General features: G+C 41.6%; 1 protein-coding gene and 1 pseudogene across 4 annotated transcripts; one reads left to right on the forward strand and one right to left on the reverse strand.

Moving 5' to 3' along the window:
• Positions 1 to 8,958: 8,958 nt before the first annotated feature.
• On the reverse strand, positions 8,959 to 135,873 carry LOC124802860 (protein SERAC1). 4 transcript variants are annotated; one of them, XM_047263898.1, is made up of 10 exons: positions 135,796 to 135,873; positions 76,287 to 76,382; positions 69,362 to 69,492; positions 50,524 to 50,756; positions 41,591 to 41,787; positions 38,470 to 38,597; positions 38,147 to 38,296; positions 32,510 to 32,656; positions 32,365 to 32,431; positions 8,959 to 9,277 (listed from the first exon to the last, which is right to left on the reverse strand). In XM_047263898.1, exons 1-10 carry the CDS (start codon positions 135,834 to 135,836, stop codon positions 9,226 to 9,228), a joined length of 1,242 nt encoding a protein of 413 aa, XP_047119854.1. In that variant the 5' UTR covers positions 135,837 to 135,873; the 3' UTR covers positions 8,959 to 9,225. The 4 variants fall into 4 exon arrangements, 2 of the variants coding, with proteins under 2 accessions (XP_047119854.1, XP_047119862.1); XM_047263906.1 differs by lacking the exon at positions 135,796 to 135,873 and adding an exon at positions 107,148 to 107,184; XR_007017161.1 differs by lacking the exon at positions 8,959 to 9,277 and having other exon boundaries at positions 38,157 to 38,296.
• An 82,207-nt stretch (positions 135,874 to 218,080) lies between these two features.
• On the forward strand, positions 218,081 to 218,198 carry LOC124717388 (annotated as a pseudogene).
• Positions 218,199 to 288,358: the final 70,160 nt, after the last annotated feature.

Consider the following 288,358-nt stretch of genomic DNA (forward strand, 5'->3'; position numbering starts at 1 on the left):
TTTTCTTTTCCTACATCTTTACTCTTTAGGCATTTGACTTGGCAATACGCAAGCCATCAAGTTTTCTTAGAATAGTTAACAGTATTCTGTCCACGTGATAAACATAACTGTTGTACAACTTTTAGTCTGGCAATGATTACATTGTTCCATGTTATTACATTATCTGACACTCCTATTTGTAAAGTTCTATAACCAACAAACAGATTTTTAGGGATGTTGGTCACCACGATATTGTTCAAGGCTTCATATACATTTTGAGTCTTGTGGTGCAAGCACTTCCTTAGTTGATCAGGGTGGGCAAGGTCCCTGTAGATTGGTTTGATTTGATCTGTAATTGATTCAGGTATAAAGTGCTTGTGTGTGAATGTGTTGAGGTTGTCAGCTGCCTGTGCCTCCCTAAACTTGCACCATGTATCGGGGGGGGGGGGGGGGGGGGGGGGGGGGGCAGACAAAGAAAACTGTTGGCTTCTCATCAGTTGCTATATGTGGAAGAAAGTGACCTACACTATATTTTTCATTACTTCAGAATTCTCTCTGATGGCATTACCATAATATTCCTGCAGCTTGTTGATAATTTTATCTGTCAATTTGTACTTCATAGGCATGACACCAAAATGCTCTGCTCCCCTGTGTTTGCTCTTGAGTGTGTGAAGGGAGGTGCCCATTCTCTTTTTAACATGCCCCACATATTAAAATTTTATTACAGGAATATCATAAGGTTTACTCTGGTAGACAGCATTGAATGCTTTGCAATCTCCATTGCCTACGTATTCAGTATATCGTATACCTGTCTCAGGCCCAGATCTACTGAAGACAGCTACAGCAGCAAAAACTTCCATTCCTCCACTTGAGTCTTCTTAGTTTTTCACACTGATAGTTTTGTGAAGAGCCACCCTGTTTCAATCTGTGCTTATTACTGAGCATCCATGGCAATATTTAGTATTTATCTGAGAGTCAGCAACTTTACCTGTGTCAGTACTTGTTGCTGTAGAATAGCTAATTTTTGAAGTGTGCCCTCTCTTCTGCCAGCTTCCATCAAAGGCAACAGGAATGTCATTTCTGTTGTCATTGATTTCTGCTACTTCTTTAGCGCAGATTTCATTGAATATTTTGCTACTGTAGTGATAGCATCCAATATGCAGTTAGTGTACATGTGACAATTTGTAGGGTGACAAATTCATTACGACACAAAGCACTTTACCACCTGTAAAACCCTTCCTTATGCACTGAAGACCATACACTAACCTCACATTAGTATCATATAAATCACTGTTAAAACAGTTTTGTGGTGTTAAAAATAGTTTTTGACTGCTGCAGACATTTCCACAGTTTCTTCGATTTACATACTAAACCCACTAGCACTTGCATCTTCACCCAAAAGCTGACTTCACCGCCACCAAATTTGCAGGCCACTATTTCACTTAGAACACACTGCAGTAACCATAGATCTACTGTAATATTTGTACTTCCGCAGCTTTTATCTACTTCCATACACATATCAGCTGTTATCTTCTTTCTCGTGGCACTGGGTAGTGTTTACATGCTGCTGTTGCACTGATTTTGGCCTTCACTTTCTACAGTTTTCTGGTGTTGATTCTCTCTGAATTTATATTTCTCAAAAACACTTTTTGTTTTCATCATTCTAGAAAAACAGATTACTATATATTGCACTAAAACTTCCAGGAAACTTTGTAATCACAAACAGTAGCAACCAACAAGATGTGTTTTTCCAAGAAAAAGACTCTTGTTTACAAGCGCACCAGCAGACATTTGACTACTGAAATGCGTTGTAGCATGTTAACCAACTTATGGACCAAACATTTCTGTACAAAACACAAAAAACCTAAAAGTGTAAAAGAGCTGGAGATAAACAAAATTGGGTGGAAAATTATTAAAGAGTGACCGATGTCAATGAAATTTTTAAAAAAAATGATAATGCAATTATAACTGCATTCATTGACATCAGCAGTTCCCATCTAGACTGAAACCAGTTGTCATTGACAAGGCATGATACTCGTTGATTTTTTTTTTTTTTTTATGACCATTATTTTTATGCCATGTTACGTGGTTGCAAGTGGTACATTACTCCTTGTAGATATATTGGACAGTCTCCACATCAAACAATCTAACTAAATTCCATACAACCACATAGCACATACACACCACTTCACTGCCATGATTTACAACAGTGATGGAGGCTTACATTCCCCCCCTGGTTCCAGTTCTACACCATCTACGATGCTTCAAAGTCACTAATGTTCTCTTTTAAGGTAGTGACTAATATTTAGCCTGGGGGCTTCTTTATTAGCTGCCCCACAGGAGAGAATACTGTGGAGCAAAACAGATAATTCAAATACTGCGGCAGCTTATTTTATGTGAAGTTAAGTTAAACTGCAACAAATCTCCTTCACTGATGACTTTGTTTTGGATGTACATATGTACTGTTTGAAACTGTTTTTATGCCAACTGTTAGAAAAGTGGTTTTTAATGAAGTTGTTGTTCTGTTGAAACTATTGTCATCCTTTCACCAAAAGTTTAGATACACTGTTTCCAGTTGTTTATTGATGACATGCAATACAGTCCAGATGATCTGTAGACTTATTTCATCTACATGTATATGGATACTCTGCAAATTACATTTAAGTGTCTGGCGGAGGGTTCATCAAAACACCTTCACAATAATTCTCTATTATTCCAATCTTGTACAGTGCATGGGAAAAAAAATACCTCTCTGATTTCCCTTATTTTATTATGGTGATGGTTTCTCCATATGTTGGCTGGCATCATCAAAATATTTTCATTAGCTGCAATGAAAAACGCCTTTGTTTTAATGATGTCCACCCCAAATCCTGTATCATTTCGGTGACACACTCTCCCCTATTTTGCGATAATACAAAACATGCTGCTTTCTTTGAACTTTTTCAATGTACTCTTCAATCCTATCTGGTAAGGATCCCACAATGCACAGCAGTATTCTAAAAGAGGATGGACAAGCTTATTGTCGGCAATTTCATTAGTAGATCTGTTACATTTTCTAAGTGTCGTGGCAATAAAACACACTCTTTAGTTAGCCATCTCCACAACATTTTCTATGTGTTCCTTCCAATTTAAGTTGTTTCTAATTGTAATTACTAGGTATGTAGTTGAATATTTGTTTTTGATTCATAAGTTCAAACCTGTATCACTCATGTACAGGGAAAAGTGGTGATCCAAGAATGGATCCTTGAGAGACTCAATTTTTTTGAGAAATATGTTCTTGTGTAGCCACATAGCTCTTGATTTATTCACCTGAGTTTGCTTCCTATTTCCCAGGGTTGATATGAACTAATTTAGAACAGTGCTCTTAATGCCATACATTTAAAGCTTTCCATCTGTATACTGTGATTCAAAAAGAAAAAACCTAAAAAGCCTACAAACTAACTTTTTGTTAATAATGCTTATGAAGCATCAAGAGCTGTAAATGACACAAGTGTTAGATTTATTTTTCCTGGATATGAGACTTTAGTGAGAATTATGCTTCGGTCCAAGAATTTTATTGACATGTTGTACAATTTTTTATAATTTCGGCAAATTCTGGTATCATAAAGGCTGCTCTATAGTTTTCTAAATTTGCTGTGTATCTTTTCTTAAGAATAGTTAGCACTTTGTTGTAACTTCTCATCTTTTTCTGGCACTGATGTTGATTTAAGTCTTCATATGTTGTCAGCTGGACAATTGTGCCAATCAGGCACAATCATCTGGCTGAAAACCTGAGAAGTCTGATAACAGTGATCACTTTCACAATTTTAAGACAATCAAGTACTGTATGTTTATTTTCTATCGCTGACATAGAATTTTCCTTAGATATTAATTTTTGCCTGTGGTATACTTTTTCAGGTTTATTTCCTGATCCTGACATAAATTTTTCATTAGATATTAATTTCTTCCCAGGGTATACCTTTTCTGTAAATTGTGTGTTTTGTAAGATAACTGTCAAACTTATTACTTGAGATTATTTTGCTAATATTCTGAAATGAAATCAAATTTCAACATTGCAATTCATATGCTATAGAAATTTTTGTTGGCATCACAGTAATAGTTTTGTCCAAGCAATATGTGGGCTGAGAAAATTACCATTTTTGCTTGATGCTCATTAAAATTTGTATTTAGATTTTTACATAAGATGATTCATAAATAAGGAAAAATATTCTGAGGAGAAAATGCTGCTATGAAAAACTAAAAGACTGTTGTTATTTTTTCCTCCTTGACTTACTGATAACAAAACATGGAAAAAATTAATCGTTTAGCAAGAAACTGAAAAACATCCAGATCTTGACAGTGTCTGCCTGGATTGGCAGGTAATATCTCACAATTGAAGTCTACACTATAGTGACATCTGTATATAACTTATCCTGCTCTTCCAAAGCTGAACTTTGATTTTGTTACTGTTTAAGACAATTCTGGCTTTGTTCAATGGCACCAATTTAAGTTTACATTACTTGCAGTTGTAACATTTTTTCTCTGTTGTATTTTTGGCCACTGACTATAATATATCTTATTATCTACAAGTTATATTGTTTAGGGGAGGGGCCTGCCTAATTTCTGCCAATCTGTGACAAAAAAAAAAAAAAAAAAACACTTTTTGTTGAAAGTAACAGTGTATTACACTCTCATCTCACGTAAAGTTTGACTTGTAAACAGAAAGTGCAGCTGATGAGCGAGTGAAAAATGCTTTTTAAGCCAGCCTTTCTTTACTCCTGGCTTATGCAGGTACAAGGAAACAATTAAAAGTTCCCTTCACATTTCTCAGTTTTATAAAATTCTGTCACATTGCCATTTATTGTCATAGGAACATGGGAAAAACAAATTTGTGCTTATTGTCCATTGTGTGAGACTACTCACGAAACATATTCCTCAAGAGTGCTTACCTTGTATTTGATGCAGGGTTGTTGTTGTTGTTGTTGTGGTCTTCAGTCCTGAGACTGGTTTGATGCAGTTCTCCATGCTACTCTATCCTGTGCAAGCTTTTTCATCTCCCAGTACTTACTGCAACCTACATCCTTCTGAATCTGCTTAGTGTATTCATCTCTTGGTCTCCCCCTACGATTTTTACCCTCCACGCTGCCCTCCAATACTAAATTGGTGATCCCTTGATGCCTCAGAACATGTCCTACCAACCGATCCCTTCTTCTGGTCAAGTTGTGCCACAAACTTCTCTTCTCCCCAATCCTATTCAATACTTCCTCATTAGTTATGTGATCTACCCATCTAATCTTCAGCATTCTTCTGTAGCACCACATTTCGAAAGCTTCTATTCTCTTCTTGTCCAAACTATTTATCGTCCATGTTTCACTTCCATACATGGCTACACTCCATACGAATACTTTCAGAAATGACTTCCTGACACTTAAAGCAATACTGGATGTTAACAAATTTCTCTTCTTCAGAAACGCTTTCCTCGCCATTGCCAGCCTACATTTTATATCCTCTCTACTTCGACCATCATCAGTTATTTTGCTCCCCAAATAGCAAAACTCCTTTACTACTTTAAGTGCCTCATTTCCTAATCTAATTCCCTCAGCATCACCCGACTTAATTAGACTACATTCCATTATCCTTGTTTTGCTTTTGTTGATGTTCATCTTATATCCTCCTTTCAAGACACTGTCCATTCCATTCAACTGCTCTTCCAAGTCCTTTGCTGTCTCTGACAGAATTACAATGTCATCGGCGAACCTCAAAGTTTTTATTTCTTCTCCATGAATTTTAATACCTACTCCAAATTTTTCTTTTGTTTCCTTTACTGCTTGCTCAATATACACATTGAACAACATCGGGGAGAGGCTACAACCCTGTCTTACTCCCTTCCCAACCACTGCTTCCCTTTCATGTCCCTCGACTCTTATAACTGCCATCTGGTTTCTGTACAAATTGTAAATAGCCTTTCGCTCCCTGTATTTTACCCCTGCCACCTTTAGAATTTGAAAGAGAGTATTCCAGTCAACATTGTCAAAAGCTTTCTCTAAGTCTACAAATGCTAGAAACGTAGGTTTGCCTTTCCTTAATCTTTCTTCTAAGATAAGTCGTAAGGTCAGTATTGCCTCACGTGTTCCAGTATTTCTACGGAATCCAAACTGATCTTCCCCGAGGTTGGCTTCTACTAGTTTTTCCATTCGTCTGTAAAGAATTCGTGTTAGTATTTTGCAGCTGTGACTTATTAAGCTGATAGTTCGGTAATTTTCACATCTGTCAACACCTGCTTTCTTTGGGATTGGAATTATTATATTCTTCTTGAAGTCTGAGGGTATTTCGCCTGTTTCATACATCTTGCTCACCAGATGGTAGAGTTTTGTCAGGACTGGCTCTCCCACGGCCGTCAGTAGTTCCAATGGAATATTGTCTACTCCGGGGGCCTTGTTTCGACTCAGGTCTTTCAGTGCTCTGTCAAACTCTTGACGCAGTATCGTATCTCCCACTTCATCTTCATCTACATCCTTTTCCATTTCCATAATATTGTCCTCAAGTACATCGCCCTTGTATAGACCCTCTATATACTCCTTCCACCTTTCTGCTTTCCCTTCTTTGCTTAGAACTGGGTTTCCATCTGAGCTCTTGATATTCATACAAGTCGTTCTCTTATCTCCAAAGGTCTCTTTAATTTTCCTGTAGGCGGTATCTATCTTACCCCTAGTGAGATAGGCCTCTACATCCTTACATTTGTCCTCTAGCCATCCCTGCTTAGCCATTTTGCACTTCCTGTCGATATCATTTTTGAGACGTTTGTATTCCTTTTTGCCTGTTTCACTTACTGCATTTTTATATTTTCTCCTTTCATCAATTAAATTCAATATTTCTTCTGTTACCCAAGGATTTCTACTAGCCCTCGTCTTTTTACCTACTTGATCCTCTGCTGCCTTCACTACTTCATCCCTCAAAGCTACCCATTCTTCTTCTACTGTATTTATTTCCCCCATTCCTGTCAATTGCTCCCTTATGCTCTCCCTGAATCTCTGTACAACCTCTGGTTCTTTTAGTTTATCCAGGTCCCATCTCCTTAAATTCCCACCTTTTTGCAGTTTCTTCAGTTTTAATCTACAGGTCATAACCAATAGATTGTGATCAGAGTCCACATCTGCCCCTGGAAATGTCTTACAATTTAAAACCTGGTTCCTAAATCTCTGTCTTATCATTATATAATCTATCTGAAACCTTTTAGTATCTCCAGGGTTCTTCCATGTATACAACCTTCTTTCATGATTCTTAAACCAAGTGTTAGTTATGATTATGTTGTGCTCTGTGCAAAATTCTACCAGGCGGCTTCCTCTTTCATTTCTGTCCCCCAATCCATATTCACCTACTATGTTTCCTTCTCTCCCTTTTCCTACACTCGAATTCCAGTCACCCATGACTATTAAATTTTCGTCTCCCTTCACTACCTGAATAATTTCTTTTATTTCATCATACATTTCTTCAATTTCTTCGTCATCTGCAGAGCTAGTTGGCATATAAACTTGTACTACTGTAGTAGGTGTGGGCTTCGTATCTATCTTGGCCACAATAATGCGTTCACTATGCTGTTTGTAGTAGCTTACCCGCATTCCTATTTTCCTATTCATTATTAAACCTACTCCTGCATTACCCCTATTTGATTTTGTGTTTATAACCCTGTAGTCACCTGACCAGAAGTCTTGTTCCTCCTGCCACCGAACTTCACTAATTCCCACTATATCTAACTTCAACCTATCCATTTCCCTTTTTAAATTTTCTAACCTACCTGCCCGATTAAGGGATCTGACATTCCACGCTCCGATCCGTAGAACGCCAGTTTTCTTTCTCCTGATAACGACATCCTCTTGAGTAGTCCCCGCCCGGAGATCCGAATGGGGGACTATTTTACCTCCGGAATATTTTACCCAAGAGGACGCCATCATCATGTAATCATACAGTAAAGCTGCATGCCCTCGGGAAAAATTACGGCTGTAGTTTCCCCTTGCTTTCAGCCGTTCGCAGTACCAGCACAGCAAGGCCGTTTTGGTTATTGTTACAAGGCCAGATCAGTCAATCATCCAGACTGTTGCCCTTGCAACTACTGAAAAGGCTGCTGCCCCTCTTCAGGAACCACACGTTTGTCTGGCCTCTCAACAGATACCCCTCCGTTGTGGTTGCACCTACGGTACGGCTATCTGTATCGCTGAGGCACGCAAGCCTCCCCACCAACGGCAAGGTCCATGGTTCATGGGGGGGGTGATGCAGGGTAGGAGTTTTATTTATTGTGATTATTGTTGGAGCTGTTATTGTTTGTTTTAAATTGGAAGTGGTTGTTACGTCAAGTATTAGTTCGTTCCTTGCGGTGGTTTCAAGAAACCAAATGTTCAAATGCCCTTATTTTGGGCCTAGATGAAGCCTGTTTAGCAAAGTTTCAACCTTATTGAGAAATGAATCAAAGTTTATATTTGTAGATGTGAATAATTATTGTATTTGCTTCATTTTATTACTGCACAAATGGGAGAAATAAAGAAACAGTTATTAAATCAGTACATTTAAACAACCATTACTAACAATTAAATTCTGAATTAGATATTGAAATCATACCTGAACTCTACGTGACCAACTGTTTTCATTATCGCTTTAACTTTGTAGGCTGAGGCATTCCTAAATAAATAAATTTTGGGCTGTTATCTATATATTTTATGCTGAACATATTATTTAACATTGTGGCAGAAACTGGAGATAAGAGATACTGATGGACAGACAAGCATCTTTCTTTTTCTTCTTACCTTGGCCAACCATATGTAACAGCTTCACTCTGAAATCTCCCAGGGGCATCAACAAAACTGAAAAATGTGGGCAGCCATGCATCAACTTTTGCATCTGCTTTGTTATGAGAATTAATACTACTATATCCACAATGGAATGTAACTAACTATGAGCATGAAAGTTTATTCTAAACACAATAGTACATCTAGTATTAAATGAACCTTTTACAGCAGTTCATGGTGTTTATTGAAGATCTGTATATTTTTCAGCAGACAACCTTTCACGAGTAGATGATTTCTTATAAATATGCGAACACAAACGGTTGTTTTCAGCTAACAATGTTATTGAAACATGTATTTCATCCAAATAGTATTTACACTTCATCATCATATGCAGTAAAATACTTATGGATCCTGATATCTTTGAAGTGTTTGCTGCAAAAAAGATATAGGGCTTCTGACTTCTGTTGGACATGTTAACTTTTCATCATCACACTGTCCTGTTGATCAAATTAATGAGCTGCTTGTAGAGAAAACAGTGCCTGCAATTATTAAAGATTGTATTAGTATTTATTAGTATTTAGTATTTAATAAAACATCTTTAATAAAAAATCTTAAATAAAACATCTTAATATTTAATAAAAACATCTTTAATAAAAAAATCTTCTGGCAGGTCAAAGACAGTATTAATTGTTCTGCACAACTCAAACATTATTGTACTTATACTTGATGTCATCATGAAGAATGTCCATTTATTAGGGAAATGACATGTTTGTAAAAGGATACTCTTTCATTGACTCATTTTCACACTGTGTGCCATAAATTCCATAATAATGCAGACCCTTCAGGTATGAGGAGGGAGACAAAACCTACTTCACTGCAGCAGGCACTGTGTGCTACTTCTGTAAAGTCATGCCAATCTGTCCACATTAGTATGAAAATTACTTCTATGTTACTTAGTGAGCAGAAAGACAGCTACTTTGTTTTGTGTATGTGTGTGTTTGTGGGGGGGGGGGGGGGGTTGTCTTGATCCCTGATCACTTGATTTTAAGACTTTTATTCCAATTACTAGTTTCGGCAGCATCGTGCTGTCATCCTCAGATTGGCATTACAGTGTATGAAAAGAAAATAGGTACTCAGTAATCTGCACAAGATACAACCACTTTTTGGGATGACCCAAATTTTACAAAAACTTTTACATACCTTCTCGTATACGTTCACACACATATGATGTCTTTGACATTTTGAGAACGAAGTGTAAATACATTAAAGAAAACTCCACACGGTTTGTCATTTATAAAACAGAATGTTCCCAAATGGGTTGCCAAATGAATAAAAGCTGAAAGTACAATGTACACAGCACCAATTGAGTAAAACTATACACCATGTTGAAAAACTCACATGGACTAAACTGAGATGCCGCAGCACCATTGTGACTTGTCATGTAGACGTCAGGTGCCACCATCTTATTAATCAGTGATGTATTGACATATTTTGAAATTAGACTGATGATATTTCTTATACACAATTTGAAAAAAAAAAACCATGTTATGTACTATAGGAAACACATAGGTATATCCTTATGCTGATTCATTTATATAGAGACGTGGCACATTCCACAAATATAAATTACATGCATGGAAAAACATTGCTCAGACTTGCACATCATCATTCATAAATTCTTCTGCGGAGTAATAACATTTCTCCACTAATAACTTGTGCATCTTTGGTTTCAGTTGCCCTAGCTCCATGCTGTTTATTTGTTTCTTTTTTAGCATGTTGCAGATTTTCATGCCCATATATTCTGGGCTTTGTGCATGTAACTTTGACCTGTGAGTAGGAAGCATGAAGTTTGTCTTGTTCCTAGTGCTGTTTTGATGCTTAAAATTGTTGTCTGTGAATAACGTAGGGTTACTGTATAGAAAAATAATCAGTTCATAGATGTACAAACAGGGGGCACTTAATATTTTTAGATTTCTTAACAGTGGACGACAAGATTCTGTGGTCTTCCATTACACATATTTCTAACAATTGATTTTTAAAATTTTAATATTCTAATGATTTTGCTTGTATTACTGCAAAAGATAATGCCATACCTTATAACAGCTTCAAAACAGCTGTGATAAACAACTTTTCTTATCTCCATGCTAGTTGAACATGACAAAATCTTCATAGCAAAGGTCAGGCTGTTTAACGTATTTGCCAAGTATTCTATATGTGTAGACCAGGATAAATTTTGGTCCAAATGTATTCCTAAAAATTTAACACAATCTGAATCTTCCAGTTCCTGGTTTCTGCACATAATATGAATTTCATTTATCTTAGAGTTTGTAGTTTTAAACTGTAGTAAATGTGTTTTTCCAATATTCAATTTTTACCGATTTAGTTGGAATTAGTTTCCTAAACTGTCTAGTAGATTTGTGACAGTTGAGGGAATTTGTTCTTAGTGATTGCTTTCTATGAGGGCAGACATATCATGAGCAAATGAAACTGAGTGTGAATTTGTGTTTAGTGGCAAGTCATTTATGTAAAGTAAGAATAAAATTGGACCCAGCATTAAGCCTTGTGGAATGCCTTGTGAAATAATCGTCTATTCAGAGAAGAAATTGCCCTTGCTTGATGATACAACTACTCTTTGTTTTCTCTTTGTGAGGTATGACCTGAACCACTCTAAAACACGACCTCCAATTCCGTATTTTTTCATTTTATACAGGAGCAATTGATGGTTTACACAATCAGATGCTTTTGTGAGGTGACACAACAATCCTGCAACTTTGCTAGACTTGTCTAAGGCAGAACAAATTTTTTTCACAAACTAATTTATGGCTTCTATTGTGTTTTTGCCTTTCAGAAAGCCATTTTGATTATCTGACAGTATGTTTGATTTTTCTATAATTTTTTGAATTGCATTACTACCGCTTTTACAAATATTTTTGAGAACACTGGGAGAATTGAGATTGGGTGGTAGTTCCCCATAGCTTCTCTTAAACCTTTTTTGAACAAAGGTTTTACCTCTGCATTCTTCAGGGCATCTGGAAAGTGGCCTTCTTCGAGTGATTTATTCATTATTCACCATAGGGGATGAACTATTATCCTGGCAGCTGACTTAACTACTTTAGTAGGTATGCCATCCCACCCTGCAGAATTTTTGTTTTTGAGCTGTAATATAGTGTTCTCTACATCTTTGGCTGAAATTTTTTAAAATTTGTTAAAGCATTCTTCCGCCTTCTGACATAATTGTACTTTTTTGGTATAACCATCTACATTGGCAACTGATTTTGATACATTTATAAAAAAAATTGTCAAAAGATTCTGAAATCAGAGCAGGATTTGTTGTAGTTTTATTTCCCACCTGAATTTTGGAGATAAGTTTGCTGTTAGTTCACATACCCAGTTCTGATTTTACGACAGACCAGACTGTCTTTGATTTTTTTTCATGAGCCAAGATGTATTTATTATGTACCATTTCTTTTGCAGCTTTCACTACCCTTTTAAATAAGCCTTTATACCGTTTGACATAATTTATGAAAACAGGGTCTTTGTTGTATTTCAACTCCTTGTGCAGTTGTCTTTTCTTCCAACTGGATATTTTTATTCCAGTGGTGACCCAATTTAGCTTATTTGAAACCTTTGTGTGGAATACTCTAAGTGGAAATTTTTCATTAAATACATGTAAGAAACTTTCTAGAAACCTGTTAAATTGTACAGAGATTGGAGTATCATCTTCAACTTGCCACTCCAACTCTTCTAATTTAGAGCAGAACTGTTTTAAATTTTCAGCAGTAAAATGCCTTTTGCTATAAGCATTTTTAGTGCTTGGTTCATTTGCATATTCTATTTCAATGAACAAAGCAGAGTGGTCCGAGAGTCCTAATTCCGCACATAACTTATTTGCATCATCAAATTTATAATTTGTTAAAATGTTATCAATACAGCTTCCTGTATTTTCGTTTTCTCTTGTGATTTCCATGAAATTTACCTTGAAACCAAATTTTTGGATGAAGTCCATAAAATTTATTGAGTCATTTGTTTGATTTAATAAATTTGTATTGAAATCAGCTGCTATTAATACCTTTTTCTTTTTCTCATTGATGACTTTCTGTAAAAGATTTTTTAATTTTGGTAAAAATAATTTTGTTATCTCTACACCTGGGATTCTATACATAGAAACAATAATAATATTTTGTTTTTCTAATTCAGTTGAGCAGCTTTCAAATACTCCTTCTTCATTTAGAAAATTGAAATCGTATTTTACTTTACACTGTACAGAGTTATTTACAAGTATGCACAAGCCCCCATGAATACTATTTGTTCTACAAAAAACTTGAGACTACATTGAATTTTTTTAACTTATTTAAAATTATTATACTATCTTTAGTAAGCTAATGCTCATTTAAATGAACAATTTTAATATTTTTACATTCTGAGAGTGAAATTTGTAGTTCATCAATTGTATTCATTCTTTCATTTTGATGGATTGTAACCATGCCATTTATGTTCAAGTGCATTAAAAAAGTGGTGTTTTTTGCCTAAGGTTTCAAGAATAGCTTTCTTTATACGATTTTTACACTTCCTATTCTCTTTTTCCTTGTTTACAGTTTTTGTTGGAAATGTTTGAGAACCAGTACAATCATGAATAAAAACGTTTCTTACCTTTGTATTTGCCTTAGGCTCACTGGCACTAAAAAATCCTTTAAGTGCAATGATTGTTTGATTTTTCTATTTGGGAGTCGAGTGATTGTTGCTGTTGTACTGGGTGATGGTGGTGGATTGATTTCTGCTGCTGTGCTGGCTGTTGATGGTGGGATGGTTTCTCCTGCTGGGAGTCAAGTGGTTGTTGCTGTCATACTAGCTGTTGGTGGCATTAGTACATTATTATTTCCTTTCCAGCACCATATTTTAACTGTTGATCTTTGCAAACTTACCGCAAATTCAATGTGAATGCAAATGTTTTTATTCTTGCCATGACAAATAACTTTTAACTATGTACCACCCCACTACCCCTTTTTCTCTCCCCCCTCCTCTTTCTGCCCTATTCCCTATACATTTCCCTACACATTTCCTAGAATTCCATCCCCGTCCTGCCCCCCCCCCCTCCCTCATTGCCTCCTTTCCCCTCCCACTTTCCCCTCCCCCATGTCCCCCTTTCCCCTTCCCATGGTTTCTTGATTTATTGTTTTAAGGTGCGTACAATAGTTTTTTTGTGTGACTGGGCTTGGGTGGATTAGTGAATGGTATGTATAGGATATAAATAAAAAAATCATCGTGTAAGGTCATCAGCTATTGTGGTGTATTGAGCACCTTATAGCACTTAATGATAGTCTAGGAGGATTACAAATGTTTGTTACCGTTACATTTGTCCATACACGTAATTTATATTGGTGAAATACACCATATATCTGTGCAAGAATCAGGTATAAAGATTTACCATTGTGCTTTGTATAGTATTATATTGTCTTTTTTTTTTTAAAATTGTGTATAAAAAATTTGTGGGTCTAATTTAAAAATATTTCAATAGATCGCAAATTAATATGATGGTGCCACCTGGCATCTACACTGCAAGTCTTACAAGGGTGCTGCAGGACCTCAGTTTATTTCTTATGAGGTTATTGACATGGCATGTAGTTTTACTCTATTGGTGCTACGGATGTTGTACTTTCACCTTTTATTCATTTGAAACGCATCTGGGAGAATACTGATTTATAAATGTCAAACCATATGGAGTTTTTAATGTATTTACACTTTGTTCTCAAAAATGTCAACAACACACATTTATGAACATATACGCAGAGGTATGTAAAAGTTTTTATAAAATTTGGGTCATCCCAAAAAGTTGCTGTATCTTGTGCAGATTAACCGCGTACCTATTTTCTTTTCACACTGTGTAATGCCAAAGATGACAGCAAATTTAATGTGAACAGCAGTTTTAACTAGAAATCACATATCTAATTTCAACTTTCTGACAAATTATAGAAGATACTGTTGCACCTAAGTTTTAAGTATTTAGAGATTCTCATTTTTCTGCCTAATGTCTGCAAGCTACTTGTTGAAGGTTTTTGCACTAAATTATAAAATTCCTTTCTTCAGACAGGGTAATGTTTATGTAGAAATTATTTTTACTTCTATTATTGTGGTGAATTTCAGAGTTCATCTTAAATTCATTCTTATTACTTACCATAAATATCATTAGAAAGTGAATATATAAGTATGTGAATATAACAATTCCAGATCCAAGAGAGACTTCTGCGAGGATTTCGGTTAACATTTTTACACAGTTTTTTTTTTTTTACCTCACACTTTTGTATAATAAATATTTGTTCCACCTTGGCTGCATTGCCCAGAAGACTACGCTAAAGGACAGTATATAATGGAAGCAATGTCGTCTGCATGCCAACACAGAGAGCGAGATTTCTCCACTAAAGATTTTTTATTGATATTCTTTTTGATTCCAGTTTTTTCAAAAACTCAGCACTGATTGTAAAGTAAGCTGAATCATCTCACAATCTTTGCATCTTGTGAAAGTGTTGTTGATCTTGAAGCTCTTGACAAATCCTACATGCCCCCATTTTAGCTTGTTATTGTGCTTCCACTGAAAGAATTTTGGCTCATTGTCCAATACCTTCAACTTATTGCTGAATACTGGTCTCTCACATCAATAATGCCAACCACTTCCTTCACTGACTCTCCAGCATTCCACCCCTTTACCTCCTGGATCATTATTCATCACTTCCATATACACCAACACCCCTCATGCACATGGTTTTCCCACTATTGAACACTACTTCTTCCAACATCCTTCAGACTCCAGACCCACTACCTCATTCCTCATAAATCTTACTAACTTTATCTGAACCCACAACTACTACTCCTTTGAAGGGAAGGTATACAAACAAATCTGTGGCACAGGCATGGGGCCCTTCTATGCCAACCTGTTTATGGGTTATCTAGGGAAAACCTTACTAGCCTCCTAAAACCCCAAACCCCTGGTGTGGTTCAGTTTATTGATAATATCTTTTTGATTTGGAGTTCTGTCCACATTAAACCCACCCAAGGTATCTGAATTTCTACACCTAACATCCCTTACACACCTAAAATCCTGGCCATCTGGGGATGGCATAGCTGCAGTAACAAGAATTCTGTTTCCCAGTATGCTGAAAGTCTCACAAAGTCCTTCAAAGACAGGCACTATCCCCAGACATAATCTGCAAACAGATTTCCCATGGTATATCCCCACACACCCCATTTCTTCCCTCCACCCCCAAGAAACAGCTGAGGAGCACTCTCTTTGCCACCAAATACCACTTCAATCTGGAACAACTGAACCACATCTTTTGTCAGGGATCATATCCCAGTAGAAGACCCAAGTGCAAGACCTGGTCAGTCAAGCACCCAGCACTTCCCATTCCAGTCCTGTCACTGGCTTATTCTATCCCATCAGGGGTTAGGCCACTTGTGAAAGCAATCATGTCATATACCAGTTCTAATTCAAGAATGGCACAGCTTTTTATGTTGATGTGTCTACCAACCAACTGTCCTACCAGATGAATGGACACTGCCAAACTTTGGCCAAGACCAAAGTGGACCATCCTGTGGCACAACATGTAAGTGAACATAACATGCTTGGTTTCAGTGGCTGCTTCACAATGTGGTGTTCTGGATACTTCCCTCCACCACCAAGTTTTTAGAACTGTGCAGATGGGAGTTATCTTTGCAACACATTCTCTGTTCCCAAAATCATGCCAGCCTCAGCATATGGTAATGTACTGCCCCACTTCCACCACTAAACAGATTTTGCCCCCCCCCCCCCCCCCTGTGCCCTACCACCACCTCCCGATTCACATCCTGTCACCATCATTGTGCACCACTCCTCGCCCCATTGTTTTTTTCCCTTTCACAGCTCCTTCCCTATTCCGATCCCATTCACCCATAGACTTCTGACTCTGTACATGGTAGCTTTGTACTGCATGCTCTGCCAGGCAGTGCTGACTACTCTGCTACCCCACCTGCTATCCACCACCCTTCCCCATCCCACTCTGGATTACTGCTTCCATTCAACATGATGCAGTTGTGTTCTGGCCAGTGCAGCCAGAGAAGCGTAGTCATGTGTGAGCATGAGGTGTTCTTACTTGTGTGAATGTGTTTGCATTTTTCTTTCTAAAGGAGGCTTTGGCCAAAAACTCAATGTGTAACCGTCTGTTTTGTCTGTCTGCAACTTAACATGTCATCTTTACAGCGAATATCAATCTATCATTTCACAGATTGTAAATATTTCACTAATAGTTCTAAACATTATCATGAAACAAGAGCTAATTTGGACTTGCATTTACCATGAAAAACAAACAAAAAACTCAAAACAGTGTTTCCTGACAGAGAATAAAATTTTATTATAAACTGACCAAGGAGATAAAAGCTATTACTAAAATATATCTATATAAAAAGGCATCTATAAAACATTCTTCATAAGTTAAACGTATTAGACGATTAAAGATCACTTAGTGGACTCACAGCAATGGTCAGTGATGAAAGGGGATAACTATAACACACTGTCATGTTACAATACACAATCACAATTTAATGCTTTTACAAGAAAAACATGTGCCAAGATCTATAGTGCGTGTTAGTAATGTCTTATCTTCTTCTGAGCTCAACATTTCAACCATCATGTTTTCAAACGGATGGCATAAAAACATGCTTGGGCCATAGATGCATGTTTACAGGCCTGGAGTCAATTTTCCAAACAGACTGGAGCAGTGCAGGAGATTAACCGGAAAGTGTCCTTAGTGTGTGCAGAAGTGAAGTGAAAAACTATGTTTTATAAATTATCTGGAGCAAATCGTTTGTAAATCAAAGAATATGGTACAACAGGACTCAGCTGAATGATGCAGTGCAGTTAAGATACTGACTTCATATTCGGGAGTTTTCTCTGTTGGACCATACCGATTTAGGTTTTCCTAAATTATTTCAGGCAAATACTGAGATAGTTTCTTCACCATAGTCATGGCCGACCACCTGTCCTATTCTTATAAAAGCATAGTTATATATCCAGTGCCCATGTATAATTTTAGCACCAAATGAGGTAGCGCAGTGGTCACCACACTTGACTCTGAAATGGGACAACCCTTTTCTAACATTACCTTTTTTTTATATAAATAGCCAATATCATTTATACTATCAATTCTTGTATAGGTTAACACTATCTCAGCTGTTTAACTAAAAGAATTTTGTGTGATTTTGTATACGGTGTATTATATTTCAGGATAAAAATGTGTAAAAAGCAACTAATTTGTTAGTACGCTGTACGTACGGTTAAAATTATCTTCATCATTTATTTAGTCATCAGGAACCCACAACATTATAAATCAAATCTCAGCCACAAGAATGTACACTTAGATGCAAGAACTGGAGCCAACAGCAAGAGAAAATGAAGATAAGTAAGAAGTTTTTCTTTTGTATATTTTATACCTCACAAAGCTTTAAAAACTTGTGCAGAAACAGAGGATTTTAATAGTGATGTGAGGGAGGGTAAGATTACAACTCGCATTCGGAGGACGATGGTACGAACTCGTGTCTGGCCATTCTGATTGAGGTTTTTTCCATGATTTCCCTAAATCACTTCAGACAAATGCCAAGGTGGTTCCTTTGAAAGGGCTTGGCCAACTTCCTTCCAGATATTCCTTTCAGACCTGCATTTTTTTCTGGAGGAAGGAAAATTTTTCTTTATATTGTGAAGCTTTTAGGTGACATTTTATTAACTTTGGATTCAAGTTTTATACAAGAATATGTATTCACTTTCAGAACGTACTTTTTAACTTAGTTCCATTTTATGGAATAAAATAACTATTTACGAAATACACGGTAAAAGTATCATTCAATAATTTCTGTGCAAAAAAATAACAATATTCAGTTATAAAGTTATATATCAAACCAGTCACATCCGTGTATTCTGTAGGTCATAAACCGCTGTGCTCTGCTACATTGACTTTTTGATATTTTCATAATGATGCCCAACAGTTGGCAGCACTTGGCAGCACTTGTGCGGGATGAAAAGGTTGAACATTGACAAATGTGTACCTCAGATTTCCTTTGGGAAAAACTACTTCTGTTGCAGCGTAAAATTAATGTGCACAATTATTGCCAGAGGGTCTCAAAGGGTTAAGCCGATGGGACCGAGTTAAGCTGGTGGAACTGATGACCTCACTTTTTGGTCCCCTCCTCCGAATCAACCAGCTAATCAACCTATAATTTTAGATATTTATTTGCATTATGGAGGGTGTTCCACATAAAATTGGTACATCTCTCATACCACTTCATCATCTCTAGTCAAATTGCTTGTGAAGTGGCAACACTGTCTCGAAAGTGGATTACACAGCATTTTATCGCAAAGTTGATCAGAAGCTGTGTGTTCACGTGTCAGTTGTTGTGAAAAGCTCCTGTACAAGAAATGAAGGGCTGTAGGATTCATTCAGAATGTGTAGATGAATAGGTGACTGACAGTGAGTACCTCTGAAACTACGGACAGAATTTGCAAGGACATTACGAGAAGTCCTCACAAGTCAGTAAGGAGTTTATCACAGCAGGTTGGCATATCTCATACATAGTGTACTAAAAGATATGAAATTGAAAGCCTCTATTGTGTGATTGAAGTGCAAGAGTTGAAATTTGAGGATCAGGAAAAAAACATTTCATTAGCTAACAGTTACATGGACCTCTTGCTTCACTTCATGCCAGATGAGATGTGGTTTCATTTGTCAGGTTATGTAAACTCCCAGAATTACAGATAATGGTCACAGTACAACCCACATATTCTAAATGAAGAACCTCTCCTGTCAGAGGAGATAAGTGTTTGTTGTGCATTGTCCAGCATGTGTATCATTGGCCCGATATGTTTCAATTGCACCTTAAAGAGCCCCAGATATCTAGAGATCTTTGACACTTTCTATGCACAGTTAACAGAAGCAGAGAAGCTGTATACAGTATTCTGCCAAGATGGAGCAACCACTCACACATCCACCCAAAGTATGGCCCACATCACCAATGTTTTCTCTGAAGACAGATTTGTAAGGAGAGGCCTCCAACCCCCAAGGTTCCCAGACTTAACATCATGTAATTTTTATTTATGTGGAGCACTAAACAGCGAAGTGCACGTTGACAATCTTCGCCAAATAGATGATCTCAGATGGAACATTACTGACAAATTAGCATCATCACATATGCAGAATTACAGTGTGTTGCTCACTGTTAATTTTTTATTTTTTTTTATTTCATCCCCCCCCCCCCCTCGATGAACCACGGACCTTGCCATTGGTGGGGAGGCTTGCGCGCCTCAGTGATACAGATAGCCATACCATAGATGCAACCACAATGGAGGGGTATCTGTTGAGAGGCCAGACAAACGTGTGGTTCCTGAAGAGGGGCAGTGCCTTTTCAGTAGTTGCAGGTTGCAGGGGCAACAGTCTGGATGATTGACTGATCTGGCCTTGTAACACTAACCAAAATGGCCTTGCTGTGCTGGTACTGCGAATGGCTGAAAGCAAGGGGAAACTACAGCCGTAATTTTTCCCGAGGGCATGCAGCTTTACTGTATTGTTAAATGATGATGGTGTCCTCTTGGGTAACATATCCCGGAGGTAAAATAGTCCCCCATTCAGATCTCCGGGTGGGGACTACTCAAGAGCATGTCGTTATCAGGAGAAAGAAAACTGGCATTCAGCAATTATTCAGATAGTGAAGGGAGCCGAAAATTTAATAGTTATGGGTGACTGGAATTCGATAGTAGGAAAAGGGAGAGAAGGAAACGTAGTAGGTGAATATGGATAGGGGGGAGGAAATGAAAGAGAAAGCCATCTGCTAGAATTTTGCACAGAACATAACTTAATCATAGCTAACACTTGGTTCAAAAATCATGAAAGAAGGTTGTATACATGGAAAAAACCTGGAGATACTAGAAGGTATCAGATAGATTATATAATGGTAAGCAGAGATTTAGGAACCAGGTTTAAATTGTAAGACATTTCCAGGGGCCGTTGTGGACTCTGACCACAATCTATTGGTTATGAACTGTAGATTGAAACTGAAGAAACTGCAAAAAGGTGGGAATTTAAGAAGATGAGACCTGGATAAACTGACTAAACCAGAGGTTTTACAGAGTTTCAGGGAGAGCATAAGGGAACAATTGACAGGAATGGGGGAAAGAAATCCAGTAGAAGAAGATTGGGTAGCTTTGAGGGAAGAAGTAGTGAAGGCAGCAGAGGACCAAGTAGGTAAAAAGATGAGGGCCGGTAGAAATCCTTGGGTAACAGAAGATATATTGAATTTAATTGATGAAAGGAGAAAATATAAAAATGCAGTAAATGAAGCAGGCAGAAATGAATACAAACGTCTCAAAAATGAGATCAACAGGAAGTGAAAAATGGCTAATCAGGGATGGCTAGAGGACAAATGTAAGGATGTAGAGGCTTATCTCACTAGTGGTAAGATAGATACTGCCTACAGGAAAATTAAAGAGACCTTTGGAGAGAAGAGAACCACTTGTATGAATATCAAGAGCTCAGGTGGAAACCCAGTTCTAAGCAAAGAAGGGAAAGCAGAAAGGTGGAAGGAGTATATAGAGGGTCTATATAAGGGCGATGTAATTGAGAACAGTATTATGGAAATGGAAGAAGATGTAGATGAAGATGAAATGGGAGATAAGATACTGCGTGAAGAGTTTGACAGAGCACTGAAAGACCTGAGTCGAAACAAGGCCCCGGGAGTAGACAACATTTCATTAGATCTACTGACGGCCTTGGGAGAGCCAGTCCTGACAAAACTCTACCACCTGGTGAGCAAAATGTATGAGACAAGCGAAATACCCTCAGACTTCAAGAAGAATACAATAATTCCAATCCCAAAGAAAGCAGATGTTGACAGATGTGAAGATTACCAAACTATAAGTTTAATAAGTCACAGCTGCAAAATACTAACACGAATTCTTTACAGACGAACGTAAAAACGTAGAAGTCGACCTCGGGGAAGATCAATTTGGATTCCGTAGAAATACTGGAACACAATACTGACCTTACGACTTATCTTAGAAGAGTGATTAAGGAAAGGCAAACCTAAGTTTCTAGCATTTGTAGACTTAGAGAAATCTTTTGACAATGTTGACTGGAATACTCTCTTTCAAACTCTAAAGGTGGCAGGGGTAAAATACAGGGAGCGAAAGGCTATTTACAATCTGTACAGAAACCAGATGGCCGTTATAAGAGTCGAGGGGCATGAAAGGGAAGCAGTGGTTGGGAAGGGAGTGAGACAGGGTTGTAGCCTCTCCCCGATGTTATTCAATCTGTATATTGAGCAAGCAGTAAAGGAAACAAAAGAAAAATTCAGAGTAGGTATTAAAATCCATGGAGAAGAAATAAAAACTTTGAGGTTCGCCAATGACATTGTAATTCTGTCAGAGACAGCAAAGGACTTGGAAAAGCAGTTGAACGGAATGGACAGTGTCTTGAAAGTAGGATATATGATGAACATCAACAAAAGCAAAATGAGGATAATGGAATGTAGTCGAATTAAGTCAGGTGATGCTGAGCGTATTAGATTAGGAAATGAAACACTTAAAGTAGTAAAGGAGTTTTGCTATTTGGGGAGCAAAATAACTGTTGATGGTCAAAGTAGAGAGGATATAAAATGTAAACTGGCAATGGCAAGGAAAGCGCTTCTGAAGAAGAGAAATTTGTTAACATCAAGTATAGATTTAAGAGTCAGGAAGTCATTTCTGAAAGTATTTGTATGGAGTGTAGCCATGTATGGAAGTGAAACATGGACGATAAATAGTTTGGACAAGAATACTGAAGATTAGATGGGTAGATCACATAACTAATGAGGAGGTATTGACTAGAATTGGGGAGAAGAGGAGTTTGTGGTACAACTTGACAAGAAGAAGGGACCGGTTAGTAGGACATGTTCTGAGGCATCAAGGAATCACCAATTTAGTACTGGAGGGCAGCGTGGAGGGTAAAAATCGTAGAGGGAGACCAAGAGGTGAATACACTAAGCAGATTCAGAAGGATGTAGGTTGCAGTAGGTACTGGGAGATGAAGAAGCTTGCACAGGATAGAGTAGCATGGAGAGCTGCATCTAACCAGTCTCAGGACTGAAGACCACAACAACTTTTTTTCCTTCCAAATTATGTTTATGGAGATAACTGATATTTTTATATCCGTACACATATTTGGTATAATGGGGTCGTGTACCTTCAACAGAAGTGCTTGTTAGAAGGGTATTGAGTTAGAGAAGTGGCAATGTCCATATAAACAAGTGTATGGTGAACCTGTTCCAGTAAAAAAGAAGAAACTAGATTAGGTAAAGAAAATTCTCCAATATGTAACAGACTTGCAGAAACTATTTTATAACATTATCAGCCAGTGGTCAGCGAAGATTAGACAAGATAAATATGAAACATAGCCGCCATTGTCTGCTTTGCTGTATTATGCTTGTGGTTGTATTCTGAGTACATTATGAATAAGTGTGTATGCTCATAACAAACTTTTTTATTGCTGTAATGAATATGAATAACAGAAACTTGCATAACACAATACTTCCACTACAAATCTAATCAGATTAGATTAGATTCAGTTTTCATTCCATAGACCCAAAATTGAGATGATTCTCGTGTGTGTGGAACATGTCGAAAAGTATGACATAAAACATTTGAATATAAGATTCACTACCCTGATCTTTTGTCAGGAGATTGTCAAAATAGGTGAATACATTATAGTAAACTGAAACTGCTAATATATACAGAATAAATACACTGACAGAATGAAACATAGTTATGCCCTTTTAATAAATTTGTCATATACAAAATACCTATTCTTGACTGTTGTGACCAAGTGCTGTCAAAACTGGAATGTAACAAGCATTTTTACTTAACCTTGTCTAACAGTCTGGTTCAGATATTCATCTATAGAATAGAAGGAGTTGCCTATCAAAAAGTGTTTCAAACTCCGTTTAAATGGTGCATTATCAGAAACCAAGTGTTTGATGGTTACTAGCAATTTACTGAAAACATGTGTTCCTGAATATTGGACCCATTTGTGGGCCAAGGTAAGTGATTTTTAGGTCTTTATCTAGAATGTTCTTATTCCTAGTATTGACACTATGTATTGAGCTATTGGTTGGAAAGAGAGACATATTACTTGCAACAAATTTCATTAAGGAATAAATATACTGAGAAGCACTTATTAGAATACAAAGTTCCTTGAACAGTTTTCTACATGACGTTCTTGAATTTACTCCACAAATGATTCTTATTACACACTTTTGTACACTAAAGACTTTTGCTCAGTTTGATGAGTTACCCCAGAATATGATCCAGTATGACATAATAGAGTGAAAGTAAGCAAAGTACGCAAGCTTTTTTTTATATGTATATCTTCTACATCTGACATCATTCTCACTCCAAATACAGACTTGTGTAGGTTCTTCAACAATTCTGTGGTATGCCCTTCCCAACTGAATTTATTATCGAGTAGTAATCCCAGAAATTTAACACTGCCAACCTATTTGAACTGCATGTCTTCATATGTTATACACATACTGGAAGGAAATCTCTTACAGGTTCTGAACTGCATATAGTAGATCTTTTCAAAGTTTAATGACAGTGAATTAGCTTTAGACCATTTATTAATGTCAGTAAAAATATGATTAGCAGCTATTTCTGAATCTGTACCTGACTTGCTACTTATTACAATGTTTTTATCATCTGCAAACAAAACAAATTTAACATCTGGCAATGTAACAGATGAGAGAACATTGACATATACATGAAAAAGCAGTGGACCCAAGATGGAATCTTGAGGAACACCACAGGTAATTAATTCCCAATCAGATTAAGACTGACTGCTTACTGCACAGTTGTTTTGTAACAACAGCCTTTGTTTCCTTTTAGTTAGGTAAGAGTTGAACCATTTTGCAGCACTGCCAGTGACGCCATAATATTCTTATTTAATTAAGAGAAGGCTGTGATTCACACAGTCAAAAGCTTTTGGCAGTTTGTAGAAAATGCCTGTAGGCTCTAATTTGTTATCTAATGAATTAAGTACATTCTCACTGTACTTGTAAATAGCTTTCTTTATAACAGAACCCTTAAGAAACCCAGACTGTGACTTGGACGATATATTATTTGCAGTCAGATGCTTAAGGAGATGCTTGAACACAACCTTTTCAAATATTTTTGAAAAAGCTGGCAAAAGTGAAATTTGTTGATAGTTTGATGGTATCTCTTTATCCCACTTCTTGTAAAGAGGCTTAACCTTAGCATATTTTAGCCAGTCTGGAAATGTTCTGCTGATAAGAGCTTGATTACACAAATAAGTTAAGATAGAACTCAACTTGCATGTGCACTCTTTGATTAACTTCACTGATATGTTATCATACCCACTAGAATACGTAGATTTTGTGATGGATGCTACTTCTTTGGGAGATGTGAGTGTCATTTCCATTTTACTGAAGTTATTTTTAAAGACTGGCCTCAGATACTCCATTGCACTGTTCACTGAACCTAATAACCCAAAGCCCTCAGAAACAGAAACAAAGTACTTGTTTAAGAGGTTTGCAACACTACACTTGTTACCAATGTATCGTTTATTTTTAGAGTTGTGTGTTCCTCTTCCTTTTTGGCCCCACCTGTCTCTGTCTTCACTATACTCCATAAAGTTTTCATTTTGTTGCCTGATGTAATTATCTTTTTCTTTTAATAAAGGTGCTTTAGTTTCTGGATTACTAACTTTAATATTTTGCAATATTCTTTGTAATGCATTACAATGATAACATCACAGCTGTCCCTAGATAGTAGATACAGTCTCCATTTTGTCCCACATGGTATCTAAATTCCGTCTGTAATACTTGGTTTATTTTTTGACTTCTCTTTGATTTGAGTCACCTTTGGGGAAAGCAGTTTTCAATAGTGGAAGTAACTTTATTAATGAATGCTTTGTATTTTCCATTTGAGTCAGAAGTATTGTAAATGTCTGTCCAATTCACATCTTTGAGCAATCTCCCAAAATCCTCAATTTTTGGCTGATTTATTACCCTCCTGTACTCAGCCTTAACACAGTTTTTATCTTGAAAGTTTCAACATTTAACACAAGATGCTGCATGTCTTGCTCAGATAGCCCATTTACTATTGGTTGTGATATCACTTTTTTTCCTAGATTTATCTACCAAGGTATTATCAATAGCAGTCTCAGAGCATTTACATACCTTAATTGTAAAGTTAACCATAGGAATTAAACTGAATGACAGTGTCACTGATTGCAATAACTGTTCACTGACAGAGCTTTTCAATAAATCCACATTAAAATCACTGTGAGATGGAACACCTGAGCTTCCAGATTAAAATTAATTAAGAGGTTAAATTTTCCTGAAAATGATCTGTATATATTTACTATTGTAAAGGACTTCTTATGGAATACTAATTCCATTGCACAAGCTTCTAAGTGTCACTCTGAGCAAAATTTATTAATGTCAATATTCTTGAAATCAAAACAGTTTCTGACAAATGTGACATCTCCTCCTTTCTCCACATTTTCTCTACAGAGTAAGATGCTAACTTGAATCCTGTAATATTTAACATATCTATACCGTGGTCATGTGACATTCAGAGAGGCAGATTATATCAGCTGGTTTGCTTACCTTTAATTCTTCAACACAAATGAGCAACTCACTAAGCTTACCCCATTGGCCTCGGCTATTCCGATACAGTAAGGATAACTGATTTTGTGTGCTGACTGAATTACAACTGGATGAACCTAATTTTTCTGTCAGTTTTTGAATATCTCCAGATTCAATCATGAATTATGTACATTATAATTTGCTTTCTGGCTGCCTGTTTTATGAATTTGAATGCCATTTTCAGCCTATCTCTGAACATCTCCCCCTCCCCCCCCCCCCCCCCCCCAAGTTATTTGCTACTAGCCCAGACAGTGTTCCCTTCCCTTTCCTGTTGAAGTGAAGGCCATGCCTAGTATAGTCCCACCTGCTGACAGAATCAACAGGAACCACACCGATATGAGGCCTCATACCTGATCCAAGCAGCCATTCCACCTCAAAATTAACTATCCTAACAGAAGAGTTTAAATGAGCCCATGTTGGTGCCTCAGAACAGATACAAGCCCAACACAGTATGTCTCGTTGCTGAAGCTATCTTTACCAGATCACTCTAAATTGAATAATTGGGGTCCCTGTCCTTGCTATTCCCTGCCCCAACCACTGTTACCACAGTGTCTTACCTTGAAAAGTCTTTGCAAACTGAACCTACATCCTCTGTCACCTGACCCATACTTGCATTTGCTTTAAAAAAACTTCGTGTCCTGGTAATCTGATCATAGTACATCCTGCAACACTTGGCCAATACCTCTACCATGTGAATTACCTTACAACAAAAGTTTCTTCTTCTTCACAACTTTTTTTGACTTCTTGCTTCTCAAACATGTTTTGAAAGTTTATTGTGTCCTGTCTACTCCTACATGTACTTGTGGCTCATCAGGTCCCAGCTGTGACAGTAGATCAAACCTGTTTTCAACAGTGCGAACAACACTGTCTGAGAAAGTCCTATTCCTATTTCTTCTGTTACTTGTAGTCACTTTCCCACCTTTCTTTTCCCTTCTCCCCCCTTAATCTTTCCAGATCTTGTTTTTCCTTATCTAGTTCCACGTGGGGGGGGGGTGGGGGGGGGGGTGGTAATCTTCTCCTCCTGTTCCAGTGTCTTCCTACGTCTACAGTAAATTCTACACAACCAACCAGCCTTGTTTATTTCACCAGTTCCCATGCCGCTACAGTCACCCACATGATAGAAACTGCAACAGCCCTTGCACCACAACCTAGAACTAACAGTCCTATGGCAAGTCATACACTTCTCATTCATGGCAAACAAATTTTAGCTTTAGGTAAGTTAAACAAGAGTAACTGCCTAGACTACTCCATTAATATATTAAACTTATTAGAAAGTTTAGGCCTATAATTCAGATACTAATTCAAAACTTCTGGAGAAATACAAACAATTAAACATGTATTATTTATGTGACAAAAACAAAAGTAAAAAAAGAACTGAGCCTACACTATATGAGCTTTTCACTTATTTCTGAAATTTTTCACTTTTGACTACTTACTAGAGAATGAAATGGATAGCATGTAAGATATATGCTTATCAACACATACTGTGCATTATTGAAATGATCACATGACCTACAGTGTATGATAATGTAAACAAAACCTAGTCCGAAATTCGTGCCTATGAAATGTTTTCTTTTTCCAAAAAGTACACAAAAAGATATGAAACCTTCAATTGATAGTTTACAATAGGTATTAATTTACTTATTTACAATATAATATTGCCCAACACTTATCCTTGTGAGAGTTCTGAGTGTACACTTTCTCGTCAACCAAAGATGCGATACGCACAGAAATGCTAGTTGCCGTGTCAGCATCATCATGTTTGAAAAAGGGTTATCACGAGTACCAGCTAATTGGATTAGTGACCACATTCTCTCACTGAAGTATGTTGTAATGGTGTGCATTATTTCATTCTGGGGCCAAATGCTACATGGCAACTCCATAGCAATGCTTAAAACTGTTGTGTAATAAAACCACTTTTTGTACCTCCTGAAAAATTTAGTGTCTGGGATGTGACCACTTTTCCAACTCACCAATTTAATTCTGCTTACTATTCCATCATTGAAACACACAACACAATCCAGAACATTAAATCTCAAGATACTTATTCTAAAAAGTACATTTTTGGTATCTTTCTCCAGATTATATGATCGAAACATTCATTAGGAATTTGTGCGCGGCCATGGAGGCATTTTGCTAAAAGACTGTAATCCGTCAAGCCGTCAAGGGGGGGTATATGTTTTACTGTTTTCATTGCATATCGCTACTTTACTTCAGGAAATGAATGGTTGTATATGTACGTTTCCCTCTAATGGTTTCCTTTTGAATCCCACCACCACAAAGCCTTTTGAACAAATAGCATATTGTGCAGTGTTGCCTATAGAATTCACTTCCCACACTGCTCTTCTCATTTTCTGTACTGGATGCAGCATTTCTCTTAACTGCAAAACCACAGTAACATTGCAGTATAGTGATCTCACTATCTGAAGGAGATACACAACTTGTGACTCTTTACCATCAGACAATTTGTTTCTTTTCAGGTTCTTCAGTTTTCATAGCATTGCACCCATCCTTTCAATTTTCAAATTCCTGTATCTCCTTACACTTTAGATTCTTTTACTTTCATGAGTCTTTTTGAATTTCCATCCCCAAGATAACTGATGTATCTAATATTTAATAATGTCTGATACTTCTGGAAAAATTGTAAGCACACCTGCCCCTTCCATTCCACCACTTTAACTCTTGCAATTCTTAGGGTGGTGAGCACCAACCAGGAGTAAGTGAAACTAAAGTAGTAAGTTACTAAGAGAGAAGGAAATCGGCGACTTCCAGTCGATAGTACTGAACTAAAGGAGTAAATTACTCCAGGAGAAAATTTTTCATTTACTTACAAGGTAAATTTATTTACTCCATTACTGGTGGATAGCAAAAGTCACTGTATGTGTCCATGCCACAGAACCAAGAAAATATACCAAAGAACAAAAGGGAATTGTATGAAACTGGTGGACTCCCAAATGTCATAGGAGCCGTAGGTTGTGTACACATACCCATACTTTGTCCTTCTGGAGCCCAAGAAGAACTATACAGAAATCTCAAGAATTTCTTTTCTACCAATACATAAATCATCTATGATACCAGTATGAACATTTTGAACGTGGTAAGCCGTTGGCTGGGTTCGACACATGATGCATGCATTTGGGACAATAGTAGAGTTGCTGCAGAATTTGAAAATGGACAATATGATGGGTTGCTTGTTGGATATAATGGATATACTCTCTCCAAACATCTTATGACACCTGTGTTCCGAGTCCACACAGGAGCCGGTGCTGCAATAGAACCCATATTGCTACCAGATGTGTAATAGAGCGAGCATTCGGCGTTTGGAAGAAAAGTTTCCAACTTCTCACTAAACATTGCGATTTAAACCAAACAAGTGTGGGAATGTTGTTGTGGCTGCTACAGTTCTACACAACTTTTGACTAGAAGTTAGACATGTGTTTCACCATGACACTGTGGAGTGAATGACAGCAAATAACAAGCATTTTAGCCAGACGCAGATGCTGCAGACCAAGTTGTCAGAAGGTCTATTATACTTAATTATTTTAATTAAAATTGTACCTAGTTTGCTAGTAAAATTAGAAGTTAGTGTAAAGACTTTCCCTACTTAAATGAATAAATAAACCTCCCGAGTGTCACTACTGCAATGAAAGTGACTCATTTTATATATGTGTAATTTTATAGTTGTGTTCTTTTTTTCTTTCTTTCTTATTTTGTTTGCTTGGGGATTAAGATTCTCTTTTTATTTCTTAATTGAGCACTGAGAGTCATACAATGTTTTGATTATTTCTAAAAAAAATATTTTATAATATTGCAAATTCAGATAAATATTAGAATGTGATGTTAACAAAAATTAGTACCGATGCTGAAATGATAAATACAAATACTGTGCCACACAAGAAACAGGAGCATATTAACCATTTGAAAAAATATCAAGGAAATAAAAGATGTTTTATACATATGGATATTTTCTTATTCATTCACAAAAACCCAAATTTCACGAGCACATTGGCTGAAGAACTGGAACCTGAAGTTTGCTCCATTACGTTCTTGAACTGATTCATAATTTCCATTTTACAGTTTTCGCTTCATCCATGATTTCTCTTTGTCTTTCTATTAATAACGCTTTTGCATTGTATTCCTCTTGTGTTATGGAACGAAGCTCATCTGCTTTTTTCAGCAATTCTCTGTTCTTCACTACAACCGCATGTTCTCTCCCTCTTTGGCTAGGTGCATCTTCTGATAAGCTCCCACTAGAGAATGCAGGCCGAGGTTCATGGCTATGAGATAAAGTTCCACCTTCAGCCGTTTCATTGTTACCTTCAGAGCAGTTATCATCATCGAAGTTACTTGAAGGTATCACACTATCTTCAGATGTGTCATTGCTGTTAACTCCAGCTATCTCTTTGAAAACTTGTGGGATCATATAACAACCATTTACCTTATATTGTTGATCTTTGTCTCACCTACTCCACTGCCAGTTTGAAATTGTTCTTGATTACATTTAGCTTTCATTTTCTTTGCTTTCACTTTCATGTCCTTCCAAATTACTTTAAGCTGCTCTTGGGATCTTTGTGTAAGAGCTTCTGCATTGTATTCAACATGTATTTTTTCCCAAACATCCTTTTTCCTTTTTAGCATTTTGACATCATGCTTTTTAGATTCAATAGTAGTTATGTACTTTTTCATTATTTCAGCAAATCACTCTTTTTTTCATTTTGTGGTATGGTTTTTGAGCATTTGTTGGCTACCTGCATGTTGCTGCTAGCTCGTATCTCAAACTGGCGCTTAAATTAATACGTGTCACCAAAAAACAGTGGACGATGGTAGCTGCAGATGGCGGGGTTAACAGCAGATTCATCCATTATTAGAATGTTTCTTTTTCATAATACACAGATCTTATCATTAATTAGTGCAATAGCATTTAGATTTTACAATCGTAATAATTCAATTTAATAATCCTTTCTAGCTTCTAAACTTAAAGCAATGAACATAAATTATTCAAAGGTGATGAAATAATGTCTGCTGACAATCAATATTTTCTGAGAGGGGATGTAATACATGTTCCAGCAGTGTGCAGAAATGGCTTACTTCTTTAGTAAAAAGGCATTACTACTTTAGTTACAACTAAAGAAGTAAATAGAAATTGAGCTCTCGAACAGTTACTAAAAGAGTAAATTACTACAGAAGTAATTTACTAAAGTAGTCCTGACTAAAGAAGTAAGAGTTACTACAAGAGTAATTTATACTAGTTTGGTGCTCACCACCCTTAGAGAAAATTATGAATACAACACCTCTCATGGCACCTACAACTGTAGCAGTGCTTTGTGAGGCATTCAAATTCAACTGCCTTTTCATTATCTAGAGAATTACTTGTAACAGTGCCGTTTGGAGAAGAATGTCCTTGTAGTTCCACAGGTAAACAAACCAGAGATATAAACTGAAGGCAGTTACAGACAAAAATTACATGTAGACAGTAGTGCTAACACATGACTAAAACTGTGCTGAATAATTGTATCTTTGAAAGTAAAAGATGTGTGTGTCAAACAACGTACTCAAGAGGGAATGTGACTGATGGGCCATGTGCCACCAAGTTTAACAGGTCAAAGGCATCTAAATGCTCAAATTATGATGCACAATTGACTGGAACATCTGATAGGATAAAAATTAAAAATTCAATTTTTTCTTCAGTTTTCACTAGCCAGTGTTTTTAAGCTTTCCCAAAGTTTGAAAATCTCGTGGGTATACAGATGAGTAGAATCATCAAATATGATCAATATTTTGATGTCCCCCTTCCTCTTTATCCTGCATGTTGTTATGAGAGTTCATTGTTCCTTTATATTGGTGTCAGTGTGAGATGTAAGCTTACTAGGAAATGTTGTTGGTGTGCTGTAGTTGCATAGGCGTGCTGTCTTACCTATCAACAGGTTTGCATATACTGGTGTGATCTAGAGGAGCACCATACAGTTCACCAATCCCAGCATCTGAAAAACACAAAGTAAAACTCAGTCATTGTTTTCACCAAAAAGTCTATTTTTTGTCACCTCTTACAAACAACTTACCGGCTGATTCAACTGATACAATCTGCAAGTAAACAAGCTTCATAAATGTCTGAACTGTTTCTGTGAAACTGCAGACTTCAGCTTGTAACAGATTTCTATTTACAAGGGAAAGAAATTTTTCATGGAGCTCCAAGACATTATGACAATCTGTGAAAAAAGTACATGTGGTAAGCAAATTTTATTCCCACACTGTATTGCATTATATTGTAAGGAATGAAGCAAGTATAATGATAATGAATAGTTTTGTGAATATAAATTGTTTTTCAATGAAGCACAAACTCTTTTTTTTTTAAAAAGTCAGTGTTTTTCATGCATCTACATATTCTCAGAATTATTTTCAGTCTTGTGCATTTCTTGAAATTTTGGTAATATCCGTCATGAGAATAAGTCTTGTTATACTCCTGAAACAATGCAATTCTCCATACTGTTACTTTCCTCTTGGTGTGCTAGATTGGCACTTACAATGAGTATGGTAATGGTACATTCATACGATGATGATGGTTTCATATGCTAGCTTAACCTGCGGTTACAAAAACTTACCACTGCAGCAAAATGAGAGTTGAAGGGAAGTGAGTGTCAGAGGAAGCAGACATGACTTTACTGAAGAAAACATGCAGAAACTTCTAAAACAAGAACTACATAATATATAAAATCATGAAGACAGGCAACTTTTGGTAAACAGTAGAATTGCAATAAATGTTTGGCTATTATTTGGCTTTCAGCCACTTTTAAGCTATTTGGCCAAATACTTTAGTAAGATGTTGTAGTCAAATAATTGGTAAAATGAAACTATTGATTTATTTTTTAATAATGACAACAATGTACTTTTCTTGTAATTGTTAAAGCAGTCATAAGTACATAATTATTTCTGTAATATAAAAATTAACAAAAAACTAGGTATCAAATAAAATAAATGTATGTATTTTCTGTGGGCTCATTTTTTAAAATAATGAATGTCTATGCACTTGAAATCTTGTAATTTCAATTTAGAAGTGGAAAACATTCCTTTTAAAGCATGGGTATAAAGCAGTAGCCAGTAAATAATTTTCACTTGTTGTGACATCTTCAAATCATTCTTGCAACCTTTGTGATATGACAGCCTCATCTGGCTTAATTTAGGTGTTAGCTCTGATGTGCTACTTTTATCATTATCACAGTACTGTAACAACAAATGGAATAACTTCACAAAAGTAAGCATATCTGAAACTTGTCATTTTTGTTATTTCGTCAAAGGGCTGCAATAATTTCAGAAGTTGCTCTAGAAGCTCCCACTGTGTAGCAGTCAGATTGGCAATATCACAGTCTGCAAGATAAAGTGAAATGGCCTGTTTTTGTTCCATTAGTGTTCCAAGCATATAATAGGTGGAAGTCCACCATGTATTGACACCTTGCACCGATTCAAGTTGAGGGAAATCCAAAACTGTTTGGATGTCATTGTTCTGGTTTTCAGTCAGAAGTCTGGTTTGATGCAGCTCACCATGGTACTTTGTTCTGTGCAAGCCTCTTCTTTTCCAGGTCTACTGCAATTACATCCTTCTGAATCTGCTCCTATATTCATCTCTTGATCTCCCTCTATGATTTTTACCCCTGTGCTTCCCTCCAGTACTAAACTAGCGATCCCTTGATGTTACAGAATGTGTCCTACCAACTGATCCCTTCTTGTAGTCAGGTTTTGCCAAAAATTTCTTCTCTCCCCAATTCTATTAAGTACTTCCTCATTATTTACATTATCTACCCCTATAATCTTCAGCATTCTTCTGTAGCACCACATCTCAAAAGCTTCTGGTCTCTTCTTGTCTAAAGTGTTTATCGTCCATGTTTCAATTGCATACATGGATACATTCCTACAAATACTTTCAGAAAAGACTTCCTTACACTTAAATCTATACTCGATGTTAACAAATTTCTCTTCTTCAGAAATTATTTTCTTGCCATTGCCAGTCTGCATTTTATATCCTCTCTACTTCGACCATCAGTTATTTTACTGCCCAAATAGCAGAACTCTACTACTTAAAATGTCTCATTTCCTATTCTACTTCTTTCAGCATTACCCCATTTAACTTAACCACATTCCATTAGCCTCATTCTGCTTTTGTGGATGTTAATCTCATATCTTCCTTTCAAGAAACTGTCAATTCCATTCAACTGCTCTTCCAAGTCCTTTGCCATCTCTGAAAGAATTACAGTGTCACTGACAAACCTCAAAGTTTTTACTTTTACTCCCTAGACTTTAATTCCTATTCCAGAATTTTCATTTGTTTCCTTTACTGCTTGCTCAATATACAGATTGAATAATTTTGGGGATAGACTGCAACTCTTTCTCATTTCCTTCTCAACTACTGCTACCCTTTCATGCCCCTTGACTCATAATTACCATCTAGTTTCAGACTAAATACCCTCAGACTTCAAGAAGAATACAATAATTCCAATTCCAAAGAAAGCAGGTGCTGACAGGTGTGAAGATTATTGAACTATCAGTTTAATATGTCATGGTTGCAAACTACTAACATGAATCCTTTACAGAAGAACGGAAAAACTGGCAGAAGCCAGCTTAAAAAAAATCTGTTTGGATTCCAGAAAAATGGAGGAACACACAGGACAATTCTGACTCTATGATTTCTCATAGAAGAAAGTTTAAGGAAAGGCTAACCTACGTTTATAGCATTTAGACTTAGAGAAGGCTTCTGACAATGTTGACTTTCAAACTCTAAAGGTGGCAGGGGTAAATTACAGGGAGCAAAAAGCTACTTACAATTTGTGTAGAAACCAAATGGTATCTTTTTGGGTAGAATGCAATTTTTTTGTGTAATCCCTGAATGTTTAAAATGAGTTACGATACTCCTGCCAGTTGCTATCATGTGAGTTACATTTGACTGAGCCTTCAGACAATGGTTAACAATTAATTAAACACTATGAATGAAACAAAGCACTGAGGCCACCTCTGTAGTACTAACAGGTTTTACTATGTTTCATCCATTATCGTGGATAATTATATGAATTTTTGCCAGCTGAATGTCCTGTAAATTTGTAATGTCCTGTAAACTAATCACTATGTTTTCTGGTGGATGTTGTCCCTCAAACTACTTGATGCTTAACATTATATGTTTGACTTTGAATTCATGATCGATAACATGTGCAGTAAAACTTAAGAAAATTTTAATTATGCAAGCACATCCACATGTCACGAAAATATAATCAGTCTCTGAAAGTAATCTTTTAATTGTGTTAGCCACCTTATGACATATTTCTGGAATTATTTTGCCTGAAAAGGAAGGGTGATTTGGTATTTTATATTGTGGAAAAGTGCTATTAATCAGTCTTCTAAAGCTGGCTCTTTCTACTGTATTCACTGCCTCATTGTTAAGTGCTATCATTTCACCAATTAAAAGATGGTAGTTTTTAATCTTAGGATCATCGATATCCTGTGGTTTGTGTATTTCAGCTCATTTGTTGACTTGGTTGCTTTTTTGGTCTCAAAGATTTACTTACACCTGTATCTTGATCCGAATATATTATTCATGGCAAGTTTGGTAAACAGCTATTAAATAGTTATTAGCACTTGCACTGTGATGATAGTGGAGTTCTATCTCCAGAATTTTATTTGTTTTGTAGTGTAGCAGAATGGGGCAATACACCAAGAACAAATCAATACCAGTTGATCTGAAGACCAGTTTGGTATGTCAGTACTTTAAATTTGCATTATTGATAATAAACAAATTTCTAGAATGTAATTAGTTGAAGTGTACCAGTTTAACTGGTAACATTTCAGCCTCCTATACTTGAAATGTCTAATTTAGAAATGTACTTTATAAGAATTATAAATCACAATTAACAGTTCACATTTCAATTAGACAATGATTCATGCTAGACAGAAGATTTTAATATTTTTTAATTGTTTGGTGCATCCTTCTTTTTCTCAGTGATTAGCTAATCATAGTTCCCCCTTACATTATTGTAACAATTGATTTTGAAAAAATGAATATAAAGTGAGTTTCATGTATTATGTATTTTTAAGTGAATGAGTACAAACGACACAGACTGGATTAGGTATAATTTTAGTTTCAAAATTTAACATTTAGTTTTAAGTATTTTAACTATATTCATCTCAAAATATTCTTGTAAGAACACCAATGACCACAATGTTGAGTGTCTTAATGATACAACCATTCCATTCCCCCCCCCCCCCCCCCCCCCTCCTCTCTCTCTCTCTCTCTCTATGCAGAAACTAAATGTAACAATCTTCAAGAGTTATACTGTCAACACCAGTGATAAAGTGAAAAAAACTTTTTGATGTTGCATGGGAAAGTCAGTTAAGACAGAAACAGTGGTTTTATTGCAAAAGTCAGCAATCTCATCAGCATGAAGTGTTCATCTTGAACCTCATGGATGCCTCTACTTAATGAGTAAGAGACCCTTAAACTGACAGTATATTTACTAATTTATAAAATTTGGGCTGATATCATAAATTTATTTGAAAGGAATGACAAAAACCATTTATTGAACATGAGATATTTGAGCAAACTGAATTAATGATTTAATCCTATGTTACTGTTTGACAAAGTGTTCAGCACTATGCAACACTTTTCAGTACACTTCCTCAAGTGGAAGTCTGTTAACAAAAACCTTAGAGTACTTCAGTCCTAGTTGAAGTATTTTCTCCTGGCAAACTCGTAGTCGCTCTTGCAGGAATATTTTTAGGCGCATTAACTACATATAGGGCAAATGTGTCTGTATGTGTGGATGGATATGTGCGTGTGTGCGAGTGTATACCTGTCCTTTTTTCCCCCTAAGGTAAGTCTTTCTGCTCCCGGGATTGGAATGACTCCTTACCCTCTCCCTTAAAACCCACTTCCTTTCGTCTTCCCCCCTCCTTCCCTCTTTCCTGATGAGGCAACAGTTTGTTGCGAAAGCTTGAATTTTGTGTGTATGTTTGTGTTTGTTTGTGTGTCTATCGACCTGCCAGCGCTTTCGTTCGGTAAGTCACCTCATCTTTGTTTTTATATATAATTTTTCCCACGTGGAATGTTTCCTTCCATTATATAGCAAATGATATTTGATATGATAAAGTGAAGGGGACACTACATATTCTGGTTCTCATAGTTTGCATCAAAAGAGAGGTTCAAGGCTGACAGCGGACAATTGCAGCTAGTGAGGCAAATATGATGCTTGGCCCAGACTCATTTCTACTGATTGAGAACTAAAGAACTAAGAGGTAAAGGAAAAGTGCATGAATATTTTGACATATGCATGACAAGTTAATACTGTGTACCAAAACAAATTTCAATTTTGGCTCACTGCCTTTAAAGGGCAGTGTGCACAAATTATGCAGACTAATTCCACCTCTTAGAAGCTTGAACTTCACAGGGTTCTACACCTTCCTTTCTGAGCCAGCAAAGGCTCAACGCAGTAAGAGAATTCATTCTCAGTATACAGACTGAAAATCAAAATGGAGGGTACTTCTTTACTTTTCTAGTTGTGTTGGACAAAGAACAGATGTACACTTCTTAACTAAGTGGAGAAACATTGATCTCTTTCATAGAAGAACAGCTGTTGGATTAGTGCTTGTTTGTTTCCTATCAGGTTACTGAAATTTTACAAATTTGTTGTTATTGTGTGTTAGCTATTGTTATACATTACTTGCATGTACTTCTGTCAGTTCGATGGATTGCCTGAGAAATGGCAAGTTTATCTTGGCAGGGACAGATCCACGATGAGGCACACTGTAGAACATTATTCCTCTTGTATTACGGTACAGGCCAGCTAAATTTTCTTTGCCACTTTCTTGTGCTGTAATGTATAGCATTAATTGTCAATAAGCTGAGCATGATGGATATATTGCATTTATGAAATGGTAATCAGTGTTGTAGGGTGTGAAAGTAATCACTTCAATTGAACGTATATAAGAAATAAACATAAAGCAGCACTTTTAAAACTGCAACTTATAACATAGTTTTACTTACCATAAACTATTATTTGCTTCACAAACAGTCCACCTTTTGAGTGGCCTACCCATACAATTGGGTAATTTCCTACACCAATCCTGCATAAGAGCTCAATCATTTTACAGCTTCTTTCGATCATTGATGTGCTGGAAAGATATGTGGGAATTTGCTTGACTGATCATTCAAAATGTGCAAACTAAACTTACACATGATCTATTGGGTAGTAATAAAAATAACAAAGACAACAAAAAAGTGAGGTCCACTTTTCACACTGAAAATGTTAAAATGCTTGCATTATTAGCTAAATGAATGAGAAAAACATAAGTAAAAAGAATAATATTAAAAATGGTAGTCAGCACATTGTGTCAACTGAAAACTTATTTTATAGCAAGTGCCCATCTGGTATAAGGCATTCCATTGAAAACAACATGCCACCTTAGGGATACTAAGCAAGACAAAATTGTTGTTAATACACTGTAATAGTATGTCAGAGAAGTGGATGCAAATCACTGTCTGGACATCCTGATTTATGTTTTTCACGTTTAACCTAAATCACTCCAGGTGAATGTTCTCAGGTTTCTTTCAGAAAGGTTGATTTTTTGCTTCCTTCCTTCTCATCTGATTCTTTACTCTTTATCTAATACTTTGGATTTGCAAGTTGTGACCTTGTGATATATGACATATTACTTGACTATATCTTGAACTCAAAACAAATATTTTAATTTTTTCTGCTCGTACTTTATGTTTCTTTAGTTCCCCAATAATACAGTTAGTTAACAACTTAAACCTAAGTACATTTTGTTTCATAATTCTGTTCAGGCTATCCTTGTAAACATTTCCTGTCATTTAACCTCTTTGAAGGGTATTACACTCTCATAGAGATCAGACATAACACCAATAAACAAAAATTCATGATGAAATTACACTTTGAAACATGTTTCGGAAGTCTCATGTACAGCATTCTATCCAGACATTTCATTTTTATAGCTATTTTCTGACACAGTCACATGAGCATTGTGTTGATGTGTGTTTAGCCTGATGATGACCAGTGGCTGGTTGATGCTGGAAACAGCATTCTGAATTGCTCATGTGATTGTACCAGGGGAAAAATAAAAAAAAAAAAAAGAACATAAGCCAGTAGCTTTATCTCCTAGACAGCATGTCATATATTCACTCCTTTTTCAATTCCATGCTACAAGGCTTAGAGACCCTGACTGGAGCATAGGGGAACTTCACATCTCACTGAGTTCTCAAATAGGAGATCAAGTAGGCCTACAGCTCTGTAATACTAATCATGTACATATCAGCATGTAGATAATCTGTAGTATAAAGGTGATTCAGTTGTGGGCTTCCTTCTTGATGTTGTTAACTTCCACTCTGCCTCGTGATGACTAGGTGTTGTGTGATGTCCTTAGGTTAGTTAGGTTTAAGTAGTTCTAAGTTCTAGGGGACTGATGACCATAGATGTTAAGTCCCATAGTGCTCAGAGCCATTTGAACCATTTTTTGTAAACTTCCAAATGTTGTGATATTATTTTTTTTTTAATTTATCTTTGTTTGGACCAACTAGAACCACTTAACAACTTCAGTTTCTCCTCTTTCTTTGTTGTTTTTGTTTTGAAAGTATTCCTGAATCTTATCCCTATGTTGACTTTTCCTTTCGTCTGTCCTTGTCGTTCCTGATTTCTTATTTCTTCTGCTTTGAAAGCCTTTATTTTACTCTTAAAAATACCTCTTTCTGTTATTTATGACTCTTTGATGGTGTTTCTTTCTAGTTTTTTCTTATTTCTGTAATCTATATTACTGTCAATTTCTTTTCCCACAAATATAATATATTTGTTTCATTAGATTGCTCTCATTCATTCAGCAGAGGTATCCAAAGGAGATTACTCTCCACATTACTATTACGTCTGATATTTTCTCAATATTTTTGTAGATCTCCTTGTTACTTCTCGTTCTCTGGGCATCTGCAGTTTGCCTATGCCCACTGTGTTTCTAATAGTTCATCTTTCAGAACCCATTTTCTGCCCAGCTTATAGTTCATCTTTAAGCATTCACGTGCATATAAACATTCTGGTTTCCACCCTGTGGTATAGTCTTTTTGTTTTGTTTTCCTAGATATTCATTTCTTGTTGTAGTTATTTCTTCTCAAACCATAGGCTCTTTTCATTCCTTAGCCCTTCCATCAATTGCAAATTTTTCTAGTCCATTTTGCGGTATGATTTCTCCAAAATATTTAAATTTACTAAATCTCTCTATTTTACCTATTTGTATTCCAGTTTATTTTGGTGAATTGTTTACATTTATCATGAATTACATGAGTTGGCTGATGGTGGTGGTGGTGGTGGTGGTGGTTAGTGTTTAACGTCCCGTCGACAACGAGGTCATTAGAGACGGAGCGCAAGCTCGGGTTAGGGAAGGATTGGGAAGGAAATCGGCCGTGCCCTTTCAAAGGAACCATCTCGGCATTCACCTGAAACGATTTAGGGAAGTCACGGAAAACCTAAATCAGGATGGCCGGAGACGGGATTGAACTGTCGTCCTCCCGAATGCGAGTCCAGTGTGCCAACCACTGCGCCACCTCGCTCGGTGAGTTGGCTGAGACTGCAGTCTTGTGTGCAAGTTGCTTTTGCATGAGTGTCTCTGTATGTGTATTGTTGACAAAGACCTTAATGGCCGAAAGCTATAATTGTGGGAATCTTTTTGTTGTGCCTATCTGCAACTCAGCATCTCCGCTATATGGTGAGTAGCAACTTTCCTTCTCTAATACTGTTATCATGAATTCTGTTATTTCTGCCAAAGTTGTAAGACCAGTTCTTCTTTTTTCCCCAGAATATTTAGTTGAATAATCCCTTCTGTCAGATTTTTCTGAAAGTATTCCAAAATTGTCTGCAAAAACCTGACAGTTCACATTAGCTCAGAATTCCAGATCCTTAAATTTGTTCTAGAACACACAGAAACAATTAAGTTGCTAAGTCATTGCCTTATTTAACAACAGTTTTTATTTGTATTTGTGACATTTTTATTCTGAAATATTTTTTAATTTTATGAAGGTATTATTCAGAATGATCAATGATAAGCTATAAAAACTACAATACAAGAAGGTTTAAATAAGAAGTGAAATATTGTTTTTTACAAACCGTGGTGGTTGTTTAACTCCAACAGGGCACCAAAGCATTGCATCTGTGGAGTAGTTAACTGCTATCACACGTACTCCCGGACAGTCTAGTGGCAACCAGTCACGGGGCCAGCAGGCTGAATATGTTTTTTTCATATCTGCTAGGTCCTCATGTTTTGAGTCATCACTTCCCCATAGCTTCTCATTCTCATGATCTTCCTAGAAACCACATTGCAATGATCCTTTTTGGTAGTACTGCTCATAGTTGGAATTTAAAGTCATATGAGAAGTTCAGACATGAATAGTATTATATCTGTCCTATACAATATACATGAGGAATCAGTGGTGACTTAAGTTTACTTCAAGTATCCAATAACACCAGGTGTTTCAGTCACTTCATAATCAAGAGCTAAGCATTAAGGAAGTTCTACATTTTAATACATCCATGTGATAACCCGTTTCCCGTGCACAAATTTGGGAAATTGCAAGATATGAATGAGCTATAAAGCTGAGAGGAAGGAACAGCAATTAAGAAATGCTACAAGAGGCAACTATGTTGCTGATTCTAGAGACAGCTTTGTAGGAAATGGTGCATTGTTTGCATATGACTACCAATATCATTGATGTAGCAGACACTTTGTTGTGGCAGTATTGATATTTCTAAATTGTGAATTTTTAGAAAACTAAGTGCCAGGTGGCTGTGGAAAGTTTTCAGATGGAGAGTCATGGGACCTAAAAAAGTTAAGTAAATTTGATGGCTGGTAAAAGATTACTTGTATGAAAAGGGGAAATTTTGGATAGTATGATCTCATGTTGAGCATCACACGAGAAATTCCTAGTCACTGTTGCAAATTAAAGACGAAGATATTACTATATGATTAGATGAAGGACTATATTATCTTTAGGCACAGATAAAATGAACAACCACAGAATAAACAATTTAATTGTGAACAAATGTGATAAGGTACTTGCAGAATGAGAATTTTGGTGTCTGATTACTGTCTTTTATGCAAATAACAACAGTCCAGAGACCATACAGATACTGAAATACACTGCCTTGTAAATCAAAAAGCATTTCAAAGTTACATAGTAAATCAAGATATAGATGGTATGCACATAACTTTTACATACACTGGCAGAAAAAAAATAGTATGCCCTTTTAGAAGTTTCCAATTCACTCAAGATTTACTGTTGCAACAGTGCATATTAAGTACATGAAATGATTACATTTACAGATCAGTAGCACAAGTAGCTCTGAGGTACCATGTAATAACCCATGCCAAAACACCCATATCAGTGAGTGATGTTGCCTCCAATGCAGGCACTGATTCTGGCGTCCATTAGATCCTACAGATGGTGAGTACAGCCCTGGGATGCATACTGCCATGCCTGGTTGACCTGTTTGTGAAGTTCTGTAAGACTTGTTGGTTGATAAGTCACATGAGTCACTTCTCAACTCATCATATCCCACATGTGCTCGATTGGAGACAAGTCCGGAGATCATACTGGCCAGGAACATTGTTGCACATCTTGCAGAGCACACTTAGTTTCATGGGCAGTGTGTGGGTGAGCACTGTCCAGCTGGAACAACATATCACCTTCCTGTTGCAAGAACGAGTCTAACAACATTCTTAATGCACTGAGTGCTGGCTAGCATCCCCTTCATGAACACCAAAGCTGAACAAGAGTTGTAGCTTATTGCACCCAGGCCCATAAGGTCTGGTTTGGGACCAGTGTGTCTTGGACGAATGTACTCTACGACACAGCACTCATTGGGTCCATGTCGTACGTGTGAACAGCCATCACTTGTGTGCTGGTGGAATCTGCTTTCACACTGAAGACCATGGCATGCCATTCCATCTTCCAAGTGATCCTCAGACAACACCAGTCAAGCCATGCATCTAGATGCTGCAACATGAGTGTAAGATGGACTAGAGGTGTGCATGTTCATAGTTCCACTGTTAATAACTGGTTTGCAACAGTTCATGTTGAAATGTCTGGACTCACAATCCCTCTTTTCTGTATTTTGGTAGCTGTATGATCTGCCACAACCATATGATTAGATGAAGGACTATATTATCTTTGTTGTTGTTGTTGTTGTGGTCTTCAGTCCTGAGACTGGTTTGATGCAGCTCTCCATGCTACTCTATCCTGTGCAAGCTTTTTCATCTCCCAGTACCTACTGCAACCTACATCCTTCTGAACCTGCTTAGTGTATTCATCTCTTGGTCTCCCTCTACGATTTTTACCCTCCACGCTGCACTCCAATACTAAATTGGTGATCCCTTCATGCCTCAGAACATGTCCTACCAACCGATCCCTTCTTCTGGTCAAATTGTGCCACAAACTTCTCTTCTCCCCAATCCTATTCAATACTTCCTCATTAGTTATGTGATCTACCCATCTAATCTTCAGCATTCTTCTGTAGCACCACATTTCGAAAGCTTCTATTCTCTTCTTGTCCAAACTATTTATCGTCCATGTTTCACTTCCATACATGGCTACACTCCATACAAATACTTTCAGAAAGGACTTCCTGACACTTAAATCTATACTCGATGTTAACAAATTTCTCTTCTTCAGGAACGCTTTCCTTGCCATTGCCAGTCTACATTTTATATCCTCTCTACTTCGACCATCATCAGTTATTTTGCTCCCCAAATAGCAAAACTCCTTTACTACTTTAAGTGTCTCATTTCCTAATCTAATTCCCTCAGCATCACCCGACTTAATTAGACTACATTCCATTATCCTTGTTTTGCTTTTGTTGATGTTCATCTTATATCCTCCTTTCAAGACACTGTCCATTCCATTCAACTGCTCTTCCAAGTCCTTTGCTGTCTCTGACAGAATTACAATGTCATCGGCGAACCTCAAAGTTTTTATTTCTTCTCCATGAATTTTAATACCTACTCTGAATTTTTCTTTTGTTTCCTTTAGTGCTTGCTCAATATACAGATTGAACAACATCGGGGAGAGGCTACAACCCTGTCTTACTCCCTTCCCAACCACTGCTTCCCTTTCATGTCCCTCGACTCTTATAACTGCCATCTGGTTTCTGTACAAATTGTAAATAGCCTTTCGCTCCCTGTATTTTATCCCTGCCACCTTTAGAGTTTGAAAGAGAGTATTCCAGTCAACATTGTCAAAAGCTTTCTCTAAGTCTACAAATGCTAGAAACGTAGGTTTGCCTTTCCTTAATCTTTCTTCTAAGATAAGTCGTAAGGTCAGTATTGCCTCACGTGTTCCAGTGTTTCTACGGAATCCAAACTGATCTTCCCCGAGGTTGGCTTCTACTAGTTTTTCCATTCGTCTGTAAAGAATTCGTGTTAGTATTTTGCAGCTGTGACTTATTAAACTGATAGTTCGGTAATTTTCACATCTGTCAACACCTGCTTTCTTTGGGATTGGAATTATTATATTCTTCTTGAAGTCTGAGGGTATTTCGCCTGTTTCATACATCTTGCTCACCAGATGGTAGAGTTTTGTCAGGACTGGCTCTCCCACGGCCGTCAGTAGTTCCAATGGAATATTGTCTACTCCGGGGGCCTTGTTTCGACTCAGGTCTTTCAGTGCTCTGTCAAACTCTTCACGCAGTATCATATCTCCCATTTCATCTTCATCTACATCCTCTTCCATTTCCATAATATTGTCCTCAAGTACATCGCCCTCGTATAGACCCTCTATATACTCCTTCCACCTTTCTGCTTTCCCTTCTTTGCTTAGAACCGGGTTTCCATCTGAGCTCTTGATATTCATACAAGTGGTTCTCTTATCTCCAAAGATCTCTTTAATTTTCCTGTAGGCGGTATCTATCTTACCTCTAGTGAGATAGGCCTCTACATCCTTACATTTGTCCTCTAGCCATCCCTGCTTAGCCATTTTGCACTTCCTGTCGATCTCATTTTTGAGACGTTTGTATTCCTTTTTGCCTGTTTCACTTACTGCATTTTTATATTTTCTCCTTTCATCAATTCAATTCAATATTTCTTCTGTTACCCAAGGATTTCTACTAGCCCTCGTCTTTTTACCTACTTCATCCTCTGCTGCCTTCACTACTTCATCCCTCAAAGCTACCCATTCTTCTTCTACTGTATTTATTTCCCCCATTCCTGTCAATTGCTCCTTTATGCTCTCCCTGAATCTCTGTACAACCTCTGGTTCTTTTAGTTTGTCCAGGTCCCATCTCCTTAAATTCCCACCTTTTTGCAGTTTCTTCAGTTTTAATCTACAGGTCATAACCAATAGATTGTGGTCAGAGTCCACATCTGCCCCTGGAAATGTCTTACAATTTAAAACCTGGTTCCTAAATCTCTGTCTTACCATTATATAATCTATCTGATACCTTTTAGTATCTCCAGGATTCTTCCATGTATACAACCTTCTTTCATGATTCTTAAACCAAGTGTTAGTTATGATTATGTTGTGCTCTGTGCAAAATTCTACCAGGCGGCTTCCTCTTTCATTTCTGTCCCCCAATCCATATTCACCTACTATGTTTCCTTCTCTCCCTTTTCCTACACTCGAATTCCAGTCACCCATGACTATTAAATTTTCGTCTCCCTTCACAATCTGAATAATTTCTTTTATTTCATCATACATTTCTTCAATTTCTTCGTCATCTGCAGAGCTAGTTGGCATATAAACTTGTACTACTGTAGTAGGTGTGGGCTTCGTATCCATCTTGGCGACAATAATGCGTTCACTATGCTGTTTGTAGTAGCTTACCCGCATTCCTATTTTCCTATTCATTATTAAACCTACTCCTGCATTACCCCTATTTGATTTTGTGTTTATAACCCTGTATTCACCTGACCAGAAGTCTTGTTCCTCCTGCCACCGAACTTCACTAATTCCCACTATATCTAACTTCAACCTATCCATTTCCCTTTTTAAATTTTCTAACCTACCTGCCCGATTAAGGGATCTGACATTCCACGCTCCGATCCGTAGAACGCCAGTTTTCTTTCTCCTGATAACGACATCCTCTTGAGTAGTCCCCGCCCGGAGATCCGAATGGGGGGCTATTTTACCTCCGGAATATTTTACCCAAGAGGACGCCATCATCATGTAATCATACAGTAAAGCTGCATGCCCTCGGGAAAAATTACGGCTGTAGTTTCCCCTTGCTTTCAGCCGTTCGCAGTACCAGCACAGCAAGGCCGTTTTGGTTATTGTTACAAGGCCAGATCAGTCAATCATCCAGACTGTTGCCCTTGCAACTACTGAAAAGGCTGCTGCCCCTCTTCAGGAACCACACGTTTGTCTGGCCTCTCAACAGACACCCCTCCGTTGTGGTTGCACCTACGGTACGGCTATCTGTATCGCTGAGGCACGCAAGCCTCCCCACCAACGGCAAGGTCCATGGTTCATGGGGGGGGGGGGGCACAGATAAAATGAACAACCACAGAATAAACAATTTAATTGTGAACAAATGTGATAAGGTACTTGCAGAATGAGAATTTTGGTGTCTGATTACTGTCTTTTATGCAAATAACAACAGTCCAGAGACCATACAGATACTGAAATACACTGCCTTGTAAATCAAAAAGCATTTCAAAGTTACATAGTAAATCAAGATATAGATGGTATGCACATAACTTTTACATACACTGGCAGAAAAAAAAAATAGTATGCCCTTTTAGAAGTTTCCAATTCACTCAAGATTTACTGTTGCAACAGTGCATATTAAGTACATGAAATGATTACATTTACAGATCAGTAGCACAAGTAGCTGGCATGTATCTGTACTGCATGACCATCCAGAACCTTGTCTATGCATATGAGAATGTTCATATGACCAGTAGTACCAGCAGCATTGCACAACTGATGCAGCACATCCAACTTGTGTTGCAATTCTCCGAAAGGACCATCCCACCACTCGGGAGACCACAATTTGACCCCTTTCAAACTAACTCAGTTGACTGTAGGAATCATGAGTGCATACCTGTGGCATGGTTGCCTGCTATCTTCACATGTTTACAGCACACTGAGCCTTCCATCTGTGAGCACTCCCTACTAAAGAGTAGACACAGTTGACACCTAGATGACTATGCCACTATGCTATCTGTTGGTGGATGATGTTCAAACCATTATCAGTACATCTACTATCCCCTAGATTGCATATGCCATTACCAGATCAAAACTGATGTCTTTGCAGGTGTACAATTTTTATTTATTTATTTTTTTCTGTCACTGTATTTAGAATCTTCTAACATAAACACAGTTTATTTCTAATTTTAAAGCTACATCTATGCAAAGATTTCAGCATATTTACTTGATAACAAACCACTCTGATGAACTGGATGACCCACTCTGCTTTTCTTAGTTTCAATCATTATAGAGAAGGTGGTGGCAGTAACAAGTTACACTGAGGTGACAAAAGTCATGGGATGGTGATATGTGTGTATACAGTATAAAAGGACATTGCATTGACAGAGGTGTCATCTGCACTCAGGTGATTCATGTTAAATGATTTCCTATGTGATTACGACCACACAATAGGAATTAACAAACTTTGAATGCAGAATTATAGTTGGAGCTAGACGCATGGGGCATTCCATTTCAGAAATCTGAGATCCACAGTGTCAAGACTATGCCAGGAATACCCAATATCAGGCATTACTTCTCACCCTGGATAATGCAGTGGCTGATGGCCTCCATTTAACAACCAACAGATGCAGTGTTTTTGTATATCTGTCAGTGCTAACAGAAAAGCAACACTGCCCAATGGAAATGGAAATGTCGTGTGGCTAGGGCCTCCCAAAGCAGAAATCAATGAGGGACGTTCGATGAATGTATCCATTAGGATGGTGCAGCAAAATTTTGTGTTAATGGGCTATGGCAGCAGACAACTGATGTTAGTATCTGTGCTAACAGCTCAACATCACCCTTAGTGTCTCTCCTGTGCATTTTACCATATTGGTTGGACTCTAGATGCTTAGAAAACTGTAATCTGGTGCAATGAATCCTGATTTCACCTGTTAAGAGCTGATGGTATGATTGAGTGTGGTGCAGACACCATGGAGCCATGGACCCAAGTTGTCAACATGGCACTGCACAAGCTGGTGGTGCCTCCATAATGGTGTGTGCTTTTACATAGAATGGACTACGTCATCTGGTCAAACTGAACCGATCGTTGACTGGAAATGGTTATGTTCATCTACAAGGATACCATTTGCAGCCATTTGTGAACTTCATGTTCCCAGACAACACTGGAATTTTTATGGATGACAGTGCGCCATGTCACTGGACCACAGTTGTTCATGATTGGTTTGAAGAACACTTTGGGCAGTTTGACTGAATGATTTGTCCACCCAGATTGCCCAACATGAATCTCAGAGAAAATTTGTGGGACGTAATCAAGAGGTCAGTTCATGCACAAACTCCTGCACCAGCAAACCTTTCGCAATTATTGGTGTCTATAGAGGCAGCATGGCTCAATATTTCAGCAGGGGCTTCCAACAACTTTCTGGATGCACGCCACATTGAGCTGCCACACTATGCCAGACAAAAGAATGTTCAACATGATATTAAGGGATATTCCATGACTTATCATCTCAGTGTATTGTGTATTATGTAATACACTTGAGAAACATCTGAAAATGTTTGCTATTGCCTTAGCCATGTCTTTGGAGGAATACATTATGTGGCCTTTATTTAATTTATGAGGTAGTATTAGAGTATTGGCTCTGTTGTGAAAAAGCATTTCCTGTCATAGCTATCCACTAATATGGGTAGCTATGGCAGATTTATTAGGGGTGTTACACATAATGCAGTTGTATGTTCTGTAAATCTAGTCTGTAAGTTTCATAAAATGTGGCTCATATACATACTCATTACATTTTATTTTATAGAAGTCCAAGTTGAAAATTGGCCTTTATTAGTTTTTGTACTGTGTGGCTGTCTATTACTTATATTATAGCTGATGGAAAAAGCAATTCTTATGTTGTATGGCCTCAGTACTTCAGTAATTATTTGTGAAATGGCGTCAAAATATGGAAAGCACACTATCCTGCAGTCTGTCTGTTGTTCTTATTTTTGTTTTTATCTATTCGTTTTATGACTTTCTTGGACATCTTGTCCATGAGTGCAACTTGAAAAGCAATGGCAGCTGCTGTTTGTCTAACTGTTTCAATTTACTTTGAAGCATTGTGTTACTCAATGGCATTTTGTGTTCTCTGTATATCATAGACATGTATGCTGCAAGTTTGTCTGTGTGAAGATGATATGAAGATGCAGGGACCACTATTGCTGTTGGTTTTCTGTAGATGCTAAGGATATTTTCAGTGTTTCAGCTGTAAATGATACAGTCAAGAAAGTTGATTGAATTTTGACATTTATATTCAGACAAAAACCGAACGTTCTTGTCAAATGCTTGAATCAGTGCATCCATTTCTTACTTATTGTGCACTTAAGCAAATAAATAATGTTGCTGGAATTTTATCATTAACAAATCTTACATAGAACTGAATATTTTGTAAACTTGATTATCTACTGATCAATAATTTTTCCCAAGGTGATTTAGGAAATGTCAACTGGGCCACAGACATGCTGTAGACCATTGCTAGATCACTGGTTTGTTTGTATACTGTCACTGAAAGTCTGTAATTTCAACTTTTGAAAGCTTTTTATATTTTATAAGCTTGTGTTTACTTACTTCCAATGGTTTATTTGTGAGAATGTTTGTATACAAACTTATGATGTCCAGTGATAAAATGTGGCTTTTGTTGGGAACAAGAATTTTTTTAAAGAATAAGCAAGACAACTGGCTACATCTAGGAGAAGAAATACGGATGTAAATCACTGAATCTACACAAGGTGAAGAGTGTAAGACCTTGAAATGCACCATGGAAGAAAATACAATTTGGCTGATGCTGCCTAAATACAAATTATGATCTAAATATAAGTTTAGGCAGTCAGATAAGACAAAATATAAAGTAATGCTTGTACAACCTTCTTTAGTGGCTGGGGCTGAATGTATGCCCTTTCATGTTTCCAGCTGCCTTGTCTCCATGTCTTGTTTGGCCCACCATGGAGTCCGTGTATAAATATAATATCTGCTCGTGGAACAGAATTTGCTGTAGGTTCATACAGGACCTCTATATGAATATCTTCATTGCCTGTCTTCATAATATTATTTTCTTCAGATCTTTTCCTACGATCAGCTGCACATTTGACAGAAAGTGCTGAAAGATCCACATAAACATTTTTAATCATTTAATATTTTTCTCTAGAATTTTTGCAGCTCTAGCAAATAAACTGTATAAGAATCACACCTCTTTATTATAGCAGAGGGATAATACTGTAAACCCCTGCAGTTACAAATGTAAGTGAAGCTTGAATTTTAATTGATTTTTAAAGTAATAACAGAAATAATAGCAACACAAAATAGAACTAAGCTTTTCTTCACTTATTCTTTCCACACAACAACAAATTCTCTATAATAATTGGAAATCTTGACATTTTATCCTGCTTAGTTATGTGCAGTATACTGAAGTTTTCATTGACACAAATCTCCGTCACTCTGGATATCACTTGAAAAGGTCAAACACATGAAAGTCAATAGAGGCTAAGTCATCATGGTAAACTGGATGACTGACTCTCCTTCAGCTGAGTTTTGCTCTGTGTATGGCTGTACTACTGTTGCAGAACTTACAAAAGTGGTCATGATTACTTGATATTAGTTCGAAATGGAACACCGTTCTGTGAACTCAAAAAAACTAGCAACCTAAATGTTGAGAACATTTCAAGCACTGTGTTATTGAGAGCAGACTGCACTATCTGCATTTACACAGCACCAGATGGTAATCTGTCAATATACCAAGAAAAGTTGGAGCAAATTATGAATGCCTAGAATGCCAAAACACAAAGGAATTATGTGATGATTTTAATATAAACTTTGCTATCAAGTTACATGAATAAACCAACTTAAAAAACCTACTGAATACATTTTCTGTGTCTAACATTGTAAAAATGTTGCCATATTGCAGATCTCAGAAAAAGGGAGAGGCAGCCTCTCAGGCAAGCATGCACTCTTAAGTGTATCTTTCATGCCTCAGCATCTTGAGCTCTCTGTGTTGCAACCATGACTGGACAGCAGACAGTGGTACCAGCACCTGCAGATGCCGCCACTTCTGTAGAGATCTATCTGTATCATCATTAACACATGACAAGAAAATAAAGTCACGAGTGTTCTGCTGCTGGTAGCTATAAAGATGGGTTACACAAGTCAGTTCTTCCAGCTGGGAAGGCCTCTCCTAGCCTCTGACAGGATGCTACTCACCTCATTGTCTCAGGATACTGTTGAAGCACACCATAGGGACCAACACTGCTGTTCTCAGCTTCCATCATTTCCTTTGTGGACTTAGACTGCATTAAGGACAGACTTTCCTGTGTCTGTGTTGGACCTAATCAGAATTTGTATTATTTCTCTGCAAGCGTATTTTTCTATGAAGCTCCTAGTGGTGTTACTTTATACTAGTAACAATCAGGTGACTTTCTGGCAGCAGCTCTGTCACACCTCTGTACCAGAACCTAGTGAGGCATTGTATTTGTGCTTCTTGTTCTTACCTTCAAAATGGTTCAAATGGCTCTGAGCACTATGGGACTCAACTGCTGTGGTCATCAGTCCACTAGAACTTAGAACTACTTAAACCTAACTAACCCAAGGACATCACACACATCCATGCCCGAGGCAGGATTCGAACCTGCGACCGTAGCAGTCTCTTACCTTCAAAGCAGACTTATTTTTATTGTCAGTAAACTTTCTGAAACATGATCACTGTTTTCCCTGTGTCCCCGTGAGGAACACTTCTGCTAGTAAGGAGGTAAAGTAAGGGGCTTTTAGTGTCTTCCAGTCAAAGTGTTTGTAAACTCCAGCAGTCACTATTACATCCCCATCATGGCGCAACATGAAAATCTCTCACATAATCTACTAGTTGCCCTCCAACAGATACAATGAAACATGGAACTGTTACATGAATATCTCATTGTGGGTACCCCCACCCAGCCAGACTCCTCAAGTCATGTGGCAGCTCTTTCATCCACACTGTCTCTGGGCTTTGTCCAGCACATTCTGCCTTCGAACCACTTGACAAAAAGTTTGAACCATGGGCTAACTACCTTGCCTGGCTCCAATAGTATTTCATTTCCAACAAGATAATGGGGTATGAACAACAATGCACTTATTTCCTCCCTATGACAGCCCAGACATTTTCCACCTCCTCAAGCAATTCGGCCATTAAGCAGAGCCACATTTGCTCCTTTGCGAACATTTGAAGTCCAGTCTTCTGGAACACTTTGATACACAAGTCCATGTTGTTGCACAAAGACAAAAATTTTTCAGTTGTCATAAGCAAGTCAATCAAACTTGTAAAGAATGGATCACCCATCTGAAAAGCCTCACCAGGAATTGTTGTTTTCAATGCATCAACCCCATTGTAAGCAGTCTTATACTGCGTTGTTGGTCAGAGACATGATTGTTACCCAGATGACAGCCTTCGCACAGGGTTACTCAAGTTGAGGACTCTCCTCTGGAAACATGCCTCTGTATCAATGGGGCATTTCACCAATCACTTTATTCCATGGCAGCTACACAAGACCCTTCACAAGTGTTAGCAACCAAAACACAATGTAACGGATTCAGAAATAAGACCCAGTCCAGCTGCAATCTCATACCTCCGCTGATCGCCCACACCACCAACACACACAGCAACTTCCCTGCTGTATTCAATGCTTCATCCACCATCAGCGGCAACAGTGCTGAATGAGGTGGGCAAAGTGTAGTAACTGGCAAGAGGGCACGTCAAGCAGAGTCTACTAGTCAACATCTAAAATATCATAGACTGTAATGATTGAGTTGAAACTGATTATGAACTGGAGGGTGACACCGCATTCTACCCAGTCACAGGATTCATACCTCATACCTCTGATTCCATGCACGTCTTCTTCTACGTCAGTGGACATCCAGTCAACTTTCAAGTCAGCACAGGTTCTTTGGCTACCTTCATTGACTGGACCACATACTCCACACTGGGATCTCCAGCCATTCAGTCGGCATCTGCGGAGCTGCATTAATGATACAATCCACATCAAAGGACAGTTTAAAGCCACAATTTCATACTGCTCTTGCACCATTCAGAAACAGATTCTGGTAGTAGACAAACCACATCCTGTCAACCGTCTGGCAATGGTCCTATTCCTCACTGCTGGACTTGAGATCCATGATGCAGAACCTACCATCCATTCAGTGAACACAAACACTTATGTGCCATGGCTGATGCACAAGTTAATGTTTGTCTTCAAGTGTCCCGCCTTTGGCATTACCAACATTGAAGCACATATTCACTTTCTCCCTACAGCCCACCCTTGCCTCTACAAAGCCCATAGTGTTCCGTTTGTCCCAAAAGACAAATTATGGGGGTTGAATTATGCCGGCTCCAAGATGTGGGCATCATCACTCCAGTTGCCAACAACAAATGGGCAACCCCCATAGTTCTCATTGCAAAACCTAATGGTGCAATATGAGTGGTGGGGATTCTAGTTCAACATTCAACTCACAATCCATTGTCGATATGTATCCAATCTCTCAGATTGATGACTTTGTGACTTGACTGGCTGGGGACAAAATCTGTCATAAACATCAACCTTAAGGGCACCTCCTTTGGACCAGGCCTCCATGTGACTGGGCTGTTGCAATAAACCATCTTCCATTTGTCACAGATAGTGCTCCTGCCATATTTCAGCAGTATCTGAAGTAACTGGTCAACTGGTCCAACTGCTCCCTGGGATAGTAGACTACCTGGATTACGTGCTAGTCACTGGCAAAATTGCCAAGGAGTAGCAAACAACTTCGAGGCTCTCTTCCCAGTAGTATAAGAGGCCAGTCCCAAATGAAAAAAAAAGTGCAAGTTTTTTTCTCCCCAACCATGTACTTAGAAGACTTGTTCATGGCGTCAGGCATTTGTCCTAGGTTGGAATACATTTACACCATTCAACATCTGACCACTCCATCAAACACAACTCAGCTGAAATATGTCCTGCAACAGCTGAACTAATACAGATGTTTTATCTCCTAAGCAGCCGCCATAGCGGAACTGCTACACCACCTATTACTCAAAAATGCCAAATGGGAATTGACTCCAGAATGTAACAAGGTACCCTTGATTCTCAAATGGTTGCTCCTATGCCCAACATGCTTAATGGCTTACAGTCCTCAATACCTGCTGGCTGTAGATGCCTTGGATTATTCTGGGAGGATTTCTCTTCAACATAATTGATGATGTTGAACAGCCAACTGCGTTTGTGTCCAAAACTCTTCTACACCACAATGCAGTTATAGCCTGAAAAAGAAGCCCTGGCCATCATCTTCCATGTCAAAAAGTTTTATGATTATGTCTATGGCTGTCATTTTACTCTAGTAACAGACCACAAACCACTTCTCTCATTATTCAAAGTCACAGCCTCTATCCCCACCTGTACAGCGTGGTGCCTTCAGCAGTGGGTCCTCCTCCTGTCGGCCTACATATATGATTTCTGGTACCAAATCTCATCACAAAATGCCAGACCCTCTACCCCGCCTACCTGTGGGTGCCAACCAGGGGTTCAATGACAACCCTGAGGTGTGTTTTCACTTGGACACCATGGTAGCTGATGCTGTCACTCATCTACCACTCAACACAAAACTAGTTGCACAACACTTCAGCAAAATGATCCCACTCTTAGGGCAGTCCTCCACATGGTCAGGAATGGATAGCCCCTGGACCAGAAGGCCATCAGGGACCCAGACATTTATGTATTTTGGCATCACAGGCACAACCTCTTGTCCCTGCACAGCATCCTCCTCATACAGGGTTAAGCAGGCTCAACATATGTAGTTATCCCAACAACCTTCCAGCAAAGAGTGCTACAGCTGCTACATGTGGGTCATTGGAGTGTAATGACTGAACACCTTGCACGGTGTAATATTTATTGGAAGGGCATGGATGCAGCCATTGCCACCTTGGTCTCCTCATGTCCTAAATACCAAAGTAAACAGGCATTTCAGCTTCTATCCCTGTCCTGACACTTCAGAGCCTTGGTCTTGCCTACATATCTAATTTGCTGGACCTTTCCTTGGCTTCTTCTGGCTTATGGTGGTCAATGCAGGATTTCCCTATGTTGCAAAAATGTTCGATATCTCCTCCAACCACATTTCCTGTGTTCTTTCAAACATTTTTCCATGGAAGGGCTTCCTAAAACAGTTGTTTCCAACAATGGGCCACAATTTACTTCCACTATGGTCACACCGTTTTGCAAGAATGGCATCCAACTGATCTGTATAGCACCTTTCCAACCTACTTCCAATGGCATGGGTGAGACGTTTGTCAGGACTTTCAAAACTCAAATGACCAAACTCTGCAAACACCAACATTTGGATGATGCCCGATTGCTATTCCTTGCATCCTCCCCAGGAGGGCTTTTTCCCAGCAGAGAAGCCGCATGGAGTTCCTGACCAATCCCATCTCCCCATGATACACCATCACCCCTCCCCTGTAGCCACTTGGCACTCTTGCCACAATCACTTTGTCATCCAAGATCCTGTTTGTGTCCTAACATTTTCTCACCTCTGACAACAATAGCTCCCTGCCATCATCTCAATTCCCTTTGGCTGAGCTATGGCGAAGGTTACTTCGGCTGATGGTGTTACCTGCTGTAGGCAAATAAACGAGCTCCGAAAGTGCCTGGGCTCTAGTGCATCTGACAGTGGTATATCTCCAGCTTCTGTTCCAGGGCCAGCGCCTACTCATAGCTGGATGACCAATGGTTGTGCTGCTATCCAGGACATGGGCACTGCGACCCAGCTGCAGACTCCCCAGCCTGTGCAACAGCGATGCCAGGTGTCATCCTAGTGGATGTAGATGGTGCACTGCCCACAGTCCAGGAGCCCAATGAGGACATCATGATCGGCTGCAGCCTCGTGTCCCTTCCCGGTGAGTGAAGGATGCTACACTTGAGATCTATAGAAAAGGAAGAGGCAAACCACTGGGCACCTCCGGCATGCATACAGTCTACATAGCTCCTGCACAACTCAGCGTTACTAGTCCTCCATGTTGAAGTCACGACAGACACCAGGTTGCGATACCAGCATTGGCAGAGCCACTACTTCCAAGCGACCTATTTGCATCCACAGAACACGCGACAAGAAAATAGTACAATGAGTATTCTGCCACCAGCAGCTATAAAGACTGCGCATGGACTACACGAGCCAGTTCTTCTAGCTCGGAGGGACTCTCCTGGCCTCCGGGTTGGTGCTACTCACCTCATCTTCTCAGGATGCTCTCAGAGCCTATTGCAGGGACCAAAACCACTGTTCTCAGCTTTCATCACGGTTCCCTTTGTGGACTTAGACTGCATTAAGGATAGACTTTTCTATGCCTGTGTTGGACCTAATAAAGATGACATTCTTGGAAGTTGGATTATTTCCCTGCAAGTGTATTTTCTTATGAAGCTCCTAATGATGTTACTGCAAACAGATTAGATTAGATTTACTTTCATTCCAATTGATCCATAGTGAGGAGGTCCTCCAGGATGTGGAACATGTCAGAAAAACAGCAATACATGACAAATATTTACAACTCAAACAAATAAGCTAATGTACCATTCCACAGGTTCCAAGCGGCATGGTCATAATTTTTTAATGAACGCTATATGAAAGAATCATTTTACAAATACTAATGCACTGAATTTAAAATAAAAAGGTTTTTTATTTATTTATAAGGTAATAAATGTGTAATACAACTACTAAATACTTATTTACAATGAACACATTACTGCACTGAAATTGTGCAGAAGTTATATTGTACTTATATATATATCTCCACCAATAAATCCTTTAGGCTTCTCTTAAACTGAATTTAATTGGTTGTTAAGCTTTTTATGGCTGCTGGCAAGTTATTGAAAATGTGTGTTCCTGAATAATGCATACCTTTTTGTGCAAGACTTAGTGACTTTAAATCCTTGTGAAGATTATTCTTATTTTTAGTATTGATTCCATGAATTGAGCTGTTGGTTTGAAAAAGTGATATATTTTTAATGACAAATTTCATTAAGGAATAAATATATTGGGAAGCAGTAGTTAGTATCCCTAGTTCCCTAAACAGGCTTCTGCAAGATGTTCTTGAATTCACACCACATATAACTCTTACTGCACGTTTCTGTGCCCAGAAAACTTTAGCTTGGCTTGATGAATTGCCTCAAAAGATAATCCCATATGACATTATGCAATGAAAGTAAGCATAGTACGCCAGCTTTTTCATTTATCCCCTAAATCCGACACAATTTGCATTGCAAATAGAGATTTCTTAAGACGCTTCAGCAGCTCTGTGGTGTGCTCCTCCCAGTTGAATTTATTATCAAGCTGTAATCCCAAGAATTTAACACTGTCCACATCTTCTATCTGCTTGTCATGGTATGTTAGGCATATACTCGTGGGACACCCCTTACAAGTTCTGAACTGCATGTAGTGTGTTTTTTCAAAGTTTAGTGACAAAGAATTGGCTAGGAACCAGTGATTAATGTCCATAAATATTTTATTAGCTGATCTTTCTAAGACTACACTTGATTTGCTATTTATTGCAATGTTTGTATCATCAGCAAACAAAGCAAACTTGGCATCTGGCAATGTTACTGAAGAAACGATATGCACAAGAAAAAGTAAGGGCCCTAAGATGGAACCTTGCGGGACCCCACAAGTGATTAGTTTCCAGTTGGATGATGCCTGATAACTTAATACATGTCTCTTCCCTAACAACACCCTTTGTTTCCTGCCAGAGAGATAATATCTGAACCATTTTGCAGCATTTCCTGTTACACCATAATATTCTAATTTACTTAAAAGGATATTGTAGTTTACACAGTCAAATGCCTTTGACAGATCACAAAATATACCAGTTGCCTGCAATGTTTTATCTAATGAATTAAGTACATTTTCACTGTAAGTATAGATAGCGCTCTCAATATCAGAACCCTTTAGAAATCCGAACTGCAACTTTGACAGTATGTTATTTGTGATAAGATAGTTATGAAGCCGATCGTACATTACCTTTTCTAAAATTTTTGAGAATGCTGGCAAAAGTGAAATTGGACAGAAATTTGATGCTATTTCTTTATCTCTCTTCTTAACCAGTGGCTTAACTTCATCATATTTCAACCATTCAGGAAATATTCCACTGATAAATGACTGGTTACACAGATAGCTTAATATGTTACTTAGCTCAGAATCACATTCTTTAATTAACTTTGTTGATATTTCATCATACCCACTAGATGTTTTTGATTTTAATGATTTTATGATGGATATTATTTCTGCTGGGGTAGTGAGGGTCAAATTCAGGCGCGGCTCATAATTAAAGGCTCTGAGGCGGAGCCGCCCCAAAATATATGTTAAAGTAAATTTCGCGAAAACATATCACATAATTTAAATTATCAGGACGAATTTCACGTATTTCCCATTCTGATTAAAATAACGACGGTCAACGTTTTTGGAACTGTTTGTATCGATAGATGTTTTCCGAACGGTTAGTAGTGTTTAGGCTGCGCCTTGGAACGTCAGTAAGCTGCATGTAGTGGCGGTTTGGGGGCGTGGCTTCTACATAGTACTGCTCTTTATGGGCGAGCCGAAGGCTCAGAGCTTGCAGCCTAAGGGTGTCATACCAACCACCACACGTTTTTCACGTTCCACTATCGATGTAATAAAGGAATGTAGAGTGGCCGAAACTTAGTTATCCAATCTCTGTCTCTGCACATCTCTACTACGCTTCGATGCGTCATTAATCGACGTTTAGTATTATTGTTTCGATAATGTTTTACATAGTTGTTTTGTTTCTGCCATTGGCTATTTTATCCACATTTAGAATAAGTTTGCAAATATCCCGCCAGAGTGCACTAGACTACAGTAACATACCAGTACTGCCATCTAGTGAGAGTTTCATAAGTGATTAGAGGACAAAGCGCGCGAAATTTGTCCCGTTACTTTGCTTTCCTTGCTTGCTGATGCTGACTGCTTTTGTTGATACCGTGTGATATTAGCAAGTTTCTTTTTCGGAGTGTATTTTGCAAGATTTTAGTGAGTTTTACTTGCCTGTGAATATCTGCGACATACCGCGAGTGTGAAACCAGCGCAATATGAATTCAGTGTGCAACTTAATAGGTAAAAACTTGGAACACGACCATAGGATGAAAGTGAAAGAACTTGGTGCACCCAGACCCGATCTAACGATCAATCAAGAACAGAAACAGTGCAAATCTAGGCAAGGATACAAACGCAGTTTTAATAGAGCAATGTACGATGCAGCTGAGTGGTTGTGTGGTTGTGAAGTGAAAAAAGCATTTTTCTGTTTCACCTGTCTTCGTACAAATAGTACTGATAGTGCCTGGACTGAAACTGGTATCACTGACTTAAAGAATTTTCACGCAAAGGTGAAAAAACATAATTCCAGCGAAAAACATTTAATTTCGAGCTTTGGAGGTAAACTACAATAAACGCCTTAAGTTTAGAACTGAAACCACAAAAAATATTAAGCAGCCGCAAAGTTAACATTCATCCCGCATTAAAGATCTCTCCGAAACGCGTCTTTTCATATGATTTGCTGCAAAGTGTCAGAAAATGTAATGATGACGTATAAAAACACTAACCAAAGATTTTAACTCGAAGTTAGCTTCTAATGATATTTAACACCTGATTACAGAAGATACAGTACGTAAAATTATGGGTAGAGAGTGATCTGCCCACCCCCCTCCGCCTGAATTCTTAGTTGTTTATGTCAGACTAATCTGTAGCGTAACCCGAGGTCTATATTGGCTCCGATCGATAAATGCCGCAGCCTTCCCCAGTATAGAAACCACGAGCCGCGCCTGGTCAAATTCATATTATGAAAGTTACTTGAAATGTCTGGTCTGAGGTATTCCATAGCAGCATCTACAGAACCTGACAACCCCATGTTGTGAGTAACAGTTATAAAATGTTTGTTAAAAAGTTCTGCAACACTATACACGTCTGTCACCTATGTATCATTTACTCTGTATCTTAGCTGCTGTGGCATATGGCACAACGTGTGCTGAATTTTCATGTGTACTTTAGTTTATTTACTGTTTAAGACAAATGTTAGGGTTACTGCTGCAGTTATTTAAAACCTTTGACTGTTCGCAAATGTAACATGTGAAAATGTATTTAACATTTATATCATCATCCCGATAACTTTGTGCTTACACTGTATAAAATTTCTGGGCTACAAATAAACAAAAGCACATTCTCATGTCATCCCTGTTTTTTCTGCTTTTTGTTGTGGATCATGTTGAAGATAATTCCCAGCATATAAGAATTATGTATCAATTGTAATTTAAAGAATTATGTTTCAATTGTAATTTAATAAGGCATTATCTTCATTGAGCACTTCACATAATCTTGTTTTGTTTCAGTTTAATATACACACTTGTATGTCTTAGGTCAGTGTATAAGGTACATTTCATAAATGATGCACATGTTGGTATTACTGTGGATTGTTTGATGCAACAAGAATGAAAATTATGTCAGATATAGTTGGGAGCTTGAGGAAGAAGCATGTGTTTTTATTTATTTATTTTGCTATGTATTCCAACATAAAAATGGCAAGAGGTAGACATGGACACTGTAGGAATCTTGATAACTGACTGTTGAAGAGCAAAGGTCATACAGCATGATCAAAACTTCACACGGTAAAAACCTAACAGAAATCCTTGGTGCTTTAAGTGAAATTTGTGGTGAGTTTACATTGGATCATAATACAGTTCCACATTAGGTTAATCATTTTCATGGTAGTCATATGAGCATAGAAGATAATCCAAGATCTGGTTGGCCAAAAATGCCAACAGATGAAAGAACTGTGAAACTTGTGGCAAAAGCACTTGAAGAAGATCACAGTGTGACATGTGAGGAACACTCTGAAGCCATGTGAATTCCCCTAACTTCATTATTCCATATTTCAACAAATGATTAGGAGAAGAGAAAATTTTCTGCAAGATGTGTACCACACTGATTGCTGAAGAGAGGCAGAAATGCCTGAACATTGCAACCTTGCTCAAACAACACTATGAGCTTGAAGGTCAGGGATTCTTCTGTCGAATTATTTGCTATCGATGCAACATGGGTTAGAGGCTTTGAACCAGTTTTGAAATCACAGTTCACTGAGAGAAGAGCTTCAGTTTCTCCACGTCAAAAAAAATAATTTTTTTTTTTTTGACACACTCGATCAAAGCTCAAGCAAATGATGATTTTCACTTTTGATAATCAAGAATGAATCATCACAACAGATAGAGTCCCATGTGGAACAAGTGTCACAGCAGTGCATTATCATAACTTCATGCAAAATCTGCACATAAAAATGCTCAAAACCTGACCTCAGTTGCTTGAGGCTGGGCCACTCATTCTTCACGACAATGCTCACCTGCATATCAGCAATTTTGTAGCCCAGGAACTGCACAAATATGGATGGGAAATGTTGCTGCACCCTCCCTACAGTCCTGACATGAGTCTACCAGACTTCAACTCGTTCCCAAAGATGGAAAAACCTATGTGTGGATGTTGTTATCTTTCTCTGGAAGAGCTTTCTACCACCATTATACGAGCCACTCAACAGATGGACAGTAAATTCAGCTGCAACTGAAACTGTTAGTAGCAGTACAAACCACTATATGCTAGACAAAATCATGTGTATTGGATGGAATAACACAGCTTCTGAGGCTTTTGGATTCAGTCATGGAGAAGCTGGAAGACTATATTGAAGTACTGTAAATAGATATTCAAAAAATAAATAAATTAACATGTAAGTAAAAAAAATATTAGTGTCCATTATTTATGAAATGGCCTTTTACAACAGATTAGCATCACTGAATGCTTAACCACAAAGAATGACAACCAATGATGATACAGAATCTCATCATAAGTCTTCTATGTTCACAAATGGCTGGCATTCCTAGAAAAACATTTTCATTTGAACTATTCAAATGCTTTTTCAGCAAGGCCTACAGAATACACATATCTTCTCAAAGAACAAATGTTCGTGGATAAGGGAAACAATTCATCCAATATTTATACCAATGACAATGTCTGTATAAGGCATGTGATGCATCAGCCAATAGTTTGATCTCTTCAATACGCAAAATGTTCCTGCTATTTCAGTGAGTATGCTGCATGAATGATTTACGTATCTGACAGTCAAGTATGATATTTTACTTGAACAGCGATATTACTCATGTCAGCTATGTGATGACTGCAAACACCACTGCACATTTATGAAAAGAGGATAAGTAACTGGAAACTTCTATGAGGAGATTTGGGATTTGTATTGAAGGGATTAGAACAGTTCAGAGCAAAAATTTCCAGCTGTCATGCTATTGGTAAGTCAGATGACTTGATTAATGCTAAGCTTTCCAGAGCTAATAAAAAGTTTGAGAGTCACTGAGAGTGTAATAGCCTCTATGTAGATGTCTCCATTAATGTCTGTGCTTTATAGACACTGGACAAAAATATGCCACATGATTCCAACCAAATAAATCTGACAATATAGGGAAAAGTTGAAGTTAAGGTTGGTAATTACGTTTTCACACATTCAAGAAGTTCATTTTTCTGCAAAGCAGTAACAATAGAAAAGATTATACGAAAATTGGTACAAAACATGTTGCATAGTGAATATGGGATACCTAATATTTTTGAGTCAAGTACAAGGGTCATCCATGTTATGAGTGATTTTGTCACTCTGGGCACATACATAGATAAAGATCATATATGAACTGGAGGCAGAAGCAGCAGTATCAATTATGCAGTTGAGGCTGATATCAGTTGCTGCTTTGAAAATGCTTGTTACACATATGTGAAGAGTGCACCAGTCTTCAAGCAGTGAGATTAGTCTTGGGTGGAGGTTCTTGTGAAATTACTAATGAAGAGCATCAGGAAACACCTTGAGGACAGAAGTGACCACACAAGGGCCTGTATTATTCCATATGATAACAGCACATGAGGCATAGTCTACATTCAAAACATTTCTAGAAAGATGTAACTGTCATTACTCGGCCTGATCACAATAGTATATTTTCACTTGGCTTTTTCTATGGTAGATGACTTGACAAGACAGATCTGCAGAGTAAATAAGCTGCAACTGAAACCATTACTAGCAGTACAAACCACTGTATGCCAGACAAAATCAAATTTTAGAAAGAATAATAACTTATTTTGCCTTTTAAGATCCAAATGGCAAGGGTAATGAAGCACCTGTTGAAGTCAATGGCTTTGTGGTCAACTGCAAGTTAATCACTGTTGGCCTGTGGCCATTAATGGAACAGACAATTGCTGAATTTTCATTCCCATATGGAATGTTTGTTCCACTTTATTGGCAGCAAAGCTGCTATATGACATGCGTTTGTCCCACCAATGAGTAGACAAAAATTTCTGCAATTGGACTACATTAAGAAATAATGGGTGCGTGTTTTAACACTTGTATCCAGTCCTGGAGAATCTGCTGCAGTTTTCACACTTATTTACTCTCATACTATTAATGTAACTTGAACTGTTCAGTTTACAAAAGACTTCAGTTATGTAATTCATAAATGTAACTTGTTTGGCAAAATAGTTTGTCTGATGCTAAATATTTAATCAAATGTGACAGAAGTCTTGTTTACTGTTACAAAAACTTGACTTTTGATGAGTGTTCAAGCTAACTTAAAGGTTGAGAATTTTTAGTTTAAACAGTTATGTGATTAGCTGTGGTTGACTCTTTCTACTGTCACTAGGTACTGAGTCTAATACCATACTGTGGAAGAGAGATCAGAATCTTACTTCATAAGAAATAATGTCTGTAGTTACTTGAACATGAACAAGGTCAGCACTTTAAACTGAAAGGCAAGACAATTTCTGTGACAAAGGCGGGTATTCTGCTCCTTGTTGGAAGAGTAATCACCAAAAAAACTGTCATTTCAGACAAATGATGATCAGACTCAGGGATGCAAATTCAGGTTAACTTTTCCCTATATTGGCAGATTTATTTGCTTGGAAACATATGGCATGTTTTTGTCCAATGTCTATAAAGCACAGACATTACTCGAGATGCCTAGATAGAGGCTATTAGACTATCAGCAACTCAAACATTTTATTAGCTATGGAAAGCTTGGCATTAATCAAGTCACTATCACTAGCATGACAGCTAGAAATTTTTGTTCTGAACTGTTCTAATCTCTTCAGTACAAATCCCATATCTCCTCATAGAAGTTTTTGGTTACTTATCCTCTTTCCATAAATGTGCATAAATATTACACAAATTTGAACCTTCCAATATACGAGGTCTTTTAAAAAAAATTTTGGAACTTGGTCCACAAAAATTTCTCTGCACTTACCTTTAACTAATTGTGCATGGTCTCCTTTGAAATACTCTCCCCCACAATTGACACACTGCTCCCAATGCTGTTTCCACTTCTGGTAGCAGTCTTGGTACACAGGGTGGTGGATAATATGAACCTATCCTTCAAAGTCAAAGAAAACTGTCAACATGGCTTTGACATTTGACCTGAACTGACAAGCTTTTTGGTTTTGGAGAACCTTTCCTGACCCACTGTGAAGACTGAACCTTAGTCTCAACATCACAACCATAGACCCATGTCGCACCACCAGTTACCATTCTCTTAAGAACATTTCATTCTCATTTGTGCAATCCAAAAGCTCTTCACAGATTGTCTTTCTGGTCTCGACTCATGAGCTGTGGGACAAAGTTGGCAGCAACATGATGCATTCCAAGATGCTGGGTCAGGATTTCATGACATGGTCCAACTGAAATGTTACATTCTTCTGCAACCTTTCGGATAGTCAATCTCTGATTGGCGTGCAGAATTTCTTTGATGTTCCTGACATGAGTGTCGTCAGTAGACGTGGGGCGTCCTGAAGAAGGGTCGATTTTAACTTCTGTCCGGCCATTTTTATACGGTGTGAACCATCCGTATATACCTCATTCATAACACCAAGTATGGCTTAAGCACTAAGCACCGTAGGCATCATTTGGTGTACCTCTGTAAAGGTTTTCTTGAGTTTCATGCAAAATTTAATGTATTCTCTAACTCTGCCAGCTTGAATTCACACACTGTGTGATACTACGTTCTACTCAATACAGCACTGAACAATAATTAATAGACATACAACAATGAAACTTATGGCAGTTACACATTAAACACAGGCAAATGCAGGGATGCCAACTGCATCTTGCCCCAACACACCACTAGTTCGAAATTATGAATCTTCCAGAATTTTTTGAAAGACCTTGTATAGACAGTTATTATTAAGATATGTAAAGTTACAAAACACTTAGTTGTAGATAAATCAGCTAAAGGCTGCAGATGAGTGATTGAAGAGGGAGGTTGGGAAGAAAGACATGAATCGACTATCTCTACGCCCCTTGTTGGCCAAATACTGGTGCTGCCACCAGGATTCAAACCAACTACATCCATATCATGGGCTTCTGAGCCACCTACATTAACATTGTAAAGACTCTCCAATATTCATTGTTTATTCACGTCAGATTGGTTTAAAATGAGGGAAAAAATTCCTTCATTCATTAACATAGCTTGATCCAAAAAATGCATCATAAAGGAGTGGCTTCTGGTATGTGAAATGAGTCAAATTATACATTAACTGGTAGGAGAATCCACAGAAGGCTACTTTTGTAAAGTATGCTAACAACAAATTATGGCTAAACACTAATCTATCCACACTGATAATTATGGAAATTACTTTTAGATTTTTTCTTGCATATGTTTTCCTAGCCACACTACCTCTTTTCAGCCAAATATTTTTTTATGTGCTATGTCAGCACAGTTTTATTATCTGCACACTTGTTTACTAACCTGGCCAATTCTTTTGCACTGGCCCACTTCTCTACTACCAGTTCTCTAACTCACTGCCTCATGTTCTTCATTTTTTAAATTTCATTTTCTGCCTTTATTTACTGTAATTTTATTTGATCATACTTTAATCTTGCAATTTTAATATGTCCTTTAACTAAATACTTTAAATATTTGAGCTTTTCTTTGACTTCATAACACTACATGTGATCCTGCCTTCATTGTCTTGCCCCTTCCTCCATGCACATCATGACCTGTGTTGTGAGCTTTTCCTTAACTGTTACTTCATATACTTCTGTTGACTTTGCTGAGTGCTGTTTTACTTCACACGTCTTTGAATTTAAGACTTCCGTAACTGATTTTTCTTGGTTTGTAAGATTCGTTAAATGTGCGCTAAGTTTGGAAGTACAGCTAAGTTAGGATATGAATGAACCTTAGTAACAGAAGGGAAAATGAAAGTAACATTAATGCAGCAATTATAAGCAACAGTAATACACATTTGCTTGTCAAGCTAATGTAATCAGTTTGTGACAGGTTTGAAACTGTGTCTAGTTCATTCTGCTTCTGAGTTGCAGTGTAGTCTCACAATATTAACAAAAAGGTAGTACTCTTAGCACGTGCGTTGGTTTCTGTTAATTTACTAAGTAGAACACATGGATCTCCATGTCTTTTCATGTGAAACTGTGGGAGTGGGGGTCTGTAGAGATGACACGCACAATACAAGGCATAAATATAATTTTCGTATAGACTTTGCCTCCTTGTCCAGAGTTCAGAATGTAAATACATACTCTGATAGTAAGATAACCAACAAGCTCCCATCCAATGTAAAGGAAGAAATTGGGAATTCTTACACATTCAAAATAAAATTAAAACATATCTCATTCCACTCTTTCCACAAACTTAAAATCTGTGTGCTTGTTATAAGGCTGTATGTCAAGTAATAATGTATTATAAATAGGATCCAGTATTTATAGGCATAAAATTTTTTTCTTAAATACTATTGTAATCAAGTAAACATCAAGCTACTAGTAGCAGGTAAACAGCAGCTATATGATAAAACTGAGAGGGGTAGAAGCTTTTTATCAATGTAACAGATTTCTTTTAATTTACCCAATTAAATTTAGATGATTTAAGTGTGAAAAGCATGAAGGGGTTTGGCGGCTACGGTAGTCGAGCGGTTCTAGGCGCATCAGTCTGGAACCGCGTGACTGCTACGGTCGCAGGTTCGAATCTTGCCTCGGGCATGGATGTGTGTGATGTCCTTGGGTTAGTTAGGTTTAAGCAGTTCTAAGTTCTAGGGGACTGATGACCTAAGATGTTAAGTCCCATAGTGCTCAGTGCCATTTGAACCGTGAAGGGATTTATTGTTACTACAGTGTATAGATGAAGTTTCTATGATGTCTTTGTCTCATGCTAATGTATATCTTGACTCTTTCTACATTCCTGAAGATTTTCCTTCTGGAGTGGATCTATGGAACATGATAAATGAATGAATGAATGACTGTGTGATCATTCAGTGCTTATCTCATGGACAAATATCACAAACAACAAACAATTCAGTGTAGGAAGTGGCCAACCTAATTATTCAATAAAAATCCTACAGAATAAGTTTGAGATGTTCTTAGGAATCTTGTTACAGCACTCAGTCCTTCTCTCCAAATACCCATGACACATGAGTGCAGCCTTTGGGGAAGAATTGGGTTATGCTGAGCTCATAGACACTGTCAGTATGAGACAGCTACTCACCACCGCCAGGCCTCAGTGCCTGGAGATGACAGTGGCCATTTGTGTATGAGCTATGCATGCATGTGTTTTTTGTTACATCTGATGAAGAACTTGGTTCAATAGCTTACTTTTATATGTGTCTGTTCATTGCTCAATGCTTCCTACATGTGGTGAGTAGTAATCTCTCCTAATTTCTATTGTTATTCCCGCAGCAATACTATCATACATCAGCATAAGTTCTCTGTTACTGCATGGAGTATCAATTTCTGTATTAATGCTGCTTGTGCCATACAAAGCTGACCCACATTTTCTACACTGAAATGTGTGCTAAGTTGATCCTTAAATTCTTTGTATTTCATTGTTTTTACATTTACTAACTTATACCCATTATCTGCGCAGTCGGCTGGAGTGGCCGAGCGGTTCTAGGCACTACAATCTGGAACCGCACGATCACTATGGTCGCAGGTTTGAATCCTGCCTCAGGCATGGATGTGTGTGATGTCCTTAGGATAGTTAGGTTTAAGTAGTTCTAAGTTCTAGGGGACTGATGACCTGAGAAGTTAAGTCCCATAGTGCCCAGAGCCATTTGAACCATTTTATCTGCGCAACATGTTGGACTTGTTTCATCACACTTGGCATGTAACGTTTTGAAATAAGGTGGTCTGTGTCCTTTATTTTCAGTTCTTTGTTATTTTATTAATTACAAACAGTGTGACTACTTAAGTTCTGTTGGTTACATTTCAAGCATAGAAAAGGCCACATTTACTCTAGATTTCATTCTGTAAAGTTTGCGTTATACGTGTCTTGCCTCATAATTTAGACTACAATAGGAAGCTATATGTACACTTGATGAGTGTACTTAGCTATGAATTCTAAATAACAACAGTGAGAAAGGACAACCACTCACATACAGCTGACTTATGTCTGGCACAAAAATACCCACTTTACTGTCACTTTTTGGGCTACCACTCTTTTTCTGTTGTACGTGACTGATACACACACACACACACACACACACACACACACACACACACACACACACACACACACAAAAAACAGCTAAATACACGTACCCATGGCAGATGCATACATACAGAAAACTCAAAATTATTACACAATATAGTCGCATTAAGTACATATATAAATTAATAAATTACTAGTTATATCAGACCTGGAAGAGAGAATAGCTGGTGCTTCAAGATTGAAACAATCAGGTTGTGTAGTGCTCGACATGCAGCAAGCAGGTGTGGCAACAGAACTTGAGCAGCCACTGAAATACACGATGTTACAACCTGCACTCGCCTGTAACAATGTTTAATCAACATTAATAAATTGCTAAAGCTGTGTTGTGGCACAAATATTTATAATTGTGTTTAATAAGAAGATTAACCAGAAATAGCAAGTCATGTATAAGAGCCACTCATTTGATTATTATAAGTCATCATAATAGTAACTCACTTCTCTTAAACCTTGCCCACCCCCCTCCCCGCCTTTTTTTATAAACAGGAAGAATTTACAGTCAAGTGGAAGCACGCAACCTTATATTTACCTGTTATGGCAGGTGTTCTTAATCAATATGACTGTTTCTGAATAATGTTGAGTACCATAGCGCAAATATACTTTTAAGAGACTAATTTTCCAACTGACAAAATATATCTAAAAACGTATATTGTGAAGCAACATCCCAGAATCCGATGCTATTTGCTGGTCGTCTGTATAATGGCTTCCAGGGGCAACAAAAATTTGATTTTCAGTGTTTCACATAATTACTGATTGAATTTAAAAAACTTACATGATAATCTACTATTTAAGAGGTATAATCTGATTTGTGGCTCCTGAAGATGAGCAGCAGCCTTTTCTGTAGTTGCAGAGGCAACAGTCTGGATGATTGTCTGAACTGGCCTTGTAACATCAACTAAAATGGCTTTGCTGCCCTTGTACTATGAACGGTTAAAAGCAAGGTGAAAGTACAGCTGTAATTTTTCCCAAGGACATGCAGCTCTACTGTATGGTTAAATGATGATGGTGTCCTCTTGGGTAAAATATTCCAGAGGTGAAATAGTACCCAATTTGGATCTCTGGGAGGGGACTACTCAGGAGGATGGCATCATCAGGAGAAACAAAATGTGTTCTAGGGATTGAAGGTGGAATGTTAGATCCCTTAATCAGGCAGGTCAGTTAGAAAATTTAAAAATGGAAATGGATAAATTGAAGTTAGATACAGTGAGGCTTACTGAAGGTTCATGGCAGGAGGAACATGACATCTGGTCAGGTGAATACAGGGTTATAAATACAAAACCAAATATGAGTAATGCATGAGTAGGTTCATTAATGAATAAGACAATAGGAATGTGGGTAAGCTACTATAAATGGCATAGTGAATGCACTACCATAGCCAAAATAGACATGAAGCTCACACTCACCACAGTAGCACAATTTTATATACCAACTTGCACAGCACATGATGAAGGGCATGAAGAAATGTATGAGATAAATTATTCAGATAGTTAACCGAGACAAAATTTTATTGTGGTAGAGGACTGGAATCCGATAGCAGGAAAAGGAAGAGAAGGAAAAATAGCTGGTGAATATGGACTGGGGGAAAGGAATGAAAGAGGAAGCCACCTGGTAGAAGAATCATAAGAGAAGGTTGTATTGTGGAAGAGACCTGAAGACAACAGAAGGTTTCAGACTGATTATGTAATGTTACGACACAGACTTATGAACCTGACTTTGAACTGTAAGACTTTTCCAGGGGCAGATGTGGACTCTGATCACAATTTATTGGTTATGAATTGTAGATTAAAATTAAAGAAATTGGAAAAAGGTTGGAAATTAAAAAGATAGGACCTGGATAAGTTGAAAGAACAAGATGTTGTTGAGAGCTTCAGAGGAAGAATTATACAATGGTTGACTAGAACAGGGAAAAGGAGTACAGTAGAAGATGAATGGGTAGCTTTAAGAGATGAAATAGTGAAGGCAGCAGAGGATCAAATAGGTAAAAAGACAAAGCCTAGTAGATTTCCTTGGATAACACAAGAGATAATGAATTTAGTTAATGAAAGGAGAACATTTAATAGTGCAGCAAATGGAGCAGGCGAAAGGGAATACAAATGTTTAAAAAATGAGATAACAAGAAGTGCAAAACGGCTAAGCAGAAATGGCTATAGGACAAATGTAAGGATTTAGAAATGTATTTCACTAAGGGAAAGATAGATATTGTCTGCAGGGAAATTAAAGAGGCCTTTAGTGAAAAGAGAAGCAGCTGTATAGGTATCAACTGCTCAGATGGTAAACCAGTCCTAAGCAAAGAAGGGAAATTTGAAAGGAGTATATAGAGGATCTATACAAGGATAACACAGGAGATTTTGAATTTAATTGATGAAAGGAGGAAATATAAAAATGTAGCAAATGAAGCAGGCGAAAGGGAGTACAAATGCCTAAAAAATGAGACACAGGAAGTACAAAATGGCTAAGCAAGAATGGCTAGAGAACAAATATAAGGATTTAGAAGCATAAACCACAGGCTAAAGATAGATACTGACTACAGGAAAATTAAGGAAATGTGTGGAGAAAAGGAAAACATCTGTATGGACATCAAGAGCTCAGATGGAAAACCAATCCTAACCGGGAAGAGAAAGCTGGAAGATCAATACGGACCCTACAACTTACCTTAGAAGGTAGATTAAGGAAAGGCAAACCTACATTTATAGCATTTGTAAACTTTGAGAAAGCTTTTGACTTTGTTGGCTGGAATACTCTCTTTGAAATTCTGAAGATAGCAGGGATAAAATGTGTGAAGTGAAAGGCTATTTACTAGTTGTACACAAATCAGATGGCAGTTACAAGAGTCGAAGGTTACAAAAAGGAAGCAGTGATTGAAAAGGCAGTGAGACAGGGTTCTAGCTTATCCCTGATGTTATTCAGTCTGTACTTTGAGCAAGCAAAAAAGGAAACCAAAGAAAAACCTGAAGAAGGAATTAAAGTTCAGAGAGAAAAAGTAAAATCTTTGAGATTTGCTGGTGACATTGTAATTCTGTCAGAGGCAGCAAAGAACTTGGAAGAGCAGTTGAACAGAACGGACAGCATCTTGAAAGGTGAGTATGTGATGAAAGTCAACAATAGCAAAAAGCATAGTGTAATGTAATCGAATTAAATTAGGTCATGCTGAGGGAATTAGAGTAGGAAATAAGACATTTAAAGTATCAGATGAGTGCTGCTATGAGGGCAGCAAAATAAGTGATGATGGCTGAAGTAGAGAGGAAATAAAGTGTAGGCTGGGAATGGCAAGAAAAGCATTTCTGAAGAAAAGAAAATTGTTAATATTGAATATAGATTTAAGTATTAGGAAATCTTTTTTGGAAGTATTTGTATGGATTGTAGCCATCTATGGAAGTGAAACATGGATGATGAACAGTATAGACAAGAAGAGAATAGAAGCTTTTGAAATGTGGTGCTGCAGAAGAATGCTGAAGATTAGATGGGTAGACCACATAGTTAATTAGGAGGTACTGAATATAACTGGGAGGGAAAAGAAATTTGTGGCACAAATTGGCTAGAAGAAGGGATCAGTTGACAGGACACATTCTGAGACATCAAGGGGTCAGCAATTTAGTATTGAAGGGAAATGGGGGGGGGGGGGGGGAGTTAAAAATCATAGAGGGAGACCAAGAGATGAACACAGTAAGCTGATTCAGAAGGATGTAGGTTGCAGTAGTTATTCAGAGATGAAGAGGCTTGCACAGGATATTGTAGCATGGAGAAGTGCATCAAACCAGTCTTTGGACTGAAGACCACAACAACAACAACAACAACAACATAAACAACAACAACACACACCACCACACTGTGCTACACTTATGATGCAGCTGTGTGTCCTTCTTTGAACCTCTGAAAGTTCCTTATTTTTTTTAACTAGGTGGCTTTCAAAAAGTTTGCTTCTCATTGCCATCTGGTCGTTGAGCAAGTTGGCATGGTGAGATCTCTGGTAACAAGATATCTTCATTTCCTCAGTCCAAAAACCTGCCCTTATCCCCTCTAGCAGCAGCATCAGTTGTGACGTTGGATTAAGAAGACCATGCCCAGTGCCAAATTTAGTTTTTCAACTATAACCCTCCTCTCTGATCCCACATGCTCACAAAATCTAATCTCAAGCCTTCTCCCAGTTTTAAGTTTCTTATATTAAGATATGATGTAAAGATCAGGGTATTTTGTGAAAGGGGATACCACAGAATTTATTGACAGTTTTTCTTTGTTTTAAAAACAATTATTTCATGTTTAATGATAAAATTTATCTACAAGAAGATGGCTTAAATATGGGGAGTGCTGCTTCTGAGTTGTTAGCTGATATCTTCATTAATAATCTAGAAAAGTAATTCTTCCTTGGAAATCTTGAATTGGGACATAAAATTTTCTAGTACTTCAGATACATTGCTGACACACTTCTTTAACAAGAGGAAGTAGTACTGACATAGATGCAATAGTAACATAGTTCAGTAGTTTACATGAGAAAATAAAACTCATGATTCATATTGGTATGGGAGAGTTCATAAATTTCCTTGATATAAATATCATGAATGAAAAGGGTAAACATACTATAGAAACTTTTCAAAAGAATACTTGCACTGGTGTCATTTTAGATTTCCCTTCTAACCATCCCAGTCAACATAAAAAGGCATATTTTTAGTTTAGCCATTAACAGGATATTGAAGCTTCCACAATCAAATTCTGAGCAAAAATAGAACTTGAAGTTAACAACTGTATTGCAAAAGCCACCAACTATCTTAAAGATTATGTAAATAACATTTACAATAAAATAGTGAAAGACAAGGGAGCAGGGAAGAACAAGTGTTGTGACTAATAAAGGTAATGAAACTGGGGTCTCACTTCATTTATTTTTGGGAAATATGTTTTCTCTGGTGTCAAGAGGAGGCAAACACGAAAGGGTAGGGGTCTATTAATTGCCAGCAGTTTAAACATATGGTGAATGATGGTACCCCTTAGGCAAATGACAGCAAGGGACAGGAAAGAAACTATTCTGGCAGCCTCTGACGGAACAGGGTGCAAGCAACTGTAGACCATTACGCACATTTCAACAAATGATCCCGACTGTGTGGACTCTGAGGTCATACTTGAATCATCTTAGCAATTTGACAAGCCTTCCTTAAGGAGTTTCGAAGGACCCCAAAATTTGCAGTATTGTGCCCAGAACTGATCTTGGTTACTTGGTTCTGTGTTGTTTGGAAGGACTGAACCAGAGACTTTGAAAGCTGCTACCTAGATAGCTGACTGTGTGTGGAGTGCATACAATAGTTTTTTTTTTTTTTTTTAAGGTTAGGCAACTCTCCATCCAATCCAGATAAATGATAGAAGATCCTAGTGGTTACCTGCTGAAACATTCACAACAAAGTGTCAGAGTTCAAAGTGTTCCTGAAAAGCACTGAAGCCGACGTAATAGTAGATACACAAAGCTGGTTGAAACTTGAAATTGATGGCAGTGACATTTCTGGTGAAAATTTAATTTTATATCGAAAGATAGGCTAATGGGAATTGGAGGTGATGTATTTGTTGCAGTAGACAGGAAATTCAAATCCACGAAGATACGAGTAGGAATTGAAGCAGCATGTGAGATTGTTAGGACAAGACTCAGTATCAGGGATGGGCATAAAATGGTAATTGGATCCCTCTATCAACCACCAGACTCATCTCCTGATGTAACCAACAACTTTAGAGAAAACCTCAGTTCACTTGTACATTCCCCAATCGTACTGTAATCATTGGTGGAGACGTTAATCATCCAACAATAAATTGGGAGAATTACAGTTTTGTTAGTGGTTGGCATGATAAGACAGCTTGTGAAACATTACTAAATGCCTTCTCTAAATACTATCTAGAGCAGGCAGTTCAGAACCTCACTTGTGGTGGAAATATATTGGATCTAATGGCAACAAACAGACCTGATCCCTTTGAGGATGTCTACATCAAAATAGGTATCAGTGATCACAATGACTGGCGACAATGATTACCAAAATACAAAGGACAACTAAAGCAAGCAGAAAGATATTTATGTTCAGTAAGCTAGATAAAAAATTTGGAAGTGTCATATCTCAATGAGGAACTTGAGACTTCCAGCAGGGCAGGAGTGTGTAGAGGAGCTATGGCTCAAGTTTATAAGAATAGTTGGCCAAGTAGAATAGTTTGTGATGGGAGGGAACCTCCATGGTGTACAATCACTGTAAATAAACTTCTACGGAACAGAGACTACTGCTTAAGAATATCTAGTCCCTCCTCTAACTATCCACAAAACTACCATCCAGTATCACTGACATCGATTTGTTTTAGAATCTTAGAACCTGTTCTGAGTCAAACGAAGTGAGGTATCTTGAACAGCATGACCTCCTCCATGCAGACCAGCATGGATTACAGAAACATCAATCATGTGAAACCTAACTCGGATTTTTCTCACATGACATATTGAAAACTTTAGATCAAAGCAGTCGGGTAGATGCAGTATTTTTTTATTTCCAGAAAGCATTTGATTTAGTACCACACATACCAAGAGAAGTTTGTGACTGGATTGAGGACTTTTTGGTAGGGAGGATGCAGCATGTTATTTCGGATGGAGAGTCATCATCATATGCAGAAGAAACTTGGGTGTGCCCATAGGAAGTGTGTTAGGACCGTTGCTGTCCATGTTGTAGTGAACAAAAATCCAGCTTTCTTGTAAAAATGTAAGATATTGTGATATATACTCATTATCAGCAACAGATAAATACACTGAAATGTTCACATACTCATCACAGTATTCTGAAAGTTACTATTAGGTGTTTGACTTGTTATTCACTGCTTGTGAAGAACCATGTTGAACAACTGTCACAGTGGATTTTGTCAAGAAAGCTAAGATGAATTTAGAGTTTCACTCAGAGCTCATGAATCAGTATCAACGTTCATATTTTTCTGTGTTGTCATAAACAGAGTTTGATGTATATGTTCATAGTGGATTGTAAAAAAATATGATGAAATCTTTGTATTCAAATTACATAACCCGGTGATTTCAGAAAGTTCTGTGTGGTTAAATATATCTATGATATACTTACAGAAATCGATAGGCATGCAAAGAAAGCACTGTGCATATTGTTTTGTGGAGTCTAATATTTGCTGCTTGTTGTTCTCTAGTGCATGGAGTCGCACATCTGAAACAGAAATAATTGGAAAACTGAAATATTTCACCAATGTTTCTAAGCAAGTTCTCTCTCTCAATCACACACACACACACACACACACACACACACACACACACACACACACACACACACACACACACGGGGGGGGGGGGGGGGAGAGAGAGAGAGAGAGAGGGGGGGGGGGAGGTAATTATATTGGAATAATGTATGCACTTTTCAGTAAACAATGGTATTGTCAAACAAGATATGTAGATATTTTTATCTCCAAAAAATAAATTTCCTATTGTTTCCTTAATGGTTCTATATATGTAAAAATATAATAATTGTTTCAAAACATCTGATTAGAAATGGTTGGGTAGAAGTTGTGAACATAGTATGATCTTATGCTTCATGATCTGAGGATCATTTGGAAAGTTCTGCACAATGTAAGATAGTATTGAAGAAAATCATTTATTTTACAGAATAACTTTACAGGCATTCAATATGCTTATACTTAAGATTATGACGTTCTTCCATGTTCTGTATTCCTTATACAGCACCTAACTGGAAGCTTCATCAATTGTATCAAAACGTTTTCCATGGATTTGTTCATTCAGTTTGGGAAACAAATTCAAGGCTCATATACGAACTGTATGGAGTTTGGGGAAATATTTCCCACTTACAATGACGGAAAAAAATTGCAACACCAAGAAGCAGTTGTGCGACATAAACGAAAGTTGGTGGGCGCCTTTCTATATCTGAAAGATGATGTCTATTCGAATTTTGCGCCAATCGCAGAAGAGTGGTGCTAATAGCGCCACTTTGAGGATGCAAATCAGGTTTCCTTCAAACACACACAAGGTCGTGAGCATTAGTTACCTTGAAACTGGACGTGGTGGGCTGATGTCAGTCAAGAATGCCTTTAAGGCGACAAAGACACTATTATCATCACCTTACTGAGTTAGAACGAGGTCGTGTAAAAGAGCTACGAGAAGCTGGATGTTCCTTTTCGATATTGCAGAAACATTTGGCAGGAACGTGGCCACTATACAAAATTAGTGGAGCGGTGGTCACGGGAATGTACGGTCGCAAGAAGACCATGTGGCCGAGCGGTTCTAGGCGCTTCAGTCCGGAACCGCGCGACTGCTACGGTCGCAGGTTCGAATCCTGCCTCGGACATGGATGTGTGCGATTCCTTAGGTTAGTTAGGTTTAAGTAGTTCTAAGTTCTAGGGAACTGATGACCTCAAATGTTAAGTCCCATAGTGCTCAGAGCCATTTGAACCATTCGAAGACCAGGCTCTGGACTGCCACGTTTTACTACCGAGAAGGAAGGCCATCGTGTTCAGTGTGTGGTTCTGACGCATCATACTGCATATACAGCAGAAATTCGAGCAGCAGTTTGCGCGACAGTTAAACAACAAACTGTTACAAACTGGTTACTTCAAGGACAGCCCCAAGCCAGACGCCCTGTAGCGTCATTCCACTGACCCCATACACCGCCACTTGCGACTTCAGTGGTGTCAAGTGATAGCCTTTTCGGGGGCAGGGAGGAGGTCTGTTATGTTCTGAAGCTGGTTCTGCTTTGGTGTCAGCGATGGCCACTTGTTGGTTAGAAAGAGGCCAGTTGAAGGCCCGCAACCTATCTGCGTGCTAGATACACTGGACATACCCCTGTGGTTATAGACTGAGGTGCGATTTCGTATGACAACAGGGGCACTCTCGTGGTTAATTCACACACCCTGACTGCAAATTTGTATGTAGGTCTGCTGATTCGACTTCTTGTGCTACTATTCATGAACAGCATTCCAGAGGGTGTTTCCCAACAGCATAACGCTCGCCAAGATACCGCTCTTGTAACCCAATACGCTCTACAGAGTGTCGACTGTTGCGTTGCCCTGTCTCCTGTCGAGCACATACGGGGCATCATTCAACAACAACTGCAGCGTTACCCACAAACAGCGTTAAACGTCCCTGTATTGATCAACCAATTGCCAAATGCATGGAATTCCATCTCACAAACTGATAACCAGCACTGTACAACACATTCAACATTCTGCAGTACACCGATTATTAACGTACCAACATTTCACTTTTGCAATGGCTTATCTCGTACTTTCATTAATCTGTGATCTTACAATGTTAATCGTTCATATATTTTACCTAGACAAATGTATTCGGGAAATTTGATTACTCTGTAATAATTATTTGTCGGTGTTGCGTTTCTTACCGTCAGTGTATATTTGCTGATCATTTCTTTCACTGGTTTGGCGGTATGGAGCTTTGCATTGTCGTGCAAATGAGGATACCAGCTGCAAGCATGTCAGGCTTTTTTGACGAATTTTCGGGCGGAAAATATTTTGCAGGCACAGCTTGTAGTAGGCGCCTGTTACAAACTTCCTGTGGGGCACTATATTTGTAGCTATGACTCCATTCATGTCATACGGAAAGATCATTGGCGGCGGAGTTTTTTCTGGCGTGGAGCGTCGGAACTTTTCTATTGTGACGGCTTAAAATCTCGTATCCAGGTTTCATCAAGTTCAACAGTCCTTTTCAGATACCGTTCTCCTCCTGTCCAATAACACTGTTTCCCGTGGATTACATGATACAACGAACTGTATAGAACAAGTTAAGTTCGAAAACGCTAGTGAAGGTGACTACATACCCCCTCACACAGGTGCACATGGACCTCCTGCTTCCAAGTGGCTACATTCATCGCATCTCTCCACGAATCTGATTGAATTACCTCGAACACAGGAACCACACAACCTAATCCCTGCATGTGCTTCAGGCACTTTGTTAAGCCCTAGTATTCAAATGCAACACTGCTTCCAAGCCACGCCAGAAAAATCCTGGATTTTCTACTGCATCGCGGTTGATCAATGGGGTTGTTCCTACACCCCCAGTATATACTCAGTTGGTGCCTTACGGACAACTATTCAGCAACGTTCGCAATGTAGAACATATGCCACCGAATCTGCCTTATTTCTTATCAGACCAACCACAAACTTGGTTGTTCACTACTAACAACAGTTTTGATGACAGTGGGATTTATCGTGTCATAAGAGACGAACGTGCTGCTACAGTCAGTGATGTTATCCTGTCTCGACCTCCTTTCAACAAGTTTGAGGCAGCCAAGGCAGCACTACCTCATAGACCGTGCAAATCAAACGAGCAGCAAATTCGTCAGGCTATTTTCTCTGAACGATTAAATGGACAGACATCCTTACAGTTGTGGTGCCACCTACAAGCTTTAGTGGATCCTATATTAACGCCTGACAGTTCTCTGTGGGCCACATGGACAAACAAATTGCTAAAGGAATTCAAGCATTTTTAACATGTAATGATGGATTCCTACAAGACGTTAAGTTGCAGTTAGCAGAACATGCCTTTGTATTGCAAGATGTATACCTCAGCTACATAGCAGCCACCAGCAGTACATGCAGTTGGCAGCGATGCTGTACATTGACATGGCAACTTGCTACTGAGCAGTAACAACCGCGCCCAAGGCTTTCTGACACACCATGCACAGAGCGGCGGCAGCCACCTTGTTCTTTACTGTAGCAGGGAGCAATCAAACAGTTCCAAACGTTCACAGAGATGCTGCCATGTGTCTTCGACCCTGGTGACCGATACACACCATACTTAGCTGACAACAGACGACCAGGCACCCCCACCTCTCACGATACGGACAGTGTTCGACATATCGTGCATTGGTGATGGTTTCCATTCTCGCTTCGGCACCACCATATCAAGTACTCTGATCTCTGTGGTCCCCAAATGCTGCCCATGACTTTCACTAGATTTCAGAGGTCATGGCGTTATCATAGTACATCAAAAATCAAACCAGGTGAATCGAACCAATTGGTTTCCACCCTCTGCCTTCTAAAGCGATCACCTCAATATTTGCGATCGTCATGCTACTCAGCATTTTCTGGTAGACACGGTATCTGAGATCAGCATGATCCCAAATACGACATCCCTTCCTTACGCTGCAGACATCACATCTCAATACAAGGCAGTGAATGGATTGATAATTGCATTATAGGGGTATATTTCTCACAACTGTCCTCGGCAACAGCCACACTTTCACGTGAACTTTTGTGCAAGGTGATGTAAATGAACCCTTGGCAGGGGCGGATTTCCTTTGCCGCTTCCGTTTCCGTTCGGATTTACAAGGAGGACAGCTATAGTGTAGAACATCTGGTGTTAGCATTCATGATATAACTGGGAGACCTTCGACACAAGCTGCTCCACAACACACAGGCGCCTCCAAACCCCCTCTATATAGGCTTCAGCAGTTACATTCCTCGCTCGAGGATCAAGTGGCGGCAAGCAATAAATTATACAGTGACATCAAAAAGGAACGCATCACGTTGCAAGAGGAAAACTCCTCACTGCAGAAATCACTGCATGAGTGATGCAATCAGTTGGTGGAGTACAAACTTTATATTTCGTCATGGCAACCGCTACCTATCGCTACCATTGAGCGCCTTCCATTACAGGATTTTAGCTTCGTGGCTATCTGGCGTAAAATGGAGGACTTACAAATTAGAGTATGGAACTTCATTAACAGTGCTAGGAGCGACAAAGCGTATATATACCTTGACGAGTTACTGACCCTACACTAAAGGCAACGTGTACGCACGTCACTGCTGAAGAAAAGCACTGGACATCATTCAGCAATGCGTCAGTCAGCTGGAGTCTTCACAGATGTTATCACCTACTCTCTACAACTACCTTCCTCATGCACCTACAATGCATGCACATGTTAGTGACAGTGCAACCAATGACAGTGAATCCCACACATGTGTATTTCGTGTTTCCCAGCCCCTGGTTCGCCACGGCACTAAGGGTGATACATGCATAGGGTAAGGAGATTTTGCCGGCAGAGGATAGAACAGAATTAATCCAGCTGATGCATAGGCCACACACGATTATCTTCTGTTTGTGTCACATGCCACAGGCCGCAGAAATCAAGCTAACCAACGCCCTGTACAGGGAGAATATAAAAGGTAATCTAGGTGTACCATGATCAGAGGAAATATTAAGAACTTTTGAATTGGTCGAACAATCTTTACAGAGCGCCGAGACTTTAGCTCACCCATCGCGTACAGCCCATCTATTTACCACTGCTGAAGTCATTGGCTCAATTTTACAACAAACAGTGAATCGTATCCAGCAATCCCTATGGTTTCTTTTCCTGAAAATTAACAGCTCTATATGAGGCGGTAAAATTCTTTAAGGAAGGTATTGAGGGCCAAGTCCTCGTACTTTTCACTGATCACAAGCCATTGATTCATGCTGTCTGTAATCGTAATTGGGACGTGTCCCCCACCGCTTCAGACATCTAGACTCAAGTGTGCAATATTCATCCAATAACTGGGATATGGATGGGGGGGGGGGGGGGGGGAGGACACTGTGGCAGATTACATGTTTCGAATTCATGCACTTAGTATGTTAATTGATTTCAGTCACTTTTCTGCAGCGCAAGAACAGGTCGAAAAGTTACTTGGCTCTCTTAAACGCCACAGTAAGAGCTTGCAGCTACAACACATAACGCATTAGGATATCTGACTCTCTCGTCTAGCTATGATGTGATACGTCAGAGACCAGGTCACGCTCCTTGGGTCTGATGTCGTTCAGGAAAGCAATCTTTGACAGTTGGCACAATCTATCACACCAAGGAGTTCGCCCTATCATGTGACTCGTTATGGAATAGTTTGTGTAACTGGGCTGAAGGCATATTGCAGGAAGTGATCACGTTCCTGCCTGCCTGCCTCCCTGCGTTTCTTGCTAGCGCAGTAAAACGGTCGCCGCGCTTTTCCACCACAGGCCACCTCCACAATACCTAAAGGTCATTTTCAACGTGCAGTCCAGTGGCTTCAGATATATTCCGTCAGCCATCGACAGTACGATAATTGGGTTGAGACCATTCCCTTACAAGATATAATAGCGGAATCAATGGCATGGGCGTTCATTAACATATGGATATCTCATTTTGGATGTCTGTTGTCTGTTACAACCGACCAAGGATGGCAATTCGAACCACTTCTCTTTTCCAATCTGTACAAATTGTGCAGAACTCAACGCTTTCATACAACTGCCTGTCACACTCAAAGTAACATACTGGTCGAAAGATGGCACCGAACACCGAAAGCAGGTTTGATGTGCCACGATACACAATAGAGCGACGCGTTGCCATGGATCCTACTGGGAATCCGGACTGCATATAAGGACGCCTTTCTTTAAATCTTTGACCACAGATGTACTGTACTCCTCGTACTAGTGTATGGTGAATGCCTCACTCTCCTCTTACCTTCTCCATCAAATAATATTGTAGAGTTACCAATGTTGGTATAAAATTTCCGTCACGTAGCCCACACCCTCACACTACCACCTCAAGCCCGTGGCTTATAAGTTTTTGTTTACAGAGGGTTACTGGTACGCGATTGTTCTCACGTCGTCCTTTAATGGCGGGAACAGACATTTTACGTCTTCATGAAAGGCACTCCTTCAACAGTATCGCTTACTGAAGGTTATAATGCATAGATAGTAATGGGAAAAGAAAGCTGGTTGAAACCAGACGTCAATGACAAAGAAATCCTACGTTCAAATCGGAATGTTTATCGTAAAGATAGGTTATTCGCCAATGGTGGTGGCGTGTTTATCGCAGTAAAAAAGTTAATAAAATCTAGCGAGGTTATCACGGTTTCCGAATATGTATTAATCTGGGTGAAACTGAGTATCAAACAACGGTCAAAAATGATGACTGCGTGCCGGTCAGGATCTGTGGTTGTAGAGCGCTTCAGACAGAACTTGCGGAATATCATTAGTAATTTTTCTGATCATGCCGTTGTAATAGGGAGTGACTTCAACTTACCAGGTATAGATTGGGAGTGTTATGCCATGAAAACTGGTGCCAGAGACAGGGGATCGTGTGGCATTGTTCTGGATGTCTTGTCCGAAAATTACCATGAGCAGATAGTTAGAAAACCAACTCATGTGGTAACGTCTTAGACCTCCTGGCAACAAACAGACTTGAACTTACCGAATCAGTTAACATAGAGGAAGGTATCAGTGATCATAAGGCTGTGACAGCATCTATGACGACGGGCCCTACAAGGAATGTTAAGAAAGGTAGGAAGATATATTTCAAATGGTTCAAATGGCTCTGAGCACTATGGGACTTAACAGCTGTGGTCATCAGTCCCCTAGAACTTAGAACTACTTAAACCTAACTAACCTAAGGACATCACACACATCCATGCCCGAGGCAGGATTCGAACCTGCGACCGTAGCAGTCACGCGGTTCCGGACTGCGCGCCTAGAACCGCGAGACCACCGCTGCCGGCGAAGATATATTTCCTCAGCAAGGGTGACAGGATACAAATTTCAGAATATCTCAGCAGTCAGCATCAAATAATCGCTTATGCGGACGAAGATGTGGCGAACAAATGGAAAAAATTCAAATGTCATTGTTCAATATACCCTAGAAAAGTACGTTCCGAGTATGGTTTTACGGGATGGGAAAGATCCACCATTGTTTAATAGCCGTGTTAGAAAAGCGCTACGTAAACAAAGAGCACTTCATCTCAGATTCAAGAGAAGTGAAAACCTAGCTGACAAACAAAAGCTGAACGAAGCGAAAATGAGCGTAAGGAGAGCAATGAATGAAGCGTTCAATGATTTTGAAAGTAAGACATTGTCAACAGACCTGAGTGAAAACCCTGAGGGATTTTGGTCGTACGTAAAACCAGTAAGTGGGTCAAAATCGTCTATTCATTCTCTCAGCGATCACACCGGCACCGAAAACAGAAGATAACAAAGAGAAGGCCGAAATACTGAATTCGGCGTTCCGAAGTTGTTTCATCGCGGAAGATCGTAGCACTGTCCCTCCTTTCAATAGTCGTACGAACGTCGAAATGGCGAATATTGAGATAACCTATCGCGGAATTGAAAAGCAGCTACAATCGCTTAGTAGTGGAAAGGAGTGAGGGCCAGATAACACTCCTATAAGATTCTATAAAGATTATGCGAAAGAACTTGCTCCCCTTCTAGCAGTAATTTATCGTAGATAGCTTGAGCAACGAAGGGTACCTAACGACTGGAAAAAAGCGCAGGTCATTCCCGTTTTTAAGAAAGGCTTTAAGATAGATCCACACAGTTATAGAACTGTATCGTTGACGTCAATCTGTTGTAGAATTACGGAACCTGTTTTATGCTCAAGAATTATTATATGTAAATGATCTAGTAAAAAGCGTCGAAGGTTCTTTGAGGCTATTCGCAGATGATGCAGTTGTCTATACCAAAGTACTAACGCCAGAACGATCTGCAGATAACCGATGAATGGTGCAGGCTCTGGCAGTTGATTGACCCTGAACGTAAATAAATGTAACATATTGCGCGTATATAGAAAAAGAAATCCACTACTGTACAGCTACACTATTGATGACAAACAACTGGAGACAGAGTCTACCGTAAAATATCTAGGCGTAAATATCCTTAAGTGGAATGACCATATAAAACAGATAGTGGGAAAAGCACACACCAGACTCAGATTCATCGGAAGAATCTTAAGGAAATGTAACTCATCCATGAAAGAAGTGGCTTCTAAGGCGCTTGTTCGCCCGATTCTTGAGTATTGTTCATCTGTCTGGGATCCTTATCAGGTAGGACTGATAGAGGAGATAGAGAGGATCCAACGAAGAGCGGCGCGTTTCGTCATGGGATCGTTTAGCTGGCGAGAGAGCGTTACGGAGATGCTAAACAAACACCACTAGCAGACATTATAAGAGATTTACTGCTGAAATTTCAGGACGGCACTTTTCAGGAGGAGTCGGACAACATATTACTTCACACCACATACATCTCGCGTATTGATCACGAGAAGAAAATTCGAGAAATTAGAGCCAATACAGAGGTTTACCGACAATTATTCTTCCCACGCGCTATTCGCGAGTGGAACAGGGTTGGAGGGATCAGATAGTGGTACCGAAAGTACCCTCCGCCACACAGCATTTGGTGGCTTGCGGAGTATGATGTAGATGTATCAGTCCAATGTCCAAAGCCCGCCCGGGTGCTGGTGAAACGAGAGAATGACTACCTTCAGGTATTTCTTCCGTTTCCAGCTCCACTGACAGGGAACTTCACGCAGATACTATCGCCTATACAGCAAATTTTGGCAGTCGTTCCATTACTCCAAGCAACGCCGACGACGACCCATCACGTTCCCCTTACGGTAGACCTCTTCACTCTCCAGCATTTCTCCTTGATTGCGGTCGAAATAGGGTTCCACTTCTACCCACTACTGGTTGTCCACACCGTTGGGTAGCAGGGGGGTGGGGAGGGAAAGCGGGCTCTGTGGCGGCACTCACCGTCGATGTCGTCATCGAGTACCAAGTCGATAATAGAAACAATGAGCAAGTGTTCATCTTAGTAGAAGTTGTTGTTTGCGTCTTATTCTCCGCCACTGTATGGAGTCGTATGCTTTGGTATAAAGTGCTCTGTGATTGTTCTATGTGTAATCGTACCAGTAAAGTGTGTAGCTCGTGATAGCTTTGCCGACACTTTTGAAATACAAGAAGTTGTAAGTCACAGTTCGACTGGGCAAGAGAAACATCTACACAGTGTAATTGAATCTTTGTTTTACCTGCAGAGCTTACAGTTGCCTCAGTAGTTGCAGTTTCTTTGCAAACCAAACAAACCTTTGTGAAGTTTCAATACCAAAAAGAGTGGCAGCAGTGAAGACAAAATTGGAGGATGTGTGCGGAACAGCATATCATCTGGAAGTGATTAAGTTTATAGACAAATCGCGTACACGTAGATCCATGGACGACATTTTTGTGTGGCCAGAAACGTCAGTGTTACGTCATAATCAGTCAGTGAAGACTCGAAGAGGAAGGAACTGAAAGCAAATACACCAAGCTCATTAAAAGCGTCAATATCAGCGCGGAAGTGAACTGAAACAAGGCAGTACAATCGGTCTCTGGGAAAAGGGTTTCACATACCATGATATTTCGGTTTGTATAATGATTCCTTCTACGGCCGTGATAAAGAGTGTACAAAAGGGGTTCTAAGAATTGTTACTACATCATGGAATGTCTGCCATCTTATCCACATTACCATAAAGAACCCAAAGCAACACTTGCAAATCTCACTCAATGCTGCAGCACTGCAAATTTCTGCACCAACAGTTAGATACAATCTGCCGTAGTGTTGGACTGTTTGGCACATTGCACTGCATCGCCTTCAGCAACTACAAACATCTCTCGCTGCAATTGGCATGTGAAAGCCATTACTGGGACGCTGAATGCCCAGATGTAGTCTTTTCAGACCTGCTTTAAGCTCTCCTACAGTGAGAGTCACTGATGATGGTATTGTGCGTTTTATGCTACCATGTTAACTGCCATACGGCAAAAATGGTTCAAATGGCTCTGAGCACTATGGGACTTAACATCTCAGGTCATCAGTTCCCTAGAACTTAGAACTACTTAAACCTAACTAACCTAAGGACATCACACACACCCATGCCCGAGGCAGGATTCGAACCTGCGACCGTAGCGGTCACGCGGTTCCAGCCTGAAGCGCCTAGAACCGCTCGGCCACACCGGCCGGCGCCATATGGCAGTCACATGGTTTAGTGGCGTAGTAGACAAACTCTGAATACTTCTCAAATGGTTCAAATGGCTCTAAGCACTATGGGACTTAACATCTGAGATCATCATTCCACTTAAACCTAACTAACCTAACGGCATCACACATAACCATGCGAGAGGCAGGATTCGAACCTGCGACAGTAGCAACAGCCCGCGGTTCCGGACTGAAGTGCCTAGAACCGCTCGGCCATAACGCCAGGCCTGAATACTGCGGTTAGGATGCAGTTGGATAGAACAGGGAATTCATATCTATTGAGGGCAATCTGACCATATATTGCTACATGAAGGAGATCTGAAAGCTTGATGTATAGCCTGTCCTCCATGTAACTTTATGTGCCTTATCGCAGCAGAACATTATCTAACCGCAACTTGCGTCAATGTGGCAGCCTTCATCTAAGAATAATGGGCAACACTGCTTGACTGGTCTTCATGTTTGCCTAATATGTTATCCACTGAATATGTTTGGGATGTAGTTTCCTAGCTACTTGTTCCTTATGAACCTGTGCCAAACACGGAACTGTCAGTCTATTTGCTAGATGTCCGATAGTGTGTATTCTACTACCAAAAGTACAGAAAAGGGCCCATTTATAGTGGAGTCAGCAAAATGGCTCATATTTGTCTGGGCGGAAAGTGGAAGCCGGTAAAAACATAGCAACATTTAAGAGAGCAGTTTGGTAACCCAGTTGCGGGAAGGCTTCATGTCAGATGGTCGTTCAAAACTTCAAGTCTTCTTTGATGGCTGGAGGAATACTTTTAAGGCTCGCAGAAACAGAGGTGAGGAGTTTCAGATTTCCTCTTCATGGGCGATAATACTCATCTGTAACGAGTTGCCCTGGTGGACGAATCTGTGGTGGGTGAAGTTAACTACCACATGATTGTCTAGCGAAGTCTGTGGATCTGAATATTGTGCAAGAAGTCTGAGAGTCACCGGAGAGACGAACCAAAAACCCATTCAGACTTCCGCACACCTCTTCCTCAGAAATGAGAACAACTGACCATAAACTCTTGAATCACGTCACACAGAACTTTCCACACTGCCGTCAGTCGTTTGTGTCAGCTAGTGGCGACTATTTTTCATAAACAGTACGTTATTTCCAGTTTCAGAATTTTTTTATTATATGTTGTGGATATTGTTGTGTGACAGATGTCCAGTGATTAAGCAGTACGTTGTTTTGCAGGCTTTCCGACGTCCCCTCAGGAAAAAAATTATTTCTTCATTACATTTAACTTACTCACGGGATTTACATTCTTTTCCTGGACCAAAATTCATTTTTCCATATTTTGGTATGACTATAAGGAAAAGGAGATCTTTAGTTGCAGAAACGAGGATGATAAATAAACAAATAGGTATTCAGCGGTCAGATCATTAAAGGCGATCATACGTAAAAGTTGAAAAGGCAGAGTAATTCCTTGTTACCTCCGCTTGAGAGAAGTAAGTATGGAAGGAAGTTACATACGGATACATCGAGAAATGATTTATGTTGCAGAGTTTCTGTGAAGCCAAAGACGTAAAGCAGAATGTTACAGGTAAGTGTACAGTCCGGATTTTTATGTAATTACATATTCTTTCCCAATGTTCCTACGAACATGAAAAGTGTAAGCATTCACGAAGTATGTTGCCAGCGTTGATATATTCCATTTTATAGTTATTTATTTCACCATAATTATATATTTTTACATTTTTAACTTTATGCTATGTAGGATTACAATTTATTGCTTTTTTTATCCTTCTTCAAAATCCCCGACACCCTCACTGCGCCACTCCCTGAAAAATATCCGAATCCGACCTACCGTAAAAAGAGACAGAAAAAAAACATTCTCATGCATTACAACGTGGTTAATTGCACTTTGATTTGGATTATGAAGGATATACTTTTCTTAGATTCCGAATTTAATTTCTCAGTTCTCAAAAGCAAAGCAGATATAATAACAAAACTATGTGTAACATTAGTCATTATCCTGAGTACTGGGGTTTGTGCTATCGAGATTAGCAGTAGAGGTGGAGTAAATAAAAGACTAGCGGCCAGAAATTTTCCGAGCACTAGCTACATCCACCTACTCACAAGGGAACTTCCCCATCGCACCCTCGTCAGATTTAGATATAAGTTGGCACAGTGGATAGGCCTTGAAAAACTGAACACAGATCAATCGAGAAAACAGGAAGACGTTGTATGGAACTATGAAAAAAATACGCAAAATATACAAACTGAGTAGTCCATTTGCAACATAGGCAACATCAAGGAGAATGTGAGCGCAGGAGTGCCGTGGTCCTGTGGTTAGCGTGAGCAGCTGCGGAACGAGAGGTCCTTGGTTCAAGTCTTCCCTCGAATGGATCAAATTTTTATTTTCAGACAATTATCAAAGTTCAGACACTCACACATAATCAACTTCGCTCTCCAAAATTCCAGGAAATGTTCAGATTTGCTTGGACAGATGCAGGATTTGACGGTCTACACACGGAAAAATTTGAAAACGTTAAAAACATGTGTTTTGACAGAGCACAGGGAAAACTGTGCGACTGTGAAACCGTTGCATTCATTTGTTGCAGTTTATGTGACAAACTCTTATGTTTTCATCACTTTTTTGGGAGTGATTGTCACATCCACAAGAAAACCTAAATCGGGCAAGGTAGAAGAATCTTTTTACCCATTCGCCAAGTGTACAAGTTAGGTGGGTCGACAACATATACCTGTCATGTGACGCACATGCCGTCACCAGTGTCGTATAGAATATATCAGACGTTTCTTCCTGTGGAGGAATCGGTTCACCTATGACCTTGCGATCAAATGCTTTCGGTTCCCATTGGATAGGCACGTCCTTTCGTCTACTAATCGCACGGCTTTGCAGTGCGGTCGCAAAACACAGACACTACACTTATTACAGTGAACAGAGACGTCAATGAACGAACAGACAGATCATAACTTTGCGAAAATAAAAAAAGTAAACTTCTCACTCCAGGGAGGACTTGAACCAAGGACCTTTCGTTCCGCAGCTGCTCACGCTAACCACGGGACCACGGCGCTCCTGTGCTCACACACTCTTTGATGTTGCCTATGTTGCATATGGACTACTCAGTTTGTATATTTTGCTTAATTTTTTCTTAGTTCCACACAGCTTCTTCCTGTTTTCTCGATTGATCTGTGTTCAGTTTTTCAAGGCCTATCCACTGTGCCAACTTATAACTAAATCTGAGGGGGGTGCGATGGGGAGGTTCCCTTGTCAGATCTAAAGACAGCGTGCGCCAAGAAAGATTAGCCAAATAGTGTTTACGAGTTCACGACAGTTTGCATTCATGATGCCTCCTATTGCATCCAAATTATCACCAAGTTAAAATTTTGGATTACAATGGACGACGCTTTTACTAGACCTACTGATGGAGAGGTTGTTCTATGTCGAGCTTGCAATAAGCAGATCATGTGCTCTATGAGGTTCCAACTTCAGCAATATATGCGTGCCAGTAACGACGCACACAGACAGGGCCGTACCTCTGGTACATAAACTGCAAACTGTATGAAGTTAAAAAAAAAAAAAAAAAAATAAAAACAAAATCGATATCCGGTTGGTTTTAGTATGACATATAATGAGTAAATTTCATTTGCACCTCATTAATTATTAATAATGCATAAATTATCAACTGTGAATAAAAAGGCCTATAATAGAGTAGAAAAATGTCCCTTTCAAGGATTTGTGTTTTTATTATAAATTTACTTTACTTTTCCTTGCTTTCAGTGAAGCAAGTTCATTGATCATGCCATTGAGGTCAACTTCAGCAGTTATCTCATTTTCTAACGACAAAATAGCAAAATTAGTCTGTTTTCACACGTAAACGACCTTAAGTAGTTTTGTACCATCTTTAATTAGCTGAAACTCCGTTCACAAATTGGTGCAGTCAGTGGCGTTGTCATAAATATCCTCAAGGCTATTTCGATGCTCCGATAAACTTCTCTTAAACCATATACTGAAAAAAAACTTTCCACATATCCAGATGGTAAGCTGTGTTAGTGGTCGTCAGAAACTCTTTCGCCTGCATCTCCAAAGTAGCTATTTCCGCCTGCATCTCCAAAGTAGCTATTTCGTTAAGTATCTCCTCTGTGTCAATATCTATATTATATTCGGCCCAAAATCAGCTGCAAATTTTTCAAGATAAAGAGTTTTCATTTACGGCATATCCTGACAGCAAATTAAAAATGAAATGGTGTGATATGTGCGATCTCTTATCCATTTCACATATTATTCTATCAAATACTGCAAGAGCTTCTCAGCATATATCAAATGCGCCTCGCATTCGAGAACAGAACTGCTTTGGACAGATACAGAATCACCAACATGTTTGGCTTTGGCTGTTTATATTTGCACCACTCCTTCGCCCAACAGTTCTCAATTTTTCACCAAACCAGACAGCAAACTCGGAGCTAAATCAAGGTAACACAGTTTCCTTGCTTCCTCGGCCAGTTTTCGCGTCCCTGGCATGGGCCCATCTCGTCACTCTCACCGAGCAAGGTGGCGCAGTGATTAGCACATTAGACACGCATTCGGGAGGACGACGGTTCAAACCCGTGTCCGGCCATCCTGATTTAGGTTTCCCGTGATTTTCCTAAATCGCTTCAGGCAAATACTGGGACCGTTCCTTTGAAAGCACACGGCCGATTTCCTTCCCCATCCTTCCCTAATCCGAGCTTGTGCTCCGTCTCTAATGACCTCGTTGTCGACGGGACGTTAAACACTAGTCTCCTCCTGCTCCTCTCCTCATCACTACCGTGGTTCGGCCCTGAAAGTGGCGGTGAGGCAGGAGGAGGGGAGGGGGGACGCAACTATGACAGTTCTGCCAGAGGCTCAGGATGACCTCGGTGCGACTCTGTGCAGACTAAGAGCAAACAGTGCAATTGTCTAAGAAGCATATGTTATTGACGCAGGTTCAGAACTCCACAGATGATTTTTTCCGCGATATGTGCTCCGCTGTAGTTGCTGTGAGCATTCCACAGCAAAAACTTCAATGGCCTATATATTGCGCTTTTCTACGGAAGTACTGCGGGCAACAGATTCCTGATAAATCGACAGTAAATAAAAAGTGTTCTGATATTTTGTTTACAGAAGGCCTTGAAGAGTTTACGGCACTTTATAAGCAACCACTTCATATGGGTAGCCGTCGACGCAACTGTTGTATGAGGAATGTCAAATACTAGGTTACTGACATTAGAGGTGATATTGACTAGAGGGTAGTGAATAAGATTGATGATGTATTGGCAAGAAATCTGGGCTACTCGACTTTTCGAACTATTTGCAATATCCCTAGTGGGAAGTGCTGCAGCGGACATCTCTCCACGAAAATTCCATCCCATAAAATTCGTACCACGTCCAGCGATGTAGAGATCATTTTCCTTCTATAAAAACATTTTTTCTGATCGGCAGGGAATTTAGAGAAGTACTTGGTTGTTCACTGTATTACCAATGAAAAACAAAGCAATCTCAGTGAAGATGAACCTTTTGGTAAACAGAAGTGATCGAAAATATTCTTTTATTAGCACAGTATAGACTAATTAATGTAACATGTGTCTTCTTAGTGCATTTTTCGTGTTTCTGATACCTTTAAATTCTTATTAATATAATGTAGTAGGCTATGATGTAATGCAGAAGTTGATTTCAGTCGAAATTAGTGTTTTATATTAAATATTTTATAAAATATTTTTGTGATATAAAATAATTTCTCATGTATATTACCGCTTTCGTTATATAATTATGTAATATTTTGCGTGTTAATATTACATAAAAATCTGGACGCTAGTTATCTCGTGCGATAACTGACACCCAAATGGTGCACCAAGACGTCCAAGCGTGACTTAGGCCGACCACTGCAACTTCTATGGCTTCGGAAGCGCGACCTGAATTAGCGTCAGCTGACAACCTGAGCAAGTTCCAGTAGCGTGTGACTTATGAAGCAGTGCATTCCAAAACTAAAATGCTTCAGTGATTCCTTTGCAATGGGGCAAATGGTAATTTTTGGAAGATACCACTGTAAAGGGACATCCTCTTCTAGCATTACTTTTGCCCAACAGTAGTTGTCGATACCAGTAACATTTTTCAAATTTTGGACAGGTCAATATTATCTCAACCGCTTTTCTGAAAACTTTCATATAATTTTACACACAATATGTTATATTTCAAGCTAAAATTTATGAAAAGGAATTACTTTATTTACGATGTTACAATCGGTAATGTACAGTTAAAATTATTTTTTAGAATCATTTGAAATTACGAATTATTTGGCACACTTAAAATAGAAATTTATTAATTACACAATCTAGCACTGTTTACTATGTTTGTTTCTGGATTCATTTATGAAACAATAATCGAAACTAATAGAAATTCATTTGCCAAGAAAACTTGTAAACCCGTTGGAATATTGTTGTTTCTGTTGAGTGAAATAGTAGTAAGCATGCCTCTGATGTGATCGGACGTATTTTGGGCTAACAATGTAATTCCGACTTTGTTAATGTGAAAATTCAAAAGACTGTACTAAAATGTGACAAAATATATTAACGTAACAATAAAAATTCTGCAACAACAATCTTCGAATTTATTTAGATCAATTCAAACATGAGGACTTAAAATGTGAGAATTTCAGCTTCAAGAACCAGACCACAAGACAAGAAGAACTGGAGCCAACACGACACGAAAAGCTAAGTAAACTAGAAAGTTTATCGTAATTTTGCATAAAAGATTTTGCTTACTGTGTACAATAACTGGAATTAGGAAAGTAGGGGGAGATTACACAACTTTGTCGACGACAATCAAAGCAGAAATCATCAAGCACTGCCAAAAATTAAAAGACGAAATGCGTAGAGAGACTAATTAAAATGTTACACAAATATAATTTTGTCAGCTGTGCGAATTGATTATATACATTTTGAGCGAAACAAATCTTGGTCATCCAAGCTGCCGTTACCGAACACAGTGCCTCATATAAAACAGACTGAAAGTAATTCCATATGTTCGAAACAGATTTTCAGACAGGTAACTTAGTCCTTTGTACACTATGGGACCGCACGTACTGTTAATCGTACGTAGAACAATGCCAGACGACGTGTAAACGTTGCAGGTTTCAACTTGCCCAAGCAAACCCAGGCCAAATGTTTCAAGTTTCGCAACTCGGCTGACATGGGACCCCTTGGGTGCGAGATCGCAAGAGGCCAATGATATTTACCGACATTCGACGCACCATATATTGTCTACCACGCAACCACGATATCGGATGCTAATGGCAACAGGGGGCGGGACTGGAGGTGTTCAGTAGTGACCATAGCATGAGGATACGAAGCATAAATCAACTGCTACGTTGGCGAGAAACTCTCAACAGTGTTAAGGCGCATGTCCACTAGCAATTAACTCACGCAAGTAACTTCTGCAAGCACTTCCTGAGGTGTTTACATTAGTACGAAAACTTGCGCAAGTTTACTTCTGCAAGTTGCTTCGACAAGTTAATTTCACGAACTTGCTGCAAGTACTTGCGTAAATGTATCCACTACAGTTCACGTTGTGAGACAGGCAAGTTGTAGATTGCAACGTCGTGTGCACAAACCAGAGCAGCCGCCAGTGTTGTTGTATTGTTATTGTTAAAGAACAAGCGTGGCGAAAGACGAAAAGTTAAGACAAAGAGAAGTGTTTGGGTAAAGAAACGGATACAGAGGCGTCCATGCTTAAGTTTCCAAGAAACACTACTGAGCGAACAGAAATCAGATGACTTTGCTCAGATTACAAACTTTCTGAGAACGTCTCTTGCAAGTTCTGAACACCTCTTGTCAATTGTAGAACCAAATATTCGGAAACAGGGCACAAATATGCAGCAAGCTATATCACCAAGGATCGTCTTTTAATTATTCTTCGATTTTTAGCCACAGGTAAGAGAATAAAACACGTAAATGTCAAATATTTATTGTCAATAGTCGTACATTTATATTTATTTCACGGAATTACTTGTTATTAATTTTTAGGCGATAGTTTCCACTCTTTGATGTACCTTTTCCGAGTACCCGTTTGCACAATCTCTCGAGTTGTTACGGACTGCTGTGTGGCTCTATATGAATGTTTGAAAAGAGAATATTTGAAGGTTAGTATTTTGATATTTCATAACTCACACAGATAATTCGCTTAAGCAGAAAATTTCCGAAGCAATTAATTTGTGGATGATGAACTTGGGTAGTATGAGAAATAATAATTACTTTCTCTGATGGTGTGCAAATGAAACTGCTTTCACCTGTCATCCAAGAATTAGTTATAGTTTCATCTTCCTCAGATACTTCCTTAATTTTTTTCGACTTGACATTTGTGTTAATAACCTTAATTTCGATGCCACATAGTCTCCAGACACCTGATGTTAAACAGATTTGTGCATCGCTTCTATTGCCTTGTTTAGAATAGTGTCTGAATTTTCCTCGGTATTTTTTTTCTTTTCAAAATTCTTCCTTCTTGTACTTTTTCCTGGACCATATCTGTCTCACACTCATCTTCCCTGGCGTTTTCTGATCCCCAAAATAAACATTGTAATGTAATATTTATCTTCAAAGGGATAAATTTCAGATATAATTTTGTTTTCTATAATTTTAGGTACCGTCATCAGAAGAAGAATGGTTACAAATCGCTCCTGGTTTTGAGAATAGATGGGATTTTCCAAGCTGTATTGGCGCTATGGATGGGAAACATATAGTCATACAGGCTCCCAAGAAAGAAGGCAGTGTGTACTTTAATTGTAAAGGGAACCACAGTATTGTGCTATTGGCACTGACTGGACGTGACTACAGAGTTATACAGGGTGTTACAAAAAAGTACGGCCAAACTTTCAGGAAACATTCCTCACACACAAATAAAGAAAAGATGTTATGTGGACATGTGTCCGGAAACGCTTAATTTACGTGTTAGAGCTCATTTTAGTTTCGTCAGGATGTACTGTACTTCGTCGATTCACCGGCAGTTGGCCCAATTGAAGGAAGGTAATGTTGACTTCGGTGCTTGTGTTGACATGCGACTCATTGCTCTACAGTACTAGCATCAAGCATATCAGTACGTAGCATCAACAGGTTAATGTTCATCACGAACGTGCTTTTGCAGTCAGTGCAATGTTTACAAATGCGGAGTTGGCAGATGCCCATTTGATGTATGGATTAGCACGGGGCAATAGCCGTGGCGCGGTAAGTTTGTATCGAGACAGATTTCCAGAACGAAGGTGTCCCGACAGGAAGACGTTCGAAGCAATTGATCGGCGTCTTAGGGAGCACGGAACATTTCAGCCTATGACTCGCGACTGGGGAAAACCTAGAACGACGAGGACACCTGCAATGGACGAGACAATTCATCGTGCAGTTGACGATAACCCTAATGTCAGCGTCAGAGAAGTTTCTGCTGTACAAGGTCACGTTGACCACGTCACTGTATGGAGAGTGCTACGGGACAACCAGTACAGCGTGTGCAGGCACTATCAGCAGCTGATTGGCCTCCACGGGTACACTTCTGCGAATGGTTCATCCAACAATGTGTCAATCCTCATTTCAGTGCAAATGTTCTCTTTACGGATGAGGCTTCATTCCAACATGATCAACTTGTAAATTTTCACAATCAACATGTGTGGGCTGACGAGAATCCGCACGCAATTGTGCAATCACGTCATCAACACAGATTTTCTGTGAACGTTTGGGCAGGCATTGTTGGTGATGTCTTGATTAGGCCCCATGTTCTTCCACCTACGCTCAATGGAGCACGTTATCATGATTTCATACGGGATACTCTACCTGTGCTGCTAGAACATGTGCCTTTACAAGTACGACACAACATGTGGTTCATGCACGATGGAGCTCCTGCACATTTCAGTCGAAGTGTTCGTACGCTTCTCAACAACAGATTCGGTGACCGATGGATTGGTAGAGGCGGACCATTTCCATGGCCTCCACGCTCTCCTGACCTCAACCCTCTTGACTTCATTTATGGGGGCATTTGAAAGCTCTTGTCTACTCTTCGTGCTCGTATTGTGGACGGCTGTGATACAATACGCCATTCTCAAGGGCTGCATCAGAGCATCAGGGATTCCATGCGACGGACGGTGGATACATGTATCCTCGCTAGCGGAGGACATTTTGAACATTTCCTGTAACAAAGTGTTTGAAGTCACGTGTTTCCATTCCATGATTAATGTGATTTGAAGAGAAGTAATAAAATGAGCTCTAACATGGAAAGTAAGCGTTTCCGGACACATGTCCACATAACATATTTTCTTTCATTGTGTGTGAGGAATGTTTCCTGAAAGTCTGGCCGTACCTTTTTGTAACACCCTGTATATGCTGATGTTTTACTAGACTTGACTTACGTAAGCAATGTTCACTCTTTTCACTACAGACGACTGTTGGGATTGTTCCTTTCAGATAACTCACGGCCGACATCCTTTCCCGTTCCTGTCCAACCGAGCTAGTGATCCATTTCTAATGACCTCGCTGTCGACAGCTCGTAACGCTCTGCTCTACTTTCTCTGTTGCCCTTCTGGTCAAATAGCACCGACAGAAATTCTTCACGTCATTTGATTGTCATGAATGACAAGAATTCCACGTCTTAGTCTTTCATAGTGTCTGTTCTGAACGGCACCTAGCAGCTTTGAAGATGTTTAGATACACTTAAGATAATACTGATTCCCTTAGCTTTATGATATCCAGCAGGAGTACATACACTACTGGCCATTAAAATTGCTACACCAAGAAGAAATACAGATGATAAACGGGTATTCATTGGACAAATATACTAGAACTGACATGTAATTACATTTTCACGCAATTTGAGTGCATAGATTCTGAGAAATAAGTACCCAGAACAACCACCTCTGGCCGTAATAACGACCTTGATACGCCTGGGCATTGAGTCAAACAGAGCTTGGATGGCGTGTACAGGTACAGCTGCCCATGCAGCTTCAACACGGTACCACAGTTCATCAAGAGTAGTGACGCGTATTGTGACGAGCTAGTTGCTCGGCCACCATTGACCAGACGTTTTCAATTGGTGAAAGATCTGGAGAATGTGATGGCCAGGGCAGCAGTCGAATATTTTCCGTATCCAGAAAGGCCCATACAGGACCTGCAACATGCGGTCGTGCATTATCCTGCTGAAATGTAGGGTTTCGCAGGGATCGAATGAAGGGTAGAGCCACGGGTCGTAACACATCTGAAATGTAACGTCCACTGTTCAAAGAGCCGTCAATGCGAACAAGAGGTGACCGAGACGTGTAACCAATGGCACACCATACCATCACGTCGGGTGATACGCCAGTATGGCGATGACGAATACACGCTTCCAATGTGCGTTCACCGCGATGTCGCCAAACACGAATGCGACCATCATGATGCTGTAAACAGAACCTGGATTCATCCGAAAAAATGACGTTTTGCCATTCGTGCACCCAGGTTCGTCGTTGAGTACACCATCGCAGGCGCTCCTGTCTGTGATGCAGCGTCAAGGGTAACCGCAGCCATGGTCTCCGAGCTGATAGTCCATGCTGCTACATGCCCGGGTTGCCGGGTTCGATTCCCGGCGGGGTCATGGATTTTCTCTGCCTCGTGATGACTGGGTGTTGTGTGATGTCCTTAGGTTGGTTAGGTTTAAGTAGTTCTAAGTTCTAGGGGAATGATGACCATAGCTGTTAAGTCCCATAGTGCTCAGAGCCATTTGAACCATCCATGCTGCTTAAAACGTCGTCGAACTATTCGTGCAGATGGTTGTTGTCTTGCAAACGTCCCCATCTGTTGACTCAGGGATCGAGACGTTGCTGCACGATCCGTTACAGCCATGTGGATAAGATACCTGTCATCTCGACTGCTACTGATACGAGGCCGTTGGGATCCAACACGGCGTTCCGTATTACCCTCCTGAATCACCGATTCCATATTCTGCTAACAGTCATTGGATCTCGACCAACGCGAGCGGCAATAAACCGCGATAAACCGCAATCGCGATGGGCTACAATCCGACCTTTATCGAAGTCGGAAACGTGATGGAACGCATTTCTCCTCCTTATACGAGGCATCACAACAACGTTTCACCAGGCAACGCCGGTCAAGTGCTGTTTGCGTATGAAAAATCGGTTGGAAACTTTCCTCATGTCAGCACGTTGTAGGTGTCGCCACCGGCGCCAACCTTGTGTGAATGCTCTGAAAAGCTAATCATTTGCACATCACAGCATCTGCTCCCTGTCGGTTAAATTTCGCGTCTGTAGCGTGTCATCTTCGTGGTGTAGCAATTTTAATGGGCAGTAGTGTATTTATGCTCTCCAAACACAGTTGCCAGATATTTATGGCAGGCTACATTGTATTTAACGGCACTAACGGAAAACAAAATCGCAGCACCAAAAAATTAATTTATAGTAATGAAATTTCGGGAATAAATTGGTCTAGGTAACAAATGTAACTGGTTAACTTTGCAAGACCACAGGTTAATGTAAGCGCGAGAAGAGCCATTGCAAATGTAAAATGATGGTACGTTAACAACCGGTGTAACCGCCAGAATGTCGAATTCAAGCATGCAAGCGTGTATTCATTGTGTTGTACAGGTGCCAGATATCAGTTTGTCGGGATGAAGTTCCATGCCCGTTGCAATTGGTTGGCTAATACAGGGCGACGGCGCTGAAGTCGTTCGACGGTATCCTATACGTGCTCATAGGAGACAGATCTGGTGATCGAGTAGGTCAAGACATGTCGACACTCCATAGAGCATGTTGAGTTACAACAGCGGTATCGCGGCGACCATTATCTTGTTGGAAAATCCCCCTAAAACGCTGTTCGTGAATGGCAGTACAATAGGTCGAATCATCAGAATGACGTGCAGATTTTCAGTCACGTTGCAGGGGATAACCACGAGAGTGGTGCTGCCCTCATGCGCAATCACAACCCTGACTATTGCTTCAAGTGTAGGTCCGGTGTGTCTAGCACGCAGACAGGTTGGTTGCAGGTCCTCAGCTGGCCTTCTCCTAGCCAACACACTACCATCACTGGCACTGAGACAGAACCAGCTTCGGAAAACACAACAAATCTTCATCCGGCCCTCCAAAAGTCTCTCGCTTGACGCCACTGAAGTCGCAATGGTTTTTGCTCAATGGATTGCACGCTGCAGGGCATCTAGCCCGAAACTCATCTTGATGTAACCGGTTTCGTTGTGTCATTGTGTTACCTTTGTAATATCGCAAAAAGAGCATCCAGCTTCTCGTAGCCCTATTACACGACATCATTCAAACTCAGTGAGGTGTTGATAATGGATGCTTTGTCGCCTTAAAGGCATTCTTGGCTAACATCAACTCTCCATGTTCAGTCTAACGCTCACGACCTTTACAGCGTGTATTTAAAGCAAACCTGATTTGCATCCTCATAGTGTCGCTGCCAGCGCCACTCTTATGCGACTGGCGTGAACTTTGAATAGAGGTCATCTTTCAGACGTAGGAACACGCCAACCAACTTAACTTTATGTCGCTCAAGTCCTTCTTGGTGATGAGATTTTTTTCCGTCGGTGTATTTATGACTTTGATGGAAATGACGCCGGTGTACGGACTACAGTTTGGATTTCACTCACAATAAAAAAAGAAATATTGTCTTCATTCGCCCAATACTGGTAGTGCACAAGTGACGCGATTATCTACTTTCGCAGACTAGTCTCTGATATGCAAAGAGAAAACATCACGAGGAACATTGAGTGCTCGAGCATAGAGTATCTCTGCATGGTATCGCTACAAACACATTTTCGAGCTGATATAACTTACCTTTACGACGCTATAGCTTTTATGATATGTGCGTAAGTAGTGCTCTCTGTAGTTCATCGGAGTTTCTTCCTCTCTCTAACACGTCCTTGGACTGCGTTGCATTCAGCTCTAGCGCGTGAAGTTAGCAGGAAAAGCGAGCATGTCAGCATCTGGTACATCTGGTCTGCCGAGATATGTGCCTGCAGCATTTGAAATTCAAGTACTCCATTTTGATGGCACAGAATTAACTCCTTGTTAATAATTTAGTAACAGTTATATTGGTCTGTTGAATGTGCCATTACTGCCTGAAGTGGAAACAGACTATGGCGGTTCATGAGAGCCAATAGATGTGCTATAGTGAAGCAGCTCACCGACCAAATCTTTCATAACTCAGCGAACTCGCTGTGCATGCGGCGCAAAAGAAGCCATATGGTTTTCCACCCAAGCCTATTTTATGATGCAGACGGGAAATTGTGCTCTTGATAACTGTTAACACTCACATTTGTCGCTCCAGAGAGTGTAATGGGTGTGGACATGTCCGGCCGCCACCATTTCTGAAAGAGCATAACATGGTGACGGCAGCGCCCGGATCTGTGTAGTTGTTTAGTGGCATTCCCTACAGTCATGGCAATATTTAGTGTTTTTGGTTACGAATCCAACTTCGTTCACACATGCAAGATGATTGTCTTTCGCGGGAGGACAACATTTTTCGGCGAGGTAATGTCGCTTGCTGGAAGTTTTCACAGATGGCAGGAAAAACACCACGATGACTTTAAAATCTTTCTTTTTACTCCGAATTTCTGGACTCTCAGCCCGTTGGACTATCTCAACCAACATGTTTTTACGGGGGAAGTACAGCACCAGCTTGACTCCAGATGCCCGTGGAGACTTGTTGGCACCTAGTCAAGTCATTTCAAGTCATGAACCCATTGCTAATGTCGCAAACACATTTGCTTTGAACAGTCGACCAGGTTTCGACCAGTTGTGAGGAGTACGCGCGTGCGCCCCGATGTCTGCCGAGGTCGGCGCGGCACGGTTTGTCGACTGCGTGCGTCTGGCTGCCCAGCGGCTACCGGCCATCAATTGGAGCCACTTGACGCCTGACCTTCCCCAATCACGCAGCACGCTTCGCACGCCGTCACACGACCGGTCGCCGCAGCGGCGCTATTTTTGCATCGCACTGGCGCTTTGCACTCCACAGTTGTCCAGGTCAGAGCTGTAATCATCACACCTTCCTACATACATAAAATGTGCGACGTGGTAGTGAAGCGTCAAACGAGAACATCCTGTAAGACGTTACTATTTCACTACCGCTTTCGTAAAAGGGTAAAGGCGAACATAGATGACATTTCGGGACTGCAGATGGCCGTCGTGTACCGTCACTCCAGATATTCCGTCCGAGCACTTGTCAGGCATCTTCAGGATGGAATAACTCGACGAAAAATATCGCCCTCCCAGGATGTCTGAAGGCGTCTGGGAAGTGCCTAAACAAAATACAGCGCATGATAGTAAACGAACCGCGTTGCACTCCCGAAATATCACTGAATATTCAGCAGGCTGGGAAAATTTAAAGGTATACAAAGTGAAAAGTGTTCTTCCAGGACGTGAAATGTGAAATATGTAAATATTTTTCTACTTATTTCCACTTTAGATCTAAGAAGTTTTTGCATTGAAAACATTCCCTGAAGTGAGATTCTGGAAGATATACAAAATACCCATTTACGGCTGACGTAAACGTTTCATGGAATTCAAAATGTTATCCAACCACTAAATTCTTCAGATATTGGAATAGGCGAAAGTCTGAGGATAACAAATTTGTTAAGTAAGGAGGATGTTCGTACTTATAATCCCTAGATTTTTCCGATTATCGTTGTACCCTTGTTGGTAGGTGCAACATCCTGATGAAAGATGGCCTCTTTCGAAACAAGGTTCTTCCGTTGTAATTATTTTGTTCTCAAGTTCGGCGTATTAGTCGTCAGCTTAATATCCAAGTTTTCATTGGTAACTCGATGAGAAAAGGAAGATGTGGAACAACACTCAAATCTTTTAACACTTTGCAAAGTAATTGATAACGAGTATACCTTCGTAACCCCCCCCCCCCCCCCAAAAAAAACACTGGTCAGAACCTTTCCGTAGGTGAATGCAGCTTCGTCTCATTTTGATACAAGGCCACCCGGTTGTCACCGACTACTTTGCTTGCTGTCTCATTTCAAGTGTGAAATGGTCGGCTCATATCTCATTTCCAGTGACAAATGGTTGAACAAAATCACTCGGATTCGTTTTAAAATGGCCCAACATTAGTGAGAAATTTGTTTTCGCTTTCGATTGTTCGTTAGCAGACAAATGTGCAGAACTTAACTTTGCCAAATGACTCCTCAGAGTGAAACGTATCATACCCGTCTCTATAACGTTAGCTATTCCTTACACCTGTAATCGTCTAACTATCAATACCATCTTGCACACTTTTTCGTTCAAGTCATCTGCGGTTGCAGTAATGGGACTTTCTTCACGCTTCACACGCCTTCTTCAAGAGAAGTACTGACACATTGAATTCAGCATCCCATTTATTATTCATCAACTTTAGATGAATTTCCGTAGTCGATAAATAGTTTGAAACAAAGAATTTTACGATAGAATGGTATTCCAGCTTATTTCAGTTGAACGTAACACTCACAAATCTATTACTTCGAAATAGTCCTATAAAGAATCTATTCCGCAAATAGAGTTGCGCTTGACAAACATAACTGCGCAACTGAGTCAGCATAACAAAAACATTATTTCATTTAATAACTCCGTCGGTGGACCGCGTAAAGGACTGTTCATCTTCCTCTCGTGGTATGATTTTGGAGAGGTGGAGGGGCGTCGGCAGACACGTTCGGCCTGTAATCTCATTGACTGGAACAGAATTGTCTTCAGCGATGAGTCCCGCTCTGAATCGAGCCTCGATGACCACTGAAGACGTGGCTGGAGACGCCCCAGACGGCAGTGGGATACCAACCTGACTGTCGCCCGCCAATGGTCTGGGTTGCCATTTCTTTTCATAGCACCACCGCTTTGGTTGTCATCCGCGGCACACTTCGGCACAGCGGTACGTCGACGATATTCAACACGCCGTTTTGTTGCCAAGCCATCTTAGGCTTATATTTCAGTGAGACATTGCCCGCTCGCACACGGCTATAGTTCTACTGCTCGTCTTTGTGCTTGCCAAACCTTACCTTGGCGACCAAGGTCGCCGGATCTCTCCCAGACTGAGAACGTTTGGAGCTTTATGGGCATGGCCCTCCGACCATCTTGGAATTTTGAACATTTGATGCACCAATTGAACAGCATTTGACACGATATCCCTCAGGAGGACATCAATGCCAAGCCGAATCACTGCTTGCGTAAGGGCTAAAGGTGGATCAACGCCTTGCTGACTTGTTCAATTTGTGACGCTCTTTCCTTAGAATAAATCACCTAATTTTTCTGCAGTTCAGAGACTAACGTGAAGTAGGCTCTCCCGGCACTGTTGCCGAAAAGCTATCGGGTTTCCAGCTGGGTGGCAGCATTAAAAAATTTTACACAGCGGAGCTGGTCAACGAAGTAGCTGCTGTGAAGTGCCAGATGAAAGAGCAGATAAAGAGCATTGATACGGCTTCCCATGTGGATACCTGAGAGGTAATTTTTCAAATAATGAATCAAGAGAAACTTATTGAAACATCGAAATACCTCTCTATCCATTTATGACACTGTAAGTAACTGCAGCATCTTGTGAAAGATAGGCGTAAGCATACTATCAGATTATGTGATTTTGTCGATAGAATAGAACTTACAATGAAATGAATATCCCTATCTGCATACAGGCATTGAAATAACTGAACGAGTACAGTTGAAAATGTGTGCCCCAATCGGGACTCGAACCCGGGATCTCCTGCTTACATGGTAGACACTACATCCATCTGAGCCACCGATGGCACTGAGGATAGTGAGAGTGCAGGAACTTATCTCTGGCACGCCTCCCGTGAGACCCACATTCCGCACTTATTGTCCCGCACTATATTCGCAGTGCCCCTGCCTATTATACTCATTACTCGGGGCTTTACGGCCGATTCCCGTAAGAGTTCGGGCACTGTTTGTGCATCCGCACAGAAGAAGATGGTCAAATGGCCGGTGAGCCTTAACTATATACAGGGTGTTACAAAAAGGTACGGCCAAACTTTCAGGAAACATTCTTCACACACAAATAAAGAAAAGATGTTATGTGGACATGTGTCCGGAAACGCTTAATTTCCATGTTAGAGCTCATTTTAGTTTCTTCCACCTACGCTCAATGGAGCACGTTATCATCATTTCATACGGGATACTCTACCTGTGCTGCTAGAACATGTACCTTTACGACACAACATGTGGTTCATGCACGATGGAGCTCCTGCACATTTCAGTCGAAGTGTTCGTACGCTTCTCAACAACAGATTCGGTGACCGATGGATTGGTAGAGGCGGACCAATTCCATGGCCTCCACGCTCTCCTGACCTCAACGCTCTTGACTTTTATTTATGGGGGCATTTGAAAGCTCTTGTCTACGCAACCCCGGTACCAAATGTAGAGACTCTTCGTGCTCGTATTGTGGACGACTGTGATACAATACGCCATTCTCCAGGGCTGCATCAGCGCATCAAGGATTCCATGCGACGGACGGTGGATGCATGTATCCTCGCTAACGGAAGTCATTTTGAACATTCCCTGTAACAAAGTGTTTTAAGTCACGCTGGTACGTTCTGTTGCTGTGTGTTTCCATTCCATGATTAATGTGATTTGAAGAGAAGTAATAAAATGAGCTCTAACATGGAAAGTAAGCGTTTCCGGACACATGTCCACATAACATATTTTCTTTCTTTGTGTGTGAGGAATGTTTCTTGAAAGTTTGGCCGTACCTTTTTGTAACACCCTGTAAATACAGTTACAGAAAAATAACTTTCTCTCTGAAAATAGTCCTCTTCGACGGCTATAAAAGCAATCCGAGAAACTACCTGATCTGACTCTCAATCAAAACAATGAGGTAGATGAGGAATTATTTCTGGTTCCAACCGATGAGTTTTCGCCACCGTGGCTGCAGCTTTATGAGCTGGACCGTTGTCCTGGTGAAAAAAGCCCTTAAGTATCGATCTTGGTCGTTTTTAAAACAATTTCCTTTTTAGAAGAACCATTAATGAAGCAAAGACCGTCGAGTTATGATTCTGACTTGCTGTAAGAAGTCAGTCAAGATTATATCCCGGGAATCCTTAAAAAGTAACTTCGCTCATCCAGCCGAAAAAGACGCTGTTTTCTTCAGTGCGTTTTCACCAATCTTTTTTGCATAGTTCTGAGTTTTTCTTGGGATGTTGAGAGAGATGATGGAGCCAAGTTCCTTCCCCTGCACTTTGATTTCCTTTTCTCATCCAGCAATGCTCTCATCCGGCGCCCACGCCACTGCTTTGTGTTTTGTTTTTCGTTCAGTCGATGTCGTAATGACAGGTACCTGACACACACTCCTCCTACAATTTTGCCTTAGCATAGGAAAAACGGTTTTTTAGTGATTTTCTATTTGTTGGTCTTAACTAGACAGCGACAATGCAGTTAATGGAGCTACAGGTCATTTTGGATTTGTTTGATACTCTCGATATCAATGCCAATGGGATTAGAATACCTCCATAATATGTGCGTTTGACATGTGTAAGATATACTGACTGTATCATGTGGTATTCTTCTTTGAGTTAATAGGTGACACTAGGTAAATATTACAATAGATGGTTCACATAGGGTGACCTTACAATGGATATAAAACGGAAAGTACAGACAGTTTGCAGTTCCTCTTCTATCTTCCTATTTTTTGTTCTACCAACGGTTTAGTCAATAATTAACGCTGAAGATCTTCGTTTAGAGCCACGACTTTCAGAAACCAACCGAAGAGGCAACTGCGGGCAGATATCAATAGAGATACATGTGATGGTCAAATACAAGGAAAAGCATTCGCTCAACGTTATTCGAAAAGTACCACCGCTCATCCAAGCCCAGAGAAAGTATGCTGTTTTCAGGGTCACTACCCTCTTTCGCTTGGTTCACGACAGAAACGTTCCGTGCATTTTGCGGCCAACGTGCTTCTTTTATGTTAAACAGCTTCATGAAATCTTTACAATGTAATCACTTTACGTTTGAATTAGATAGTTTCATGTTCTCGCGACCTGTCGTACCTACAAAATTGTGGCGGTAACTCCGTGAAGATTAATTTATGAGAAAAATGATGCAGAACTCTTCTATTCCTTTCAGTATTGTCTATGTATCGTTCGATTCTCCATTCACATCGGAAAGTCACCTCATACGGATCTTAGAAAGTGTAACAAATCTGTTAAAAAGTGTGCCTACATACCGACTGTCCATCCTCTTCTGGAGTATTGCTGCACGAGATGGGATCCTTAGCAGATAGGATAGACGGAGAACATCTGAAAAGTTCAAAAAAGCTTGTTTTGTACTATCGAGAATAGGGGAGAGAGTATCACGGATGTGATAAGTCGCTTACGGTGACAAGGTCTTTTCACTAAATTTCGACATCATTCTCCTCCGAATGCCAAAATATTTTGCTGAATACTACCTACACTGCACAAAATCACCGTCGTGATAAACTAAGAGAAATCAGAGCTCACGCGGAAAGATTTGGGTTTTTATTTTTCCCACGTCCTGTTCGAGATTGGAACTGTAGGGAAATAATCTGAAAATGGTTCTGTGCACCATCCGCCAAACACTTAAATATGAGTCGCGGAGCAATCATATTCATACAGACAGAGATGAACATGTACATTCTAAAAGTGCCACACGGACAAAGTTTTATTGCTTTCCCGATAGGTTAGTAGAACTTCCTCTAGTTTTGTATGCCAATTTTTCATCTCTCTCTCTCTCTCTCTTTCGTTTTATTATTTGCCTATGCGAGCTAATCCATTCTGAAATTGGAAATATAAGAACATAATTATTAGATGTTCTGTATAGTACTGCTTTAGGGATTTAGAAGACTAGAGAGCAGGCCTAACGGCAGTCAAAAAAGTAAAGAACAAATGTTGTTCGCCTTTAGTATTTGTGGAAGGAACACTGGACAGTAAAGAATGCACCATCGTCGGCCCCGTTCCGTTGCCATCCACTCACTGTCAAGGAGATCCATTTTACAGCAATATATTGCTCGTGCATACTTTTCTCACGTCACACAGTACGCTCTTCGACATGTCCCCCTACTTCTCGGCCAGTATGAGCATCTCACATGTCGTCCACAGAGCATTTGTGCGAATTGATGCAAGGCGTGTGGTGTGACAACAAGTTGAGTGCAATATTACCTCCGAAGATGACAGCCAAGACCAGTTTTGATTGTCCCTAAGTACCCTTGCAAGGCTGCATCGTAGCTAGAGAAGGTTATATGAATAAACTTTTGGCTACACAATATATAGAATTCCTATATCTATTTTCGGATAAAAGTTGCCTGTGATCGTTGAAAAAGTGACAGAAATAGTCGAGGATGAGAAATAGGACCGCTAAATTGCGAAACAGGACAAAGAACAAGTCAGCCGCCCTTTTTTTTATTCTTCACTTTTGCAGCTGTAATCGTGTATTCTTCAATATTTTCCATGACAAAAGCACTGGTGCCGAAATACACTCCTGGAAATGGAAAAAAGAACACATTGACACCGGTGTGTCAGACCCACCATACTTGCTCCGGACACTGCGAGAGGGCTGTACAAGCAATGATCACACGCACGGCACAGCGGACACACCAGGAACCGCGGTGTTGGCCGTCGAATGGCGCTAGCTGCGCAGCATTTGTGCACCGCCGCCGTCAGTGTCAGCCAGTTTGCCGTGGCATACGGAGCTCCATCGCAGTCTTTAACACTGGTAGCATGCCGCGACAGCGTGGACGTGAACCGTATGTGCAGTTGACGGACTTTGAGCGAGGGCGTATAGTGGGCATGCGGGAGGCCGGGTGGACGTACCGCCGAATTGCTCAACACGTGGGGCGTGAGGTCTCCACAGTACATCGATGTTGTCGCCAGTGGTCGGCGGAAGGTGCACGTGCCCGTCGACCTGGGACCGGACCGCAGCGACGCACGGATGCACGCCAAGACCGTAGGATCCTACGCAGTGCCGTAGGGGACCGCACCGCCACTTCCCAGCAAATTAGGGACACTGTTGCTCCTGGGGTATCGGCGAGGACCATTCGCAACCGTCTCCATGAAGCTGGGCTACGGTCCCGCACACCGTTAGGCCGTCTTCCGCTCACGCCCCAACATCGTGCAGCCCGCCTCCAGTGGTGTCGCGACAGGCGTGAATGGAGGGACGAATGGAGACGTGTCGTCTTCAGCGATGAGAGTCGCTTCTGCCTTGGTGCCAATGATGGTCGTATGCGTGTTTGACGCCGTGCACGTGAGCGCCACAATCAGGACTGCATACGACCGAGGCACACAGGGCCAACACCCGGCATCATGGTGTGGGGAGCGATCTCCTACACTGGCCGTACACCACTGGTGATCGTCGAGGGGACACTGAATAGTGCACGGTACATCCAAACCGTCATCGAACCCATCGTTCTACCATTCCTAGACCGGCAAGGGAACTTGCTGTTCCAACAGGACAATGCACGTCCGCATGTATCCCGTGCCACCCAACGTGCTCTAGAAGGTGTAAGTCAACTACCCTGGCCAGCAAGATCTCCGGATCTGTCCCCCATTGAGCATGTTTGGGACTGGATAAAGCGTCGTCTCACGCGGTCTGCACGTCCAGCACGAACGCTGGTCCAACTGAGGCGCCAGGTGGAAATGGCATGGCAAGCCGTTCCACAGGACTACATCCAGCATCTCTACGATCGTCTCCATGGGAGAATAGCAGCCTGCATTGCTGCGAAAGGTGGATATACACTGTACTAGTGCCGACATTGTGCATGCTCTGTTGCCTGTGTCTATGTGCCTGTGGTTCTGTCAGTGTGATCATGTGATGTATCTGACCCCAGGAATGTGTCAATAAAGTTTCCCCTTCCTGGGACAATGAATTCACGGTGTTCTTATTTCAATTTCCAGGAGTGTACTTGATATCGTTTATATATAGTGCAGCAGAGTTTCTATGTGTGTTTGTTCTTGAGCCTTAGCCTGTTTTGTATCTGGTCCATAAGAGCTAACTGGAGATTAGGAGAAAGACAACAAGCGGAATTAATTGCTGCAATTATTACTACCATTTCGACGTCCGCTAGGCGTTTTCCCAGAAACTGTCAACGCGATGACGTCAAGACGAGTAGCGCTCGCAGAGGGACGCATAGCATCATATAGTCGTGCAGTTGTTTTTATTGTATTGGTGATGCACAGCGCGTGGAGGCGATGTCAGGCAGTGGCTGAGCGGAGAAGCGAGACAAATGGTACTCGCAGCGAAAACGTTTACGCACGCTCATAGATGCCCACACACAAAGTCACCGCAAGTACTCGCTATTCGTACGCCATAGAGCTAAAAAGAAGAAAAGTCGTTCCATGTTCATGCACAAAGAACAAACTAAACAACGCAAAAAAGTCTTGCAATATTATGCAAAACTACGGATAAAGTAAAGCTCCCATAATGAAGACATTTAAAAGAGTACTACGGTGGCACTTTGTTATTTAATTTACGGCTACTGTTTCTTAGTATTTACCACTAAGCGACAAAGAAAAATCTTTTATGCTGTGTAGTAAACATTTTGGATAGCAGTTTAAAAAATTAGCCGTATTTATCTGAATGTGGAATGGCGACAGCTTAAGTGATAATTTATACTGCAGTTGTGAATTTAACTATGAGAAATTAACAGCAACCTTATTACTTTTTACTTTTACATAGTTCTGTCTACACCAATTAATTTTCACAGGTCTACTTTACATTAAGGAAACTACGAATTCAAAAGTTAATCTACTATATCTATAGGAATTTATAATCCCATGGTGAAATGACAATAGGTCAGATGCAGAAGTATATCAAATAGCAAAATAGAATAAATTTTTTTTTTCAGAATTAATGTAGTGTGTGGTGTTATTACATAATACTTAAATAACAGTTAAAAACTGGTATATTTTGAAAAGAACAGCAAACACTCTGCAGTTGGAAAAAGAAATATTCCATCAATGTGTGATTGGTTGAGAATATGTTACATTACATACTGGATTTATTTAAATAAAATGCGTAGATTATTACAATGAAAATATATTTAAAAATGAAAATTTATTCACCAGTAACTGGTGGTGTCATACTGCAAATTTTCAACGGAATCGGCTGAACTGCAAAGGTAATAAACATAAGCGACACTGCTAGTGCATCTGTATCGTTCTACGCCACTTTGCTAAAATTCGACGCATATGAGGCAAAGTTTTCATTTTTCGAGCTAAGCAAGTTATTCATTTAATCATCAAAATATAATGGGATTTAGGTATTGATTAATGTACGTCTGAGTTTGAGGACAAGAGATTAGGGCACTTTTTATGAACAATGAAAAAAAAATATAAAAAGTGAATCTACTGCAGCTACCGTAATTTCCGATTCCCGTGGGGTAATGGCGGTAAGTTACATCCCCAAGTATTTCATATTGTTTACCTTTCTTAACTTTCTTATTACTACACGCTTGGATGGCTGTTTTAACGGATCCTTAGTATGATTTTTAGGTATGACATTTTCTTTGTTGAGGGTCCTTATCTTTTTCCTTCCAGCTGGTTTAATTCAATTTCACAGTCGTGGATATCAGAACTTGTGATTCCTGTTTCCCGCTGGGTCTACTTTTGACCTTAGCTTCATTGGTGGTGAGTTATTGAGTATAAAGAATTTCAACACCACATCATACCGGTTTGCTCCTTTTGTTATGTGTTGATTCTCCTCCATTCCTGGGTCTGTTGTTTCATCCCTGTCCGCTCTTCGTTAATAATCCACTGTTAAACAGAGATGTCTGATTTTTCCACAGATCCATCTGTATCAATGGAGTCGCCATCGGTAAAAGTATTTAGATCAAAAGAATCCAATGTCCTACATCGTGATTCAGCGACCTCTGTTACCCCTTCGCAATCTTAACACGGCTACCCGTTGAGCATCGTGTGCGAAAAGCCTCCTTTTTGGCCTTTCGCCCATGGAGCGATTGAAAAGTAAAGGACAGGACGACTAGCTGGCAACGCAGTTCCGCACAAGGGCCAACTGAAAAACGAGAAACTGCAGTTGCCGTGAGCGAGCATGGAGGACAGGGAGAGTATCGTTCGTCGCATTCGAATCCTGCCTCGGGTATGGATGTGTGTGATGTCCTTAAGTTAGTTGGGTTTAAGTAGTTCCAAGTTCTAGGGGACTGATGACCTCAGATGTTAAGTCCCATAGTGCTCAGAGCCATTTGAACGTTCGTCGCAACCGAGAATCCTTTGGTTACTCTCGACATGTCGAGCACACATTCGCGCTCAGAGGGAGACGTGGTTCTCTGTAATCACACACGAATAAGAAAACGAAAGAACTCTGGATTCATGCGAAGAGCCAAAGAAATATAAACTGCAAGCTATATGTGGCAGCCAAGGAACTGTAACAGTCAAATTATAATTCATAGATATTTGTAGAATGACTAAACAGTGTTGCAGTCATTTGGTGCAGCTGATTTCTTCCACCAAAACACACCGTTAGTTTGATTTAAAAAACCCAAATATCTTGAGATTTATGTAGACGAAAATGTGGTGATGGTGATTTGTGTACCGTCGACATTTGTACGACAACACCAATTTAGTTACACGTATCGGAGATTTGTTACCTTTCACTGTTCGTTTCTACCGTTAATTTTACAGACTGACAAAAGCTGCTAGTCACATAAAAGAATGCTGGCTGTATGATTTACAATTTTTGCACATTTGTTTCCATTGGCGTACCGATAATTTTATTTTAAGCAATAGATGTATAGCTCACTACACATGTAATATGAAATTCTTTACCCACTTCACGCCCCGTTTTTTCTGTCGAATCTCTCCTGCTGTCGCCTGGGAGCTTGTAGTTGTATAAAAACGAGAGGTTTTCGACTTTTCCTACAAAGCTAATATTCACAACCTGTTCGTTCATCTTCAAATTAAACCAAGAGAGAACTGTGTTCGACGCGGCAACGCGGGCGTTGAGTCTCTGAAAACTGGTTGGCAACGTAAGCGATTGACTGGGGAGTCACTCTGCAGTTGCACCGAGTGCGGTGACCTATTAAACTACACAGGAAGTGGTTCACTGCCGACTAGTTACCAACTCACGTCGGCAACGAGTTGCTTTTGAGTCGCTGCGTGTGGGGGGCCCTAAGTCTCTACAAATATATGAAGACCTCAACTGTAAGAGACAATTTGGCTGTTATGAGAAACTGCACAGTAAAGCTTCAATCAATACTCATAAGAAAGATACTCCAAGTAAATTCATTGTGATGTTTTTCATTCAGATTAGCCATCGTTCTCAAATACTCCTAGAGTAACGACAGACATTTGAAATCGTAAATTTTATCCACAATTTTACTCTTAAAAATACGCCAATGGTTACTTAACATTGCTTACTTACAAACCAAGTGCACTCAAGATCAGATACCGTTGACTTACCAGTTTACTCTCAAAAATACAATTTTTTATGGTCCGCATTGTTTCTCTTTATGATACTAAAATTTGCGTTATCAGTTTTTGAAATAATGAATTGTTTACTTGTCTAAAGAATTATTCACATTTATCTGGATAGCAACAACTTCTGAAGCGCATGTGCATTCCGAACCATATTCAGCACCTTTATCAGAGTCGTAGTTATCCACATTGTTCATAGATTTGCACAAATCGTTCGAAAAAAATGGTTGGTTCAAATGGCTCTGAGCACTATGCGACTTAACTTCTGAGGTCATCAGTCGCCTAGAACTTAGAACTAATTAAACCTAACTAACCTAAGGACATCACACACATCCATGCCCGAGGCAGGATTCGAAACTGCGACCGTAGCGGTCACGCGGTTCCAGACTGAAGCGCCTTTAACCGCACGGCCACACCGGCCGGCTCGTTCGAAAAAAAAGCCTTTTGCTGGCACGAACACCGTACACGTTACTTCTGCTAGCAACTATGTTCTTGGGACTTACTACTGTTCACATGCACACATCCTTACAAAGCTGCCATTTACCACACGGGATATCTGCGGTTCTCGTCGAGTGTCTCTTACCATTGTTTACAGCCGAGGTCTTCATGTATAAAGTAATTAATAATATAAACAGCATTAAAGTTCAGTATGCACGCTGACAGTAAAAGCTGACTATATGACGAAGTACAATATGGACAGATCGAGGACGGTGGCAAGGGGGGGGGGGGTTACGGGGGCTATAGCCGCCCCCCCCCCCCCCCCCCTCCGCCATGGAGTATCGTATTACACTGGGTAAAATGACTTCAGAAATCAGCGAATATATTACTCCAACAGATTCAATCATTTTTTTAATAATTATGTAGCAATATAGATTACAGTGTATTTCAAATACATTTTAACAAAAGAATAAGAGTGGCAAATAGCTTACTATCAAAACCAATAAATATCATTTAACTTGAAATAGGCGTCTTATTATTTATTAAAACACATTTTTTACCCTGAACTTCAAAACAGTTACCAAAAACTACTTTAAGCAACGCCAAATTTTACCAATTTATAGGTAGAGTGCCCCAACTCTCCTTTTGTTAAGCGATATTCCATTCCCCTCCCCCCCCCCCCAAATTAGCACCCCTCCCCCCTTGATCGCCCCTGGGACAGATAATAGAAATAAGAAACAGAAGGGCACAAAATAAACAGCACGGTACAAACATAGCAACGTGTTCTCCAATATTGGCACTGCTCGCTCAGTAAGTTCACTTATTTGATTCGAAAAGCACCGCTTGGGATGTCAACTGACAAAACTTAAAGCAAAAAGTTCACCTTCCGGGGCTCCCTCCCTACTGGGACAATACCTCTCTCCCCTATTATTCGTATATAATGCTGTAATTGCTTCTACATATTAGTTAATTTGTAGAAGAAGTGGTTATTGTCACATGATCCAAATTTATTTTTCAACAAGAAATATACTAATTTTAGAGTTTGCTCTCGATGGAGACGTCTCACTTTCATGCCATAGTATTTGAGTTCTCGCTATAATTTTTACATCGCATTTTGGATCGGAATCCCAAAAAAGTGACCATAAATCAAAAGAAAACTTTGGAGTTAAGAAGTTTCGTTTAACAGGTTGACTAGAGTGATGTTAAGACTAATGAATCTCGGTCTTGGAAGCGGCCAGCCGTTCCTTCCAAAAGGTTGAATTTCAAGTCCAACGCGGCTTTCGTTTGAGAGCCGAGCACAGAGCTAGCCGGGCTGCAAAAGTACTGGGATCGTTCGGATCAAATATTTTTGTTCAGAGAAATCAGACCGAATTTTTTGTTACATAGAGGCTATTCCAGAAGGTATGTTCTTAATTGCGAACACTTATTTCATCATTTAATCGTTATTAACAACTGGTATTTGCTAATTAACTTCTTACCGGAATGCAAGCAAGAAAATTATAAAACACGAGCAAAACAAAAATATAAGTTTTAGATTCCACGACATTCTCCCTTCTTTTTCAAAAATGGTTCAAATGGCTCTGAGCGCTATGGGACATGACATCTGAGGTCATCAGTCCCCTAGACTTAGAACTACTTAAGCCTAACTAACCTAAGGACATCACACACATCCATGCTCGAGGCAGGATTCGAACCGGGCGATCGTAGCAGTAGCGCGGTTACGGACTGAAGCGCCTAAAACCGCTCGCCACAGCGGCCGGCCCTTCTTTTCATTCCGTCCATAAGTATGTACTATTATCTTTGCAAATCGATTTTAAAATCCAGCTACTAGCCCTAAAACCGACTTTGGGCCATTTGTTAAGCAACAGTTGCAAAATGCCTTTATCTACACTGAGAAAATTGAAATTGACGTCGAAAACTTTCGACGCTACGTCATTACAACAGTCAGGCATTATCTCCAAAGCTACTCATGAAACAATATGCCAATAGACGTCCACAGACTCTTGTGCGACGGACCGGGCGTTATTGATTCTACACTTTTCCCACTAAGTCAGCTGTCGGAAGATGCGCAGGAATCAACAAACAAGTTAATAAGACAATACCAACAACGCTTTGCTCGAAAGTCTTCCCTCGTGAAATATATGGAGGAGATGTTATGGAAATTGCGGGCGACAACCGATCCCTATATTTCTTCTTTGTAGAAACCATCTCCAAGCGAAAACTTTGTCGTCGGAAGCTTTTGCCCTCTTGGTGCCTGCTGCAGAGGAAGCATAGGCTGCGCGTGATGCAGAGGATACAAATGTCAGTGAGGAAGAAGATGAAGAAAGAAATGAAGATGAAGAACAATAAGCAGTAAGAAGATCAAGAAGACTTATAAGACTTTCAATTTTCTTTACTAATATGCATTTTCTGTAGTAAAGAGAGTACAGGTGCAGTTTTGTAATGAAGTTTACCATTACAATTAAAAATACACACAGAAAACATTTTTTGTAGGATTCATTAATTTCTTACAGATTGTTTTCGTCGTCCTGGATCCGTCATTTGGAATTTTTAGATTTTGATATAAAAATCGTTATCGGAAGAGCCAGCCTACACCCATTTTGGCTATACTGAAGCAGTTTTGAAATTTTGCGAGGTTTTCAGTACTACGGTCGACTGTGTATAGATATAAAATCTTCACGATTTTATGCATTGCGATAAACATCATCAGCGATTCGAAGTGTCATATTCTGAGCGTAAATACCTTTAGTCTTTCATGGCGGTTACTCGAGTCTATACGATTACTGACATATATCATTATCATTTGTCGTGTATCAGTTTTACGCCAACGCTTTATTATTTATTGCAGGCTTTCCTCAGCGTGTAAATTCACGGTCTAGCAAAGAGTGGAAATGGGCTCGGGCGATGACAGTTTTGCAGTCTAATCAACAGTAAATGCAAAACTTTCTCACCTGTTTGTGTCAATTTCAGATTCTCTTTTCATCCGTTCTGTATATCAGTCAAATATTCTGTATTTACCGACTTGTAGCTATCTTTAAGAAGAACATAAAAATAGATTCATTATAAGAAGAGCTTCCTCGGTCTGCGACCGAAAGTATTTGAACAAACACCGAAAAACCTTCATCTCGGTGGCTTGGCCGTCTGTTTCTGGATTCCACACCAGCGTGGCACCTCTATCGGTAGGAGGGAACAGGATATTCATAACGCTGCGATGTGATTTCCAATGAAGCACTGAAAGTTCCACAATTAATATGTTGAAAATGAGGCAGAAAATATTGCAAGGATATTCTGTTTTAGAATAGTTAAACTTTGATTATTATGTTCGGCTTTCGCTGTTTTTAAGGAGCTCCAACCTCGAACGAGCCTGTAAATCACCTAGTGCAGTGTGGGGATAAAGCCTGTCATTAGATATTCTGTGAAACATTTCTAAACATTAACGCCGGCCGGTGTGGCCGAGCGGTTCTAGGCGCTACAGTCTGGAACCGCGCGAACGCTGCGGTCGCAGGTTCGAATCCTGCCTCGGGCATGGATGTATGTGATGTCCTTAGGCTAGTTAGGTTAAGTAGTTCTAAGTTCTAGGGGACTGATGACCTCAGAATTAAGTCCCATTGTGCTCAGAGCCATTTGTAAACATTAACAGAAGGGAGAGTGAAATGGTATAGCAACTGATTGTTGTTACAGATTGGCCAAAGAGAAACTAACCCGGGAAATGTTTATAAATATTTATTACATAGCTAAGCGGCTTTGGGATTTTGTCGAAATCTCCACGCCGTATTTCACTAGAGAAATGGTTTTGCAGAAACTTTCGTCAAAATTGCAACGCCCGGTAGCTGAGCGAGGTGGCCTTACAAACATTTACAAACATTTTTCAGATGAGTTTTATTTTGGGGTCTCTGTACGTATGTGCCCATTTTTTGTACTCTGGTTACACTACCACGGATTTCTGCCTCCGAGAAAATAGTCTCTCTGACTCACTTGTTACAACAAGGACAATAAAGAATGAGTATATCGGGAAATGATCTCTACCGGCAGTTAGCTAACTGGAGAAACGTTCATGAATTCGCCTGCAGAAAATCTAATTCTGGGGGAGACGCCAGAAAATGACTGTGGCACGCGCTCAGCCCATGAAGAGTTGAAGCTGTTGGAGAGAGAGAGAGAGAGAGAGAGAGAGAGAGAGAGAGAGAGAGAGAGACAGAGACAGAGAGAATCCGCAGTGGTGAATGCTACTCCCGCAGTTATTACAGTTGGTCCACGAGTCATGTGGTTTTGTCCAGTCGCCGGACACGTGCGTGGCGAATCACGAGTCGTCATCTCCGCACCGGTCATTCCCACGCATGCGCAGTTCGACGAGCGTGTTCGTTGAGGGGACGAGACCCATTGCTGATCCTTGACCAGCGGTTTGGTTAGACTGCTATAGTGACGCGCGTGTCTTACGAAATGGCAAAAGATTAACGTAAATGGACTCATGCCGCTAGTCTGCGATGATGGCTGCACGCAAAATCGAAATGCAGTGCAAAGGATCACGCTGCACACGCATTGCCAACTTGCAGCTCAAAAATGTGTATTCAAGCATCATTTATGAACAAATGATTATCAGGGAAGCCTTCACTGTTTGGAGTAAACTGTTCCCAGAAAATTACTATTTTTATTATAATTATTAGTTTTAGATTCTGTCCAGGTGCAGATGAATAAAAACAACTGACCTTTTGCTAGACACGACTCGGGTTTAATTTACTGAACCATTTTCGTGCCCTAACACTATACACATTATCACCTAAAAGCAACTGTTTTAACTTACGTGTTTTGCCGTTATACTCGTAACGCTATGCAACAAACACTTCTGCTCTTCGAGCAGTTTTGCTCGATAATTCTGCTTTATTACGTATATGTGTGTTGATGTTATACACGTGTTCTTGCTGCCATACTAGTGAAATACTTCTGGCGGCTGCCGGTGTGGCCGAGCGGTTCTAGGCGCTTCAGTGTGGAACCGCGCGACTGCTACGGTCGCAGGTTCGAATCCTGCCTCGGGCATGGATGTGTGTGATGTCCTTAGGTTAGTTAGGTTTAAGTAGTTCTAAGTTCTAGGGGACTGATGACCTCAGATGTTAAGTCCCATAGTGCTCAGAGCCATTTGAACCAAATACTTCTGGCTAAACCACTAAGAATTTTTGTCAGCACATCTCACAAACTGCGCTCTCTCGATCCCACCACATTATAAAGTTTGTTCTGCGTAGTGTTGCAAACTGTAGAATATATTTATGTGATACCTTTAGTCAGAGCTTATGCGTGGATGTGTTGTGTCTGCTTCATGTCTTTGGCTAGGCAAAAGAACAGCTTCACCGGCAAGCAGCAATACACGTATAACACCATAAACACATCGTGTAAGTAATAAAATATACTTGAGCTAGAAAGCGCAAGCAACAGAACTGTTTGAAGCCTGGAAGTAAATAGCACAAAATGTAAGTTAGAAATACTGCATTCAAGTGAATATGTGTTTGTAATTCAGGTCATCGGATGTGCCTCAGTAAATTTAAGCAAAAAAAAAAAACGTAAACTGTAATTTGTTCAATTTCACACAGATACATAAAAAATAAGATGATTGATATAATTTTACTAACAACTGAGAATTAACAAGCGCTGCGCGGGGTAGCCGTGCGGTCTCGCGCGCCTTGCCACGGTTCGCGCGGCTCCCCTGTCGGAGTTTCGAGTCCTCCCTCGGGCATGGGTGCGTGTGTCTGCGTGTGGTCCTTATCGTAAGTTAGATTACGTTAGATTAAGTAGCGTGTAAACCTAGGGACCGATGACCTCAGCAGTTTGGTCCCATAGGAACTTTCCACACATATCCAGATAAACAAGCCACAACTTCAAGGAATATTGGCATGTGTCGAAACGGATCAGGTGCGTGTTTACAGGGAAATAAACAATTGCTGCAAATGGCTCACGCCTGTCAAATTTTACTAGTGTAGTCAGAGAAGTTCCATTTAGCAGAGAGTGTGGTTTAAAGATAGTTAAAGCGTTAGTGAAAGTTACGGAAAATGCTATAGAAACAAACCAACTTCCCACAGCTATAAACACTCAGACGTAGAAACAGCATGAGGAATTTTTTTCCTCTCTATGAAAAAAGACTTTGAAAGGTGACCACAGTAAAGGAAATATCGATCGACTGAAGCACGAGAAGAAAATTTCTTTCAGCTAATGTGTCAATCATCGACGTGGTATTAAGGAAGATCTTCCCGAGCGCAGCACAGAATGCATGTGAAACGCGAGAAAAACAAGGAAGAAGGAACTAGAAATATCAAAAGTTGCCGTACATCAGGAGAATTTTAAAAATTAACTGCGTAAATCACGTACGAAATGAAGAATAGGAAAGAAAAAAAAGTCTGCAGGAAATGCCTACCAACGAGAGACAGAGGTTAGTGGAACTTCCTAGAATGGTACAGGAAGGAGATGAATATGGCGAAAGTTGTTGGGTAGACATTGGAATTTGTGAAACAGGTTATAAGGGAAGTTAAATCCACCTGTTACGCAGAAACGAAGAAATTAAGAGAATACAGGAAGGTATCGAGAACAGGATCAAAAATGGTTCACATGGCTCTGAGCACTATAGGACTTAGCTTCTGATGTCATCAGTCGCCTAGAACTTAGAACTACTTAAACGTAACTAACCTAAGGACATCACACACATCCATGCCCGAAGCAGGATTCGAACCTGCGGCCGTAGCGGTCGCGCGGTTCCAAACTGTAGCGCCTAGAACAGGATCAAATCAGACTAAAGACAGGATAGCCTTGTCTGGTTAGCCGCCGGATCGTAAAATCAGGATGACAATATTTAAACGTCCTCGAATAAATCACTGATGCAGTTTCGCCGAAGTGATACGAACGACAGACGACGGGGCTACGTAAGGTACATTAAAAAAATAAACTACAGTGCCTGATATGCTGTACGGACGGCATTTTACAAGAGGGAACCCCTGCTGGAAATGCGTGGTTCAGGTTCTGACGATTCTAGCATTGACAACGGCGGCGTCAAAGCTTCTTGGGATTTTTACTCAAATAGTTACTCAACCTAGTAACCAACAGTGTTAAGTGAATGCATGGACTGCGCCTAATAAACAGCACTCCTGCACATTTCCTAAAATAGGCTGCGTGTTGAGAAATGATCAGGTTACTTCCTGCTCAACATATTAGGCGTTCTGCAGGCGCAGTCCCTACGTCCTCATTACACTGATGATGAATGAGTTGCATAACTAATCAGGATAGCAAACGCAATTAGAAGATTGGACTCATCGCAAATTTCGAAGGCCCAAAGCGCTGAAAACTACACATTTCTAGACAGAGATTCCCTCTCGATCTTATTGGAAAATGGCCAGTTTACTGCCTCCCACAGCATCCTTGTCGCAGTTAGATTTACTGTTCATACACTCCGCGTAGGAGCGTCGTCTCTAGTTTTTTATTTTATTCTTTTATGAGCATTGTATAGGCCATTGAAAGAATAAGATGCATGCAGCAGATGCTGTGTCAGTTTTAGCCTTAACGCAATACACTGGTTGTCTACCGTAAAATCCAACTTCCTGACTCTGGAAACAGAAGTAGAAACAGCAGGAGAAACGTTTCTCTCTCTATGAAACAAGACTTTAAAAGATGACACCTTAAGGTGCATAAAATAGTAGTCTTTTCCTGGCTAGTTCAATTTTTCCCACCTTGTAGTATGGAAAGCCTTGCAGCAAAAGCCTATAGTAGACTAAAACTTTTAAACGGCCACCCGTAGAGTTCGAAACCCTCCACTACCCTTCCCATGTTAAAAACACTAATCCGAACTATCCTCCTCTATGGTAGTGTTTCTGGGATATCAGTGTTACCCAAGTTGTATTACACCCTCCAAATCCTGGAATACCATGCACTCTGGCTCCCTTTCAGGATATATTTACCTCCCTCCAAGGTAGATTCCTTACAGTCTTCTCAAACTCTCGCTCCATTTCGCACATACTAAACACCCCTGTGTATCCTACACTAAAAGGAAATTCTTGTCCAACAACCGCATCGTTTCCTCTCTAATTTCGATACGTCTTACGCTGCCGCGCATATACTGACGCATCCAAATACAACTACACTTGCAAAAACATCACATCTTCTTCCAAAGAAACAAACCTCTCCTAGTAGCGTACCACACACGAGGTCTCCGCCCCCATGCATCTTCTTCCCTTCTCCCTGCAATTCAATCCACCTATCAATTTCCGTGAACGTGCAGAGCTTCTTCTGAGATCCTTCTCCTTTGAAAACGAGAAAAAACGTCAGCTGTGATATTTTTGAATATCATTCGCGAAAATCACCTATTTAATAACTGTAAAATCAAATGTAACTGTTTCATCTTTTTATATGTACTGATCTAAATATTTTAAAATTATTTGAAAGAAGAGTGGAATGTTTAAACCGCAGAGAGCTCACCTTTCGGCCATACGGGGCGAGTGGGATGAACCAACAATAAAGAACAAAAGGAACAGTACTATTGACTGGTTGTGGGAAGCACATTCTCACCCCACTTGCAAACTTGTTCTTGAAGGACTTTTGCTTTGTGCACCAAGGAATACAACTTTGAAACCTACCTGTTTTTGAAAATACGTTTATGATCTGGACACGTGGAGTAGATCCCGTGAACCGGTTTCTCGAATGTTTTAATTTTCTTCATTCTAGCATTAAGTTTATTGACAGCGATTGAAAGTGATAAGAAACTTCCTTTTATTTGGATGCAGTGATCTACAGAAAGACTGATGGAATCGTGGGATACACAGTTAGTCGGAAACCTACCCATGCTGACAGGCACAAGCAAGAGTTGCCAACTGCCATATTAACGCAGTGGAGCCCTGACGACCTAGAAATTTTTGTCACTGCAAACTTAACATAGAAGAATATTTTGAGCCTACACAGAACGGATATTCCGATTTCTGAATTAGGTAACTGTAAGCAGCTTATATTGTAAATTACAGTTGCTTAAGGTTTTACTGATGAGCCTCAGCCCGGCATCTGGTTTTTGGTACAACTAGTTTTATGTAATCGTTCCACTTTAATTTGCTCCGATCAGTTACTCCTAAATATTTCGTGGTTCTTACTGTTTCCAGTGATTTATCGCAGGTACAGTATTCGAGTAGTATGGGACTTTCCCCCTGTTTCTGCGATATGCTTTAAATTCCAGATCCCTCTATAAACATTAGGGAGTGAGGTGAATGGTGACCCGTCTATCGACTGTAGTGGTTAATCTAGGCAGCCGCTTAGGTCCTGTCCGAGAGCAGGCACCATGTTCACCATTTCCCTCTTCTCCATAATGGCCGTCATCGACAGAAACGCACTACACTCTACACACTTTCATTACAGACCCCTGTACTACACAGTCATATATAATGTACACTAAACAGTTGTTCATACTTGACTCGTAGCAGCCCGAAATAGCAGTAGCTAAGAACCTTCCTTAGACTTTGAGTCACGCGTGACAGCCGAATCTTCAGCCTTTAAAGATACACCTACTCTGCCAGTTCAAAAAGTTTCGATGCTGAATTAATAAAGCCGGACGGAGTGGCCGAGCGGTTCTAGGCGCTACAGTCTGGAACCACGCGACCGCTACGGTCGCAGGTTCGAATCCTGCCACGGGCATGGATGTGTGTGATGTCCTTAGGTTTGTTAGGTTTAAGGAGTTCTAAGTTATAGGGGACTGACGACCTCTTAAATTAAGTCCCATAGTGTTCAGAACCATTTGAACCATTTTTTGAATTAATAATACATAGAGCAAAGTTACGATGATGGTTTCGACCGTCAGCTGTTCTGCATAGTCTCCCTCCACTTGGCTGTATGACACGTTAAGCTGTCAGAAAAGTCCTTCTTTCAAGTTGTGCGTCGCATTTACTCCGCCTTTGATCTTGGCAAACCACCAGAGATCCATTCCGCAGTTTGTAATTTTGTGGTAGTTTCGTATTGACAATACCAAACCTCACCACCCGTGATGATTTTTTCCAAGAAAAATTTTCCGCTTTTTCTTTCGAGTGAAGTCGCGACACACGTTTTTGCTCAAGAGTCAGGCTGTGCGGGTCAAACTATGCACACACTTTTCATCAAAACATTCTAGAGAATATCTAGAATATTTGTTTCAGAGATGTTCAGTTTGTTGCTCCACTGCGATTTGTTACAGAACAACTTCGACACCCTTCGGCCGCACACCCACTACTTAACGCTGCGTGCTCACAACTGACTGGTCCAATGCCCCTCTGTTGTTTACAGTTGTTAGTTCAAACTGCCACTATAGTTACCTCGCTGATATCACTTGCACGCCAGGAATAAAATCCGTCTCGGAACTCATTGGACGGACGTTGTAAATCTAGTCGTACAATCTGCTGAAAATACGTAAGACTTTGGGACCTCTTTAACACGTTCCACAATCTGACAAGCTGCTCTGAATAAGATCTATGTAAAAATTACGTAAGTATAGGAGAAGGCGGTGTTACGACGCCTAAAAATATCGAAGTCTACCGCTTTATTTGCTTGTCGCTTCTGGCATGTAACTTTAATTGAAGTAAAAAAAAAAGTTTTCGTTACGTAGATCAGTTAACCTAAGAATCGGGTCCTGATTTCTTCAACTAGCCCCTGTAAAGACAATGGACAACGACCATGTCGTTTCATGTGAAAACCAATTTGAAATGTATGGAAACGTTTCCATCGCTAATGTTTTGTAGACGTCATACCTTGAAGTTACCACATACTTTTTAAACGACAAAATAAAAGGTATAGTTGCCTCTGAGCTGTGTCAGTCTTTTGTTGTTTCCATACTGGACATGTTACGGGAATGCATTCCATTTTAAACAAAATAATTAAATAATAAATAATGGGTTTCGTTCACTTCGGCTATTGAAAATGGAATCCGTATCCAAATCATGGTGCCGGCCGGAGTGGCCGAGCGGTTCTAGGCGCTACAGTCTGGAACCGCGCGACCGCTGCGGTCGCATGTTCGAATCCTGCCTCGGGCATGGATGTGTGTGATGTCCTTAGGTTAGTTAGGTTTAAGTAGTTCTAAGTTCTAGGGGACTGATGACCTCAGAAGTTAAGTCCCATAGTGCTCAGAGCCATTTGAACCATTTGAACCAAATCATGGTAACTATGGAAGTAATAATATGTTTACGCAAATGAAGATAACTAAAATGTTTTATTTCGTACGTAATGTGTGCACAGATAGAGCACGATATTTCCAAAGATGAATCGCTGGGACCCTTCAGCGATTTAAACAGTCTATGTAAGCCACATCTGGTTGCGACTCTTCGAAGTTGCCCACTTTCAACAGCTCAGCACAAAGGACAATTGACTCTCGCCTGCCGCGCGGTGTAGCCGCGTGGTCTCGGGCGTCTTGTCACGGTCCGAGCGGCTTCTCCCCGTCGGAGGTTCGAGTCCTCCCTCGGGCATGGATGTGTTTATCGTCCTTAGTGTAAATTAGTTTATGTTAGGTTAAATAGTGTGTAAGTTTAGGGACCGATGACTTCAGCAGTTTGGTCCCATAAGACTTTACCACAAATTTCCACCATTTTTGGCTCTTGTCTATACAGGGAACGCCCTGTTTGCAAACATTTAATTCACCAAAAGTTCAGGGTTCAAACACTTTTTGTTGTGCTGTTGATTTCCAAATCTTACCAGTGTGAGGGACAAATTTTAGCTATACTGTTTTCATATTTCATTTTGCTCTTTTATCTTCAACATTCAGTTGTCCATACTGCATAATGGTTGTCAAACTTTACCGGAAGGTATTTTTACTGAATATTCACGCACTGATTTCTTATACTTCTATAGGAACATTAGCTGATGGCGAATGAAGCTCAAAACTTCAACATGGTTGCACGCAGTACATCAAAACCTAAGAGTGGAGGAAGAAAGGGTTTGGTGTTGAATCTCTCAGTTGTAAAAGATGCAGTAAAAATTCGACCTTCAAATTGTCTAAGGAAACATCGCAGCATTCGTCTGGTTGGGGAATCTCAATCAGTTTGGCCACGTAAACATATGTTTTCAGCTGTGGACTACAGGACCAGTCTCTTAGCCGCTGACCCTCCTCGCTCGTTTCCAAAACCCAGGGCTTACATGTTGCATACTCAGTTTACTGCATATTCACGACATCCACAACCTTCATTTTGATGTGCAAAGTTTCAGCAAAACGTTTCCCACTCCTGATGGAGCAGTGTGTATAATATAATGCATTTGGCCTTCTATGCTACTTGAAATGTCAACTGCTTCCAACAAAATTATTTATCTCATCCTTCATACCACTGATACAAAACGAATGAGGAGAAATCTGTCGACTCTGAAGCCCAGGAAATAAGACTGAAACGATCGGAAAATAAAGACTGTACATTTTTAACCTGTGGTCATGAACTTTGCTCAAGAGCCAATACTGACATTGTGGGGCGGCACGCAGGGCCCCATATGTTCCGATCCTATTATTAAATGGTAACGAACATAAAGTAGTATGTTGTGAGCTCTCAGGAGGCTCGCTACAGCGTCTGGCATCTGCAAGTGCAGGAATTTTTAAATCAAAGGATTATTGATCGATGGATCGGTTGCACTGGACCAAATGATTCATCCTTACATTACTCGCCTCCAAGGTCATCAGACCTGACTGTATGTGATGGGGGTTTATAAAAGACTCTCTGTTTATGTCTCTCCGTTACCAACAACAATGAATCTGAGACATCGCATAACAGCAGCTGTGGAAGCTGTAACTCAGATATGCACGCTGCAGTGTGGTAACAATTTGAATACCAGACAGATATATGCCGTGTATCCCAAGGGGGGCATACTGAACACGTATGAAAAGGTAAGAAAAACATCTTTTTGAGTTTCCCGTTCGTCAAAAAACAAAATTCATCGTATATGATTATTAGTTTCAGAAATATAGACGTGCCAAATCGGATGATTCTTTCTGATATACCTTGTATTATGTTTTTATTAGTGTTTGATATATATTTTCGCTCACTTTGCAGAGCCTATTTTATTCTCTCCTCCCTAAATACTCGTTTCATGTTGTTTTTGGGCACACCCCATTTTTAACACTTAGACGAATGCTTCTAGCGGGTTTTAATTTGTCAGTGACGTGAACGACGAGGGAGGCTTCAGGAAGCGTAAATTAGTGTTGTATACACAATTTATGTAAATACGTAATGTACAGGGCTATTCTAATCCATATAACAATATTTACTATGGCAGTGTAAAAAAACTTGTGAAATACTTCCTTTCTAAAACTTGTTCAGGTCACCTGAGGACGTGCCTAAATTGACGTGAAATCAGTCGTCGTTTTAATAAAAAAAAAAAAAAAAACTTTCTGCAGCCAGAGAGATGGTTTTTGCCTTCCTACATAAGATACGTGAAATGCAAAAAATCTGAATGATGACTACTGGGAGAACTAATACAACGGTATAGTTGTATTTCTAATAAATTTGCTTCAACTGCTCCATTGTTTTATTAACAGTCTAAATTTCCGCACAACCTTCTCATAAACAGAATATTTAGATGAATTTTACCTATTTTCTTAACGGCAGTAAGCAAAAACATCCAAATCATTGGACAGCGAAGAGAAGAATAAGGTAGAAAACGGGCACAGGAAGCGTGATGCGATCGAAGCGTATTTCGTACGACTGCAACGTCTGCCAGTTGAACTCGTCCTCCTCTTCATTCCATCGGCGATCGAACTGCACGCGAAGATCGTGTAACAGTGGCGTGTGGGGTGTTCTCAATAGGGGCTGGATTATACTGCCTACTATAGACTATATTGCTCTAAGTTTACCACGTAGTGGCTGCCGACTCACGTTCCCTGCCGTAATCCCTCAATGTGACTCGGCTGGGCTTCGCTACTGAAAAGCTGACCGTTAAAGCGAGTGTATGCGTACTTCACTCGGGCCAATCAAGTTCTGAATATGTGCACGTGTGTGTGTGTGTGTGTGTGTGTGTGTGTGTGTGTGTGTGTGTGTGTGTAGATCTTGCAACTGTACTTTCAATGGAAGATATCAAACTGAAAACTTTCCTACCCATTCAGGTCAAAAGCGTCCATTATGCTTGTTCTCAAGTGACTTTGGCTTTCGAAGTTAATTACATGTTCGTTGGTAAAATAATTTTAATTTTTTTAATTACAAATGGTTGCTGGTATTTTCCTTGGTCGTTATCTCTGGGTAACTGAGACTTGCTTACTGAGCATGCCACACTAAATCTTTCCTTTCAAACGCCTTCATTAGAAGAGAATTACTGTTTTCCTGCGCTTTTGCAATCTATTGGAAGATTCTATTTGCAGTTCATATCTTTCAGCTCATAAGAACATTTAATTTAACACCACTTCTTACAATTTCTTCTTCGTGATATTCTATCTATTTAATTTTTGGATCTCCTGAAGCTTCTTATATTGATGACAACAAAAAGAGTCCATGTTATTTTATTTGGGCAATAGAAAAAAAACGTTTTTAGTGGTTTTGATCTATTACAAATTCTCTTATTTACTCTGTCACAGTTGTAACTACTCAGGCTGACTGACTGCCTTACGAATTTTTTCAGCCACAAATCGCCACAGCAAGTAGCTATGGTGCACTTGTGCCGCTCTGGCCAGGTTCATGATGTCTCGTTCTAAGGTGGTAACAGATCCGAAGTATAAAAACATACAATACAGTTTGTATAAAAAATAATAAACTGAAATTCTTGTCTGGTTTTGTCTTTCTGTTGTGGAAAAGCTATGCACCGTTGTAGAACCGCTTCTCATTGGCGCTCCATTGTTGTCAGAAGCGTTTTCGTCTCACAATAGTCCACTACGTCCCATTCTCCTCAACTGCAGTAATAAGACGTCTGTCGCTTGGGGCCGTATAGTACAGTTAAGATCTACTTCCTTTCCACTTTCACACTACAGACAGTCCCTTCATCCGAATCGGTGCACATGGTTTCTTGTAGCACTTAACAGTTACGCTTCTGGCGTAGCATCGTCACACAGAACGTACTAAGCGTAACTTGGGGCGTCGACTTCCTACATCTGATTGGTAGCACCCAGCAGCGATCGGAGACCTCGCGCCATGCCTTACTTTGACAACTGTACTGCGTACTATTCGCTGGAGTTAGACTGTATTGTCACTGAGCTCTGCAGTCGCTGAGGAGTGTATTGTTGCGCTATTATCTTCACGATTGTTTCTAAAATGAATGGTGGGGCGGTTATCTGACATGTCGATTGAAACTCTCCGTTTCGATAGTTAAATACTAATCATTACCTCCATCGTGCACATTACTGTTTCGTGGAAAATCGAAAACAGTGGTTCGTGGTGCCTACTTGATGTTCCATATCGCACACCTTACTTCGCCCCGCACGAAACCCTCGCTCTCCCCCTCACCGCAAGGGCCACTCACAGCGCGCCAAGTTCCAGTTCGCGAGTGGTACAACAGAAGGTTTGTTTATAGTGCTGTCACTCTGGACGCAGGCATGCAGCCTACTATACTACCGCTACCTGGCAGTCTTGCCAACTCTCCAAAACGAAATAAGCCATAAAAAGGCTGAAATAAAACAAGGTGTATAATTGTGTAGTTTTATTTTTGCAATATTATGGTGCGTAAGGTATTTAAAGGGCGGAGGTGCGTATAAATAAATGCAGTAAGGTAAATATAGTTAGAGAAGTCCAACTTTCTGCAGAGCAATTGGATCAAATTTTATACACAAACAAGCAAAATGTAATCAGTGTTATTATTTCGATGAGAAATTTTTTTTACTTCGGAAAGTCTTGAAAAATAATTTACTCACATTTACTAATATCAGGTATGTGCATTAAAACAACTTCAGGGAATACCTGTTCCGCAGGATTTTGCATCGTATCTTCAATGCTCCAACGACGTTTCATTGTAATGGCTTTAATAGCGGCAGAGGAAATGCGTAGATATTCCAAAACGTAAAACTTCCAGAAAGCACCAAAGAATAAAAATTTAGAGGCGGAGGAAGATAAGGTAAAACGTGTGAATTACTGTATTTGGCTATGTCAAGCAACTGAGTGTGGAATGTTGGATGCGCTGCTGAATCTTATGAGTGATGAAGCCTGTGTCCATCTGACAGGACATGTGAATTCCCAGAACAGCAGATACTGGTCAACAAACAATCCCTATACTATTAATGAGGAACCTCTTCACGGTGAAAAAAAGGGAAACGTGGGGTGCTGTGTCAGCAAGTCAAATTGATGGCGCCATATTTTTTTGAAACCACAGTAAGCACTGCTGTGTGTATGTGAATCTTGGTGGAATTTTACGCACATTGACCCTCCATGAACGTACGTATAGTGGATGGGGCGATCTGTCACACTTCACGCGAGTCAATCTCTCGAATTCATGAAAGATTCACAGAAGAAACTACTGTCAGTAAAGGAGTTTGGCCGCTTATTCGCGGTACCTAACCACTTCTCACTTTTATCTGTGGGACAATCTAAAGGAAAAGTGTAGTCAAATAACTCAGTAACGTTAGGAGACCTGAAGAACAAAATCAGTACAGTAATGAAATTTTGAAAACTGATAAGGCAGAGTTGCGCAAAGTGTATATTAACATATTAGGGCCCTCGAAAAAGTGTATTGAAGAAAAAGGAGGTCATTTTCAGCACCTAATGCAATGTAAAAGACAAGACCAATTCAATAAATATAGACCTCTGCATTAGGTTATTTGTTATTTCTTTACTATCTAATTCTTACATGTTTGTCTATTTGCTGTTGTATCTGCTCGTGGTGGGCAACATTTCTTGCTTAATTGGCAAGCAGTCTGTACTGGGGGCCGGTTTTTCGTGTGCCAAACTGTACTATCGTGGCTGTGAGTTTCGCTGTTGATCGTAGAGTCTGCCTCATTATTAAACTCAAATTTATTGACATGTGAGCCTAATAACCCCAATGTCTCTGAAGAGGCTTCTGTAAGATATTCTGTAGTCGATTTTACGCAATATTTCTAGTGCATGTTTCTGTAGAATAAATGTATTTTTGACCGTATCTCCTTTGCCCCGAATTACGCTATGGGTACAGATCGATTGAAAACGTGTAATGCACGCTAGCAATACCGTGTAACAACGAATGTTTAAATTTAACCACGTGGCGTGGCGCCTCGGTTTATTATCCATCTGGATTTATGAACAAACCAAGCCGTGTTTTACGTGATTTTTCCTGAAACCGGGCTGACTGAGAGACACGTGTGTTCTTTGAGAGAGACTTCTGTTCCTCGAGGACCATCATAAGGTTTGTGGTTCGACTATCATCCAATACGCGACAACAGTCTGTCGTCAGCGATATTGATTTGTTCTTTTGTGCATCCTATCTTTTACTTTTTTCGTAAACTGATCTCTGCGGCACGTCGCTCACACAGTTTTGTTACTGGGTCAATATAGCGGGCGTATGGTCCTTTTCAAGCTATCAGCGAGCCTAATCGTCCTAGGAATTGGTAAGCGGGATTTAAAATCTCTCTAGGGAATTTAGTAACAATACGTGTTTGGGACTACAGGAGGGATACTCCGATATTACTGACTTAAATAACTATCGATGCTTTTGTTTCTAGAAAAATGGCGTCGGTATCAATAACAAACATTCGATAATATCATAGTATCGTACAAATATAAGAGTATTTGTATCGGAAATATCGAATGGTATTGGGAAAAACAATAACCTCTTGCTATTAATTTAATGAGAATAAAAATTTAATCAGTATTTACACAGCACGCAGTAAAGACAAGTACACTAGTAAAAATTACATTGCATAGTGTACAGTTTATTATAAATATATTAGATTAATGTAACACTCGAGTTGGTGCACGAAAATATACAACAGACCCGTATTTTGCCTTGTATTCAAAATCAGTGCTTATGTCTTATTAAAGCATGTTATAAATGAATGGTTTTGTCTGTAATGATTCACTGTAACAATGCAACGTACAGGTAGCATAAAATCGACGCTAAGGGCTATATTTTTTATGCGTTTGCAATTTTTGTCCTTTGATCCTTACGTTTGTGTTTCATTTTACATTCAAGTTGGTTTATAAAAACGTAGCATAAATTCCACATTTCATCTTGTGTTCTAAATTAGTGCTTTTGCGTCCAAGAAAGCTTAACGTTACGTACCCAATCAATACTAGATTGAAAGACTTTTGTTAAAGACAATTTCAACTTACGTTTTCTTCAGACTCAATATTTTAGTTTGCCGATTCAGTCCAACGTGATCCGGAGCTTCAATTCCAGTCTCAATGACTACACAAACTTTTTTTTGTCGTTACATCTGCTTCAACTTTTAGTTTCAGCTAACCACGACGTTGTATTATTTAAAGTGTAAATGCAAATGTGGAAATTTTTCATCGATGCAGAAGATTAACATTTCGCGCCCAAATGAAGCCTATAAACTGAAGCAGACGTCACGCCTAAAAACGTTATTGTAGCCTTTGAGAATAAAGTTGTAACTTCGAAACACGTCGAATCAAACCAAAAGAATAAAATGTTGCAGCCGAAGAAATCATATTATTAAAAAAAAATTACGTAACATAGTACTTTGCTTTGATGTCAGTATTGATACTTTTGCTCCGATATTATACAGGTTTTTTCACCATTTCGACTGTTGGCATCGATGCCAAATATCGCAACTAAACTAGTATAGGAACTCTATAGAGTCTGATAGAGGGAATAGTGTTTCGTTAAAGGTCGCTTCCTCTCCATTTGCGTGCACGTGCGGACCGGGGAAAAGTAATCATGAAAAGATAAGCTTATTAGCCGCTCGTCTTATACAAAATAAGAAGAAAACAATGGAAGACAAAGTTGTTGAATATTCTCTGTAGTTGTGAGTACGTGCGTCTGACCACAAAATACACTCCTGGAAATGGAAAAAAGAACACATTGACACCGGTGTGTCAGACCCACCATACTTGCTCCGGACACTGCGAGAGGGCTGTACAAGCAATGATCACACGCACGGCACAGCGGACACACCAGGAACCGCGGTGTTGGCCGTCGAATGGCGCTAGCTGCGCAGCATTTGTGCACCGCCGCCGTCAGTGTCAGCCAGTTTGCCGTGGCATACGGAGCTCCATCGCAGTCTTTAACACTGGTAGCATGCCGCGACAGCATGGACGTGAACCGTATGTGCAGTTGACGGACTTTGAGCGAGGACGTATAGTGGGCATGCGGGAGGCCGGGTGGACGTACCGCCGCACACCGTTAGGCCGTCTTCCGCTCACGCCCCAACATCGTGCAGCCCGCCTCCAGTGGTGTCGCGACAGGCGTGAATGGAGGGACGAATGGAGACGTGTCGTCTTCAGCGATGAGAGTCGCTTCTGCCTTGGTGCCAATGATGGTCGTATGCGTGTTTGGCGCCGTGCAGGTGAGCGCCACAATCAGGACTGCATACGACCGAGGCACACAGGGCCAACACCCGGCATCATGGTGTGGGGAGCGATCTCCTACACTGGCCGTACACCACTGGTGATCGTCGAGGGGACACTGAATAGTGCACGGTACATCCAAACCGTCATCGAACCCATCGTTCTACCATTCCTAGACCGGCAAGGGAACTTGCTGTTCCAACAAGACAATGCACGTCCGCATGTATCCCGTGCCGCCCAACGTGCTCTAGAAGGTGTAAGTCAACTACCCTGGCCAGCAAGATCTCCGGATCTGTCCCCCATTGAGCATGTTTGGGACTGGATGAAGCGTCGTCTCACGCGGTCTGCACGACCAGCACGAACGCTGGTCCAACTGAGGCGCCAGGTGGAAATGGCATGGCAAGCCGTTCCACAGGACTACATCCAGTATCTCTACGATCGTCTCCATGGGAGAATAGCAGCCTGCATTGCTGCGAAAGGTGGATATACACTGTACTAGTGCCGACATTGTGCATGCTCTGTTGCCTGTGTCTATGTGCCTGTGGTTCTGTCAGTGTGATCATGTGATGTATCTGACCCCAGGAATGTGTCAATAAAGTTTCCCCTTCCTGGGACAATGAATTCACGGTGTTCTTATTTCAATTTCCAGGAGTGTATGTTAAGTTTCTCGTGAAGAAGAGGCGATTTATCCATACAGCGTCCGCAGCTCGTGGCTTCGCGGTCGTGTTCTCGCTTCCCGAGCACGGGGTCCCGGGTTCGATTCCCGGCGGGGCCAGGGATTTTCACCTGCCTCGAGAGGAGTGGGTGGGTGTGTTGTCCTCATCATTCATGAAAGTGGCGAGTTTGGACTGAGCAAAGGTTGGGCATTTGTACGGGCGCTGATAACGAACCAAACGTCGTCATTTATCCATACAGCACATGTTACGGAACCCGGGTTGGCTGCCTGCATCGCCCAACCTATTTTTACGGGATAACATTTATCACTAGTGGTTCTGAATTAAAAACAGTGCTTTTTAGGATTATCTGTGTACGGTTGGGCAGTATTTTCAAAATAATGGAAATAATAACTCACTGACACAAAATTGTGTGTAATTCCGAATGTTTGAAGAATAAACTGTATTTTTTTAAACCAAATTCCCAGTATTACGAATTGGTACAAGAGTTTTATTTACAGGTGTCCGCAGCCTGTAGCTGAGTGGTCAGTGCGACAGAATGTCAATCCTAAGGGCCCGGGTTCGATTACTGGCTGGGTCGGAGATTTGCTCCTCTCAGGGACTGGGTGTTATCATCATCATTTCATCCCCATATACGCGCAAGTCGCCGAAGTGGCGTCAAATCGAAATACTTGCACCTGGCGAACGGTCTACCCGACGGGAGGCTCTAGTCACACGACATTAACATTTTTATTTACAGGTTCTTGTCCACTATGTTACGCTGTGCAGCAGTTGTCGAGCGAGATGCTTTCCTCTACATTTTTAACAAATTTTCGGAAAAAAATCGATACACTCTCACCAAACGGTCTCTCGCGACTTTTTATTATTTGGCACAGAACTACGGAGAGTGTCGAGAAATTCTGTTGTGTCTCAAATTCTAACACTTATCAGTGAATAATGCGACACATTTTCCTCTTTAGTGTGATCTGAAATAAGTAATCAATTCTGAGGCATTCTGCACAAGTGAGCTGCTGCAACGGCGGGCAAATGACAGGTCTGCGTGCCGACAATATTAGCGATGCTAAAAATCTAGAGCAGCGGCTTATCTTTCCATTTACTGAAAACAAGGCTAAGATCACTCTTGTCACTAATACGTCCTAAGTAGGAGCTTGTGCAGAAATTTTATTTCAGTTTCACGTTGGAGTCTTATTGTTAGTAAACGTTTCTCTTGCTATGTGAATGGAGCTAATAAGAGTCGACTACGACGGGTCGTTTTAGTGTCATGAGTAATGTTGATTATTTCCTCGGATAGCAGTTCAATCAAGAATTATGGGTTCTGTTAGGCTTAAAGTAGTGAAACACAGTTTTAATGGACGTTACCTTCACATATTATGCATGTTATAATCTATTACAATGTAAGAGTACGTATTGGCCCACATTTATTTAATGCTATCGCTCGCTCAGCCTTAAACCGCCCTTATGTACAGCCAGTTACTTTCTTACTAAATTTTTTCTGGGTACACTGCCACATCATCTTATAAAATACTTAAAATACTACAACACCGGCCGGAGTGGCCGAGCGGTTCTAGGCGCTGCAGTCTGGAACCGCGCGACCGCTGCGGTCGCAGGTTCGAATCCTGCCTCGGGCATGGATGTGTGTGATGTCCTTAGGTTAGTTAGGTGTAAGTAGCTCTAAGTTCTAGGGGACTGATGACCTCAGAAGTTAAGTGCCATAGTGCTCAGAGCCATTTGAACTACAATAACAGATGTTTCGGCTGTGTTGCTCCCGCCTTCCTCAGGGAACAGACTGATTAGATTGGGAGTGAATTCTTCAATACATCTTCTGCCTCCGTTAGAAATGCAATATGTTGATGCAGCCCCTCCCCAGATAATTATTTTAGATCCAGAAGGATCTGAATGAGATTGACAACGGCTTAGTTATTTATACCAACTACGTGCATGTAATTACTCACTCGTCGCCGTCAGCATCGGCGGCCCGCGCCTCTCCAGCCATCGCCGATGGCGGAGCACCGTCGCCGTTGCCTCGCGTCGCCCACTGACAGCCGTCCGGTCCGCCACTGCCGCCTGTTAAAAGGAGTTGCGCGCAGACGCTGCCGCGGTGCTGCCAACTTCCGCTCGCCAAATTCAGACCTCACGCTGCAAGACCGGGTAGATTCCCGTCGCCGAAATCATGGAATACTGTTGCGGCCAGTTTTCCCTGACGTGGCAAAAGTCATCGGCTACCTCCTAATATCGTGTCGAACCTCCATTTGCTCGACGTAGTGTAGGCACTCGTCGTGGCATGGACTGAACAAGTCGTTGAAAGTCCCGTGCACAAATATTCAGCCATGCTGCCTCTACAGCCGTCCTTAGTTACGTAAGTGTTACAGGTACCGGATTTTGTGCGGAAGTTGACCTCTTTATTATGTCCCATAAATGTTCGATGGGATTCATGTCCCTCGAATTGTTCAGAACGTTCTTCAAATCAATCGCGAACAAATGCGGCTAGATGACAAGGTGCACTGTCATCCATAAAAATTCCATCGTTGGATGCCTGCAAATGGTCTCCAAATAGCCATTTCCAACCAATGATCGGTTCTGTTGGACTGGAGAACCCGGTCCATTCCACATAAACGCAGCCCACACCATTTTGGAGCCATCAGCAACTTGCACAGTGCCTTGTTGACAACTTGAGTGCATGGCTTCGTGGGGTATGGGCCACACTTGAAATCTATCATCAGCTCTTACCAACTGAAATCGGGACTCATCTGACCAGTTCATAGTTTTGCTGTCGTCTAGGTCCAAATTTAATATTTTCGGTACATTCTTGACTCACAAGGGGAGATCACGGCGTTTGGAACGCGGATTTACTGCAAACTTCGTACACTCGTAGTACTCCATGAGGACAACAAAATGTGTGAGCAGTAGCGCGCACTTCTCAAGCGTTATTGAGAAAATCGCAAGATAATTTCGGTCGTCGAATATATAGCTGTGCATGGCCATTTTTAACATGAAGCAGCGGGAAGCGAGTGGTTAGCTTTCAAGCCACGTAATCGCTGGATCGAGTCCAGTTCGTCAGTTTTTTTATTTCTAACACAGTCATTTTCTTTACTATTTATATTACAATTGATATAATGGGAAAATACGTGTAATCGGATGAACTTTTATTCAGTTTACAACGTTATTTGGCAGTCTACAAATTTTTAGTTCAAATGTGTGTGAAATCGTATGGGACTTAACTGCTAAGGTCATCAGTCCCTAAGCTTACACACTATATAACCTAAATTATCCTAAGGACAAACACACACACCCATGCCCGAGGGAGGACTTGAACCTCCGCCGGGACCAGCCGCACAGTCCATGACTGCAGCGCCCTAGACCGCTCGGCTAATCACGCGCGGCAAATTTTTAGTATCACGAATAATGTAATATTCATAACTATGGACTAGTAAACGACCAAACGCATAAAGTGATACTGAAAATGTATGCTTGTCCGTGATTTGATAAATCCCTTATACCTGGAAGGAGCCCGACCGACTTGTTACCTCCAAGTTTTGACCGGCACAGACGGCTTTCGAAAGATGTACAATTAATCGTCGCATTCGACATTACGAGCACAAGTTACAGGATGGTATTTTTCGTAAAAACATGGAAAACATAAAGTTAAACGGCACCAGCTACATTGAATAAATGCTAAGTTTCCGCATACGCAAGGTCTTTTGAGGTTTTCCGTGGAAAAAGAAACATCGTTAACATTTTCTAAAACCTCTCTTTCTGACGATAATTTGGAAGCAAACCATGCATAATGCAGCATTTCCTTAAATATCGGCGCTGATAATTGGTCATGCAGTATCGACTGTATTTTAATAGCGTCTTCACGAGAAGCAATTTCTCGTTCTCTTTCGATTAAATACGAACAATATTTGAAGACACGGACAAGCATACATTTTCATTATCACTTTATGCGTTTGATCGTTTACCAGTCGATAGTTATGAATATTATATTATTCGTGATACTAAAAATTTGTAGACTGCCAAATAACATTGTAAATTTAATAAAAGTTCATCCGATTACACGTATTTTTCCCATTATATCAATTTAATGTAAATAGTAAAGAAAATGACTGTGTTGAAAATTAAAAAAAACTGACGAACGTGACTCGAACAAGTGATTACGTGGCTTGAACGCTAACCACTCGGCTGCCGCCGCTTCGTGGTAAAAATGGCCACGCACAGGTATGTATTTGACGACCGAAAGTGTCTTACTATTTTCTCAATAATGCTTGAGAAGTACGCGCTACTGCTTACACATTTTGTTGTCCTCATGGAGCGCTAAGAGTGTACGAAGTTTGCAGTAAATCCGCGTTCCACACGTCGTGGTCTCCCTTGGTCAGTGGATCTCGGAATATTGAATGCCCTAGCTCCAACTACCATTCCGCGTTCAAGGTCTGTTAATTCCAGCTGTGTGGCCATAAATGTACAAATGTACAAATGACAGTTCTGGCAATGCACTGTCCTTTTGTACCTTGAATACACGATACTACCACCGCCTGTATATGTGCATATCGCTATCCAATGACTTTCGTCACATCAGTGGATTTTTCTTTTTGTACTGCATTTTTTTTAGTCACACGTGCTTTGTCCGCATGAGAAACGATGGCCATAGAGCTCGTGCAGATAGGTTGTGTCTGCCAATACCTACATCCACGTCAACCTCTGTGGTCCGCGAGCCTCCTGTAATTCGGTTGCAGCAGTCATTTCATACCACTTTCCCTGTACCATTTGCGAATGCTGCGTGGTTACTTCGCGGGACGTATTTGGGAGGAAGTGTTATGTTGCCTCACTCTTCTTCAAATATACGTTCTAGGACCTTCCGCAATAAATTTCTGTGTAACGTACAGCGTCTATTCTTGTAGCGTCTGCTACTGGACTTTGTCGAGAATCATCATAAAGCAGTCGCTCATACTACACGATCCTGTGATGAAACATGCCGCTCTTCGTTGGATCCTCTCTCTCTCTCTCTCTCTCTCTCTCTCTCTCTCTCTCTCTGTCTGTCGCTCTCTCTCTCTCTCTCTCTCCATCTCCCTTCCTCCCTCCCTCCCTACTTGCCTCTCTCTCTCTTCTAATACACTACTGGCCATTAAAATTGCTACACCACGAAGATGAAGTGCTACAGACGCGAAATTTAACCGACAGCAAGAAGATGCTGTGATATGCAAATGATTAGCTTTTCAGAGCATTCACACAAGGTTGGCGCCGTTGGCGGCACCTACAACGTGCTGACATGAGGAAAGTTTCCAACCGATTTCTCATACACGAACAGCAGTTGACCGGCGTTGCCTGGTGAAACGTTGTTGTGATGCCTCGTGTAAGTAGGAGAAATGCGTTCCATCACGTTTCCGACTTTGATAAAGGTCGGATTGTAGCCTATAGCGATTGCGGTTTATCGTATCACGACATTGCTGCTCGCGTTCGTCGAGATCCAATGACTGTTAGCAGAATATGGAATGGGAACGCCGTGCTGGATCGCAACGGCCTCGTGTCACCAGCAGTTGAGATGACACGCATCTTATCCGCATGGCTGTAACGGGTCGTGCAGCCACGTCTCGATCCCTGAGTCAACAGATGGGGACGTTTGTAAGACAACAACCATCTGCACGAACACTTTGACGACGTCTGCAGCAGCATGGAGACCATGGCTGCGGTTACCCTTGACGCTGCATCACAGACAGTGATGCCTGCGATGCTGTAGTCAACGACGAACCTGGGTGCACGAATGGCAAAACGTCATTTTTTCGGATGAATCCAGGTTCTGTTTATAGCATCATGATGGTCGCACCCGTATTTGGAGTCATCGCGGTGAACACACATTGGAAGCGTGTATTCGTCATCGCCGTACTGGCGTATCACCCGACGTGATGGTATGGTGTGCCTTTGGTTACACGTCTCGGTCACCTCTTGTTCGCATTGAGGGCACTTTGAACAGTGAACGTTACATTTCAGATGTGTTACGACCCGTGGCTCTACCCTTCATTCGATCCCTGCGAAACCCTACATTTCAGCAAGATAATGCACACCGCATTTTGGATGTACTGTACGGGCCTTTCTGGATACAGAAAATGTTCGACTGCTGCCCTGGCCAGCACATTCTCCACATCTCTCACCAACTGAAAACGTCTGGTCAATGGTGGCCGAGCAACTGGCTCATCACAATACGGCAATTACTACTCTTGATGAACTGTGGTATCGTGTTGAAGCTGCATGGGCAGCTTTACCTGTACACGCCATCCAAGCTCTGTTTGACTCAATGCCCAGGCGTATCAAGACCGTTATTACGGCCAGAGGAGGTTGTTCTGGGTACTGATTTCTCAGGATCTATGCACCGAAATTGCGTGAAAATGTAATCACATGTCAGTTCTAGGGTAATAGATTTGTGCAATGAATACGCGTTTATCATCTGCATTTCTTCTTGGTGTAGCAATTTTAATGGGCAGTAGTGTAATTGTCCCCAGACTGACGAGCAATAGTCAAGAATCAATCTTACAAGTATTATGTAAGCCTTTTCTTTCGTGGTTGAATTACGTTTCCTTAAAATTACCCCGATGAATATGATCCTGCATATGGGCAGTGTGTGTTCACATCTTTCCAGTCGTGCCAAATTTGCAATTTTCGAGTTATTATATGGGGGACCATATTCCTGCAGTAGTGGGTGTTAGAGCTGCACCTTTTTTAGACTGAAGTCAGCTGATAGGTATTCCTGCTTAAGGGAAGTCTCTCTAACAAAGGAACCACTTTTTACAAAGCTTAGGTATCCGAGTAATGAGGGAATTAGTATATTTCATCAAAATATTCAAGGTATTAGAGATAAAGTTAGTGAACTGCTTATAGATGTTGACTCTGAAATTATTGGTATACCTGAACACTTCTTAAATAAGGAGATAATTCAGAGGCTTCCTTTACCAGGATACAGGTTGGCTGGCAGCTTTTCGAGGAGCTCTTTGCGGTGTGGGGGTGTAGCCATGTATGTGAAAAACGGCATCCCATTTGAGTCAATTGATGTTTCAAAGTACTGCATTGAAAAGGTGTTTGGCTCAAATGGCTCTGAGCACTATGGGACTTAACTACTGTGGTCATCAGTCCCCTAGAACTTAGAACTACTTAAACCTAACTAACCTAAGGACACCACACACATCCATGCCCGAGGCAGGATTCGAACCTGCGACCGTAGCAGTCGCGCGGTTCCGGACTGCGCGCCTAGAACCGCTAGACCACCGCGGCCGCCGAAAAGGTGTTTGAATGTTGTGCAGGTGTGGTTAAATTTAACGGAGCTAAACTTCTAACTGTTATTATTTATAGATCCCCAGACTCCGATTTCACAACATTTTTGCTAAAGCTAGAGGAGGTTCTTGGTTCACTTTATAGGAAATACAAAAAGTTAGTTATATGTGGTGACTTCAATATTAATTGTATAAGTGATTGTGCAAGGAAGAGGATGCTGGTAGACCTCCTTAATTCATATAATCTTACGCAAACCGTATTCTTTCCAACGAGAGTGCAAGGGAACAGTAGAACAACCATGTTGTTGTGGTCTTCAGTCCTGAGACTGGTTTGATGCAGCTCTCCATGCTACTCTATTCTGTGCAAGCTTTTTCATCTCCCAGTACCTACTGCAACCTACATCCTTCTGAATCTGCTTAGTGTATTCATCTCTTGGTCTCCCTCTACGATTTTTACCCTCCACGCTGCCCTCCAATACTAAATTGGTGATCCCTTGATGCCTCAGAACATGTCCTACCAACCGATCCCTTCTTCTGGTCAAGTTGTGCCACAAACTTCTCTTCCCCCCAATCCTATTCAATACTTCCTCATTAGTTATGTGATCTACCCATCTAATCTTCAGCATTTTTCTGTAGCACCACATTTCGAAAGCTTCTATTCTTTTCTTGTCCAAACTATTTATCGTCCATGTTTCACTTCCATACATGGCTACACTCCATACGAATACTTTCAGAAATGACTTCCTGACACTTAAATCAATACTGGATGTTAACAAATTTCTCTTCTTCAGAAACGCTTTCCTTGCCATTGCCAGCCTACATTTTATATCCTCTCTACTTCGACCATCATCAGTTATTTTGCTCCCCAAATAGCAAAACTCCTTTACTACTTTAAGTGCCTCATTTCCTAATCTAATTCCCTCAGCATCACCCGACTTAATTAGACTACATTCCATTATCCTTGTTTTGCTTTTGTTGATGTTCATCTTATATCCTCCTTTCAAGACACTGTCCATTCCATTCAACTGCTCTTCCAAGTCCTTTGCTGTCTCTGACAGAATTACAATGTAGACAACATTTTTGTTCATTCCTCATTACTAGAAGGGCATTATGTTAGCAAAAAGGTGAATGGCTTTTCAGATCATGATGCACAAATTTTAACTCTGAAAGATTTTTGTGCTGCAACACGTGTTAAATATAGTCATCAGCTGTTTAGGAAAGCTGATCCAGTTGCTGTAGAGACCTTTGTAAACCTTATCAAGGAACAAGAGTGGCAAGATGTTTATAGCGCTGATACAGCAGACGATAAATATAATGCTTTTCTCAAGACTTTTCTCGTGCTCTTTGAAAGTTGCTTTCCGTTACAACGTTCAAAACAAGGTACTAGCACAAACAGGCAGCCTGGGTGGCTGACTAGAGGGATAAGAATATTTTGTAGAACAAAGTGGCAATTATATCAAAACGTTAGAAACAGTCAAAATCTAAATGCAGCAGCCCATTACAAACAGTATTGTAAGGTGCTTAAAAATGTTATTAGGAAGGCAAAAAGTATGTGGTGTGCAGATAGAATAGCTAATTCTCAGGATAATATTAAAACCATATGGTCTGTCGTAAAGGAAGTGGCTGGTCTACAGAGACAGGTCGAGGATATAGAATCAGTGCGTAGTGGGAATGTCCGTGTTACTGATAAGTCGCATATATGTACAGTATTTACAGGGTGTTTCAAAAATGACCGGTATATTTGAAATGGCAATAAAAACTAAACGAGCAGCGATAGAAATACACCGTTTGTTGCAATATGCTTGGGACAACAGTACATTTTCAGGCGCACAAACTTTCGAAATTACAGTAGTTACAATTTTCAACAACAGACGGCGCTGCAAGTGATGTGAAAGATATAGAAGACAACGCAGTCTGTGGGTGCGCCATTCTGTACGTTGTCTTTCTGCTGTATGCGTGTGCTGTTCACAACGTGCAAGTGTGCTGTAGACAACATGGTTTATTCCTTAGAACAGAGGATTTTTCTGGTGTTGGAATTCCACCGCCTAGAACACAGTGTTGTTACAACAAGACGAAGTTTTCAACGGAGGTTTAATGTAACCAAAGGACCGAAAAACGATACAATAAAGGATCTGTTTGAAAAATTTCAACGGACTGGGAACGTGACGGATGAACGTGCTGGAAAGGTAGGGCGACCGCATACGGCAACCACAGAGGGCAACACGCAGCTAGTGCAGCAGGTGATCCAACAGTGGCCTCTGGTTTCCGTTCGCCGTGTTGCAGCTGCGGTCCAAATGACGCCAACGTCCAGGTATTGTCTCATGCGCCAGAGTTTACACCTCTATCCATGCAAAATTCAAACGCGCAGCCCCTCAGCGCCGCTACCATTGCTGCATGAGAGACATTCGCTAACGATATAGTGCACAGGATTGATGACGGCGATATGCATGTGGGCAGCATTTGGTTTACTGATGAAGCTTATTTTTACCTGGACGGCTTCGTCAATAAACAGAACTGGCACATATGGGGAACCAAAAAGCCCCATGTTGCAGTCCCATCGTCCCTGCATTCTCAAAAAGTACTGGTCTGGGCTGCCATTTCTTCCAAAGGAATCATTGGCCCATTTTTCAGACCCGAAACGATTACTGCATCACGCTATCTGGACATTCTTCGTGAATTTGTGGCGGTACAAACTGCCTTAGACGACACTGCGAACACCTCGTGGTTTATGCAAGATGGTGCCCGGCCACATCGCACGACCGACGTCTTTAATTTCCTGAATGAATATTTCGAAGATCGTGTGATTGCTTTGGGCTATCCGAAACATACAGGAGGCGGCGTGAATTGGCCTCCCTATTCGCCAGACATGAACCCCTGTGACTTCTTTCTGTGGGGACACTTGAAAGACCAGGTGCACCGCCAGAATCCAGAAACAATTGAACAGCTGAAGCAGTACATCTCATCTGCATGTGAAGCCATTCCGCCAGACACGTTGTCAAAGGTTTCGGGTAATTTCATTCAGAGACTACGCCACATTATTGCTTCGCATGGTGGATAAGTGGAAAATATCGTACTATAGAGTTTCCCAGACCGCAGCGCCATCTGTTGTTGAAAATTGTAACTACTGTAATTTCGAAAGTTTGTCTGCCTGAAAATGTACTGTTGTCCCAAGCATATTGCAACAAACGGTGTATTTCTATCGCTGCTCGTTTAGTTTTTATTGCCGTTTCAAATATACCGGTCATTTTTGAAACACCCTGTAATAATCACTTTCTGAATATAGCAGGTGAACTAAATAGAAACCTAGTCCCAACAGGGAATCATATAGCGCTTTTAGAAAAAAGTGTTCCGAGACTGTTACCTGAAATGGTCCTCCATACTGACAAGAGGGAGATTGAGTTAATAATTAAATCACTAAAGACCAAGAACTCTCATGGATATGACGGGGTATCTAGCAGAATACTGAAGTATTGTTCTATGTGTGTTAGCACAGTACTTAGCCATATCTGTAACTTTTCCTTTTGGAGTGGTCGGTTTCCTGACCGATTAAAGTACTCTGTAGTGAAGCCACTTTATAAAAAGGGAGACATTGATAATGTTGACAATTTTAGACCTATTTCTATGCCATCGGTGTTTGCTAAATTTATCGAGAAGGTTGTATATACAAGGTTACTGGAGCATTTAAATTCACATAATTTGCTGTCAAATGTTCAGTTTGGTTTTAGAAATGGTTTAACAACTGAGAATGCTATATTCTCTTTTCTATGTGAGGTTTTGGACGGATTAAATAAAAGGTTGCGAACGATAGGTGTTTCCTTTGATTTAACGAAGGCTTTTGACTGTGTTGACCACAAAATATTACTACAGAATTTGGACCATTATGGAGTAAGGGGAGTAGCTTACAATTGGTTCGCCTCTTACTTTAAGAACAGAAAGCAGAAGGTAATTCTCCGCTATATTGAGAGTGGTAGTGATGTTCAGTCCCAATGGTGCACTGTTAAGTGGGGCGTTCCCCAAGGGTCGGTGCTGGGGCCACTGCTGTTTCTTATTTATATAAATGATTTGCCTTCTAGTATTACAGGTGATTCAAAAATATTTCTGTTTGCTGATGACACCAGCTTGATAGTGAAGGATCTTGTGTGTAATATTGAAATAAGTTTGTGGCTTGTGGAAAATAATTTGATGCTAAATCACAGTAAGACTCAGTTTTTACAGTTTCTAACTCACAATTCAACAAGAACCGATATTTTGATCAGACAGAATGGGCATATTATAAGCGAGACGGAACAGTTCAAGTTCCTAGGCGTTCGGATAGATAGTAAGCTGTTGTGGAAAGCACATGTCCAGGATCCAGAATGAGATTTTCACTCTGCAGCGGAGTGTGCGCTGATATGGAACTTCCTGGCAGATTAAAACTGTGTGCCCGACCGAGACTCGAACTCGCTTCGGTAGCTCAGATGGTAGAGCACTTGCTCGGAAAGGCAAAGGTCCCGAGTTCGAGTCTCGGTCGGGCACACAGTTTTAATCTGCCAGAAAGTTTCACACGTCCAGGATCTTGTTCAGAAACTAAATGTTGCTTTATGTACCATTAGGACAGTATCTGAAATAAGTGACACTTCAACATGAAAAGTAGTCTACTTCACATATTTTCATACGCTTATGTCGTATGGTATTATTTTTTGGGGTAATTCTTGTGATTCAAGAAGGGTATTTTTGGCTCAAAAACGGGCTGTTCGAACTATATGTGGTGTAAGTTCGAGAACCTCTTGTCGACCCCTGTTCAATAGTCTGGGAATTCTGACATTGCCCTCACAGTATATATTTTCTTTAATGTCGTTTGTTGTTAGCAATATTAGACTATTCCCAAGAGTTGGCAGCTTTCACTCAGTTAATACTAGGCAGAAATCCAATCTGCATGTGGAATGCACTCCCTTGACTCTTGTGCAGAAAGGAGTGCAGTATTCTGCTGCATCCATTTTCAATAAGCTACCATATGAACTCAAAAATCTTAGCAGTAGCCCAAACTCTTTTAAGTCTAAACTGAAGAGTTTCCTCATGGCTCACTCCTTCTACTCTGTCGAGGAGCTCCTGGAAGAGCTAAAAAATTAAGCAAATTCCAGTGTTACAGTGTTGATTTTCTTTATTTAAACTTACGACTTGTCACCTGAATATGTTTTTTTTTATATTTCATTTTATCTGTTTCTAATATCGTGTTATAATTTCATGTATTGACTCGTTCCATGACCATGGAGACTTCTCCTTAATTTGGTCCCACGGAACAATAAATAAATAAATAAATAAATAAATAAACCAGTTATGCATAAAAATCATACTTGAATTAGCTAAGATACTGTATTGACTGTGACGCTGGAAATGTTTATAATAGTGAATGTGCAATTACGGACAGTGTCATTCATTTTTGAAAACAGCCAAAAGTCGACGGGATCCCGGTCAGGTAAGTAGGGAGCGTGAGAAATCACTTCAAAGCTGCAGGATCACGTTCTATTAAAGCGCCGGTGCGTTGTATTGATGAAAGAGCACACGTGCAGCCTTTTGCGGCGGTTTTTCACGCAATGCTCATGAAAAGTCCCATTCGTGCCACCATCACGTGTCAACATAGCCTGGTAATACGCCACGCGTGCTGTCTTGTGGTAGTCCGTCAGCATTCCTGGCACCCTCATGGAAGACACATTTCGCTTTTCCAGGTCTATGTGCACGGAACCCACGGAAATTCCAATTTCGGTGGCGATGTGTTCAACACTCATTCAGTGACTCTCCTAAACAACTTTCTCCACTCGCTCGATCACGTTGTCAGACCGGCTGGTGCGACGCAGAGAATGTTGTCTGTTGTCACTAGATATTCTGCCTTCTTAGAACTGTCGTACCCATGTACGCACATTAGACACATTCATGACATCATAACCACATATCTCACTCAAATGGCGATGAATTTCTACTGGTGGCACACCATGAAAATGGAGAAAACGAATGATCACACACCGTCCTTGCAATGGAAACGTTGCCATTTTAAGTATCAAAAGCGGCCCTCATTCTCGCTGCTGCCACCAGACTTCTGTTTGACCTACAGTACTGCCGTCTCTGTTACACATTCATAACGAATGCCCACATATTTGCAAACAAACTGCATGTTTCTATCTGTTTCCAATCCTGAGGAAAAAAAACTTGAATGCACCTGGTATATCTTGGATACTGTTGTTTGACGGTTGATTCTGATGAGAATAGTCCTATCACCGACCTATTCACAGTAATTGCTTCTCTCTCCTACATCCTATTCATAACGATGCTACGCCCGGTATAATATTTTCTGCTGCTGTTGATATTACTCTATATTCATTGTAGCAGAACTGCTTACTTTATTTCCGTTTTAATTCACTGACCTTCATTATGACTAGATTGAGCCCCTGCATTTCCCTTTCAGAGTTTCTACCTTCCCTACCACACTGAAACTTCTGACAGTCCATGCTGCGACCCGTAGAATATTGCCCTCTAGTTGGTTATTCAATTTTTTTTTCATATTCATCTCCCACATGGCAGTCCCTTCCGAAGGATCCGATTGATGGAATAGCCGTGGGTCAGCAGAATGTGCTGTAACTGTTCTTTTGTAATTTCCGACATGGTTTTCAGATCTTTGGAAACACCATTTTCAACTATGCTACGTGGATCTGAAAATGGGTCTCAGCCCGAAAGTAGTCATCGAGTGAATAAAAATTAAAATTTGCTACTTTGGACCGGTTTTTCGTTGTACGGATTCGAATGAGGTACTAATCTGGAATCTTTTCTCAGTGGAGAGATCATTGTGGGATTGCAACATTGTGGCGAGTAAAGGAAGCGCATCGAGCCTGCGCTCATCGCAACTTTGCAGCTAATACGCAAGCCTCTTTCAATTTCTGTATGCTGCTACTTTTTCCGGCTACGTGCGGTTTTCGAAAGACTTTATACAGCGCCTGTTCCTTCAGGACATGCATGTCTGAAGGAACATGCATTGTAAAATAAAAATAAGTATTACAAGCCTCGATGGACAGAAGAGGCGATAGTAACTATGGCCATGATTCCATGTCGTCTCATTCTGTGTTGCGGGACTCGTGTTTGTCCGAGCAATAGGAAGCATAGACAACGTGGCATATAGATGTTTGAATTTGTCCGGGGATTGTGCACGGATAGCCGAATTGGTTAAGATGAATGCTCGCAATAAGCAGGAAATCCGGGTTCGAGTGTCGGTCCGGCACAAATTTCCATGTGTCGCAAACAGATGACGTCAACATAGAGTCGCAGAATGTGAATCTATTTCATAAGGAATAGATAGTGTATCTATACTTAATACAGTTGATGTTAAAGAATTCGCAATCAGCGGATGAAATTCCTAACATACAAGTGATATCGATGTGGCATGTGTACTATACAGGTGCCTATTAGTCCAGTAAAGGCGTCACAAAAAAGGCCCTTTGCTTACAAAAAAATGAGATAGAAGATTTTATTGTTTCATCTTGCGTACATAGTTGAGAGTATGCAGAAGCCAAAATTTTGACATTCGTAATCCTTGGGATGGCTTAAAAAAAGCACTTTTTTTAGGTTTTCGCTTATTACTCGGAAATAATGCGTCCTGCTGAAAACGTTACCATTACCAAAAGGAAGGACCATTAAATTTTGCATCGAATGACTACTTAAATACAAAATTGGTCCACCCGTTTGCGTGGTAATTCAAGAACGACTACTGCAAACGAAAAATAACAAATTATCAATAAAAAATTCATCCTTAATAAATGAGTAGGTAACTTCAGCAATTCACCGTCGCTGATCTTCGCTCCTTTTGTAGGAGAGAAGGTTGGAAAGGATATAGTAGGATGAGAAAGTCAGAGTTAATTAATTTTATAACCAAACAAATCATTCAAAAAAGTAGGACTAACAGAAGAATCTGAGTAAAACTGTCTTTCTCTAAAATTGAAAGTACTGATGATATTTTCTAAAGTGTCGAGATTAACTATTGAAAGAAGTATTTCCATTTTCTACCAATGTGCTCGAGAGACAAAGAGATAGAACAACAGTTAACCAATATCTAGTCAATAACGCATTTGCAGAGAGTTTGCAAACAATAAATTTTGAGAACAATCTAAACTTGCTTGACCCAACATTCTTCTTGAATGCTTCGAAGCCAAAAATCATTGAAAGCGTGAAGGATCAACTAAAGATTCATAGGGGAGTGAAGATTTATTTCAGCCTCTTCTGCGAATACCAGATGAAAACAAATCGAAAAATGATGGACTTTGGATTTCAAACACCATACTACACAATCATTACAGAGAAGGATTTAATTGAACAATTCATGCATGGAAAGTAAGAAATTTTAGCAAAAATGGCTAATTTTCAAACTCGAGTTTCAGGATGGACACTAAACTGAATTTTTGGTCTACAACTGGGAATTAATCGATATGTTCCATTCAGAGGATCGTCCTATAGTGAATTACCAGAAAAAATAAGTTTCTAGAAAGCTTGCATTGATGTGAAAAATAATGATCGAAAATGCTTCCTGTGATCAATAAAACCTTCATTATATCCAGCAAAGAGAGATCCGCAAATGGTAAGCAAATACCAAGGCATTGGTCTTGAAATTAATGAAAAACTCGAAAATTTTGAATTTTCTATAGTAGTTGATAGTATTCTGAAAATTGAAAATAGAATTAATGTATCCATCAATGTATATTCGTTTGATGAAAAATATGATGTATATCCAACGAAAATTACGAAATGCAGGAAATTTTCCAGGTTTGGTCAAATCCAGAACAAGAGTTGTTTACAATGAAGCGTTTTGTGTAAGTTCAAATGGTTCAAATGGCTCTGAGCACTATGGGACTTAACTTCTGTGGCCATCAGTCCCCTAGAATGTAGAACTACTTAAACCTAACTAACCTAAGGACATCACACACATCCATGCCCGAGGCAGGATTCGAACGTGCGACTGTAGCATTTGTGTAAGTCCAAACAGATATCTGACACTAATAATCGGAAATCATAGCATAAGTCCAGTAAACTTTGTGAGCGGAAAAGGTTTACTTGCAGGAAGTACAATTTTTAGACAAAAAATTCTCTTCCAATATTCGCTTTGGTTAACGGTTTAGTCAATAATTAAGATAAAAGTTTTTTGTAAAACGACTGTCGAAAACCGCTCATGGTCAGAACAGGTGGCGGCGGCGTACAGAGATTGGATGGGGAATGCATGGAACACAAGGAGAAATGTGCTCTACTCGCTCGAGCTCATCTGCTGAAAAGCGCTGCAAACCAAGCGCAGAAGAAATATGGCGCAGGGAGTTGTAAGTGCGCTGCTGATCCAAATGGTGTTCGCTCGTACTCCGGTGTGCGAGAGAGAGAGAGAGAGTGCGAGCGAGGGTGGGGGGGAGTGAATTTCGCATAGCTTGGCTGAAGCTGCAGGAGATTACCGAACCTACGTCAGTGACATATAGTCCAGTAATGGGGTATTTTTTCTTGCAAAAACGAGGAAGAAGATTTTATTTTTTTATCTTGTGCATATAGTTGAGATTATGTAGAAGCCAAGTTTTCGACAACCAAAACCTACAAGTTTTGTGGGCATAAAATTAAGAAATTTCGGCACTTTTTTCAGGTTTTCGCCTCAGAAACTATGAATCCTAGTGAAAATTTTACTATTACCAAAATAAAAGAGTATTAAATTTTGCATCGAATTACCTACTTAAACGTCAACGTAGGTGCAACCATCTGGTCGCAATCAGGTGTCAAATTACTTTCGTTTTTACCAACTTGGCTTTAAGTCGTCTCTCCAGCGCTCGCAACTCAAAAATGACGACTCTGGATGAAAAATATAAGCTGTCAAAGTTGTAGAGCATGAAATATTATCTACTTTTGAAATTTCAAGCGCTATTAAGCGTTCATACACCTCCAAGCCACGTTAATTTCAATCTTTTTTTTTTTCCTTTTGTTTTTGGCGGATCAAACTTATTCAATGAAATGAAATTTCCAGTAGGATGACGGCTCTTTAATAAGCACATATATGTTTCGGTAATCTCCTGCAGCTTCAGCCAAGCTATGCGAAATTCACTGTCCCCACCCTCGCTCGCACTCTCTCTCTCTCTCTCTCTCTCTCTCTCTCGCACACCGGAGTACGAGCGAACACCACTTGGATCAGCAGCGCACTTACAACTCCCTGCGCCATATTTCTTCTGCGCTTGGTTTGCAGCGCTTTTCAGCAGATGAGCTCGAGCGAGTAGAGCACATTTCTCCTTGTGTTCCATGCGTTCCCCATCCAATCTCTGTACGCCGCCACCTGTTCTGACCATGAGCGGTTTTCGACAGCCGTTTTACAAAAAACTTTTATCTTAATTATTGACTAAAACGTTAGCCAAAACGAATATTGGAAGAGAATTTTTTGTCTAAAAATTGTACTTTCTGCAAGTGAGCCTTTTCCGCACACAACGCTCACTATGTTTACTGGGCCTATGCTATGATTTCCGATGATTAGTGACAGCTATCTGTTTGGACTTATACAAAACGCTTCATTGTAAACAACTCTTGTTCTGGATTTGACCAACCCTGGGACATTCTCTGGACTGTATGGTTCCAGAACCTACTACAAACCTTCCTTGTGTTTCGTATATGTGTCAGTTTGTCCCGACAGAAAGATGAAGGTTTTCTTATAATAATGGCAACGAGAGATTTCGACTGAAGTTGAGCAATATGGGTCAGCGTTATTAATAGCTCTTGGATTATATTTGGCAGTTAGTCGTTCCACAACAGCAAACTCAACGGTACTTTAAACAACGATTCCAGGTATGTCAGAGACTTCTTACAATGTCATTATTCAACATTTTGTCATATAAATACAGTATTACGTACATGTATGTTGTTTTCTTATGTCAATTCACGTATTAAATGATTATGCATAAAATAATGCAAACTTTAGTTGAAGAATTCTTACGTCGGCCAAACAACGTAACGCAGCGCCGCAATTCAGTATCCGTAAACGGGAGGACTATAAATCGAATTGTGCTTTAGCTCTCCTGCGAATCTCATAAATCGCTCCTCACGAGGCCTGTGATGAGTTCCTGGTATACCATCCGGCGTCTCGCCAGGTGTTGGATGGGATACCATTGAGAAGTTTTGAAAGGTACCAGAGAAATAAAATTTGGGGTAAAACAAAACCAGAAACTGCTGCCTTGATAACACTAAAAGAAAAAAATTACCTGGACCTCCAGGCAGGGTAAAGGGTTAACAATCCTACCTTGGAAAAATGCACGGTTTCAGGCATCTGACAACAACTTCGGAACTGGATGGAAGACAATAAATGACAAGGCTGGGAAAGATATACGAAAATGGAAGACAATATAATAACCGCCACTCTGAGTTTGCAGTATGTAGACCAAAACCGTTAAAAGTTAGCAGATAACTCGAAATATGCAGAATTGGATTAACAATACTCTAGGAAGTGAGGTGGAAGGGCCATGGAACGAAAGAATCAAGGTGACAATGGGGTGAGATAATAAATCTAGCAATGCAGAAAGAGATCGTTGCTGTATCTCTGTCTTCGAACAGCGAGACTGATAATCTAAGATAATCGCTGCGACAGACTTCTTCGATCGACAATAGACAGCGTAAGATAGCCGCCATGAGGGCTGAGCAGCTGATATCATAAGGCTAATATGTATATTTCGACGAGCAGAACCATTTCCGTCCGTGCTTTTCCGCGCTGACGACTCTCACTAAAACCGTATTTCGTACGACCTCGATGGTGCATGATTGGACTCTGGCGCGACTGCGGATTTTCTGGCGAATCCTTAGACTGGCTGTGTATCACGTTTACAGCATCAAAGCAGAGACTGCTTTTGCGAGCTGCAGTGTAATTTGTGTCGTGTTATGAGTAGAGATATAAATCACTTTTATTACACCAACACTAAGTGTTATAATGATAGTAACCTGCACAAGGTTGCAAAATAAAATAAACATGCAAGTCGCCAGATGGAAATGCTGAAAATTAAATCGATATTGTTCCTCTTCAAGTAGAAATGCACTGGTATGCAGGTAACAAACTGTAGAAACGCAGATGCAAATAACGATCATTATTAGGTATTAGAAAATTACATTGAGCAGAAAGAAAGGCAAATAAGAAACAGAATAGATCGTAACTAGAAACTATAACAAAACGTAGAACAGGTGGCACAAAATCAGTAAGAACAACAGCAGCTATGAGGAGAAACACAAGATTATGTGGAAAATAAGAGCGAGACGTTAAGGAAAGCTATTGTGATAACACAAAGGGTTATCGGAATAAGGAAACACAAAAAGAATGGCTTCTCAGAAAAAATGTACAGGTGATCTCACAAAGAAATAGTATAAAGGGATGGATGCCACAGAGAGAAACAAAGGCGACAGCCGACAAAAATGAAGATTAGCTTGCAAAACATACGTTAAGAAAAGAGAGCAAGGTAAGCTCAAGGCTCTGCAAAGAGAAGGACGCAAACCTGTAGGGTGGTGAGGAAAATACACTAAAACAATAAGAGTAGACTTACTTTGATGAATCTTTAAAAACAGGGACAGGAAATCCAGAAACGTAACGAGTAAATATTACAATATGAAGCACCATGTGAACAAGGAGAGAGACTACTCGCAAAGGAAGAAGTAAGATAGATCATCACTGATTCAGAAATCCCATCAACGAGATCATTGATGCGATATGAATAACATAAAAATCTGAAGAGCGGGAAAAATCACTGTGGTATGCCCTATACACAAGTGCAAAAGTGATAAAACGTAATGAGAAAATTGAAGAGGAATTGCCCTAATGGATGATTTGTACAAGTTATTAATTGTAACGCTATTTGTAATACCACCTTCTGTGAAGAGTACAGCGGAAGATCGGTTGTGGCTTAAACTTTCACACTGCGAAAGTTACTGAAAAAGGCATAAATTAAACAACGAAATACTCCAAATGAACGTCGACTTCAAGCAAGCGTGTGATTCAGAAGAGAACTGTTGAGAGCCTTGGGAGAGTTTGGAGTCTCAAGAAGCATGACGTTATGATTCAAAGTAATCTTTTAGAAACAGATACAAATAAAATATCTGTACTACGTAGATTTATTACCAACAATTATTTATAATAGAGCCAAAGAAATAGTAATAAGAGAAATAAAATAAGACAACCTCTAATTATACGCATCATTGTGTATGCAGCGATGTGGAAATTACGAGAGAGTGCATGCACTGATATGGAAATTATGACGATAAGAAGAAATATCCGTCTACCATTCGGTGAAGCAGCAAGAGAGAGATGGGTTTAGAATTTAATAAAGATAAAGGGTAACACGGGATTCTGTCGAGGAAACAGTGACGAAGAACTGAGACAAAAGCACCCTAATGAAATATCCAAAAATTGGAATTGTTAAATATTTAGGAACATAAACAACAGAAAATAATCTTACGGAAAAAGAAATAGAATAACGAATAGTTGTAAATAATCGAAGCTACTGTGCACACCAGCAACTGTTTATTAACTTATGGGAAATGAGATGACATAAGAACGTATAACACAAGTTAAACCAGTAGTAACAAATGGAGGAAAAAAATGGACACTATAAGAAGTAAAGTAGAGCAGGCAGAAATGTGCAAGGACTAGTGCATGAAGCCGAAGAAAGGAGATACAGACAGGATGAAAAATAAGATAACCTTTGCGGAGAACCTGTAATATTAGTAGAAGTTGAAGAAACGCAGAGAATGAGGTGAGCAGGGCATCTGTAAAAAGTGCCAGAATAAGTACAGAGAAGGAAGTATTCTGCTAACTAGAACTCCACATGGGTGCAGGAACCGTGTATTTCTCCAGAATAGTACCAGTTCTTCGTCAAGTTACCACATTACATTAAGCTTCAAATTTCACTTTAAATAATCGAGATTAGTTACTTCAGATCGACAAATATCCGTTATTTTCAAATAATGACGCAAGTTCGCTACAGACAGTGTTACATAGTTCTATTTATGCGGCAATGTTGAAGTATGATGTAAAAATACACTATAGCAAAATATTGTAAAGATCAGCAGTTACTGACTGTGGAAGGATAGCTAATGAGATTTTTTTTAATGTTTCTTTCGCTGTGTAGATGGATTTTCCGTGTTCTTTTTTTTTCATTTCATTTAATTTTAAAATCAGGCTTTCTTTATTGGACACCCTGTGTGTGTGAGTAACGAAACTATCGTTGGAGATTTATGTGGAAATGATCTTTCATCAGCGAAATCGTTCGGGATTTACTTAGTTTTGGCTCAGACTGGAAGCATTATGTCCTTCTTAAATGAAAAACTACTTCACATTGTTAAGCATCTGGAGGGATGACGTGAACTTTTCTAGTCAGAACATAGGTATAAGGAATATATACTTTTCCCAGCTCTTTGTTACCGAACCATCACTTACTTTATGAACGCCTCGATTACAGCATTAATGTTCAGAAAAATAATCCGAGTATACGTACTTCAGTTTCTGTTCCAGAAAAACTACGAATGTGGTAGCTTTAAACATACATTACTATTATTTGAGAACAGTTAGAAACTTGTGTGTTTTCAATCAGCAGTATACGTCTAGCAAGTCTACATTCCGACATGGAGCATCTCTAGGACGGTCCTAAGACACGCGCCTCCCGTTGTGGCTTTCCGAAGCGTTCATAGGGTTACAGCATTTTCCACAGATACGTCACACTTTACGTAAAGGAAGCCCTACCACGACCGTACACGGTATTAAGCACCTGTAGGATGTCATTCCATTTAGCACGCTACGACAGCATCCTGACGCCAGCTGACTGATACTATATGTGGTATTAGCCTCTGTGGGGCAGCAGGTATAATAATTTAGAAAGTTTATGGTTGGTTGTTATACGGTTCGCTGTCTTTCTCACGCGAGCCTGGCAACTAAATTTGTGGTCAGCCAGAAAGCGAAGTGAAACATACTTACCTTAGTTTCCAGTCTACACGGCCACATTCTGGTCCTGCCCACTGAAAGAAAACTTTCTATTCTCCTTCTACTTAGCGGGATCAGGACTATGATTTTAAGTGAAAGTATAAAGTTCTATTTAATACTTATATTGCGTAAAGTTTCTCACGTGCGAAAGTTGGAATTCGCAACGTTCAATTGAAAATAAATCTTTCTAACAACACATTTAGCAATTCAGAGGTGACCTCTACGGTACGTTCCTACCAGATTGTCTATCGTCATAATTAATAATAGTCAGTTGAATGTTCAACTTAAATGTTCAAAATTAATGCTCGCCATAAAAGTGGAAATAATAGTCGCCACTTGCCACGCTGATTTGTAATTGTCACGGACGGCACACTAACAGTTACTTCGGCGAATCCTAAGCGATCCAGGACAGTGTACAATCCTCGCGAGTTCACTGTCCGTTTTTACCACAAATACGCGATTCGTCACACTCCGACTCTGACGTCATCCGAGGCAGAGCAAGATCCGACGTTTGGCAGACGTGGATCTTACCGTGGCTGATTGCGAAGTAAACCTTGCTACTGCCTCTCGGGCTATAATTATATAGGTGCCGGAGCGGACGGCCGAGGGAACATCTGTTGTCTACAGCTATCTGCATACTGCAGCAGCCTCCGAACGACCGCTTTCTCGGGCACATAAACTTTAGTAATATAGTTACAAATTACTTCAGAAACCTCTTAAAAATGGTTCAAATGGCTCTGAGCACTATGGGACTCAACTGCTGAGGTCATTAGTCCCCTAGAACTTAGAACTAGTTAAACCTAACTAACCTAAGGACATCACAAACATCCATGCCCGAGGCAGGATTCGAACCTGCGACCGTAGCGGTCTTGCGGTTCCAGACTGCAGCGCCTTTAACCGCACGGCCACTTCGGAGAAACCTCTTAATTTTTATTTGTATTCAGTTAAGTTGTTGGAAAACGCCGAAAAAGTTTCCGCTGGATAGAATGAAAATTTTGCCTTCTATAATTTTTTAGTGGAACTAATGGTAGATCGTTACCTCTGAACCATATCTTTACTAGAACTTACGTCAGCAGTTATTAATACTACAACTCTCAAATTTGGTATAGCTCTATCACTTGGTATGTTTTATCATCCACTTTAACGAAAAATCTCTATCATCAAAATTACAGGTATACTTACGTTACAAAATCGGTTTTTACTTAATTACTCAAAAACTATAAGAGGTAGCTTAACGTGGTCCCTCAGTTATTTTTGGGGTGAACTGAGGCAAAAACAAATTTTCGTGTTTCTAAGTCCATTATTTAGCGCCTCTGAATTTTCCTAAAAACGTGGATTGCGGTGTTAATTTTTGTTATGGGCTTTGGGAACCTGCACCACTTATTTATGGGCTCTAACTGCACATTTTGACCAAATTCTGGCTTCCTAGCTTCATTATTTAGCAGCACTTAGTTTTCTCTTAAAACGGCATTTTTATGTGAACTATTAAGTCTAGAACATAAAGACTTGATATTTGGAACATTATAACACTAAACTATATTTTAAGAAAGTTTTAAACATAAATTTTGATTTTTAATTTCGTACTTAATTGTGCTGCAATACTTGCGCGCTATGCGCAGACGCGTTAAGGTGACGTGGCGCTACTAGCAGTGAGCTGGGGTAAGCCCTTGCACACTCGCTCGCCTCTGTATGTCACACATGATACAGAGCTTGCTTTGCTTCACCTCCATTGTAACAGTATCGGCTTTCATTTCCTAATGGGGATTATTAGCGTCTGCCGTAACGATTAAAATGAAACGTTTTCAGATTTTCCACCTTGGAACTAATTTTAAGCGTTGGAAACAGGATATTCACATAGGGATGAAATTCGAAAATACGTTGTTGTTAACAGATTGGCACAAGATTGGTTGTGAGAAATATTTATTGTCTATCTGGATTGCAGTTTCAGCTTTATCTGCGTTTTATTGAACCATATTTTGCCAACCCTAAGCAATAACACTGCTAATTATGTGCTAGTTAAATTTCAAAATTGGGGTATGTAAGAAGTTTTATATTCATTATTTTTAACAGATTAGAAGATGGCTTTTCATAGTTGCATCCAGTCATGAAGAAATGACTGTGAATAAATTTAACATGGAAGTAAGTCATCGTTTACAAATAGGAAATCAAGGTGACCTGTGCCCTTGACAGGACTGTGAAAGCAGCGTCTCTTGTACCACATTGTTTCCAAATTCTGACCGAGTTTGCGTCCCAGGAGTAAAGCATGGCAGGCATTCGGTAATAATTTGGACAGCTATATCATGGTATTTCATGGGCCCCGTGGTTACTCTGCGAGGCCGCATTACTGCCAAGGATTATGTGGCTGTTGTGGTTAATCAGGTCCACATCGCAGTACAATGTCTCTTCCCTAATGGAGATGCCGAGGTCTAAGACGCAGGCAGTCTGGAACTGCGCGACCGCTACGTCGCAGGTTCGAATCCTGCCTCGGGCTTGGCTGTGTGTGGTGTCCTTAGGTTAGTTAGGTTTAAGTAGTTCTACGTTCTAGGGGACTGATGACCTCAGAAGTTAAGTCCCATAGTGCTCAGAGCCATTTGAACTATTTTTTTAAGACGCAGGGGCCCCCGTTCACACTTCAGACAGCTCGCATCGCCCGGGAATGGTTTTGCGGGCGCGAGGATCAATTGTCGCTTCTACCCTGGCCACCACAACCACCAGATATCAACATTATTCAGTCTTTGAAGATAATGGTGAGTGACCGTTACCCATCTTCCTCATCATTACCTAAAGTTGCAACTATTTTGCAAGAAGAATGGTATAAGATTCCCTTGTAAAACCATACAGCATCTGTATTTGTCTATTCTGAGACGACTGGAAGCTGTTTTCAATGCCAGCTTTTTCATATATTATACTAGGCATGTTGTGTTTTTGGTGTTTCCATATTTTTGACCAACCCCTGTAAACCATGTTAGGGATAGATATCAGTTGGGTAGTAGTCTTTTCTTTATGATGCTCCTAGGACGAAATGACTGTAGAAATGACCCTGTAGAAATGAAATGAAACTGTGACAACAGCGTACGTTTACGGCCGAGGGACGAGGGAACGGCTTCTTCTCCTAGCCAAAAGTTAGGAACGCGAAGGGTCGAGCAACTCACGTATGTCTCTCGGTCAAATTTTAAACCGTCCTTTTTTTAGTGTTGCATCCCTTTTTCTTCGTCTTCTTCGCGGATGGATCACTTAGGGCCAAGTCAACATTTGTTGGCCTTCCTTTTCACCCAGTATTCCTTCATAAGCAACGAATGGGCTAGCTTTCGTTGCGTATACCACGTATGTCGGTTAGTTTTTCTCTCTTCTTCCTCAAAACCTCGTGTGCTTGTGTTTTTCTGATTTCATTTCTGTCATCTAGATTTGGAGACCCTAATTCTCTAAGGCCTTTTTCCGTCTGTTTTTACCAGTTCGGTCTTGTAGTTTTGTTCTTTAAAAATGTATGGATTTTGTGCGTTAACCTGTTTGAGTCCATTCTTTCTAAATGCCCCATGAATTGGATTCTTCTCGTGTGCATTGTGTCTGTTATTCTGGAGATATTTTTATATATTTCTGCATTGGGTTTTGGATAATGCACACCATCTTTAGTTCTTGGTTCTACGATTATCCTCATTATTTTACGTTCGTTCACTTCTAATTCCTTTGATAGTGTTCTGTGTTGAAGGTTTAGCGTCTCAGATGCCTAGAGAGTTTCGGGTTTAATTACTGTTGTGTAGTGTCGTATTTTGCAGTTCCATGAGAGACTCTCTTTGCTGTAAACGTTTTTTGTTAACTGAAACGCCGTCTCCATTTTCTGGACTCTTGATCTGACAGATTTCTTTTCATTACAATTTTCTGCAATCCATTCACCTAAATATTTAAATTCTTTTACTCGAGAGATGTCCTTATTACCACTTTTGATATCAGAAGACGCATCTTTGATGTCAGTCATAAATTTTGTTTTTTGAAATGAAATTTCTAATCCTATTTTTGCAGCCTGTTCTTGTAATAATTCTAGCTGTTTCTGTGCATCGGTAATGTCTTGGACGATCAGTGCCATGTCGTCAGCAAATGCTAAACAGTCTAATTCTATGGCTTTACGTTTTGGTCCCAGTCTGTGTGCTGGTGCACCTGCTTTTCTCCATTCTCGGACAACTTTTTCAAGAGCACAATTGAAGAGCACTCGGGACAGTCCATCCCCTTGTCGTACTCCTGTGTCAATTTCAAATTCTGTGCTCAATTCTCCCATAAATTTTACTTTGGATTTGGTCTCCGTGAGTGTTTCTTTTATAATGCTTGTTGTCTTTTGACCTACTCCAAATTCTGCCAAGTCATATTTTTTTTTTTTTTTTAAAGTCGACAGACGTGATGACATCCCTTCTGTGTTAATGGATTAAGTTCAGTTTTTGTGTCGCGGATGACGTAGTAATAATCGTCCATCGAAAACTTTAAATACAGCATAATATACGCATAGATTTATTTCGGTATGATTAAGATTTTTCCTTTTATCTGTTTAGCACAACATCTAAGATTTCCTGTATAAAGAGAAGATTATTTCTGAGTATAGTTAAGTAGAAACGAATCAGGTATAGCATAGCGCTGAGAAAGACACAAAGAGTCTTCTTACGAAATTCCAGTCACCAACTTTCTCCTCCGAATGCGAAAATATTTTGTTGAAACTGATCTACATAAGGAGAAACGATCACCACGATAAAATAAGGGAAATCAGAGCTCGTACGAAAAGATATAGGTATCGTTCTTTCCGCGCGCTATACGAGATTGGAATAATAGAGAATTGTGAAGGTGGTTCGATGAACCCTCTGCCAGGTAGATTTGCAGAGTATCTATGTAGATGTAGATGTAGAAGAGCAAGATTAGATTCAATCATCGTTTTATCGCGTAAAACTCCTGTGTAGCATTACGATATTTTAGCTCTCAAAGAAGACATTTAAGTTCTACGCGTGTTGCTTTAACTATGGCATTGAAGCTACTAATGTGTGGAAAATAATGAAATACACCGCTCAAAGATTGTTCGTTTTTATTGGGGCTCAGGACTGGAAGAGGGGGCAGCTTCCCCTTTTATAAGAATGCCGAAAGTAACCTATGTACTGTTTAGAAATCCGCTCTCCATCTCGTTCTCACAAATCCCCTCCCCACACTCCTCTCAAAGCCTAGTATCGATACTTTAAAAAAAGAAAATCTGAATCTCTTCCAGGATCGTGACAGTGCGTCTGAGAGCGGAAAGCAGAAGTGTAACCAAAATATGGGTGAATCTGGCGTACAAATTTTATGGTAGGGATGTTATAGAAAGGTTTCTCGATTAATCTAGTAAATCTGACGTCGTAGATGAAATATTTGAGGCGGAAGTTACTAATTATCGTCGATGGACATTCGTGGAAGAGAAGATACTTTCCACGTTTTTGCACGTGCACGAATGAATTAGCCAATGTTCTTATAGATCTCTAAATTTGTTATCTTTAACAGAGAATTAGATTTCCTATCAGTTTTTCCCTCGTCGATCCGTAGAAGCTACGAGATATATTATAATGGCAAACCCTCTCAGTTGCCGCGCCGGGTAGCCGTGCAGTCTGGGGCGCCTTGCCACGGTTCGCGCGGCTCCCCCCGTCGGAGGTTCGAGTCCTCCCTCGGGCATCGGTGTGTGTGTGTGTGTGTGTGTGTGTGTGTGTGTGTGTGTGTGTGTGTGTTTTGTCCTTAGCGTAAGTTACTTTAAGTTAGATTAAGTATTGTGTAAGCATAGGGACCAATGACTTCAGCTATTTGGCCCAATAGAACTTACCACAAATTTCCAAATTTTATTTCCCTCTCAGTTAGTCAGAATCCTGTATCTCCTATTTTACATGTGTTTACGTTTGGAAGAAGTCAGAAATTGAAGAGACGTGTGTGATAATTTTCTTGGGAAGTACCGTGAATAAATTATGATGATATAATGAAAGGCACTTTTCAGACTGCCCGAAATTTTCTACTGGTGTAGGTGAGTTAACGAGGATCACACAAACTCGCTAACAGCGAGTGAATTTCTTTCGAACATGTGGCAGTAGGCAAGGGCTAAGAACTTTTGAATTAGAACTTATGAACTTTGAAGTGAGAAAATATACGACTATGAACTAAAAGTTAGAAACAAAAGTTTTCATTTAGTGTACGTACTGTACCTACATACTACTTACAATTTTTCTGTGGTGGGCAAAAAAGAAGGCTATTTACAACTTGTTCAGGATCCAGACGCAGTTATAGTCGCGGTACAGGAAAAGGAAAGAATGATTGAGAAGGAAGTGAGACAAAGTCGTTGCCCATCCCCTAAGTTATTCAAATGGTTCAGATGGCTCTGAGCACTATGGGACTTAACATTTGAGGTCATCAGTCCCCTAGAACTTAGAACTAAATAAACTTAACCAATCTAAGGACATCACACACAGCCATGCCCGAGGCAGGATTCGAACCTGCGTCCGTAGCGGTCCTGCGGTTCCAGACTGAAGCGAGTAGAATTGCTCGGCCACATCGGCCGGCTAAGTTATTCAATCTGTACATTGAGCAAGGAGTAAAGGAAACAAAAAATAAAAAATTTGGAGAAGAAACTAAAGTTCGGGGACAAGAAATAAAAGCCTTGATGTTTGCCGATGACAATGTAATTCTGTCAGAGACTGCAAAGCACCAACAAAAGCAAAACAAGGATAGCGGAACGTATAAATCAGGCGATACTGATGATGGTGGAAGTAGAGAGGATATAAAATGTAGACTGGCAATCGTAAGAAAACCATTTCTGAAGAAAAGAAATTTCTTAATATCGAATATAGATTTAACTGCCAGGAATTTTTTTCTGAAAGTGTTTGTGTGAAGTGTAGCCGTGTATGGAAGTGAAACATGGGGGTTAAACAATTTAGACAACAACAGAATAGAAGCTTTTGAAATGTAGTGCTACAGAAGTATGCTGAACATTAGATGGGCAGATCACATTACTAATGAGGAGATACTGAATAGAATTGGGGAGAAAAGAAATTTGTGGCACAGCCTGACTAGAAGAAGAGATCAGTTGATATGACACATTCTGATACATCAAGGGATCACCAATTTAGTACTGGATGGATGCGTGTGGAGTAAAAATCGTAGAGGAAGATCGAAAGGTGAGTACAGTAAGCATATCCAGAAGGATGCTGGTTGCAGTAGTTATTTGGAGATGACGAGGGTTGCGCAGGATAAAGTAGCATGGAGATTTGCACCAAACCAGTCTTTGGACTGAAAACCACAACAGCAACACAACAAACAAGAAAGCCAAATTTCCTATGCCGAAGATTGACTGGTAGGCTTGCACTAATTTGTTGGATGCTACATACTGTAGTGAACACCTCCAGCTTCTTCGTACTACAATGCAACTGGTAATTTGTGACGCTTTCTCCGTTAATAACCAGCGTGCGGTTACAATCGTAATTTTTACATCCTGGAAGCTGCGAACACAATTTCCAATCCGACAGTTCTGCTTTTGTTTTCCTGCTATTTATTTAAAATATTCTATGACTTTACTCGATAATTTATTTTAATAAAACCACGAGAAATTGTTTTCTACGTTACTGCAAAGAGCTGCAGTTCTGCTGTTAATATATGTGGTACTGAAATGGCACTGGAAGTGACAGAAGAAAAACAAAGGAAATGCTGTGTCACAGCCTGTTAATAGTCCTCTATTTATGAATGTTTCTTTATTACACTCTATTACCCTGGGGACAATTAACCATACAGTTTATTCCTCTGGAAACCCCATTCATAATCATCACATATTTTCCTGTGCTACCAGTGTGGTCATGAAAGGGGACAGTTGGCAGAGCTCCAATCCAAACTGCCCAATTGCCAGTTCTTCGAGGTCTCTCTGACCAACACCTTTCTCTTCATACGTGTAAAGTGCCCGACAGTACTGAAAGACTGCCACGCTCCACACACAGTGCCGAAAGCCTTGGGGGCAATGAACCAATCCAACAGAGCCTTAATTCCTTATCTTATGGTCTAACACAAATTTTTCTTCTCAGTTTTCAAAAATAAAATCTCTTAGAGAAACGTTTTAGAAATATGGTAATAATCGCAATTGTTCAATGTATCTTAAAGCAATTAGAATGGAATATTTAGTGGTTTTTACAGAAGCGGATGCAATGTTCAAACGAAGTTTGGCCTCTTTATCAAGAAAGCTACAATGTGGTAAAGAAAACTAGCTCGTCCGTGAGATCCGACGGTTTCATTCGTAATATCATTTCGTATTGCTTTAACAAATTGTTTTATAGAACAAGACAAAATAGCAAAGAATAATGCAAAAATATTACAACAGATGGCACATGTTACTGGTGCATCGGAAAACAGGACCATCAAGATAGTGACGGGAGAGCCTCCCACTGGAAGCTGACTTATTTTTCGTCCACGTAAAAGATACTTTGACGATATTCGGGTTTGAAAACATTAAGACTGGAATATTATTTGCAAGGGCAGAGCAAAGTAGCTCAGTATTTCTCACTCTGTAGGGAAGCACGTCCACGCTCCGTAAAACTTTGTAATGATAGAAGATATTTTGAAAGTTCATTTAATGCCCTGACAGCGACAAAATGAGATTTTTCTTTTATAAATGTTGAAGACAAGGCTCAATAAACAGGAGACTTTCATTTATCGGTCAAGGACGGAATCACAGACTACAGTCTTTCCAGTAAACTGCAGGTATTCACTAACGTATGGCGATTATTTACAGATTTAAAGCAGGGCTATTGCAGATGAAATATAGCGATGTTTTCATTCTATAAATATATTCCCACTACCAAAAACAATCTGAGAAATTGCGTTTTGACCCTGCATCGTAGGTTTCATACAATGCTGGTAGAAATATTGGAGAACTGTGATACCGGACCGCTTTTCGGAATACATATTCTTTGAGTTCTCTAAATAATTCGCTATAAATATTGGAATTGCTCTTTACTCATACCCGTACATAAATGTCCCTCCATTACTGATCTGAATCACATGAAGAACATGTTTCTTGATGCGCGCAGCGGGCCAATTACAAAACTTCTCACGCGCTTTTCTCACACGACAACCTGAATGTGACAGATCAAAGCCAATCATGAAGATACAGTATTTCGTGACTACCGTAAAACATTTGACCCAGGACAGCATTAACTCTTATTAACGCAAATACGAAATTTTTGACTTCATTGAAAGAGGATTTCTTGACAGGGAGGACGCAGTTCCTTATCTTTCTTAGAGAGTCATCGACTGAAACAAATGTAGCTTCTGGAGTCCTCCGGGGTAGTGTAGCGAGATCCTTGTTGTTCATGAACTTGCGGACGATGTTAACAGTAAACGCAGCATTTCCAGACGCAGTTATCTACACTACTGGCCATTAAAATTGCTACACCAAGAAGAAATGCAGATGATAAACGCGTATTCATTGCACAAATCTATTACCCTAGAACTGACATGTAATTACGTTTTCACGCAATTTGGGTGCACAGATCCTGAGAAATAAGTACCCAGAACAACCACCTCTGGCCGTAATAACGGCCTTGATACGCCTGGGCATTGAGTCAAACAGAGCTTGGATGGCGTGTACAGGTACAGCTGCCCGTGCAGCTTCAACACGATACCACAGTTCATTAAGAGTAGTGACTGGCGTATTGTGACGAGCCAGTTGCTCGGCCACCATTGACCAGACGTTTTCAGTTGGTGAGAGATCTGGAGAATGTGCTGGCCAGGGCAGCAGTCGAACATTTTCTGTATCCAGAAAGGCCCGTACAGGATCTGCAACATGCGGTCGTGCATTATCCTGCTGAAATGTAGGGCTTCGCAGGGATCGAATGAAGGATAGAGCCACGGGTCGTAACACATCTGAAATGTAACGTCCACTGTTCAAAGTGCCGTCAATGCGAACAAGAGGTGACCGAGATGTGTAACCAATGGCACCCCATACCATCACGCCGGGTGATACGCCAGTATGGCGGCGACGAATAGACGCTTCCAATGTGCGTTCATCGCGGTGTCACCAAACACTGATGCGACCATCATGATGCTGTAAACAGAACCTGGATTCATTCGTAAAAATGACGTTTTGCCATTCGTGCACCTAGTTTCGTCGTTGAGTACACCATCGCAGGCGCTCCTGTCTGTGATGCAGCGTCGAGGGTAACAACAGCCATGGTCTCCAAGCTGATAGTCCATGCTGCTGCAAACGCCGTCGAACTGTTCGTGCAGATGTTTGTTGTCTTGTAAATGTCCCCATCTGTTGACTCAGGGATCGAGACGTGGCTGCACGATCCGTTACAGCCATGCGGATAAGATGCCTGTCATCTCGACTGCTAGTGATACGAGGCCGTTGGGATCGAGCACGGGGTTCCGTATTACCCTCCTGCACCCACCGATTCCATATTTTGCTAACAGTCATTGGATCTCGACCAACGCGAGCAACAATGTCGCGATACGATAAACCGCAATCGTGATAGGCTACAATCCGACCTGTATAAAAGTCGGAAACGTGATGGTACGCATTTCCCCTCCTTACACGAGGTATCACAACAACGTTTCACGAGGCAATGCCGGTCAACTGCTGTTCGTATATGAGAAATCGGTTAGAAACTTTCCTCATGTCAGCACGTTGTAGGTGTAGCCACCGGCGCCAACCTTGTGTGAATGATCTGAAAAGCTAATCATGTGCATATCACAGCATCTTCTTCTTGTCGGTTAAATTTCGCGTCTGTAGCTCGTCATCTTCGTGGTGTAGCAATTTTAATGGCCAGTAGCGTATAAGGAAGTACTGCTCGATAAAAGCCGCGTGACATTCAGTCAGATCTTGATAAAATTTCATCAAAGTGTTGCAAACATTGACAAGTTGCTTCGAAAAATATTACATTATACACTTCACAAAATGCAGGAACGTAATAATGTCATGTCTACTATATTAATGTATCAATTTTGGAATCATTCAAACAAACAAACATCCAGACGTAACAATCTTGGGGGATATAAAATGTAATGATCACATAGGATTGGTCGTGGGCAAAGCTGGTGGTGGACTTCGACTCGTCGGTAGGATACTAGGAAAATTAATCAGTATATAAAGGAAAATGCTTAAAAACTGCTGGTGCAATGCTACCTAGAATATTGCTTAAGTTTGTCGAACCCATACCAGACGGGACTGACAGGGAATACCGAACGCAAACAGTGATGGGCAATACGGATGGTCACATGTTTGACCTATGAGAGAGTGCCACTGAGATCTGAAAAACTTGAAATGGCAGGCGCTTGTAGACAGGCGCTACATATCGCGCCAAAGTTTCTTTCCAAGGACTAAATGAGAATTCAGAAGCATAGACTACACAACAGAACTAAATGATCAGTTTTCGAAACCCCGTAATTGTATCTCATTGCGGATGCATAAGTTTGAAATTTCATCGAAATATGTTGACAACCATCCTCCGTAGTGGTGCAAAAACGTAGCGCCCTGTGGCGTCACCCTCGGACTGGACGACTCTTCAGACAAGGCTTCGACACATGCGAAGAAAGGGCCGCAGCTCAGATTTTCACGTGACGTGTGAAGTGGGTTAGTGATGTCACTAAATTTTACCACAGTTCTGTCCAACACCATCGTGGACTGTCGCACTGTGGGGAGGTCGCCCCCCCCCCCCACCCTCTTCACGCCTCTTCGAGCGAGGTCACAGCGACGCGCAGTGTTGAAGTCACTCGGTTTTCTTAAAAGTGGCCGAGGAAAACATTCCAGATACACCGCCGCTCACAACCGGCCCAAAACGGCCTCAGGGGATGGCATAAAGTGCATCAATAAAACCACCCCTTTCCCTGGGGCGTTCCGGGTAGACCGTTAACCTGGTGCAAGTCTTTCGAGTTGACGCCACTGCGGCTACTTGCATGTCGATAGGGATGAAATGATGATAATTAGGACAACACAACACCCAGTCCCTGAGCGGAGAAAATCTACGACCCAGCCGGAAATCGAACCCGGGCCGTTAGGTATGACATTCCGTCGCGCTGACGACTCAGCTACCAGGGGCGGACTGTGAGGCGTTGATTCCCACACATTTAGCGGTCGCAAATGACGGTTCGCAGTGTGACGTGCAACAGGAAGACCTTATTGACCACCTTTGACACTGCTGATGTTTCAGTCCCTCTCTAACGACATTGTGGAGCTGCGTCCTCATTAAACATGAACTGGCCCCTTTGCTGTGCAGCTTGACCGCAATTTTTGCTCTCGTGTACATGTTGGAAACACTAGGGACCGTCCTCACCCTTAGCTGCTTCATCTATATCTACATTTATACTCCGCAAGCCACCCAACGGTTTGTGGCGGAGGGCACTTTACGTGTCACTGTCATTACCTTCCTTGCCTGTTCCAGTCGCGTATGGTTCGCGGGAAGAACGACTGCCGGAAAGCCTCCGTGCGCGCTCGAATCTCTCTGTTTTTACATTTGTGATCTCCGCGGGAGGTATAAGTAGGGGGAAGCAATATATTCGACCCCTCATCCAGAAACGCACCCTCTCGAAGCCTGGACAGCAAGCTACACCTCGATGCAGAACGCCTCTCTTGCAGTCTGCCACTTGAGTTTGCTAAACATCTCCTTAACGCTATCACGCCTACCAAACAACCCTATGACGAAACTCGCCGCTCTTCTTTGGATATTCTCTATTTCCTCTGTCAACCCGACCTGGTACGGATCACACCCTGATGAGCAATACTCAAGTATAGGTCGAAGGAGTGTTTTGTAAGTTCCGGCGAGATTGTGCACCAGCGCTCTCACCTGAAGATGGCGGCCAGTTGGACCGCGGAAATATTGTGTCATGAAGACGTTATGATCCGGCTGCATACCCGAGAAGAATATTATCACCTCCTTTGTTGATAGACTACATTTTCTAAGGACTCTTCCAATGAATCTCATCCTGGCACTCGCCTTACCAACAATTAATTTTATATGGTCATTCCACTTCAAATCGTTCCGCACGCATACTCCCAGATATTTTACAGAAGTAACTGCTACCAGAGTTTGTTCCGCTATCATATAATCATACAATAAAGAATCTTTCTTTCTATGTATTCGCAATACATTACATTTGTCTATGTTTAGGGTCAGTTGCCACTCCCTGCACCAAGTGCCTATCCGCCGCAGATCTTCCTGCATTTCGCTGCAATTTTCTAATGCTGCAACTTCTCCTTATACTACAGCATCATCCGTGAAAAGCCTCATGGAACTTCCGACACTATCTATTAGGTCATTTATATACACTCCTGGAAATGGAAAAAAGAACACATTGACACCGGTGTGTCAGACCCACCATACTTGCTCCGGACACTGCGAGAGGGCTGTACAAGCAATGATCACACGCGCGGCACAGCGGACACACCAGGAACCGCGGTGTTGGCCGTCGAATGGCGCTAGCTGCGCAGCATTTGTGCACCGCCGCCGTCAGAGTCAGCCAGTTTGCCGTGGCATACGGAGCTCCATCGCAGTCTTTAACACTGGTAGCATGCCGCGACAGCGTGGACGTGAACCGTATGTGCAGTTGACGGACTTTGAGCGAGGGCGTATAGTGGGCATGCGGGAGACCGGGTGGACGTACCGCCGAATTGCTCAACACGTGGGGCGTGAGGTATCCACAGTACATCGATGTTGTCGCCAGTGGTCGGCGGAAGGTGCACGTGCCCGTCGACCTGGGACCGGACCGCAGCGACGCACGGATGCACGCCAAGACCGTAGGATCCTACGCAGTGCCGTAGGGGACCGCACCGCCACTTCCCAGCAAATTAGGGACACTGTTGCTCCTGGGGTATCGGCGAGGACCATTCGCAACCGTCTCCATGAAGCTGGGCTACGGTCCCGCTCACCGTTAGGCCGTCTTCCGCTCACGCCCCAACATCGTGCAGCCCGCCTCCAGTGGTGTCGCGACAGGCGTGAATGGAGGGACGAATGGAGACGTGTCGTCTTCAGCGATGAGAGTCGCTTCTGCCTTGGTGCCAATGATGGTCGTATGCGTGTTTGGCGCCGTGCAGGTGAGCGCCACAATCAGGACTGCATACGACCGAGGCACACAGGGCCAACACCCGCCATCATGGTGTGGGGAGCGATCTCCTACACTGGCCGTACACCACTGGTGATCGTCGAGGGGACACTGAATAGTGCACGGTACATCCAAACCGTCATCGAACCCATCGTTCTACCATTCCTAGACCGGCAAGGGAACTTGCTGTTCCAACAGGACAATGCACGTCCGCATGTATCCCGTGCCACCCAACGTGCTCTAGAAGGTGTAAGTCAACTACCCTGGCCAGCAAGATCTCCGGATCTGTCCCCAATTGAGCATGTTTGGGACTGGATGAAGCATCGTCTCACGCGGTCTGCACGTCCAGCACGAACGCTGGTCCAACTGAGGCGCCAGGTGGAAATGGCATGGCAAGCCGTTCCACAGGACTACATCCAGCATCTCTACGATCGTCTCCATGGGAGAATAGCAGCCTGCATTACTGCGAAAGGTGGATATACACTGTACTAGTGCCGACATTGTGCATGCTCTGTTGCCTGTGTCTATGTGCCTGTGGTTCTGTCAGTGTGATCATGTGATGTATCTGATCCCAGGAATGTGTCAATAAAGTTTCCCCTTCCTGGGACAATGATTTCACGGTGTTCTTATTTCAATTTCCAGGAGTGTATATTGTGAAAAGCAATGGTCCCATAACACTCCCCTGTGGCACGCCAGAGGTTATTTAAACGTCTGTAGACGTCTCTCCATTGAGAACAACATGCTGTGTGACCGAGCGAGGTGGCGCAGTGGTTAGCACACTGGACTCGCATTCGGGAGGACGACGGTTCAATCCCGTCTCCGGCCATCCTGATTTAGGTTTTCCGTGAATTCCCTACATCGTTTCAGGCAAATGCCGGGATGGTTCCTTTGAAAGGGCACGGCCGATTTCCTTCCCAATCCTTCCCTAACCCGAGCTTGCGCTCCGTCTCTAATGACCTCGTTGTCGACGGGACGTTAAACACTAACCACCACCACCAACATGCTGTGTTCTGCTTCGGATTATGTTCGAATTCCTCGAATTATTTTGAAAGGTCTCTAGTGGTTCTAACCTGCATCCAAGTCTGTACTATCGCGTTCGATGGGGATGCAGGCCCACAATGTCCTTAGAGAAGAGATGAAACGCCCGAAGGGAACCAGTGGTGTCAGAAGTAGTGAAGAACGTTAACCTGTTGTTCAACGCACATTGAACGGTCGTTTTAGACTGCGAAAGTGTGTGAATCGACGTCCCAGGGAAAATGGTGGTTTCATTAACGCCCTTAATGCCATTTGATGATTTTTCATGTTGATTCTGAGTGGCGATGTGTTTGAAATGTTTTCCTCGCACATAAGAAAGCCAGGCAGTTTCAATGCATGGTGTCGCAGTTCTAACATTCACAATAGAGGCGTCAAAATAAGGTCTGAAATATGGTTATGACGGGCTGTGACGACCTTGCTGTCAGGTGGTACGGTCACAAAGGCATTGGGAAGAATTGTGTTGAAGTTTGATGCCAATGTGACATCATTAATCCACCTTATACCTGACATGACGGTCTGGGCTACGGTATCTTTTTCGCACGTGTCGACACGTTGCTGTGTGAAGCGTCGTCGAGCCGGAGGGTGACGTCGCAGGGCACCACGCTGTTGCACCATTACAGAGGAGCCAACTTCAAACTTATGCGTCGTAATCGTAAACAGTTACGGTATTTAGAAAAGATGATCCTTTAATTCTGTTGCACAGAATAGTAGTTCGCCGTGCGTATTGTTCCCAAAGCTACAGCAAACATCATATCAGGCAAATGAGGAGACGCATAAAGGTATTTAAACTCTCCTTCCCGCGCTCTCTGCTCGAACTGAACTGGAAAAGCCCCTAATAATAGTTATAAGTGCCCTCTGCCATGCCCTCACCAGCATTGTATTCTGTCTTCAAGTCATCCACACATCGCCGCTTTCCTACGTTACAGACCGAACAAACAACGGACTTGCACGTTTTGTAATGACAAATGGACACCGAACTCCCTGTCGCCTAATGGCGGTTTCGTCGGCCTTCACCCACCTTCAATAGACGCTCAAGACAGTAGCACGCAAATAGCCAACAACCTTCCTATCTTTCCGACTTCCCAGGTGCCGGACGATAAGAATGATTTCTTTTTAGTCACCAGCCTTCTGCCTGGTTTGATGCGATCCACCACGAATTCTTCTTCTATGCCAACCTTTTCATCTCAGAAACAATTACATCCTAAGTCCTCAATTATTTGCTGGACGTATTCCAATCTCTGCCTTCCTCTACAGTATTTACCATCTACAGCTCCCTCTAGTACCATGGAAATTATTCTCTGGATCTTAATAGGTGTCCTATCATCCTGCCCCTTTTTGTTCTCGGTGTTTTCCATACATTCCTGAATGGTTCAAATGGCTCTGAGCACTATGGAACTTAACATCTGAGGTCATCAGTCCCCTAGAACTTAGAAGTACTTAAGCCTGACTAACCTAAGGACATCACACACATCCATGCCCGAGGCAGGTTTCGAACCTGCGACAGTCGCAGTCGCGCGGTCCCAGACTGAAGGGCCTAGAACCGCTCGGCCACACCGGCCGGTCATACATTCCTTTCTTCGCCGATTCTGCAGGGAACCTCCTCATTACTTACCTTACCAGTCCACTTAATTTCTAACATTCTTCTGTAGCACCACATCGCAAATGCTTCGATTCTCTTATGTTCCGGTTCTCCCACAGTCCTTGTTTAACTGCCGCTGTGCTCCGAGAGTACATTCTCAGAAATTTCTTCCTCAGATTAACGCCTGCGTTTGATGCTAGTAGACTTCTCTGAAATCAGAAGTGCCTTTTTGTCATGCAAGTCTGCTTTTGTTGTCCTCCTTGCTCCGTTCTTCATGAGTTATTTTGCAGCCTAGGCAGCAGAATTCCTTAACTTCATCTGCCTCGTGATCACCAGTCCTGATAAAGTTTCCTGCTGTTGTCATTTTTACTACTTCACATTATTTTCGTCTTTCTTCGATTTACTCTCAATCGATATTCTGTACTCATTATACTGTGCACTCCGCTCAACAGGTCCTGTAATTCTTCTTCACTTCCACTGACGTTAGCAATATCATCAGTGAATCTTATTACTGATGTCCTTGCACCGTGAGTTTTAATTCCACTCTTGAATCTTTCTTTTATTTCTGTTATTGCTTATTCGATGCATACGTTGAACAGTAATGGCGAAAAGCTACATCCCTGTCTCACACCCTTTTAATCCGAGCACTTCGTTCTTGGTCTTCCACTCCTATTGCTACCTCTTGGCTCTTGCACATATTTTATATTACACGTCGCTCGCTGTAACTTAAACCTGTTTCCCTCAGAAATTCGAACATCTTGCACCATTTGATATTATCAAACGCCTTCTCCAGATCGACAAATCGTGTGACTGTGTCTCTATTTTTCTTTAGTGTTGCTTCCATTATCAACCGCAGCATCAGAAGCGCCTCTCTGCTGTCTTTACCTTTTCCAAAGCCAAACTGATCGTCATCTAACACATTCTCAATTTTCTTTTCCATTCTTCTGTATATGATTCGTGTCATCAACTTGGATACATGAGCTATTCAGCTGACTTTGTGATGATTCTCGCACTTGTCCGCTCTTGCAATCTTCGGAATTGTGTGGATGATATTTTTCCAAAAATCAGATGGTATGTCGCCAGATTCATACATTCTACACACCAGCGTGAATAGTCGTTTTGTTGCCACTTCCCTCAGTGACTTTAGAAATTATGATGGAGTGTTATCTATCTCTTCTACCTTTTTCGATCTTAATCTTCCAAAGCTCTTTGAAATTATTCCTGTTTCTTCTTCTATCACATCTTCAGACAAGTCTTCCCCCTCATAGAGGCCTTCAGTGTACGCTTTCCACCTATCCGCTCTGTCCTCTGCATTTAACAGTGGAAGTCCCATTGCACTCTTAATGTTACTATACTTGCTTCTAACTTCACCAATGATTGTTTTGACTTTTCTGTATGCTGAGTCATTCATTCTGACCATCATTTCTTTTTCATGCAACCATTTCGCCTTAACTGCCGTGCACTTTTATTTATTTCATTCCTAAGCGACTTCTGTTTTCGTATTACTGAATTTCCCTGTACATTTTTGTACTTTCTTCTCTCATCGATAAGCTGAACTATTCTCTTACCGATGGTTTCTTCGCAGTTATCTTCTTTGTACCTATGTGTTTGTTCCCAACTTCCGAGACTGCAGTTTTAGAGATGTTCATTTCTCTTCAATTGAAATGCCTAACGAGTTATTCGTTATCGCAGTATCGATAGCCTCAGAGAACTTCAGCCGTGTGTCTTCATTCCATAGTACATCTGTATCCCACTTCTTTGAGTGTTTATTCATCCTGCCTACTATCATAAACTTCTGCCTACGCTTCATCACTTCTGAATTGCGATCTGAATCTATATCTGCTCCTGGGTACGCCTCACAATCCGTTATCTGATTTCGAAATCTCTGCCTGACCTTGATGTAATCTAAGTGAAATCTTCCCGTATCTCCGGGCCTTTTCCAAGGTTACCTCCTAATTTTGTGATTCTTGAACAGAGTACGCGCATATACTAGCTGGAAACTATTGCAGAACTCAATTAGTCTTCCTCCTCTCTCATTCTCAGTACGAAGCACTTATTCTCCTGTAACCCTTTCTTCTATGCTTTTGTACCTGTGTTGCACTGAAAACATCTGCGCGACAGCGCAACTCTGCGCATTTAATAAAACCAAATTTATTCCATTCAGTCACAGCTCTTACTGTTGGCAACAGTAACGCCCACTTCACTTTCACCCTTAAGCTTGCATTCAAAGCTGAATTGTCTGAAGTTTGATTTTCTGACAGTGTCACTTGTATGTTAACAGTGAGTCACAACAGTGTGGCTAGATTTACTGATGAAGTGTTGGAAGATGTGCACGTCGTGTGCGGGTTCACTGAATGCAGTGGAAGAATGGCACAACGTGGCTTTGGTGAGCCCTTCTTGAAAGACGGTAGACACATCACAGCACTTCTCATACTTTTTGAGGGTTGTTCATTGTTCTGTATTTTATATTGTACGTTTTGTTGGTCGTGAATTACAAGCTTTTTCACTACTGTGGAAGTATTCTCACAACAACGGAAATTGTCGTAATAAACCAAATAAATCGTAATTAATACGAGACTCTTATAACACAATGCTCACAAAATGCTGCTGAGAAATTTTGTCAGCAGAATCTGACTTCACCCTGTAGACATCGACGTACGAGTAGATGCTACGCCTCACCACTGCAGCGCCTGTGTCACAGTGTACACGCAGCACAGCGAAATTTGCAGTCTATCATTAGGAATACCAAGACTCCAAACCACAATGTCCTGGACTACTATAAGCGACTTTTAACGCATATAACTGGAGACTTCTTCAAATATACCACGAAAAGAGCTGTAACTCTGGAGGTTTGCCTTTGACCTTTGATGGTATTTGTTATTTCAAACAATATATCTTACTGTGGGCTCAAGTAGAAATGCATTAATGGCTTACACTGTTTATGAAACATTTCTATTAAAATTTAAACTAGGGTTTTCTCCTCTAGTAAATCACGTCTGGACCATTGTGCCATATATTCCCACGTTGCATGACATGGAAAAATGGTTCTAGTTTGATCCGTACCGTAAAGCAATTTCGGCTACAGAAATGTCAGTATTCTCTTAGACGTTGTTATGCATGACTTTGGAAATCAGTCGGTGGCAGCATTATACGACAAAAATCGAAAAGCCAGATTTTGAGATGCAGATTAGTGTTGATAAGAATAGTTTCGCTTAATGCCAGGTACCATATGTAAAAGCAGTCGTTACCTGGATTCGTTCATCAGTCTGACTTCGTGGAGAGCGCAATCACTATTTATGAGAGAGGGATCATCGAACTTAGTTCATATCATAGGGCGTTAGATAAAAAGTCATTTCAAATTGTACCAACGAACGTGAAGAGCTCTGTGCTGAGTGTTCTGATATGAGGAACCCTTGGCCTCTAGTTTCTATGCGCAGTAATTCGATTTAGTGATGAGGAAAACATAAGAGAATATTGAAGAAGACTGACATTAATGGACAGTTGTCAATCTATCCATTAGAGATACGGCAAAAAGAGCCATTTTTGTCAGTAACTTTCGATATGAACAAAGGAAAAATTGAGAATTATTTTTATGAAACTGAGGACATTAAGAATCACAATGGAGCAGGAAGAGAGATTGTCACAGATAATGAGAAGTGTCAAATCTCTCTGTCCTCGAAAAATATCACACGAATCTAAAAAAGATGTTGCTCTAGAAATGATAACTATCTTAACGAAACTAATATACTGCACGTCCGCCGTTTCCTTCATAAAATAACGGGACTTTAAACCCTAATCTTTCTTGACGCCAAATTTCAGTTGCGTTTAGCAGAAGATTAATTGTTGCCGCTTCCGTGGCATGTTTTATGATATGCTGATGCAAACAATCATCGTCTCCGAACTGTTTCTGCGTTGTAGACTTTACACAGTGCTTTACACATTTACTGTCTTCTAAAGTGCAATAAGGAGCCACATCCTAACTAAGAAAAGGGACGTACATTGATTACATGATCTCAAAAGGGAGGGGGGGGGGGGCAGAGCTCAGAGGTCCGGGGAAATCTCACCAAATCTAAACCGACAAGGTGGAGAAGGGGGTGGGGGGATGAAAAGCTCACGTTAACTTTTTAATTCAGAGAATATATATTACTAAATTGGACAGCATTTTATTTTACGTAATTAATCCCGAATGTAGACATTATTATAGTCCTCACCAGTCTTCATGGCCTCTCTGAAGTGAACTGTGAACTGACTGCGTCATATGTGTGCATGCCGGGGATTTCCTGAAATGAAACAAGTGCCGCACAAATGTCAGGTTTTATTTGGGCATTTCTCTGCCGCTCTGGTCGAAATCAATGGAAGTCAGTCAATGAGTCAATCGTGGCATTCTGCGGCCCATATAAAGCCGATGTTACTGTGTTCGGCATGAATTGACATCAAAACTTTTACAATTAGTCTGTTAAGCGGTATGCTAAGAAGTCCAAACAGATGTACGAGCAAGAAGTTAATCGTTTGTGGAAGGACGCTAAGCCGAAGTTCACACACAATAATGCTCTTAGTGGTCATATAAATCAAGAGACTGAAAAGCTACTTAATCGTACACTTCAAAGGAAGTGTAAACAATGTTATGCTTCATCTGCAAAGTAAGTAAAGGTTCAATGAAATTTAATGTATGTATTCTATTTCAGTAAAAGCTTAGATTATTTATATATCTGTCAAAACAGTTAATACTGTTTTTGACCGTCTGTCTCCGTCTACCCGTCCATCAAAGTGTTTAATCAGTATTTAAAACAAATAAAAAATCATATTTACGGTTTTTTACTCGACTAAGGGGTGAATTTCAATTGGAGGGGAGGGGAGGGAGGGGGAGACAAGTCCCCTCCACATCTCACCATATTTCACCAAGGGGGCAGTGGGTCCGTTTTTTAAAGATAACTACTCACATAATTAATGGACGTTCCCAGAAACACTCCCATATTCAAACACTACTTCTTCTGTATTTCTTGTTTTGCACGTACGGTGCTACCCGTGATAGCAGGTGACGTATTCAGGCATTCACCAAACTTAAAACCCTTCCATCGAACTGTCACAGGGTATAATGTGGTTCATCACTCTAAATCTTTCTTGTCCAGTCATCCACTGTACAGTAACATCGATCATACATCACCTGAAATACTGCTTAGTATTGACTATAGAAACGTGTGGCATTTGAATAGTTGTTCGACCAGACCGTTTTACCCCATTATTTTAACTCCTTGCTTACCGTCACGGTGTTACCCGGATTGATGATGGCACTTTCGAGCAGACGAGTGATTCCCTCTGCTGAGTTCATGAGATGTTTGCAACCACACTACGCAGTGCTCGACGGTCCCTGTCCCTCAGTACATGAGGTCTGTCTGCTACTGGTTATTCCTTCGAGTTTCCACTAAGCACACCGCCAACAGTCAGCCTGGACAGCTTTAGAAGGCTCGAAATGTCCGTTATGGGTTTGTTACTCAGGTGACATCCAGTGACCAGTCCACGTTCGAGGTCACTGAGCTCTCCAGACCGACTCATTTCTGCTGTTAGGGCTTCTCTACCGACAACACCATACACTCCGCGCCTCTCATGTCATCAAACGGTCAAACCCACATTACCTAGGGACATCCGAATACTTCCGAACAGACAATATAGTAGGAAACGAGGCTGGGCAGTCAACAACATGTATGACTTTGGTGATGGTCTAGTGGGTAAAACGCATTTCTGGAACTGAGACAACATATGATTTAATCGCAGTCGCACCTCGAAATATTTCAGACTGCCTTTAACCTAGCTTTCACCTCTCAGTGATGTGAGTATTCGTCAAGAATGACACGTGCTAAGGATCCCATGTTAAACTGTGGGTTCCTTTTCCCCAGTAAGATTCCTGCGATAAGTTACGGACCTACAAGTCGCCCAACTGGCGTCCAATTGAAAGACTTAGATCAGTCCATGGAGTCACGCGGAAATATTATTAGCATTTGATAGTTAAGAAAATAGGACCTATCCTTTCTTCTTTAGGGCTCAATATTTGTAACGTTGTAAGTAGCGTGAATAAAAGGACGCTATGTGCAAGAAGCATGAAGCGCCCTTTGAATGTATCCTGATAGCTAAAAGACCCGCGCGCACTTTGAATAAGAAAATGCTATTTGACACTGAAATCAATATAAAAGATAGGGTCGCCACCAACTCTAGCCACACTACAAAGAAGAGGTAGCACTGAGTCGGAAAATTACTTAATTTATTAATAAGAAAAACTCACAAAAGAACATTCATTGTAAAGTCATTGATAAAGAATGGGATGTAGTTATTAATATGATCCAGGCATTCTTCCCGTGAATCAAATATTGAGTAAAGTAAATAGGTCGTGAACACCATGCGTAAGTGCAGCCTGCAGCAAGATTCGTGAAAACACTATCTATTCCAGAGCATTTGTTTCAGATAAAAAAAGGGACACTAATCACTACACCTGTGCACATGGAAACGCTATAGGTGGGCCAACAAGGAAAACTACAAGGCAAATGGCGAAGGTAACGGCGACGTAACATCGGTACACAAGATAAGATCGAAGGCAAAATTATTTATTCCTTAAAACATTGATGTAGTGCATCTATAGACTGCTGTTGCATGCTAACTATGTACAATTGCTTGTGAAATACTATACGTTTCATAACAGACTCGCGTGCCCACTCGGTCCGCGGAGACAACTTCTATGGACCGTGGCCAAATTTTAATCACATGAGACAAAGAAAATCCACAAATACACAAAAATTACCAAGATCCGGAAAAGATTAGAAGCATACACACTGAACCGAGGGCACTTCAACATATGCAACTCCTTTGTGCTGCGTTCCTCTCACGGATCAAAGTCAAGACTGCATTGGGAATCAAACTGAAAGTCTACAAAAACCTTGCATTCCCTGCTGCAACCGAGCAAGTAAATCTTTATAAGACGAAATTCGAGACCAAAAGCTAAAGGCTCCCCTCTCTATGTGACAACGCGCCACGCGGTCAGTCCAAGTCACCCTTCTTCGACTGGAGCACAGCTGTGTACGCTTCCCGTACCGGCGGCAGACTGCCTCCCGCTTTTCCAGCCTCTTCCACGCTCCGCGTGGACCGGAAAACCCCAGGATGCCATTTCCACCACCAACCTAACGCAGGTGGATTTCTCACAAGTAGCGGAAACCTCTTTGCCGACTTGACCACTACGAGAGTTGGCAATGAAAAGTGGCTACAGGACCCTTTCAACGTAGCATCTAGATAACTGTATACAAGCTTTTATCGCATTATCTGAGCAGAAATAACCTTCGTTGTCTGTTCTTCATTCTTTTAACCCTGTTAAAGTCCATAGTTTGGTAACCGATTCATTAACAGCAATCACATCTAAGGCATCATGGATGATTATTATTTTCGATTATTATTTTCCATAATGAGTGACTTACTTGAATATCAAATAGCTATTAACGATAATTTGTCAATAACACTCTTAGAATGATTTCCCAGTAATCACGAATCTGTACCTTTGCTTCTCATTTTAAAAAGCGAAACAATTTCGATGAATAGCTGGGAAATTCAAACTACAGTGCTTCGATCAAGAACTTTTCACAAATTACTTTCAAGTCTCTTTTTCAAGAGACAGGAAGTAAAAATACTTGATTCCAACTGATAGCGTTCTTCTGATATTTAGCTCTCTGCAGTATGTACTGTTGCCCAAGTGTTGGTATTCACTGTAGTTCCGACGCCACTGTAGCTGCCGTTGGATCCCTCTTCCACACATATTTATTCACCTGTAACTCGCTGCTCTTATCTGACTTTAACTAATATTCCCTGATTAACAATCAGTGCTGTATAGAAGGACTGAAACAGAGAGAATAACAGCTGTACAGGCAAGGAAAGCCAGGCGGTTTATGAAATTAACAAGAAATTAGCTAAGAACAATGCTATCACCCTTAAAGCAGAAAATGGGAACAGTAGCTGTGTCGTCAGTCGGGACGATTATATTGATAAAGCCCAGAATTCCTTCTCTGTCAATGGTACTGCAAATTTAAATAATGCTCTGATTAACAAATTTAACGCATCGATTCGAAAAGCAGTGACGAAGTATGACTTTATTTTTAATTTTTCTGAGAAAGACGTAACATAAGTCTTGGTTATGAACCTGTGCACTATTACCTTACATGCTCACCCGGAAACCCACAAAGTAGTATTCCAATTTGTCCCATAGTTAATTTTATAAACATCCCTGCCTATAAGTCAGCAAAAAACTGGAAACATTACCTAAAAAATATTCTATTTCTGAAGAAAATTATATTGTTGAAAATTCCATTGAACTGAAAGCCAAAATTAGAGACGTGTCCATTTCTGCTAATGGTAATTTTGTATCCTTTGGCACTGTTAATTTATTTACTTACATTTCTGTTTAAGATGCTGTTAAAATCATTGAAAAGAATCTCCTCAAACACAAGAAAGCCAGTGTACAACAGAGTAACTGTATCATTAACTTATTACTGACATTCTCCTTCAACTGTTTAAGTTCAACGATGAAATTTTTCCACAACTGGACGTTCTATAGTAAGTACACTTGGTGACACTTTTATCAATCGTATCGAAAGTCAGTTCTTCAAGCAATTCCCCATTACAGTAAAAAACTGAATGTCACTGTAGTTGGGTGGATGACCTGTTAGTGTTATTTAGAGGATCACTCAGTGACAATGACATTACGTTAGCACAACTCAATATAATGTACACTAACGTTCATTTCACCATGATGTACAAGACAAAACACAATTAATTTCTTGGATTATTCTATAAAGAACAACAATGACGTTCATAGATTTAGCATCTACCGTAAGCCTACCTGCTCCTAAAATGTCATCCACAGTAATTCTTGCCACCCATGAGCCCTAAGGAGGCACTTTTCCGTTCTGTGACTACATAGGTTCAACATTACCGAGTCAGCCTTTCCCTAGAGCAAAACGAAATTCACGAAGAACAGAAGATCCCAGACATGTGGAAGTGAACAATGGTTAAACAGAGCAAATGACATAAAATTTTTGCTGGAAACTACCGATGAGGTCACGTTGCTGGAAGAGGAAGAGATTAAAGCTAAATATTTGTCCTTACCGTATACCAGTTCTGTTTCTGACAGAGTATCCAAACAAGTTCAAAACATCAAAATAGGAACACGTTTCTGTACTAGCATGTTACGTGGGATCATACATCGTAACGCGCAACATAACAAACATTACATGTCCTATTGGGTCTCAAAAATTAACTGTGGAGAATGCACAAACCTTTGTATAGGACAAACTGATTGAAGTTTTAACATTCGATTTACAGAACTCAGTACCATCAGTGACAAACGGAGATCGTCGCTTGGTAACCATCTTCGAACAACCAAACACAGTTAAGATGACATCGAAAACTGTTTAGTAATTCTTAGAATCTAAAAAGGAAGACAGCGTGATTATCTAGAAGAGATCGAAATTTATAGGGCTTTTAGTGACTAGTGTAATATCCACGCCTATGTTTTATTTAAAATAATATTCACGACAGAATTGTATGTGGAATGTGACTGAACTTTGATTCTATTCTCGTAATACTAACAAAAAGGACTTCATCGTTAATAAAATAATAAACAGTTATTGTCAACGACATAGTTTAATATTTTGTAAAAAACTGTATCTCAGCCAATATCCATGTAAAAAGATAATGAAAATCTTGATCTTTTGTTATCCATAATTCTGTATAAAAATCCTTCTTCTTCTTGTTCGAACTATTGTACTCGTAGGATGTGATTGATGCCTCGTAACACAGAGGTCTGTAAAAACTGTACTAAAATATTGTTATGTTGCTAACCAATATTTGAAAATAGAGTTTACGTGTTATTGAAATGAATCTTCTTTGTATTTCATTGTAATTAACGACCTATATAAATGTTAAGTTTTCTGCTCAGCTACCAAAGAGCGCAGCCATTAGCGCTGTTGATCTACAGCGCAGTTTATTGGTAAATGGAGAATATTAATGTGAAACTTTCTGGCAGATTAAAACTGTGTGCCGGACCGAGACTCGAACTCGGGAACTTTGCCTTTCGTGAGCAAGTGCTCTACCACCTCACCAACCAAACACGATTCACGACCCGTCCTCACAGCTTCAATTCTGCCAGTACCTCGTCTCCTACCTTGCAGCGCTCACTCCGCTGCAGAGTGAAAATCTCATTGTGGAATGTTAATGTGTCTTGTAACATAGAGAAATATTTTCAAATGTTAATGTATATAGTGAAGGTGAGAAAAGATTTAATATATATTATTTATTACGACGAAAACACAGCCTGAAGGAGAGTCGATAAGTGATTGTCTTATGTTAGCCGCCAACTTAGTGAAAAATTACAGCCGCAGCTGTAAATTGATTTCTATACAGACTTAAATGTTGTTGGTTATAATTGCAATAGTAATTGTGTACTAGTGGCCGAGGACCCACTCTGAGGTAATAAATTCCAGTTTAAATTCTTATCTGCTGATGTATGAAGCCTGGTAATTACGTAACAACTTTTATGAAATACTTTGACAGGATAACACATTAGTGTTGTGCACGTGTGACAAAACTGTTCATTTTGCTTAAAGAGGAGTGTTGCCACCTCGAGATAACAGTAGCGTTAATTTTGATGAACGATCTGCAACTAGCAAAGAGACTTTTAAACAACACCACTGAAATTACTAAAAATCATTAATCTTGTTCAGTTCAGATTACTTATCACCATTTAGCTTGTTTGTTGCTTATAAATGATTACTTTTGTGAACGAACGTAGTGACATTTACGCTGCTTGACAGACAACATTGCCGCACGTTCCCAGGTGGAGATTTCTTTAACAAAATAACGTTCATTAGCCGGGACAAGGAGTGATTAAATAGAACCTCATGTTACATTAATAACAAGTAACTAATTTTATTGTAATCGTGCTGAACTTGTACAACACAACATAGGTCCAATTACACCACACGTTACACTAGCCAGAATAGAAGTTGAATGGACAGATTGACGTTAAAAATAGGAGATCCTTAGACTGCTTCAGGAACATCTCATAATCTGGTGTTTCTTTATATGGTTGGTTTTAGTCGTGTTAGTCTTGGCACGTATTATAGACAATGCCACACTTATCATTAATGAGTCCTATTTCTTTCCTAATTACATTTACATTTGTCCAATGGCCTGCGCTTGTTTTCCGTGCATGGACCGCTGTTTTTGACCTTCTGTTCTCATATTTTATACGTGTTGTTTTAATGTGACTGAACAGTCAAATGGTCTATCCACTGTGATTAGAGGTATGTGTACTTATGGATGTAGCTAGATGTATGTATACGTTTGGATGTAGCTATCTCTTAATTTAAAGGAGAACGCTCACACTCGTCGATACGTGCTTCGTTTGACATATGTTTTTCCTTGTGCTCATACCTCATGTACATGTATGTTAATATTTTCTTTTAGGATTTTAAGCTATTGTTTCCTCGAATAAGCAGTTCACTTTAATTTTACCATTAGATGTATCGGTTACAATTATATGTCTTATACTCAGGTGTTTAGGTATTACCTACTTTTTAATTTACATTTTCAGTTGTGTTTGGTGATTCTGGTTTTATTCAGCGCATACTTCTGTCACCTTCGTTCTCTACGTACACGCTCTACAAACCGCAGATACCGACTCTGTCTTTGTCATGTGGCTCGTATTATCATACACTCCTGGAAATTGAAATAAGAACACCGTGAATTCATTGTCCCAGGAAGGGGAAACTTTATTGACACATTCCTGGGGTCAGATACATCACATGATCACACTGACAGAACCACAGGCACATAGACACAGGCAACAGAGCATGCACAATGTCGGCACTAGTACAGTGTATATCCACCTTTCGCAGCAATGCAGGCTGCTATTCTCCCATGGAGACGATCGTAGAGATGCTGGATGTAGTCCTGTGGAACGGCTTGCCATGCCATTTCCACCTGGCGCCTCAGTTGGACCAGCGTTCGTGCTGGACGTGCAGACCGCGTGAGACGACGCTTCATCCAGTCCCAAACATGCTCAATGGGGGACAGATCCGGAGATCTTGCTGGCCAGGGTAGTTGACTTACACCTTCTAGAGCACGTTGGGTGGCACGGGATACATGCGGACGTGCATTGTCCTGTTGGAACAGCAAGTTCCCTTGCCAGTCTAGGAATAGTAGAACGATGGGTTCGATGACGGTTTGGATGTACCGTGCACTATTCAGTGTCCCCTCGACGATCACCAGTGGTGTACGGCCAGTGTAGGAGATCGCTCCCCACACCATGATGGCGGGTGTTGGCCCTGTGTGCCTCGGTCGTATGCAGTCCTGATTGTGGCGCTCACCTGCACGGCGCCAAACACGCATACGACCATCATTGGCACCAAGGCAGAAGCGACTCTCATCGCTGAAGACGACACGTCTCCATTCGTCGCTCCATTCACGCCTGTCGCGACACCACTGGAGGCGGGCTGCACGATGTTGGGGCGTGAGCGGAAGACGGCCTAACGGTGTGCGGGACCGTAGCCCAGCTTCATGGAGACGGTTGCGAATTGTCCTCGCCGATACCCCAGGAGCAACAGTGTCCCTAATTTGCTGGGAAGTGGCGGTGCGGTCCCCTACGGCACTGCGTAGGATCCTACGGTCTTGGCGTGCATCTGTGCGTCGCTGCGGTCCGGTCCCAGGTCGACGGGCACGTGCACCTTCCGCCGACCACTGGTGACAACATCGATGTTCTGTGGAGACCTCACGCCCCACGTGTTGAGCAATTCGGCGGTACGTCCACCCGGCCTCCCGCATGCCCACTATACTCCCTCGCTCAAAGTCCTTCAACTGCACATACGGTTCACGTCCACGCTGTCGCGGCATGCTACCAGTGTTAAAGACTGCGATGGAGCTCCGTATGCCACGGCAAACTGGCTGACACTGACGGCGGCGGTGCACAAATGCTGCGCAGCTAGCGCCATTCGACGGCCAACACCGCGGTTCCTGGTGTGTCCACTGTGCCGTGCGTGTGATCATTGCTTGTACAGCCCTCTCGCAGTGTCTGGAGCAAGTATGGTGGGTCTGACACACCGGTGTCAATGTGTTCTTTTTTCCATTTCCAGGAGTGTAGCTTATCTGAACTGCCGGAGTCGGTGCCTCGAAGGTTCCTGCGGATGCCGCGAGCAGCGCTGTGAACATCGTCACCAATGCAGAACCTCTGGGCCGCCGACCATTGAAGCTCGCCAGGACGATGTTGTAAGCGGTGGGCACCGGGTACCGGTCCTCTAGTTGCTAGTTGGTGCCGACCGTTACACGGCCTTGTTGATAGCTCTACTGGCAAAAATTCAATGTACTTCGGTGCAATGCCCGTGCTGGACCTATGCTTGCAGCTACCTACGCCTGCCGCAAGTGGTCAACAATGTAGTACTTGAAACTTCCTGGCAGATTAAAACTGTGTGCCCGACCGAGTTCGAGTCTCGGTCGGGCACACAGTTTTAATCTGCCAGGAAGTTTCATATCAGCGCACACTCCGCTGCAGAGTGAAAATCTCATTCTGGAATGTAGTACTTCTTCAGCCCCAAGTTGAGTACAATATACTTATTTAAAGTGCACTTTTGTCACTCTATTACTTGCCTGTTCAGATTCTCACGGCGACATATCCTATGGCCGCCTTATACCCATTTATCATTAGCAGTGAAAGCGTGACATTGGCTCCTCGGAACAAAACGTTTACCGACTCGCATCATAACATGACCGCCATTGTAATGCATCTACCACGTCTGCTGCACGAGATTTCAACTTTATTGTTTATAGTGGACGTTGTTTTTACAATCATGTTAGCTTTTTGCCATTATTCTTTTTCACGGGTGTTCACATGGCGTACAGAACAACGTGCAGATTTATAGCACCACGTGTATTTGGTTTTAAACTGCTGGGAACTAGGTTCCAAGGTGTCACAACTTCATTTTGTTGCGTGAATGCTAATATCCCTCGCAAGTAGCTTAGAATTTGCAGTTTTCAGTGATTCCATAGTGATTTCATTTGGTAACTGATTACTTTCAGAATGCAATCCCAGTAAGTAATATTTTAACCGCCTGAAGCGGAATGACATCATTCAAAAATAACGTTAACGCTTTTGATACCACAAGGACTTAAGAGTCTCATGTACAATCTTTTACAGAGTTTTCTACGGACTCTGAGAATTTATTGAATGTCAGTGAGATACAATAATTCGTGGTTACTTCATTGCACCATCGTGATATTTGAGTAGAAACACCAAAAGCAGGGTAGAAATATGTAGTCTATATACCCCTTAATATCCAGTATATTACACTGTGTTCACTTCTATATATAAAGTCTCCTCGCCGATGCTTACTTTACATCCATGTGATGACATGGAGACGTTCAAAGATTCAGCAAGAAGATTAGCATTTATATACTATATTCCGTGTATATACTTATCGAGCTCTTTCTTTTTGGTTATACTTCAAGTATTTTATTTTATACTGTTGATCTATTTTATTTCTTGCGTTAATAAGAGCTCAAAATATTGCTTTTAATCTTCATTTCAAGTTTTAATAATACACCATCAATTGCACAGTTAAATGTAAATACGTTTACTTTAATCAATTGTGGATGTGTTGTTGTTGTGTTGTGGGGCGGCGGGTGGATTTATTGTGAATAGATGTAGAAAGTAATGTAGAAAAGACGCATTTCCCAGCCGATTAACAACATATGTGGGGCGGCGGGTGGAATTAATTTTGTTATAAAGATGTTTTGTTTTTCCGGCCGATTCACCATATGTGGGGCGGTGGGTGGAAATTTTGAATATATATATGTTTTGTATTATTTATTTAATGCTGCTGTTTGCCGTTCTCAACACTGGCTCTCTAACTACTATATTGGCAACCAGAAAGTGATTAGCAAAACGTGAAGCCTGTAATTAGAATTCCTAGTGCCCACTTCATCTAAGATATACATTTATAGCTACAGCTTATAGCACTGAGGAATGTCACAGACCAAAAAAGGATCCACATGATCCAACACTACCAGAGCAGTTCAGAGTCTAATGCGCTGGTGCAACTATAACTGTTCAAATTAAATGTTTAAGTGAATGCTCGCCATAATTTGATGGTAATGTTCATCAAACGCCACGCTAAATAATGGTAGAATGTCTGTCCCGTGGCGGCACGTGAAAATACGACATACGAAAACTGAAGCTAGATCATTAAAGTCATCCCAGGATTAACACTTCACTCGAAAACGATTTCATGGCTACGCATGTTCCGAGTAACTTATTACGGCATCTGAGGCTGTTTATAGCAATGACACCGACGCGACGCGACTCCCGGCACAGGTGGTGCGCTAATCAGCGTCTGGAGAGAACTGGGGCCTTTCTCTCAGACCCCATTCTTATATATAAAGCTAAGGGAACGTCTGATCAAATCCGCTCTCCCGACTAGCCACTGGGCTAGTAATGCACCACTTTAAGTTATTGAATAAACCATTGCTTCCTTTGCTGATGGCCGATGAAGCTCTCAATTTAAATGTGCAATAAGCACACAGGTAAGTAACCATAATAAAAGTTTGACGTGGCTAAGTCAAATATTTTGGGCGAGAGAATTAATTTAATTACACTATACGCAGTAGACGAGCTCTGAACTTGCCCTTTGGAGATACGATATCGCTATATTTATATAGTTATTCAGTTGAAACTTCTCACATCTTTATGATTATAGCGGATCTCCCTTCTACTTAAATTTAAACATACTAGCTTTACTTATTCGCCTACTTAATCTATCTTGCTTCCTTAATTTTTAAGACAAAAACCAGAAAATCATGAATTTCAACTAAAATTTTAATTTTTGAGATCCAGAATACTGTTTCTACTAAATTATTATGCAAAAGGAATCTAAATATAAATTTTTAAGTTTCTAGCTCTTTTCTGTTGCGCCAATGATTTTTACAGAAAACCGTCAAAATTTCGAAAATGGTTAAAGTTATTGAACTGATATTCAACACATATTGATTTAGTATTACTCCTGACATACTAGAAACGTTTCAGGTTATTTACTTGATTTTTAAAGTATTGTGCAACATTTATGATGTCAGAGCTAGTTACAGTGGACTGGCTGGCACACAATGGAAAGACTGATGTGAATTTTATACGGCGTGAGTAGGCTGTTTCCGTACATCACCCTCTACTTAATTTTTTGTTTTTGAATGTAAATGAAAAAAAATTAATCACAAAAAGGGAAGCAAGAGTACAGCTTAACTCTATATGAAAAATTAAAATTTAAATGTAGAAATATAGAAATCCTAAAAGAAAACTTATTACCTACTTCAATTATTTAAATTACTGGGATGTTCATTGCTTAATAAGCAACATTATCACTCAAAATTTTAAGCAAAATCAATGAAACACTTTGGAATACATATTGCCTTAGACAGACAACCACATAAAAATATGTATAATTACGAAAATCTGAAATCCATTTCAATACATTTTTATATACACAAATTCAAAGAAAATAACACAGTTATTCATGATACATAAACAGATAATTGTATCTTAGCAGTCTTTTCTAAACCTGAAAGAGAATTTCACAAATCATAACAATTTCATTTTTACACACATGGTTGTATCCGCTTTGGCTGGTGTTCTACACTTCCATTCACAATGGTAGAGGAGGGGAAGTTGCTATGGTGTGCGTCCTTCACGTTCACTCTAAATGACATGGGGAAAGGGGAGGGGTCACTGTGAGTTGTGTCCAAGTCACTCCACGCTTTCACGCAGCTACCAGGCTGCCATTATCTGGTTTGTCCTGTAGAACAAACAAAAAGAGTGCCTCAGACTCTGTTCACTTAATATCTAAGGGTGGGTCACAATGAAATGGGGATATATACATTTTATCTTTCAATATGTTACTAGAACAAAGTTAACAGAACTTTTTCAATTTTACTCTCGCGGTTACTTAACTGCCATAAAATTGGTAAACAAATGGCTCAAAACGCCGTTAGTCACGCACTAGAGAAACTTTATGCTCAAGGCATACAATCATAAATCCTATTTAATCTCAATTTATTATTTCTGGGCCGGTACATTCATCACTAATCTGTATTTTATTTACTTAGCTGACTCAGCTTCGATTACCTTATTCTTAGAGATAGTATGAGTATATTTGAGTAGTAGTTGTCTTCTCAGCTTCTTTGTACATGTGAGTAACTTGTGGTAATAGTACAGTTCTGAGTGTTCAAAACACACTACGTTTAGTTGACTACTAAATCTACTTATTGGTCCTCTGCTGCTGTGTCAGTTCCACATCTGCAATTATGTACTTACTTCACCGAAGTATATTTATGCTGAACTATAAATAATGTTTCACGTCTGCCATTATGTTACTCAATTATGTTGCTAGTGTATGTACTTATTTAACACTCTCTCTATTAACATTTAACGCATAGGATAGCACATTTATTTCATATCTGTAGTGTATTGCAGCTGATCAGTTTGCTCACGTGGCAATCCATTTCCACTCGATCGGACGCTGAAACCACAGGTAGTCTCTCTCGACCTACCACTAAAGTGCATTAAGTAATTATGGACGAGCGTAATGCTAAATTCCTTAAACCTATAGGACACCATGAGCTGCTCTGTCTCATCTAACATAAGGGTACCTATGGTCGCATTCACGCCTCCAACTCATAACCTCAATACGTGTAGGTGTGTCCTGTCACACACTACACCAAATAACGGCCAGCTCCAACCTTATAAATATTTCAAGGACGTGTCATTCACGTCTCAACCACAAACACTGTTCAATTCTATTACACTGTGATTCCATGCTACACAAGGTGAGTTCATTTTTACAACTTATCTGCCTATTTTTAATAACACTAAGCAATCTATTTTACTATTAATTAGTTAGCTCTACAGCATACAATGGGTTTCACTGCCACTTCTGTTCCTGCTTATACACGAATTTGTATATCCTTTTATATTACTGTTGGTGGACCATTTCCAATAAAACAACAACTTTGTACTTATAATATTACCAGGGTTCTATACATACTTGTTACTCAAGTACCTTTGTATCTTAATTACATCATACTTCTCTGTTGTTTATGTCACTGTTAGGTTTGTCACATTAGGTATTTTTTTCACTAATCGGTGGATAGGATGGTTACAGAACTCATGGCTTGATAGACATGACGGAAAATTTTTGTATTGCAAAGAAGGAGTCGAAACTTCGGTAGATAGGAAAGATGAAGAATGAGTGAGACCTGAAAAGGAAAGAAGATCTCACACAGCTGGGACTGCAAAGCTGCCACACTGTGTAGAGTTTACAGGACAACCTCCTCCCTACAGAATTCCTTAGTTTATTATTGGCTTGATAACCACAACGGAAAATTTAATGTGTTGGAAAGAAGAGGTCGAAATTTTAGGTGAATAGAAAAGATGAAGAGAGAGTGAAATCTGAAATGGGAAAGAAGATCTCACACAGCTGGGACTGCACAGCTGCCACACTGTGTAGAGGTTACAGAACAACCTCCTCCCTACAGAATTCATTCACTACCTATGAATTTCTTTAGGTCGATCACGTTCCTGAGATCTAATAGCTTTTTACTCTTAGGGTACTCTAGTCTATATGCATTGGCATGTGGTTTTCCTATGATCCTGAAAGGTCCTTGGTATACGAACATGATTTTCTTTGTTTCTTCTTTTTCTTCTGTGTTTAGTTTACTTTTACTAAGATTAACACCTTCGTCCCAATATCTCCTTTTTTTCAGAACTCGTATAGGCAGCTCCCAAGTTTCATCATTAGTTACTACATGTTTATCAATAAAAGGTACCGTAATTACTCCGGTTATCGGCAAGACCAATTTTAACTGGCTTCTTTTAAAGTCAACAACACCCTGATATTTCGACAAGAAATCTATGCCAATTAAAACCTCAATACTGAGATTGTTTACAATTAAGCATGGATGATCAATTAAATTACCTTTAATATCAAAGGGCAGCAAAGCTTCTTGCTTTACCGTTTTTGACACCTTGCCAATAGCACCAATTATTCTTAGTCCTGATACCCTCATTAATGTTAGCTTGTCTGTACCAGGTAATGCATCAAAGAAGGACAGAGATATCGCACTCACCTCACTTCCACTGTCTAAGAGACAACGTACATTGATACCCAACATATTCACTATTATTATAGGGTGGCTTATTCTAGTTTGTACAGGTGGTTCCTCAAACTCATCCAATAGTTCCTTTTGGATTTGTCTCCAACTAAAGTGATCGACATCTGTCTTCATTACATTTAGGTCAAAGTGTGTAGGGGTTTCCTGAATTACATTTTCAGCTGCCTTTTCCAGTCGGTCTATTAATTTCAAATCGAAACACCGCACGACTTCATTACATTTAGTTTGCTGAACATGACCCAAATTACTGTAGTCTGAGCGATTCTGCGCCTCCAGACTGGGCATAACACTAGTTACAGCTAAACCACTTTCATTATTATCGTCGGGTTCCTTCTCAAGTGACAACTGGTCACAGCTACCGGGTTCATCGACCCCCAACAGGCTATCCTCTACATTCTCACTTACCTCCTGTCCTAAATCTATTAGTACAGTATCAGCATCCTGCACAGACACTTTAGATAAGAGCACATCATCCTCATCGTAAATATAAGCATGATTTTCTTCTGCTTCTTCACCTGACAATTCAGTATTTTGTAGCTCTTCCCTACTGTTACACTGCTGCGCCTTCTCTTTCTCTTCCCACTTAGAAAGCGTCTCTAACACGGTATCTATCAAATACTGTGAGTGATCTATTTCTGCTGTATCCTTAGATGCTACCGACCCCTCATCCATATGTTCAGTCTGAGTATTCTGATCTGTCTTACCATTTACTGTAATTACTGGCTTAGGAAAAGTAGCCGCCTGGTGAACGCCAGTATCCTCATAGACGGGAACTAGTTTTCCTGCCTCGGCCTACTACTGTTTCCTTCATTTCCATTATAGTTAACTGGCACAGCATTGCTTTCCGCACTGTTGTTTACCTGCATAATTTTGTTCGGAACAAAATTACTATCATTTGGATGCCATTGTTGGTTCTGATAATTATTTCTCCAATTCCTACCTCTCTTAGGATGGCGAACACCTACTGTTCTGATGTTTACATCGCCATTCTGCTCGTTCTTAAAATTACTACTAGTGTTATTAGCATTTCTGTTATTACGTCCTTGCTCCACATTGGCAGCCACACGCTCTACACGTTACAAATATTCAATGAAACGATCCAGATTGTCTCTAGGGGCAGATATAATTCTAGTTTGCCAATACCATGGCAGTTTGGTTTCAAGACCTAGTATTATCATTTCAGGTTTTAGCTTTTCGGCTAAATGTGACAAACATGAGATCCATGACCTGGGAAACTCTTTAATAGATTCCTTGTCTACATTGAAGCGTTTTCCACTCCAAAATTCTCTCAACACTTCATTTTGCTTATTGCTAGACCAATACTCATTAATGAAAGCTGTTTTAAGTTCCGCTAATGTTTTACATTTCAACATAACATCAGCAGACCAACGCATGGCGTCATCTGCTAAATGGCTTCGAATAAATGAGATTTTCTCTCGTTCAGACCAATTTGGTGGAATCACATTTTCAAAATCGTTCCAGAAACCTAGCGGGTGGATATTTTTATCTGGATCGAATCGCAAGAACTGCCGACACTCGATAAAAGCGGCGTTTGCAGCTACATCTTGTTGCATACTACCATTACCAGAAATTACTGAAGCTACTTTACTCTCAATGTTAGCAATGTTAGTACCAATATTTTCTACTCTCATTTCAACATTATCTACTCTTTGCACAATATGAGTAGTATCAGTTTTGATTGCGTCTACTTCTGCTTGACATATGTTTACTTTTATATCAACATCTTTAAACCTGTCTGAGCACGGTTCAGATTCCGCCTCGATCTTTTCTGTTAACTTGTGCTCCAGGTTCGCATCTTCCATTTGGAAGTCTCTGCGAACCTCAGCAACTTCGGATTATACTGTTTTATGCATTTAAGAAAATTGTTGAGCAACCTTTTTCTTAATATCCTCATGATTGTAATCAATTTTATCATTCAAACTGTCCAGATCCTCTTTCAACTTATTGCAACCAGCCTTGAAGGTATTGTCCATTACTTCCAATCGTTTATTAAAATTAGTTTGGCTGGCCACAATCTCATACTTTAATTCAGCATTACTGCTTTTGACCTGTTCACTTATTTCAGACTTCAATTCAGCTGACATTCTAGCATTACTGGCAGCTATTGCTTGTAATATTACATTTAAATCCATAGCCCCAGTATCTTTGGGTTGCTCACTAGCTGGTTTTTTATCACACTCAGGTGACGAAAAACTAGCTCCAACACCAGAATCATCAAAACGAAATGAAACATCTGATTGATCAGTCATATCTAACTTATCCTTTTTAAACTCTACCACCTCTGATGACTGTTTCGTTTTTAAATCATCAGATAAATTATCATCCAATAAATTAACAATTTCTGATTTCTGCTTTACTACAGGGATCTCTATTATTGAATCATTGCCCCCTTTCACACTACTGTCAGGAGACAATACTTCATATTTCACTTTAACATTACTATTTTCATGCATATTTACACTTGAACCGTTGTCTGGATTTACAGTTCCCTCAACAGACATAGGTTCTGATTTAAGTTTAACCTCAGTTTCTTCTGGCGGTTCCATCTCTGACATTCTTTTAGTGCAGGTTAGTAAAAATTTTAACAGCTTTTCACTTAACTTAGTTCCTTCTGCACGACGTATGGCGTTGCCAGCACGGCGTACCAGGATTACTGATGCTACGTGGCGCGTTGAACTGCAGACGGCACTTAGACGGCTGCTGTGTGTTTGCATGGCCCACAACTGCAGGCGCGGCTCCTGTTGCTCCGGCGGACAATTGCGGTGAGGCGAAACTGGCTTCTCGCAATGCTAGATTCAGTCAATCCAGATGCGTTGTTAATCCAGTTGTGTCGTCCACATACACACGTAACACTATCACTGTTCTATTACTCAGTTGCGTACCGCATTTCACTCCTGAATCTGAATATTTAAAAATCACTTTCACTTTTACTCAGTTTTTTCCCACCCGATGCACCACATGTGGGCCGGCAGGTGGATTTATTGTGAATAGATGTAGAATTTAATGTAGAAAAGATGTATTTCCCGGCCGATTAGCAACATATGTGGGGCGGCGGGTGGAATTAATTTTGTTATAAAGATGTTTTGTTTTTCCGGCCGATTCACCGTATGTGGGGTGGCGGGTGGAAATTTTGAATATATATATGTTTTGTATTATTTATTTAATGCTGTTGTTTGCTGCCCTCAACAATGGCTCTCTAACTACTCTATTGGCAACCAGAAAGTGATTAGCAAAACGTGAAGCCTGTAATTAGAATTCCTCGTGCCCACTTCATCTGAGAAATACATTTATAGCTACAGCTTATAGCTCTGAGGATTTAGGAGATTGTCTGGGATTCATAAACAAAAACCATTCTCTCTAAAATGATCACTATATTCTGAAAGTCACAGACCAAAAAAGAATCCACACAATCCAACTACCAGAGCAGTTCAGAGTCTAATGTGCTGATGCAACTATAAATGTTCAAATTAAATGTGTAAGTGAATGCTCGCCATAATTTGATGGTAATGTTCATCAAACGCCATGCTAAATAATGGTAGAATGTCTGTCCCGTGGCGGCAGGTGAAAATACGACATACGCAAACTGAAGCTAGATCATTAAAGTCATCCCAGAATTAACACTTCATTCGAAAACGATTTCATGGTTACGCATGTCCCGAGTAACTTATTACGGCATCCAAGGCTGTTTATAGCAATGATACCGATGCGACGCGACTCCCGGCACAGGTGGTGCGCTAATCAGCGTCTGGAGAGAACTGGGGCCTTTCTCTCAGGCCCCGTTCTTATATATAAAGCCGCGGTGCGGACAGCTAAGGGAACGCCCGATCAAATCCGCTCTCCCGACTAGCCACTGGGCTAGTAATGCCCCACTTTAAGTTATTGAATAAACCATTGCTTCCTTTGCTGATGGCCGATGAAGCTCTCAATTTAAATGTGCAATCAGCACACAGGTAAGTAATCATAATAAAAGTTTGACGTGGCTAAGTCAAATATTTTGGGCGAGAGAATTAATTTAATTACACTATACGCAGTAGACGAGCTCTGAACTTGCCCTTTGGAGATACGATATCGCTATATTTATATAGTTATTCAGTTGAAACTTCTCACATCTTTATGATTATAGCGGATCTCCCTTCTACTTAAATTTAAACATACTAGCTTTACTTATTCGCCTACTTAATCTATCTTGCTTCCTTAATTTTTAAGACAAAAACCAGAAAATCATGAATTTCAATTAAAATTTTAATTTGTGAGATCCAGAATACTGTTTCTACTAAATTATTATGCAAAAGGAATCTAAATATAAATTTTTAAGTTTCTAGCTCTTTTCTGTTGTGCCAATGATTTTTACAGAAAAACGTCAAAATTTCGTAAATGGTTATAGTTATTGAACTGATATTCAACACATATTGATTTAGTATTACTCCTGACATACTAGAAACGTTTCAGGTTATTTACTTGATTTTTAAAGTATTGTGCAACATTTATGACGTCAGAGCTAGTTACAGCGGACTGGCTGGCACACAATGGAAAGACTGATGTGAATTTTATACGGCGTGAGTAGGCTGCTTCCCTAAGTGTCCAGTCGAATACTGGATTGGTGCAGCTCTCCTCAGTACTCTAGCCTGAGCAAGCCTCTTCATCTCCGAATAACTACTGGAGTCTACATCTGTTTGAACCTGCTTACTGTATTCTCTCGCTACAGTTTTCACCCCCTCACCCTCTCCCTACCGCACACTCCATTAACAAAATGACTATTTCTTGGTTCCTCAGGATTTACCCCACCAACCGATCTATTTTCTCAGTCAGGTCCTGCCAAAAATGCCTTTTTCCCCCAAATCGATTCAGTACCTCGTAATTCATTTCTTATCCGAAGTTTTTATTGTCACGTTTCACCTACATACAACGGTGCACACCACATAAATACTTTCAGAAAAGAATTCCTGGCAATTAAATTAATATTCTTTGTTAACAAATTTCTCTTTTGCATAATCGTTTTCCTCACCATTTCCAGTCTGCATTTTAGATCCTTCATACTTCGGCCATTTGCTTTGCTTTGGACTTTGCTGTCCAAATAACAAAACTCGTCTACTATTATAGTGTCCTATTTCCTAATCTAATTCACTCAGTATCATCTAATTTAATTCGACTGCATTCTGTAACCCTCGTTTTACTTTTGTTGATGTTCATCTTATACTCTCTTTTCAAGACACTATCCATTCCATTCAACTGCTTCTCCAGGTTCTTTGCCGTCTCTGGCAGAATTACAATGTCATCGGTAAACCTCAAAATTTTTATTTATCCTCCCTAAACTTAAATTCTTCTTCCACATTTCTTTTTGATTTCTTTCAGAGTTTGGTGAATGCGCAAACTGAGTAATTTTAGGGATCGTCTACAACCCCTACTCACTCCCTTCTCTACCACTGCTTCCCTTTTAATGCCCGTCGCCTCATACAACTGCACTCTGCTTTCTGTATAAGTTATAAATAACCTTTCGCTTCCAGTATTAATTCCTGCCACCTTCAAAAGTTTAAACAGTGTCGTCCAGTTAGCATTTTCAGAAGGTTTCTCTAAATCCACAAACGCTATAAACGTAGGTTTGCTTTATCATAACGCATCTTCTAAGAAAAGACGTAAAGTCAGCGTTGAGTCAAGTGTTCCTACATTTCTCCGGAACACGAACTAATCTTCACCGAGAACGACTTCCGCCAGTTTTTCCACTCTTCTGTATATAATTCGTGCCAGTAATGTGCAACTATGGCTCATTAAACTGATGTTTCGGTAGTACTCACATCAATCAGCATCTGCCTTTTTGGAACTGGGAGTATTACATTCTTCCTCAAATCAGAGGGTATTTCGCCTCTCATATATCTTTCATACCATATAATACCGTCTTCATTTTTGTTTCCTTTTTAAGAAATATCTATCTACTCCTTGCACCTTTCAACTTTCCCTTCTTTGCTTAGTACGAGCTTTCCATCGGAGCTTTTAATATTCATAGAGCTGTTTCTCTTTTCACCAAAGGATTCTTTAATTTTCCTGTAAGCATATAGGTGGAAACTATCTTTCCCAAAGGTATGGATGCTTCTACAGCCTTGCATTTATAGTCCAGCTACACCTGCTTTCACTCGTTGCACTTCCTGTCAACCTCGTTTTTTCGACGTCGATATTACATTATAACTGTTCCATTTACTGATTTTTTAATATTTCTTACTCCATCATTTGTATTTCATATATCATACGGTATCAAATGATTTATACTAGGCTTTCTGTATGTACCTACATGATCCACTACTGCTTTGACTACTTCATCTCTCAAAGCTACCCATTCATCTTCTATTGTATTCGTTTTCCCCTCTTTCGGCTTAACGTTGCCTAACGGTCCCTTTGAAACTCTCAGCAACCTGTGGTTCCTTCAGTTTACAGGTCCTGTCTCCTGCTCCCAGGCAATCAGTTCGTCAGCAAACCTGACTGTGGCAATGTGGCTGCTTGCCGAAATATTGTACCCGTTGGCCACTGACATATAGCCATTCATTCGTGAACTATGCTGGGAGAAGCTGAATGATCTCATCGCTTACCTGGACTGGGAGAAGATGTACTACAGCATGGAAAGACTTCACAATTGGACGAGCCTTTTCCTGAGTGTCTTTGCATTCCTTACGAGGTGCTGTAAAAAACGTGTGTCGTGCCGAAACGTGCCAAGATAACTCACCACGTCGATTTGGCGGCAGCCAGAAGAACCAAGAAACGTGGATAGGGTATGCTTTACTCGTTGGTGCTTGGACTCGACTAACAAAGAAAATTCAAATTACATCTACAGCTGGCCAACCATTTAACTTCGTGGACGTGGGAATGGATTGTGGTGTCACCTGGGCCACGGCAGTACCTCACCTAGGAAGGCCACCAGACGTCAAATATTGAGTTTATATCAGAGAGAATATATTCTGATGCTTCCTGTAAGACTGTCACCAATCTCACGGCAAAGCAACTGGATGAGGACACGTTTTCAATTCTTAAGGCAACACTCAAGTTGGCACCGACTCTTAAAGACGCACCTATCATGAACATCTTCAATACAATGGAACAGGCAGATGCACGACATCCATCTTAAACAGCTAAAGAGATACGTCGTGAAACCTGTAGTGCTCTCACGTGAACGAAACCTATGAAATCTCTTGTAACCGGAATCGAGCGAGACCGGAGCGCACTGGCCGATGGGCCGACGGCGTCAATGGGAATCGCTGGTACAACGCAGACACACACAACAGAGACGACTGACAACACAGACCACAAGGAGAAATACCAAGGTCAGAGAGCTAAACCAAATGAGGTACCAGGACGTAGCAACTATCAGTGACCAGAGCAACGAGGAATAGCTAAACGATTTCGAGCGCTGTCGGAACACAACTGCAGTCTGAACCCCCTCGCTGCCGGCTTTATAGGAACACCGTGAGCGCCGATAAGTCGGGGCGATGGGCGTGGCCCGAGCATACAGCTATGGCGGCGACAGCAGCGTTCGCAGATTATAGGTGCGCTGCCCAGCGGCTGTCGTCTACGTGCATGCCTTCTGGCGGGTTGTCAAAATTATCTGGTAGAAGGAACACGGGACTTCTGGCACTGTGCTGGGGAACTGCAGAGTGGGAGATGACCGCGCAGCAGACGGAGGCTGTACTGATGTCTCGAACTCCACACCCGTGCTCCAGGAGCTGCTGATGGTGTTTCGGAGCGCGAGGCAGAGGGATGTGTGAGGGTTGGGATTCCAACACAGAGCGATCCACCGCTGAAGGTGTAGGCTGAAGTTACTTAATGGCCAATGCTTCAAATCTCTTGGGGTATCAACTGTCGTAACGCGCTGCCCATGAGTGGCCACTACTATAGCCGGCATCCATTAGGGTTTTGCCTCGTAGGAACTCGCCCAAACAGCAAAACTCGGAAGGTATCGTCCAGAATGTCGGTTCTGGGGTACTTCGGTTGGGTGTCAGGAGATGGAGGCGGGTATGTGGCTGTCGGCCATGAAGGAGTTCTGCTGGGCTATGGTCACAGACAGGGGTGGTCCTGTAGGTGCTCAGGAACATTTTCAGTGCCACTGTCATGATAGATGCACCCATGACCTTCAACATTTGTTGCTTAAATGGGCGCACCATCCACTCTGCTTTGCCACTGGACGAGGGGCGAAACTGAGGGCTACACAGGTAGTTGATGCCTTTGGCAGTGCAGAACTATTAAAAGGCTGTAGCTGTGAAATGGGGCCCATTGTCAGTTAAGATATGGGGGAAGCCCTCAGTGGCAAGAATCCTTGCAAGGGCACTGAGTGTGGCAACTGTGATGATGGACGTCATGCTGACCACATGTGGAAGTTTGAATAAGTGTCCATGACAATGAGCCGCATAGAGGCGAGGAAGGGCCCAGCAAAGTCGAGATGAATGCGATCCCAAGGGCGACAGGGAGTAGGCCATGGGGCGAAAGACTGAGCTGGAGCAGCTTAATGGTGAGCACATGCATAACAGCAGCGCACCATAGCCCCCACGTCCTTGTTCAGTCCTGGTCAGTAGACAAGTCGCTTGGCAAGCGGTTTCATCCGTGACACATCCCAATGCCCATTATGGAGGTGTTCCAAGACTGAGTGTGTAAAGTAGTCAGGAAAACAACACGGTCGGTATCTGCCTCCGCAACCAACAGCAGCACATTGTAGATGACGGACAAACGATGTGAGAGACAAGCTCAGGCCTGGAGCTCAGGATCAGCTGACTTAAAAAAATAAGTGGGTCACCCATGGAGTACATTGTGTATGACACGCTGGAAGATAAGGTCGCAGCGCGTGTCCGCCACAACGCGAGTAGCGGTAACTGGAAACCCATCCAAGGTGTTTCAAGGTGTATTGTCATTCCACATCGATGTGAAAACAGCAGATCTCCAGTCGGTCAAATGCTGGTTTTGGACCTAATGGTAAACGCCAGAGGGAATCCACGTTTGCATGCTGTGCAATAGGCTTGTACTTGATGGTATAATTGTAGGAGTTAAGGAAACAGAGTCCAACGCTCTAGCCTTTGAGCCATGCGCTCTGGAACTGAGAGTATGGCCCAAAGAGTGCTACTAACGGTTTATGGTCTAACGAGGGTAAACGAGGTCCCAAATAGGTACACACTGAATTTATTCATTGCAAAGATGATCGCCAACGCCTTTCTCGATCTGGGAGTAATTGCGTTGGGCAGGCGTCAGTGTTTTGGATGCTTAGGCCGTCGGTTGCTCCTTACCATCATCATTACGGTGTGCCAACACTGCACCAATGCCACAGGAAGAAGTTTCCACAGCCAAAATAAAGGGGTGTGATGGGGGAAAGGGGACAAGTTAGGGTGCAATATGTAATATGCGCTTCAACTGGTTGAGGAGATGCATAATGTGTGCTGGCTGTGGAAGGAACTTAGATAATAATTCTCTTTTACCAAAAAATCCTGCAACTCTAGGAGGTTTTGGAGACACGGTAGAGAGTCAATAGCGGAAACATTACAGTCAGTGGACTGAATCCCATCTTTGGTGTGCAAGTGGCCAAAGTAGTCCACTTGATACTGAAAAAACTATCATTTGTGCAGGCGGCACTTGAGCCCCACGTCACGCAGCATAGTAAAGAATGTACGTAGGGGTTACGCAGGTGGTCTTGGTGCGTATTATCCGTAACAATTAAGTCAGCAAGGTAATTGGTGCAAACTGGGATGGGCGTAGTTAACTGTTCCAGGTATTTCTGGAAGATCGCTGGAGCAGAAGAGTTCCAAAAAGACAAACGCTTGTGTTTGTATAAGCCAAAAGGTGATAAGGAGGATGGACGACAACAATACATTGAAATTTCTCATCTAGTGGTATCCGTAAATAAGCACCAGCAGGGTCTATTCTCGAAAAACATTCACCTCTAACAAGCTTTGAGAAGATGACCTCATGCAATGGAATGAGGTTGGTTTCCACCAGAGTTTGACTTAAAATCTCCAGAAAGCCGGAGGGAGTCATTTGGCTTCAGGTCACTGTACCACACAAGCGGCTTGTAGTGAAATTGCGTTCATATGGAATATCGTCTCAGTTATGTGACTGGATTCGTGATTTCCTGTCAGAGAGGTCACAGTTTGTAGTAACTGACGTAAAGTCATTTAGTAAAACAAAAGTGATTTCTGGCGTTCCCCAAGGTAGTGTTATAAGCTCTTTGCTATTCCTTATCTTTATAAACGATTTGGGAGACAATCTGAGCAGCCTTCTTAGGTTGTTTGGAGATGACGCTGTCGTTTATCGACTAATAAAGTCATCAGAAGATAAAAAAAAATTGCAAAACGATTTAGAAAAGATATCTCAATTGTGCGAAAATTGGCAGTTGACCCTAAATAAAGAAAAGTGTGAGGTCATCCACATGAGTGCTAAAAGGAATCCGTTAAACTTAGGTTACACGAAAAATCAGTCAAACTTAAAGACCGCAAATTCAACTAAATACCTAGGAATTACAGTTACGAATAACTTAAATTGGAAGTAACACATACAAAATTTTGTGGGGAAGGCTAACCAAAGACTTCGTTTTATTGGTAGCACACTTAGAAAATGTAAGAGATTTACTAAGGAGACTGTGTACACTATGATTGTCCTCTTTTTAGAATACTGTGCTTGGTGTGGAGTCCTTACCAGATAGGATTGACGGAGTACATAAAAAAGCTCAAAGAAGGGTAGCACGTTTTGTATTATCGCGAAATAGGGGAGAGAGTGTCACTGAAATGATACAGGATTTGGGGAGGACATCATTAAAGGAAAGGCGTTTTTCGTTGCGACTGAATCTTCTCAAGAAAATCCAATCACCAACTTTCTCCACCGAAGTCGACACCGACCTACATAGGAAAAACGACCACCGTGATAAAATGAGGGAAATCAGAGTTATTATGGAAAGATATAGATCATCGTTCTTTCCGCGCGTTATACGATATTGGAATAATACAGAATTGTAAATGTGTTTCGATGAGCCCTCTGCCAGGCACTTAAATGTAATATGCAGAGTATCCATGTAGACGTAAATGTAGACCACGACCAGGGGTGTGTCCCAAGCACTAGTTTCACCGGTTCTATGACCCCATCGTCGTGAAGGCGATCGAGTTCGAGCTTAACGACTGTCCGTAAGGAGACTGGAAGAGGACGTCCTCAACAGAAACAGGGTACCGCAAATGGCCGTAAAGAAATCGTGCCTCAAAATTGGTGGTGCACCCCAGGCCAGGCTCAAAGGGAGACACGAAAGAGGCACAAAGGTCATCATGTTCCTGATATGGGACGGTGTTCTAGACGACCTGAACTTCGTCAGTGATGGAGAACCCAAGCAGCGAGAAAGCATTCAATCTAGAAATGTTGCCAGCTGAATGACTGTTGGCAACATACAGCATTAGTGCTGGGTAACCTTCTTGTAAGTTTCTCTAGAGATGAATTGATCTCTGAGAGGAATAGAGCTGCCACCATATGCAACGAACTTGCGATAGGGCGGGGCCAACGCTGTCCATGTCAGGATATTGACCAGGGAAACCGTCGCTCCCATGTCGACTGGGAAACAGCCGCCATGACGAGCAATCGTGAGATCAATAAACAACTTGTGGGGAACTTAGGAGTGGGGTTGGTCTGACCAGATGCCTGATGGTAGACAGTTCAGAGATGTCCATCCTTTCCACAACGAGTGCAGTGCGCCCAGCGATCAGGGCAGTCTGCATGTTTGTCCAACACAAAACTGTCAGGACAAGAAGGCAGACCCCGCTGTATGCACCGACAAGGTTTGACTGGCTGCTCAGAGGTCACTGACACGTCCGGAAGTGATGAATCACGACGCCATTGTTGGGAAGAAGGCATGGGACAATTCTGTCCCCGTGGCGGTGGTTGAACCGTTGCAATTTAGGGGCGGGCCGTAAGACGTTCATTTGCTGTCGTCGTGACCTCGAAAGAGTGCACGATTTTCAGTGTGTCGTCCAAGAAATGATTGTCTAGTTTGAGGGCCGCAGTGCTAACCTCTGGACTGGGATCCAATTGGACCACTACGTCATGAATCGGGGAATTCGCATATGAGGTTTTGCAAGAAGGATTGGCACAGGTGAAATCGCAACGACGACTCAGACCTTGCAAATCCGTCACCCACGAGCGGTAGGACTGGTACCGTCGCTTGTGGTACTGATGGAACTCGAGACGCTATGCGATCACGTTGAACCGTTGTGAATAATAGCTCGACAACAACGAACACATTTCCTTGAAAGTGAGTGCAACCTGGTTTGAGAGGGAGCCAACTTCTTAAGTAAGAAAGGTATCTGCAGGGAAGCCCAAGAAAGGAAGAACGACCGTTGGAGAGTGTCATTAGAAACTCGAAAAGTAGCGAAGTGATGTTTCAGCCGTTGCAAATATGCGTTCCCTCCTCCATGGTACCGTTAAACGGCGGAAATGCGGATGGGTGGGACTCTGTCTGGGAGGCGACCGCAGTGGGACGGGGTGTAGACCTTGTACGTGTAATAGTTCTGACAGAAGCTGGATTACCTGACGCAAAAGGTGTTTGCTGCTGGAACTGCTGTTGCAATTGCTGCTGCAGGGGCAGCTGATGTTGTTGCTGTTCCACGAGCTGTACAAGTTTTGCGTCCATAACGAACTGTTGACCTTTTACCCAATCGCAAATACTAGTACCCGGAATCGAGCGAAACAGGAGCGCACTGGTCGACGGGCCGACGGCGTCAACGGGGAATTGCTGGTACAGCTCAGACACACACAACAGTAACGACTGACAACACAGACGGAAGAAGTAGCGACACGGACTCCACTTTCACCAGTTATCGCCAACATGTGTGTGGAACAGTTCGAGGAGAAAGCCCTGCAGTGAGCCCAATGGGAACATACCGGTTTCTTCCGGTATGCAGGCGACACCTTCGTTATATGGCCCTGAGAAAGAGAAAGCTCCTCACACTTTTCAGTTCCATACACCAGAACATCAGTTTTACCATGGGAGTCCAAGTGGACGGAGTGCTCCCGTTTCTGTATGTCCTGGTAAAAAGAAGAGCGGACGCCACGTTGGGGCACAGTGCGTACCGTGAGAAGATACACACCGACCTATACTTACATATGGACAGCTGCCACCACCTGGCGGAGATGAACGGCATGCTCAAAACATTGGCACAGGGGCTCACACGCTCTCTCACAATGAGCGCCTCAACCAGTAACTTCTGAGGACGATTTTCTGGATAAAGAGGCTGTAAAGAATGGTAAATTCGGAGAGCTCTACGTTCTACATCGACTGTACAACCGGGGGAATCAGAAGGGGAATCTCAGGAGGACGCAGCCTTTGAATTTATTCCATTTTGTGGCGCATTGTGCGGAAAGTTAGCATGCATTCTTTGCAAACATCAAGTAAGGACTGTTTTCTGACTGCGAGCTAAAACTCAAGCTCTGATTGATAGTGTCAAGGGGGTCCCCGGGCTGCGGAAATCCGGGGTGGATCACATCACCTGCCTATGTGGCACAACTTGCATAGGTTAGACGGTGCGTGCTGTCAAAGATCGACGCCGAGAACACCAATGGCACACCAGACTGCAGCAGCCTAACAAGTAGGCAGTGGCGGAACATTGCTTATTGGAATTACGCGGAATAGACAATAGACTACAACGGTACTAAGGTTCTTACACAGACGTCTAACTTCTGCGTCGTTAAAAAAATCCATCAAGATTCGAGAAAGGGAAAGGCTGATCAGTCGTGGTAGGGGTTAAATTCTTATTAGGGTTTGAGAACCGGCACTGAGTCTGATTAAGAAGAGGAAGGAGATATCCCACAACGAATTGTCTTCAGGAGCAGGCAGAGAAACAGTAGAGACGCCACCAACATGTGTCCCTGGATCCTGGATCCTGCGCACGAACCTCGTATGGAGCGACTTTGGGGGGGGGGGGGGGGGGGGAGGGGAGAACCGCGGACAGACATCAGGTCGGAAGAAGGGAGGAGATGTAAGCCCTGAGCCAGCTCCTATGCAGTCAGTTCATCATGGCTTGCCGAATTATTCTCCAGATGGACACTGACATCCGGCCATTTACTCGTTAACTATTTCGTTATGAATTACCCCGTAGGAAGCTGAAGAATCACATCATTCAAACAATAGTTCCCTTATCATTTAACTACAAATTAGCAGGTCAGCAGCTGGAAGCAGTTAATTCCATAAATTATCTGGGAGTACGCATTTGGAGTGATTTAAAATGGAATGATCATATAAAGGTGATCGTCGGTAAAGCAGATACCAGACTGAGATTCATTGGAAGAATCCTAAGGAAATGCAATCCGAAAACAAAGCAAGTAGGTTACAGTACGCTTGTTCGCCCACTGCTTGAATACTGCTCAACAGTGTGGGATCCGTACCAGATGGGATTGATAGAAGAGACAGAGAAGATCCAACGGAGAACAGCGCGCTTCGTTACAGGAGCATTTAGTAATCGCAAAAGCATTATGGAGATGATAGATAAACTCCAGTGTAAGACTCTGCAGGAGAGACGCTCAGTAGCTCGGTACGGGCTTTTGTTAAAGTTTCGAGAACATACCTTCACCGAAGAATCAAACAGTATATTGCTCCCTCCTACGTATATCTCGCGAAGAGACCATGAGGATAAAATCAGAGAGATTAGATCCCACACAGGAGCATACCGACAATCCTTCTTTCCACGAACAATACGAGACTGGAATAGAAGGGAGAACCGATAGAGGTACTCAGGGTACCCTCCGGCACACACCGTCAGGTGGCTTGCGGAGTATGGATGTAGATGGATGTAGATGTAGATTCAATTCCTATCGTGAAACAAAAAACACTGAAGACACTGGCTAGAAGTGTTTGCATGCAGTCAACAACAACAGATGATGACCGCTACCTGTCCAGAAGAATGCAACTAGTTGTAGCGATCCAGACTAGGTGGGTAAGAGAACAGATGAAATGCTAGTTGGATCAGTGGTGTTTAGTTGTCTTCACTGATGAGTGCAGGATTTGTCATTAGGTACCAATGCACGACTTAAGCATGCGGTCCCACCGATTTAGAAAGGAGACAGATCAGTCTTGTTGGGGCAGTACCGTGCACGGCCGTCAGTGCCTCATTGCTGATTTGAGAGCTTTGCTGTAATGGAACACGATTCTCTAATTTATTTTCCAGCCTTGAAGCACATCTCAGACACGGGTTCATCTTTCAAGACAATATGGCACGAGCACAGCTTGCAAACATTCGTGAGCGCCTTTCTTCAGGAGGCAAGGATCTACCGAATAGAATTGCTTGCTGTATTTGCTAGGAATCCGTTCGATCCCGTTCTGGACCAGCTGAAACTTGCAGCGCAGGAACCCCACATGCTGGACAGACTCAGTACGGTCGCCATTGAACGGTCAGACGAGCCTGAGGAGCAACTGCCCGGCCGACTTGTTGACAGGTGCCAGGGAGCATCCAAGCAAGTTACAGTGCTCTTGTGTGGCAGGATGGTACTGAATGATACCCAGCAGAAGATTTTGATGTCACAGATGTGGAAATATGCACCTTTGAAATGACTGCCTTTGTTTTAGTAACTGTCTTGTATTTATTTCACGATAAACTAATTTTTTTAGGACTTACTCTTTTCCCTTCTTCCCTTGAATCTAAGATCATACGCTTTCGTAGATATGAAGATGGTTTAAATTTTTTTTAGCAATTTATTTGTATTCTCCAATCTTGCCTCCAGTTCTTCCAACTGAAGTGCCATACTTCGAATTCGTGTTTCTTCTTTGTAGACTATTACAATGACGGAAGAAATATTATATTTGCATGAAGATATTAGTGTGTATCTACGTTATTCCTACATATAACTTTTGATTTAAAACTGCTCCTTTTAATTCTAAACTAATATCATAGCAGATCGGGGACAGCCTCACCTCTATAACACGCCTTTTACGGACCTGTTACCGTTCTCTTCAAAGGAGAGTAGAGCTGGTAAAAAGTAAGATCTTCCCCAGTTGCAGATGAAGCAAATCATATATATTACGTATTTTTGTAATTGTGTGTACGAAGTGGACATCATTAGTCAAAATTTAAGACTTTTTGTTGGGTCTTGTAGCAAGGTACTGCTGGTTTTAACATTTTCTAATATTCCAATAATTTTATTGCTGTCTATTGTATTGCTTATGCTTATAGTGACAATTGATTTTGCACAAATTTAAAGAAAAATCTCCAGGTCTTTTACAGTTAAAGAGTTGTCTTTAAATGTGCTGTGCTTAGCCTCCATAAGTCACTGTAGATCTTGTTGCGCACGAGTTTCTTATTGTATATACCTCTACCGTAATCAGTTAATATTCAGTGAGAATAAATGCGAATAAAGTTCTGGAATGAAACGGTTATTTATTATTTAACAAACCTTCAAAGTCAGGATTTCAGAACTGATAAAGTACTTTATCTTTGACGTGAACCTCTTCGTAGGTTTCGGAACAACACTTGTAATAACCAGTATTAGATTCAGATGTCAATTTGTGTCAACTGTGAATGATATTTAAAGCTTACCGCTGATGTTTGTTTTGATGCTGTCTTTTGGTTTAGACACAAGCCAAAAAGAATTCGACACGGTATTGTGACAAATAGTACGAATTGTGAGCTTTATTGTAGAATAATGTAAGCGAACTCGTGGCACAAAGCAATGTCTGTGTCTGTGTTCTGCAGTTCTCCTTAGGCAGAAAACCCCGTCCACTGAGTTCTTCATAAACTCGCTGAACGATGTTTGGATTATTCGTGATATCTCCTCATTCGACTGTCAATATTTAAGTATTTTTATGCACTCCGTCAATAACTAATACACTGATGCGCCAAAGAAACTGGTATAGGCATGCATATTCAAATACCGAGATACGTAAATAGGCAGAATACGGCGCTGCGTTCGGCAACACCTATATAAGCCAACAAGTGCCTGACGTAGTTGTTAGATCAGTTGCTGCTGCTACAATGGAAGATTATCAAGATTTAAGTGAGTTTGAACGTGGTGTTATCGTCAGCGCGCGCGCGATGGGACACAGCATCTCCGAGGTAGCGATCGAGTGGGGATTTTCCCATACGACCATTTCACGAGTGTACTGTGAATATCAGGAATCCGGTAAAACATCAAATCTCCGACATCGCTCCGGACGCAAAAAGATCCTGCATGAACGGTACCAATGACGACTGAAGAGAATCGTTCAACGTGACAGAAGTGCAAGCCTTCCGCAAATTTCTGTAGATTTCAGTGCTGGGCCATCAACAAGTGTAAGCGTGCGAACCATTCAACGAAACATCATCGATATGGGCTTTCGGAGCTGGAGGCCCAATCGTGTAGCCTTGATGACTGCACGACACAAAGCTTTACGCCTCGCCTGGGCCCGTCAACACCGACATTGGACAGTTGATGACTAGAAACATGTTGCCCGGTCGGACGAGCTGATGGACGTGTACGGATATGGAGACAACCTCATGAATCCATGGACGCTGCATGACAGCAGGGGACCGTTCAAGGTAGCAGGGGACTGTTCAAGCTGGTAGAGGCTTTGTAATAGTGTGGGGCGCATGCAGTTGGGGTGATATGGCCCCTGATGCGTCTACATACGACTCTGATAGGTGACACGTACGTAAGCATCCTGCCTGATCATCTGCGTTCGTTCATGTCCATTGTGCATTCCGACGGACTTGGGCAATTCCTGCAGGACAATGCGACACCCCACACGTCCATAACTGCTACACAGTGGTTCCAGGAACACTCTTCTGAGTTTAACCACTTCCGCTGACCGCCCAACTTCCCAGACATGAGCCGGCCGGTGTGGCCGAGCGGTTCTAGGCGCTTCGGTCGCAAGTTGGAATCCTGCCTCGGGCATGGATGTGTATGATGTCCTTAGGTTAGTTAGGTTTAAGTAGTTCTAAGTTTTAGGGGACTGATGACCTCAGATGTTAAGTCCCATAGTGCGCAGAGCCATTTGAACCATTCCCAGACATGAACATTATTGAGCATATCTGGGATGCCTCGCAACGTGCTGTACAGAAGAGATCTCCACCCTTTCGTACTCTTACGGATTTATGGAAAGCCCTGCAGGATTCATGGCGTCGGTTCCCTCCAGTACTACTTCAGACATTAGTCGAGTTCATGCCACCTCGTGTCGCGGAGGCCCCACACGATATTAGGCAGTTGTACCAGTTTCTTTGGCTCTTCAGTGTACATTAGGAATATATATTAGGAGTTTTATTTTTCCTTCCAGAATGCCACATTTCTAAGAGGATGGTAATGTACATCAGAGAAATTTACTGAGGCTGTTGATAAGCTAGGGGATGAATATCCTCAAGCAACAATAACTTTACAGTATTAAGTAGTGCCAATTGGAATGATGCTAATACCTCTCCAACGAGTTACGTTTGTAAAGATAACTTTATCGAATATGGAGTACCATGTATAAAGATGTAGCAGATATAAAGATGTAGTAGACCATCTGCATTCACATAGAAAAGGCCGCACAACTACATAAAGTTACGTTGTGGAACAACTTCCTTGCAGTAATGTTTAAAGAAAACAGCATTGTACTGTCTGTTAAGTAAGATCGTTGTCGGGTTAAGTGGTAGAAACATTTATTTGACAACAAAGTAAAATATTTTCATACTGCATACAGGAACAAAAGAAATATTCTGTTGCAATTGATATGTCCATTCACCCGCAGCGTCGATAATTGCTTAGCATCTTCTATGCTTGGTTAAAACCAAGTTTTGCACTAATTCACTTCGCAGAGACGTTCAAAGTGAAGATTTATTTCCTTGGAGTTTATTTTTGATGTAAGACCATACATTTTCAGTAGGATTAGCGTCAGGCAACTGTGAGGGCCAATCCAGTACCTGTATACATTTCTCCTTTTTCCAGTAGCCTTCTGCGATACCTCGGATCATTGTCCTCCTACAGTATCCAACCTTTGTTTTTCTCGATGAATGGACGTTTGGCAATCGACATTAAACATCTTTGACGAATTTGTAACATCTTCTTTACATTTAAATTGTCGGCAAACACGTGCAAACCTCACTCAAGAACACAAAGTAAAGGGCTTGTTTTAGGGAGGAGACCAAACAACGAAGTCATCAGTCTCATCGTACTAGGGAAGGACGGGGAAGGAAGTCGGCTGTGCCCTTTTAAAGGAACCATCTCGGCATTTGCCTGGAGTGACTTAGGGAAATCACGGAAAACGTAAATCAGGATGGCCGGACGCGGGATTGAACCGTCGTCCTCCCGAATGCGAGTCCAGTGTGCTAACCACTGCGCCACCTCGCTCGGTAATACAAAGTAAACTAATGCATTATGGATATTGCGTCAAGGACCAAGGTTCCTCCAGTGGTCTGCGAAAGAACTTTTACCACCTGTATGTAATGCCGACTACCCCCTTACTTAACAGACTAACAGACTGTACACAAGTGATAAACTGAACGAAATTACGCTCTAATCAACAGACTTGTATTAGGGAGGATTTAGGCTTCAGTCTCAGTTCGACCATTGTGATGTAGGTTGTTCATGATTTCCCTAAATTACTTCAAGCAAATACCGGAATTATCCCTACTATTAGATTTCGGACAACCCACTCGTGCAATTTCCGTCAAACTATGCCTGTATGCATACAAATATCTTAATACACACTGCAATGACACGTCAAGTATTACTATAGAAGCGTTTCACAAATAAATAGAACTGCAGCTACGAAATTAAATTACAGTCAATAATTGAGGTAGGTATCTTAAATTCTTGAAAGTTGAATGCGTTCAACAGATTAAAATTTTACCATTATTTTCCGTATCCCTTCCGGGTACTGAAAGTGCTGCAAGTGTAAAACTTGTACTACGAGTTAGTTGCTGAACTATAAGTTCTCATTGCAATAGTATTAAGACCTACAGTGTCATATGCACTAGAAATAGATCTTTTGCAGACATTCACGCATTCTGTCGTTACTCTTTAACAAAACTCACTTACACCGATGGGCCAAATAATTACGAAGCGTTTAGGTCCACTTTTCGAACGCGCGGTACATGCTGTTCACCTGGATGACGGCATGTCCGAACGCGACCATCGACGTGGTGCCGCAGGAAATGTAATTCATCCTACTAAGCGACAAGTTTCTGTTGATCCTCGGTCCACTATCGATGATCTTGTGCCCAGTCAGTCGAACTAAAGAAGCCGTTGGGTGTTCTGATACACGAGTGCCCTCACATGCATTGAACTCTGTCGTCAGACCACCCACACATCGCCACTTATAGTGCTTTATAGAGCGGACAAGCAACCGACTTCCAGGTTTTGTAATGAGGAATCGACATCAATACCCTGTTGCTTACCGGCGGCTCCAACGTCCTTCACCCACTTTCAATAGACGCTCTGTCTAGACAGTAGCACGAGAACAACCAACCACCTTCCTTTCTTTCCTATTTCCCAGGCAACGAACAGTAAGAATGATTTCTTTTTAGTCATCAGTCTTCTGACTGGTTTGATGCGGCCCGCCACGAATTCCTCTCCTGCGCCATTCTTTACCCTCGACAGCACTCTATAGTGCCAAGGAAACTGTTCCCTAATATCTTAGCAGGTGTCCTATCATTCTGTCTCTTTTTCTTATCACTGTTTTCCATATATCCCTTTCCTCACCGGTTCGGTGAAGGACCACCCCATTGCCTTGCCTCATCAGTCGACCTTATTTTCAACATTCCTCTGTAGCACCACGTCCTAAATGCTTCGAGTCTCTTGTGTTCCGTTTTTCCCACAGTCCATGTTTCACTGTCATACAATGCTGCGCTCCAAACGTACATTATCAGAGCTTTCTTCCTCTAATTAAGGTTTATGTTTGATACTAGTAGACTTCTCTTGGTCAGGAACGCTTTTTTTGCCAGTGCTAGTCTGCTTTTGATGTCCTCCTTGCTTCGTCCATCATAGGTTATTTTTATGCTGAGGAAGCAGAATTCCTTAATTTCATCTACTTCGTGATCCCCCAATTCTGACGTTTTCTCACTGTTCTCATTTGCACTACTTCTCAGTACTTTCGTCTTTCTTCGATTTACTCTCAATCCTTATTCTGCACTCAATTAAACAGTTCCTTCCATTCAAGAGATCCTGTAATTCTTCTTACCTTTCACTCGGGACAGCAATATAACCAGGAAATCTTATCTCTGATATCCTTTCACGCTGAATTTTAATCCCACTCTTGGCTTCTTTTTATTTCCGTCGTTGCTTCTTCGATGTGTAAACTGAATAGTAGGGGCGAAAGGTTACATCCCTGTCTTAAAGGCTTTTTAATCCGAGCACTTCGTCCTTGGGCTTCCAGTCTGATTCTTCCGTCTTGCTTCTTATCCCAATTTTCTCCGGAATTTCGAACATCTTGCACTATTTTACAAATAAATTGTCGAACAGTTTATCCAGGTCGACAAATCCTATAAACGTGTCTTGATTTTTCTTCAGTTTTGCTTCCATTATCCACTGCGATGTCAGAACTGCCTTGCTGCTGCCTTTATCTTTCCTAAAACCAATTTTCTTTTCCATTCTTCTGTATATTACTCTTGTCAACAACTCGTATGCATGAACAATTAAGGTGATTGTGCGATTATTCTCGCACTTGTCGGTTCTTGCAATCATAATATGTGATGAATAAAAATGATAAAATACATTGTGAGGGAAATTTTCACGACTGTCAGTCACAATTCTAACGACACGATAACGTGACTCCCTTGATACACCAGGATGTTCAACTCAACGAGATAGATACATGTTGTGAGAGAAATGTTAACAAATCGCACACTGCTGAAGACAGAAAAACCTGTTTCCCGTGATACGCCTTTGGAAACTCCTATCGGACCAGGTGCCCTATTCAAATAGTCTTACGTAATGGAGTATCTGAAGTATTAACGGATTCAAGTGAACATGAGTGAAGCAGTCCTCTCACGGTACGTGTTTCTAATCGTGAAGCACGCCAAACGTGGTTTTCATCTGTTGATGACCGGTCAGAAACGAGCTAGTACTGTGCACCAAACGTGCTCCCCATCGTGATGTGCTACAGCATGCCTTTCCAACGACAGTTATCGCTTACAGAATATCTCGCGCCCAACAGACTATTTACAAAAAGGGACTCTTGTAAAATTTCTACGTTAACCCTATTAAAGACCACATTTACTCCTTTGTCCTTGTCATAGCCACGTTGTTAGTATACGAATAAATAAGAACTTCAGTATCAATGAAAACGGCAAAAAGCAGAACTTAAAATTTCATGTGCAGTCAGAAAGGGCATAAAGTTTTAAAAGCTTCCTTTACAAGTAGTGTGGTACAGATTTATAACAGTCTTCCACATAAGATAAATTATTTAATCATCTTAAGGCGTTCTTATGTGATCACTACTTCTATTCAGTAGTAGAGTTTTTAGAACATGTGAAACATAAGAGATTTGAAACAAGAAAGTGCAAAATCTCGTATGGCAGACAGTGCAAGCTCTGTTGTAGATAAGGCCAAAAAAATCGTTTATCAACTGCAATGTTATTTTTAAATTTTCTTTGCTTCGTATATGAGTAAGTGTGTGTGTATGTGTGTGTGTGTGTGTGTGTGTGTGTGTGTGTGTGTGTGTGCGCGTGTTTGTTTCTACATGGATGCGTGCACATGCTTGTGTTTGTGCACAGTGTGGTAAGATTTTTGGAAATAAATAAACACTAAATGGCTAGCGAATAAGTCAGTGACGTAATAGTAATCCTGTAGTTCAACGAACCCACTCCTGAACAGAAAGAGCTCGTGTACATAAATAACACCTACATCTGCATACATACTCTGCAAGCCACCATATGGTCTATGGCAGAGGATACCCTGTACCACTGTTAGTCATTTACTTTCTTATTCGACTCATAAATGGAGCGAGGGAAAAATGATTGTTCATATCTCTCCGTGCGATCCATATTTGCTCTTATCCTGATTTCACAGTCCTTACGCAAAATATACATTGGTGGTGCTAGAATCGTTCTGCATTTAGCTGCAAATGCCTGTTATCCAAGTAGATTACAGAGCCCACTTCTTTTAAACTAACAGTAAAGTCACAGAATATTTTATAAAATATGGAGATGATTACAAATACATTCAGAAAGCAGAACACGAAGCACCAACCCTCCGGCTCTCAGTTCGCGACTCTGCCCACTATCCCACAGACGTTAGAGGCAAAAATAAGTGTCTGACATGGATTTAACGCTCTCCTCGGCTTTAACCACTTACATCTCATTAACTGACATTTAATTACAACAAATTGCACCAAAAACGTAGATTTTTTGATAAATTTTCACTGTGTCGGAACAGTGAAACGACGTACTTCCACAGTACGCACCAGTCACATATGAGCCGCTTCGCTGCGTTTTAATTCCACGTACATTTTAATGAGAAGACTTATACGCATAGCCGAGCTCCAGTGGGAATGTTTTTTTAATAGATTTTATTTGGATTTACTGATTACCATACATACCATGTTACTTGACATGCGGTTGCCTCCTCTGAGATTCGTCGTGTCCATCACTTCTGAAGAAGACAATTTTACAATTGCTGAAACCATGGTCAAGAGTTGTTAATAAATCTTTATTCCAGCAACAAGTTGGCTGATTTTCTCAAATTATTCAAATAAAAAAACCTTAAACCTGAAATACCTGCTTTCCCATAATTTTATTATGACAAATCACAGTAAAGACGACGCATTTTCGAGGGGCTCTCAGTTTGCTGGCGCTTTGAAGCAGAGTATGCTCATCGGACGTAAATTGTGATTTAGAAGCCATCGAGTACAGGATTCAGTTGCAAACGACGTGATCCGATACGGCGCCTTCTCAGTTCTGTTTATGACGTAGAAAGCGATCTTGCATCTCACTGGCCATGTTCCTTTCCACGAAATAAAAATCTAACATGTCTGATTTTGTCTTTCGTGCTCAGGAATGCTGTGGAAGGTGAAATTCCACGCTGTGAAGTCACAAAACTCGGCCAGTAATTGCTTTTATGCTGCGTGTGAAAACAGCTTAAGCATACTCAGTGTATGACTTGTCAGAAACTAAAGTCCTGCCGATGACCTGTACCAACAATTGTTTCTCCGTGCCCACGTTCTCTAACCGCGAACACTTTCCATTGGGTCCAAGACCAGCCATAGTTCCATTGCACAGTGGACTAGCATTTGGGAATCACTGTTCGATCAGCCAGACTTAAATATCCCGTCGTTACTCAATGCGTTACGTTTAAACGAAAGCGAAGCTTCTGATCTGGAGACAATTCCGGTCTGCCAGCCATCTGTTACAGAAACTTCAGAGCATGTTTCGACGGCCGCCGATAGGTTCGATGATGGAACGTTGTATGTTTCAGAGAATGACTTCATTCGGCTGCAAGTTGCGTGCGCCATCCATTACGCGACAACGGCACAAGTCCACTTGCGTTAATCGCTTCCCGTTTCGTAACGCTCGCGCGTCACTATTTGCAGTCCAGTCAATCCAGCGGTCAAAGATCGGGAAGGGGGTTCGCCCCGTCAAGTCGAGTGTTCCACGAGCGGCTCCCGCGTGGGAATGCCCGGTGCGGGGCAGACGGGGCAGACGACACGCACGTGTGCAGAGGATGGGCAGCTGCCGCGCGGCGCGTGTGCTGGTTGCGGTTTCTCCCAAAAGAGCGCTCCGCTGCCGGCGGCTATGTTACTTTCCATTCTTTTTTCATTTTCTTAATACAGCTACTTTAAAAGCATGCATAGTTTTACTGACGTCCTGCACTATCCTCATGGGCAAAGAATAAAAGTGACGCTTGATACTAGTCACAAAAATGAAGTCTCAATAACGTGCAGCATACCTCTTCATCTGCAGCAGCTGTGCAAAATTACGGAAACATCTAAAACACAACACATTACTACGCCTAAGATAGTGTAGGAAACAACATCCAGTCGCCTCGGAGTGGATAAATACAGATCCCATGTGGTTTTCAAGGGAATCGTATATCATTCTTCCTGCAAAATAGTGGCAAGTTCAGGAAACGATGATGGGGGTGATAACGATCACGCACCCTTTTCTCCAAAATAGACCACACTGGCTCAATAATATTCAGGTGTGATGACTCTGGTGGTCACCGGAGATGCAACAATTCATCCTCGTGTTCACAAAAACCAGTCGTGGCCTGTGCTCCATGAGTGAACAGCGGCCATGTCCTCTTGGAATGCAGTATCATCGGGAGCCAGACATTGAATCATGGGACTGACCTGACCAGCCACAATGGTCATTGGCAGTAATGCACTCTTACAGAGAAATCATGAGCCCACGAAACACTATGACATGGCTACCCAAACCATCACCGAACCTCCGCCATGTTTTATTCTCGGGCCGTAAACTCGGCCAGAATTTGGAGATAGTATGAAACAAGACTGACCAGACCAAATGATATACTCTGTTGTTCCTTAGTCCAGGTTTTATGGCTTCAGCATCACGTTTTCTTGTTACGTGCCCTTGCAACACTAATAAGCGGTTTTGGAAGTCCAGCTCACACTGCAATTCTCTGTTCATGGAGCTCCCTTCGTTTTATTCTGACGCTGACAGAGTTCTGCAATGACTTTTGTTTGCTGTCATCTTCTTATTTTTCGTCACAGTCCTCTCCAATCCCCACCCGTCACGATCACTCAACACACACTTTCATCCTCTTCGTGCCCGCATCTCGTGGTCGTGCGGTAGCGTTCTCGCTTCCCACGCCCGGGTTCCCGGGTTCGATTCCCGGCGGGGTCAGGGATTTTCTCTGCCTCGTGATGGCTGGGTGTTGTGCGATGTCCTTAGGTTAGTTAGGTTTAAGTAGTTCTAAGTTCTAGGGGACTGATGACCATAGATGTTAAGTCCCATAGTGCTCAGAGCCATTTGAACCATTTTGAACCATCCTCTTCGTGAGTTAGCGAGTGCTGCTCTGCTGCATTGCCTGTATCTGCTATAAATCTTCGATGGGGTGCCTCTTGAAACACCAAACTCTTCGGCTAGCTTGGTTACGAAAGCACCCACCGAGCGAGCACCAACAACTTGCTCAATTTCTAATTGATTTAGGTGCGACATAATTCGGGCAACAGCCTTGCCGCAGTGGATACACCGGTTCCCGTGAGATCACCGAAATTAAGCGCTGTCGGGCGTGGTCGGCACTTGGATGGGTGACCATCCAGGCCGCCATGCGCTGTTGCCATTTTTCGGGGCGCACTCAGTCTCGTGATGCTAATTGAGGAGCTACTCGACCGATTAGTAGCGGCTTCGGTCAAGAATACCATCATTACGACCGGGAGAGCGGTGTGCTGACCCCATGCCCCTCCTATTGCATCCTCCACTGAGGATGACACGGCGGTCGGATGGTCCCGGTAGGCCACTCGTGGCCTGAAGACGGAGTGAGTGCGACATAATTCACTTAGAGCTACACAGAACACATTATGAGTACAACTGACACTTGCAACTTATCAAGAACAATGCACAGGTGCTGGTCTTGGTCAAATACAACGGCGCAAACAGCAGGCTTGGCTAACTCCTGCATTTATACAATTTTGGTAAACATTTTTGGAAAGCAGTGATCAATTAATTGTTATATTTTGACTAAAGTTCAGTCCTGATCACATCATGTATGTTTTAATAATATAGGTAACCAGTTTCGGTTCTTTCTACAAAACCATCATCAGACCCATGGCTCCCTTAGGATGGTAGGCGGAGCTCTCCTCGCTGCTACGCAGTCAACTGATGATCAGTTGACTGCGTAGCAGCGAGGAGAACTCCGCCTACCATCCTAAGGGAGCCATGGGTCTGATGATGGTTTTGTAGAAGGAACCGAAACTGGTTACCTATATTATTAAAACATACATGATGTGATCCAGACTGAACTTTAGTCAAAATATCCTGCATTTATGTTGAACCATGGATTACTCGCAGTGTTTCCAAGCCAGGCGTTATGGTGCGTCTCAGAGGGTACTTCTGGTAGCACTGTCCCTCCTTCCCCCTCCCTCCCCGTCGACAAACCACTTTCCCGTTCCATTTGCGAATGGTGCGCGGGATGAAAGATTGGCGGTAAAGGTCCAATGTTTTTGTCGTGGTCATTTTGGGAGATGTATGTGGAAGGATGTAATATGTTGTTGCCCGACTCTTCTTGGAACGTATGCTCTCAGAATTTCAACAGCGAACCTCTTCGTGATGCACAACACCCCTCTTCCGGCTTCTGTCCCTGCAGTTCGTTAAGCATCTCTGCAACATTCTTGCGCTTGCTGAATGGTCTCCTGACGAAAAGCGCCGCTCTTCGTTGTATCTTATCAATTCCATTAATCCATTGGTAAGAGTCGCCGGCTGGTGATAAATACACATGAATCAGTCTAAAGAGTATTTTTTAAAGCACTTCTTTCATGCATTACTTATACTCCTTAAGATTCGCCCAATGAATCTCAGCCTACCATCTGATTTTTCTATAACGTCTTTGATGTGGAAATTTCGCTTTACGCCGCACGAGATGGTTACTCCAAGATGTTTTACGGCAATTCTTGATTCCGGCGATTTATAATCAACCCATGCGCAATGTCTTGCATTTATTTATGTTCGGGATCAACTGCTACCTCCTGCACCAAACGTCTGTCCTCTCTAGGTCTTTCTAAATTTCTCTACAATCTTCTTGCAATACAACCTTCGACAGACAGCTTCCGCGAATAGCGTCAGGGTGGCTCCAACGTTATTCACTACATCGCTAATATAAACTGTGAACGGTAACGACCCTATTTCATTTCGTTTTGGTGTTCATGAAATTACCTTTACATCTGCCGTCTTTTTTTCCATGACTAGTCATGTGTTGTGTTCTGCCTGCAAGAAAGTGCTGTATTCAATCACAAATCTGGTCCGGTGTCAGATAAGCTTAGATTTTGTTCAACAAACTACACTACGGAACTACGACGGATGCCTTCAGAAAGTCAAGGAACACAGCATCCTGTTACGTAAGATCTCTGTCTGTAGAAAAATTACTGAGTTTTACAGAGGGAGTTTTTCATACTCCAAAGGGGTCATTACGTTTCAGCGTAAAATATGATCTGTGACAGATTGAAGTAAGCGATACAGCCTGTAATTATGTGCATCTGTCCGAAGAGCCGTCTGGAAAATGGGAATAACCTGCGCTTTCTATCAATTGATAAGTAACCTTCATTGCTCCAGTGACCTATGATAAACTACTGCTGGAAGGGGAGCACGTTTCTTTGCGTAATCTCTATAGAATCCCACACGTTTCTCATTCTGTCCCTTTTCCATGTTGTAGACTCTCACAGCTACTCTGTCTTGTGCGAGTCACTTTATCACTGTGTACTATGAGAATTATCCATGATATGCAATACGATCTAGGGGGTGAGGCATTCAAAACTGTTTCTGGAAATATGTGGAAAAATACAAATTGGATTAAGAAAAGGTTATAATAAAAGTTGTTCGTCTCAAAGGGGGACATCCAGTGACACCAAACCGCATTCCCGTGCCCGACACCCAGAGGGCGGGAGGGGATCAACTCTGAAATCTTAAATACGAACCCCCATCTTCCTTTGTGGATTCGGATTCTGTGGGAAAATATACACAACTTTTGTATTTAATATTTTTCTCATTGCGTGTTACGTGGCATTGTAATCAACAAAAACCAAGATAGGTTAAAAACTGTTGAAAAATGATAATACCCCATAAATACACTTCATGTTAGCATCCCAGGTCAGAAAAGCAATTATTCCAGAATATTTAATTTTTGCCAATTATTCCAGAATCTTTAGTGAGAAATGGTTTTTTATACTGGAAAGTACATTAGTTTTCGGCGTATCGTATGAGGTTCAGGAATTTCTCAAAGAAGCTTTCTGCGCATATTGCATGAAGACAAATTCTATCCACACCAATTATTGTTGATCAAGAACTACATGGAGACGACTTTCAAAATCGCTTGAACTTTTGCTTTTTGATATAACAACTAGCACTCTATGATGATTTTATTTCATAGATACTTTTCTCTGATTAATCAGTTTTAGGAATCATGGTCAACTGAATCGACAAAAAATGCATTATTGGTCTGTGGAGAATCCCCGTCGCTTAACGCAAATCTAGCATCATCTGTGAAAGAAATTATGTTCCGGAGAATCAAATTTTTTTGCTGTTTTTGCTCCTAAGTGTGAGAATGTCAGCTTTGTTGTGGAGTTGGTTATGGTGTTAGTTGCAAATAAATATATTTCAGTGATTGGGCGTCGAACAATGTTATTCCTAGCCCTCGAGCGACGACTATAATTGTTTCCTGAAGTATGAGATTGAGATAAATTATGTGTTTCCCTTTTCATTAATTGAGTAAGTCTGTTGCTGTTATTACTTTCATTATGACGAAAACTATCTACCATTATTTTGACCTCAGGTATGGTCCATAATGTTGTACGTTAACGATGTTCCTCAAACTTTGGTTTGTTATGAAGACATGCGTATAATTTACCGTTTAAAGCATCTTGAGACATTGGCTTAGGACCGTAAACCTTTGTAAATTACCAGGTTTGTAGAATATTATGTGCGATTGGATCACTTGGTTTACATAACTTTTACAGATTCTTGATATTATCACTTAAAGCTCTGTTGGTTCACTTATGATATGAACTGTACTCATGTTAATAGTTTACCTATAAATATATTTGTATTCTGTATTTCTTTTAAAATTGTATTGGGAGATGAGCGAGGCCTATGAGAAAGACAGGCCGCAGTGCGTACGTCACGAATGTAGGCCGAGCTCGCTCGTCCAATTCAGCAGAAAAACTGCGTTTCTACACCTGTTACCTCGTAACTGGATGTGTATGTAGAAACGAGAATTGCATCTTCTACTGAAATGCTTTATTATGGAATATTACTGTTATTAGTCCTACAATAATAGAAAGCTCATAGGCCTAATAATAATTTGTTATGGCTGTACTGGGATACAATAAAATTAAAGTAATGTCAAAATGATAATCAGTTGCATAAGACAGCACATCTTGGTTGATCTTAAATTTTGTTGTACGACTCTTTTTTTTCTTTATTGTATTTCAATTCCCTATCTGGGGCGGATTGGTAGCAGCTTAGGTGCTGCTCTTCAGCCAAAAGACATGAAGTATATAACAGAAGACATCTAAAACAACATAAGGGAGAAAATGAGGGGTATATAAAAATACAGTAAATGGAGATAATGGAAGTTAAAATGTACACTAACACGTGGACATTCATTGGGTGACAGCTAAAAAAAATCGACATAGGGTCAAAATAACACAGTCGTAGTAGACTGCCAGTGCCATCTATCGATCGTCGCTTCAAGCATCGAACTTAGTGGTCGTCAGTCTCTTCTTCACCGCAGCACTGGTATTATGTGTTTACATGGTGTCTGTTTCAAATGTTGTGTTTCTTGATCATTGTAACTGTCATCAACTGCAATATTATTGTCATATACCAAGTATATATGATGAGCTCTGCTGTGAAATAATCATATACGTGTCATTTTGGAAAATTGGGTTTTTCTGCTGGTAATCCGCGTCGTACTTGCACGATATTTCGATAGGGTAACTCGCAATTTCCAAGTGCTCCTCGAACTATCGTGAAAGTATGACGCGGATTACCGGCAGAAAGCCCAACTTCACAAGATGGCAACACCTCGCCTGGAAAGCCGGAAGACATGCAATACATGTAATGATTAAGTTGTGTAAGTTAATAACTTTTAATAGTTTAACACCTTCGGTAAGGCGACATGTTTTACAGATATGTTGATTTTGGTGGATAGTTTTCACTTATGTGGATACGTTCTCTCTTTTCCAATCTCTTTTCCTTATCTTATCGTACATTTATCAGTTTTATGTTCTTCGCTCTACTTTTTTGGTTTTGAAGAAGTAAAAGTATCTTACCCATATGTTCTGTATGAATGTTGTCATTGTACAAAAGACTATAATACTGTGCTACACCATTATGATAATTACAATAATCAAGAATGTTTTCATGGTATGTACTGAGTAACTACATTTCCTTATACATTTAAACTTTGCTGTAATTTTATGTGCAATTTTGTATTTCGGCTCTGTAGTTTTGATTCCTATATAGTGTTGGATGTCGCTGTATTCCTACGTGCATTTTCGTATCTTAGATCTGAAGATGGTTATTGTGTAGCTGAAATTAATAATGAAAATAAGGGATTTTTAATCCTTGTTATAAAAATTACAACTGATTGCATTTCTCCAATGCTGACAATATCAAAAAACATGTTAAATTCAAAAGTTATCTATATTTTCCAGAGAATCCGAATCCACAATAAAAAAAGGAGGTTCCTGTTTAATATTTTAAGGTTGATTCTCCTCCTCCCGAGGACAGGAGTTTGGTGTCATTGGATGTCCCCCTTTGAGACAAATAACTTTTATTTCAACCTTTTCTTAATCCGATTTTTAGTTCTCCTTACACAGGGAGTAAACTGGTATAAGTGCAGATATTTTTATATGGTGTAACTTACATGTACATATGTCACTGTGTTCGTTGTTTTCTCTCTGCGTCAAATGGTCTTCCCACAAACACGTCACGTAATTTACTACCTGATGTTTTCTGCACAGTCGTACCAGCACCACTAGCTGGCTACACTAACCAGTTGACATCCACGTGTCTACACTTAAACATCTGACCTGTTGCCCACGGGAAAATAGAAGTTAATGGCTAGCTCTTACAATATGTAATTGGAGGTACTAAACAGCCTAAAAATATACTTCTCCTAATAGTTATAGTTATTAGTCTGCAAATGAAGGAAATACTGATGTAACGTTGTTCAGGACACTGTCCTCAGTCACCAATAAAAATATCTGCACTTAACCCATTACACAATGTCTAAATATAGTTTTAAATACCTCACCCTGTGTACTTAAAGACTTAACAGTAATGAGAAAAACATTTGTGTGTATGGTGTGTGTGTGTGTTGTGTGTGTGTGTGTATATGTGTGTGTGTGTGTGTGTGTGTGTGTGTGTGTGTGCGTGTGTGTGCGTGTTTGTGTATGGGTGAATGAGTTGATGGGTGGCTCTGTGCCTTGTTGTGTCACAAAAAATTGACGGAAACATGGGTACAGTTCTTAGTCATAAGCTCATCTGACTCTCACGTTGTCAATTGGTGAGACATGAAACTGAAAAAGATACAGACTGTTACAAATTTAAGTTCCACAGACAATTTTGAAATAGAGAACTAATCATAACGTGTAAGCTTTCACGGCCGGCGTCGTCATTACTTAAAACTTCCAGGCTGAGAGGCCGTGGTAGATCTGCAAAACTTCTTCCTGACGTTTAATTGCCAACTGTGGGCAACATCTTCCGAGGCGAGTCAACGACTTGCTGCTGGCCGTGGAGGTCCCGTTTATATAGAGTGCATAGAGGACACCACCATACGTCACGTGGGGCCGATTGTAAGTCTATTTCTGGCTATCGTCATTATTCTCGATTGAAATTAATCGATTGTCACATCGTTGGTGCAAAGTCGACCACCATATCTTGTCTACTTTAAGCCTTCCTCTTTTCAATTAAAATTATTGTGATGTTTCTAAATCTCTACAGCTTTGCGATGTCCTGGCTAGCACGCTCGTCTCACTAAATTTTATTTCATGATCTCCGTCTTTAAAAACATGTTCCGATACAGCTGATTTGTCAGTATGTCCTAGTCGGCAGTTCCTTTTATGTTCGGTGTTCCAATATAAACTTTCCCACAGTTACACGGATTTTTATACACCACAGGAGTCGCTAAGGGGTGTCGTGTATCTTTCGCCCATCTTAAACACTCACTAATCTTCTTGGTGGGTCTAAAGATTGTTTCAACTTGTAACTTGGCCAGAACTGCCCCAATACGGTGCATAATATTGCGAATAAATAGAAGAAAAGCTTTTCTAGCTGACATGTGTTGTTGCTGAATGTTGTCAGACACTTTTCTTCTGAGATGAAGTGTTCGATCTATCTCGCTGTCAGCATATCCATTTTTCTTAAAAGCCGTTCGCAAATGATTTAGTTCATCTTGCAAATAAACTGGCTCACTGATCTTATTCGCTCTGTTCACCAATGTTTTAATGATATCTCTCTTCTGCCTGGGATGTTGGTTCGAATCCTTATGGAGGTAACGGTCGGTGTGTGTATCTTTTCTGTACACTTTATACCCTAGACGCCCTACTGCCCGTTTAATTACTGATACATCCAAAAAATTAAGTTGTCCATTGCATTCTTTCTCCATGGTATGTTATATCTTTGGATTAATACTATTTAGGCGCACCAAGAAACCATACAATTCCTCTTCACCGTGATTCCATACCACAAAAGTGTCATACACATACCGATACCACTTCAAAGGGCTTTCACTGGCAGACTGCAGCGCCTGGTGTTCAAAAAAATTCCATGAATAGATTAACAACAGCTGGACTCAGAGGGCTGCCCATGGCCACTCCTTGGGTTTGTTCATAAAACTGATTATCGTACTGGAAATAAGTCATGGACAGACAATGTCGAAACAGAGCAACTATATAAGAGGGAAACATATCAGCTATGTATGAAAGAGCTTCGGCAACAGGAATCTTTATAAACGGGGATACTACATCAAAACTAACCAGGATATCACCTGTGCTGAAGTAATCTCCTTCAATTTTTCAATAAAGTGCATAAAATTTTTAGTGTGATAATCAGTTTTACCGAAGTCTAATCTAACCGACAGTGAGTGCTGCCCAAGAGTTGGCTAGACATCTCGCCTCCTTGCTACAACCGCATATTGGTAAAAGTGATCATCACGTTAAAAATTGAAGGCCACCGTAATCTGCATGGTTCCCCCATACAAAATCCAATGTCAATCATGTACTGCCTCCAAACACAGCTGAAACATTACAGGCGAAATGAATACGCAGACCACGAAAGACATTTGGACCACCAATAAGCTGCTGCTTATTGAATCGGCCAGCGAGGTCAGTGTCTATTGCTTTCAAAGACTTATACACAGGAACACTGCGCCTCCAATGGCGCCGATGATAACGTCGCATAGGCATTGCAGAGGTTCGTTAACACAACACAAGTGAACCACCACCAAGACGATTAGTGAGTGTTTAAGATGGGCGAAAGACGCACGACACCCTTTAGCGACTACTGTGGTGTATAAAATTCCGTGTAACTGTGGGAAAGTTTATATTGGAACACCGAACATAAAACGAACTGCCGACTAGGACATACTGACAAATCAGCTGTAGCGGAACATGTTTTTAAAGACGGCGACCATGAAATAAAATTTAGTGAGACGAGCGTGATAGCCAGGACATCGCAATATTATGCACGAGTGTATAGGGAAGCTTTGGAGATTCATAATCACCACAATAATTTTAATTGAAAAGAGGAAAGCTTAAAGTTAGACAAGATATGGTAGTCGACTTTGCACCAACGCTGTGACAATCGATTACTTTCAATCGAGAATAATGACGTTAGTCAGAGATAGACTTACAGTCGGTCCCACGTGACGTATGGTGGTGCCCTCTATGCGCTCCACGGCCAGCATCAAGTCGTTGACTCGCCTCGGAAGATGTTGCCCACAGTTGGCAATGGAACGTTAGGAAGAAGTTTTGCATATCTACCACGGGCTCTCAGCTCGGACGTTTTAACCAATGAGGGAACAATCGCCACATATGAATGAGGTCTTCAATGAGTAAGGCGCGAGACATGTGTTTGTACACTGCTGAGTCCATAGATTTTGATGGTGTTACTTTACCAAACAATACAAAATCGTCAGCATTTTGTCCACGGCGGAGTTTAAAATGGTTCAAATGGCTCTGAGCACCATGCGACTTAACTTCTGAGGTCATCAGTCGCCTAGAACTTAGAACTAATTAAACCTAACTAACCTAAGGACATCACACACATCCATGCCCGAGGCAGGATTCGAACCTGGGACCGGAGCGGTCGCTCGGTTCCAGACTGTAGCGCCTAGAACCGCAGGCGGAGTTTACCACAGTTTAATATTCATGGTTGTCAAGGATGGAACATTTACCCCAGGGGGCCCACAGCTCTCTTGTGGGTACATGTGTGGTGTACATGCGTCCCTGAGCTGTTGTAGCCTTTATACTTTTCCGGGCTGCTTTGGCTTCCCCTTCCTTCTCCTTCCCTGTTCTTCCTCCTTCCCTTTGCCCTTCCTTTCCCTCCTCGGTGTACTCCTTTATATCAGCCTGGCTGTCCTCATTTATTTTTCTTTGCTTCGACTTGTGGTGTTGGTTGGTTGCTTTCTCTCCTACTTTTTGGCTTTTCTTTTTTGGTTCCCCTCAGGGGTTTGACCTCCATCTCTAAATCTGAAATCTGTAGTGTGAGTCAGATGCGGAAGAACTCCCTCTCCAGTGTCTTTGGTGTGCGTTCCTCTCCTCCGCCTCCTCCTCTCCCTTTTCCCCCCTTCCCCTCCCTCCCTGCCATAGACCTTTGCCTCCTTGCTAGGTCACCAGCTCGGTAGCCAGTACATGTGGTGGGGCTGTTACGTACCCATCTGGCTTAGCTCTCCGACACCACAGGGAACACACTGCTAGTACTAACTGTGAACGCCTTGTGAAAGCATAGAAGTGGTTGACCATCTTTTCGGGACATTGAAACTTCCGGCAACGACCGCCCTGCCAAATGGCTGTTGCTGTGGCTGGGTGGCGCCCACAAGGGGAGCCCCTGTTCGGAGTGGGTAGTACCAGGGTGGACGTTTATCACATAAAATGTGTTAAACTCTCTGGCCACTCTTTTGGGGTCGCGTCTCTTCCTCGACGTAGTTCTGTCTCAGTTCCTGTTTCTGCCTTCCTGGCCTTACGCTCCTTGGCTGCTTCCTGGGAGGAGGGCTAGGCCTGCCAGTTTGGTGAAAACCCTTTCCACGGTTCTTGGTCTGTACCAGGTCAAACAGTGAGACTTTTGCTGCCACCAAATCCCTTTTCTTTGTGAAACGTATTGAGGGCAAGTTCAGTGATGAGTCGTTAAGCAAAATGAGATCTTGCTCTCTCCTTATAAAGACAACCGCCTGCTGTTCCTGCAACCATTTAGGAGACAACCCTATAGCTATCGCTCCTACAAGTAACTCAATATGACATAGGGTGTAATTTTCCATAGGGTCCTTCTCCTCTGGTCCGATGATGAACTTAGGGCTGTCTGGAATGATGTGGCGTTCATTTCGTCTGGCATATCCGGAAAGGCCCTAAGGACCATCGTGTAGGCACTGGCGCCTTCGTTCTGGCATTTGAGGGGTACAATCTGCCTGAGAAGGTCAAGGAAATGGTGTACAGATGCGATATGAAACCATACATTCCACCGCCCAAGCATCGCTTCCGCCGTCTCAAGTTCGGCCAGTGTCGTTGCAATGCGATGCCACTTCCATCTGAGGTGGCTGTGGCTGCCCTATTCATATGGGGAGCCCTTGCACCCCCACAACCTGTCAACTGGTCTCGTCTTCATTCTCGTCGCTCACTGCAGTGTCCAGTGTACATGAAGGAGAAAAGAATACAGGAAATAAAGATCCTTGACTGTCTCAGCTACTTTGAGGCCTGGAAGAAGTTTGCCTCAGTTGCGTCTTCCCCTCCTCCCCCCTCCCCCCTACCCCCATCCTGCCCCCCTTCCCTTCCATCACACTTGGCAGCTCCTGTCCATTTCCTTCCATAAACTCCTCCTACTCCTACTTCTCACTCTCCCCCTCAGCCAAGGAAGACATCCTCTTCTCTGGCTCCTGCTAGGATAGGGCTCCCTCTTGGAACACCCCTCCCCAGCGTTCAAAGACAAGAAGCTTGCACCCTCTGGACAGATGAAAGACCTGCATTCCGAGGGCCCCAAAGCCACTCGCTCTTTGTCTAATCTCGACATCATTGCCACCTATTCCTTTAATGATAACTCATCCTCCCTCCATCCAAGGGAGAAGAAGAAGTAGCGCAAGTCAAAGTACGAGGCTTCCCCAGCTTCCCAGCGGCCTTCGTTGTCCCAAATCAGACCCAGTTTGTATGGATGTCCATCCTCGTTGGAGACGATCACCAACCAACTGACAGGACCTCCTCTTGGCTCCTTTATGTCTAACCTGGACTCTCACCACACAATGATACAGTGAAATTGCAACGGATATTATCGTCGCCTACCGGAAATACAGTACCTTGTTTCCTCCCAGTCTTCGTTATTCTTGCTCTTCAATAAACACACTTTCGTGATGACCAATGTTTCGTGGTTATCAGGCGTTCTATCGGAACCGTGTCAGCCTCAGGATAACATCTGGAGGGGTCTGCTCTTTGGTTTACGTCGATATTATTAGTGACTGGACGCCATTCATACAACCTGGAAGCGATAGTGGTTAAAGTGCAGACGACTCCGGCAGTCACCGTTTGCAGTGTCTATCTCCCACCAGGCAGGCCACTTCCTTAACTGTCTATCTTAAAACAGCAACTCTCTGCCCCATATCTCCTCCTTGAGGACTTCAATGTACACTATCTCTTGTGGGGGAATACCACTTCGTTGGTAGGTGTCTTCTGATTTACCAACTTCTTACAGTCTTTGATTTGTGTCCCCTTAATGACGGTTACCCTACCCACTTCAGTGCCAGTCATGGCACCTTTACTGCTATCGATCTCACAATCTCCTCGCCTGCTCTCGTGGCTTCCCCACATTGGTAGCTCCATCATGATCTTAGTGACCACTTTCCGGTGATTCTATCATTTCCCTGCCACCGCCAGGCATACAGGCCCCCATGTTAAGAATTTCGCAAGGCATTGCATCAATGCGGCCGTGCAGAGCACCACTGCCACTATTTTTCAAGCTGCTGGAACTGCTGTCGTCCTATCAACAGTTCCCCCTCGTCATACACCTGTACCATAGTGGATCGAGGACGTTGCAATCGCTGTCCAGGAGCGCAAACGGGCGCTGCAGCAGTCTGAATGACACCTGTCTCAGACCAACCTCCTCGCTAAAAGCGAGTCTCTGTGCTAAGGTTTGTTACCTTATAAGCGGAGTGAAAAGGAATACTGGGAGAGCTATGTTTCTTCCCTGGGAACGTATGCCTCTTCATTGCAGATTTAGCCTTCTGGGCCGCCAATGCCAGTCAACGGTCCAGAGCCTTATTCTCAAAGGTGCTCTGTCTACTGATCCATTGTTCCATGCATTACACCTCATGACACCCATTGCGACAGCATTGGCATACTCTTCCTATCCTGCTACCTTTCTTTGGTAGAAACACTGAGTCGAACAGACCCCACTCTGTTTCAACCCTCACCAAGCTGAACCCTATAATGAACCCTTCGCTGAATGGGAATTCTTACATGCTCTTACCTCTTCACCTGACATGGCCCCAGGCCCAGACTCCATCCACAACCAGATGATCCAACACTTGGATGTTATACAGAGACAATATCTACTCAGGGTCTTCAGCCACATTTGGCTCATGGGTGCCTTCCCGTCACAATGGCGAGACAGAATAATTATCCCCGTCCTTAAACCTGGGAACAACCCAACGTCTCTCGACTGCTACTGGCCAATTAGCCTGACGAACGTACTCCGTAAACTTCTTGAGAGGGTGGTTAGCTTCCGATTATGTTGGATACTCGAATCTCGGGGTCTTTTGTCCCCATATCAGTGTGGCTTCAGGGTCGGACGAACTGACCATTTATTCAGTTCGGAAACTGCAATCCGACAGGCTTTTACTAACCACTGGCAACTTTTCGCCGTCATATAACATGGCTTGGTCATCCCATTTTAGTTACCCTCCATGACTGGAGCTTTTGAGGGCCCCTTCCGATTTTTATTCCTACCAGCTCTTCTGGGTTCGACTTGGCACTTCACTCAGCACCCCTCGGATTCAGGAGAACAGTATCCCATCGGGGTTCTGTATTAAGTATCATGCTCTTCCTCATAGCCATCTCTGGGCTTGCAACCTCTGTTGGGCCTCTGGTTAACTCAGCGTTGTATGTCGACGATTTTTGCATCTGGTGCAGCTCCCACTTGATAGCGTCTGCTGAGCGCCGGCTCAAAGGCGCCATCCCTTGGATCGCTGCGTGGGCTGTCTCCCAAGACTTCCAGTTTTCTCCCTCCAAAACGCGGGTTATGCTATTTTGTCGACAACCCATAGCACACACCGATACAGAACTTTATTTAGGTAACCAGCTTCCAGATATTGTAGCACAGTCCCATTTCTTGGGCTTCAATTTTGATAAAAAGGTGATGTTGGTGCCCCATATTCGCCACCTGAAGACTACATGCATTGGGGTGCAGACTTTGCTACTCTTCTACACTTCTACATATTGAGCGTGCTCTGGCCGTGTCCAGACTAGATTATGGAAGTCATGTTTATGGCTCAGTGGCTTCTTCCACTCTGAAAATACTTGATCCTATCCATCATTGTGAGGTGGATCTGGTTATTGGTGCCTTTCGCACTAGTTCCGTTGATAGTCTCCTCCTGGAAGTGGGGATTTCTCCCTGTACAAATACGACGAATCCAACTCCTCGTTTCTTATGCACTCGCCATACGCAGACTCCCTGACCATCCTGTGTACCCTGTCCTCTTTGCAAGAGAGGGACGTCTCCCTCCTGATCACCGCTCATGGGTGGGATTGCCAGCTGGAATGCGTCTCGATTCCCTCTGTTGGGATCTGTCTCCACTCGCTGGAATGTGCCCCATGTATTTCCTCTCCCCCTCTCCCCCCCCCCCCCACCCCTTGGATGATGCCTAGACCACGGATTGGGACCGACCTATTCCAGGGTCCTAAGGTATCTGTCTCCCTATGGTCTTCTAGCGTCTTGTACGTTCCATCCTTGCAGAGTTCCAGGATGCTGCTATCTTCTATACTGATGGTTCAAAGACGACAGATAATGCGAGACACAATTTAACGTCTCCTACTGGCATTGAAGACTATTTATTGCCGGGATCATGTAGTGTGTTCACACAGAGCTGCTAGCCATTATCAGGCCCCTCTATTTTGTAACTCAGGCCTCCCTCCACAATGTTTTAGTATGTACTGACTCAATGAGCAATGCCCAGGCTATAGACCGATGCTACTCTCGACACCCTTTGGTCTTTGGTATTCATGATCTTCTCTCCTCCCTTGGCTGTGACACCTGCTCAGTTGTCTTTCTCTGGGTCCCAAGCCATGTGGGTATCCCAGGAAATAATGTGGCTGACTGTTTGGCTAGAGAAGCCGATACTTACCCTCCATTCCCTTTCATGACACAGCTGCGGATATGTGGATCTATGTCAAATCTCTTTTTGCCCAAAAGTGGAATAACATCTGGTGCGCTACTGCTCTCAGTAATAAACTCTACACAATCAAGGAGGGTACTGCAGTTTGGCGCTCTTCCTTCTGCTCCTCTCGGAAGGAGTCCACTGTTTTATGCCGTCTACACATAGGTCACACCAGCCACACCCATTGTTTCCTTCTACGTAACGAACCACTCTCACAATGTGGTTGTGAAGCAAGACTAAAGTTATCCCAAAAATGGTTCAAATGACTCTGAGCACTATTGGACTTAACTTCTAAGGTCAGCAGTCCCCTAGAAATTAGAACTACTTAAACCTAACTAACCTGCGATCTTAGCGGTCGCGCGGTTCCAGACTGTAGCGCCTAGAACCGCTCAGCCACCCAGCCGGCAACGTTATCGCACATATTGGTGGAATGTCCCCTTCTTTTGGCCCTTTGTGCTAAATATAGTCTTCCAGATTCCTTAATTTTAATATTAGCAGACGATTCATGTATGGTTGATCTGGTCCTCAGTTTCCTCCATGAAAGTGGTTTTTATTTCCAGATGTAATTACTCCTGGGGCAGCGGCAGGGTGGTTGTGGTTGGGCCTCTGTTCATGTTTTCTCGGTCTGGGACCACATGACCACTCGCTCGTCGAAATACCGCTCTTTTTTCCAGTTTTTAGAATAAATCTAACCTTTTATGCCCTTTACTGTGTGTGTTTTAACTTCTTTGTTCCGTTGTTTGGCTCCCCTGACTTCTTCTATGAGTAACTTCGGCATCGCGGTACTGATGACCTCGCCGTTTGGACCCATAAACCCTCTCAATTAATCAGTCAATCAATCAAGGATGAAACATTACCTGTTGCATGGGCTTGCAGACATTCATTCAGTGACTTTTAATAAACGGTGCAGCAGTATGTGGTACCTGGAGAGCCAAGTTTACGTACCTACACCGAGAAGTTTTGGAACATGCGTCATCCTGATTAGAAGGTAATACGAGGCCCCCTCCCCATCCCAGACTCTTCAAGCAATCGAATTCCTACGCATAAAAAAACCTCCAAACTTGTGATTAACTTACTAATGAGTTAGCTTAATAATAGTTAATGATGTAAGCGCGAAAACGTTTAGGAAAGGTTTGAAATATGTTTAAAATTTGTTGGAAGTCGCTAAGTGTTCTCATTATCAGGCACTATATCAATATAATCTCGGTAACATGCCCTCCGTTAAAAGCAAAAGCTAATTTTTCACGCTTCTGAATTATGTTTACGATATCATATCTTCTGAGGTATGCGTCGTGCAGAGATATAATTTTGCAGGTACATTCAGCTGCGAATAGAATAAGCTGTAAAGAAGTAATAAATTAAAACATCATGCCTCATGCTGAAATTTTATTTGTGTGTCTGTGTGTGTGTGTGTGTGTGTGTGTGTGTGTGTGTGTGTGTGTGTGTGTCTGTCTGTGGGGGAGGGGGAGTGTCAGTGAGAAAAAGTCTTGTAAATGTTTGAAATTATGTTTAAAGTTTGTTGTAGGTCGATAATTAATGGAAATATTGAAAATATAATTTTTATTGGCAACCTGCAACTGTAACAGGGTGCTATATACCTGGTTAGCTGTTTGGTAGTGTAGATTATCGCCGTTGAGAGAAACTGGTTTTTTTACAAAAAAAACTGTTTGCATTTTAGAAGTTGACGAGATGATGTTGAATGGAGTCGCAGAAGATTTATTAACAAGAGCCCATCAGTTTACCCCTTAAATACGCAATCAAAATCTGAAGAGTAGCTATTCTGCAGATCATAAGCACATCGATGGTATATATCTGCTATCATTAATACTTTAAAAGAGCATGGTCACTGAGTTTGCTAATTTGTATTATTACAATTGTTACACACTCATTGCTTTGTAGGCTTTCTTTAACGTCATGCAATAACCTGTGACAGAACCCTAAACCTAAGCCACTAGTGTTCAGAGGAAATATTTAAAACAGTTAAATAACTAAAAAGTAATATTGGAATAATCCAGTATTAACGATTTAGCAGGGTTTGCAAATTCATTTGAAATAAAAATTTCATTCAGAAGTAGAATCAAAACTCGTGTTCAGTACAGGACTTGGTTGAAAAAACTAGTTTTTTTCGGTTTTAGTCGAAAGTAGTTGTAATTAACGAAGAGCCTTTAGACAGTTTCAGCTAAAACTAAGAGATTACTGTTACTATCCTCACTATTCTAGGCTTGGATGCCATGTAAGAGGTTTCTGCTTCGAACAACTCCTAATATTGGCATGAAGAGTAGTAGTGCTGGGTATGAGCTGGCACAATCTGCATTATTGCCAGTTCTCCTTACATAAACATCATATGCACATTCCTGGCCACCCCCATTCCCGTCCCCCCTCCCTCCCCCATATCGCTGTGCCAGTTGGGCTGATTGTTAATGACAGTATATTCAAATAGGGTATCCCCTCAGCTGGGGGAGCTGAAACGGTCTTGCTTGGTTGCTAGATTCCCAAATATCTTAATGTCTATGACTTAATTATGCAGGCTTCCGTGGCTGTTGTGATGATTAAAATGCTTCTGGTATTGTTATATACATTATATACAATCCTTCAACCATAAATGAAAACAGTGTTTCAACCACATTACAACGGCTTTGCCCTGAGAAGGTCATTGTAATAAGGACGAAATGTTGGTTGTAAGTTTATGATTAAATTATTTTATACAATGATGTGGTGCAACAAGAGTAGAAATTTAATCATCATTAACAGCTATGATTTACGGCCCACCATATTTTAATTATATAATTTATTACTTAAAATGGTCACTGGATATTTATCCCTGTCTTAGAGCTTTGTTGAAAATGTAAGATACTTGTTCCACATTACAACTGTGTTAAAATGCATGACGCTGCACTTACTAACATGCATCGTAGTATGATAGCAAAGGGAGAGGTATGCACATCCATTTATCAAACATTGCTATTCACAGAACTCATTCTGAGGTGTGAGGTGCCTGCTGGGTGTGCAAGCTTCTCACCCATGGTTGCAGCCATCCCCACTGCTGATGTACACGCTATGGACACTGACACATGTCGGAGGGACAAAGCCGAGCCACACTGTGCTGTGGCATCACCAGTGCTTCTACGGGAATGATCTGCTCTCAGCGTATATTCGCCAACACTAGCGAGGGCATCACACTACATGCAGACACCTCAATGTATAGCGGGCTCCTCCTTTTCTCTCCAAACAATACTGAAGAGCTAGGTGACCAACTGCCAGTGCACGCTGCTCTCATGCAGCTTTATTTGCTTTATGTCATTCATCACACTCTAAAATAGCACATTTATGTCTTTTCTTGACACAGCAGCAGCTGCAGCCACTTCACTTTTACACAAGAGCTTTTTTTTGAGTCATCATTTGTCCGGCTGGTTTGATGCGGCCCACCACGAATTCCTCTCATGTGCCACCCTTTTCATTTCAGAGCAGCAACTAAAACCTAACTCCTCAATTATTTGCTGGATGTATTCCAATCTCTGTCTTCCTCTACAGTTTTTACCCTCTATAATTCTCTCTAGTACCATGGAAGTCATTCCCTGATGCCTTAACAGGTGTCCTGCCATGCTGTCTCTTCTTCCTCTTCTCAGTGTTTTCCACATGTTCCTTTCCTCTCGATTCTATGGAGAGTCTCCTCATTCCTTACCTTATCAGTCCACATAATTTTCAACATACTTCTGTAGCACCATAACTCAAACACTTCGATTCTCTTATGTTTCATTTTTCCCACAGTCCATATCTCACTACCATTCAAATGTGATCCAGACTATAAATACATTCTCACAAATTTCTTCCTCAAATTAAGACCTATGTTTGATACTAGCAGACTTCTGTTGGCCAGAAACGCTCTTTTTATCAGTGCTAGTCAGCTTTTTATGTCCTCCTTGCTTAGTCCATCACGGGTTCTTTAACTTCATTTACTTCGTTACCCCAATTCTGATGTTAAATTTCTTGCCGCTCTCAGTTCTGCTACTCCTCATTACTTTCGTCTCCCTTCGATCTACTCAAAAGTCATTTCCTGTACTCGTTAGACTGTTGATTTCATTCAACAGATCTTGTAATTCTTCTTCACTTTTACTGAGGATAGAAATGTCATTAGCAAATATTCTCATTGATATACTTTCACCCTGAATTTTTACCCCACTCTTGAACATTTCTTAAATTTCCGTCATTGCCTCTTCGATGTACAGATCGAACAATAGGCGTGAACGACTACATTTCTGCCTTGCACCCTTTTTAATCCAAGCACATAGTTCTCGGTCCTCCAGTCTTACTGTTCCCTCTTCGATTTTGTACATACTGCGTTTCACCCATCTCTCCCTACAACTTACCCCTACTTTTTTTTTTTTTTTTTTTTAGAAATTCGAACATCTTGCGCCATTTTACTTTGTTGAGCGCTTTCTCCAGGTCGAAAAACCCAATGTATGTGTTTCGAATTTTCATCTAACAGATCCTCAATTTCCTTTTTCAGTCTTTTGTACATTATTCTTGCCAGAAACCTGGCAGCATGAGATCTTAATCTGATTGTGTGATAATTCTCACAATTGATGGCTCTTGCTGTCTTCGAAATTAGGCAGATGATATTTTTCTAAGAGTTCGATGGTATATAAGCAGTCTCTTACATTCTACACATCCGTGAATAGTTGTTTTGTTGCCACTTCCCTCAATGATTTTAGAAATTCCAGTGAAATTTTATCTATCCCTTCTGCCTTGTTTGATCTTAAGTCTTCCAAAGCTCTTTTAAATTCCGTTTCTGAAACTGGATCTGCTATCTCTTTCCTGTCGACTCCTGTTTCTTCTTCTATCACGTCACTAGGCAAGTCTTCCCCCTCTTAGAGGCCTTCAATGTATTCTTTCCACCTATCCACACTCTTTCTTCTGCATTTAACAGTGGAATTCCGACTGAACTCTTAATGTTACCACCCTTGCCTTTAATTTCACCGAAGGTTCTTGTGACTTTTCTGTATTCTGAGCCAGTCCTTCCGATGGATGAATAATTTTTTTACAATGATTATCCAGTGCAATGCTGTTTTTGCCGTCTGATTTTTAAATGGTGTCACATAGATGGGAATGGATGAACCACCTCCATCGCCTCTGTATACTCCAATACGAAATGAGGCCAGCCTGCCAGCTATTGATCTATGTAAGTAAAATGATTCTCTCCCTCCGTCTATAAATATTTATGCCAGGTACTTATACAACCTCATCTGTTGAATTTTTTTTTTTAGAAATATCGGCATCATTTAGTACACAAGCTTATATCATTGAGAGCCAGATCCCTTACGATGAAGTGCCCAGGTCTTGTATACAATGACGAGTATCTTTTATCGCAAGTTATGAGTCGTTTGTCGTCTATGAGCTCGGATTACAAATGACAGAATATCTAGATAATAATTCATATTTGTAAAATAATAATGTACAGATGCATGTAGTATTATCTGATGTTTTCTCGGTGCCCCTGATGGTGATATTGCGATGGTACTTACAAGATATTTTTCTTGTTTTTAGGCGTACTTAACAGTGCTACTGTGACAGCTGACATAGATCACCCATACAGAGATGACTAATACATTGGGGACAATTCAGTCTCCTTATGATGAGGGGAAGAACTCCCTATAGACTGATGCTGATGTGGACTGTGGACTGTGTAAATAGCAGAAAAAATCATTATTGCCCATGTTTCTCATTTCAGAATCATCACGCAATGTACTTATCTACGTCTTTGTGTTTTTTCCCAAAGGCCTGTTGGAATCACCGGGAGAAGGTCTTGCAGCAGCAACAAAAATGCCACCACAGCCTGATCCGCCATCATGTTCAGCCCAGTTCGGCCCGTCATCACATTCACCATGGCTCTCGGTCCATCGTCTACTAGCAGCAGTTTCCTTGCCTGTCCTTCTAATTTAAGGCAGCACCGGGGTAGCCTCACACCACCTTTAAATTACTCAGTAATCAGAGGCGCATTTGGGCACGGGATCTCATATACCCGCATTGATAACTCTACCGAAGTTAGTAAGACCCAGTCGATGTTGTAAGTGCATGGCTACCCATTTTGGAAATAGAGCGCTCTATCCTACCATTAAGTGCGGCAACTCAGACATATACTCCAACTCGACTTATACTGCAACTCGACAGCCATTCACATTTTTTAACTCATTAAATGGGGGTGAGGGGTCCCGGAACATCATAATTTATATAGGTACAGACGCCTTCATCTATTCGGTGAAGGGTTGTGATGCATCGCACGCATTCTATGCATAAAAATAGCTGATAATTCCTACGAGAGGATGTCTGCAAACAAAAACGTTATCGGCCTAATGAAAGATGAGCCAGATAGGTCACATATTGTCGAGTTTGTAAGTCACAGACCAAAAATTTCCCTTTTGCAGAGTATAGCTGGAGTCAGCCCAAATAAACATTGTTCATCACATCTTTGATGGGGCGCCCAGTGTCAACAGAAAGCGTTGCTTTGTTTCTCATTACAAAAAAAAATTTTTTGGAAGTTTATTTGAGAGAACGGTCCCAGGCCGGACGAGGTGGCCGAGCGGTTCTAGGCGCTACAGTCTGGAACCGCGCGACCGCTACGGTCGCAGGTTCGAATCCTGCCTCGGGCATGGATGTGTGTGATGTCCTTAGGTTAGTTAGGTTTAAGTAGTTCTAAGTTCTAGGGGACTGATGACCTCAGATGTTAAGTCCTATAGTGCTCAGAGCCACTTGAACCAGAACGGTCCCAGATTAGTGTAGTGAGATATTCACTTTAGCGATATGTGTCAACGGGGGATTTTAGAACAAGAAGAATAAACAGTGCCCGGCAGCAAATGACCAGTGCTGGGATGGTGCTGCCGCTGCTGGATTACTGGTTACTCTTCGTGTTTCACCGTCCCTGTTAACTCATATCGCTAAACAGAATATAACACTAGACCAATTTGGAACTGCCCTATCGAACGGCCACGTAAAATCCAGCTTTGAAAATAATTTTGTTTGTAATAAGAAACAAACTAACATCAAAGATAAGCAGTATTTGTTTGGGCTGACTCCAGCTACACACTATAAAAGCGAAATTGCAGATATCTCCTGAAACACCAGGGGAAATGCGCATCACGATTCTTAGGAGGAACAACCGATATAATGAAAATACGAGTTATTCGGAATAGAATGACCCATTTGTCAAGAGTAAATAGGTGTGTGTGTGTGTGTGTGTGTGTGTGTGTGTGTGTGTGTGTGTGTGTGTGTGTGTGGACCTGAGTTCTGAGTTGACTACACATCATGTGTGCATACTGTGTATGTACCTGGGTTGATTGCCCACCTGCTGCTATTAATCCAAGTAATTAGTATTTAGTCTCCATTTCCCATGTTAAGTCTTTCTCTCTTTAACATTACAAAATCTGCAAAGTTTCATGGCAACTTTGTAATTCTTCTTTGACTTTAAAACAGCTGTGAAATTTTTGATGGTAGCATCGTAAATGTGCTTTTGGCATTACAACAGCTGTACAAAGAATTGGTAACAACGATTCAACATTCCAACGACCGTGAATTATTAAAGATTTTAGTGAGAATATGTCGTATATGAATGTTAATATTGAACTGTATATATTAGTTTACATTTTATTTAGTGCTAGTAGTCAATATTATTACTAGCGTAAAAAAAAATCTTCTACCACTTCGTATACAAACGTTAATAGTGAACTGTATGTTATATAGCTTATATTTTATTCCCTGCAACTAGTGATTATTTTTAGTGTAAGAAGTATTTGTGAAGATTTTATTGTCTGAAATAAGTAGTTACCGAAAAAAATATTGTGAATAAACAAGAAATATCATTTGTTGCTCTTTTCCTTTCTCTTATTTGTTTTAGTGTATATGTATATATACTCAGAGTTGAAACCTGTCGGTATGACAGGAACAATAGATTTAAAAAGGACACGAGTACAGAAAAGAAGAAGAAAATGCACTTTGTTGATGAGAAATGTACCTCAGTTAACGACATAACTGCATGGGAGCTTAAAAAAAAAGTGCTGCAAGCTTTGATCTATGGGAGTAGGTGGCACACGACTGATACTGATTCCATAGATGTACAGAAGAGATGTATAAAACATCTCCAGTACAGGATGTGCTGCAAATACAACTTATGAGACTGGAAATGTATACTTACTGTAAACAAATTTCTTGTTCCTCTTCTTCTTATCATACATAAATCCTTACTGCACATGTAGTAGTGGTAACTGTAAAGCAGCTTGTCAGTATATAAGTTGAAGCCAGATTGCTAAATTAAGACAGTGGAAGAAGAATCGGAGGAGGATGAGTGGTGAGCGAGTGGAGACTGGCCATCGAGGAGGAGGAGAAGTTTACTACTTCTGCATGTCGGTAGAGGATGAACTGAATAAAAATACATCACTTATGTGTCATCCAACTTAATTTTATATTATCTTAAGCTTACTTAACACTATTTTCTGCTCCTTCTCTGCTTGAGCTGCCAGAGATATTAGCAACTATATAATACGACATTCCACATTGAAGGATATCTGTAAATATTACACAGCCATGGAGCCTTCTCACTACATTTGACATAAATGACCACGTCTGTGTGGTCAAAAATTCGAAGTGATGTCAGCAAATCTTTGTAAGCCGTCGCAGATCATTCCAGCATATTCCATGGGAATTAGCGTTAACCATAACATCTGTCTTGGTACACTTCACGTCTCTGAACTGCTTTCGTGATGTAATTTTCGTGAGAAACATTGTGATAACATGTTCAGGATTTGTGACTACAACGAAGACAGTATCCTTAAACACAAAAAATCAACATACATCATAGACGCCTTAAGTGTATAACGATGCTCACATATTGAGGTGTCATCATGATATGCTTTAGATGTGATGCAGCACCTGTTAATTTACACAATTCGTTGCACAGTTTCTGAGAACAGTGAATAATTAATCACACAGCCAATGCATAGGCTGCAATTTCTTTTGAGAAATTCTCTGATGACTGAAATTCTATACAGACATCTATCGGTCCTGATTTCACCGTTTCTTTCTTTTTTGAATGATCTGTCGAAATGATGGGCGCTAATTTCTTAAATTCCTGTGGGCTTTGCGTGCACCTGAATTTATCATTCTCATAGTAAGAAGGGCAGAACCTTGCCTACATGTCAAACAGTAGGCCGTAGACATCATTACCCCAGACAACTATAATTGTTGTATAAGTAAAACTTCAAATTAAGGTAAACTTTAGTGTTGGTTAGTTTACAATTGTTGAAAATACTCTAATCCTTTTATAGACTCGCATTCCTGTTAGTTTGCAGCACCCGTGCAATGAATCGAGGCATTTATAATTGAATACTCATTTTAGCAGTCCATGTCAGTTCAGATTTAGTTGGTAGTAAAGGATATTCAAATAATTTCCATGAATGAAAAGTTAATGGCACGTAAATACCAACATTCAATATCTGCTCCTCATCGGTTACAAGGATGTGAGGAAATTTCCATATTAATTTCTCAAGCACAATTTTCTTCTATTCGAGATTAGCCTGTCCTTGATTGTTTGAATCATTATATTTTGCACTTTGTATCAGAATTATTTCTTGCTTTACATCTATGGAGATGCTTTCATGTCTTCATAATTTCGTATAGTCATCTTGAATGGTATAAACGCTCTACTCACTTATCAATCCATCTATGAACCACCCATCATTTTTTAAATTATGTAAGTCTGAAGTTGATCAGGAAACATTTGTTTGTTGGGTCAAATATTTCTAGTATGGTCAACCTTCACCCCGTTTGTTGAAAGAGCGTGGTGAAAGTATTATATACAACATACTATGTCAATGTGGGGCTTCCACCTTTCTTCACAAATTTTACTTCCAAGTACAGAAAACGGTTGCTTGGAAATGTTAAAGCATTTTGGTTTTTAATAAGAATCCTAAGTCCATCATTGTTATTAAATGTCACTGCAGCCAAAGGTTTGTGGGAAAAATATTCCTGGCATATAATTATATTAATTTAAGAAACTTATAATTCTCCCATGTTATCATATTGTGATTTTATTGTTCTTTGGTGTACTGAACAAGAACACCCCCCCCCCCCCCTCCACGCCCCTGCTTGCCTCTAGGCACAGGTGCCATAGGTACTGAAGCAACGTGCGTCAGTTTTATGCCTTACACACATGCTGATACTCCACATTCATTGCCTTGAAAATTGACTAGATCCTGTCCTGGTCTACATTATTCAACTCGAGATGGTCTAATGTCTGGACAGTCTAATGTCTGGAAGGTATACAGTGTTGGTAGACACCTCAACGATTCTATACGCTGGGCCCATTGTAGGAAGAACCCATAGATTGTGTGTATCAATCTGTCGTTCAGATATGAATTCGTTGCAGTATTACACTCAACATGAAACATGCTAATCTGTAGTGTATCTGCCAGTTGCTCAAATTTGTTAAATTTATCAGACTTTGTCTTCAAAATTTGGCTTCTTCAGAAACCTGGAAGTGCTCCTATTGAACCCTCTCAGCTAATCTCTATTGTATTTTCTGTAGTTTTTATCTCTGTTTTAAATGTATTACTGTTCGCACATAGCCGAATCCCTTCCACAGTTCATTTGAGAATTGCATTTAAATGATTAGTATCGTGTGTGCCTGGGGTATTTCCAATTTTACAACTTCCTAAATGTAGTTTATTGTTCACCTTAGTGCCATTAGGAATGCTGTAGCATGTTTCTAAGCCAATCAATGCAATACTCCATTTCCCTTGCTTAAATCAACTAGTGAAAAGTAATTCATTCATAGAACTGACAATCATTCTTTTAAAATAAAAAGCACGTAAGCTCCAACTGAATGTGTATGCTGATTGTTTTTATGCAGTCGTCAGGAAAACATAAGGCATAAATGTCCACATATATATGTATCAAGCTTTGGTAGCATCAGAAATTGTAGAGCAGACAGTTGTTGGTAAAGGAATGGCGCAATTCTTCACATGGGCATGAGTCTCTGAATAAATCAAAGAAGTAGACGTTATTCGTTTTTTTTACCACATCAACCCAGTGAATTCCGGATTGACCTGGACCATCTGAATTTTAAATCCCACATTCTTCAGATTTCCAGGTTGTCTTAGGTATCGTATTCCACATAAACACAGCATGAAATATTGTAGTGTGGAATTTTTTGGTAAATTTAAGCAGCTCTGTATTTTTAAGTGGTCTCACAGCCAGGAGTTTTCCTTATGAACAGTCCAACCCGTTTCGTGTGTCGTTTTAAATATAGTTCTTTCCTGATAGTGAGTGTTTCATCATGCTATTATCTCGTTTCGCATCGTCAAGTTGTTCTTGAGCACTTCGAGCATTTTTCACTGTCTGGGCAATTACTGGTGCTTCTCTGCCTAATGATCCAATAGCTGCAAGTCCAACCAGTGCAGGAGTAGGGAATGCGGTAATTATTTTCCCTGTGTTTTAGGTATTCCTAGACTCCAAGGTGCTTTAACCAATCTTCTTCTTACTCCTTGCTGCTTCAGGACACTTTTAGATGCCGAGAGCGATGATTAGGTGCAATTTTTTAAACATCCTGTGTTGTGTCGGCTACTGTGGGAGTCAGCACCGACATAAACAACGAAGGAGAGAAACAGCGACGGCCGCTGGCAGAAATCTAAAGTGATCTATACATAACACTTGAAAATTAAATGATCTCTTTATTTCTGAAAAGAAAAGAAACTTAACTTCTTTTGATTCCTGTGCATCCCCTGTAATCGATGCTTTAGGACTGCACATCCTACATGTGTCTTCTTCTTAGGTGGGTGATGAACAGTGATCAGAACTTGTTGGAAATTTATCCCAGCAACCAATTTAAGTTTTGGATGCATTGTTTTATATACTGCCCATGTTGCTATATGTTTCCATAGTACAATGTCCCTTCTTGCATGTACTTGCTTGACTTTATCAACAAATATTCGATCTGTGTCGTGATGCTCTGCCAAACCTTTACTTGCATCATATGTAATATTGTGCTCTTTACAAGCCTTGTTCAGCAGGTTAATTTCCGTATCACCATGTGGTAGCCATTTTACCAGCGTTGCTCCCAGCCTTATACAAGGGGATGTGTAATTCTACTGGTATTGTATTGAGAATAATGCAATTGACATGTGCGATTACGAGTTATGCTGTTGCACAGTTGGAAGGTTTGTATCTTTTTCATTTTTAGCATTCACCCAGCTGTTGTGTGAAGAAGGTAGGCCACGCCATTTAACCAAGATCTTGTTTCACCATTGTCTTGTAATTTGCTGCTTGAGAAACATATCTGTCTTATTGCTTCTCTGTAATCCCTCTGTGCAAAAACTGCTTGCTGTTTCACTACTACTGACATCCATTAAGATGTAAGTTCTATGTTTTCTTTGTTGCAGTTTCGAAATTGTAAACATCTTCTTTGACAAGTCTGGGGGTATGATTTCTCATATACAGTCATGCGTGTCTAAAATAGCCTACATTTAATTTCTATTTGCATGGATTCACCACTTTAATATGATTATAGACTGTATTTAGAAGCTCATTACGACCATCAATTGTTTCCAATTTTATTAATCGATGTACAGTCCTAACATATTGGCTAATTGTTCGTGGAAGAATATCTCTCTTTCAATGACGCATGAATATTTAAATGCACCCACTTACGGGATTTTGCCGTTCTCTGGAGACCTTCCACAATACTTCATCTGCATCTATACAGATACTCCGCAAGCAACAGTACGGTGCGTGGCGGAGGGTACCCTGTCATTTCCTTGTCCCACTCACAAAGAGAGCGAGGGAAAAACGCATGCCTATTTGCCTACGCATGAGCCCCAATTTCTCGTATCTTATCTTCGTGGTCCTTACGCGCATTGTATGTTGGCGGCATTAGAATCGTTTGGCACTCAGCTTCAAATGTCGGTTCTCTAAATTTTCTCACTAGTGTTTTTCGAAAAGAACGTCGTCTTCCCTCCAGGCATTCCCGTTTGAGTTTTTGGAGCTACACTTACGGGCTGTTCGAATATACCGGTAACAAATCTACTAGCCCGTCTCTGAATTGCTTGGATGTCTTCCTTCAGTCCGACCAGGCAAGGACCCAAAACACTCAAGCAACACTCGAGAACAGCTCGCACCAGCGTCCTACATGACGTCTCCTTTAATCTTTCCTAAAATTCTCCCAATAAACCGAAGTCAACCATTAACTATCCCTACCAAAGTTCTCAGATGCTCGTTCCATTTAATATTGCTTTCCACTTTCCTTTAAGAGGGAGGATGTTGAGTACTGGTGTATTCCACACTGATCTATTATTGTCTTGAAATATCTATTATAAAACTCGCCACTATGATCTGTTTGAAGGTTTACATGATATCCACTCGTCCCTGTCATCAACATTTGTTAAAACACCTTTGCAGCTTTCTTTCCTGTCTTTCCGTAATAGGTTTAGATATTTATGATAGAGTACGATCTTATTCCAACTGTCCTAATTATAGCAATCGTAATTTCCACCATATTGCCTTCTGTGACTCTATAACTTTGTTTTTCGACATGCTGTTGCGTACTAAACAGGTTTTGAAATTGTAAACAACTTACTGGGTTTCAGACTAGCTATGGGAAAGGCCTTCCAGCTGTTATTCAATTTATGAAACTTTGCATTTACGGTATTCGTGTAAGCCACATTGGCTCTACCATTGTTGCCTTCTTGAACATTTATAGCCCCAGGTCTATCCATGTTCAATGTAATCAACCTATTGGGTTTTAAAGTCTGTATTATGGTGATCAAGCTTTTTGTTGAGAGTTTCGTTACCATCCCTCAGCAATGAAATTCTCACAGACTAGGATTTCAATAGTTAAGTGATCTTATGCATTTCTGTAGAATGATATGCAAGACTATTGATGATATGTTCAAACTTTCGCCGGCCGCGGTGGCCGTGCCGTTCTGGCGCTGCAGTCCGGAACCGCGGGACTGCTACGGTCGCAGGTTCGAATCCTGCCTCGGGCATGAGTGTGTGTGATGTCCTTAGGTTAGTTAGGTTTAAGTAGTGCTAAGTTCTAGGGGACTTATGACCTAGGATGTTGAGTCCCATAGTGCTCAGAGCCATTTGAACCATTTGTTCAAACTTTCCGTCAATGTACATATGGATGTTCGGTCTGTGCATCATCTTCATCATCATTATCAGCATCTCCTCAGAATGGGTGCATAATATTTACGCAGTTTGTCCACTGTACACAATATACTGACACTGTTACATTTTGGTACATTTTTTTTCTAAAGAAACCTCTGGAAGTTTCGTCTGTATTGTTTTTCGTCAGTTTTCTTATTTTATCACTAAGCAAAAACCCCTTTGATCCCAGCAGTCTCTAGATATGCTAATAAATACATTAAATGTCAACTACGTCTCTATGCGTGCTTGATAAATATGTTTTCCATTCTCATATTGTCTTCTTTGAAAGCTTTAGTAACAGTGAGAGAAGACATTAGTAGTAGCACAGAACGAAGGAGACTGTGGCTATGAGGCAGGAGACAGTGATAGAGAAACACAAAGAAATAATGACAGTGGGTTGAGCTGAGTTAGTGAGTCAGAATGGGTAAGTAAGGAGAGGTTGGGGGGGGGGGGGTATGAGCGATTTACAGCAATGAACGAGTCGGTGTGAGTGAAATACAGTCCGGGGGGGCCTGTAGAAGTGAGTTGCATGATAAAAAGAGCGCGAATACGTTCCAAAATTTTTGGGAAAATTTTTGAAGGTTCTGAAGAAGACGGAATGAGGCAGCTGGTATCCCACTTTTCAGTCGAAGTCTTTTAAACAGGAATATATTCCCGTTTTTGTGCTCCGATAGGAGCATTTTTCATCTGCTGACTGATTATGGTGGAAGTAGGCAAGATGTTAAATCAGAATGCCTATGGAATGGAAAGCGTTTCTGAAAAGCGGAATTGGTTATCGTCTAATAGAAATTTAAGTTTGAGGAATTTCTGGAGTGTAGCATCCTAGTAAACGTGAATGATAAGTAGTTCGTACAAGAAGAGAATGTTGTTGTTGTTGTTGTTGTGGTCTTCAGTCCTGAGACTGGTTTGATGCAGCTCTCCATGCTACTCTATCCTGTGCAAGCTTCTTCATCTCCCAATACCTACTTCAACCTACATCCTTCTGAATCAGCTTAGTGTACTCATCTCTTGGTCTCTCTACGATTTTTACCCTCCACGCTGCCCTCCAATACTAAATTGGTGATCCCTTGATGTCTCAGAACATGTCCTACCAACCGGTCCCTTCTTCTTGTCAAGTTGTGCCACAAATTCCTCTTCTCCCCAATCCTATTGAATACCTCCTCATTAGTTATGTGATCTACCAATCTAATCTTCAGCATTTTTCTGTAGCACCACATTTCGAAAGCTTCTATTCTCTTCTTGTCCAAACTATTTATCGCCCATGTTTCACTTCCATACATGGCTACACTCCATACAAATACTTTCAGAAATGACTTCCTGACACTTAAATCTATACTCGATGTTAACAAATTTCTCTTCTTCAGAAACGCTTTCCTTGCCGTTGCCAGTCTACATTTTATATCCTCTCTACTTCGACCATCATCAGTTATTTTGCTCCCCAAATAGCAAAACTCCTTTACTACTTTAAGTATCTCATTTCCTAATCTAATTCCCTCAGCATCACCCGACGTAATTCGACTACATTCCATTATCCTCGTTTTGCTTTTGTTGATGTTCATCTTATATCCTCCTTTCAAGACGCTATCCATTCCATTCAACTGCTCTTCCAAGTCCTTTGCTGTCTCTGACAGAATTTCAATGTCATCGGCGAACCTCGAAGTTTTTATTTCTTCTCCATGGATTTTAATACCTACTCCGAATTTTTCTTTTGTTTCCTTTACTGCTTGCTCAATATACAGACTGAATAGCATTGGGGAGAGGCTACAACCCTGTCTCACTCCCTTCCCAACCACTGCTTCCCTTTCATGTTCCACGACTCTTATAACTGCCCTCTGGTTTCTGTAAAAATTGTAAATAGCCTTTCGCTCCCTGTGTTTTACCCCTGGCACCTTCAGAATTTGAAAGAGAGTATTCCAGTCAACATTGTCAAAAGTCTACAAATGCTAGAAACGTAGGTTTGCCTTTCCTTAATCTTTCTTCTAAGATAAGTCGTAGGGTCAGTATTGCCTCACGTGTTCCAGTATTTCTACAGAATCCAAACTGATCTTCCCCGAGGTCGGCTTCTACCAGTTTTTCCATTCGTCTGTAAAGAATTCCTGTTAGTATTTTGCAGCTGTGGCTTATTAAACTGATTGTTCGGTAATTTTCACATCTGTCAACACCTGCTTTCTTTGGGATTGGAATTATTATATTCTTCTTGAAGTCTGAGGGTATTTCGCCTGTTTCATACATCTTGCTCACCAGATGGTAGAGTTTTGTCAGGACTGGCTCTCCCAAGGCCGTCAGTAGTTCCAATGGAATGTTGTCTACTCCGGGGGCCTTGTTTCGACTCAGGTCTTTCAGTGCTCTGTCAAACTTTTCAAGCAGTATCGTATCTCCCATTTCATCTTCATCTACATCCTCTTCCATTTCCATAATATTGTCCTCAAGTACATCGCCCTTGTATAGACCCACTATATACTCCTTCCACCTTTCTGCTTTCCCTTCTTTGCTTAGAAATGGGTTTCTATCTGAGCTCTTGATGTTCGTACAAGTGGTTCTCTTTTCTCCAAAGGTCTCTTTAATTTTCCTGTAGGCAGTATCTATCTTACCCCTGGTGAGACAAGCCTCTACATCCTTACATTTGTACTCTAGCCATCCCTGCTTAGCCATTTTGCACTGCCTGCTTCATTTACTGCATTTTTATATTTTCTCCTTTCATCAATTAAATTCAATATTTCTTCTGTTACCCAAGGATTTCTACTAGTCCTCGTCTTTTTACCTACTTGATCCTCTGCTGCCTTCACTACTTCATCCCTCAAAGCTACCCATTCTTCTTCTACTGTATTTCTTTCCACCATTCCTGTCAATTGTTCCCTTATACTCTTCCTGAAACTCTGTACAACCTCTGGTTCTTTCAGTTTATCTAGGTCCCATCTCCCTAAATTCCCACCTTTTTGCAGTTTCTTCAGTTTTAATCTACAGGTCATAACCAATAGATTGTGGTCAGAGTCCACATCTGCCCCTGGAAATGTCTTACAATTTAAAACCTGGTTCCTAAATCTCTGTCTTACCATTATATAATCTATCTGATACCTTTTAGTATCTCCAGGGTTCTTCCATGTATACAACCTACTTTTATGATTCTTAAACCAATAGTTAGCTATGATTAAGTTATGCTCTGTGCAAAATTCTACCAGGCGGCTTCCTCTTTCATTTCTTAGCCCCAATCCATATTCGCCTACTACGTTTCCTTCTCTCCCTTTTCCTACTACCGAATTCCAGTCACCCATGACTATTAAATTTTCGTCACCCTTCACTATCTGAATAATTTCTTTTATTTCATCATACATTTCATCAATTTCTTCGTCATCTGCAGAGCTAGTTGGCATATAAACTTGTACTACTGTAGCAGGCGTGGGCTTCGTATCTATCTTGGCCACAATAATGCGTTCACTATGCTGTTTGTAGTAGCTTACCCGCATTCCTATTTTCCTATTCATTATTAAACCTACTCCTGCATTACTCCTATTTGATTTTGTGTTTATAGCCCTGTAGTCATCTGACCAGAAGTCTTGTTCCTCCTGCCACCGAACTTCAATAATTCCCACTATATCTAACTTTAACCTATCCATTTCCCTTTTTAAATTTTCTAACCTACCTGGCCGATTAAGTGATCTGACATTCCACGCTCCGATCCGGAGAACGCCAGTTTTCTTTCTCCTGATAACGACATCCTCTTGAGTAGTCCCCGCTGGGAGATCCGAATGGGGGACTATTTTACCTCCGGAATATTTTACCCAAGAGGACGCCATCATCATTTAATCATACAGTAAAGCTGCATGCCCTCGGGAAAAATTACGGCTGTAGTTTCCCCTTGCTTTCAGCCGTTCGCAGTACCAGCACAGCAAGGCCGTTTTGGTTATTGTTACAAGGCCAGGTCAGTCAATCATCCAGACTATTGCCCTTGCAACTACTGAAAAGGCTGCTGCCCCTCTTCAGGAACCACACGTTTGTCTGGCCTCTCAACAGATACCCCTCCGTTGTGGTTGCACCTACGGTACGGCCATCTGTACCGCTGAGGCACGCAAGCCTCCCCACCAACGGCAAGGTCCATGGTTCATGGGGAGAAGAGAATGGAAACTTTTAAAATACGATGCCATAGAAGAAAGCTGTGGATTGAATGGGTAAATGAAGTAATAAATAAGGAGATACTACATCTAATTAGGGAAGGAAAGGAATTTATGGAACAACTCGACTAAAAGATTACAGTAAGCAGATTCAAACGGATGTAGGTTGGCAGATGCTATTCAGAGACGAAGAAGCTAACACGGGACAGACTAGGATAGAGAGCTGCACCAAACCAGCCTTCGGACTGAAGACCACGACCACAACAACAACAGAAACAGGTTTATTTATTCACGTATAATGAAGCATACATGCGCGCGCGAGCGCGTGCGCGCGCGCACACACACACACACACACACACAGACGGGCATAACATACACTCCTGGAAATTGAAATAAGAACACCGTGAATTCATTGTCCCAGGAAGGGGAAACTTTATTGACACATTCCTGGGCTCAGATACATCACATGATCACACTGACAGAACCACAGGCACATAGACACAGGCAACAGAGCATGCACAATGTCGGCACTAGTACAGTGTATATCCACCTTTCGCAGCAATGCAGGCTGCTATTCTCCCATGGAGACGATCGTAGAGATGCTGGATGTAGTCCTGTGGAACGGCTTGCCATGCCATTTCCACCTGGCGCCTCAGTTGGACCAGCGTTTGTGCTGGACGTGCAGACCGCGTGAGACGACGCTTCATCCAGTCCCAAACATGCTCAATGGGGGACAGATCCGGAGATCTTGCTGGCCAGGGTAGTTGACTTACACCTTCTAGAGCACGTTGGGTGGCACGGGATACATGCGGCCGTGCATTGTCCTGTTGGAACAGCAAGTTCCCTTGCCGGTCTAGGAATGGTAGAACGATGGGTTCGATGACGGTTTGGATGTACCGTGCACTATTCAGTGTCCCCTCGACGATCACCAGTGGTGTACGGCCAGTGTAGGAGATCGCTCCCCACACCATGATGCCTGGTGTTGGCCCTGTGTGCCTCGGTCGTATGCAGTCCTGATTGTGGCGCTCACCTGCACGGCGCCAAACACGCATACGACCATCATTGGCACCAAGGCAGAAGCGACTCTCATCGCTGAAGACGACACGTCTCCATTCGTCCCTCCATTCACGCCTGTCGCGACACCACTGGAGGCGGGCTGCACGATGTTGGGGCGTGAGTGGAAGACGGCCTAACGGTGTGCGGGACCGTAGCCCAGCTTCATGGAGACGGTTGCGAATGGTCCTCGCCGATACCCCAGGAGCAACAGTGTCCCTAATTTGCTGGGAAGTGGCGGTGCGGTCCCCTACGGCACTGCGTAGGATCCTACGGTCTTGGCGTGCATCCGTGCGTCGCTGCGGTCCGGTCCCAGGTCGACGGGCACGTGCACCTTCCGCCGACCACTGGCGACAACATCGATGTACTGTGGAGACCTCACGCCCCACGTGTTGAGCAATTCGGCGGTACGTCCACCCGGCCTCCCGCATGCCCACTATACACCCTCGCTCAAAGTCCGTCAACTGCACATACGGTTCACGTCCACGCTGTCGCGGCATGCTACCAGTGTTAAAGACTGCGATGGAGCTCCGTATGCCACGGCAAACTGGCTGACACTGACGGCGGCGGTGCACAAATGCTGCGCAGCTAGCGCCATTCGACGGCCAACACCGCGGTTCCTGGTGTGTCCGCTGTGCCGTGCGTGTGATCATTGCTTGTACAGCCCTCTCGCAGTGTCCGGAGCAAGTATGGTGGGTCTGACACACCGGTGTCAATGTGTTCTTTTTTCCATTTCCAGGAGTGTATTATTAAACATCCATTCAATAAATTCTTCTATGAAGTAGTCAAATTCCTATAATGACTTCACACTTTTCTATGCCACATAAGGCCGAGTGAACAACAAATCCTGTCGTCCTCTAGTGTTATATTAAGGAATGGTTCTGTTGTTTTCAAACTGATAGATTGTTGACAACAAACTTCGTGAGGAAGTAAATGTGCTGTGCTGCTCTTGTCAATATACCTAAATGTTTAAAGAGCTGTCTATGAGAGGCTCTAGAGCGGACATGTTATGCTTATTACACGTCTCAGTGCACCAACACTTTCTTCTTCAGTGGGGAGTTGCCCCATGTCAGACATCATTAGTCATTACTGAATGAAAATAGGAAAAGTAAGTTGACTAATTTTTACTGTTTCGTCTCCAAAACCAAATATCATCCGTAACGCTAAAGTTGCAGAACTTAGACATTTAAGAAGATCCGTAACATGCGACTTCCATTTCAGGTTATTGTCAGTATGAATACCTTAGATCAGTTGTCGTCAAACTTTTTTGTTGAAGAGCCAATAATGACATTGTGAGGGTGGCAACTACTCGCCCATACGTACCGTTCGTATTACTGATTGGTAATGTACATGAATTAGTATGTTATGAGCCCCCTATGGAAAGGGTGCGATATATTGCCTGCTGATCCACAAGTGCTAATCGTTAGAAGTCGGCATTATTCGGAGTACTTCGTGTCAACTGTTCTCTATTTCGGAATGCTGTCACCCACAAAGACTCCCAAGTCGTGACACCGTAATGGTCTGACTAACTGGTGGTGTGTTGTGCGAGCAGATAATTAATTGATTAATAACAGTAATTGTACTAATATTTAAATGCATCATGCAATATGTGATCAGATCAAATATATTTGTTAAATGTTTTTAATATCTTTCTCCTAGTCATTACGTTTTATTACAACAGCCTTCATTTAATTTCATATTCCTTGCTATAAATATGTAACGCCATCTGAAGACGACTGTCTCTATTCTGAGAAGACTAAAGTAATGCGATAGCGAGGTGCACACATACCGGTGACGGTAGTATCGCGTACACAAGGTGTAAAACGCAGTGCATTGGCGGAGCTGTCACTCGTACTGAGGTTTGATTCATGTGACTGTGCCCGCACGACGGCAATTAACGGACTTTGAACGCAGAATGGTATCTGGAGCTGGACGCTTGGGACATTCCAGTCGGAATTCTTTAGGGAATTCAATATTGCGAGGTGCACAGTGACACGACTGTGCCGAGAGTACCAAACTTCAGGTATTACAGCGCACCACTTTTACCACAGCCAACGTAGTGGCTGACGACTTTCATTTAACGACCGAGAGCAGCGGCGTTTGCATAGAGTTGTCAGTGATAACAGATAAGCAACAAAAAGTGAAACAACCACAGAAATCTATGCGGGACGTACGGCGAAGGTATCTTTTAGGACAGTGAGGGGAAATAGACATGGCAGCAGACGACCGACGCGAGTGACTTTGCTAACAGGACGACATCGCCTGCAGCGCCTCTACTAGTATCGTGATCACATTGGTTAGACCCTAAACGACTGGAAAACTGTGGCCTGGTCGGATGAGTCTCATGTATGGTCTAATGGTACGTTCGAGAATGGCACAGACCACTCGAGGTTGTGGACGCAAGCAGTCGACAAGGCATTGTGCAAGCTGGTCGTGGCTCCATACTGGCGAAGGCTGTGTTTATATGGAATGAACTGGGTCCTCTGATCTAACTGACTGGAAATGATTATGCTTGGCTAGATGGAGACCATTTTCAGCCATTTTTGTTGAATTCATGTCACATCGAGTTGGTGGCCTATGCCGGGGAAAAGAGGTTCGACACGATATTAGGAGGTATCCCACGACTTTTGTCAAATCATTCTATAATGCACATTTACGATTTTATGTTAATTCCGCTCGACATGTGTGCTATAGCAGTTGCTCGGTACGGACAAACAACCAACAGTTGTCAACAGTGGGAGATAAAACATAAAGCATCTCCCTCTCACATCCTCTATCCCCGCAGTGGAGCGTTGCTTACCCTTTTGTCCCTGAGGTTAGTGGCCTATTTTATTTAGCTCCTTCCGTATTCACCAACGCCAATTACAATTAAGCACATCATTCAATATTACTGCCTCTATATTTTTATTTGTTACTGATTGCGAGCAGGAGGACTACACTATTAAGAAGGTCTTAACGTTAATTGCTGTTTTTTGGTTCAGCTTTTAGCTGCTAGGTGCATATTACTATAAAATACGGCCGAGTATCGCGGGCTGCGCGAATACTTGAGTCGGGCCGCATACGGCTCGCGGGCCCCAGTTGACGACCAGTGCCTTAGAATGTAGAATATTCTGCTCCAATTACTGACTCGCACTCGTGCGTTATTTGTGAAGATCTTGTGCAGTAGAGAATTGCATGCATCATGTTTTGTCCAAGCTGGGTGCCAGTCCATTTGCAGAGAACCAGTTATTATTATTTTCAAGAAATTTTTTAAAATAAGCGTTTGAGTTCCCAGATTAGGCCGGATTTTAGTACTGGCATCATCAGCAGAAAGAACTATTTCTGTGTCTTGGATATACATCTACATCTACACTGATACTCCGCAAGCCACCCAACGGTGTGTGGCGGAGGGCACTTTACGTGCCACTGTCATTACCTCCCTTTCCTATTCCAGTCGCGTATGGTTCGCGGGAAGAACGACTGTCTGAAAGCCTCCGTGCGCGCTCTAATCTCTCTAATTTTACATTCGTGATCTCCTCGGGAGGTATAAGTAGGGGGAAGCAATATATTCGATACCTCATCCAGAAACGCACCCTCTCGAAACCTGGCGAGCAAGCTACACCGCGATGCAGAGCGCCTCTCTTGCAGAGTCTGCCACTTGAGTTTATTAAACATCTCCGTAACGCTATCACGGTTACCAAATAACCCTGTGACGAAACGCGCCGCTCTTCTTTGGATCTTCTCTATCTCCTCCGTCAGACCGATCTCGTACGGATTCCACACTGATGAGCAATACTCAAGTATAGGTCGAACGAGTGTTTTGTAAGCCACCTCCTTTGTTGATGGACTACATTTTCTAAGCACTCTCCCAATGAATCTCAACCTGGTACCCGCCTTACCAACAATTAATTTTATATGAGCATTCCACTTCAAATCGTTCCGCACGCATACTCCCAGATATTTTACAGAAGTAACTGCTACCAGTGTTTGTTCCGCTATCATATAATCATACAATAAAGGATCCTTCTTTCTATGTATTCGCAATACATTACATTTGTCTATGTTAAGGGTCAGTTGCCACTCCCTGCACCAAGTGCCTATCCGCTGCAGATCTTCCTGCATTTCGCTACAATTTTCTAATGCTGCAACTTCTCTGTATACTACAGCATCATCCGCGAAAAGCCGCATGGAACTTCCGACACTATCTACTAGGTCATTTATATATATTGTGAAAAGCAATGGTCCCATAACACTCCCCTGTGGCACGCCAGAGGTTACTTTAACGTCTGTAGACGTCTCTCCATTGATAACAACATGCTGTGTTCTGTTTGCTAAAAACTCTTCAATCCAGCCACACAGCTGGTCTGATATTCCGTAGGCTCTTACTTTGTTTATCAGGCGACAGTGCGGAACTGTATCGAACGCCTTCCGGAAGTCAAGAAAAATAGCATCTACCTGGGAGCCTGTATCTAATATTTTCTGGGTCTCATGAACAAATAAGGCGAGTTGGGTCTCACACGATCGCTGTTTCCGGAATCCATGTTGATTCCTACATTTAAATTCATCAAGAACAAGGGCAAACAGCAATTTCTGTGCTGATGGTAAACCAGTAGCGACTGTTCCCCGCTCTGTAGCTGTTGCTTCTTTGTGTGCACTCCTTAGGTTTTTAACCATAGCACACTAAAGAAAGGAAAATGTTGCGTTGTTATTAAATCATTTTACTGGTTGATATTTTATTCAAAGGAAGTCATAATTTATAAACGGTCTCAAGTGATGTAACATATACAAAATAAAAATAAAATGTCCTGCTTTGCACCCTACACTGGCAGTAACAGGTTAGCGGGAACCGCTAATGTGTACTAACTGCAATCGTAAATTTCATGAGTGTTGAGTAATCTAGGGTTAATACGACTCTGTGCATCCTTTGATTTAGAGAAGAAAAACCAATGTAGCCTCCGTGCAAATAAACATAAAAAATTTTAGTAATACAGTTCAATGTCGAGTAATGATGTTCGTTAAGTTTGTGATAAGTTGCTTGCAAAGAGTGAAAAATTAAAAAGATTTAAACATAACAAGTCTAGCTTCGCCAAAGACTGTACTAGGCTCTTTAGAAATGTAATAATAAAAGATGAGTTTGCGGAGATGGGAGTTTCTTGAACTACAACTTTGTAGATACCTAGATTCCGCTTCTGTAGTTTGACGCTGACAGCCGCAACATACGCGAAAGATTAAATCTTAAGCATTCAGTCAGATACAAAAATGTTGCGTGTATTCAGGCATTAAATAGCTACAAATCAATTACACAGGAAATATTTTTTACCTTTTTTTTGTATCTTGCTTCTCAGAATGTACTGCACTATACAGCAGATTCTTTCACATCATTGCCTGTGCTCCTGACCTAACCGAATAGCGATTCGGATCTGAATTCTCTAGAATCAAATAGTCATACAGAGCAATGGCGGAATCCGCGCAGCTCGCTCAGATGCCAACACAAGAAGAACGTCAAGAGGAGAGAGGGAAGCGAACATCGAATGAAAATAAATAAGGAACGACATTCCTGTAGTGATTGCAAATTGTCTACCGGTTCCCTATTTTGAAAATGAGTCTCTGGACGTGGAAAAGGTTAAATTAATTTTAGTGCTGATCTTACAATGCCCTAAGGGCTACATGAATCACATTTGTACATTTGTTACTCACGTAGCACTACACTCAACACAGAGAGTTCTCTACGTAATTTAGTAGCTTCTGGTTAATGAATGAAAATAATAATAATCACTCAAAAGTAATAACACTGACACTGAATTACATTATGCCTATATATTCGTTTGTTCTACAGGAAAATTGAGGGTATTACGCATCGTAACCAGAAATGTAGCGAGTGGTGTGATTACTTCGTGTACCTACCTAAATTAGGTAACACTTATAAAAATCATATGTATAATATATACAGAAAACATTTACATGTTCCTTTCTTTACGAGTATAACATAAAAATGGCTTGATAAGTGAGCAATAGTTACGGATGTGTGTGGATGTATTTACATATTTGAGTTTGGTCACTTCAAATAGCTTTGTTTTTGCTATGAAGGCGAGAAGCAACGCGCTGAGGAGACTGATGACGACTATAAATCAACTGCGCTCCTTCCATATGCCGGGAACGTGTCTTCTAAAATAGGTACATTGCTTAGGAAGAATAATATTAATGTCATCTTCCGTCCACCAGCAAAAAGCAGGGCCTTGCTTGGATCCGTTAAAGACGATTTACAATTGAGGAAGGCGGGTGTTTATAGAATTCCTTGTGAGTGTGGCTCTGCGTATATAGGTCAGACGACACGAACAGTCCACGAACGCTGTGTAGAACACAGTCTGTGGAAACCTTTAAAATCAGCAGTGGCAGAACATTGCATTTCCATGGGACATTCAATGGAATACAACAACACCAATATTTTAGCACCGGTTTCCAGCTTCTGGGACTCTGTGATTAAAAAATCTGTGGAAATACGTCTTGCTGATAATTTAATGAATCGTGACAACGGCTTTCAGCTTGATAAAAATTGGAATCATATTATTAAAATCATGCGGTCACAACGTAATCGACGTGCTAAGTCGATACTTAGCTATTAGTTTGTTCTTACTTCACCACTGAGGGCAGCACAAACAACCTGGCTGTCTCGCGCATGTCATCTCCTAACGATGCGCCGTAAACCGCCAGTACGATTCGCATGCGCGTATTTCACTGTAAATACCATGACTGCATCAAGTCTCTTCCATCTCGAGGATTGGATCCCCTCACTTCGATGCCGACAGATTACATATCCTGGGCTACCCTCAGGGTGCAATCTCCGATTTAGAAGCTGCAGTTGCTGTTGCTGTCCATCAGTCTGCCTGCCTGCCGATCGTTGGCGTCCGTCCGCGTACCGCCGCTGCCCAGTCGCCGACGTCGCCGCCGCCTGGTGCTCGCTGCTGCCGCCCGGTGCTCGCCGCCGCCATCCCCGTTTTAGTTCTTTTCGCACTTCGGCGAGTCCCGTCGCCAGTAGACGCCGCCTTCAATCACGGACCCCCCCCCCCCCCATACCACCAACATCTACACCTCCCCTTCACCTGCCCCCACTGTAACCTCGTCGAGTGCTTCCTCTGGGCTTCACCCGTCTCATCCAACTCCCCTACTCAAGGTCTCCTCCCCTTCTGTCTCCCCCTCATCCCTGAATCCCCACGTGTATGTTGCTCCTTCGCCTGCTGCTGCCCTCTCCCACTGTTGTCGCTGCCAAGACGACTTTCCCCCATTCCCCACCCACACCGCTACAACTTCTCCTGCTTCCCTGGCCTGAGCAACTGCCCGCTGCGCCAGTCGCCACCACAGACCGCCCCACCCCCATACCCAGTACCGCTGTCTCATCTCACAAGAGGGGCCCGCCTCCTACCACCTCCCCATTCATCCAGTCCCTCATCTCCCAGGCCACAACTGCCAGAAAACCTTCCAAGTGCCCAAGTGGCGACCTCACCTCCATCCCTTCCTCCAATAGACCATTGTCTGCCCCACTTCCCTCTGATCCCACCATGGATACCACCCCTCCTCCCACCTCCCCAGCCCCCACCATGTATACCTTCGTCCTTGCCAACCCTGATCCGAAATTCCTAGATGCTCACTCCATCACTCTTGAAATCTGCAATTAAATCCCCAGTGCACTCATTACCCAACTTATCCCTCGCAGAGACTCTGTTCTCATCAACTCCTCCTCTCCCTCTTTCCATACTGACCTCCTCCAGCACCTTCCCTCCATCACCTTTGGCCCCCAAGCGTCTCTCACCCCTTACATCCTCCTCTCCTTGTGAGCTCCACCCTCATCGCACACCAACCCTCACTGCTATGAGCAGAAAACTCAGCCCTGTGATCATGGAGGTGGAGGTGTTGGTAGAACTTAATGCCCCACCTCGCCCTGGATAACCGCTTGACCTACCATATTTACAACTCCTCTGGCTCTACCTCCCTCATGCATATCTTTACTGCCTCCTCCATCGATCACCTCCTCACACAGGGAGCCCTGATTTTCAACTGCCGCCATCCTGTTGACCCAACCCATTCCCCTCCTCAATTCTATCTCTGCAGTGCTGTCTCCTGTACAATGACCACCTCACCCAAAACTGGAAGAAACACCCCCCCCCCCCCAGCTGGCCCCATTGTAAAGCCTCCCACTTCGTTATACAGTGTCCTAACCTTGCCCTTCCCCCTTCCTGCAACACCTGTAACGAACCACACCCCACCTACTCCCCCAAATGCAAAGTAAAACCTCATCCCACTAACCCTGATCTCACTGTCCCTGTTCGCCCCATCCACCCACCCATCCACCCCAACAATTCCCAACACCCTCCCCCTACAGAGAAGACATCATCTGGTTCCTAATCATCATCCTGCAGAACATCCACCCCTTCCAGCGCCCCTACACCCTCCAGCAGATTTCCCTCACTGCCCACTCTGTTTTCAATTTAAATACCTATGCCACCAACTCCCACAACCTGGCCCACTTTACCTTTATCCGCCTAGACACCCACGTTTAAGCCTCTCTCTCCTCACCCCACTTCCTTCCCCCCTCCCACCTCCTGGCGCATCACCAGTATCATCTGCTCTACCTTGACATTCACTCCCTTCCTGCCAACAAATACCTCTTCATGCATACCCTATCCGAGTGCCAGGTTGACTCCTTCATCCTTAATGAAACCTTCTTCAACCACACCATGTTGTCCACAACTCTCCCTATCTCCTTCACTGCACCAACAGTCCCCTTCCCCTCGCCCGAGGTGGGGTCACTATTGGCCACTTTGAGCTTCTCCCTGTCTGGCTACAACCCCTACTCAATGACTCGACTGAACACCTTCTCCTCAGCATCTTTTTTCCGTCTCTCACCATCACCTCTGCCACTATCTATATCCATCCCACAGCTCCATTCCCCTACGATTTCATTTCTCATGTTGACCGTACCTTCTCCACCTATGTGACTGCTGCTGACCTCAAGTTCCACAGCCATGACCCTGCCACCCTTCGGCACTGGCATCAGTTCCTTACCACCCTCCATGGTGACCTTGTTCCTCTCCCACAACACACTTGTCCTCAAAGTAGCTCCACCCCCAATACTATCCTCGCTTCCCCCAACCTCCTTGATTTTATCACCATGGATGTCCTCGATCCCATTGGTAGTAACCATCTACCTGGCCTTCTTACCATCTCCTCTGCCTGTGGCCCCCCTGCAGTCCCCCCATCCACCCATTTGCCCCTCCAAAGTCCATTCATATCTACCACCACGCCGACTGGGATGCCTACTGGGAATCCATGGCCTCACAGGTCGAAAACCACCCCCTCACCATTCACTGTCCCACTGACATCACCCATGCCTCTTCCTTCATTCAGAAGACCATCACTCATGCTGTGGAGGCCCATGTCCCTACCAAACTCATCCACCCTCACTGCCCTGTGCTTCTCCACAGGCCATCCTCCTTCTTCATGAATCCCACAGGATCTACTGCTCCTTCCTCTGCACCTGAGACAGGGATACACTCATCTGCCACCAGCAATTACAGCGACACATACAGAATCCCACAGGATCTACTGCTCCTTCCTCTGCATCCGTGACAGGGATACACTCATCTGCCACCAGCAATTACAGCGACACATACGGAACCTCCTTACAGCAAAGAAATGCCAGGACTGGCACCAGATATGCACAAACCTCCACCCTCCTCCTCCAAGTGCTGGCCAGCCTTCCACAGCCTTCCTGGTAGCCATCCCACCCCACATTACCCTATTCTCCTCAACAATCATCCCTTCCCTGACAACCTCAGTAAGGCTAACAATATTGCTTCCCACCTCTCTGAGGTCTTCTCCATTCCTGATGATCGCCATTTCCATTACTCCCTCTTCCCCACTGTCCTTGACCGCACCGATACCTCTGTCCCACCACTCGCCCTTAGTTTCCAGTACTTTGATCAGTTACCCCCCTCAGACATCAACACTCCCATCACCACACACAACATTACACTCGTCCTCCGCTCCAAACGCAACACCAACCCTGCTCATGATGGTATTACCTACTGCCACCTGAAGGAATCCTCCCCTATCCTTCCTGGCTGTCCTTGCTACCCTGTACAATGTACTCCTCTCCACTAGCTTTTACCCTGACCTGTGGAAGACTTCCCGTGTCCTGCTGTTCCCTAAACCCAACAAACTCCCATTTGATACCTCTACCTATCGTCCCATCTGCCTCACCTCTGTGTTCAGTAAGGTCTCTGAGACCATCCTCTCCTACCATATTCACCGCCACTTTAACCAGCACCACCTCCTTCCCCTTACCCAGTGTGGCTTCTTGCCTTCCTTCTCAGCCGATGACAAGCTCCTTAACCCTACCACTCTTCTTCCCCTCCAACTTCTCCTGTTGCTCCACTACCTTTGTTTCCCTTGACCTCCAGAAGATCTACAACCATCTCTGGCATCCCAGGCTCCTCTTCAAACTCCAGACCTACGCTCTCCCTATCAATTTCGTCTGTCTCATTGCTTTCTTCCTCTCCTATTGTCCCTCCTATGTCACTATCCATAATTCCAACTCCCGTACCTTCTATCGCTGCACCGTGTGCCCCAAGGCTCTGTCCTTTCCCCTATCCTCTACCTCCTGTACACTGCTGATACGCCGAAACCTCCCCCGCCTGTTGATCTCCAATTTGCAGATGATGCCGCCTTCTTAGCCCTTTATCCCACCCTTCAATGTTCTCAACGTACCCTCCAAACCTACCTTGACCAGTTCACCACTTGGTGCAACCAGTGGTTCCTTCGTATCAACCCTGCCAAAACCCAGGTGATCATCATAGGCCACATCACCCACTCCTTCCATCTCCATGATTTCTACCTAACCATTTATGGTCGTTCTATCCACCTCACTCCTACCCTAAAATACCTTGGCCTCACCCTCGACCGCCATCTCACCTGGATTCCCCATCTCCTTACAATCCAACACAAAGCCCGCAATAGACTCTGCTTCCTGAAACTCCTCTCCGGCCGGACATGGGGACTGCATCCTTCCACCATCCTTCACACCTACAAATCCTTGATACGCCCCATGCTTTGTTATGGCAGCGTTGCTTGGATTTCCGCTCCTCCCAGGTTCTATAATGCCCTCGAAATCCTTGAGCGCCATGCACTCCACCTTGCCTTCCATATCCGCCTTCTGTCCCCCAAGTGCATCCTCTACGACCTCATCCCCTTCCCCTACCTTCTCCTTTTCCTTGAACACATCTGCACCCTGTAGATTGCCTGCTGCCTCGATCGCCGCCAACCCCTGGTGTCCCGCTTCCTCTCCTCCCCCAAAAAGATGGCTCTGAGCGCTATGGGACTTAACTTCTGAGGTCATCAGTCCCCTAGAACTTAGAACTACTTAAACCTAACTAACCTAAGGACATCACACACATCCATGCCCGAGGGAGGATCCGAACCTGCGACCGTAGCGGTCGCGCGGCTCCAGACTGAAGCGCCTAGAACCGCTCAGCCACTCCGGCCGGCCTCCTCCCCCAGCCCGTTGTCGCACCTTTCCCGTTGTGTCCCGGCCTCTCTCCATCTCCACACCTCCACCTCCTTTCCCAATGCACCTTCCAGTACCTGCCCCTCCCAGATGATAAACTTTGCCCTGACGTCTAACCCTCCTACCAAATCTAACACCACCTTCCTCCTGCCTCCTCCTCAGTGCTCCCTCTCCTCCCTGTCCCTTCTCCTGAGCGGCTTTCCCCCTCCTACATCCCTTCCCTCTCCTGTGCTCCGCTTCAGTGTCTCTGCACTCCCTCATGCCTTGTGTTCCCTTTTCAGCTCCTGCCTTGCCCATCACCTGCCACTCGGTACGCCTCCTGCCCCCTTTTTTCCTCTTCCTCCCCCACCCCTTCAGCCCCCCACCGCACCTCCCTCTATATGGGGCAGGGGAATGAAATTACTATAAGAAAAAAAAAACAAGTCTCTTCAGTACTTCGTCTACTCACCTGGGGATGGCTGGACGTCTCTGGGCCGAAATATCGTGGCAAAATGTTGATGGGATCCGGTTGCAGACCCGGAAATTACTGGAAGAAGAAATACTCCGGGAAAATTTCTGAAGTCGCAAAGTGTATAGCCTCTGCAGTCGCATTTGTTAGCCATACGATACTTGCCGGTTCCTCGCAGTGTCACAGAACTGCAGTCAGTTTTAGGGAAAATAAACCATTATATCCGGTTCATAGTGAATGCTGCACCAACTGCAGCTCCGCTGCATCGCAAGAATGTCCCCTTTGTTTGGACAGAAGAGTGCCAAGTAGCTTTTAACAAACTTGAAGATGCTGTGATCAGTGATCGATGCTTCGTTCACTTTGATCCTGAGAAACCGGTTGTATTGCAAGTTGAAGCTTCTTCTTACAGAATCGGTGCATCGCTTTCGCAAAGAACTGGTGATAAAGACAGACCTATTGCTTTCACATCAAAAGTGTTGTCAGTGTAACTATTCACAAATTGAGAAAGAGGCATTGGCTATTGTGTAAAGTTTGGAAGGTAGGAGGCGAGGTACTGGCGGAAGTACAGCTGTGAGGACGGGGCGTGAGTCGTGTTTGGGTAGCTCAGTTGGTAGAGCACCTGCCCGCGAAAGGCAAAGGTCCCGAGTTCGAGTCTCGGTCGGGCACACAGTTTTAATCTGCCAGGAAGTTTCATATCAGCGCACACTCCGCTGCAGAGTGAATATCTCATTCTGGAAACATCCCCCAGGCTGTGGCTAAGCCATGTCTCCGCAATATCCTTTCTTTCAGGGGTGCTAGTTCTGCAAGGTTCGCAGGAGAGCTTCTGTAAAGTTTGTAAGGTAGGAGGCGAGGTACTGGCGGAAGTAAAGCTGTGAGGAGGGGGCGTGAGTCGTGTTTGGGTAGCTCCGTTGGTAGAGCACTTGCCCGCGAAAGGCAAAGGTCCCGAGTTCGAGTCTCGTCCGGCACACAGTTTTAATCTGCCAGGAAGTTTCATATCAGCGCACACTCCGCTGCAGAGTGAAAATCTCGTTCTGGAAACATCCCCCAGGCTGTGGCTAAGCCATGTCTCCGCAATATCCTTTCTTTCAGCAGTGCCAGTTCTGCAAGGTTCGCAGGAGAGCTTCTGTAAAGTTTGGAAGGTAGGAGGCGAGGTACTGACTGAAGTAAAGCTGTGAGGATGGGGCGTGAGTCGTGTTTGGGTAGCTCAGTTGGTAGAGCACTTGCCCGCGAAAGGCAAAGGTCCCGAGTTCGAGTCTCGGTCCGGTACGCTGTTTTAATTTGCCAGGAAGTTTAGATACACCATAATTCATCGTTAGTATCCTTTCGGTAATATAATATTTCATTTTGCACACAATATTTGCTTCTTACTCCACTTTTACAGAAGCCTGGAGTTCTTGTTTAACTTTTCCTAGCACAGGATCTTCATCCTATAGCCTTGGCAACTGTCTACATGCTTGTAGGAACTTCTTCCTGTAAGTATGGTCTTCCATGATCAAGATCTTGTATTCAGACGCCTGTTCCAGCATAGCTGTAATATAGGCAACCCTTGTGGCAAAAGTGATAAAGCATCTGGGATTACATTGTAATTCCGTTGATACACATTATTTGGTATTGGTACTCCTGGAGCGCAAGTACCCACCTAGTTAGCCTATCGTGCATTAATTTACGTGTCAATAAAAAGCTTAATGCCTGGTGGTCACAGAAAATTTTAACATTCTTTCCATACACTTAGTACCGAAACTTTTTCATCGCCCATACCACTGCCAGGGCTTCAAGTTTAGTAGCAGTATACAAGCGTTCACAACTCGATAATACATTACTTGCGAACCCAGTTATTTTTATTTCTTTTACACCCTCCTTTTCATCTACCTGGAAAAGACAAGCTCCCAACCCTACAGCAGATGAGTCCATCGCAAGGCAAAATTCCTGCGACATACCTGGGCGCACTAACAAATTAGCACTCAAAAGGGCTTCCGTAATGCGTTGAAATGCCAGCTGACATGGGTCACTCCAGATCCAACGTGCATTTTTCTTCAGCAAACCCAGGAGTGCAATGTCATTTAACAGCTGATCTGGTATAAAAAAGACCCTAGGCTTAAAAATGCCTACAATTGTTTTTTTGTTTTGGGATGAGTAAAATTTTCTATTGCCCTCATTTTCTTTGGATCTAGCACTATGCCTGTAGGTGAGATGACATACCCAAGAAATCTGATTCTTTCCCTACCAAATTTTCACTTGGTCAGATTTGCTGTTACGCCTACTTCCGAAAATTGTTTGAGTACTCAGGTTAGCATATCAATGTGGCTTTCTCAATCGGGAGTAGCTATTAACAAGTCGTCTACATATAGCGTTACACAGTCCACTAGATCGGGTCCCAACATTGTGTTTAGAGCTGTTATAAAAACTCCTGCTCTGACGTTTAAACCAAACAGCAAAACTTTTAATTGGTAGCTTCTCCCAGAAAATACAAAGGCAGTATATTTTCTTGACGACTCAGTACGGGGGATTTGCCAATAGGACGACACAAATAAACAGACTTCAAATATTTGACCCCAAAAAATTTCTTTATTTGTTCAGCCAGGTTCTCTGGCCGCTTTCTTACAGGTACGATTATTTTATTGATGTCTCGTGCATCAAGCACGAGACATATACTACCATCTGCCTTTGCTACTGCAACAAGCGGGCTGCAATACGGAGATAAGGATGGTTCAATTATCCCCGATTGCATCATCTTTCGTATCTCTTTCGTTACTGCCTCCTTTTTGGACCAAGAGGCCATGTAGTTAGCATGGCAAAACGTGGTATGACGCACTACTTCAATGTTGTAGGTGTACCCCTTGATAATACCCGGCCTCTCTGAGAACAGATTCTCATATTGCATTAGCAACTGATGCAGTACTTTTTGTTGCGCAGGAGAAAAGTATTCCGATTCTACACTTCACTATTTATGAGTTTCCTTTTTTCTTCGGTGTTCTCATTTGTAAATTCATTGTAATATTCTTTTGGTTCACAGAAGCCTGCGTCTGAATGCATAACCTGTAAACTTTCACAATTTTCTCGAAAGCTTCGGCAGTACTTGCCGTGGTTTTCTTGGGTGCGTGACATTGGCAATACGATTCGCTTACCCTTGTTTACAAGTCTTAGTTCTCCGCACAAGAGGTCGAATATTGCATCCCTCTGGCGTAGTAACTCTATACCCAGGATGCAAGCAACCATCAGTCCTTTGACTAATAGGAACGAGCTTTTTATTGCTTCATTTCCTACTCTGAACTCAACTTGCATTTGGTGCAAGAGACTGTGCGCTGATTGCGCCTGTCACTCGGCAATTTTTAACCAGTAATACAGGTATACTGTTATTTCTACTTATGTGCTTACACAGAGCTAGACACAGGACGTGCGCCGACGCACCTGTGTCCACTGTCACCTGGATCGGAACGCCGAAGATATCTGCTTATAATACGACCTGCACAACATCTTCATCGGTTTGTTGACATTTCTGAGGTATGTTCATTAATTCATCCACAATGTTAGCTCCATTATTGTACCTCAGCGTTTTTAGATTTGCGTCTTGTGTGTGGAATGTTCCCCCGCTACACCCTCTCACAGCCACCAATGGAGAACAGCTTGTGGCTGTTTTTAGTTTGACGCATCGGTTATAGTGGTTTGACAGATGTCGGTCACCTCCACTATCCTCACGTTATGATTTTGATTATTATTATGATTGTTGGGTCGGCTGTTTTGCCTCCCCTGTGGTGTAGTTTGATAATCCGTATTATTTTGATATTGTTGCTGGTTGCTGAAACCAGCTGTCATATTCGGAGGTTTGTTGGAATTCTGTGCCCATTGTGGAGTCGTATGTGGTTGCCACTGCGCTGGTTGTTCATTGTACTCGCGCCCTTGGTTACTGTTACTCCGCCACAGCGGGTTACTGTTGTATCCCTGTTCATGTGCCCGTCGTGACGTCTTTTCCTTCACTGATTCGTATACCCGTTACCATTATTCGGCCCCCGATTAGGCTGCCTCCATTCGTTACGGTTACCATTACCGTTAGGTGTTTGGTTAGTACTGTTGCAGTTGTTTCCAGAATTTTGCTTACTATAACCTGCATGATTAAATTTACTTTCGCTTTTCATGTCTTCGGGTTGGGTTGTTTGAGGAAGGAGACCAGACAGCGAGGTCATCGGTCTCATCGGATTAGGGAAGTCGGCTGTGCCCTTTCAAAGGAACCATCCCAGTGTTTGCCTGGAATAATTTAGGGAAATCACAGAAAACCTAAATCAGGATGGCCAGACGCGGGATTGAACCGTCGTCCTCCCGAATGCGAGTCCAATTTCTAGCCACTGCGCCACCTCGCTCGGTTTTCATAGTCTTCGATAAGCAAATTTACAGAGTCAACAACCTCCATAAACTGTTCAATGTCATATTCCGGTATATTAATAAAGTACTTTTTATTTCACTAGGTAATTTCATTTTAATTAGCCTTATTATGTCTCGGTCAGACATTGGTTCATACCAGTATCAAGACTTATTGATATACTTTTCAAAATACTTGCGGAGGGTTCCCAGTCTTGGATTGAACATCTCAGAACTGTACAACTCTCTTCTTGATCTTTCCTGTGTACGACTGGACCAGATCTTTTGTAAAAATGCGTATTCAAACTGCTTCATGGTATTGCATCTCTCGGATGATACAATGAATTGAATTCTTTGACTTTCCGTCCATCCAGTGGAAAGGTATTACGGAAACTTTTAATGAATACCTCTGGGTGTACGATACGCTTTTCGTTGTTAAAAGGTTGAAACTGCCTATGTTTAATCACATTATCCTCTTTATGTTACAGTGAATTACCACTGTTCATTTCCAGCCCTATGTCCAGCGGTAAACAGTAAGGCATTCGCAACTGTTAACTGCTGTTGTCAACCGATGGTGCATGCGCGTAAGCGCTCTGCACATTGTTTATGTTATTGCTCGCTTCCAACCCAGGAATCTGACTGGCTACTGGTCTTCGCCTGTCAGCTTGTTTTTCCAGTTCGGTTAGTTCAAATGGTTCAAATGGCTCTGAGCACTATGGGACTCAACATCTATGGTCATAAGTCCCCTAGAACTTAGAACTACTTAAACCTAAACTAACCTAAGGACATCACACAACACCCAGTCATCACGCGGCAGAGAAAATCCCTGACCCCGCCGGGAATCGAACCCGGGAACCCGGGCGTGGGAAGCGAGAAGTTCGGTTAGTCATCGAGCGACATCTCTTTGCGAAACGAGTAACTCCACTGGTACACGTGACTCTAGCTGAGCTAATTCTGCTTGACTGCGGCAGCGCTGACGTCGGATTTCGCGCTCAGATCGGCTGTCACTTGTTCAAATGCTGATTTTATGTTTACTTCGATCTTTGATGAGATTTCGCGATCCTTTACAGATAGCCACTCATCAAAATCTTTTTCTACCTTTAGTTCTTGGGCGCTAGATGTTTGTCTATGTTCTGACGTGCCTCAAGCTCTACATCTTCGACACGATTTGCCAAGTTTTGGACTTCGTCTTTAAGGTTACTGTGAGCTATTTGTAAATTTTGCATCTGACTAGCTAAGTTTTGGACTAGATCCGGTATTTCTTTGCATACACCACGCATTCCTACATGTTCGGAATGTATGCTACTCAGGATTTCCTCTAAGGTTTGTTCTCTTTGTTCTAGTTTCCTATCATGCTCTTGTTGTTTTTTCTCGAAAATTTGTTCTCCTTGTTCAAGTTTCTGATCGAGTAGTCGCAAAAATTATGCGAAGGGGTCGGGAATAGGTGAACACACCGATGTTCCACCCATCCTACCACTTGATTCGACCCTCTGCACATGCAGCGGAGTTATAGGTATCACTTGTTCATTACTCTGTGGTGCATTATTTGGTATCCACAGAGCCTCGCCCTCCACTTCGGAAGGTATGCTTTCCGATGCGGTGGCATGGGATTCATTTCCACTCTGAGCACTGTTTTCTACTTCCATTCGAGCAAATGGTGCTCGTCAGATACAGGTGCCTTTGCCTGTCCTACTTTACCCATCATGAATTTAATTTGGAACAACTAAAAGTTCAAACACTAACACAAATGTACATATATCCCTTCGAAAATAAAATACACAAATACATACACAAATGCACTCTCTACACTGTTAGCACCGCTTACCGATTTTACCGAGGATTCCTCATGTGCGTATGGCCTTGATATTTCACATAAATTTTTCCAGGACTCTTGCACTTTAAGCCTTGCCTTTTTGTTAAACTGGTTTTACTGTTTCAATTCCTTTCGTTTCCTTTCTCAAGGATATCTTCATTCTTTCTTCTCAGGGTGTTTGTTGTTGTGCATGAAAAATTTTTTTACATGGAAATTAATATTACACAATGGTTATGTAAGTACATAAATCACATACATATACGCATAAATCACGTACATATACTGATATATATTTTCATGCGCCGAAGTTGGGCGCCAGATGAAATGGTTGTTCTTCGAGAGGGGAGTATATTTATTTATTTATTTTATTTATTTTTTCGGTGTCGTTAAAAACACGCGTAAATGTAATTAAGTGGTCCAATACGAAAAAATTGTTAACTGATTTTTACTTCCAAGACTATTACGTGAGAATGATAATATAACAGTATGATAATTAGCCTCGGCGTATTTGTACTTTAAAGAGCATGGACTCAAATATTGAAGTTATTGTGGACCCACACAACACTCGAAGAACACTCCTCTTACCATCATATTCGGGCTGTGGTAGTCGAAATCTGGTTCTCGGCGTAAGCTGAAAAGTAAAATCTTAAAACTAATGCTGCTCTCCGCTGCGGCTCATCGCCGTGAAAAACTGTTCGTTAAATGTTAAAGCGGGCGGTCTCTGCGCTTCCGTTCTATTTTCGCTTTTTAGATCGACGCGTAATGGCGTCCTTTGAAGCAGCGGCCGCTAAAATTGTGGAGCTGTAAACGTCTTAAGAAAAATTAAACCAATGCAAGGAACATGACAGATGGCTCACTGTACATCGAAATAGTACACATATAACAGCATAAATGCTTACATTACTTTCATGCTACAAAATGTCTGTCTCTCTACACCAGAAACAAGCGAAGAAAGAGGAAGAGAAGAACAATTTGCCGGCCGAAGTGGCCGTGCGGTTCTAGGCGCTGCAGTCTGGAACCGCGAGACCGCTACGGTTGCAGGTTCGAATCCTGCCTCGGGCATGGATGTGTGTGATGTCCTTAGGTTAGTTAGGTTTAACTCGTTCTAAGTTCTAGGCGACTAATGACCTCAGAAGTTGAGTCCCATAGTGCTCAGAGCCATTTGAACCATTTGAACCAAGAACGATCTAGGAGCGTTCTTCTCCCTTATTAATATCATAGAAGTTATTACATAAATAGTTTACTCCTTGATACTACAATTAAATTTAATATTTACTATAAAACATGGATATTTTACGCCACGTATGCGGTTAGTGAAACTCATAAGGTTCGTGTAAATTTATTCCGTCGTGATATACATTTACCGTTCCAAGTTTTTTGTTTTGTTTTAAATGTCTTTACGACACAATTGTCGCTGGGATGGCGCAAGGAGGTGGATGCGTACCCTTCTGGTCGTTTTACGGAGGACGTTGTAACGTATGTGCAACCAATATGTAAAGTAGCTACAGCCAATATTGCCGACGTTCGTCTGTGAAACTGGACTCGATAAGCAACCTGAGCTATCAGTAATCGGAATCTAACTGCATAACACTGTGTGCGAGTAGTGTGAGTGTCAGTTTCACTGTCATTTAAGCCCTCAACAGATCGTTACATGAAAAACTTAAAACTAACATTTGGATAAACTACCTGACTGCGTTTTTGAACAAGAATTTACAAATGATACAGAATCAGATTTGTGCAACGGAATTTACTGGACTAGAGTACATGACATGTCGTGGTGTGTCAGTGTTTCTGTTTTGGCCCTAAGTTTTACACTCACCTCTCTAGATAACTGCCTTTTTCCATGTGGTTTACAGCAATGCACAGCAGCATGCAGCAGCGGCAGCTAAAGCTTATTGTTACTAAGACTGAATTGAATAAGAAGTAGTTTGCTTGGGTCCTGTTAACTACTAAATAACTTTTGAGAAGGGCTTTCATTAATTAAGTCTATTTAACTTCAGAATCATCATGAACAAGTATTACTAATGACAATGACAAATGACATATGTGTCAATAATGGCTGAGTGCCAGATCAACAAATTACTTCAATTTCAAAGTTACATTAACATTTAGCAACCACAGTATATTATTTAGATGTGGAGAATAATGATTATAATTTGGAGGATAAAGAGGATTCTTTCTTTCACTGACAAGCAAAACATGGGATTATTGCAAACTCTGACTAACAATCACGAGCCTAACCCTGCAGTTGTTTTTGCGCTATGCTTGCGAATTTTACATTCCATCTCCAAGCGTAGCTAAGCCATCTAGATCTTTTCCTGGCTATATAAATGAAATGAGGCCTTGAGTGTGGTAAGATCTGCCATCACCGACGTGAGGGCAGCGTGATACGTCTTCTGTCTCCGAGCTCTCGACCGACAGTACTTGTCCACTCTTGCAGACAGATCTCGTCTCACAACAACGCTTAGAATCGTGCTCCCTTGTTTTGCCCTCAGATTGTTACTGTCGATATATGAGTGCTTACACAATGCAAAGAATGGCGTTAGGTTGGATATATTGTTTTGTGTAATGGAGAGTTCTGACACACTCCTTACAACGTCTCCGTCAGAACGCAGGCCAGATGGCGGAAGCTTGATGTCCCCTGCAACCACAACTTCTGGCCCATCGAGGAGCCCACACACCTACATTCCCCGCCGTGGTCGCACTCCATACACTACGACGGTCCGTCGCTTTGGAAAGGAGGAATGTCTTGGCGTAACCACAAGCGCCGGAACGAAAATGCAGACCGCAAGAGCAGAGAAGGCGGCGAGGAAACGTTGAGCAATGGGCCACAGAATTGGACCGCGCCGCGTCGAGAGCGACACCTGGAGGAAGTGAGTATAAACATCACTTCTGCTAGCCTCGGCCGCTCAGCTCGTCCCAGTCTGCAACGGACATTTGTGCTACTCTATCAGATTGTCGTGACCCGTATCAAGTGCTTACTTGGACTTTGGGTTTAGCCTCTCGTCTCTCGCTAGCTAAATTGCTGTAATTAAAGTTAAGTGTTGTCAATTTGCTTTCCAGAGATAAAACAACCAATGTTATTTGTTCGAATTGTTGTATAGCATTCCGATAACGCAACATCCTTTAGGCACCCTATAAGCAACGAGTGGGCAAGACCCCACAGTTACAGACCTGATTTTGAAGGCTACGTAAAGCGCCGACACCTATCTGAATTTCTTGAAACTGTAGGGGATGAAGCGGTAATATTTCACGATTTCCCACAAAAAATTTCGCATTTTTTTTAACCGAAATTGGCCGAGAAAAAATGTGCGCATTTCTTACTGACGCCCCTCGTGAATATATGCACCAGCCACTTCATCATGAGTCATATCTGTTCTGCAACGTGTCAGTGATCGGAAGGTATAGTGTGAATGGCAGTTGACCAGCCACGCTGCGTCAGTTATGTGACGTCAGGCTGTGGTTCCCTACAGGAGCTAGTGGTTGTCAGACAGGAGCTGACCACGCAGTTCAATGACCAGCATCTGCCTTGTTGCAATTTTGGGCTCTGACTTGCGCTTTAATTTCTACTATAACTTAACCCTTTACATTCCTCCCAGCCACGAAGAAAATTCTCCCTCGAATTTTGCTGGAACACGCATTGGTTTATTTACAATTATTTGGAATTCATATTTCCACCTCCACTCACATTGTCACCTTGTGTGCTATTTGACCGATTTCTCTAGCACTTATCTACATTTGATCAAAACCACTGTGTGCTTATGTTCTCAGCTGGACATTTTCCACATCATTTTACTTTTATTTCTATTAGCAGCGGCATTATTTCACGCCAGGGGCAAGAAATGGGCTCCAGGAAGGCATAGTAAGCTACTTATATTCTGCATGCTAAATTCGTGTCTTCCAGATTCTCCTATTATATCACATTCCTCTAAAGCCGGAACAAGTTTCAAATATAACACTAAGTCATACCTCAGATATACCCAAACAATATGACAAGTTATCTGGCGTTAATATAAAAACAACAGACAGCCGTTGACCTGCACAATTCTCTTTTCGTTAATCTATTAGCGTACTTTATCGCTATGACCTAGCAAGTAAGGGAACCTGTCTACAAATTTACGCTAATATCTTACAACATATCGTTATCGACTAAAAAGGGGAACACATGTACACTGAACTAAATTCACCCTTAACCTAGGTGGTGCGATAAATTCTACCTTAACCTAGGTGGCGGAATGATTCGTGCACTGCCATATTGCTTAGCGATAATGGCCTGCGTGAACTTTCTGGTTTGCTCGCTGTCCTTCTGTCCTTTTGCTCCATGTTCTTACGTGTACATTAGTAATTTGGAAAAGTGTATCTATAACAATTCGAGACCCATGATAACATTGCTTTTGTCACGGTTGCAAGACGTGGTGACTTAGGAATCAATCCTTCCTCTTTTCGTCATCTATTAATTCGTTAAATAATTCCCCTCGCTCTGAGAAATGTAGTCAGTGGTCACACATTAAGGGCGCTCTTGTAACACTGACCCATTTCCAGGCTCTATAACAGGCGCACCAGTGCTGTAGAATAATCTTATAACTTCCAAGCCACTGGCGCTATAAAGGCCCCAATTGTGTCGTACAATAAAAGAGCTTGGCTCCTTTACTTCCACACCTCTTCCAACCCCTGACAGATTTTCCCAGTAGTCACTTCTTGCGCTTGGTAGGTTGTTGCTGGTGGAACATTGCTTCTCGAGTGACCTGGAGCGGTTTAATTGAAGACGTCACAGCCAATGATGCGTCTCACATCCGTGTGGTATCTCAGCAATTTTGGCTGTTTTGAAACAATACCGCATGATGAGAATACAGTAAAACCTGACCAAAAACCATTTGGGGTCGACTCTTTATTCTAGTTCTAATTTATCGTCATTATTACACAGCCAAAACCTATCTTAAAGAATTAAGAAGTACCTGTTATTAACACCGACAAAAAATCGCTGCCCCAAAGAATAATTAATGTAGAGTAATGAAATTTCGGGAATATATTTGTCTAGGTAACATATTTAAGTGATTAACACGTGAGGCAATACTGACCTTACGACTTATCTTAGAAGAAAGATTAAGAAATGGCAAACCTACGTTTCTAGCATTTGTAGACTTACAGAAAGCTTTTGACAATGGTGACTGGGATACTCTCTTTCAAATTCTAAAGGTGGCAGGGGTAAAATATAGGGAGCGAAAGGCTATTTACAATTTGTACAGAAACCAGATGGCAGTTACAAGAGTCGAGGGGCATGAAAGGGAAGCAGTGGTCGGGAAGGGAGTGAGACAGGGTTGTAGCCTCTCCCCGATGTTATTCAATCTGTATGTTGAGCAAGCAGTAAAGAAAAAAAATTCGGAGTAGGTATTCACATCCATGGAGAAGAAATAAAAACTTTGAGGTTCGCCGATGACTTTGTAATTCTGTCAGAGACGGCAAAGGACTTGGAAGAGCAGTTGAACGGAATGGACAGTGTCTTGAAAGGAGGATATAAGATGAACATCAACAAAAGCAAAACGAGAATAATGGAATGTAGTCGAATTAAGTCGGGTGATGCTGAGGGAATTAGATTAGGAAATGAGACACTTAAACTAGTAAAGGAGTTTTGCTATTTGGGGAGCAAAATAATTGATGATGGTCGAAGTAGGGAGGATATAAAATGTAGACTGGCAATGGCAAGGAAAGCGTTTCTGAAGAAGAGAAATTTGATAGTATCGAGTATAGATTTAAGTGTCAGGAAGAGAAGAGAATAGAAGCTTTCAAAATGTGGTGCTACGAAAGAATACTGATGATTAGATGGGTAAATCACGTAACTAATGAGGAAGTATTGAATAGAATTGGGGAGAAGAGGAGTTTGTGGCACAACTTGACAAGAAGAAGGGACCGGTCGGTAGGACATGTTCTGAGGCATCAAGGGATCGCCAATTAAGTTTTGGAGAGCAGCGTGGAGGGTAAAAATCGTAGAGAGAGACCAAGAGATGAATACACTAAGCAGATTCAGAAGGATGTAGGTTGCAGTAAGTACTGCGAGATGAAGAAGCTTGCACAGGATAGAGTAGCATGGAGAGCTGCATCAAACCAGTCTCAGTACTGAAGACCACAACAACAACAACAACAACCTTGCAAGATCACTGTTTAATGTAAGCGAGAGATAAGCCATTGCAAATGTGAAATGCTGGCACATTAATAACTGGTGTTACCGCCAGAATGTTGAGTGCAAGCTTGCAAACGTGCATGCGGTGTGTTGTATAGGTGCCGGATGTCAGTTTATGGGGTGGAATTCCACGCCTGCTGCACTTGGTCACTCCATACAGGGACGTTAATGCTGGTTCTGGATGACTCTGGAGTTGTCGTCCGATGATATCCCATATGATTGGAGACAGATATGATGATCGAGCAGGCCAAGGCAATATGTCGACGCTCTGTAGAGCGGTATGTGAGTGAGAGTTATCTTGTTGGAAAACAACCCCTTCAGTGCTGTTCATGAATCACGAGTAGACGTACTAATCTGCATTCAGGGTAAGTGGGATCACCACGAGAGTGCTCCTGATGTATGCGAAATCGCACCTCGGACCATAACTGCGGATCTAGTAGGTTCAGCGTGTCAAGCAAGCAGACTGGTTAGTTGCAGGCCCTCAACTGGTCTGCTCCTAACCAACACAGGGCCTCACAGGCACGGAAGCAGAACCGGATTTCAACAGAAAACGCAACAGACCTCCATCGGCTCTCTAATGAGCTCTCGCTCGACACCACTGAAGCCAAAATGGCAACAGTTTTGGGTTAGTGGATTGCACCTAACAGGGCTTCTGTCTCGGGGCTGTCCTTGAAGTAACCGATTTGTAACAGTCCGTTGTGTCACTGCGATGCCACCTGTTGCTCTGGTTGCTGCTGCAGATACCATGTGCATCACAACCATACGCCGAACACTGAGATTTTCCCTCTCGGTAGTGCCACGTGGCCGTCCTCAGCCCCATCTTCTTGTGACCGTACGTTCTCGTGACCACAGCTGCCAGCAATCATCTGCAGCGGATGGAATGTCGCAGAAGGAACATCCAGCTTCCCTTAGACCTATTTGCATGACATAGCTCAAACTGAAATGTTGATAATGGCGTCTTTGTCGCCTTAAAGGAGTTCTCGACGTATATCAACTCACCACGTCAAATGTCTAGGGAACTAAGGCTCACGACCATTTCAGCGTGTATTTAAAACAAACCTGATTTGCATCCTCATACTGACGCCGCTAGCGCCACTGTTACGCGACTGGCGCGAAACTTGGATAGATATTATCTCTCAGATGTAGAAACATGGCTACCAACCTTCGTTTATGTCACTCATCTCCTTCTTGCTGTTGCGATTCTTGTTTCCGTCAGTTTCTTTTACCTGGCGGTCACATTTTCCAGATTTCTAATCTATTATTCCTTACTTACTCACGACCTTAAATCGTAAATTATGTCCATCTGTAATTACTCTTATACATTACTCTTATACTATTAATCTTACGTTGTTTGTCATCCTAAGACATTTATTCTATAAAATTCCTTAGTTACAGAAAAAATCCCAATGCCTTTTCTGGCTTATCGTTACGAAATCACCGATGTTTTTTGGTAGCGAAGGTTTTCCACGCCTGAATCAGGCACAATCGCTGCACTGGCTGGCCTAATGTCCTTTTTTAGTGGAAAATCCGACATAGTTCGGTATGTGACTCAGTGCATGTGGCAAAGTGCCCAGGTAAATTGCGGTGGGTGCATATTACTGGAGAGAATGGTTCGACCCTCGGCCTCTTACTGAACACCACAGCTGTATCTAATTCCGATATTATTGAAAACCAGTAGGGAAAGGTCAAACCAAAAGGTGTAGGAATTCCACGAGTCAAAATAAGAAAATTTGTGCTGCTACTTATATTTTTGCTGTTACAGATTCTTCAGAACCCTGTCTTCCGTCTACCCACATCCCTTCCGCCTTCGGAAAGGTGTTGCTACGGAAGTATGGCGCTGGCTGCTTTGCTGTGGGAGGCTTGCCCTGAGCGTGCGCGTTGCTTTTGAATCTGGGTTATTAATTCTCATTTAGTCTGTTCTTACGTGAGTGGAACAGTACTCATCACTATTGTCAGGTTTTTTAGCTTTCTTAGCATCTTGACAGTCTGACTAACGTGAGCTGTAATTATGAAAATTAAGAATAATGATAAATTAATAATAATTATTTGTCTAACTGCACAGACACCGTAATCTACGTTACTTGGTGTTTTCTGTGAGAAATCTTTTAACCGTAGCCAAATACCACACAATGGGCCCAGTTATAAAATGAAAAACTAGTGGCGCTTCTTTCGTTGTCTCGTTGTTCGTTGCACCTTGGCTCTCATGAATGCCACCATTACAAGCGTTACTGCAAGTATTAAGCAAAATCACTGAGGCTGTCATCTTTAAGAAACTTTCTGTTGTGACGTAACAAGACTGTTACGCCACACTGAAGTAGCCGAAAGAAAGGCACGCGTACACACACGCCGACGGGCGTGAATTCTGGAACAGGATAACTATTGAATGGTAGCAAGAAAAGTACGTAGCTGCTTTATACTTAACTTTTATTATGTGATGAATACAGCGTTCTTCTTGAGACATTTATACTATAACTCTCAAAGTAGGTAAGGCTAATGGCGCCTTGCTAGGTCGTAGCCATGGACTTAGCAGAAGGCTATTTTAACTGTCTCTCGGCAAATGAGAGGAAGGCTTCGTCCGTATTGTCGCTAGCAATGTCGTCGTAAAACTGGGGCGAGTGCTTGTTCATATCACGAGACCTGCCTTGTGGTGGCGCTAGGTCTGCGATCACACAGTGGCGACACGCGGGTCCGACATGTACTAAATGGACCGCGGCCGATTTAAACTACCACCTAGCAAGTGTGGTGTCTGGCGGTGACACCACATTCCTCCCCCGCAAATCGGCGAACGGTCGTGAGATAAGGCTTCCGCCCGCCGTGGGGAGGACCCCATGTTGACGTATGCGATGAGGTGGGGAGCCTAACAACAGGCGAGGCTGTGCCACCCGCACCCGGCCATTCGGTCCGAGGGGAGCTAGGAAACGCCTGAAAACCTAGTCCAGGGTGCACGTCAACATGCGGTGTATGCGCCCGTAAAGAGACAGGAGGGGCCGAAGGGTCGACCTCCATTGCGTCGGGGTAGCCGACGCGCGATGACATCATGTGGTCCGGAGCGGGCGGGAGTTCCATGGCGGAGGACAGCTGGTCACGGGAAGCGATCGGCGGCGCGTGACCCTGGGAGGCGCTTGGCGGCTGCAGCGAAGCGTCGAATGCGGGCGGCGCCAGCGGGAGAACAGGCGACGGCGGCTGCGGCGGCGGCTGCGGCGGCGGCGTGTCGCCATGGGGCAAAATGGAAGGCATCGTCGGTAACACCTGGGGATGAGGCGAGCCAGTAGATGGGTCCCCAGGGCGCTGACCGGACGGCACCGTCGCTGAAAGCAGACGGGGAGCGGCAGAACCCGTGCGACGACAGAGGCGCAGCTGATTGAGATGCCGACGCACCTCACCAGAGGCCCCCAAAACCAAATACATCGCGCGGCCGAGGCAGCGAAGAATGCGCCCTGCGAGCCAACGCCGTGAACCTCGATAGTTGCGATAAAATACAACGTCGCCTGGAGCAAAAGCAGGAGTCTGCCGCTGCACAGGAACCTGATGCGGCGGATGCAGCAAAGACATCAAGGTGCGATGAGGACGACCATGGAGCAACTCAGCCGGCGAGCGACCATCTCGGGGCTGAGAGCGATACGAAGACAAAAAGAGCAACAATGCGTCCTCCCGAGAATGCAACTCTTTCAATTTCAACATCTGTGATTTGAAAGTCCGGACCAATCGTTCAGCGGAACCGTTTGACTGAGGCGAAAACGGCGCGGATGTCAGATGTTGAATACCATTGGCCTGGCAGAATGACTGAAATTCTGCGGACATGAATTGTGGGCCATTGTCGGAAACAATAGTCTGCGGAAGACCTTCAATGCAAAAGATAGCAGACAACGCTTGGATGGTGGCGGAGGACGTCGTGGAAGACATCCGGACAACAAAAGGAAAATTACTGAAGGCGTCGACCAGAACCAACCATCGAGCATTCCAGAATGGACCAGCAAAATCAATGTGCAAGCGTTGCCAAGGGGAAGTGGCTTTTGGCCACGCAAAGACTTTCCGCGACGGTGTGGATTGTTGTTCGGCACACGCCATGCAAGAAGAACACATATTCGTAATCGCAGCATCGATTCCGAACCAAGTACAGTGCTGACGAGCAAGTTGTTTCGTTCGCACTATACCCCAATGTCCTTGGTGAAGAAACCGTAAAACAGAGGACTGTAACGAACGTGGGACCACTACTCTGGACTGATCATTATCAGAACGCAACAACAAAACACCACGTCGAACAAAAAGTCTCTCCTTATGAGAAAAAAATCGGCGAACCAACGGATCCGCAATCCGAGACTTTGACAAAGGCCATTGCGTAGCAACAAAACGCAAAACAGTAGCAAGGACAGGGTCAGCAGCTGTGGCTGTAGCTACACGACGAAAATCAATCGGAAACGATTCGACCACTTCATCGGTTTCCGAATCAATGAACATGCAAGCAAGTTCGGAAGAATCGAATGCTTTATCCTCAGCAACAGGCAAACGGGACAACGCATCGGCGTTTCCGTGCTTAGCAGTGGACCGATACAAGATATCGTAGCGGTACTGCGAGAGGAAAATAGACCAGCGAATGAATTTCTGCGCTGTACGTGGAGGTACAGGCTTGGTCGGATGAAAAAGCGATGTCAAAGGTTTGTGGTCTGTGATGATGGTAAAGTGACGACCATACAAGAAATCATGGAACTTAGTAACACCAAACACGAGAGCCAAAGCTTCTTTCTCTATCTGCGAGTAATTTCGTTGCGCAGACGAGAGCAATTTGGACGCAAAGGCAATAGGGCGATCATGGGAGCCAACTTTGTGCGCAAGCACAGCACCGATCCCGAAATCCGATGCATCTACCATCAACAAAAGGGGTTTCTGGGGATCGAAAGGCGTGAGGCAAGTATTAGAAAGCAACGCCGATTTCAACTGGCGAAAGGCGCGTTCGCAGTCCGTCGTCCAGACGAACGGAACACCTTTACGGCGTAAGCGATGAAGCGGAGCTGAAATGGAAGAGGCATTGCGCACATATTTATGATAATAGTTAATTTTACCCAACACACTCTGTAGCTGTTTCACATTGTGAGGGGAAGGCAATTCGTGTATGGCACGGAGGTGCTCTGGACTCGGATGTATGCCTTGGGCATTAATGACATGTCCCAGGTAGGGTAAGCACGAGCAAAAAACACACATTTGTCCTTCCTCAAGCGAAGACCATTTTGTCGCAAGACCTGAAATAATGTTCGTAGGTTCGCAAGATGATCTTCTTCTGTCTGTCCGGAGATCACTATATCGTCCAGATAGTTTGCTGCAGTAGGGACCGACGCACAAATAGTTTGTAAATATTGCTGAAACAATGCAGGGGCGGATGCACACCCGAACGGCAGTCTTTTGAACCTGTACAATCCAAGATGCGTGTTAACCACCAATACGCGCTGGGATTCGTCGTCCACCGGTATTTGCAAGTACGCATCGGCTAGATCCAACTTCGAAAAATATTTTCCCGGGCATAGTTTAGCAAAAAGATCTTCCGGGCGGGGCAAAGGAAAAGTAGCAGTCACTAGTTGTGGATTCACTGTGGCCTTGAAGTCCACGCAAAGTCTCAATTTTCCGGAAGGTTTTGGCAAAATGACTAAGGGTGAGGCCCAGAGAGAAGCTTGCACACGTTCAATTACACCCTGTGATTCTAGATCGTTTAGTGTTCTTGCGACCTCATCACGCAATGCGTGGGGAACATTGCGCGCTCTGAAAAATTTCGGTTGCGCGTTTACTTTCAGTTCCAAATGTGCTTCATAGTTTTTAGCGCAACCTAAGCCCGGTGCAAAAATGTGTGCAAATTCTTCACATACACTAGAAACACTGTCCGTAGGCACAGTTTGATTCACTGATAGGACCTGATTTACAATAGACATGTTAAACAACTAAAATAAATCTAAACCAAACAAGTTCACTGCAGAAGAAGAACGAAGAACGTAAAATGACACAAGTTTTGTTTGTTCCTTATGTGTTGCAAGAAGAGTGCACCGTCATAACACAGGAATTGTCTGTCCGGAATATGTAGTTAGCTTAACATTTGCGGAACGCAACGGAGGTGCGCCCAGTTGTTTGTACGTGTCGTGATTGAGCAATGAAACTGCAGCTCCGGTATCGAGCAAATAGCTTGGCGTGACGGGCAATGTTCACGCGAATGTCTAGTAGCACACCGCGGGCATGATTTCACTGCATTTGTGGGCTGGCGCGGCACACCTGGTGTAGAGCGCGGCGGCAGCTGCGTTTGTTTGCGCGAGGGCAGTTGACCGGGCCGCGCAGCTCGCCCGGCGGGCCGGTTAATGTTACACACTGCTGGCGAAGTTTCAAAAGATTCCTGAGCACAGTCAAGTGTGTCTTGTCTATCCAATATGTCTATCACTTGTTGAAGGGAGGGATTAACTAGTTTCAAAATGTGCTGCCGTATGCGAACATCAGAAACGTTCTGTGCAATTGCATCACGTACCATTGTATCTGCATAAGAAAGGCCACAGTCACAGTCAAAGGCACAGTCCCGAGTAAGTCCTTGCAATGTTGCTACCCACTCCCTATTAGTTTGACCGGCTGTACGTTTTGTACGAAAAAACGTATACCGTTTTGCAACCACATTAACTGTTTCTTTGAAATAGGCATCTAAAGCAGACAAAATTTCGTCGTAGGACAGAGTTGCTACGTCGTGTCGGGGAAACAATTTCACTATCACACGGTAGGTGGACACACCGACACAAGAAAGCAAAAACGGCTGCCGCTCATTACCTTGAATTCTGTAGGCGGCGAGATGGAAGGCGAACTGTCGGGACCATTCTGGCCACGACTCGTGCGCCTCATTAAAACTGCAAAACGGTGGTGCAACGGCAGGTTGTGGCTGCGGTACCGGTGAAGCGGCGGCTGCCGCATCGGTTTGAACGGCACGTTGACCCTGGACGAGCTGTCCAAGGGCATCCCATAATGCCTGCGTCTGCTGATTCTGCAAGCGATAAAATTCGGACAGTACATCTGGCGAAGCCATGACACAAGTAAATGTAAGCAATTAGAAAGAACTCTTTACTCGTCGCCAATCTGTTGTGACGTAACAAGACTGTTACGCCACACTGAAGTAGCCGAAAGAAAGGCACGCGTACACACACGCCGACAGGCGTGAATTCTGGAACAGGATAACTATTGAATGGTAGCAAGAAAAGTACGTAGCTGCTTTATACTTAACTTTTATTATGTGATGAATACAGCGTTCTTCTTGAGACATTTATACTACAACTCTCAAAGTAGGTAAGGCTAATGGCGCCTTGCTAGGTCGTAGCCATGGACTTAGCAGAAGGCTATTCTAACTGTCTCTCGGCAAATGAGAGGAAGGCTTCGTCCGTATTGTCGCTAGCAATGTCGTCGTACAACTGGGGCGAGTGCTCTCTCGTATCTCGAGACCTGCCTTGTGGTGGCGCTAGGTCCGCGATCACACAGTGGCGACACGCGGGTCCGACATGTACTAAATGGACCGCGGCCGATTTAAGCTACCACCTAGCAAGTGTGGTGTCTGGCGGAGACACCACACTTTCTACACTCTGGAAAATTTGAAATAATTAGTATGTACCTGTTCTGTGCGGAAAAGTGACTAGCGAAAGAAAGGAAAATTCTAACGTTTTATAAATCCAGCGGTGGAAGTACTTGCTGGCTCCTCTGGAATTTCTTGCTTCCTTCTGCGTTGGTATATCTTTGTCCGGTGGTCCATATGTTAGGATGTAGGATTTTATGCACGAAAAAGTAAACAATAAAAGCTAAGTGCACAATAATCGTTTTGTATGGTCTATGTAAATGAACATAAAAAATTCTAGTAATGCAGTTCAATATCGGATAATGATGTTATTTTAGTGGTAAGATGCTAGGAAACAGAGAGTAACTAAAAATATTTAAATCCCATAGCAAATACTAACTTCACCGAAGATTGCATATTAGGCTCTCTCGAAATACAGGTAGCCTATAATAATAAAAGATCGTGGAGATGCTTGTTTTTTGACGCTATACATTGCTAAATGTCTCATTCCACGATATATGCGAAGGATTAAATCGTAAACATTCAGGCAGATACAAGAAGTTGATTGCATTTTGCTATTAAATAGCTACATATCAATTACACAAGAAATAATTTTTACCTTATTTTTTAAACTTGCTTCTCAGAATGCACTGTACTACACAATAGATTCTTTTACATCAGTGCCTGTGCTCCTCACCTAAACATATAGCGATTCGAACCAGATTTCTGTAGTCGAATAGTCGTTCAGAACAATAGCGGAATCCGTGCAGTTCACTGCAATGCCAACAAAAGGAGGTCAGCAAGACAGAGAGAAGTGAACATCGAATAAAAATAACTGAGGAATTAAATCCGGCAGTGTTTGTATACAATCTGTCGAACTTCCCTCTATTTTTGAACATGAATATCTGTACGTGGAAAAGGTTCAAATAATGTTAGTGTTGATGTCATACCAGTGCCGGAAAACCTAATACCATAGAATCTGAGCCTGTAGAAGGCAATCAAAATGGATTAACTGGTCTAATGCCTAAAAGAGAATAGAATTCAGGAGAATATTCTGAACGTCACAGTCAAATGCTTTGACGATTCAAAGAAAATACCGACTGGTGAATTCTGTCAGTAAAATGATCTGATGCGTGGAATGCAAAATTCCATGCTCTACATATACACTGAAGCGCCAAAGATATTGGTACGGGCATGCGTATTCAAATATAGAGATAAGCAAACAGGCAGAATATAGCGCTGCGGTCAGCAAAGCCTGTATGCGATAACAAGTGTCTGGCGCAATTGCTTGATCCGTTACTGCTGCTACAATGACTGGTTATCAAGATTTGAGTGAGTTTGAACGTTGTGTTATAGTCGGCGCACTAGCGATGGGACATAGCATCTCCGAGGTAGCGATGAAGTGGAGATTTTCCTATATGACCATTTCACGAATGTACCGTGGATATCAGAAATCCTGTAAAACATCAAATCACAGACATCGCTGCGACCACAAAAACATCCTGTAAGAACGGGACCAACGACGACTGAAGAGAATCGTTCAATGTCACGGAAGTGCAAACCTTCCGCAAATTGCTGCAGATTACAATCTAGTATCAGCGTGCGAACCATTCAACGGAAAATCACTCGTGTACTAGTGTACTCGTGTACTCTTGATGACTGCACGACACAAAGCTTTACGCCTCGCCTGGGCCCGTCAACACCGACATTGGACTGTTGATGACTGGAATCATATTGCCTGGTCGGACGATTCTCGTTTCAAATTGTATCGAGTGGATGGAAGTACACGGGTGTGGAGAAGCCTCATGAATACATGGACCTGCATGTGAGCAGGGGACGTTCAAGCGGGTGGAGGCTATGTAATGGTGTGGGGCCTGTGCCGTTGGAGTGATATGGGACCCCTGATACGTCTAGATACGACTCCGAGAGGTGGCACGTACGTAAGCATCCTGTCTGATCACCTGCATCCATTCATGTCCATTGTGCATTGCAACGGTCTTGGACAATTCCAGCAGCACAATGCGACACTCCACACGTCCAGAATTGCTACAGAATGGCTTCAGGAACGCTATTATCAGTTTAAACATTCCTGATGGCCACCAAACTCCCCAAACATGAGCATTATTGCCGGCCGGAGTGACCGAGCGGTTCTAGGCGCTACAGTCTGGAACCGCGCGACAGCTACGGTCGGAGGTTCGAATCCTGCCTCGGGCGTGGATGTATGTGATGTCCTTAGGGTAGTTAGGTTTAAGTAGTTCTAAGTTCTAGGGGACTAATGACCTCAGAAGTTAAGTCCCATTGTGCTCAGAGCCATTTGAACCATTTGAACATTATTGGGCATCTCTGGGATACCTTGCAACGTGCTGTTCAGAAGAGATCTCCACCCCGTCTTACTCTTACGGATCTATGGACAGCCCTGCAGGATTCATGGTGTCAATTCCCTCCAGCATTACTTCAGACATTAGTGGCGTCCATGCCACGTCGTGTTGCGTATCTTCTGCGTGGTCGCGCGGACCTTACACTATATTAGGTACGTGTACCAATTTCTTTGACTCTTCGGTGTATTTACAATCACATTCCGCAGGCCACCTAACGGTGTGTGGCGGAGGGTACTTCTGGCACCACTAACTGATCCCTTTCCCTACTCCGTTCGCGAATGGTGCATAGGAAGAACAATTATTGGTAAACCTTTGTATTAGCTTTAATTTTTCGAATTTTCTCCTCTTGGTCAATTCGTGAGATGTATGTGGAAAGAAGTAATAAGTTTTACGACTCTTCCCGCCAGGTGCTCTATCGAAATGTCAATAGTAAGCCTCCCTGTGATGCACAACAAGTTTCTTGTAACGTCTACCACTGGAGTTTATTGAACAACTCTGTTACACTCTCGTAAAGATTAAACGAGCCCGTGACGAACACACTGCATCTCGTTAGATCTCTAACTCTTCTATCAGTCTTATCTGGTAAGGATCCCAGACTGATGAACAATACTCAAGTATCGGTACACTGGACTCGCATTCGGGAGGACGACGGTTCAATCCCACGTCCGGCCATCCTGATTTAGGTTTTCCGTGATTTCCCTAAATCGCTTCAGGCAAACGCCGGGATGGTTCCTTTGAAAGGGCACGGCCGATTTCCTTCCCCATCCTTCCCTAAACTGATGAGACCGATGACCTCGCAGTTTGGTCTCTTCCCCCGACATCAACACCAACACCCAAGTATCGGTCGAACAAGCGCATTGTAAGCAGCTTCCTTCGTCGACAAAAGCATTTCCTTAAGATTGTTCCTGTGAATCCCAGTCTCGCATCTGCTTTTCCTAGTGTTTATTTTATGTGGCCATTCCACTTAAGGTCGCTCTGGATAGTTATTCCTAGATATTTTACGGTAGACGCTGTTTTCAGCAATTTGTCAACTACAGTGTCGTTGTACAGTAGTGGATTTCTTTTCCTATGTATCCGCAATAGGTTACATTTATTTACGCTCATGGTCAACCGCGAGAGCCTACACTATTCATCAATCCTCTGCAGGTCATTCTACAAACTGATACTGTATTCTGGCGCTGCTACTTCCTTACAGACAACCGCGTCATCTGTGAACAGTTGTCTGTCGCTTCCTGCTTGCTCATTTATGTACACTTGACAGCAAAAAATGTGGCACACTGCTGAATGCAACCGACATAACGTAGCTGTGTCGCAAGTCCTCTAAAAGCCGAAATCCTGTGGTGTACAGTCGTTTGACTATGCACAACAGTTACCGCAAGAGACCACTATGGAACACTGTTCATTATGCTCGTCTGTCCAGATGTAAACTAATATTGCGATACATCAAATATTATAAAACATTTTATTTGAGACATGAGACAGTCCCTAACACTTGTAAACTAAACTTCATTACAAGTGACACTGCAGAAGTCTTATCACACTCATTAAATGACAGGACCAGTTGTTGCCCGTGATCCGAATTTGAACACACTGTTAACCGAAGAAAGCTTGTGTGTCTGATCGAAACTCCACTAGGCATAAAGAGACATCAAATATCGAAATGTTCACTAGTATCAGTAATACAAGGTTGAATGTGCGAGTCTGGAAATAAATGATGTTACGTTTAGCACTGCACCGGGAACCCCGTGAAGCTCATACACTATGTGATCAAAAGTATCCATACGTTTTTCATATTAGGTCCATTGTGCTGCCACCTACTGCCAGGTACTCCATATCAGCGACCTCATTAGTCATTAGACAAAAATATGGCTCTGAGCACTATGGGACTTAACTTCTGAGGTCATCAGTCCCCTAGAACTTAGAACTACTTAAACCTAACTAATCTATGGACATCACACACATCCATGCCCGAGGCAGTATTCGAATCTGTGACCGTAGAGGTCGCGCGGTTCCAGACTGAAGCGCCTAGAACCGCTCGGCCACACTGGCCGGCTATTATTTCTTTCTTCTTTAGTTGCAGGTACTCTGGATCTGATCTAAAAGCTCTGTTGCATCTCTTGATTTGTCTGTTGGGTATAAATTTTGCTTTCATATGGAGAAGGTGATGATCAGACTCGTTTCCTATTTCTTAAGTTCGTTATTTCTCTAGCGTTTTCATGGATATTGCTACGTGGTCTATCTGAAATTATCCTAGAGCATTTTTGGGGGATTTTCAAGTTAGTAGTTTCTTGTGTGGTTTCTTAATTGCACAAATATGGAAATTAAACCATGAAACCATTACACTCAATAAAACACAGAATAATCAAAAACATCTGAGAAACAGAAAAGGTGCCAGAAGAATGGAAGTCAGCCCTAATACACCCCCTCCACAAGAAAGTAGAAAAAACAGAGCCTAATAACTATAGAGGAATTCCGTTACTGCCTGTGATATACAATATTCTATCCAAAGCTGTGTTAAGTCGCCTAGAACCTCA

This window comes from Schistocerca piceifrons, chromosome 1, assembly GCF_021461385.2.
Source record: "Schistocerca piceifrons isolate TAMUIC-IGC-003096 chromosome 1, iqSchPice1.1, whole genome shotgun sequence".
NCBI classification, from domain to species: Eukaryota; Metazoa; Arthropoda; class Insecta; order Orthoptera; family Acrididae; genus Schistocerca; species Schistocerca piceifrons.

Excerpts from the sequence above, each read along its gene's own strand:
- LOC124802860 (XM_047263898.1), bottom strand. The coding sequence starts at position 135,836 with ATGGCTGGAGAGGCGCGGGCCGCCGATGCTGACGGCGACGA. Across the intron at positions 76,383-135,795 it reads GCCGATGCTGACGGCGACGA|ATGTGCGACTCCATGCACTA; the intron begins GTGAGTAATTAC and ends TTTCTGTTTCAG. Across the intron at positions 9,278-32,364 it reads ATATGCAAACCTGTTGATAG|GCACTGTTTTCTCTACAAGC; the intron begins GTAAGACAGCAC and ends TAATAATTGCAG.